The following is a 250,984-nucleotide window of genomic DNA, read 5'->3' as shown; positions in this document are numbered from 1 at the left end:
CATTTAGTAGGAAGATTTTTCAGGTTACCTGGTCCATTATATCAACAGTCAGTAACAGCGATAGCTGACTTTGTTTTTTTTTCAGCATATAATGTGACCCAGGCACTGTTTTAAGCACTTTACATGAACTGCTTCCCAAAGCTCTATCGTACTGTTGCTGTTGCTAACTTAGTTTACCCAAAGCCCTACAGTTTGTAAGAGGTGGAGTTGGTGTTCTGATCCAAGCATTCTGGGTTCCGTAACATACATTCTTAACTTCTCTGTTGTGCTGAGGGTTCCTCCCCTACATCAAACCAGAATCTATCCTCCTCTGACTTCCACTCACTAGTTCTGGTTTTGTCTTCTTGCAAGGGGTCATATGAGTCTTTCTCCTCATCTGCATGACAAGCATGCATATATTTGAAGAAGTTTTCATGTTTCGTGCCATGAATTTCAGACACTTCACCAGGGTGGTTATCATTCTTCCTCTGCATGTACCCTCTGCTTTTCAGAGGTGGGACATAGATTAGTCTTCTACTAACATGACCTGAGCTGGATTGATATTTTGGGTGGCTCTGTCAGATTCACGCTTCCTGTGAGAGTGTATGGCCTCTCCTCCCACCATAGGCAGCCTTCCCTGCCACCCCCAGCCAAACGGCAAGCTTTTCAGTATGAACTATGTACCAGGTCTCTACTATCCTGTATTAGTTTGGTTGATTTGTTTTATTCTAAATGCAGGGCTTTATATTTAGTCCTATTAAATTATACATTTGCTATTTTTGGTACATCAAACCTGTTAAGATCTTTTTGCCATATCAAATCTAAAAACATTGTATTTTCTTTTCTTCACAGTTTACAATTCCAGAATTTAACAAACCAAGCTTACATGTTACATTCTATCTTTGGTAAAACATGCTAAATACCGTAGGTTTGAGAAGCAAGCTGAATGTTATATCTCTAGAGATCTTGAGGACTTCCCTGGTGGCTCGGAGGATAAAGCGTCTGCCTTCAGTGCAGGAGACCTGGGTTCGATCCCTGGATGGGGAAGATCCCCTGGAGAAGGAAATGGCAACCCACTCCAGTATTCTTGCCTGGAAAACCTCATGGATGGAGAAGCCTGGTGGGCTACAGTCCATGGAGTCACGAAGAGTCGGACACGACTGAGCAACTTCACTTTCACTTTCTTTCACTAGAGATGTTACTTCAGTTGATGGAAGTTTGGGGGGAATAGTTTTGACCAGACTTTCTGCTAAATTGCAGGAGGAGCTATCCGGAAGGGACAGAATCTTGCCTGTCAGTGAGGGGAGGAGAGAGTCAAGGTTAAGGGCTGGCCATTGGGCAGTCAGTCACCCTAATAAGGGACTACTTGGCAGAAGTAAAATGATCTGATGTCTGAGGAGAGGAGAGGGAGCATGTTGCACAGCATGCTGCTGCTGAGGCCTCTGTTGGCAGCTGTGTCAGCTGCCCTTTCTGTCCTCTTTAAGGACCAGTTTCTTTGAAGTCGGTGCAGGAAGTGCCAGTGATTCAGCCTTGCAGATTTCTTCTGCCTTACTGCAGCTAAGGACTGGTTTGTCTGGTGAGGAGTAAAGACCGTGCATATATTTCCGGCATATTTATTTGACCACTTGAGCGCCTTCCTGTGACGGGCCAGCGACACTTTGCAGGCTGTCAAGTTTGGGGTATTCTGTGGTAGGTGGATACAGAGGCCTTTGTCTTATGTGTGGGTAACGACTGCATTATGCCCTGTAAGGGGGCATTTGCTGAGTGTCTGACTTCTGGATGGTGTCAGTGAGGGATGAGGTAGTAAGAGCTTTGATTGCCTACTTTTCTGGCTTGCTTATGGCATGACAATGTGAGTTTGAGGGAAGCTTCTGGTTCACTTGGAGTTTGCTGCTGTACCCCTCATGCACTGCTGCCAAGTGGACTCTGTCTGGTTTGCTGACCCCCCAAAGCCCAGTTTCCTTGTGCAGTGAGCAAATGCATAATGTGTGTCAATTTCACCTCTCACAGAGCTGAGTATTTAAAGATATACACACACACACACACACACATATATATATATAAAATATATATAAAATGCAGGAGTTACCTATTCCCCAAGCTCTTCAAACCTACAGATACTTTATAGGAATAATGTAACAAATGTTTCTATATTTTTCACCTAGGCTCACTGATTGTTAACATTTTGCTATTTTGGCCTCTGTCCTTCATTTTAGGAACCTTTTGACTGTTAGATGTGAACTTCATGTTACTTCATCCCTTAAATAGCTTAGCAAGTATTTGCTGAAAAAAATCAGAATATCTTCCTATGCTGCTGCTGCTACTGCTGCTGCTAAGTCGCTTCAGTCGTGTCCGACTCTGTGCGACCCCATAGACGGCAGCCTGCCAGGCTCCCCCATCCCTGGGATTCTCCGGGCAAGAATACTGAAGTAGGGTGCCATTGCCTTCTCTGTCTTCATATGCTAACCACAGTAAAATTACACTCAGAAATTCAGTACGTTCAGTACAATCCTTGTTCAGGTTGCTCTGGTTTTTCCAGTGATACCTTTCATAGATTTTTTTTTGTCGTTCCAGGATCCATTGAAAGATCATGCCTGTGTTAATTGTCATGACTTTGTCATGCCCTTAGTATGCTTTAACTTTGAACAATTAAAAAAAATTCTACTTCTTTATTTGCTGCATTGGATCTTACTTGTGTCGTGCAAGATCTTTTGTTGTGTCTCATGGACTCTCTAGTTCTTGCGCACGGGCTCAGTAGTTGCGGTGCAAGGGCTTAGTTGCTCCACAGCATGTGGGATCTTAGTTCCCTGACGACCAGGGATCTAACCTGCATCCCCTGCATTGCAATGCAGATTCTTAACTACTGGATCACCAGGGAAGTCTCAACTTTGAACAGTTTTTAAATCTCTTAATACTGAATGCCTTTTTGTCGATCATATCATTGACATTCTTTAGAATTCAAGTTAGTTGTTTGCAGAATGTCTCTTAATTTGGATTTGTATTTCCTCTTGATTATTTGTGATTTGTATTTCCTCTTGATTAGATTCAGGATCAACATGTTTTTGGTAGAACTAGGTATAGGTTAGTACAGTAGTTTGATAGTGAAGCTAGACAGGGAAGCAGTGTTCAGTTTTGCATGACAGTGTATAATTTAGCACCTGATTATGTTTTCTGATCTGTAAGCCCCACGGGAATTGAGTATGGAGTTCAGTAGGACCTGAAGGAACCAGGAAAGACTTTAGCTGGAAGATGACAGAATTTTGGGGCAGTTGGAGTATGGTTAGACAAACTGCTCTTTGGACTTCTCATCCTGCTACTGAAGTTATATATATATCATGAACAGTGAAAAGTGAGTTTCCTCTTCAGAGTTTAGAGCTCTGTATCTTCCATGGTATTTGTACTGCTGGGAAGCCTAATAGTTTAGAGCTCCTGCTTTGGTTTCAGATAGGCCTGGAAAGCGTGCTTAGCATTTTTCCACCTGCCTAACCTTAGGGAAGTTTTCTTACACAAAAGCTTGAAAGAGTATCGGTAACTCTTTAAAATGTTACTGTGATGCTCATAGTGCAATATTGCATAAATAACTTGAATGAAAATATTTGAATGCCATTAGGTGGGGGCCACACTTCCTAGTTTTTCCGGCTGCCTCACTGCAACATTCATTTCTATTACCTGCCAAACCTTGGAAGGGGCTTGAATTTACCACTGCTGGATAGCTAAAGTCATGGAAATGAGAAAGCGCTTGGCTCATGAGACAAGTGGGAAGACTGGCTTGATTAGTTCAGAGTGTGCACTGTGGAATAGTGAGAAATAAGGTTGAATAAATGACTTGAGGCCATGTAATGGAGGGCCTGGGAAGGTAAGCCAAAGAATTTGAATATGGTGCTTAAGGAAGAAAACCATGGAAGGTTTTTGAGCCAGGTGGGCAATGCTTGGAAATGTGAATAGTACAGTCTCTTGAGGAAGGACCTTTCCTGCTTTGGAGACTGGAATTCTAGTAGGGCAGAGTCTTCCCTGTGCTGACCATGTTGGGGTGTGGTTTGGGCTGTCTTGCCACAGGAGGCCAGACTTTCTGCCCCAGTGACTCTTCCTGCTCTGTCACTGACTCACCCCATTGACCTAGGCTGGGTGGCTTTCCTTCCGGTGGCTGGCTGATCTACAGAGCGCTGGGGCTGCCCAGGGTGAGGTGAAGCCGAGCTGACCCACAGCTCTTCGGTGAGATGGGGAATGAACAGCATTCCTGTCCCTTTGCCCCTTCCCTGGGTTGAGGCTAGTTATAAGCCAGATTGCCAGGGATCGGTTTGTCCCAGCCTTAGAAAGCTGTTCACCAGGAGGTAAGTTAAGATGGTTCCTGCCCTCTCTGCTTTTTCATAGGTCAGCTTTCCTCAAACAGGATTTCTACTACTTTCTTTTTCCTTTATCTAGGTCCTTCTAAGTAACCTCTTTCACTTACTTGAAGTAAACAGGTTACTGCAGGAGGTGGGCAGAGATGTTTGATAAATATATTCTTCTAGCTGTCGGGGGAGTGTCTCTGGGGTCTCACTGACCCCTGTTGTAAGGTAGTTTACCCAGAATTCTTGTAAACTAGATACCGAATGAAGGCTCAAACTCATAGGGAGCGACTGCAGAGAAGTTCTGGTCTTAAGCTATCATTTCTTAGCAACTGGGTTTCAAAACCATTCTTGGTATGCTTTAGTGTCCTGAGTTAAAGACAACAGTGAGGAACAGGAAGGGGGAGGTGCCTGGATTAGGATATGCTTGTGGCTTATGCTAGGAGTTAGGGTGACTAGGTTTCTAGTCCTGATTACTCCTCACCAGCTGCGTGATCAGGGACCAACTGTCTAACCCCAGTGGACTGGAGTTTTCTCATGTAAAAATGAGCAGTTTATATGATCTGGAGGATTTCTTCCAGGGCCAAAATCTATGATTATATAATGTGTGATTATAAATCAGTATAATAGTTTAAAAGGCAGTTCCCAAAGGAGTATTTGTAAACTTTAGGAGACTATTTTGATTACCATCTTCATTTGATTTAACAAGATCGGAAAGGTTTGTTTAAAAGGGTGTCACTTCCTTTATACTCACTGTGCGTTTGCTTACTTCTAGGTCAAGGTGACTAGATAGTGGAGAAAATTAGCCTTTCTAGTGGAAGTCCTCCCAAATCACAAATGTGTAAAGGGCCAAAAAGTATTGGAACATGTTGCTGTGGAACACTTCAACTGAGGAGCCATTGCGGTCCCGGCTCCAGGAGACCCACAGCCACAAGTTCTGCAGGCTACCGCAGCCACTGCTCACCAGCACGCCGTGGTCCACCGGGGTGCTTCCCAGGTGGCGTGCTGAAGCAGATGATTTGGTAGCTCCGTGCTTTTGCAGGAGAAGTGATGTACCAAGTTACTTGATTTTTTTGTCGTTGTTTACTTATTAGGTTTGGTCAGCAGTTTGAGAGACAGTGGGGGTTGTTGGGAAGGGGGTGGTCAAAGCAGAGGAGCTCTCCAGTGCATTTCAGTTAGGCTCTCTGTAGTACCCTTGAATCTGTGCCAGGCAATGGTGGTCTTGTTGATAACTAGTCAGAAAAATAAGGTGTTAGGCATCCTAGTCAAAAGATTCTGTCACCAAGACACTCTGTGATCATTCGCAATTAATTCTGTTTCTTAAAGTCTTGTTTTCTTCATTTATATATTGAAATTTTCAGATACTAAGAGGTCCAGATCTGAAACCAGGTAGGCCAAAGGAGGTTTGAGGTGGGGAAGGATCTGTTTGTTCTAAGCTGCTTGACTATTGGACAAGGGGTAGGAGTGGAATTCCTTTTTAGTACTTGAATTATAGCAACTATACTCTCTACTCAGAGTCACAGCTGAGTGATCAAACGTGAAGCAGCTATTTAATGAGAAGCAGGCCCTGGGAGCCTTCTCCTGACAAACAATCACAGGACTTGCTGGTCCTGAGAGAAGTAGTCGTTCCCTGGTAGGACCTATTGTTTGAAGGAGGTGGGGGTGAATGTCATCAAAATGGACAGTGTGGATATTGTGATTTAGATGGTTTAGAGACTTTGTTTCCTGCTGTTGTTAATTTCAAGCCTCTCTTTAGAGAGATTCTCTTAATGATTGGAGCAGTGTGGGATTCATTTAGAGAAAAGGCCCCGCATAACCACAATTAGAAATTAAATGCCTAAAAGCAGAGCCAGTTGCTGAAGAGACTGAAGTGGCCTAATCAGTTGCTTTTCAATACTCAGGTCCTAGGGCGACAGCAGCCAGAGAATAGGCTGCTTGGTGAGCTCTCTGGGTGCTAGGCTGGGAGATTTGGGCTCCCAACAGAGGAAGAGGTGACCTGTAGTATCCACACCTCTGAATCTCTCTGTTTCTCTTCTTTCCCTCAGTGCCCTTTAGTTTTAATTAGGATTGTGTAAACACAGGCAGCTTGCCAGTCCCCTTAAAGTGGCAGGCCCATGACAGCTTTTTGCTGGTCACTCTTACCTAGGTATGTGGCTTTAAATTAGAGGGCTTGTCCTCTCTGACAGTTCAGCTTCACTGGCTGCCTCACTGAAAGAATCCATTAGAAGAGGGCCAGTTGGCTGTCATTCAGTCGGGCAGCATTATATAGCACCTGTGGCGTGCAAGCATTGTGCTGGAATGGAGCTGATAGGTGAATAAGATGGTTTCTGCTCTTCAGGAGCTTAGTCAAGTGAAACATATATGCAGCTAGTGTCGACCCAAGGAGGAATGAAATGAAGTGTGTAGAGGAACAAGCAATATGGGAGCATATAGAGGAGACAACAGAGTTGTTCCTGAATTGGGGGGAACAAGGAGAGAGAGCCTCTGAAGGGAGAAGGCATTTGAGCCAGGTGGTAAAGGGCGACTTAGAATTCCTTAAGTTTACAGTTGTATTTGTTTGTTTATTTCTGGCTGTGCTGGGTCCTCCTTGCTCCAAGGGTTTTCTCTAGTTCTGGAGAGTGGGGGCTGCTCTCTAGTTGCTGTGCATGGGCTCGTCATTTCGGTGGCTTCTGGTTGCAGAACGCTGGCTCTAGGGTGCCGCCTCAGTAGTTAAGGTTCCCAGGCTCTAGAGAAATAGTTGTAGCGTGTGGTCTTAGTTGCTCTGTGGCACCTGGGATCTTCCTGGATCAGGGATTGAAGCTGTGTCTCCTGCATTGGCAAGCAGATTCTTTACCCTGAGCCACCAGGGAAATCCTAGAATTCCTTAAGTTTAGAAGGGCATTTTGGAGGAGGTTATAGAATGGCAGCAGCACAGAGCCTGGGGAAATGTTTGGCATATTTGGGAAAGTGCTCCTGAGATAGAAGATATTTTGGAGGAATGAGCTGGAAATGAGGCCAGAAAAGATGTTTGGTTGGATCTTAAAGAACAGTAAGTGTCATACTAAGAGATTTGGATTTTATTCTGCATGAAGTTAGCTCATGAATGTTTTGGATAAGGAATGACACGATCCCAGCCATGTGATTTAGGTTTTGATGTGTTTTTCAGGTGTAAGGTCTTCAATTTCAGGGTTGAGAAGGTGGTTATCTTGGTTCTTAAAGTACAAAGTTTGTCAGGCATCTAATGTTTAGGTACTTTATTCTTTAGTTGTATTTTCTAAGAAAGAAAAGAAAGTGAAGTCACTCAGTCGTGTCCAACTCTTTGTGACCCTATGGACTGTAGCCTACCAGGCTCCTGCGTCCATTGGATTTTCCAGGCGAGAGTACCGGAGTGGGTTGCCATTTCCTCCTAAAGCAAGAAGACAGGAAGTAGTCAGCAGTGTCCCTTTAGACTGAGCTTTCCTTACCCCTCAAAGATGAAGGTTTTCTTAAACATATATATCATGCAGTCTTGTTTCATTGGTTGCTTACTACTGCTTATTCTTTGAGGATAAAAGCCATCATAAGGGGTCCACTTCTGATTATATAGTGGAAACCAACGACATTTTTTTGAACTGGTTGAAAAATAGTATATAATCATTGTAGGAAATATGAAAAGTACAGAAAAAAATACAGAAAAATATATAAAGAAAAAGCTAAAATCATCCATAACTGTACCATCTGGAGAAAACCACCTGTTTTGATTTTAGTATTTTGTACCTACGCATATTTCTCTGGAATAGTCCAGGTCATAGAGTACCTACAGTTTTGTCTTCTGCTTTTTCTCTGTTTCCCATTGGTTTTCATTATATGTGTGTGTGCGTTAGTTGCTCGGTTGTGTCTCACCCTTTCAGACCTCATGGACTGTACCCCGCAAGGCCCCTCTGCCTGTGGAATTCTCTGGGCAAGAATACCGGAGTGGGTAGTCATTCCCTTCTCCAGGGGATCTTCCTGACCCAGGGATCGAACTCAGGTCTCCTGCACTGCAGGTCCAGTGCCATATAGCAGCTCCCCACTAGCTAGCTATTTCACACATGGTCGTGTATATATTTCAGTCCTGATCTCCTAATTTGCCCCACCTTCCCCTTCGCCCTCCACGTCCACATGTTCACTCTCTATGTCTCTGTCTCTATTCCTGCCCTGTAAATTGGTTCATGTGCACTATTTTTTCTAGATTCTACATGTATCCTTAATATACAATAATTGCTTTTCTCTTTCTGACTTATCACTCTGTATGACAAACTCTAGGTCCATCCACATCTCCAAAAAGAACCCAGTTTTTCCCAACCTTTTTATGGCTAAGTAGTATTCCATTGTATATATGTATCACGTCTTCTTTATTCATTAATCATATAGGATTTTTATAGTGCTTTCAGTTTTTTCTATTTTAAACAATACTCTAATACTTTGATACAAATTATAAAAGTAATATATATAATAAGTAAGTCCCTTGCACTTCACCCTTTATCCTAATCTTACTCTACAGAGGTAACAATGACTTATTAATAGTTTTTATTACTTTATAATTTATTAGTAATTTCTGTTGTATCTTTGCATGAACATTATTATGCATAAGTTTTGGTCAGTATCTTTTGTTGTTATGATTTATGTCTGCAAGTGAATTACTGGGTCAAATGATGTGAGATTAAATTTTCCTGATTGTATGTCATGGTACAGTTTAGAAAACTTGAAAAATAAGGTTTTTAAGGGAGAAAGTAAGAGTGATCCATAATTCCACAAATCAGAAATAAACATTATTTGACCTGTTTCCTTATAAATATACACATGCATGTTCATGCTCACAAGTGTGCAGATGTGTGTATATGTATTACATACACATCTGTATATGTAGTTTAAAAGATAAATGGTCATACCCACTAACACTACATATGCTGCTTTTAAAATTCAACATTCCTCATGTCATTAAAATTATTTAAAATACTTTTAATGACTGCATAAGGCTCGTATGCATGTATCTTAATTTACTTGAGTTATTGTTAGATATTTAGTTTTTCTCCAGTTTTTCATAATGTTAAATAATTATATTAGTACCTATATATGTATTTCTATTTTAGATAATTTTCTAAACTTTTATTGCTGTGAATGGAATTATTTGATCAAAGAACACCAAACTTTTTTTTTTAGCAGTCTCACTTTAACATTTTTTGGTAAAATATACATAACAAAATTTACCATTTTGACATGTTAAATTCATAATTAGGTGTACAATTTAGTGGCATTAAGTGTATTTACAGTGTTGTGCAATCATCACTGCTATTCATTTCCAGGACATTTTATCATCCCAGACAGATTCTGTGTATCCATTGAACAATAGTTCCCATTCCTTCCTCCCCAACTCCCTGGTAACCTCTGTTCTACTTTCTATCTCTATGAACTTGCCCATTCTAGGTACCTCATAAATGGGATCATACCATTTTTGTCCCTTTAGTTTATTTAACTTAGTATGTTTGAATATGAACATTTTTTAGGTTCTTGATATGTATTGCCAAATTTCTTTCCAGAGAATCATTTAAAGAATGCCTGATTACTTGCATAAGAAAATGCACTGTTCCTTTTTTAATCATTAGTTTCTCAATAAAAATCCTAGATTGTTATCTTTCCATTATTATATTAAATTATGTAATTTTATACATATTAATGGGCTTCCCTTACAGTATATTATTATATAAAGTCAGCTTCTTTGCCATTGTTATATAATATCAACATTTGGGAGAGGATAGAAGGAGAAAGTGGGTGGAGGTGTCATTGTGTGAAGGTCCTATTTGCTAAAATGACCTTTGGAAATGAAAGGATAAGTTATCCTCAATTCCCCATTTATAAAATAAGGATAATGGCACTTTCCTCATCTGCCCTACAGGAACTGAATGGCTTAAAATTCCCAGTTGAAATTGCTTACTTTTATGGCCAGGATCTTCAGAGGGGTAGGATCTAGAAAGCGAGAATCAGCTTCCCTTTCTCACAAAAATCAGGGTCGTAACTTGTTGTTGTTGTTGTTGTTTCTCTGTTTGGCTCTGTCCAGTCTTAGTTGTGGCATACAGGATCTTGAGTTGCCGCATGTGAACTCCTGGCATGTGGTATCTAGTTCCTCAACCAGGGCTCTCTGCTTTGGGAGCTCAGAGTTTTAGCCACTGGATCACCAGGGAAGTCCCAGGACCCTAGCTGTTAGCCGTTAGCTAGACATACTGGAAATGTTAGCTGCTTCCTAGTGAATCTTCTCTCTCTAAGCAAAAGGGAAGGAGAGAGATCTCTAATGTGGTGGTAGTTGAGGGGAAGGGATAGTTAGCAGCAGAGAGAGTGGGGCTCCCTTTGGTTTCATATTATCCTAGTGTATGAGTGGGAGCTATATTGCTTATCCTCATCACTGAAGGACCTTAGGAACTGGATCTGTTTCTTATCAGATGGAATTAAAGAGACAAGGAGGATGAAGAATAGCACATAGAAAACCCTTTAGAGTAGTGTTCCAACCAAGAAGTAGAAGAACGTCTTTTGACTTCTTTTGAGTGTTTTGGATTCTTTTCTTCAATATAATATTCCAGACTGATACTGCATATAAATTTATTTTAAAATGAGCCATACTCTCTAACATAGCCACACTCCAGTCAATTGGACAACAGTTAATCTCATAATGAAACTTTTCTTTAGGTGTTAAATTGTTTTGTTTAGATCCGGGTATAAATCTTTTTTGTTCTGCAGGCCATGTAGTTCCAACTATTCACCTTTGGCATTGGTGAAGTGAAGTGTAGCCATAGACAATACATAAATGAATGGGCATAGCTATATTCCAGTAAAACTTGATTTACAAATTAGGGGCAGCTGGCCATCAGGCATAGGTTGGTGACCTCTGGGTCATGGAGACTACTTTAGATTGTCAGAAGGCCTAGCTTTGATGAGAAGTTGTTGAAAAATTTAGCTTTGAGGTCTGCTACTTACTAGCTATGTCACCTTAATATCTCTGAGTTCTCATGTTTAAATTCAAAAAGGTAGTTCTTTCTATTAAAAATAAGAATGACTGATTACACATAAGGATATTTAACTTTTCTGGAAATCAGGAAAATGTAAATTAAAACAAGAGTATATTGCTTTTTATCCTTTATGAAAGTGAAAGTGAAGTCGCTCAGTTGTGCCGACTCTTTGCGACCCCATGGACTGTAGCCCACCAGGCTCCCCCGTCCCCGGGATCCTCCAGGCAAGAACACTGGAGTGGGTTGCCATTTCCTTCTCCAATGCATGAAAGTGAAAAGTGAAAGGGAAGTCGCTCAGTCGTGCCCGACTCTTAGCGACCCCATGGACTGCAGCCTTCCAGGCTCCCCCCTCCATGGGATTCTCCAAGCAAGAGTACTGCAGTGGGTTGCCATTTCCTTCTCCCTCCATGGCATTCTCCAGGCAAGAGTACTGGAGTGGGTTGCCATTTCCTTCTCCATTTTATCCTTTATATTGGTAAAATTAAAAAAAAATTTTAAAATAACATCTATTGTTGGAAGGGTGTTGAAAAGGGAATTTTATGTTCTGTTAATGGAACTATAAATTGGTACACTTTTTTGGATGCTAATTTGGGAGTACTTATCAACATCTAACATGCACTGTTGCTGCTGCTGCTGCTAAGTCGCTTCAGTCGTGTCCGACTCTGTGCGACCCCATAGATGGTAGCCCACCAGGCTCCCCCGTCCCTGGGATTCTCCAGGCAAGAACACTGGAGTGGGTTGCCATTTCCTTCTCCAGTGCATGAAAGTGAAAAGTCAAAGTGAAGTCACTCAGTCGTGCCTGACTCTTAGCGACCCCGTGGACTGCAGCCTTCCAGGCTCCTCCGTCCATGGGATTTTCCAGGCAAGAGTACTGGAGTGGGGTGCCACTGCCTTCTCCGTCTAACATGCACAGACTTCATCAATTCCAATTATTGGTATGTATCCTAGAGAAATATTAGCTTGTACGTAAAAAGGTTCACTATTTATCGCTGTAGCATTCTTTCATAATACAAATTATTACAGTATGACTGTAGGTAGGTAGACCAAACACACACACACTTTGTCTAAATACACGCACATTGTGTATCCATACATATGTGCATGTGTATGCATGCTAGGAAAAGTCTGAAAGGTTATACAGCAAACTTCTAACAGTGGTACTTCTGAGGAATGGAGTGCTATTGGCAAACATAGGTTAAAAGTTTGACAAATGGGGTGTTTTGCTTTTTACTCTGTGTACTTCTTTATTATATTATTTCATGGTGATAATGTATTCTCCCTCCTTCCCTCTTGTTTGGATAGCTGGTGGGCTGGGAGTGTGACACAGTAGAATTAATTTGCCAAGCCAGCTCTGCCCATGTCAGTTGAGTTGGAAGCAGCTACTGGGCCGAGAGCAAGGAGCGCATGTGCGAGGGCATGGGAGGCATGTGCGCAGTTGGCTGGGAAAGGCAGCCAGACAGGCCAGTTCTGATTCGCCAACAGTAACTATCACATGTCTTGTCTTGACATTCTCCAAGTTGCTTTATTTTCAGTTATCACACGGGGCCCAGAGAGGAATTCAGTGAGCGTGCAAAGCAAGGATGTTGATAGGAAAAAAAGCAGTCATGTTCGGGACAACAAGGAACGTGTGTGAAAAGAAATATGTACAGGGATATTCATTATAGCACTGTTTGAAATCTGACACTGGAAATGTCCACGTCCATCAATAGGAAAATATGTGAACACATTATGATATATCTTTTATAAGCACTGTTATTATACAGTTTTTTAAAAGTATGAGTTAGAATTAAATTTACTGACGCTTGGAATGTTCATAATCAATTATTAAGTGAGAAAAATAAGTTGTAGAGCAATGTTAATATGTAAACCTAGTTTTTGAAAAATAGAGAACAATTTAAAAAATCCTCTTAAAATATAAAAAATATACTTGTGCTTATGATTTTGGGGGCATGGAAAAATCTGATAACATTTCTTTTTTAAAAATTATGGTGATGTATACACAAGCATAGGAACTGAAAGCCCGCAAGTTGTACATTTAACTTAATTTTTGGCCACACTGCACAGCATGTGGGATCTTAGTTCCCTAACTGGAGGTGGAACCCACCTCCCCCACCCCCCGAAGTGGAAGCATGGAGTCCTAACTATTGGACCGCCATGGAAGTCCCTAATGTTTCTTATCTTATGGGAGGACTTGGAGGCTGAGAGATTATGGGAGGCTAATTTTGTTTTTATCTAACTTTGTATTGCTTCATTAGTTTTACAGAACAAGGAAGATAAACTTCCTGAGTAAAAAATGAAGTTTCCTAAATAGTTTTTCATCTTAATTGATTTCTAAGAGGTGCTTTAAATTTTTTTAGTGAGTTAATGAAGTAAAGAATTATGAAAGTAAAAATAGAGTTATCATGTAAATCCCTTGGGTTTATTATGTGCGTAGTGGAAAGAGAACGCAGGAGTAAGGGAACCAACTTTGTAGGTGTAGTTCTAAACTTTCTAATGTGTGAGCTTTAATTTAATGAGGTCATTTAGCAACTGCTAAACAAGGGCCTCAGTCTTCTCATCTGTAAAATGGAAAGCTTGCACCGGGAGACATTGGTCTCCAGGTCCTCTCTAGGCCTGTCATTCCACAGGTTTACAGTCCTACAGTTATACAATTGCTATGCCTCTTGAGATTTTAGAACGTTGTATTTCATTTGCTTTTAAATGCCTTTTGTTTTTGTTACATTTTAACAGTCTGAAATTAAAATGCATTTTATAATTGGCACTGGCTATTTTTTCACATTTTTATTATCTCTAAAATTGAGATATCTTATCATTGAAGGTACAGGATAGTTCTACTTTTCAGTGCCTTTTTTTTTCATTAACTGTATATTCTTGGCCCCTTTCTGGGCTTCCCTTGCTCCTAATCCCAACAGATTCACTCATATCATCTGGTCGTTCTGGGTAGGGAGAAGCAGGTGGGTGGATATGGTATTTGAGTGTGCAAGGATTTTGTACTTAATTAACTGGTAGGTGTCTTATATGTAGCTGCTGCTTGAGTAGCTACCTGTAGGTAAATATACATGTAGTTCTGAGGTATGCAACTTAATGCTTCTGAGTTTTGAGTAGTCTGTCGTAGTTCTGCCTGGTATTTACTTTTTACAGTACAACACATGTAGAACAGCTTGTAAAGTATATGATTCCTGAAATTTACAGAAAGTGAGCACGCCTGTGTAACTAGTGCTGCATCAAGAACACTAGCAGCGCCCGGTACGCCCACCCTTCCAGTCATTGTCCCATGCAGTTTTCTTTTTAAAAGGAGTGAAAGTATATGGCAGGATAGCTCATGGGTGTCTCGGGTGGAAAGGGCTGGAAAGGGCTCCAGGTCTGGAGCCAGAACGTCAGAGTTGCATCGTGGTCCTATTGCTCTTTCGTTGTGTAACCTTAGGGGAGATACTTTTCTGAACCTCATTTCTTTTTGATAAAATGAAAACAATAACGTCTACCTCACAGAACTGTTGTGAGATCACGTGAAATATTTAGTAGATGGAAAATACCATCAGTGGTGAAAAGCCAAACACAACTGCTACTTGGTTTTGGTGAGGGAGGTATCCAAGCAGGAGATGATGTGAACCTCAAGTAAGAAGAGAAATGAAGACGTTTGTTTGATCCCAAATCTATTCTCTTATCTACCAGTATTATCTCCTTTTTTTGTTGTTGTTGACATTTGGTATAGTCACCAGTTTCTGTTAAATGCTGCAAAATGGAAATAATATAGAGGAGTAGAGGACCTAAATAGAATTCCCAAAGATTTGGAATTTCTTCCATTTTTCTCTCATTTCCTCTCTTAATGCTGGTGCCTCCTAGAGTTGTGTAAGGCAGAGGCTTTGGCCTAAGATTAGCTGGTTTCAATAGCAAATGAATATACCACTCCTTTACAGGCCCAACAGGGCAAGCATGATCCCACCACAGACCCACTTCTGATCATAGTCACAGTGTTCCAAATGTGACCCAAATTGCTATCTCTAACCTATATAAATATTGCATCTTATAAGTTCATTTTAAAAATGTAATTTGAAACCTTTGATTAATTCTATAAATGCCTATCAGGTGCCATGCACTTTACTCGGTTCCAGGAATTCAGTGGTGAGGACATGGTATGTGACTTCATGGAACTTACAGTAGTAGAAAAAAGAGAATGAAATATAGAAAGATGTAACTAGAGAGCTATAAAGGAAAAGAATATGATGCTATGCCTGACCTAATCCAGGTGGTTAGGGAGACTTTACATGGAGAAGTGGCATTTGAGCAAAGATATGAAGGATAAGATGGGGCTTCCCAGGTGGCGCTAGTGGTAAAGTACCCGCCTGCTGACACAGGAGACTTAAGAGACTTGGCTTCGGTCCCTGGGTGGGAAAGATCCCCTGGAGGAGGGCATGGCAACCCACTGCAGTATTCTTGCCTGGGGAATCCGTGGACAGAGCAGCCTGCAGGCTCTAGTCCATAGGGTCCCACAGAGTGGGACATGACTGAAGCAACTTAGCATGCAATCATGCATGAAGGATAAGTTAGAATTAATCATGTGAACAGGAAGAGAAAGCTTTGGGTAGGAGGAAGAGCGTGCACAACACTAGACCACACACAGAAGTAACTTTTTACTAATGAACTTTCAACCTCTGTGCTGGGTACTGTCCTAAGCACTTTCTTCATACATACTATCTTGTAAATTCCCTATATCACCCTCTGAGAAAGTATTCTTACTCCCATTTTACAGATGGGGAAGCTTGCACAGTTATTAAAGTCCTAGACCAGGATTTTTTTTTTTTTTAATATGGCTCCAGCTTTTTTGGGTGTGCTGGGTATTTGTTGTTACATGTGGGGGCTCTCTAGTTGCAGTGATCGAGGGTTACTCTTTGTTGCATGGGCTTCTCATTGTGGTGGCTTCTCTTGTTGCAGAGCACAGGCCCTAGAGCATGAGGGTTTCAGTGGTTGCAGCTCGAAGGTTCTAGAGCTTGGGCTCAGTAGTGGTGGTGCATGGGCTCAGTTACTCCATGGCACGTGGAATCTTCCCTGACCAGGAATTGAACCAGTGTTCCCTGCATTGGTAGGTGGACTTTTTAATCTATTGTACCACCAGGGACGTCCCTAGAGCCAAAGTTGAAATTAGTCTGTCTAACTCCAGACTCCATGCTCTTAACCATCATGCTATATTGCCTGCCTTTTGTTTCTCACCATTCTAGCCTGTACGTTATACAGCCGGGAACATAGGTCTGATCTGTGTTACTCCCCTTTACTTCTTCCCTTCGAAACCTTGATTGTTCCCCATCACCTCCTGGATGACATCTGCATTCCTTAGTGTGATGTCAGTGCCTCACAAGTTAGTGCTGCTCAGCCTCACCATCTGCCACACCTTCCCAAAACTGCACGCCGTGGCTCGGATGTGATAGGCTCTCTGTCTTTGCACATGCTGTTCTCCCTGCTAGAATGCTTTTTTTTTTAACTTCTCTTTTGGTGAAACCTTACTCATCCTACTCATACTTTAAGTACCCAGCTTCAATACTACTTCCTCGGTAAAGCTTTCCCCATCATGCCTTCCTGAGTTAATCCGTCCCTCACAGGGCTTGTAAAACAGCAGTTCCTCCTGTGTTCCTCTTCTGAAGTCTTTCACCAAAGTGAGAATCCTAGAGGTCTTTACAGCTCGCAGCCCACTCCAGTGTTCTTGCCTGGAGAATCCCAGGGACAAGGGAGCCTGGTGGGCTGCCGTCTGTGGGGTCGCACAGAGTCGGACACGACTGAAGCGACTTAGCAGCAGCAGCACCTTTCCCATACTCCTGTTTCCTAAGATCTTGGAGCCTATTCCACAGTGCCTTTTAAATATACCTTTTTTAAAGTTCCTACTGCCCTTGCCTGACAGCAGCAGTTTTACTTCTGCTATATTCTGCCTCTGGACTCAGCATCCTGCCAGATCCATCCTTTCCACAGCACGTAACACATATACCATTCTCCTGCTCAGAATCCTTCAGTGCCTCACACTGCTCCTTCAATGAGTCACTCCTGGTCTCTACTATGCTTTCCAGTGTTCTCTCACCTTCCGTTCAGCACTACCCAAGGCCTTGTTCTTTGAGCTCATGTTTAGGTGAGTTATAGGTATGTCTCTTCACAGGATTCTGAGCCCATCTCATTCATCTGAGCACAGTATTCTAGGTTGTTTGTTTCATGTTTATAGTTGAATGTCTCTGATTAAATTTCATTAACTCTAAGAGTGACATATCTTAGACATTTTGAGGACTTTGTATTGTGAATAGTTTTTTTTCAAAAGGGGTTTGATCCTAAAGGGAGATTTCAGTTTTTAGAAAAACTGCTTGTTGGGGATTCTGTACTTCTCAGTGATGCCAGATATATGGAATGTTATTTTGTTGAATGGTGTTTAGTGTCTTTAAAGATGGAGAAAATGATTCCAGCTCTGCCCACTTCACAAGCTGTAGTAGAAACAGTTTGAACAAGAAATTCAAAAGTGCTTTGAATGAATAAAAAGCTGTGCTGATGGGAAAGGTATATAGGATGTAGCTCGGCTGGACTGGAGAGAGTCGGGGATTTAGAAGATGAGTTCTGGTTCTGCAGCCTTGGTGGTTGACCCTGAGGGCAGGTATTGCCTTCTTTTTTTGAAGCCTAGGGTCCTAGTTATAAAATTGTTAATAAACAACATGCTTGCCTTTTAGGGTTCTAAGTTTAGGGGGGTTAATTGAGAGACATGAGACATAGCCTTCTTTAAATCCTTGAGATCTGTTAAAATGTTAGGGTTTTTTAATTGTTTAAATTTTAAAATTTTTTATCATGACCATGTTAGACACCAGATCCATTTATTTTACTTATTAGTAACATATTGACAGATTTGGTTCTTGAATTATCTGGCACCTCATTCAGAAATCTAATCCCTATTAATATGTTTTTATTCATTTCTGTCAGTGGTTAAAATCATCCTGGTGTGGTAGAAGAAGTGGATTTGAACCAGACAGACAGAGGTTTTTGTGCTGAGTGAGAGGTGGAGATATGAAAGAGAGAGAGGAAGAGGAAGACAGAGAGAAGATGGGAGAGAGGGAGAGAAGAGATAAGAGAGAGATGTCCTCTGAGTTTTATGGGATCCTGGGCAGGATCCTGCTCTCCCAGCTCTTGTTCTGAAATCACAAGTTGTCTCGAATTAGCAGTCCTTGCTCAGGCATAAGCAAATAAGCTTTTACAAATAAGCTGTAAAATTTCTCTTGGGCAGAAGATAGGAAATCTTCAGCAGAGCTGTCAGTGTATTCCAGTGTTGATCTAAGGGGGACTAGAAGATCATTAAGGGCTCTTTCATCCTTGAGAGTCTGTGATTTGTTGGCCAGGTATAGAAAGCTGCTTTTCTTCTGGGTGTTGAGATCAATGGAATCATAAATTGCACTTTCTCTGTGGCTTTTATTTATGAAACCTTGTAAATGCCAAGTATGGCTCCTATTACTTTTCATTGTACCCCATGGTTGGAACTACCAGTTTTTGAGGACCTCCTCCTCTCATCAGGATTAATGAAACACCTTTGAGTGCCTCGCTTTGGGCATGGGACCCAGTAGGGTGACAGACAAAGTGCCTGTTTCTAGTGGACTTGCTATTTGGGGGAGAAGGAAGCCCTAACTGGTGAGGTTTTTGACCAGGTACTGAGGAAATTCATTTTATTGCAAGATTCTTGTTGTTGAGAATGGTGTCCTGGAGAAAGAATCATGGGAAATTTTTGGAGATACCTTTAGATATGATCTGACCCTCACCTTTTCCTGAGGCCCAAGTTAGGGCAACTGCCTTGCTTGAAAGCCACAAGTACAGTCTGTGGCTGATGCAGAATTTCCCTCCAGTCACTTCCAACACCAAACCTAGTGTGTTTTCTATTACTGGCAAGGCTGTCTCCAGGAGTTATAAATCTTCACATTAAAACTGTTCTTTTGTTTCTTTGGCCTTTCTCAGCATCAGTTCTGTGCCTGTGAGCAAACACTGCTAGATATGTTGCCTTTAGGAACAGAACCGTTTGCTCCTCTGTGACAATGAAACAGGGTGAACAGGTTCTTAGGTGTTTTGTAGAAAGACCTCCTTGAGGGAGAAGTGAATAGAGCCTCTTGGATGTCATAATGAATCCTCTCTGGGTTTTGACATGCCCTCTGCTTTTCTCCCCAGGAAGCTCAGGCTTGCCAACACTGCCTCATTACTTAGCCACTACCCTCTGGAGAGGGAGAATGAGGCCTGGTAAATAAGCTCCAGGTCAGGGTTCTGAAATATTGTCCTTCCCTCCAGCCAGTGGTATTTCCTCTATCCTTCTTTCTCCATGGCTTCTCACCCTTTAGATATGTCCAACATCCCTTCTAGGAGAAGACTTCTCTTCTGTGCTTGCTGATTCAGAAGAGTTTTGGCCTTTAATATAAAGCTCTTGCATCTTCGAAAAAAAACTTTAGTGATTACTTAAATTTTATTTATTTGACTGCACCAGGTGTTAGCTGTGGCACACGGGATCTTCGATCTTTGTTGTGGCATGAAAACTCTTAGTTGCAGCATGGGGAATCTAGTTCCCTGACAGGGATTGAACCTGGGTCCCCTGTATTGGGAGTGTGGAGTCTTAGCTACTGGACCACCTTTAGGGGTTATCTTGGAAATTGGAACCGTTGAATGTTTTTGATTAAACAGTTGATTTGGGGGAGGAGGTAGAGGTGCGAGGCTTCTTTGAGCCACTGAGGATGTGCTGCTGCCTTTTTTTTTTTAATTCAATGATTGCTTATTTGAGAGCAGCAGAGAATGGTCTAGAGACCAGACAGACAACTCACTATTCAGGTGACCAGGTCACTTAATTTCTGAGCCTCAGATTTTGTCATCTTTAGAAATAAAACCTACCTTAAGACTTCCCTGAGAATTAGATAAAATGACCATATAAGAGGATGGGATCTGGGCTCAAATTGGGCTCAGATTTTACCTCCAACATTTATTCTTTGTGACCTTCAGCAAGTTATGTAGCCATTCTCAGTTTTCCACTTCGGTAAAATAGGGATAATCATAGTATTTTGGGTTATTGTGTCACTGGGTTATTGTGAGAATTAAACAAAGTAAAGCTAAGAAGTGTTTAGCATAGTGTCTGGCACATACCAAGTGCTCATTAAATGTTAGCTATTAATTACAACAGTAACACAACAACAGTAATGATAGTCTTTAGATATTTATTATGCTAGGACATCAAGTGGCAGAGGAAGGACTTAGAAGGCATTGCATAGGGTAGTGGATCCATAAGCATTTCTCCTGCCAACATTCCTTGTGGGAGGGCCTGTAGGGACTGAGAGAGAGGCTCTCATTAGGCTTTAGCCTATAGCTTCCTGTGGTGAAAGCGTCCCTCCCAGGCTGGTAGGCTGAGGTGTGAGGTTCAGAGGGACCTCAGAAGACGGTGCAAAGACTGGAAGGGTGGAGGGTTTGGGTAAGGGCAGTGACTGTGGAAGGTAAGACCTGGGCCGGGTCCCATAGGGCTGTGAATGCCAGGCAAATGATTCGTATTAAGAACCACTCATTCCTGAACCATCTCAGGGGAATAGCTCCCTTCCTTTCTTCAGTTTAAACTTGTAAAAATGATAATACACTTTAAAAAATCATAATGTTTATATCTTAAACAAGAATAATAAATACCCATATACCATATACCACTCACTTCAGGAGCTATACCAGATGCCTTGAAAACCTTGTGCATTCTGCAGCCATCCCCAATGCCTCCAGCCTCTACAAGCCTATTTCAGATTCTGTGTTAGGTGTCGTTTTCCTCCCCTCCTTCTCTTTCTTTTAAAAATGGTTTTACCACTCTTATCGCTATCTTTTGGGGACCGTGAGCAGGGGCTGTGGAATCCAGCAGGAGCCATGGCCTGCTGACTCCCTGGCTAGGCTGGGAGGAGGGGTGGGGAGGTTCTTCTGGCTGGCTGCCCTGGGAGGGGAGGGGAGGGCAGGGGAAGGGAGGGGAGTGGCGCTCTGTGGTGGGGGATGGTGGGGGAGGGAGAGGCCGGGAAAACTGGCCCAGCTCCTTGGGCTGTCCTGAGGAGCAGGCCCAGAAGCTTGGCAGCTGCGGTGGAGTGGTTCCAGAGGAGAGTTCAGCGCCTCTGAGGCTGCACAGCTGGAAGCTGTTGTCTTGAGTTTAAAGCCAAGGGAGGGCGGGAGGAGGACTTCTTGTATTCTTTTGAGACTCAGTATCAATCCTTTCCTGTGCTAGGGAGCTTCAGAGCTGACACAGTGCCAGATGTGGCAGTGGTGATTTTAGGATGCCTGCCTCCTATTTTCACCTCAGATCTTTTCTGGAGTATTGATCATGCCAGTCATTAAATTATGTTTGCCTCTTTGCTTTTCTATAAAAGCTTTGGTTTTTGCTTTGCCTTTACTTTCCTGGTGCATCTTTGAATACCAAGAGTGATTGCCAGCCACAGACTGCAAGTGATACCATGGGAATAGGATATAGGGTCTGCCCAGGAGAAGAAGTGGGACCATGGAGGTCTCTGCAGCAATGGGCCTCGTTCTGACCCCTTCCAGAACACCCCCACTACTCAGCACAGGCCTTCTCTGGTGGCCAGAAGGTTGAATTTGGCCAGAAGGTTGAAAAGGCCAGAAGCCTTCCGTCCAGATGTAGTTCAGTGGTACTATGGGGTATCATAGATGGTTATGCCCTTGAGGAATTTACATTCTAGATGTGAAAACAAGACTTCCCTGCATATACAGTCAAAGCAATACAAATGACAAATGCAGTATGTAGAGACATTTTTCTGATCACCAGTGTAATACATGGTTATTAAAAATAAACTCAAACATAAAAAGAAACCCAGTGTAGAAAGTCCCCTACAATCTAACCCCATCACAAGATACCAGTAGTTGAGGTGTTGATAAAGTAAAATCCATAGAGGCATACTGATGGAAGGAAAGCAAGCATCCTGGCTGGGGACCTAATCTCTTTCAGGGAGAAGCACCCCACTAGCTTCCCTGACAAATGGTGAGCGAACTTCTGCTTGGACACCCTGGTGACAAGAGGCCAAAAATCCGTAAGTAGGAATTGACCTTTAAGTACACCCTGTGCCTTATTTGCTAGTCAGTGTGCTGGATTCCCTGGTAGCTCAGCTGGTAAAGAATCCGCCTGCAATGCAGGAGACCCCGGTTCGATCCCTGAGTCGAGAAGATCCCCTGGAGAAGGGATAGGCTACCCACTCCAGTATTCTTGGGCTTCCCTGGTGCCTCAGATGGTAAAGAATCCGCAAAGCAGGAGACCTGGGTTCGATCCCTGAGTTGGGAAGATTCCCTGGCAGAGGGCATGGCAACCCACTTGCCTGGAGAATCCCCATGGATGGAGGAGCCTAGTGGGCTAGAGTCCATGGGGTCGCAAAGAGTTGGACACAACTGAGCACGTGTGCTCTCTGGAGTGTCCTCTGGCGGTACCTTTTGCATAGTAGGTGCTTAATAAATGTGTGTGGTGTAAGTGGAAGTAAGATGAGGGGCTTCCCAGTGACCCATGGGTTTCTCTCATGGACTTGGTGAGGGTCACTGGTGGGTGGGTGGAAACTGGTTTTGTTCTATGAGCATCAGACATCTTTTCTTTTCAGTTGCAAAGAGTCGGACACTACTGAGCGACTAAGCACAAGAAGTGTGTTGGGCATTTTATAGATGTTATTGAATCTTCATCACAATCTTACAAAATAAGTATCTATCCTTGTTTTACAAATAGGAGAGCTGAGACTCAGAGGTACTTGCCAGGGGTCACAGAGCAGCAGGTGGTGTCAGTGTCCTGCCATTCACAAGCTGTGTGATCTGGGGCAAATTATTTTATCTCTGTGGCTTAGTTTACTCACTGTAAAGATGAGTGATAATAGTGTCTACTCTTTGAGGGGAGTTTTTCAGATTAATGAGTTTAACACAACGCACACAAGACCAGCAGAACAGCACTTGGCATATAGTATGCACACAGTAAGCATTAGCTGCTATTATTGCACCTTGCTTTCTTCCTTGTTCTATTAATAATGTGATCCCTAGCATTTCTACACTTATTTTAATTCTGTATATGGCTTCTCTGTCCTCCCTCCCACCCCTCACACTTTCTTCTTTACAATTCCTCCCTCAGCTTTCAGTCATTCCCTTCCCTTCATCCTGTCCCCACTGTGTCTGTCATTCCCCTTTTTTCCACTCTCTTACCTTCAACAGCCGCCCCCCCCCCCCCACCATTGCCTGTCTCCTGTCTGTGATGGCAGCCTTCTGATCTGCTTCCCTGCTGCTAGTCTCATTCATTTATATACCAGAATAATTTCTCAAAGGACACTTCTCATCGCACCACATCTCTGTGCTAGAAACAAACAATACAAATAAATATCTAAATCTTTGTTCCATTTCTTGAAGTTCAGAATTTTCCAAATCTTATCCCAGTTCTCCCTTCAAGTCTGTTCCTCCACTGTGTCCACACCTTTCTGCTTTCCTTCTTCCTTCTCTCCATTTCTATGTGGGCAAGTTCTACCTATGTGTTTTAAGATCCAGATTAAAATATCAGTTAGTTTTTAGTCCTTCCCTACTCTCGACTGGTTAGAATTTTTGTCTTTTTTGTGAAAATTAGCACATGCTGTCTTGAAATATAATTTCAAGTCACATTGCTTATCTGTGGAATTATAACCTACCTTAGTACAGATGCTTGGTGTGATTCTTGTTTGTGTGCTCTCTGGGCTTCACTAGTGGCTCGGAGGGTAAAAAACCTGCCTGCAATGCAGGAGACTCAGGTTTGATCCCTGGGTTGGGAAGATCTTGTGGAGAAGAGAATGGCAACCCATTCCAGTATTCTTGCCTGGAAAATCCCATGGACAGAGAAGCCTGGTAGGCTACACAGTCCATGGGGTCGCAAAGAGTCGGACACGACTATGCTGTCTAGAGTGTCCTCTGGCAGTACCTTTGCATAGTAGGTGCTTAATAAATGTTTGTGGTGTAAGTGCAGGTAAGATGAGGGGCTTCCCGATGGCCGGTGGGTTTCTCTCGTGATCGGTGAGGGTCATTGTTTGGGGGGTGGAAACACTGGTTTTGTTTTATGAGCGTCAGACATCTTTTCTTTTCGGCCCTGGAGGGGGAGGCGGGAGCAGACTCTGCCGACGGGTCCCAGTGCCTGTGTCTGCTGAGGGGCTCCTGCCTGCCTCCCGAGGTCCCGAGACTCGGCCCCTCAGCCCCTCCCCACCAGTGCTCGGCGGAACAGGGGATTAGGTTCTGGCAGCACAGCTGGGGTTTTGGCGGCCATTCCGCAGCCGACAATAACGCGCAGTCACCCGGACAGGACAGCGCAGGCCCGCGCTCCAGGGCCGCCGTGGGCCCGGGCACCTGGTTTGGGTGGCCGAGGGGGAGGAGCGGGCGCGGCGCGGCAGCCCGGCCTAGCCACGCAGAAGGTACGGGCTGGAGAGGTTCCCTCGGGAAACGGGGCGGCCATGTCCCAGGGCAGGCGGCGCCTGCGGACGGAGGCCGGCGCTTTGTGTGCGAGCGAGCGGCGTGTGTGCTTAGGGACGCGGCCCGCCCCGGAGCCGGCAGGAAGCCGCCCCTTGTTTCCGAGGGCCTGCGTCCCGTGCGCTTTCTGAAGCCTCTGGGTCTTCCTCCCTGCCCTGCTCTCCTCCAGGCAGGGCTGATCTAACCCGCGGGGCAGCCCGCGGCCTACCCTGCAGCGGCCGGCCTGAGATGGACCGGCTGTCACTGCCGTCTTAAGAGCGCGGAGGGGGAGTGTCCGGGGCTATCAGGTTTGTCAGGCAGGCCTCTGTGAGATGCGTTTCGTGTGTTTATGCCACAGTTTGCTTTGGCGCTCGCCACTGTCGCAGTTCAGTACTTTTGTCTGCCGGCTCCTCCCCCCGCCGCCCCCACGCCGCGCGTCCTGGGCTCTTGTTTGCGGCCGGGCTTCGGCAGCTCTCCCTCTCGGGCGCGCCGGGGCCCCCTCCTCCCGGCCCCCGACTGCCGCCCCTCCCCCCTTGCGGAGAGTGCCCTGCTCCCGCTCGCGGAAGCTCGCTGCGCCTTTAAAGAAAGCAGACTCCTGGCTGTGACGCACTTCTGGCTGTCAGCCAGGAAGATCGCTCCTGCCAGGCTGACTGAGAAGAAAACCAACAACTTTTCTTTTGTGTGTGGGGGGTTACTTTCCACTAGACCCCCCCCCCCTTCCTCCTCTCCTTTCAAGATTTAAATGCTAATGGTGGATTAAAACCTCTAGATCCGTGTGGCTTTGGGAGTCTGGTAAGGCCCCCCTCCTCTTCCCCCCCCCCCTGCACTGAGACTTTTTCTCCCTCACTGTTTCTCTGGGGTTTTGTGTTTGTTCAAACATGGAGGAGGGGGTGCGGTGGACTCTCCCCCCTCACCTCCCTTTCCTGCGCCATCCTTGAAGGGGAGGGAGAGGAGAGGGAGAGCAAATAAACACTCAGAAACAGGCGCTGGGAACAGAGCTTGCCAACATCCGGGAGTTGGCGCCTTTTAGAGCAAAGGGTCGCTTTCTTTCCCCCTCGCGTAGATGTCAGAGTGTTTTTGTTCTGAGGGAGAAAGCGTGTGCGCCTGCACGTTGAGCTGTAGACAGCTCGGGAGAGCGTCTCTATTCCCGAGTGAGGCCTGGGTGTGTACACAGCGGTGGGGAGTGAAAAAGGTTCATTTTGTCCGCTGGTAGGGACCAGGGGGTGTTGATACAGCAGAGGGGGCAGGTGCTGATAAGCTGCTGGAGTGGGTGTGTGTATGTAGTGTCGGGCTGTAGGCCCCAGATCTTGTTCTTGATTGCAGCCCTTGTGCCCACATCTTTCTGATCTGGACCCTACGGAGCATAGGGGAAAGGGCAGATACTAGTAAGCCACTTTGAAGAAACCAGGGAAACCTTGCTTTCCCTTGCAGTCCTTCGGGTGTTCCTCACCAGGACACTGGGCCAGATTCTAGGCTACACAGAGGGGCTGGTCTGTGTGCAGAGGGGGAGGCCTGAGTCCAGAGTGAGCCCCTTCGACGGCTTGGGAGTACAGCCAGCACCACTGGTTTGCTCTGACCTCAGGAGTGCAGAGAAACTCTTTGGACTTGGACAAGACCTCCTACTCAGAACTCCTCAGGGGCTGAAGAGGACTGTTTTCCCCTCATTGACTTCTCTTAGAGCTGCTGGTTCTTGGGCCTTTTACCTCCTCCTAGCCCGGGCTGCACCAGCAGGATATTTCCTATCCTGTTCTTTATGACCCGTGAGCCAGTGGTGACATGAATTGGCCTTTGCTGGGCCACTCTGGAGTAACCCAGCAGATGAGGTCTGGGTGCTTGCCTGAGTGTGCCTCTTCTCCTGTTAGAGGAGAGGAATACCCTCAAAATTAGGGTGTTCACTCTGGATGTGGGGGTATCCTTTTAGAAAGACATATGGAGGTCACAAGCAGGCAGGCTGTCTAGGTAAGTAGTGGTAAATCTTGCCATTGAGCATGGGCACAGGGTTGGGACAGCCAATTCTCTCATGAGTTGTGGGCCTTTGGAACCCACGGTAGAAAAGCAGTGGGTCACGCAGCTGGAACCTTTGAGGTTAGGGTTTGTGTGGGCTTTGGGTCCCAAAAGTCTGGGAATGGGAGTTAGCACCTAAAGGAATGAAGATTCAGCAGAGGCAAGGGCCCCTGTTCTGAGTGATCAGTACAGTTCTGCAGCTTTCTGAGACCACAGGGCACTTTGGTGTTATCATGGTGTTCATGAGGGCACTCAGTGGCTAAGAAGTGGTCTCAGAAGGAGCTGGCACCCAATTTGGGGGGCGGGGTGAGGAGAGTAGTGCGGCCACAACTCAAAACTCTGGCCTTTGGCCTGTACTTGGTCAGTGCTTAAAACTGAAGCTTTTCCAGAACAGACCCCAGAGCTCAGCAACCTGACCCTCCAGTCCTGGTCCTTCCATCTGAGCAGGTGGTTTGCATTAGCTTCAGCCCTGGTAGGAAACAGGACTAGGTTTTAACTCTTGAAGACCCAGAGAGGGTACAGGCCAGGTCCCTGCGTATCTCTTGAGTGTCAAGTTCTTGTCCTTATTTATCTTCTCTGGAGACAGAGGGGTTACCTTAAATGTGGGGGTTGATCCTGACACAAGGGAGTTACATTATGTCAGTTGTGAAAATGTCAAGAGGATACAAGACCTTTGGTTTATAAGGCAGCTGCTTTTGTCTCTTGGTTCCTTCTTGAGCCCAGGGCAAAGAGAGAGTGCCTTCTGTGCTGAGGGTACTTCTTTTCAAAGAAAGGGATAGGTTGGAATTCTGAAGGTGTCCACAGAGGGCCTGCATCTCAAGATTTTTATTTGTTAGTTTGTTGATTGAGGGTTTGGGGGGTGGGATGGGGGTGAGTTGCCTGATTGAATTGGGGGTGAATCTTAGCAGACCTTTCTGTGAAATGGTTCCAGGCTGCAATCGCGGGGATCTGTTTTTCCATCACCATCACCCAGTCTTTTGGGTGGGGCCTGCCTCAGATTTCAGGGGGAGGGTGTGGAGGATGGTGCTCTGGCTGGGAGCCCTAGGGTTCCAAGCCAAGGTCTGCTTAAAGTTGCAGTCCCGTTGCCGAGGTCTAGCTGTGCCACTGGCTTCAGTCATTCATTACCCAAGGTGAGTGAACAACTAAGCTGCGTAAAGGCTCTCAGCCCAGTGTCCTGTCTCTGAGAAAGTGCCCCTCTGTGGGATTTGACCTGATAAGGTCTTTCCGTATGTTGACTATTGAATTCTGCCTGTTTGTGTGCCTGGGGAGCACAGAAGAAGGCATTTGGCCTTGACACCAGTATTAGACAGGCTCCCCTGGGAGGACGTAAGGGTTGTGTGTTTTGCCTCTGAGATGAAGGGAAGAGGTGGGTCAGGTCATTTTTAGCAACACAGCTGTGGAATCTCTCAGAGGCGGCAAGATCCACCTCCGGTACAAATGCAATTTCTGACTGCAGTTTTGGGCCTCATCAAAAGGACAGCGAGTCTGGAGAGGCAGCAGGGGGTTGATGGGGAAGTGATCAGGGCTTCCTTGCCCTTGTTCCTGAATAGCTCTGAGCTTTTATTTTTTTTGCACTTGGACGTTGCTGCCTTTACTCCAAGGGCCAAGCGTGGTCCTTGTGATAACTTTGACCAGCCACCAGAAAAGCCTTTGTGCAGTTCAGTAGTTGAGGCCATCTGCCTTCATCCTGTCGAGGGAGCAAGACAGTCAGTGCTCATAGATGGGCCACACTGGGTGAACATCATCCAAAACCGAGGAATACATAGGCCCCTTAGCTTCTCTGCCCTCCTGAGAACTCCTTCTTAACTACTACACTTGCTTTTGCCAAAACCTGTGTGAATTGGCTCATTTCCAGAACTGTGATGTTTGTATGGCAGGTGGAATCACATTGGGTTTTGCAGGGTCAGGAAGCAATTAATTACAATTAGCATTTAGTTATATTTGGCATTTAATTATGCTCTTATTTAGTGCGTCTTCTACGTTTAATTTTACTTCCTCTGTAAGCCCTTCAAAGCAGGGACCATGTCATTGTCTCCCATTTCCCATGTAGCTTCCAGCACAGGATGAGCATATGTAAAGACTAAGAAAATAACCTTTTTGGTTGGTTTTATTAAGCAGAGTACACTTGCAGAGGAAGGCCTAAGAGATGATGGGTAGTGGATTATCAGGTTTATGTGTCTCTTTCCCCTGTTAGACAGTGAGCTCCTTATGGACAAGCATGCTGTCTCATCCCCAGCACCTTGTATTCAGATAGTACTCAGCATGTGTTGGTCCCACAGAACCCACACCTTGGAGATGCTGATATATGGGAAAGTTACAGGTGATGTGACTCTTGCCACTCTTGTTCCTCCTCCTACTAGAGCAGTGAGACTTGGCACCCATGGCAGTAAGAGGTGGGGGGTGGGGCTGATTACTCTCATGAAAATTTGTAGGAATTATGGGAGCTGCTAAGAGATGTTGGGGAATATTTAGTCACCAGGTGTGTGGTCCCTTGAGCAGGTTGGCAAACAGATGGAAGATTCCCCCTGGAAAGGAAAATTGGGAGTAAAAATGCCAGGACGAGTACCTAATCTTTCATTAACTGTCCCCTGGGGTCTCTGCCAGAATTGGGTTTGGCTTCATCCAGCCTCCCATTGGAGCCATGTCTTTGACATTGCTGTGGGGGATACAAAAGTCCAGAATTTGATGGTTTTCCCCAAAGACTTGGTTATTGTTAATTAGGCAGACTTTGGGTACCGACAGAAAGAGCCAGAAATCAATCTTTTTGCTTAAGGACAGTGATCATTTATTGAATACCTACTGTGTGCCAGGCACTGTGCTATTTGCTTTATCTGTTTCATCTTGAAGCATCACAGTAAATAACCCAGAGAGGTTTCTGCAGATCCCTTTTTGCAGGTGAGGAAACTGAGACTAAAAGAAGTTAATGCTACTTGTCCAAGGTCACAAGAGCTTGGTCACATTGAATCAGCATTCAGACCTAGGTGTGTCTGAAAAACCATGTTTGTTCCACGTTTTAAGGGCACCACGTCCCAAAGAGTAGGGTTGAAGTCCAGCTTTGAGTGTTGTATTTTCTAAGGGACAGAAAGAGTGTGTGTAGAGCTTGTGGACATTAAATTAAATGCAGAGTTCTTTATTGTCAGCTATGATACCATATGTTTTATAGAATAATTTTGATGTATGCTCTGAGCTCTCTAAAAACTCCCATGGTGCCTTGGTAGATTAAGTGCTGAGTAAAGAGTGACTTATCGAAGCTGGTAAATGAAGCCATTTCCCCCTTCTTCCTTCATCGTGGATATCTGATGTAATTAACCATCCTGCCTCTTCTCTTGGGTTCCAGGTGCATCGGGCTGACTGTCTGGTTTCACCAAGATGACGCTCCATGCCACCCGGGCGGCTGCACTCCTCACTTGGGTGAGTGGTCTTCCTCTCCTTTGTGTGCCACAGTTTTCCAGGAAGCTTGGGAGAGGTGAGAGAGGAGTTCTTTAGGAGTCAGGGCTATGTAGAGTCTTCTCCTCTCCAGATAAAGAAAACACAGTTTTCTTTTGCCTTTCCCCGTAGCTTTTTTAAAATTGGGGTATAATTGATTTACGATGTTGTGTTACTTTCAGGCGTACAGCAAAGTGAATCTGTTATACGAATACATATGTCCACTCTTTGTAAGATTTCCCCCCCATATAGTCCATTACAGAGTATTGAGTTGAGCTCTCTGTGTTGTGCAGTAGGTCCTTATTAATTATCTATTTTCTGTATAGTAGTGTGTGTTTGTTAGTCCTAATCTTCGAGTTGATTCCTTACCCCCTTATAACCATAAGTTTATTTTCTACATATATTACTCTATTTTGGTTTTGTAGATAAGTTCGTTTGTGGTCTCTTTTTAGGTTCCACATATAAATGGTATCATGTGGTATCTGTCTTTCACTGCCTGACTGACTTCATTTAGTAAGAGAACCTCTAGGTTCATCCTTGTTGGGGCAGATGGCATTATTTTGTTCTTTTTATGGCTGAGTTCCCCTCGGTTTTTAAAAATTTGTTTATCTATTGGCTGTGCTTGGCCTTCATTGCTTCAAGGGTTTTTTCTCTAGTTGTGATGAGAGGCGGCTACTCTGCAGCTGTGGTGCTGGGCTTCTCGTTGTGGTGGCCTCTCTTGTTGCAGTGTGTGGGCTCAGTGGTTGCGGTTCCTGGGCTCAGTAGCTGTGGGAAGGGCTTAGTTACTCCGAGACATGTGGGATCTTCTGGGACCGAGTATCAAACCCATGTCTCCCGCATTGGCAGGTGGCTTCTTTACCACTGAGCCACCAGGGAAGCCCTCCCCTTGGTATTTAACTTTGATTATTGCTGATGATGTTGCTGCTGACAAGTGATCCATGGCTTTACTTGTATAGCTTAGAAAAGGCTTCTCTGAGGTATATATATTCCCTTTCAGGATGGGAAGGGTGGCTGCACAACAGCATGGGAACCCATGTTTGCCCTCTCCTTGTGCATGTTTCTTCCTTTTTTTTTTTTCCTTTCATGTTTCTGGAAAAGGACTGATGCCGAATTTTGTTGACGTGTAGGGACTTTGGTCTTGAAAGGCCTTTAATCTCAGGGCAAGGTTCTCCTTGCTTTCTTTACTGTGTTTCTGTCAGCTTCCATTGTCCTCCTAGTGCCTTCTTGATTACTTCACCAAAATTCTTCTGGTAGGTCTTTTCATATACTTCTGCCTAAGACAATGGCAAATGAAAAAATAATGCTGAGCATTGGGAACTTAAAGCTACAGAGAAACAGAAGAAGCCACACAGGGTAATGATGACACGCGAGGATCTTAGAGGCAGACAGCCCAGCTTAGAATCATTGCTCTGGCTTATCTGTGTGACCCAGCACAAGTTACTTAGCCTCTCAGCACCTCATTTTAAAAATGGAAATAATAATAATACCTCATGGAGTTATTATGAGAATATGAGATAATGTCTGTTAAAAAACACTTAAATATTAAAATATTGCCTGGGAGAGTTCCCTGGCAGTCCGGTGGTTAAGACTCCATGCTTCCACTGCAGGGGCATGGATTTGATCTGTGGGTGGGGAACTAAGGTCCTGCATGCTGCAGAGTGACCAGTAAATAAACATGCTCCACAGAGTGGCTGATAAATAAATGAATAAAATGAGTAAGTAAATATACTGCCTGGGCATGCTATTTGTAGAGGGTATTTTAGTAGTCACCCTAAGTGCTGATCAAAAAGGACTAATTAAAGAACCAACTTTAAGAAAAAATTACCGAATTGGGAAACGAATGTTTAATTTCCAAGTAGGGTGGATTTACTAAAACTGTCTTTATAATCACTGTCAAATCTGTAGTCAGGAAATAATGTGTTTAGTGTACAAAACGTGCATTCTTAGTCTTCAGCTTCTGAAATAGATGCAAATTTTAGTTGTATAGTTTAAGGTGGGTGTTTTATATTTATATTTTTTAATTTACATTTCAGTGTTTTATGTCTATATTAGAAGCATTAGCTCTTTCTCCTCTTCCCCAGGAAAAGACTGGTTGAGTAGTGGCTGTGTGCCTAGTTCAGTTGACTTAAGTGATCGTTAGGAGTACTTCAGCTACATTGTTTTATCAGTTTATTTATATCAGTTTTAGGCTTGGTTTTAGACACGAAAAAGACTGGTTTTATTTAACAGCAGATACTTGTATACTTTTCTGAAAAATCACAGTGAAAATGCATTAATATATTAAAATATAGTTAGATACAGTTTTTCAATTTAAATACCTTAGGCAGCTAAAGTGGATTTTATAACACTGTAGCAACATGGAATAGTGCTTGTTAGTGAGAAGAGTGGCATCCACACAGACACATGCATGTGACAGTCACAGCGGTGATTTCTTTTTTAATGACCTAGGAAAAAAGATTAGAAAGAAATAAATCAAAATGTTAGAAGTACAGATGTTAAAATACTAGAGTGAGTGAAGTTTTTTGTTTCCAAGTTTTCAGTAATTTATTTTTTAATGTAAAGAATAACCTATATTTTATTTAAATTGAAGTATGGCTTGAAATTATTCTATACCCAGCAGTTATAGTGAATAAATTGTTGTAAGGAATATAAGGAACTTTTAAGATTCAGCAACTGTAAATGACCCTGGAAGCCTTATCCTAGATTCTTCAGTGAGCTTGGCCCGCTCTCACGTTTTATATCCTGACTAGAGAAGAAGGAGCTTGTCTACTTCCTCAGCTTTCAAATGATTTCTCATTTGAGAGCAAAATAATGCACAGGAAGGAAATATATTTTTATATCCATGAAAGAAACTGTTGCTGAGTTATTGCTTAATTGATAGGAGATGAATCCTGGTTCCTCAAGTTAAACCAGCTAACTGGTATGATTTTTTCCAGTCTTGTTAGTGAATGAGCATTCACAGCCCTTGAATGTTTTATGTAGGTTCAGATATTAAAAGAAGATGTTTTTGGATGCTTAAGTCGTTGCAGTCTCTTCATTTTCAGCAGATAGAAAGGGACCGTGGCTTGGAATATTCAGAATCGTCTTTAAAAATTCACACTGGCCTTCTCTAATTAGATTAAGCACACACACACACACACACACACACACACACACCTGTGCCCCTAAAGATAATATAAATTATTATTTTTAAGAGCATGTGTGTGCATGCACACACACATGTGCCCCCAAAGATGGTATAAATTATCTTTAAGAGTCCAATGAAAGGTTCTATTTTATATTCCACACTTAAATTCTTTATTTTCAATCCACTTTAATTTAGATTCATTTAGAAGTTCTTAATATAAAATTATTTAGTGGAAATAAGTACTATCGTTTCTGTAACTGATGACTGATTTTTTTTTTCATCCTCATGATTCTCCAGTGCAGTCAGCTAATTTAACTAAGAAGTAGAAGTATTGCTGGATCTATTTCACTATTTTAATTTTTATTAACTATAATAGTGCCTTGCATTTAGTCCTCTTATTTGGTAATGTGTTCTTTCATCCACGATCTCATTTGAATGAATACACACTGGCCCTCTAAGGTAGGTAAGTTTGACAAGTGAGAAAATAGGCGCAGAAAGAAACAAAATTGGTAACAAATGTACCTGGCAAGTTAGTGTATGGAGGAGCTGGGTTCAAAATCCTTGTCTGGGAGCCTCTTCTAGTGCCTGTTGAAGAGCACATTTGAGGGGGCGGGACAAATTAGGGATGTGGGATTAACTGCTACACTAAATAGATACGCACCAAGGATATACTGCATAGCACAAGGAATTATTTGCGGTGTTTTGTAATAACCTATCATGGAGGATAATCTGCAAAAATACTGAATCACTATGAAACTAACAATTTTGTAAATCAACTACTTCAATTAAAAAAAATAGAGTACAGTTAATAGAATCTACTCATTTGTGCATAACCACTACTCTGAAGTTTTTAAAAATACCTTGTAAAGCAGGATATGTCTCCCTTCTCCCTCAGTCTTGCATATGTGATTGACTTAGCAAACTCTTCCTTCCTAATAAGGTACCGCAAAGGTAAACTTTAGCCCAGACTTCTGCACTTGGTACCAGTGGAATTTATGAGGTTTTCCTGTAGTAGTCAACCATGCATGCTTGTTGAATAACCTGTGTACCTGGTTCATCTGTGTGTGACTGCTGGTGAACTTTCTAGTGGCAAAGACTGAGTTAGATGAATGCCTGCCTGAAGGCCAGGAATGGGAAAGGTGATTGAATCTGAATTGACACGTTTTTCTTTGGGGTTTGTAGCACTTCGTTTCCTTCCTCCCTCCTTTTTTCTTTGTTATCGTGTGTTCCCATCATTTCTCCCTGCCTCAGCCAAAGTTCCATGTCTGGAAAGAATTTAAAAATGCATCAATTACGAGATTTTATATCTGTGTGGGAGTATATAAAATATACCTGATATTTAATATTAACTTTGAGTAGATACAAAATTCAGATTTCAAGAGCTATAAAATCAAGAGATACAAAGGGCTGTAAATATAACATCTGAGCTATAAGCATTCAAGAAACACAAAGGGCTGTATAAAAAAAGCTTTTCTTTAACTATTCCTCACTCCTAGCCTCAGGTTCCTCTCTTGGGGTACAAGTTTCTTTCGTTCTTTCTAGAACCATTTTATGCCCAATTACATTCAAAATACACCCGAGTGCTGGAACATTCTAGGAGAACTTAAGCTCTTATTCAAAGGATAAGAAGTCAAAGGAAGGACTCTGAGAGCAGCTTTCAGGTGGCCTTTAGTGGATGAGTTGGTGTAGCAACATTCCTTTGCTGAAATTAAAAGTCCTAGAATCGCCTGTCCCTGCATTCCTTTAGCTGCAACTATAGGCACTCAGAAGGGGCTTCCCAAGTGGCACTAGCGGTAAAGAACCTGCCTGCCAATGCAGTGAGACATAAGAGATGCGGGTTCGATCCCTGAGTTGGGAAGATCCCCTGGAGAAGGGAATAGTAACCCACTCCAGTATTCTTGCCTGGAGAATTCCATAGACAGAGAAGCCTTGGGGGGTACAGTCCAGGAGTTCGCAGAGCGTCAGATACGACTGACGCAACTTAGGACGCACATAGGCACTCAGAACAAGCAGAATTGCCAGCGCCTGGGGAAAGGAGCAAGCCCCAGGGCTTCTTGCACTAGACGGTTTCACCAAGTGCTTCCCTTTGCCTTGCAGGTGAACAGTCTGCGCCTGGCTGACCCGGTGGAGGCTGTGCTGCAGCTCCAGGACTGCGGTGTCTTCATCAGGATCATTGACGGCATGTGAGTCTGCACTGCCTTCCCTGCGGCCTCTAGTGCAGCTGTAGGCTGGCGTGGGAACTGCATTTGATTCCTTTCCTGGCTGGCCAGAAAGCGCCGCAGGATTGGAACGTCCTCCAGTCCCTGTGTGTCTCTACAAGAGAGGCTTCACTGGTCCAGTCTTGAGGCTGCCTCGCTCTTTTGTAGGAGAGCTGCCAGGCCTCTGTGTTCTCACCTCTGGGAGTCTGCCCTGGCGTTCCCTGTCCTCCTGTCTCAACAGGACTCTTCTGCAGCCCTCCTGCTTATCTCACAAGATCATCCTTACCTCACAAACCCTCTTTGCAACCTGTGGGGCCAGGAAGAAGAAAGGGGAAGCTCATAACCTTGAGAGGAAGAAGCAGCACCTAAAAATCGTTTCACTTGTTAGCACTGCACAGATTTATGCAGTCTCCTCCTCTTGTCTCACCTTTCTGGAACCCAGCAAAGATGGGTCAAGCCATAACCTATATTTATCTTTTTAAAGCTCTTCTGGTTCATCTTGTCTCCTGTACCCTCAACTTTAAGGAATTATTATGAAGGGCAGACTGACTGACCTTTTACTTCTTTGTGCCATGGGCAAAAGTATAGGCAAACCATGATGTAAGGAATTGGGAGGACAGTGGAGAGGACCGACTCCCAGTTTAAAGGAAAGCACAATAGGTGCTGAGTCCCCCAGACCAAGATCTGAAGTGTTGAGGCGTCCTATGTGGCTCAATGATAATCTGCAGTGCAGGAAACACTGGTTCGATCCCTGGGCCAGGAAGATATCCTGGAGGAGGAAATGGCAACCCACTCCAGTATTCTTGCCTGGGAAATGCCATGGAGAGAGGAGCCTGGCGGACTATAGTCCATGGGGTCGCAGAGAGTCAGACACGACTGAGCACGCGCGCACCTGTACGCGTTGTATCCACACACAGCATGTGGGAAGTGGAATTCAGCATCTCTGTGAAGCACCTTGGCTGCGTTTATAGGCAGCAGCTCATTGACAGGGAAACGAGGTAGAACCGAACTTGTCAAAGGCAGGGTCTGGGTCTAATCCATCTTTAGGTCCTCTGCACCTGACTTAGGACTTTGCAGTGATTAGACTTTAATTAATGTTTGTTAGGTGAAAATGAGTGAATGAACATATAGTTGATATTCTAGTGGGGCTGAGTGCCCCCACGACAGATGTGTTTGCTAGAGTGGGTTTTTTTGTTTTTTTAATCTTTTGAGATTTATATTGATAATGAGATGTCTAATATGATTTCTTAAAGGTCCCTGTGGCTCTGACTGGCCCACATGCCTTAGGGAAGAAAGCCACTGTATTTCTTATTTTGGTACAGACACTGCCATTTTCTTTTCTTTTGTCGCACCACATGGATTGTGGGATCTTCGTTCCCTGATCAGGCATAGAATCCGGGCCCTGGTAGTGAAAGTGCTGAGCTCTAACCACTGGACTGCCAGGGAATTCCTGGACAACACCATTTTTTTTCCCGGTTACCCAGACACAGGACATTTCAACATCAGTTTGAATTCTCCCCTCACCTGGGCACTGATTTCTAATGTCACCATCTTCTCAGTTTGTCCTTTCAGGAGATTTCTCATATCCCTTCCTCTGCCTCTGGATACCAGACTCTCATGACTTCATTCTTCTCTAACCTGTCCTTAGTCCTGGGTATCCTTGTAGTATGATCTCAAGACCTTCCTCCATCCTGCTCTCAAAACTGTGTGCTCAGCAGCTCATGGACCTCAGCAACTCTTCATTGCCAAGAGGTTGAAATCTAAAAACTTCAGTTTGGGTATTGAGAGCTGTCATCAGGGGCCCATTTTTCTTCCCTCCAGTCTTGTTTCCTACTCATTTCTGCCTCTACACCCCACTCTCTCTCTTTTTTTTTTTTTTTGGAACTTGTAGACTTTCCTAAATTCTGACCTTTGTTAATTGCATCATCATGGTACTCCTTAACTTGTTCTTCCCCTTGTTGCCTATAAACTGGTAATTAGGTCTAAATTTAATTAGCTTAAGATTTTTTTTTCAAGGATACTTCATAGTGGAGTTGTATACCACCTTTAAGTCAGCATTTTGTAACTCATAATGTAACTAGTAACTATTTTGCAAACCCTAATGAAAGTAGTCGATCTAGGCAACTAACATCAATGGCCAGTAAAACCATTAGGCTGGCAATACCTAACCTACAATTTAATTTTAACATCACCGAAGGAGAGACAGCCAGGTAAGACTTCCCTCATTGTAACAGATAATAGTGTGCAGCATGGAAGGATCAAGCTTTTGCTTTTGAGGAGATAAATTTCCTTGCCTGATGACAAAAGCAGTAGATGTGTCCAGGGGTAAGGATGTATATCCTTGGTTTAGCTACTGTAAGTTTATAACTCAGTGGGAAATTTGCATAAGGCAGGTCAAAATTTCAAGATGCCCATTTTCCAAGTTATTTTCTAAGGTGCTGCCTGAGCTTTAGATTAGAAGAGACAGGTGGGGAGAAGAGTAGCAGTGAGGAGAGAGAGAGTGTGTGTGTGTGGGTTGGAAGTGCTGTTGAAATCCCAGGTTAACCCTGATCTTCACCGCAGATACAGGGTGATGCTGACCAACTTTCTTTGGGAAAATGTTATTGGTGAATGTGTTCTGGCTGATTCGTTTGTGATGCTCCTACTGTTGCTAACAGAAATCAGACACCTGGTTCTCAGGGAAAGACAATGAAGGAGGGCTGGGTTGGCAGCAGATAGAACCTGTGGGAATCGAACAAATGCTTGTTCCTTGGCCACTTGGCTTTCTCTCTCGGAAAATTCATTAAAGTCAACCCCTCTGACAAGTTTCTCCATTTTTCTGTGTGTGAATAGCCTGAACCAAATAGGCTATCCCATCTCTTTGATATCTGTGAGGCTTGCAAATCAAAGTTCAGTGGAGGCATTTTCCCAGAAAACTTAAAGCCCTGATACTTGCTTTACTGATGTTGACCTCTGCTCATCCCAGTTAAAAGCGTGCCTCATTGGTCAGTCAGCCCATATGTATTCAGCACCTGCTGTATTCCTATCTTTCAGCTCACACAGAGTGGTCACTTATAAATGATGTGCATGGGTCCGTGGAGTGTTGTAGGAATGCCTGAGAAGGAGGGGGAGACATGACTAGCAGTGGTTCTACTTGGCTTCCTGCCAGAGATGAGACTTAAATGCTGTCTTCTTAAAGGATGGGCTGTGTTTCCCCAGGACCAGTGTTTTCCAAAGCATGTTCCATGTGACTATACTATCTCAGGGGCTCAGTGGGGAAAAAAATGTGTTTTGTGGTCAGATATGTTTAGGAAATAATGCCTGTTGTGCCTTCTTCTTTAGAAAATGTTCAGTTGGGTTTAACCCAGTATTTCTCAAACATTTAACCGAAGTACCATGTTTATTTTGTTTTATCAAATGGAATACACCTAGGTAAATTACTACTCTGTGATGAGGCAAAGAAAGAGTCACAACATTCCAGATTGTGGGTGGGTAGGGAGGATGGCTCTTTCAGGAGTCTGTGAGGAGATTAGCATCTCTGAAGGAATTTGTAGGTGTCCCTAATCACAGACCAGGTACCCAGAGTGCTGCTTGTGGGGCTTCCCTTGGAAGAAGCCTTTGTACTCACTCCAGAGCTGGACAGAGTAACTCCCAGTCTTGGCTGGGATGCTTCTGTGCTTTGCAGGGGGATTCTTAAGTCTGCCCTGCCCTCTGGAAAGTGGATTGAAACCTGGAGCTGTGGGATCTGAATAACAGGAGGCCTTTTAATCAGTATCTTCAGCTGTAGCCTCGATAGAAAAGTCAACTTTCTAACTTTTAAATGAGGGTAGTCACTTCTGAAAATGAAACTGCATTTAGCGAAAGGGGCTAGGGCCAGGCCTGTATGAGAGCGCCCCCTGCTGCTCCCTGCCATCCTTGCTCTTCACACTTTGCTCACATTTCCACTTAAACCAGCGCCAGGAAGGTCACAGATCAAGAGTGATTGTCCCTTGGCCTGGCCCCTCGGAGGCCACCTCAGCCTTCAGCCTAGTGAGTGTTGACCTTTGCCATGCCACTTCAGAGCCTTGTTCCCACCTGCTCTTTCAGTTCTTGGATCTGATTTCCCGTTTCCATAGTCCTCTCTTAACTCTAGCCGCGTACATAGTCCTCACGCACTTGTCCTCTTGTCACGTGTTCCCAGGCGTCCTGACCTTTTACATTTGAGCCATTCCGGACTACTGACCCCAACTTCCCACCCATCTGTGCTGCCTCCATCACTTCTCAGCCCGCTTCCCACAGAGCTTTTCCATATTCACAAATGGGGTGGCAGAGTGCCGTCTTTTCCAGGAGGGCCTCAGGCCTCAAGTCCCCACTTCTCAGCCACCACACAGTTCCTTCTGGGTAAATGGTGTCTTCTCCCCTGCTTCCAGCGCCTGGCCTGGTTCTCCATCAGATCCAACAGAGACCCATCCTGAAGAGATGGGAAGGTGGCAGGTAATGCAGTAGCCAGGAGGGAAGGCTGGCCAAGTACTCTGCTTCTAACACTTGTTCTTTTTCTAGCCTTGGCACTGATGAGGGGCAGCAAATCCTGCCGCGGCCGGTGCCGGAGAGACTGGAGTTTGTGTGCAGTTTTCTGCAGAGTAAGCACCTTTCTTTCTGGCTGGGAAGGAGCTGCTTCCTGGGGCTCGGGTGGCCAGAAGAACCAGGTCTCAAGTGTCGGGAGGGGCAGAGGCTTGAGGCCACCCACTGTGTGCCACCAAGATGAGTATGGCCAGGGTGTCTTCTCTGGGTCTGGCCTGCACCAGTTGGAGGAGAGTATCCCGAGTCCCAGAGTATGAGTCTCAGATCCAGGGAGAGCAGGGGGTTGATTTTGGGGACTCATCACCTTGGGTTCCCATTCCTTCCACTGCAAGGAGACAGAAAGATCCATGTTACCTTTTTCCCCTTGCTGGGAGAACTGTTTCCCGTGGTAACCCTAAATTAATTGCTTAAGTGATAGGTATAGGGGCACAGGCAGGGTAAGATTGAGGTCTTGCCCTTCTACTCTACTGTTTGTGTGACCTTCCTAGACAGGGGTTCCCTGTCTGTAAAATGAAGATGATTAATTGCTCTTAAGATTGACGTGCAGAGTAAATAAGGACACATGCAAAGCTTCCAGTGGGCTTCCCAGGTGGTGCTAGCTTGAAAGAATCTCCCTGCCAGTGCAGTGAGACATAAGAGATGCAGGTTTGATCCCTGCATTGGGAAGATTCCCCCAGAGGAATGCACAGCAACCACTCCAGTATTCTTGCCTAGAGAATCCCATGTACAGAAGAACCTGGTGGGCTACAGTCCATAGGGTCAAAAAGTCGGGTGCAACTGAAAAGCTGAGCACACAGGCACTCAGAGCTTCTAGCACAGTGCTTGTCAGTCCCCTCCCCCATATAGCTATGGACACAGAGTTCTCATCTTTGATTCAGGAGCTATCTGCCATCCCCACCTCAAGAGGCTTATAAGAAAGGTGATGATGGATTAAAGCAGGGTATTAGTAATTGAGCCCAGCCCCACTGGCAGCATAAGAAGCAGGTATCCCCCAAACCCTGGTCTGACTCAGCTGCAGGCACGCTTCTTCTGCACCCTCAGTTGCAAGGAGACTCTGCAGTGACCTGGAATCTCTGGGCTCCTCCTCTGTGGTACTGAGGGGGAGTTGGTGTGTGGATGGGTGAGTGCTGTGTCAGGCCCCAGATCTGCTGTGAATTCCCAGCCTGTTTTCTCCTTGAACTGTCCCTGTAGTCCTTGGACTAGCCCAGGATAGAACTAACTTCAGGTGGAAATGGGCGTGTCATCTCCTGGTCCCACCAGCTGTTCTGCTCCTCTGACTGAGAGGTGTTCTGACTATATCAGGGATGGTTCCCAGGAAATTCACCTTGTTTTCTATATTATTATCATTACAGAAAACCGAAAACATCCCTCTTCTGCAGAATGCCTGGTGTCAGTGCAGAAGGTGATGGAGGGCTCAGAGCTGGAGCTAGCGAAGGTACCCGTGAAAAACGAAACTGGTGGGGGTGAGAGGGTGGCACCAGAGGGGCCTGCGGAGGGGCCTGCTCTCAACCCAGAAGTGGTGGGTGCTTTATTTCTGAGCCTTGTGGAGGTTGGTGGTAGGTCGAGGCAGCCACCTAGCTGAGGCTTGATTCAGCCAAGGATTTTAGCCCATCCTAATGACAAATAGATTTACTGGACCATTACTGTGGCCTCTGTGGACAGCTGGCAAGGGTCAGGCCTTAGCTGGCTGTCGTCGTATTTTTCTTTTTAGCTCAGTCCAGTTCAGTCCCCCTTCTGTTTCTGGGTGCTGGCGTATGAAGGATGCCGTAGGTGTCATACCCTGGGTTCCATGAGTGCAGGGATTCTGGCTCCTGGCTTTTTGCACAGTGAGCACTGATTCCTCAATCAGGAGGGATGGGGTGGGGAGAGAGGTGGGAGGGGGGTTCAGGACGGGCGACACGTGTACACCCATGGCTGATTCATGTCAGCGTATGGCAAAAACCACCACAGTATTGTAAAGTAGTTAGCCCCCAATTAAATAATTTTTTTAAAAAAGAAAAAAGTGTTTCCTGATACAGTTAAGGGCAGCGGCCTGGGGTTGCTGAATTCTGGGAGAGCTCGGAGTCCCGAGAACAGGGCAGGGGTTGGGGACTGAGCAGAGAGGCAGCCCTGTTCAGTGGCCGCTCCTGTTGCTTCTAGGTGGCCATGCTGCTGCTGTACCACTCCTCCATGAGCTCCAGGAGCCTCAGGGACTGGGAGCAGTTTGAATACAAGATTCAGGTAAGCCCTGTGCCTCCATCCCACCTAGCAGGCTTGCCCATGTTTCACCCCATGCCAGTTGTTTTTCTCTAAACAACATGCATTGTTTTTAAAAATTATGTTGTAGTAGTTACAGCCATTCATTATAGAAAGTCTGGAAAATACCGAGAGGCACAAAGAAGAGAATAACAGTTGCTAGTAATTGCATTCTCAGCAGTAACTGCTGACAAAAAGGCCCTTTTCACGTACATACGTTTAACTGTACCTGAACTGTGTTTGGATAATACATAGAAATTACTTTTCCTTCGTGTATGTGCTTCTGTATATTTAGGTGGGTGTTTTACACACTGTCACTCCGTTTCACCCTCCTTTCCTCTGGTAGGACGGATCAGTGAGGGTGTCTCTGTCTATCGTGACAGTCTAGCTCAGAGCGGTTGCCCCTCTCCTGCCCTCTGCATGGTCCCTAAGAGAAGCAGAGTTGGTGCATCTACTTCATTAGAGAAGGAACTACCTGCCGTGCGGGTCCTGATGTTGTCTTTGCTTTCTGCATGAGCAGCTGTGCTTTTTTCCCCAGAGCAGCAGCAGCTGGGATGCCAGAGAGGGTCATGTCGGTGACTGGCAGGGCAGTGTCCGGAGAGCTGTGGCCTTTCACGTAGTGGTAGAAGCGTTGAGTTCACCCCATTTCGTACTCACTTAGCTCATGGCTTGTCACAGGTTGGGGTTGTAATGCTGTGGGAGGAACAAGTGGCTCCTTCCTTCCTTTAACGTTTTCTCTGCTCTAAGCTGATCATAGACCAGGTAGAAAGAAGTTCTAAAGAAATAAGGAAAATGGCCAGAGAAGTCAGATCAACTCTGTAGCTTTGGAATTCAGACAGCGAAGGCAAGATTTTACAGCTGAGGTGGTGGTTAAGCCCTGCATGAGCCCCGAAGGTGTTTTCACTCAGAGAATAGCAGTAAGGGCCGGCTGGGAGGGGCCAACAGAGTTGTGTGTAAAAGCTTTCTAACTGGGTTGCTTTGCTTACCTATTCTCATCTCATGGTCAGGAGTGAAGTCAGTTTGAACCTCTGTCTGACCCTGGGTGCATCTTTGGGGGAAATGAGGGGCTGGGGACAAATAGAGTGGAACGTCTCTGGTGGAACATTCTGGACTGGACCATGGGGCTCTGAGGGCAGGGATGGGTTCCAGCAGACCCTTAGGGCACCTCCAGGATGGTGCCCTCCATCCCTGCAGGCCTCCCGAACACCTCAGTGATGCTCTTTCTCTGTCTGTGGCCCAGGCTGAGTTAGCCGTCATTCTCAAATTTGTGCTGGACCATGAGGATGGGCTAAACCTGAATAAAGACTTGGAGAGCTTCTTGCAGAAAGGTAAGTAGGGGCCATGTCTGATGATCCTGTCTTTTCTGAGCTGGGGACTGCTAGGATCCTGAGTTGTCAGGAAGTTCTGGGGGTTTACCCCAACACAGGGCACAGTGTAGGTGCTTAGGAAACATGTGGAACATGGAGCCACATGACTTCTGGCCATGTTGCCCTCATCCCAGTTCCCACAGAGCTCCTCCTCGCCCCTCGCAGGACATTTGTAAGTGATCATGTCTGCTGTCAGATCTCCGGGTTTACCCCACCACCCATGCATACATGTTGTTTCATTTTTTATTGTTTAAACAGTCATTACTCTTGACTTACAAGCTGGAAGTACACAGTTTTAGAAAACTGTTGTTCCTTACATATTGCTCGTGTTGTAGGTGGGAAGGCAGATACATAAACCAGAATGTATGATGAGGAAAAAGTGCTAGAACAGGGAGGTATTGAACCTACCGGGCATCTTGCTGGAAGTACAGGAGAGTGAGAGTGCTGCCTGTTGGGAGGAGCCATCTAACAACGACAGGTGTCTGGTGGTGGGTCTCAGCACGTTCACCCAGCCGCTGAATTTGGTGTTCCTTGTGTTCAGGTTCCCCGTGAGCAACTTCAGGTGGAGATGTTGCAGATGTGAGTGTAGAATGCAGGAGAGGGCTCTGGGCCAGGCTATGGGCTTGCACGTTGGTATATGGATGGCCACTGGGGCCTTGGGCACTGTGGGCAGAGCACGCAGGCCCCATCAGAACTCTGGGGCTTGGCAGGCAGGCGGGTGGGAGAGGAAGGAGCAGGTGCGGGAGAGGGAGCCCGGGTGTTAGAGGCAGGAGGGCCTTGTGAAGGTCACCGTGAGAGCCAAGGGAGGAGGAGGTTTTGAGAACGAAGTCATGCTGGCGGTGCACGATTTCAGAATGAGGGTTTCAGTGAGGAGGCTGCTGGCTCTGACTTGAGAGGCCACTGGGACTGAGAGGAGTCCACTCAGGGTCGGCTTGAGGGGAAAAGCGTGAGTGCTTGGTCTGGTCTCTGAATACAGAGTCTGGGCAGGGAAGCCCTGTGCTTTGGCTTAGGGCACTGACTGCTGGATGACCCAGACCCCAGGCTTCAAGCTCCGCCCAGCCTTCCTCAGCAGCTGACATATAAGTGTCTGGATTCATCCCCACTAAGGCAAGTTCTCAAATAGCAAAGAGATGCAAATCTGTCCACCTCTTACTGATCTCTCTGTGGCTTGTCTGCTCCTTCCGCTCCAGCTCCTGTCCCTTCCCCCCGTTCCAGCACCATCTCTGAAGAGCTCTCCCCACCCAGCCACCAGGCCAAGAGGGAGGTTCACTTCTTAGAGCTACAGAAAGTTGCCTCTTCCAGCGGGAACAAGTATGTGCTGGGGCTCTTCTCCCAGGATGGGAGGCCCTCAACACCCAGCGCTCGGATCCCTGCCTCCAAGGGGCCAAACTCTTGACCAGCCCCTGAGTCATCAGAGACCTTGGAGTATCTTACAGACCTGTGACATCCTCCCCTATGTCAGGATCAGTGGGGGACTTGGTTGGGATCTGTCCTGGGCAAAAGGCTTGTCAAAGACTGGTCCCTGTTTATGGGATTTCTTGCTATCTTGAAGACTAGGCTAAAGTCCCTTAGTGCAGTTCTGTAAAGGCAAAGAGAATGCCCTCCTTTTGCAGCTGTGGTGGGTGGGGAGGCATAGAGAAATTAAGACTTGAAGAAAGAAGAGCAGCTTTCTCTAAGTCACGTCATAAAGCACGAGGTAGCACTGCAGGCAGAACCCAGGCATTTGGGCCTCACCCCGCGCGTGCACCCACAGAGCTGCGCCGCCCCCCCCCCGCCGCGCCTGTTGGTTGCTTCTGCCCTCATGTCTTGGGCTCTGACCATGGCATCTGGGCCATCTCCTTCCTCAGCTTCCTCTCAGGTTCTCCAGCCTCCCCCATGGGTGACATCTTGCAGACCCCACAGTTCCAGATGAGGCGGCTAAAGAAGCAGCTTGCAGATGAGAGAAGCAATCGAGACGAGCTGGAGCTGGAGTTGGCTGAGAACCGCAAGCTCCTCACCGAGAAGGGTAGGTACCTGGCTCACTGGCGGACATGTGTGGATGGGTGGCATTTGGGATTTTCATCTAGGAACGTGCTGGGCTTGTCTGAGGTGTGGCCCTTCTGCCTCCTGTGTTGTCTCCCCTGCTGGCCCGGGAGCTGAGCTCATCCCTGGGCCCACTGGCTGACCCCTGGAAGCTGGTGCTATCCGTGCCCCCACCCCTTCTTCCCCTGGACCAGCAGCCCCTCCCCGCTCCCTCCTCGCTCCTCCCCTCGTCTTGGGCTGAGTCCTCTCCTCTCCTCCGGGCAGATGCGCAGATAGCCGTGCTGCAGCAGCGCATTGACCGCCTCGCTCAGCTCAACGAGAAGCAGGCGGCCAGTCCGCTGGAGCCCAGGGAGCTGGAGGAACTGCGTGGCAAGAACGAGAGGTACGGTTCTCCTGCTGTCCTTCGCGCCCGGTGCAGTGGCCATGTGCTCTTTCCTCACTGCCCCCTCCCTCGCAGCCTCACTGTGCGGCTGCACGAAGCTCTGAAGCAGTGCCAGGACCTGAAGACAGAGAAGAGCCAGATGGACCGCAGAATTAGCCAGCTTTCTGAGGAGAATGGGGACCTTTCCTTTAAGGTGAGAGTTGGGGTTTCTGGTCCTCACCTGGAAGGTGCAGCTGAGTTGGTCTGGACAGTTCCCCCAGAGGTTTGAGGAGAATGTCTTCATTCCTTAATTGGCTACTGCCAGGGACCGGCTGGTGGCTATAAATTTTGATTAGTAGTCCTGCGTTAGAGATGTGAGTAGTTGCATTTGGCTTGAGGAGGGCTGGAAGGATAACAGGAGCTGTCCAGACCCTGGAGTTCAGCAGGCAGACAGCAGTGGTTCTGGCAGTTTTGACCCTGGGTGACGGGGGTTCCCTTTTGTCTGTCTCAGCTGCGGGAGTTTGCCAGTCACCTGCAGCAACTCCAGGGGGCGCTCAATGAACTGACAGAAGAACACAGCAGGGCCACTCAGGAGTGGAGGGAGAAGCAGGCGCATCTGGAGAAGGAGCTCGGCACAGCTCTGCAGGACAAGGTAGCCCTCTGCTTCGGGAAGTCAGGGCCACGGTCTTGACCATGTGCCCAAAGCTGAATGCCGTTTACCTCTATGGGACCTTTGGACTTCCCTGGTGGCTCAGATGGTAAAATGTGTGCCTCCAATGCAGGAGACCCGGGTTCAATCCCTGGGTTGGGAAGATCTCCCGGAGAAGGAAATGGCAACCCACTCCAGTATTCTTGCCTGGAAAATCCCATGGACGGAGGAGCCTGGTAGGCTATAGTCCATGGGGTCGCAAAGAGTTGGACACGACTGAGCGACTTCACTTTTCACTATGGGACCTTGGGAGTTATGCTGACTGCTCTTCAAGGCTTAATAGTGTGCTGTAATGGGCTTCGGTTCAGTACACCTGTATATCCTGTCTCTGCTGTTTACAGGTGTGGCTCTTGGACAAGTTACTTGACTTCTTTCTAAGCGTCTTTTCCCTAAAATGGGAAAAAGAATTAGTAGCTGCCTTGTCATCTGTTGTAAGATAATGCAGATAGAGCACTGAACACACATTGTCTGGTATGAAGTGAAGTTACTGAGATTATTTTGCTGTTAAGAACACAGCTCTGCCATGTATTAGTAACCATGTAGCCCCTGGACAAGGCACTTAACTCGTCAGCTTTGGGCTCTTACTCTGTAAAAACAATAGGGATGGTAGTTGCTACCTCGCTATCTGTTGGGTAGATTCAGACAGGCCCTGGCCCATTGTAGTTGCTTAGTGAACAGTGGGGTGAAGAGGGGCAGGGGACCAGGGGGTGCTGTGGCTACTGCTGTTCAGACAGGATATTTTTAAGCTGATGAGTGTTTGGATACTCTGAGAGCCAAGACATGACCAAGGAAGGGTATACAGTGAGGAAATCTTAAGTAAATTCAGCCTTGGAGAAGAAATGAGCAGGTCACCCAACTTAATTCAGCCCTGGGACTGGGGCTGGTAAGTCAGGTCTCCATTGGTTTCTGCTAGTTTTCCCCTAGGTCGGGGCCAGAGGAGATCTTGGTAACAAGGTAATGGGATAATAATGTTTTGTTGATGCTCACGAGGGCTTGTGTGGCAAGCTGGTGCCTGTTTCATTTCTGTTAACCTGGGGCTCTCATTTACTCCCAGAAATGCCTTGAAGAGAAGAACGAAATCCTTCAGGGAAAGCTTTCACAGCTGGAAGAACACTTGGCCCAGCTGCGGGAGAACCCACCCCAGGAGAAGGGTGAGGTGCTGGGCGATGTCTTGCAGGTAGGAACTCGGGGGCAGCGGTAACACCTGTGGGCTGGGGTGGCTGCTGACCCGTGCTCTCCATGTTCAGGTTCCTGGTGGTCCTCAATCCCCAGAGGGGTAGAGGGCACCGAGGAGTTGTGCTGATCCCCGTTTGTCTCTTTTACCAGCTGGAAACCCTCAAGCAAGAGGCAGCCACTCTCACCGCAGACAATACCCAGCTTCAAGCCAGGGTGGCAGCGCTGGAGACTGAGCGGGGCCAGCGGGAAGCCAAGCTGCTCGCCGAGCGGAGCCACTTCGAAGAAGAAAAGCAGCAGCTGGCCGGCCTGATTGCTGAGCTGCAGGGCTCCCTGTCCAACCTCAGCCAGGCCAAAGAGGAGCTGGAGCAGGCTTCTCAGGCTCAGGTGGCCCGGCTGTCCACCCAGGTGGCCACACTGACCTCTGAGCTGGATACCCTCAACACTGCTGTGCAGCAGCGGGATGGGGAACTGGCTGGCCTGAAGCAGCAGGCCCAAACGGAGCAGGCGCAGCTCACACAGACTCTCCGGCAGCAGGAAGAGGCTGCCCAGGGCCTCCGCCAGCAGGTGGAGCAGCTGAGCAGCAACCTGGAGCGCAAGGAGCGGCAGCTGGAAGAGGCTGCCACGGAGAAGGAGGCCACGCAGCAAGACCAGGCCCAGCAACTGGCTGCTGCAGCTGAGGAGCGGGAGGCTGCTCTCCGGGAGAGAGACGCAGCCCTCCAGCAGCTGGGGGCTGTGGAGAAGGAGAAGGCTGCCAAGTTGGAGGTCCTTCAAGAGCAGCTGCGGGCCGCCCATGAAGCCCAGGAGGGTGCCCAGACCTCGCTGACACAGGCCCAGGAGGAGAAGGTGGAGCTGAGCCAGAAGGTGGAGGAACTCCGTGCCCATGTTGAGGCAGCCCGCCAGGGGCAGAGTGAGGCACAGGCCCAGGCAGCAGAGCTGAAGGCCCAGTTGAGGTCTGAGCAGCAGAAAGCAACCAAGTGGGAAAGCGTGGCCCAGGAGAAGGCCCAGCTCCAGGAGCAGGTCCAGGCCCTGGAGGAGTCCCTGAAGGCCACCACAGGCAGCCTGGAAGAGGAGAAGCGCAGGACTGCAGACACCCTGGCAGAGCAGCAGCGGTGCATCTGCAGGTTGGAGGCGGAGACACAGAGCCTGGTGGAGCAGCACGAGCAGGGGCAGAAGGAGCTGGAAGAAGAGAGAGCTGGGCGTAAGGGGCTGGAGGCCCGGTTACAGCAGCTCGGGGAGGCCCACCAGGCCCAGACGGAAGCCCTGCGGCAGGAGCTGGCCGAGGCTGTAGCCTCCCAGCGTGAGGCCGAGAGTGAGTGTGAGCAGCTGGCCAAGGAGGTGGCCACCTGGCGTGAGCGGTATGAGGACAGCCAGCAGGAGGAGGCGCAGTACGGCGCCATGTTCCAGGAACAGCTGATGACCCTGAAAGAGGAATGTGAGAAGGCCCGCCAGGAGCTGCAGGAGGCCAAGGAGAAGGTGGTGGGGATCGAGGCCCACAGCGAGCTCCAGATCAGCCGGCAGCAGGATGAGCTGGCTCAGCTTCATGCCAGCCTGGCCAGGGCCCTGCAGCAGGTCCAAGAGAAGGAGGGCAGAGCCCAGCAGCTCGCCACCGACCTTGCCACCCTGCAGGAGAAGATGGCGGCCACCAGCAAGGAGGTGGCCCGCCTGGAGGCCTTGGTGCGCAAGGCAGGTGAGCAGCCGGAGACGGCCTCCCCGGAGCTGCTCAAGGAGCCGCCCAGGGCAGGAGATAGAGAGTCGGAGTGGCTGGAAGAGCAGCAGGGACGCCCGTTCTGCAGCACGCAGGCCGCGCTGCAGGCTATGGAGCGCGAGGCTGAGCAGATGGGTAGTGAGCTGGAGAGGCTGCGGGCCGCACTGATGGAGAGCCAGGGGCAGCAGCAGGAGGAGCGTGGGCAACAGGAGAGGGAGGTGGCGCGGCTGACCCAGGAGCGGGGCCGGGCCCAAGCTGACCTTGCCCTGGAGAAGGCCGCCAAGGCAGAACTGGAGATGCGGCTGCAGAATGCACTCAATGAGCAGCGTGTGGAGTTTGCTGCCCTGCAGGAGGCACTGGCCCAGGCCCTGAGGGAAAAGGAGGGGATGGACCAGGAACTGGCCAAGCTTCGTGGGCAGGAGGCAGCCCAAGGGGCAGCACTGAAGGAGCTTCAGCAAACCGTGGAGCGACTGAAAGAACAGCTGGCCAAGAAAGAGGAGGGGCGCCCGCAGTCTCTTGGGACAGCCAGCCGAGAAGTCGCTTCTGGATTGCGAACCCAGTCCAAGGCTACTGGAAAGACTGAGCCAGAAGGCTCTGAACTGCAGGCTCTGCAGGCAGAGGTGAGCCGGCTGGAACAGCAGGCCCGTGAGTACCAGGAGAAGGCCTCCAGCCTGGAGCACAGCCTTGAGTCTGAGCGTACCGCCCACGCGGAGCAGGCCAGTACTCTGAAGACTCTGCGGGGCCAGTTAGAGCAGAAGGCCCAGGAGCTGGGGAGCAGTCAGGACGCCTTAGCCTCAACCCAGAGGGAGTTGGCCACGCTCCGCGCCAAGGCCCAGGAGCACGGCAAGGCTGAGGACGAGTGGAAGGCCCAGGTGGCCCGGGGTCAGCAGGAGGCCGAGAGGAAAAACAGCCTCATCAGCAGCTTGGAGGAGGAGGTGTCCATCCTGAACCGCCAGGTGCTGGAGAAGGAGGGCGAGAGCAAGGAGCTGAAGCGGCTTGTGGTTGCCGAGTCAGAGAAGAGTCAGAAGCTGGAAGAGCGGCTGCGCCTGCTCCAGGCGGAGACCGCCAGCAGCAGCGCTAGGGCCGCGGAACGCAGCTCCGCGCTGCGCGAGGAGGTCCAGGCCCTGCGGGAGGAGGCTGAGAAGCAGCGGGTGGCTTCTGAGAGCCTGCGGCAGGAGCTGGCCTCACAGGCGGAGCGAGCAGAGGAGCTGGGCCAAGAGCTGAAGGCCTGGCAGGAAAAGTTCTTCCAGAAGGAGCAGGCCCTCTCGGCCCTGCAGCTGGAGCACGCCAGCACACAGGCCCTGGTGAGCGAGCTGCTGCCTGTCAAGCACCTGTGCCAGCAGCTGCAGGCTGAGCAGGCTGCTGCCGAGAAGCGCCACAGGGAGGAGCTGGAGCAGAGCAAGCAGGCGGCTGGCGGGTTGCGGGCAGAGCTGCTGCGGGCCCAGCGCGAGCTTGGGGAGCTGCTGCCTCTGCGGCAGAAGGTGGCAGAGCAGGAGCGCGTGGCTCAGCAGCTGCGAGCGGAGAAGGCCAGCTACGTGGAGCAGCTGAGCATGCTGAAGAAGGCGCACGGCCTGCTGGCAGAGGAGAACCGTGGGCTGGGCGAGCGGGCCAGCCTCGGCCGGCAGTTTCTGGAAGTGGAGCTGGACCAGGCCCGCGAGAAGTACAGCCAGGAGCTGGCAGCTGTGCGTGCTGACGCCGAGACCCGTCTGACTGAGATGCAGCGGGAAGCGCAGAGCACTGCCCGGGAGCTGGAGGTGATGACCGCCAAGTACGAGGGTGCCAAGGCCAAGGTCCTGGAGGAGAGGCAGCGTTTCCAGGAGGAGAGGCAGAAACTCACTGCCCAGGTGAGGCCCTGGCTCAGCCACACCCCTGGAGAGCAGACCTGAGAGGTGGAGACATTGTCCCTCTACATTCCCCGGCCTCTGATCCCCGTGTGATGCCAGAGTGTCTGGGTGGCAGGAGGAGAGGTGGCTGCTAGTACAGGGTGTCTGTGGCCCCTGCTGGCCTACAGAAACTCTCAGTAGCCTCCCCTTCCCCGAAGGCTCTGTCTCTGGTGAGGCAGGCTGTGAGAGCCATCAGCCAGCCCCTTGAGGCACTCTGTCACGAGGAGGCACGCTTACAGTGGAGGCCCCAAGAGCCACCAGGGCCTTCAGTGAGCCAAGATGGCATTTAAAGAGGCTGCTAGACATTTAGTTCCTTGGGGGCAGATCAGAGCCTCGGTGCGGTCAGCCCGGGAGCAGGGCAGGTGCCTTTTGGGTCCACATCTCATGCTGTCTCCGTTGCTCCCCCATGCGCAGGTGGAGCAGCTAGAGTTATTTCAGAGAGAGCAGACTAAGCAGGTAATACCTGAGGTCCTCGATAAATGCTGGCTGCTTAAGCGGTGACTGGTCTCGGTGCATGACCCTGGCTGCAGCTTGCCTCCGTGGGCTCCTGTTGTGAACTGTTTGTGAAGGGGCAGGGTCACGCCGTGGAACCCAGGCCATCCCGGAGTGCGGTGTGCTGGGCCCTCTCAGGCCCCGCCCCACCCATCCCAGGTTGGCCTCTCCACCCGTCTGTACTCTCATCGTCTGTCGGGGATGAGGGGCAGGGCAGGCTTCGTCTTTCCTGTACCAGGTCCAGAGACAGCCTGCCCTCGGGACTCCAGACCTCCAAGTCCTGCTCCCAGTTTGGGTACTCAGCTGTGGGGACTTACAGTTTGGCCACAGGCCTGGTGTAGCACAGCTCCCTTCTTTCCTGCGGAAGCCAGAAAGGTGATGTGCCAGGCGGCCCCCACAGATTACCAGGGCCTTGAGCTCAGGACGCTTGCCCATCACCCTCTGGGGTTTTTAACCTCCAGCATAAGATACAGATGTCTGGGAGCAGGAAGGCCAAGGTTGAGAGGAGGTGAGGTCTGACTGCCTCGCCCTCACCAGGGTGCTTCCCTAGACATCAAAGCTATCAAACTGGCATTTAGTGGGTGCCCCCTTCCTCTACCCCCTTTCCTACCCCAACATCTGGGGCCTGCTGAGGAGCTGGGCCCTCCTCTCCTCTCATCCCCTCCTCCAGGGAGCCTGAGATGATGGGGAAGGTCAGACGGAAGAGCAAACAGTTAGCAATGGAGCTCCCGCCTTTTGGCTTCACTGATCATGCTTGAGCTCCCAGAAAGCCCGGGGGAGCCAGGAGCGTCTGTGGCTGCCATGCGCCCTCTCGTCCCCTTCCTCCCTGAGCCCTTCATCTCTGTGGTGGTGGGGTGGGCGTGGAATACGTGTGCTACCCTGCTCTCGTCTTCCAGCTGCCTGACCCCGGTGCTAATCACAGCCACCACACCACTAGCGCCAGCCCTAATGGCCTGTGCATGTTGAGGAGAGGTTCGAGCAGTTGGGATTTTGCTCTGGCAGTTTCTTGCGGGGCGAGGGGGTGGGGTAGTCATTGAGTGTGTCTGCTGGCGTTATAGATGGGGTCCCCTGTTCCTGTCCCGCCGTGGGACGGTTGGGGCTGGGAATGGCGGCGGTAAGTCGTGGTGGGGTGTCAGCTCCTGAGTGGGCCCGCTGCGTCTGTCTCTGAAGCAGGGGCTGGAGGCAAGCGTGGGCAGGTGGCTCTGACAGCACTGGCGTTGGGTCACGTCACTCAAGTCCTGCCCACCAGCCAGGGCGGCCCTGAGTTTCTTATGGGGACACTGGGGACTGGCCTGGGGAAACCCCATAATTTGTCTGGACCTTCAGCAGAAGGCCCCCTGAGTCTCTCTCCTCTTGCCTCCCTGCCCCAGGTGGAAGAACTGAGCAAGAAGCTAGCTGACCATGAGCAAGCCAGCAAGGCGCAGCAGCAGAAGCTGAAGGTGGGACAGCAGGGGATAGGCCTGCCCTCATCGGCTCAAGGGAGCAGGGAGGGAAGCGCTGAGCCCTGGCTGGGCCACCCTGGGGCCTGGCAGCCTCAGGAGCCCTGCCTGTGCATCTGCGAGCTCCTGAGAGACCAGAGTGGCTTGCAACCTGCAGACCTTCACTGTCTGCTGCAGTAGCCACTAGGCATGTGTGGTTATTTAAATAAAAAATTCAGTTTCTCAGTCACGCTAGCCACGTTTCCATAGCTCAGTAGCCATGTGTGGTTAGTGGCTACCATACTGGACAGGACAGATCAGAACATCTACAGCACTGCAGAGGCTTCAGTTGGGTTGTGCTGTTTAATCTCAGGGAATGAGTGTTAGTGACATTTAGTACTACAGTGCAGCTGAATGTTCTTAATGCTTTCCGTGGTATCACCTTCTTTGGTTTAATATTTGCTTTTTTGCAACTCCAGGCTTTACAGCTTTTAGTTAAGGGCAAAGGAACTTGTTCCCAGTGGCCCCAGGAGGGTCACAGGAGTGGGTGGAGCTCAGAGCTGTTTGCCCAGCTCACTGCCCTGTGCTTCCACACCATGTCACGGTCACGCTGACAAACAGGCGGAGTACACTCCTCTCTGGGCCCTTCCTGGTGCTGGGGGGGCGGTGAGGAGGTAAGGCTGGTTGGCCCTGGCCAGTGCCTGCTACAGACTTAGCACTTGCTGGCGCAGATTGTGGGTGGACAGAGAAGCCGCAAAGGATAGATCCTGTGCCCAAGGAGTCTGTGGCCTGTCTGGGAGGCGGTGCCCGCAGCATACATGAGCCCACCGGCTTCGGAGTCAGGTGGGCAGAGGCTCCAATCTTACTCTGCTGTTTAGTCCCCATGACCAGTGTGCTTTCAGTCTCTGAACTGTTTCTTCATCTGTGAAGTGGAGCTAAAGTTAGTTCCCAGAGTGGTTTTGAGGAGAAAAGAGTTCTTGTGTCCTCAGCACACAGGCTGTGTCTAGACCCCTGGTGTTCCTGGGGGTCAGTGCCTTTCCTCCTGGGAGACTGTCCTCACGGAGGGAGGGTGAGGTAGCTTGTGCCTGGTGTCAAGGCAAAGGCAGGCTGCCAGAACTCTTCCAGAAAGGGCACTGTCTGGATAGGAAAAGCTCCTATAGCATCTGGACTCGGAGGGGTGTGTGGTGCTTAGGCTGCAGCTAGGAGGGGCCCAAAGGCCTGTTGTGTGTCCTCAGAGGACATGCAGGCATCTGTAAACACCCGTGGAGCCCAGGAGGCTAGGGGTCGGTGGATTTGGGTGAGGCAGAGAGAGACCAGCGGCCATCAGCTCCTTTCCTCTTTCCAGGCCCAGGGCGGTGAGAGCCTGCAGGAGGTCCAGCGCCTCCAGGCCCAGCTGAGCGAGCTGCAGGCCCAGCTGAGCCAGAAGGAGCAGGCGGCTGAGCACTACAAGTTACAGGTGAGGAGCCCGGCCCCAGCCCCGGCCCCTGTGCCCCCCACTTCTCCGACCCCACCACCCACTTGCCCTTCCACCCACCCAGATGGAGAAGGCCAAGACTCATTATGATGCCAAGAAGCAGCAGAACCAAGAGCTGCAGGAGCAGCTGCGGGGCCTGGAGCAGCTGCAGACGGAGAACAAGGAGCTGCGGGCAGAAGCGGATCGGCTGGGCCGGGAGCTGCAGCAGGCTGGGCTGAAGACCAAGGAGGCCGAGCAGGCCTGCCGCCACCTCACGGCCCAGGTGCGCAGCCTGGAGGCACAGGTGAGGCTCTGGCTGCGCCCGCACACTGGCCTCCGGTGCCTTGCTCTCCGCAGCCACCCTGCTGAGGCTTGCCTTCACTCTCTCCCCGCCCCCGTTCCCAGGTTGCCCATGCCGACCAGCAGCTTCGGGACCTGGGCAAGTTCCAGGTGGCGACTGACGCCTTGAAGAGCCGGGAGCCCCAGGCGAAGCCTCAGCTGGATTTGAGTATTGACAGCCTGGATCTGAGCTGCGAGGAGGGGACCCCTCTCTCTGTCACCAGGTCAGGGGGCACCCTTCCTCCCTGTTGTCCGCCCACTGTGCTCAGGCAGCCTCCTGGGCACTGGGGCTATGAGAGAGGAAGATGGGAACCCTTTGCCCTCTGGAAGCCTGTTAGAGGAAGATGACATATTAGAGGTATTGGGCCAGATGCTTGTATGTAGCATAGCGGGAATGAGAAGAAATGAGTGGTCAGAAGAGGCTTCATGGAGGCTGTCACTCCTGCTCTTGAGTCTTGAAAGAAACTGTAGGTGTGTGTCCCATGGACTGAGAAGAGTGATAACAGCAAAGGCTGAGGAGGAGCCTGGCTGGACACTGAAGTGGGGAGGGCTTGGGCCCAGGCTGGACCCCCACTGAAGGAGGCTGGCGTTTAGACCTGATCCTAAAGGCACTGAGGGGCCTCAAAAGGGTTTGCAGTTGAGCACATGGTCAGTTTTGCATCTTAGCCTACCTATCCTGATAGGGAAAACTGAGACTTTAATGAGAACAATAAATGTATTTTTATGTTAAACGCTTTATATGTGCCAGAGATACTGTTAAATGAATTCATATTTCTCAGGTGTATTTATCTCATAACAACTCTGAGATAGAGTCTATGATTATCTGCTTTCACGGAGGAAACTGGGGCAGCTTGGGGTCCCACAGTAGCAGGGCTAGGCTTGACCCCAGGCAGCCTGGCTTGAGTCCTAGCTTGTCACCACCATGGGTCTCTCAGAGGCTGTTGTAGTCGAGGTGAGAGGGGACGAGGTAGACAGGGAAGGAGAGGAGTGGGGTGTGGTTGGGGGCTCTTGGGCTTGCAGGAAAGGGAAGAGATGGAGGCTGGCTGGAGGTTGCTCCCCCCAGCTTCATGTTGGCTGTAATGGGAAATAGAGGAGGAACAGACAGTGGACTTAGTTTGGGACATGTCGTTGTGGACTCCAGAGGGGCAGTGTGGGGCCGTGTCTGGAGAGCAGGGTTGCCTGTGTTGAGGAGCTCAGGGCACCATGGGGTGGGTGGGCTCACCAACGACGGAGCAGGTGGAAGGCAGGGTCCTAGTCAAGGACTCTTCTTGGTACCTCCAAAAAATCAGAGGGTGGGGTGCTTGACCTGGTGGTCTTGTAATAAATGTCACTGGAACAAAGGGGTGGACAAAATGTGGTGTAGCCCCAGGAATGGCGTCTCAGCAGCTTTTTCCCCATAGCAAGTTGCCTCGCACCCAGCCAGACGGCACCAGCATCCCTGGAGAGCCAGCCTCCCCCATCTCCCAGCGTCTGCCCCCCAAAGTGGAGTCCCTGGAGAGCCTCTACTTCACGCCCATCCCCACTCGGGGTCAGGCCCCCCTGGAGAGCAGCCTGGACTCCCTGGGGGACATCTCCCTGGACTCAAGCCGGAAGACCCGCTCTGCTCGTAGGCGCACCACGCAGATCATCAACATCACCATGACCAAGGTCAGCAAGGTCAGGCTGCTGGGATGGGGCTGTAGGACAGCACCGCTCGCTTCCTCTCCAGGGCGTCTCTCCATCAGGTCTCCAAAACCGCCTCCAGAGGGGGCAGGGCTGACTGGCCCATACCCAGATGAGAGCTACAGAGCGGTGACTTGCTTTGGCCTCCCGTAGAAAGGGGCGGGGCTGGCCTCGGCTGCCTGTCCACTGACAGGCTGCCATGCTGTGTACAGTAGCAACCCTGTGCAGGCTCAAGGGGACAACGCAGAGAAGCCTCCCAGCACGCACCCTGGGTGACAGATACATTGTGCTGCTCAGGGGGCTGCCTGCCTGCCTGCCTGCCTGCCTGCCTGCCTGCCTGCCTGGGGCTCTGGTCTTGTTTCCACATCCCAAGGAAGTTGGGGAAGAGAGGAGGGGAGCACTTCAGCTACCAAGAAACTGAAGTTCTAAAAGATGGTCCCTTGGTGTGCTTGGTCAGAGGGACCTGTGGGACAAGCCTGATGCTCTCAGGAGACGCGGGGTCCAGCTCCAGCTCTGTCCCCTGCTGTGACCCTCAGGCCAGTCCTTTGACGCCTGTGTACCTCACTTCTAAGACAGCCTGAGACTCTTGGCCCACCCTCCCTCAGAGCATTGTTAACAGGCTCAACGGAACAACGGACGGGAGTCCCGACAGCCTCAGCACCTTGTGTGGGATTAACAAGGCCCATTTCTTGCAGATGGGCAGCTGAGGACCCCATGCAAAGCAGTGTGGACACAGGCAGCCATGGGATCTGAGGCGCTCTGGGAAAGGAAATGGGAGGCTTTTAAAAAAACGTTGATATGCTTGGTGGGGGGTCTTAGTTGCAGCATGTGGGATCTAGTTCCCTGACCAGGGATCAAACACCCCTGCATTGGGTTCAGTCTCAGCTGGTGGGCCGCCAGGGATGTCCCAGGATGTCAGGGCCCAGCCCCGCTGCAGCAGGTGCATCCTCTCTTCCAGAAGCTGGACGTGGAGGATCCAGACAGTGCCAACGCCTCCTTCTACAGCACACAGTCAGCCCCGGCTTCCCAGGCAGGCCCGAGAGCTGCCTCCTCCACCCAGTCTCTAGCCCGCCTGGGCTCTCCTGACGACGGCAACTCCACTCTGCTCAGCCTGCCTGGCTACCGGCCCACCACTCGGAGCTCTGCTCGCCGTTCCCAGGCCGGGATGTCCAGTGGGGCCCCTCCAGGTGAGGGGACTGTGGGGGCCTGACACCCAAACATGAAACTGGAGACAGATCCTGACACAGCCAAAGGACAAGCCGCGATCCAGCACCTCACCCCTCTCCTCCCTCCCTGTTGTTCACCCAGGGCCTGTGCTAGGCAGTAAGGCTGATGTCATTCTCAGCCAAAGGCTTCATGAGGGGCCGGTGATTCCCTGCACGAGAGTGCTCCAGGCCCCTTCTCAGGTGGGGAGGGGCTGCCAGGGGGGCCGGACTGCCAGGGATCTATCCTCAGATTCCTTTCTGAGGCTCTTGCCTTCAGGGAGCGCTCTGGGTATGGATTCCTGGCCCTCCAATAGTGTCTTTTGGTGTCACAATCTCTGCATGGGACCCCAGGGAGGAGGCAGGGAGCCAGTCCCCAGGGAAGAGGTAGTTGTGAGCCTCGTGCCCGTAGCTGCAGCATGGAGCAGAGCAGGACCCTGGGGTGCTGGAGTTCAAGGGCTAGGAGGACAGGAGTGGTGGCACCAAGGCCGGTGGGGTGCTGCCTCCACCCTCTCGTGCTGGCCTTGCAGCCCTGCTTGTTGCTGTCTCCCTGCCCCCGCACAGGCAGGAACAGCTTCTATGTGGGCACCTGCCAGGACGAGCCTGAACAGCTGGATGACTGGAACCGCATTGCAGAGCTGCAGCAGCGCAACCGAGTATGCCCACCGCACCTGAAGACCTGCTACCCCCTGGAGTCCAGGGTGAGCTCTCGGGTTCCCTGCCAGGGACCCACCCCTGCCGGCTTCCCTCTTTCTTCTGGACCTCCCTCCCCAGTTTCCCAGCCTGCCAAGGAGGGGGACCTGCTTCTGGTCAACTATCAGGCAGGGAGGAACTCAGGAGGAGGTTCTGTGGAGGGCTGGAGTTTGCAGAGGTCTCTTGGGATGGCTCCTGTGGCTCTGGTGCAGGGTGTAGGCAGGAAGACAACAGCGGGGGAGCCATTTGCAATAGGAAGGCTCCAGATGCCTGGCCAGTGAGGAGTTCTAGGGCGGTCCTGCTCCATCTCCAAACAGCTCAGTCAGGTCCACCGACCACTTCTTTTACCCCACACAGCCTTCCCTGAGCCTGCCTGCCATCACAGATGAGGAGATAAAAACTGGCGACCCCCGGGAGACCCTGCGCCGAGCCAGCATGCAGCCAACCCAGATAGCTGAGGGCGCCGGCATCACCACACGGCAGCAGCGCAAGCGGGTTTCCTCAGAGACCCACCAGGGTCCCGGCACACCCGAGGTGGGTGGCTTGGACTTTGGTCTTCTCTAGCGGCCGCCACATCTGCGAGTCTGTTAGCGGGGAGTCTCCTGGTGCAGGAGGGAGGCAGGTGCTGGCTGGACACGGTCCATTTGTCTCTCGTGTTCTGGACCTAACCGTCCTCTTCCCCGTAGTCAAAGAAGGCCACCACATGTTTCCCACGCCCCATGACCCCCCGGGACCGACATGAAGGGCGCAGACACAGCACTACCGAGGCCCAGAAGAAGGCAGTTCCAGCTGTTAAACAGGTTAGCCGGGGGTTGAAGGGAGAACCTGGAGGGGCCCAGCCAGCTGAGCCCTAGAGCAACTGTGTGGCCAGTGGTGCCCCCAGGCTGACAGCCCTTTCCAACAGGCTGACCGCCGCCAGTCGATGGCCTTCAGCATCCTCAACACGCCCAAGAAGCTTGGGAACAGCCTTCTGCGGAAGGCAGCCTCAAAGAAAGCCCCCTCCAAAGCCTCACCCAATCCCCGCAGCGGGACCCGCCGCTCTCCGCGCATCGCCACCACCACAGCCAGTGCCACCGCCACCCCCCGGGCAAAGGGCAAGGTGCGGGCACTGACGGGAGGGTTCGGCTCCTAGAAACCCAGTAAGGAGCATGGGTGACCCCCACCCAGCCACCCCAGGGCTCTGATTAGGCCCCTGGAGGGCAAGGGCTGAGAGCAGGTGCTCCCCTCCCCTCTGGTTAGCTGCTTCTCGAGGAAAGCAGAGGATAAAACACCCAGAGCTGCTCGGGTGAAACCAGCCCCTGCAAGCCTGCGGTAGATGGGTCCAGGGCTGCAGCAAGGAGACCACCCTAGTCTGGGCATGTGGGAGCGGGAGGGGGTGCAGGCTGGCACTGAGCAGCTGTCTCTCTCTCCCAGGCGAAGCACTGAAGAGCCAGTGCCAGTGAGCGGCCCCGCCGTGTTCCCGATGCTGCCCTCGCCTGGCCCTTCTCCCTTCTGTCCCTTTCAGTGCCTTCTCTCAGCTCCCAGGCCAACAGTGGCCCAAATCCTCGAGACAGTGATGCCTGCCCACACCCTGGCCGGGACCCGGACTATCCCCAGGTGAACAGCTGTGTCCTCCAGAGTGGCCCAGAGCCTGGGCAGTCTGGGTCCTCTCCCTGCCTTGCCTCCTGATGTTTTCCTAGAGTAAAGTCACTTCTCCATCGTAACCAGATTTGAGGCTGGCTTTGTGTGGCTGGGTCCTTGGGCCTAGCCAGTCCTCCCGGCCTCTGGATCTAGAAGGGACCATTGGAGGAGCAGGCCCTGGCCCCTGCTGCTCCTGGCCGCTGGGCCTCGCAAGGGCCCTTGCTCTTGAAGTCCAGGACTGGGCACTGACCTAGTGGGAGCACCCCACCCCCAGGTGCATCCATCCACCCAAGGACCCAGTTGCCCAAAGGATGCTCTTTTCCAGGAGAAGGGCCCTGCACCTTGGGGGGGTGGGGGGCAGCCCTCAGTGGCAGCTCCCATTGCCCACCCTCCCCAGATTTGCGCTGGGGTGGGATTTGGAGTGATGGGAAGGTTTTTAAGGGCCAGAGATGGATCTTTTCTAAATGTTATTACTTGTAAATAAAGTCTATTTTTTCTCCCTTGAATGCCAAGATGCCTTGGTCTGTGTTGGGGAAGCAGGGAGACTCCAGACCACCTACCTTCTCTCAAACCCCTCCTCCTAGCCTCTCTGGGGCCACAGGATCTTCCACTGTTTCTGGCCTCTGCTCCTGAGGAGCGTTAGCTAAGTTGCTTCAGTCGTGTCCGACTCTGTGTGACCCCATAGACGGCAGCCCACCAGGCTCCCCCGTCCCTCGGACTCTCCAGGCAAGAACACTGGTTGCCATTTCCTTCTCCAATGCATGAAAGTGAGAAGTGAAAGTGAAGTCACTCAGTCGTGTCTGACTTAGCGACCCCCATGGACTGTAGCCCACCAGGCTCCCCCATCCATGGGATTTTCCAGGCAAGAGTACTGGAGTGGGGTGCCATTGCGGGCCGGCATCTTGTGATGTGAGGGCCTGTGTCCCTGAATCTGGCTTTGTCTTCAGCTTCAGAGTGGCATCCTCTCTCACTCCATACTTGCTCCTCACACTAGCCACGCTCTGTGCTGGAACAACGGCCTAAGGGAAAAGTGACTGGACACACGTCAGATGCTGCCGTTGAAGATGGTTTATGAATGCCCCCCATGGGCCTTGCTTGGCTGACAGAGATACAGAGGTGGGTCAGAAGCAGCCTCTGCCCGCATCCCAGGAGCCCACAGAGGAAACAAATACATTAAATCGATGCAGACTGTGGCCTGGACCTCAGTAAAGAGGTGGTGTTTCAACCAGGTGGCGGTGGAACTCAGGTTCACCATCAGGATGGTGCGGCAGAGGGGCCTGGCTGGAGGGCGGGGCTTCCTGTGGCAGGGGCACACTTGTCTTCTGCCCAGCCTGGGGGAGTGAAGCAAACAAGGATCAGGGCCAAGGTGGGAAGAACTTCCCTCCACGCCATGTCTCTCCTGCCCAAGTCCTGTTCCTTTTAGTTTCCACCTCAGGCTCGGGCAGTCAGTGGGCATCAGCTGGAGGCTGCTGTGGGCAGAGCCCACCCTTTGCTTCCCACACTGAAGCAGGGCTCCTTATGTCCCGGAGGCCTTCCCTTGGGTTCCTCACCCAGAGCTGGGCCAGGACAAGGTGACGCTGGACAGTCTGCCCAGGATCCGTGAAAACACAGGAGAAGTTGGTATCTCGCAGGGTAGGGCTCAGCTCCTCCAGCACCAAGGGCCTCCACAGCTGGGTCCACTTGCCCCTGTACTCCCGCCTGGAGCAGAGGAGGGGGAAAGGCTGAGAGGACCGCAGCAGGCGGCCTGCCTCCAGCCAGCCTCACCACCACGCCCTCACCTGGTGCTGCCCTCCCACAGCCGGCCTGGGAGGTGCTCGATGAAGGAGCCGTTGCCCAGCCAGTAGAGGATGCTGTAGTGGGGGAAGCGGCTGCAGGCAGTACAGGACAAGGTCAGCGTTCCATCTAAGGGGCACATGTGGCTGTTAGTCCTTCAGTAGAGCAGACCCTCCCGCTTCCGCCATGGTCTGCCCGCCCTGCCCCACAATTCAGGAATCTCGAATGGAAAGCCCAAGGGGAAGGCTGCGCAAGAGGAATCGGGATGGGTCCCTCATGTGGGTCCTTGACTCCTGAGTGGTTTCTCCAGAATGCCCCGGGCTTTTCTAGCACCCAGCTTCAGTGACTAGGAGCTCTGGCCAAGGAGGCAGCACAGTAGGCAGTCGCTCAACTGAGAAGGCCAGTGGGCAAGTGGGCCCTGGGAGGAAGGGCTGGGCTTGGAGCCACCTCGGTCAGGACTCTGGGAGTCCTCTGACTATTCTTCTGAGTCCTCTCCATCCCACCTGACAGCATCTTGGGAGCTGTAAGCTGAGCCCTGCACCAGCTCGAGATGCTGGCTGGGAGAGGGAGAATGCCCACTGCTCAACCGAGCTGCTCGGTTGGTGACAGGCTACATGGCGGAAGGCTGGGGGTGCGTGCTCAGAGGCCAACCCACCCTTGGCGCCACTGTTCCCTCAGCCCGCCCTCGGACCACCGCGCCCTCCCATCCTACTGGAAGAGCTCCTTACTCGGTGAGACTTCCACCGCTGGCCAGGTCACTGTCAGTGCTGGGCACTGCTTAGCTGCTGGGAGCGCTGGGGGCCGTGAGGAGCAGGGGGCCTTTGCCATCCCAGGTGAGGCAGCTGTGGTGGCCTGAGGCACAGGTGTGGCTCTAGCCAGGTGGGAGATGATGTGGGCACAGAGGAGCAGGGCCCGAAGAGGGCTGGGGTCTGAGGAGAGGACAGTCACAGAGGTCAGCAGCTGTCTGGCTTCCCAGGATTGCTCGGCATCCTGGCTCTGCTCTTGCTTGGAGAGGCAGCTGCTGTCAGGATCAGGTCTGGCAGACTCTTGGCTCTGCCGGGAATGGGTGGGACCGAAGAACCCCTCCAGCCCTGGCTCTTGGCTCTCTGAATGGGGCACAGGGAGACCTTGGAATGGAGCCAGAGCGCAGCATCCAGAGGCTGAAAGCCACAGCACAGCAGCTGAAGGGACCGCCTGGGGTCAGGCTCCTCGCTGGCCTCAGGCCACACCCCACCCCCTCCCGCACATGCGCGGCCCCAGGGCCCACCTGGGATCCAGTTCTGTCTCATGGCCAGGATGATCTGTGTCAGGAGCTGCAGGGCCTTGCTCTATATATCTGTGACAACTTCCTCTCTGGGGAGGCGGGGGAGGCGACCGTGACAAACGGCTTCTCCTACAGATTCCAGGCACACTAGTACGGCCTTCCTGTGGTCTCCACAGCCCCTTCCTACGTCTGACTTTTCAGGGGGCTGCCAGACACTGTCCACTCTGCCCCGTCCACCTGTCTCAACTGACAACTCCTGGAGGACTGGCATTGAGCACAGGCTGGAGCTCTTCCAGCCCCTAGAAACAAAGCTGGCGGATCCCCACCCTAGCTCTTCCTACCGTCAACATTATACTCACTAGTCCAATCAAACACTTCATTACAGGATGGAAACTAAGGCCCGAAGAGGACCAGGGACTTACCTAGTCACAAAGGGAGGGAAAATTCCACTGCCAAAGCTGTTCTGGGAAGGGCAGGATAGACAGTGAAATCCTTCTGGGAAAGCACTGCCCCCCGCTATTTTACTTTCAGTTTTATTTAAGCAGGGGATCTAGAGTAGGCTCTGGCCACCAGCAGACACATGTACTCCACAGCAGTCTGGACCTGGTCCCGAAGGTCCCTGCACACCGTGCCTTCTGCTGAGCTGGAGCTCACCGCGGCCATGAACCTTCTCACTCACTCCCAGGCCCCCTGCTCTGCAGGTGGTATCAGCCTGGGGTCTTCAACCATCCTCAGCCTCACCCTCCAAGGGGTGCACAGGGCCATGAACTAATGACAGTCTCTCCATCCCAAGACTCTGCTCTTCTATGTGAACAGAAAAGGCCTCCTGCTTCTTCCTTCAGTCACACTGTATTCAAGGGGACAACTGTCCTAGGCACTGGGGACCCGAAGCTGGATCAAGTGGAACATTTCAGACTCACACCAGCCCATCCACATCCTGGCCTTTCTCAGGCTCCCCACTCCCTCCAACCAACCCAACACCCACCCCTCACCCCCATGAATCCTTCTCACTTCTGTCATCCCAGCTCCTTGGCCAGAGCGACAGATCTAAGCTCACCAGAAGTCTAGTTTCCCCTTGCCTGGCTCCCAAGAAACCCTGAAGAGCCCTCTTTTTTGGAAGCTGTCCCTTTCGGAGCTCCCCAGCTCAGTTTGGCTGTGTCTGGCCCCACATGAGCCCCATCATGGGAGCTACATTTCCTGGCCTCCACAGGAACCTCTCAGACACGCCTGGAGCACAGGCTGGAGCACTGGCCCTACGGGGAGGAGAGGGTGCTTTCCAGGGGAAAGTGGGTACACCCAGCACTGGCTGGAGCAACAGCGGAGCTACAGAAGTAGGGTCACACATGCGGCCTCAAGGGGCGGAGAGACCAAGGCTGGTGACCCACACGGAGCAGCGGTGAAGGACCAGACCTGAGTTTCTGGGATCAGGAGGATGGGGTCCTGGAGACAGAGCCAGGGAGGCCAAGAGATGGAATACGGTTTGGAAGATGCGTCAGGAACATGGCTGCAATCTCAAGGGGTGAGTGTGTTGTGTGTGTGTAAAAACCATACATTTCCAATTTAGATGTGGGAGACTAAAAGTCAACTCCTCTTCTCCAGGGCTCTCACTCACATCTTCTCAGACCCCCCACTCACCGCCTGCCCAGGAGCTTCTGGGCTGCAAGACGCAGAGAAGCTCCTCCCTAGGAGCACCAGTGTCTCCAGCAGGGAGGTCAGGAGGCAAGACTGTCGGAGCTTCTGAGACCCAGTTCTCCAGGGAAGGGGGTGGGGATGCGAGGGACAGGAGACAGGACTCTACCTGTGAGTGTAAATAAGGCCAGAGTCGGGCTGCTGGGAGGTCATGGTACTCAGGACTGTTGAAGGATGGAGTGCGCGCCGTGGAGAGACTGGCCTTGGCTTCTCACATGACCTGATGTGGGGGTGGGGGGACGTGGTTTATTCATGAAGTTGTGTCTGACTCTATGACCCTCTGAAATGTAGCCTACCAGGTTCCTCTGACCATGGAATTCTCCAGGCAAGAAAACTGGAATGGGTTGCCATTTCCTTCTCTAGGGGACCTTCCCAACCCAGGGATCGAACCTGCATTTCCCACATTGCAGGTGAATTCTTTACCGCTGAGCCACATGTGGGCGAAGGAGGGATGAAAGTGAAAGGATGACCCCAGGCCCCAATCCACTGAGGATGGGCCCATGGGCATGAGCGGCATGTTGGGTAAGCCACAGTTGGGTAAGAGTGTGACTGGGGAGAGGGGTGGTTGCAGCAGGGCACTGACCTCAGGTTGTGAGGACAGTCACCCTGTGATGACCCAGGGCTCCTTCTGTGACAGGACAGAAGCCCAGCAGGTCATCTCACTCAGGGATGTTGAATGGGACCCACCACTCGCAGGACCCAGCTCTCAAATGGGAAGAGCAAAAAGGCAGCAGAGGCCAGGCAGCCCCAGGGACCACAGGGAAAGAGGTGGGAAGAAGAAAAGCAAGATGGATGTTCAGCTTTCCAACCCAGCTCACAGAGCTTTATTAAGAACAGATGACAAGATCCTGCTTGGTTCCTGCTGCACCTGAAGGGCCACATTCCCTAGGAACCCGGCGTGGAAAGTCCATATTTGCCCTCCTACTTCCTTCAAAACCCCTAGGACCAGACCTGGGGCTTACCTGGAACCCCCTTTCAGACCTCATACCCACCCGGCCCTGACCTCTTCCCAGCCACCTCAGCACTCATGCTGCTGGGCCCAGGCAGAATCCAGGGATGACGGGGCTGACATGAGGATATTCCTTGAGCTGGGAATCCCCTGGCAGCTTCAAGGGAACAATGTGTGACTACAGGAAGAAGTGTCACGTCTATCAGCCCCTCCACCGCAGACACACAGACACACACGCTCACTGGGGCTTGCAGGGAAGGAAGTGATGTGGCCGTGGCGTTCGGCACATGTCACCACTTCTGGGCAGAGCGTCAGCTTGCACAAGCGGCCCTCAATCACTGCTCTGTATAGATGGTCTCTGTTCTTGACTGAGTAAGCCCTGCTTAGGGGAAGGTTCCCCAACAAATTCTCAGGGAATTCTGAGGTCCCAGGGCTTCCCTTATTGGAAAAGCCATGACAAGGTTCCACTTGCCTCAACCAGCCTATGGCCACCCCCACAGGGAAGGCCTGCCTGTGGCCTTAACCAGGAGGAAGGGCACTTCACCCCCCAGAGCGCTTCAGTGGCACTGGCCACAGTTCTCTGACCCTTCCGCACCGAGTGTACCAGGCTCGAGCCCCATGCACGGAAGGAAGAGGGGGGCAGGGCCTGGGGCTCACAGCCAGAGGTAAGATGGCTCCTTTACATCAAAAATGTTGTGGCTCTGCTCCTGCCCTGCTCAAGCAGGGAGGTGAGGCCTGGAAGAACTGGGGCAATTCCTAAGCTCCACAATAAAAAAGGTTTTTAAATATATTCATCAAAATAGTTTTCTTTTAAAAAGCCCCCACTGCTGACAGCCCCACCGGCTGGCTCTCCATCACCTCCCTCCCCAGCCCGGACACAGCCGGAGGAGTCCCGAGTGGCCCAGTGCCCCTCTGAGTCTTTCCCACCCAGGAGGTCTTAGAGGGCAGAGAGGAGAGTGCCCTGAGGTCCATGGTGGGTGGATGTTCTTCTTCCTGACTATTCCAGGCCCAGGATATAGTTGATGCCTTGCACCAGGCCAATGATGACAGGCTGCCATGCTACCAAGTACCGAAGCCAGTCCAGCAGTTGCCCGTACATGACATGAGGCCTCTCCCAGCTGTTAGTGAGTTAAAGAAAAGAGGCTACATGTTCGAGCTGCTGAGGCTGGCCTAGGGGATGAGTGAAAGGGTCTGTCTACATGTTCCTGACGCATCACAGAAATCAGCCTACAAAGAAAGGTGCTTTCTAGAAAGACCACCCCCGCCCCGCCCCCACCACCCGCAACCTCTCTGTGTTGGAACACAGGGCTGAACCCACAGAATGAGAGAAGTGGAACAGAGGGGATCAATGCAGAGGATCGGACAGACAAGGCAGAGGGTGGAGTGGTGAAATGAAGCTCTCCATGGCCGATACACACAGAGGGCTCTGCGTGACCCCCTCTGTAAGCTGGGACTGCCAGTGAGCCTGAGACTGCTGTTAGTTTCTCATGACAATGGCTTCAGGAAGATGAGGAAAGAGATAAGGTAACCCGAAGGTTCTTGTCCAAAATGGGAAGATTTCTAGGTCAACAGAGGGGTTGAGTGTGAGGACAGAGGCATATTGGGGCAGAGCAAGAGGCTGGTCACAGGGGATAACTCCTGGTAGAGAGGCTGCAAAGAGTCCCATCCAAGGGCACTGAACATGTGGGCCCTGCTGAGGCCAAGAGGCCCTGGAGAGGAGTCCCTTCCCTCTACTTTACAATCCACTGCTGGGAAAGACACTGGAGAGGGAGCCTGGGAATCCAGCTCCGAGGAAGCACAGACCTCACAAGACTGTGGGGAGTCCCTCTGAGGGCATCAGGAACCACAGTCTGGCCCAGTACTGAGAACCAAGAGAAGCCCCGACACTCGGCTTGACCACGGAGTTACTGAACTAGACCCCAAGAGAACCAAGCAAGGAACCATAACGGGGGACACCATGGCCCTCCACAGCCCAGCTAGTATCCAGGGGCCAGGAAACCCCCACACAGAGAGAAAGGGCAACTGGGAGAGGCCCCTGGATGCAGGGCAGCTGAGAGCAGCACAGGTCCTGTGTTCAAAGCGGAGGGGACAAGGCTGGTCTCCAGCCCCGCCTGCCAAGGCGAGGCGCCACACGTTAGTCACAGCACCTTGAGAATGCTGGTCAACCTTGAAACCGTTTCACTGGTAAAATGAGGATACTATTACCCAGGTCACAAGGCTCTAGAGAACGGAGTGAGCTCACAGAAGGAAAGCGCTTGTCACAGTGCCGCCAGGTGCACAGTGAGCAGGCGGGCAAAGGAAGTCGCTATCACTACCGATTCACCCTCGAGGGATCCTGAGCGGTGAGGAGAAGCTGAGCTGTTGGTCCTGCCCCACATCCCACCCACCTCCCTAGACAAGCCAGACAGGAGGGAGGAGGGGCACCCCAAGACCCGCCTGATGCAGGCCAGTACTTTCTTACCACTGCCCACTCCCAGCAAGAGCCCACAAAGGATACGGGTTGCTGAACATCCTCTTGAGGTCTACCTTCTCTTTGCAGTAGGGACATGTCTGCTTCTTTCCCACAATGCACCAGCCACGGATGCAGAACTCGTGGAATCTGAGCACCAGTGGTCAAGGGAAATGGTGGGGAGCCAGGATGGCACTCCAGCCCCATGACGGGCTTCACGGCGTCCAGGCCCTAGCTCTGGAGGGAGGTTCAAACCCTGGCTTCACCTCTTACTGGCTATATCATCTTGGGCAAGCTGATAGTACACCTCCGGCCCTTCTTCCTCATACATGAAGTGAGGTTAATGAACTCTGCCTTACAGGGCCGCTCTGGACACAATGGAGAGCACCCGGCACAGAACGGGAGCCGAGTAAGGATGTGGTGAGTGCCAGAGGCGCCACTCAGGGGCACTTGATTCCAGCACTGAGGGAGCCAGTTAAAGGATGTTCCTCCCTGGTGACTGACCCATCTTGCAGCAGCTAGTGTAGCTGAGGCTCCCTTCTGACCTGGCCAGGCTATAACACACTGCTTACACATGAGTGGCTCCCATCTATGAGGAAGACCAAAGGAGGCAACCGTTTCCACTCCCTGGGATTGGCTTCCCTATCAGAGGACATCACCCAGGTGTGTGCCTCTTGTGCCTCTCCTCCCCTCAAAGGTCTAGCTGACATGGCCAGGGTCATGACAGACCCCTCCCTCCCTGACTGAAGCGTGCAGGTGGTGAGAGAGGCGGCCCAGGAGCTCCAGGAAGGATACACGTGATTGCAAGACAGCCTATACGTGTTCTCGATGATGCCTTCTTCACTGACATCCACAAAGATCTGCTGCCCACACACGGCACACACACTGTCCGAGAGGTGCTTGGTGGGCATGCCCGACTCGCTGTAGAACTGGGAGAGAAGAGCAGGAGGAAAAGACAGAAAAGATGTGAGAATCAACCAAAGTGGGATGATACCAGGGAGGCCTGGGGTCTTCTGGAGAGAACGTGACATGGCAGGTGGAGGATCCCGAGCTGGAGAGTATCTCACCGTCAATCACCCTCATCTCTGTGGGGCAGACAGGCTGGAAGGACTAGACCAGAGGTGGGCTGGGCAGTCAGACCAGACAGAACCTGAAGACGGGGCTGGTCAGCATCAGGGCAAGGAGGCGGGCAGGGAGAAGGGTTCGGGGCTGCTGACAGGGAACTGTGTCAGCTAAGCCACTCTGTGGCCACACCATGGTTCCCTCAGATGGGCAACATCTCTTCTCCAAGAGAAACGCCAGTGAAACACCTGGTGCAACGGTGGCTGGGTGACAAGGACATTTTCAGGCACTTGCTGCAGCAGTAAAACAGCTTCAACCCACTTGGGCAGCATTTGGCATGATGTCTCAAACTGCCACACCATTTAACCCATTAACTTCACCTTAAGAAATTTAAAGAAATTTCTTTAAAAAAATATCAAAAAAGCTTCATGCATACAGATACTCATTTAAGTGTTATTTATAACTAAAGAAGTGAAGAGTCGTCTGGCAACCTCTCAAAAAGTTAAACACAGCAATACTATATGACACAGCAATTCAATTCTTAGATAATACCCCTAAAGAATAAAAACCAGGCCTAACCACACACTTGTACACCAATGTCATTAGCAGCATTAATCACAAATAGCCAAAAGGTGGAAACAGCCCAAGTGTCCATCAAGAGAAGAATGGACAGACAAAATGGGGTCTATCCCTCCAATGAAACGCTACTCAGTCCCAAGAATAATAAAGTTCTGATACATGCCAAAACACGCAGGCACTTTGGAAACATGCTAAGTAAAACAAGTCAGACAGAAAAAGATAAACATTGCACTGGTATATGAGTCTTTCTATAAAATATCTAGAATAGCCAAATTCATAGACAGAAAATAGAACAGAGGTAACCAGTGGTGGGGAAGAGGAAATGGGTTATTGCTGCTGTTTGGGATGATCAAAAATTTTGGAAATAGGACACTTAACAATGGCTAAAATGGTGAATTTTATGCTACATATATTTTCCCAAAAAAAGCAAAAAGAAAAAAAGAAGCAAACAAAAACAAGCAAAAAAAATGGAAAGAACCATAAGTGGCCAACAATAGAAGGACGCCTCAATAAACTGTGGCACCTACTCACGGGGCTAGACAGGCAGTGAGCCAACTGAAGCTTGAGATACAACATTAAGTGTCAAAAGCAGGGCACAAAATTGGAGGCACAGTATTGTTGGCACCATATGTAAAGACAAGCAAGCAGATCAATTAAAAGGTCAGAAGGAAATGTATGAGAATATTTACACCAGTGATGTCTTGGTAGTAGGATTATAAATGGGTGTTTTTTATTTTGCCTACTTTTCTGTACTCAAATTTTCCTTAATGAACATATAACAGGCAAACTTCAGCGATATTGTGGGTTCCATTCCAGAACACCACAAGAAAGTGAGTCACACTAATTCTTTGGTTTCCCAGTGCATTTAAAAGTTCTGTTTCTACTTACTACAAGGTGTGCAATAGCATTATGCCTAAAAAACCAACTGTGACAGCAACATCCAAGACCACAGATCACCATAACAAATAATAATGAAAAAATTCAAAATATTGCCAGAAGCACCAAAATGTGACACAGAGACACAAAGCGAGCAAAGGCTGTTGGAAAATGGTGCTGAGAGACTTGCTTGATGCGGGGGTGTCATAAACCCTCAATTTGCAAAAAGCAAAACAAAAACCTATCTGCGAAGTGCAATAAAGCAAAGCATGATAAAAAGAGGTATGCCCACACCTTAAAAGATTATTTATTACCCATGGTTAATCACAGTGAATGAGCAATTCCTTGCTCCAAAAAGAAATTCAAATTTTTGCATACTTTCCTTGTGGTTTATTGTTCAATAGCTACATAGCATTTCCCCTTGATCCCAAGAATAAAAGGCTTGAATTTTGTTGAACCTATTTTTTTTTCTTTTCATTGTCTTAAAAATGATGGTAAAACCCACATAATATAGAATTTACCATCTTAACTACTTTAAAGTATATAGTTTGGTAATGTCAGTAAGTATATTCACATTGATCTGCAGCTCATCTCCAGAACTTTCACATCTTGCAAAACTGTAAAATTAATTCTTTGAAAGGCTTCTGGGTGTACCTATAAAGGGAAATAGATTACACTTAGCCTTTTTTGTATTGTTATTTTCCTAACTTGAGTTTGCTTTGTTTTTTGTTTCTAAGCAACCGTCTTCTGAAAACTTCACAGACTGTTAGCTGGTTAGGAGGGGCAACAGTGGAAGAAGGGCGGGCGTGAAGAAGCTGGGACAAGGAGTAGGGAGGACACAGCTACGTCTGCCATGACCTCCACTCCACATGCGGCTTCTCTGACTCCAAGCAGCCCTTCTGAGAAATGGCCTCTCCTGACTCCAAAAGTCCTCCGGGTAGAGGGCAGAGCTGCCCCAAGAATCCATGAACATAGAGTTTCCAGCCTTTAACCCTCCCTCCCCGTCTTGCAAGAATGTCTGAAGTGATTCAAGGGGAGCTTGTTATTGTCACAGAACACCAGAGCAGCCCCGTCGCTGGGGAAACCAAAGCCCAGAAAGGAAAGAAACTAGCTGTGATGAGAACCCAGACCCCTTGACCAAGACGTTCATTGACATCTGAACACTGCAGAAATGCAGCTACTTAGCTCAGTGAGGGCCAATAATTCAAAAGATTCTGATTGTGTATCGATAGCGCAAAAGGAAAAGTAAGAGTTAGGGTGAAACCAAACCCGTGGAAGCCCACAAGCTGCAATTCTCCAAAGCAGGAATCTGAATGTTTGTGCTGAGGTGACCTCTGAGAGAGACTCCACCAGAGTTCAAGAGGCTGACAGCTCTGAGTATTTCTGAACAGCAAGAAGAGAGACCAAGAAGTCTGAGCCCAGCTCTGACACCAAATGCTTGCACACTTGTGCAGCACAGGAACACCACCACTCACTCTGGCCCATGGCATCGGCAGTGAGAAAGGGGAACCCTCCAACTCAGGACAGGAGAGCTCTGAGGAAGAACTTAACCTCAAACCAGTCCAAGTTCTGCCCCAGGATACTGGGGCAGGGATAGAGCATCAGAGAGAACCTGCGTGAGGTGATGAGAGTAGGAGGGACACCAAGGCAAAGTTCTATTACGCCTCTAGTTTCTCCATTCTCCCTGTGAGCTAATGCAGCGACAGGCCAGCAGGGTCAAATCCCACAATGTTTCAACAAAGTTATCAGATGAGTCTGTCAAGTCAGGAAGGTCCCAGCAACCAACAGTTCGCAGAGCCCACTGAGACTGCGTAAGGAGGCCCTCAGGCTAAGTGAGGTAAAGTACAGAGAGGAAGATTCCAGTTTAACCTCAAGAGCCTGATGCCTCAGGGTGGAAAGGGCTCAAGGGGCCTCACAGTTTGTCAGGATAGACTGCATTTCCGTCCTCTGTCCCTTACTCTCTTGATGATCTTGAGCAAGCCACTCAAACTCTTCTTTCCTTCTGTCAGATACACTTGAGTACCTACTAGGTACCAGTCACTGGACTAGGTCTTGGGCTATGTTGGAAAAACACAGACCTGGCCTCTGTCTTCAGGAAACCTACAGCAAGGGGAGACTGGCATTTAATGGCCATACTACTCAAAGCAATCTACAGATGTAATGAGATCCCTATCAAATTACCCATGACATTTTTCACAGAACTAGAACAAATGATCCTAATATTTATATGGAACCATAAAAGACCCAGAATTGCCATAGCAAAACTGAGGAAAAATAACAAAGCAGGAGACATAACACTCTTAGACTTCAGGCAATACTATAAAGCTATAATAATCAAAACAGTGTGCCATTACCACAAAAACAGACATATATAGATCAACAGAACAGAATAGGGCGCCCAGAAAAAACCCACATACCAATGATCAATTAGTCTTCAACAAGGGAGCCAATAATATAAAATGGAAAAAAGACAGTCTCTTCAGCAAGTGGTGCTGGGAAACCTGGACAGCTGTATGTAAATCAATGAAGTCAGAACACACCCGCACACCATGCACAAAAATAAACTCTGAACAGCTTACAGACTTAAACATAAGATACGACACCATAAAACTCCTAGCAGAGATCATAGGCAAATATTCTCTGACATAAATCATAACAATGTTTTCTTAGGTCACTCTCCCAAGGCAACAGAAATAAAAGCAAACAAAAAAAATGTGACTTAAACTTATAAGCTTTTGCATAGCAAAGGAAACCATTAAAAAAAAAAAATAAGACAACCTATGAAATGGGAAAAAATATTTGCAAATGATGCGACCAACAGGGCTTGATTTCCAAAAAATACAAACAGCTCATACAACTCAAGAACAAAAAACCAAACAGTCCAATGGAAAAATGGGCAGAAGACCTTAATAGATATTTCTCCAAAGAAGATATACAGATGACCAATAGGCACATGAAAAGGTACTCAACACTGCTAATTAATAGGGAAATGCAAATCAAAACTATAATGAGGTTATCACCTCATATCAGTCAGAATGGCCATCAAAAAAATCTACAAACAGCTGGACAGAGTGTGGAGAGAAGGGAACCCTCTTACACCATTGGTGAGAATATAAATTGGTGCAACCACTAAGGAAAACAGTATGGAGGCGCCTCAAAAAATAAAAATAGAGTTGCCATGTGATCCAGCAATCCCACTCCAGGGCATATACCAGATAAAATTACAATTCAAAAAGATACATGCAACCCTATGTCGATTGCAGCACTATTTACAATAGCCAAGACATAAAGAAGATATGGTATATATACACAATGGAATATTACTCAGTAATCAAAAAGAACTAAACAATGCCATTTACAGCAATCTCTAGGACGGATACCATACTAAGTGAAGTAAGGCAGAAAAAGAAAGACAAATACCATATAATAACACTTATATATGGAATCTAAATACGATACAAATCAATGTAGCTACAAAACAAAAACAGACTCACAGACAGACAGAACAGACTTGTGGTTGCCAAGGGGTAGGGAGGATAGAGGAGGGAAGGAATGGGACTTTGGTAGTATCAGAGTCAAGCTATTAGATATTGGATGACTAAACAATAAAGCCCTACTGCATAGCACAGGGGACTACATTCAACATCTTGTGACAAACCACAATGGAAAAAACATGAAAAAGAATACACACACACACACACACATATAACTGAGTCACTGCATTGTACAGAAGAAATTAATGCATACTCCAATAAAGTTTTTTTTAAATGTACATGAAATGAGAACTAATTACTTAGAAGGCTAAAATAAGAATTAGTTATTTAAAAGGCATTCAAAGGGCTATCAAAGAACACTGCAGTGAAGGAGTCTCCTAACTAAGCCTAGGTCATCTGAGGAGGCTTCCTGAGAGGAGTGGCACTTTAGGCTGAGAGGTGAAGCATGAGTAGAAGTTAGAGAGATGGAGAAGCAGGAGTGACAAGAGGCAGCCAGCGGCAGGAAGAGCCTGATGCACTTGAGAAACCGGAAGCCGTCTGGAAGAAAGAGGAAAACAGGAAGTCCTTAAGGCCAAAATGGAGGATTGTGGACTTTAAATGAGAAGTCATCTAAAGGCTTTATTTTGCACTCATATTGTTTAAAAGATCACTCAATCTTCCATGTGAAAAATGGATTGGAGATGAGGCCAAAATGGATTCAGTGAGACCAGCTAAGAGACAGTTACAATATTTTAAATGCAACAGATAATGGGGGTCTATGCTCAGGTGATATGCTATGCTATGCTAAGTTGCTTTAGTCGTGTCCGACTCTGTGTGACCCCATGGACAGCAAGCCCACCAAGGCTCCTCTGTCCACAGGATTCTCTAGGCAAGAATACTGGAGTGGGTTGTCATTTCCTTCTCCCATGCTCAGGTGATAACTTGGGCTAATTTGATGGCAATAAAAACTGGGAGAAGTGGACCGATTGTTGATACCAAAGAGACAGCTAACTAGGAAAGGCCTGGAGTTCAGAATAGAGTTCTGGATTACAGATCTGGAAGTCATGGAAAAAGAAAGGAAATAACTAGTGAAGAATAGAGAAGATGGTTTCACCTTGAGCTCATAATAACATTTAAGGGGAAGGAAAATTAGCAGAGAAGACAGAAAATATCAGAGAGAAAGAAAACCAGGACAAGGTAATGTCACAAAAGCCACCGTGAGGAGGCGGAAGTGGTGGGGGGAACCCTTTTTAAGAAAGAAGTGCTGAGTCAACTGTGCTGTTGACTGCTGAGATCATAATCAATCCCCCAGAATAAGTGGCATAGAGCCCCTGGTGATCTGAGTAAGAGTCACTTCATAAGAAGAGTATGACTTGAGGTCAATTAGAATGGCCCAGGAAGTGGGTGAAAGGTGATCAAAAAGGAAACAGAAACTTTCCACAAATTTAGCTGTCAATGACAGGAAATGGTCCAGTAGCTAGAGAAGGTGTGCCAAAGAAAGGACATTTTTTCAAACAGAATATTTAAATGATTAATAGGCAAGAACCCAGTAGAGGGAGAAGTTGAAGTCCTAGGTGAGAAAGGAAGTCAATGGTACACCAGGTCCCTGGGGAAGCAGGAGGTGCGGAATCTAGAGCTCAGGTAGAGCTGGCCTCTGACGGGGGAAAGGACACTTACTCCACTGTTCCTGGAGGGGAGGAGGAGGAGACAGGTGCAAACAGAAGCGGGTCTATAGGTACGGTGTCAGGACTTGGGGGATTCTTGTTTGGTTTCTAGTTTCTCAGGAAAATAGGAGGCAAGATCATCTGCTGAGAATGAAGGGCAGAGGGAAGGGGTGTTAGAGGTTTAAGAGAGGTTTGAAACAGAGATTATTCAAAGCGGGAGAGGGTGTGCTCCCGATGAACAGTCAGATTTCTCCTTTTGCACAGGAGCTTGTCTGTAGTAGGGGCTCAGGATACAGGAGTTCCAATCCATACCATCGACCATCACAGGGAATGTGTGCCACAACAGCCTCGAGGTCTCTTCTGGTCCCTCCCCTCAACTAGCGAGGAGACTAATGGCCAGGGAGCAGAGCCTCGCTCGAGGCCAGACAGTTGGTGGCAGGGCTCAGCTGGCTCCCTGTCAGTTCAAGATGGCTTCAGAAATACTTGCTGAAAAAGTGAATAAAATACCCATTTCCAGGATTATAGTGGAGGAGATTCCATAGCACAGAGTGGTTGAAGGTGATTTCAGACAAAAGATAGCATCAAGAGAGAACTGGCATGCATGGTTAACGATCTGTCTGTCTTGCTTTATGTGTTGAGTATGATGAAGATACAAAGTCTACAAGGGCCCTGTGCTCCAGGCGATTAGATATAGAATAGGTAGCGCAGCAGGACAGTACAGCAGGCAACAGTAGTTGCTGTCCTCATCACCATCTGAGTGTCTGCCATGGGCCAGGCTACTCTGCAAAGTGCTTGACATTAACCCATCTGTTCCTTACCACAATTCTATAAGGCTGACAATATTATTACAGGTAAGAAAAGAAGATCAGAAAGGTAAAGCAACTTGCTCAAGAGTATACAGATAATTAAAAGTGGAGGAGAATCTGAAACCAGGTCTGTCTGACTCTGACCCCTCAGCTCTTTACAACTACTATTTCAAGTCAGATGAATGGGTAGCCAGCCCTGTCCTCATATTATCCAGGGCTGCTGAGGCTCCAGGAAGTAGGAAGTCTGAGGCACAGCAATTTGCTCAGGAGACAGAAAATGTGAGCTAGGACACCAGGCCCAATGCAGCACAATATGTTGCTACCCTGCCTGCCAATCAATCCCACAGAGGAGGAAGTCCCAGAAAAAAGCCTATTTCTCAATGCTCCACTGCCCCACCCCTCCATGACTTTTGGGTGTGAATAGAAACTAAACTGACTGGCTGTCACAAGCTTATGACCTCACAGAAACCAGCTGGAAAACACAGACTTCATCCAAGATTCCCTTGAATCAACTGACTCAACAAAACAGTTACTAATTCCTCCAAGTGAGGCAAAACAAAGAGCTGTTGCTGCTGCTGCTGCTGCTGCTAAGTCGCTTCAGTCATGTCCGACTCTGTGCGACCCCAGAGACGGCAGCCCACCAGGCTCCCCCGTCCCTGGGATTCTCCAAGCAAGAACACTCCAAGCAAGGAGTGGGTTGCCACTTCCTTCTCCAATGCATGCAAGTGAAAGTGAAAGTAAAGTTGCTCAGTTGTGTCCGACTCGACTCTACACTAACTAAAAAGAGTAGCACAGAGTACTGTAAAAGGAGTTAAGAATGCTTAACACAACTATAAAACATCATAGTTTTATTTCTAGGAATTGTGAAATTAATTAATCACAGATTTTTTTTTTTTTAGGTCAAACCACTCCCAGAGGGTGACCAAGAGATGAATCAGACCTAGTTCCTGACTGGTACAGCTCCAAAATCAACTATGACTCTTTGGGATAGAAGCTGTGATCACCGAATATACAAAAGACTAGGAAGAAATAAATAGAACAGAAAATGTGGTATATATATACAAAGTGAAATATTATGTAGCCTTAAAAAGGAAGGAAATTCTGACATGCCACAACAAAGGCAAACCTTGAGGATATTACACTAACTGAAATAACCCAGTCACAAAAGACAAATATTGCATATGAGTTCACTTATGTGAGGGATCTAAAGTGGTCAAATTCATAGAGACAGAATGAGTGTCGCCAGGGGCTGGGGAGAGTGGGGATTAGGGAATTATTGTTTACTGAGTACAAAGATTCAGTTTTGCAAAATGAAGAGTTCTATAGATGGATGATGGTGACAGCTGAAGAACAATGTAAAGGTATTAACGCCACTCAACTGTACACTGCAAAATGGTTAAGATGGTATGTGTATTTTTAGCAGTTTAAAAAAAAAAAAACTAGGGGTGCTACTGAAAGTGAGCAATGAAGCTAGTAAAGGCTGTACTTGGTCACATTCTGTGCACTGTAGACTACTGATAAATAACTGCTGCTTGAATAAATAAATGAATGAGTTGGCTAATGAATGAGTGGAAAGCTGCTGTCTCTTGACTTCCTCAAATTACCCTCCCCAAAGCACTGATTAGATTCTGGCTTCGAGACCACAGACATTCTCTTTTTTTAACTTCTTTCTTCATGTTTGAAATTTTTTGGCTGTGCTGGATCTTTGTCGCTGCACATGGGCTTTCTCCAGTTGCGGTGAGGGGGGGCTACTCTATACTGGCAGCACTTGGACTTCTCATCTCGTTGCTGGCTTATCTTCTCGCAGAGCACAGGCTCTAGGCGTGCATGGGCTCAGTGGTTGTTGCACAGGGGCTTAGTTGCCCTGTGGAATGTGGAATCTTCCTGGGCCAGAGACCAAATCTGTATCCTCTGCAAAGCCAGATGGATTTTTAACCACTGCACCACCAGGGAAGCCCCTAGAATATTCCTGAAATTCAGGCTGTCATGGTTCAGGGGCCTATGTGTTCCTGAGCAGACCAAGGCCCATCTGACCAAAGTGGGCAGAAATAACAACAGTCTTGAAATTTTCAGGATTGGAAAGAACTCTAAGATAGATCCCTTTAATCTCATGTTGGAGTCTCTTCTCCCACATTCCTATCTGATCTAATCTGCTGGCATCCTGAGCCCTAGCAGAAGACCTGTTACTAAATCTCAGCAATATTTATGCAGAGAATTGGAAAACAACGAATGAATTAACTCCTGGTGACTCACCCGGTACTATCACAGGCCATCCTAGTATTCCTATGACCCCCAGGATGGGACCCTGGGGAAACAGCAAACTGCTTGTCTATAGTTAGGATCAGCAAGGTCACATTCTGTTGGATGGGAGTTTTCAGAGTGACTCCTCTGAAAGAGACAGTTGGATAGAGTGACTCCTCTGAAAGAGACAGTTGGATAGAGTGGCTCCTCTGAAAGAGACAGCTGGTTACAGTGGCTTCTCTGAAAAGGAAAGCCATTCTCAATGTCAATTACTTAGGGGAGAGGTAGCTATCAGGTAAGATACTAGGATTCAGAAGACTAGTCTGTGGTATAAAGGAGGGGCAGCACTATTTTTGTCAAGAACACAGGCTCTGGGTGTTGGCATCTGGAGGACAGTCGCTGTCCAGGTGTGGGTTCCAGGTTGTGGGTGCTAAGATGACACCCAGGACACTGACATAGGCTGAGTTGGATGAGGCAGGGTCTAAAAGCCCTGGAGAGCAGGCTGCCTGGTAAAGATGCTCACACTTTATTTTCCTGCTCTTATCCTCAACTCTTTAATAAAGTCCAATGTGATTGTTTGATTCGTACATTCTGTGCTAAGAGGTACACTGAGGTATGTGGTTTGCCCTGGGGACAGACTGTTATCATGGAGTGGTGGAGATAACTAGTGACAGTCCATGAAAGGAAGGAGAATAGAGGGGGTCAAGAGTCAGTGTTTGAGGCACTCTCCACCCTAACACGAAATTCTCCCACCAGGTTTCCTGGTGAAGCTGGAATTTATCATTATTAGGGAATTATCTTATGAGGGATTATCATTTACAACCACTGGAGTACCCAATAATTCTTCCCAAGAACATGGGAAGAGGCCCAGGTCAAATCCCATCTTGCAGAGGCCAATGTAATAACTCCATCTCCCAGCTGCTGCTGCTGCTAAATCACTTCAGTCATGTCCGACTCTGTGCAACCCCATAGACAGCAGCCCACCAAGCTCCCCCATCCCTGGGATTCTCCAAGCAAGAACACTAGAGTGGGTTGCCATTTCCTTCTCCAATGCATGAAAGTGAAAAGTCAAAGTGAAGTCGCTCAGTCGCGTCCAACTCTTAGTGACCCTATGGACTGTAGCCCACCAGGCTCCTCTGTCCATGGCATTTTCCAGACAAGAGTACTGGAGTGATGCTAACTCAGTGTTCAATTCTGAGCTTAGCTCCACCTGGACAGAAAAGGGATTCTGCAGATTAGCCATTAGGGACCCACCTGGGAGGGAATAAAGGCTATATTTAAATTGGCAGCTGATAATAACCTTGAGATAAAGTTGGCTACTACTTGGGAAAATCAGAGAATTGGTCCTGTAAAAATAGAAAAAGAAGAAGAAATCACTAGAGGGTAAAGGACAGGATTCCAGTAAGAGACACTCTGAAAAGCTGGCTGTGCCACCGAAGGAAACAGTTTTAGTGAACAGCTGCTGCTGAAAGTGAAGTGAGTAATTAGACAATCTAGGGTCTGAAAATCTCTTCAGGGAGTGAACTAGTTGAATGAACAGCTAAAGACACAACTAAATAAGAGAAAATGAGATGCTGCTAAAACATGAGACAGCTGTTCAGAAAAGAATCTAACAGGCTGTCTATAAAGTGACCCAATACACTTTGTTTTCTATTTAATCCATTACAGGAAAAATAGAGTCCCATGATACTGAGACACAAAGTCCCAGACCCCAAACTGTACTTGGTTGACATTACACAAGGTGATAGGGCTTCCCAGGTGATACAGTGGTAAAGAATCTGCCTGACAATGCAGGAGACACAAGAGACGCAGATTCAATCCCTGGGTCGGGAAGAACCCTTTGAGTAGGAATGGCAACTCACTTCAGTATTCTTGCCTGGAAAATTCCACGGACAGAGGATCCTGGCAGAATATGGTCCATGGGATCACGAAGAATTGGATATGACTGAGTGACTAGCACACACACCCAAGGTGATAGCTGAATCTTCTGTTTAACCTGAATTGCCCTAAGCCTACCAGCCCAAGGCACAAATGAGATCACCTAACTGTGACATACAAATTAGCACAGCCAAGAGGTCCCTACCTGCAAAACTGCCACAAGCTCAGCAAGAGGTCCTGAAGTGCCTCACATGAAGCCAGTGCCAAGCCTTTCTTGTTCTTTTCAATTGGTCTCCATTGATATCTCCTGCCTAAAAGCCAGGACTTGTATGTGGAGGAACTAGGAGAACCCACTTCCCTGATGTTCTAGGGCTTCTCTCCAACTTGCCAAACTTTGACCTAGAAAGAACTCTGGAATGCCCTTCAGTCCCCACACACCAGAGTCACAATTATTTCAGCACAGAAACTGGAGAAATGTCTATTAAACTTGGAAATATTTCTTCTTGGGGTGGGGTCTAATGGTATGGTATCTAATGATACCAAGATGGGGAGCACTTCTGTGTTGTTCACACAATTACAAAAGAACACATTATTTTTACAAACAGCAAACATATTTCCATTGCAGAAAAAAAGGAGTAAAGATACTGAGTTGGGTTTCTTAGACTGACTGTTACTTTACCTATATTTTAAGCTTGAAGAATCTTTGCATGGTCTCCACCTGGTCCTCTCGCAGCATTTCCTATCTCAGTGAAGGATCCGAGGAGTTGCCTGAGTCAGAAATGTCAGCTTCGGTACCTACCTTTCTTTTCTTCCTGTTTTTTCCTTCAGTCCCCAGAACCAATCTATATCCAAGATTGGCCTTGGAGGTCAAACTTACCTCCAAGATACCTCTCATCTACTTCTCTCCCTTCTCACCGTCTCTACACTAATCCAAGCTGCCTTCACCTTGCACAAACTACTGCAACTGTCTCTTTAAGTAGTCATAGTGGGTCACGCTGATCTGTGGACCCTTCTCTGATCTAGTCTCTATCCAAGCAGCCAGAATGATCTTTTCCAAGTGCAAATCTGATGATACCATTTTCTATCTTAGACCCTTAGTATTTTTAGTATAAAAATCACACTCTTTCATTTGGCCTATATGGGTTTTTCTAGTCTAGCCTTTATTTCTCTAGAGACTTCTACTATAATTCAGCCCCACAACCACGTTAGCCTTAGTTCCTCAAAATTCTCACCTTTTCTCCCACTACAGGCCTCTTAAACATGCTATTTCCTCTACCTGGTACACACTTCACTTTTCACTTCATCTGGTTAACTCCCACTCATTGTTCAGGTCAGCTCAAAAGTCACACCAGGGAAGCCACCGTTGAGCCCCAAGACTAGGTCAGACGCTGTAACTGTATTTGTTCATAGTATCATGAACCTCCCTTGATATTTATTAGTTATAATTTCTAATAATATAAATTTTGTAATATATTATTATGATAATATAGTGTATCATATAATTTATTGGTGTTTTAAATTACTTTAATACCCATCTCTCTTGACAGTAAACTCCATTTGGGCAATAATCATGTTTATTTTTGTACACCTTTCTAATCTAAGCACATTAGATGTGCTTAGGGACACAGGAGACATTAAATAAGTATCTGTTGAGTGACTCTCAACTTCCTGTAGGGTAAAGTGACTTTTACCTTTTGGCTTAGAGTTAAAAATTCCAGGGTACCTCTGAGATCTAGCTTTCCAAATTTTAAAGAGGGAATTTCCATATATAATCACTCACATCTTGAAGGATTTTGTACGGCTTAACTCTTCCATCAAACAAGTGATGCTATCCTGAACTCTTTGAAGGTGGCAGGAGACAGTAATAAAAGCCCAGGTGAACTCACCCCTATGGTCGATGCCATATAGTCTGCACACATTTCTGCAAAGTCCCGCTCAAGAACACCATAGTAGAGGCCATAGAAGAGGAGAGAAATGCCAAAGTCCATAGCATCTTCAGGTTTGATCCTGTAAGGGAAGCAGCATGGCCTGTAAGACTTGCCCTGAGATGCACTTGCTTTGCATTACTACTCTGGGACACATAAGGCAGCACCTAAAATTGGAAGCCTCAAGAGTAGATCAAGTATTGGCAAACTAAAACCAAGTGCAGCCTGTCTGCATATGGTCTGTGGGCACCTCCTTGACAGGCTAGGACTGGAAGCTGTGAAGACCAAGTCAGAGTATCCCTTCTGCCCATTTCCTCAAGGGGTCTCCGGTGCCTGCCTCCGGTGACTGATGACCATGCCTTGCAGCGGCCTAGGCTCTGTTCTGGTTCACACTTACACATTGGGGGCTCCACCACTGGCAACCACTACACACCAAACAGTGGGATTTTCAGTCTGGAAGTCTGCAACTCACTAATGAATTGCCTCACCTCCAGCAAGTTGCCTAAGTTGAAATGGCTAAGCCCTCCAAAAGGAGGGAAGAGCACAGCAGGTTCTGGGTGTCACCGGAGCAAACTGAAACTGATCCCAATGCTCACCCACCCCCATCAGGCCCCTCCTTTAGAGAATGTTTCACCTGATGGCAAGTGGACACAAAGAACGCCCACCATCTGAGACAGTTCACCCAGGCAAATACATGGGGCAGGGAGGCGTTTTCTCTCTTGTTATGTGAATACCTATAAAGCATCCTAGATCTTGCCTTTTGTCCCATGAAACCTAAAATATTTATTTGGTCTTTTACAAAAAAAAAAAAGCTTTCTAACCACAGCTTTAGAAAAGAAAGATACAGTTAGTAAATATACCTGTTACATACAATTTTAAGTTGCAACTACACATATTCTGTATCATGTCACCAAAGTTAAATTTTGGTTCAAGTCTTCTCACTAAGGACAATATGCCTATAATATTAGGAAGCTTGTTTTAGTGATTTCGTGGACCAATAATTTGCAAACTTGAGTCTGTAAATGTTTATTAAAGAAAACTATCTTTGTTAAAACATTTGTACGAAGAACTGAATGTGTTCACTTAAGACTGTAAATTACATTTATCTCAGAAAGTTGAATTTGCCCACCAATCTTGTAATATGTAACCTACTAATTTGATATCATGGTCTTATACCAATTAACTAATTAGCATCATAAAAATGGTCAAGATTCTCAAGTATATTTTCCTCCTTATGTAGTTTATCAAAGTAGAAATTACAATTCTAGAATAAATGTCTTTAAAGACATAACAAAACATGGAGAATCTTGGTTTTTACTACTTTTAATCACAAAGGTTAGGAAGCTATCTGGAAATACCTGGGTTTTCTTTGATGAGACCTGACGACTCTTCACTGATATATTCCTATAAATATCTGTGGCACCTGTTTATTCTTTCAGCCTGTACTACACCTGGAAGGAAGAATTCCGTGGTTGTCCTCTCACTATATAAAGTAGGACTGACATCTTTCAGTATGAGAAACTCCTGTACAGTGTACTCAATTTGGGGAAGAGGTCAGTGGTCATGAATTTAAATTTTAATCCTAAATCTCCAGCTTCAACACACTGTCCCAGGCTTAGAATTCCTCACGACCCACAGCGCCCATTCCCTCCGCCAGGAAACCACATTTCTACCCTTTTCTGCCCTACTTATTGTACTCTCCAGTCCCAGGGTCATTATCATTGTCATAGTCATTGTCCCAGAGTCCAGGACAGGATTATCTGGCTTTTGCTCTAATGAGCAGGGGGGTGGGAGGGGACCTGAATACTGATTCAGATCTTTTGGAAAGCTTACAACAATAGGAAGTAACAGCCAGAATCCCACTCCTAGTCGTGTATCCTTAGGAAGCAACTCGGCAATGTTATCTGCAGCAGCAGTACACTGAAAAACAGCCTACATGCCCAACAGCGGAGCAAGACTTAAAAGTCCACAGGTTAATTCTGTCTCCTGAGAAATCTCTTAAAGGCAGAAAGTCAGCTGTGTTACAAAGCAACAATGCTTATGTTGAACCTGATCTGCGATTAGAACACAGTATCTGGATCCAGGGAGTTTTAACCTGATGTGTTCCTTGGAGAAGTGCGGCTTCTGGGCCTGGGTGGCTCCCACACTCATCTTTGTGGTCTCATTCCCTCACATCTCAGCCCTGGGACTACTGTAAGGACTCCAGCAGGCACTGCCTTATTATTTCCGGTCTTGTATCTTTCTAGGTGGATCTGCTGCCAGGTGCAACCAACCGTTCCATGAGTTCAACTGTCTAGCCTGGGGTCAGCAAACTTTGTCTGTAAAGGTCCAGATTGTAAGTATTTTAGGTTTATGGCCCTAAAAGTCTCTGCCACAATTATTCAACTCTGCTGTGTTACTGCAAAAACAGTAACAGGCAATGTGTAAACAAATGAGTGTTTCAGCGGAAGTGTTTTATTTTCTAAAAATTGAAGGCAGGTCAATTTGGCCCATAGGACGTCGTTTGCCAACTCCTACTCTCCTTGAACATAAGACCACTAAGGTAGAGTGGATGTTGTAAGAAACAATACACACATGGAAAAGGAAAATGGCTCTGCTGGGGTGATGGAGTTATGGGTAATTGGTTATAATCATTATTATGCTTATTTTTGTTATTATAGTTTTCCATTAAAATATAAATTCTTAGAAAGTACAACCAATGATTTGAGACTCTTAACTCTGGATTATCCAGACATTCCTTTCTCTTTGCCAGCACAAAAATCATAGAGGGGACAGACATCCTCCCATCCTCCACAGCCCCAGTCGCCTATCCTAAGTGCCATGTTCCTCTTGCTAATACTCAGGACTTGTCCCAGGAGCAAAGGTACATCTTACCAGTCCCTTCTCCCCAAACACTAGCAAAAACAAAAGCAAAGGGTACTCACTTGAATAATAAGTTAAGACCAAAGAGGGTAAACATGACAGCCATGTAGCCAACGATGCCAGTGGCATAGCTGATTTTATAGATCAGCAGGAACCACTTATAAACCAACCTGGAGAAAGGAGAAAAAATTAGTGTAATGCTGACCCAGAAACGCTGGCCTAGAGCCTCTGCATCACCAGAATTCCTTTCTCTCACATTAATGGAGACATCAGGCTCTTTGCTTAGGACTTATATTGAGCAACTTCAGTTACTATACATGGCTGATTACTCCCTCAATTGCAAAACACCTCCACATACCCGGGAGGTATTTTGTATTTGTATTTTGGTATTTATATTTTCCTGGTCTCAAACCAAGGGAAGAAAAAGGAGCATTAAAAGGAGGTTTCAACATATGTAAAATAGATAGCCAATGGGAATTTGCTGTATGTCTCAGAAAACCCAAACAGGGGTTCTGTATCAACCTAGAGGGGTGGGATGGGGAGGGAGGTTCAAGAGAGAGGAGATAAATGTATGCCTATGGCTGATTCATGTTGATGTCTGACAGAAAACAAAATTCTGTAAAGCAATTATCCTTCAATTTTTCTTTTTTTTTTTTTTAAAGACGAGGTTTCAACATCAAACAAAGAATGCCTGCCTAACCTCAGACAACTATGTCATCTCAAATTTAGGTTAGCTGGATAAGGAAGTGAAAATCAGTAACTACAGCTATGCTCAGAAGGAAACAGGTATTCTTGTCAGGAAAGAGGATTCAAGGAAAGATGAATAAGAGGTAGAATTAGCTACAGGCTTTTGTAACTGGGCATGGTTAATCTGAATACTGCTTTGTTCTAACCCATAGAACAATAATAAAATGAATGATGTCTAATGAGTGCTTCTGAATTTTTTTTCTGCCTTGGAAGAGAAGGGATAATGAAGGAGGCACTCAAAGAATACATTTGGATGTGTGTGTGTGATAGCAGTGTGGGTTGGGGAGTGGGGGTTGGATGGGGGTATGAGATTCTCCTCAAAGAGGAGCCATGCTCCCTAGGATCCAATGAAAAGAAGTATGGAATCTGGTTGGTTGACTGCAAGTAGGTTCGGAGAGGAAAGACAGCTCCCAGAATGTACCAGAGCCTTTTAAATGCTGTGGACATAGGTTCCTTTTATCATGGGCCACTGTTCTACCGGCAAGGAGAGCTAAAGATCAACTCAGCAAGTTTGTCTAGCTATTGAGAGCCAACGAGGTTACTGTCACTCTGCTGGGCCTCAGGGAAGATGCTCAAGGTCCCTGCTTGGGCCTCCCTGCTGTGGCTAAGGTGTAAGCAAGGGTGTAATGACTTCTCAGGTTAGCAAAGGGACCCAAACACCTTGCAGTGTCCACCTTCAAAGACCACAGAAGCTCCACCATCCAGAGTTTGCAATGATGAGCTGGGAGTGAGATACAGTGGAAAGGATATGGCATTTTAGAAGGAACATGGATTAAGTAACCCCAGATGAGTCTTATTAACTTGAGACAAGTTTATTAAGTCCTGAAACAGGAACCCCTTACTACCTTTCTCACTGGATTGTACATAGCCCATTTCCTAGTGTATAAAATATATGATCAATAAATGCTGCATAAATAAATGTGGATGTTTATGAAAGCGCTTTGAAACTGTAAAGCAATACTGAATGCTAGTTGTTAACCATCACTGAAAACTTCTCATGTTATAAACGTATTTTCAGTCATTTAGCTAAGATATTTAAATTATCTGATGATGCTTAACATGCTTTATTACACTCTTTCTTCATATTACCCTATATGAGGTAGCAATTATTATCACATTTTTTAGGGATAAAGAATTCAAGGCTGAGAAACATGCAGTCATATGGGTCATATAATTAACAAACGGCAGGGCTGGGGATTTCCAATCCACAGCTATCTGGCTCCAGAGCCTGTATATTTTATGATGGCTTTTAATGTAGGAGACTTTCCAGGTGGCTCAGTGATAAAGAACCTTCCTGCCAAGCAGGAGATGCAGGTTTGATCCCTGTGTAGGGAAGATCCCTAGAAGAAGGAAACTGAAACCCACTCCAGTATTTTTGACTGGGAAATCCCATGGACAGAGGAGCCTGGCGGGCTGAAGTCCATGGGCTCACGAAAGAGTCAGACACAACTTAGCAACTAAACAACAGTAACAACAAACTGCTGCTGCTGCTGCTGCTAAGTCGCTTCATTTGTGTCCGACTCCGTGCACCTCCATAGACGGCAGCCTACCAGGCTCCCCCGTCCCTGGGATTCTCCAGGCAAGAACACTGGAGTGAGCTGCCATTTCCTTCTCCAATGCATGAAAGTGAAAAGTGAAAGTGAAGTCGCTCAGTCGTGCTGACTCTTAGCGACCCCATGGACTGCAGTCTACCAGGCTCCTCTGTCCATGGGATTTTTCAGGCAAGAGTACTGGAGTGGGTTGCCATTTCCTTCTCCATAACAACAAACTACCACAGCCAGAGAGGAGCTTCTGGATCACTGACTTCACCTTGTAAATAACCTTTACTTTGCAGAATTAAAACAAACATGTAGAAGAACAGAAGGCCAAGAAAAGGCTGGCAGTAAAGTAGAACATAAGAAGCATGGGAAAACGAGTAAGTTTCAAGTTGGAGGTCTCTGGATCATGTAGTCACAACTCTGAGACTGGCCAGTTCCTCTATTAGGCTCTCCTGGACCTGCATACGTGTCTCACACCACTTACCAACTGCACTGAAACAGCTGCTTTCTTGTCCATCTCCTCCATTAAAACGAGTACTCCTTGAGGGCAGGGACCATGTCTTATTCAGCTCTGTATCCCCAGCACTCAGCACAGGGCCTGACACAGAGCAGGTGCTTGTTGAATGAATGAATCAGAAAATCTCTCTTTTTTTTTCTGTCAAGCATAGATATAAATGACCTCACAAGCTGGTTGGGAGGATCAGATGAGAAATGCATTTTGAAATACAAAGAATTATACAGGAAGGGGCTGCTTTGTGACCAAAGAACGAAGTATTGTTTGTTATAATTCTCCAGTTTAAATTTGCTGAGATTCATTCATTCAACAAAAATTCAGAGTAGGCTACTATGTGCCAGGCCCTTTGGCAGAGCCTGGATATACAGTGACAAACAACATGGATGTGGCTCCTGACCTCACAGTTAGTTAGTGGGGGAGACAGACACTTAAAATGATATTCAGTCATAAACTGTGATAAGTTCTATGAAGGAAAGCTACAGGAAACTAGGAAGAGAATGTGACAGAAAATCTACTTAGAGATCAGAGAAGAGTTCACAGAAGAAAACAACATTTAAAATGAGACCATGAGGACCAGGATTTGCTTACTTTATATTGTTAGCTTTTCGTATATACAGACCTTGATGTAAACCGTAAGGTAAGCTATAGGGAAATATTTGGGTGGTTTTATTCTGTGAATGGGGCAGGAGATCTCCCAATCAGCTTGTTTTGGTGGGGCTGTGTGCCAAGTAATCTTGGCAGACAAAAACTGCAATTATTTTTTCAGTTTAAGCCCACCCACTTCCCATGCATCCCAATCCATTAGTTTCAGGAAACTTGGCTCCTTCCCACTACCCACTAGCTAAATTCTCACCTTGGGGTTGTCTGGACTAGTGGTTTTCGGGTGGCTCGGAAGGTGACAAAGGCTGTGACAGTGGAGAACAAGATCCAGATCACTAGGAACCTCCACCAGTGCAGCTTCACTGTGAAATAGAGGGGAACAACCCACATCTGAAAGAGGGTCACCATCTGAAACACAAACATAAGCACTTCAGCTCTAGCCAGCTTCCTCTGTAGCTCCAACCACAAATCCAGAGCATATCTTTTGTGTTCCATTTTAGCCTGATCCTCTGTGCGCTTCCAGTTTTGGATAAAAGCATCTCCTAGTGACCCAAGTTAGCAACCCTGGGACCATGCTTGACACGAACCTTTGCCCCCACCCAACTGTTCATTGTACCTGCTCTTTGCTTTCCATTTGAGCCCTTGCTGTCTCTTACCTGGCTGACCATGACCTCTTTATTAAGTCTCCCTGAATTCAACGTCTCTGCTCCAATCTATCCTTCCCAGGAGCATACTCAGTCGTGAACATGTCACTCCACTGCTTAGAACCCTCTGAGGTCCCCCTTTCTATAGATAAGATCTGACATCCTTAGGCCCAACATCCTTAGGCAGTCATATCTCCCACAATGGAGCTCCAAACTACTGTTTCAGGACCATCTTCTACCATTCCCCATAACTGCAGTCAAGGTGTCCCGCTCTGAGATTAAAACATCCTTCCCACCTGCCTTTCAGCCTGAGAGCACCTCATGAGAGACACATTCTTATTCTGCTAGGCAGAATAAGTCATGATTTCCCAGTGCTCCAAAAGCATTTTCCTTTCTACCATCATTACAGTGCTTATCTAGAGTATGAGGTTAGGTTTGAATTCATTCTCTACCTTACTGTAAGCTCCTTGAGAGCAGCGACAAGGCCATACTCTGGCCCATGATAGATCCTCAATGAATTGAGATAACTGAGGGGAAAGCAAGACTAGAACCTTAAGAGAGAGGCACATTTCTGTTATAAGAGTATCTGTTTTACTTTCCCTCCTTCCACCTCAGACTTGTTAGCTAAGGTGTTCCAAATGTATAAAATGATTCTAAGTCAGAAGTTGGGACCAACACCAGTCTTCTGCTTCCCCAAGTGTTCTCCTTCCCCAACCACCCAACTGTCACTAGATGGCACTCTTCTCAGGTGAGTAGCAGGTATAAAAAAGATAACTGGCACTTAGAGGCTTTCTTCCTGGTATTAAATGAAATGAAAAGAATATATTTTTAAAAAAGGGGGGTGGCTATAGAGAGGACAATAGCAGCTAGCATCCTAAAGTTCCACAGAAGAGAAAACTTTTGAGAAAATATTTACTCTTGAGGATTTCTAGACTAGTGCTGCCTAGTCCAAATATAACATGAGTCATATGTGTAATTTTAAGTTTTATAATAGCTATGCTTTAAAAAAGTAAAGAGATGCAGATGATCTTAATTTTAATATATTTTATTTAACCCAATGTGTCTAAAATATTACCCTTTCGACACATACTCAATATAAACTACCCATGAAACATTTTACTCTTTTTTTTTGTAATACGGTTTTAAAATCCGATGTTTTATATTTACAATATATCTCAAAAGAGACCAGCCACATTTCAGGAGTTCTACTGCTACATCAGACTGGATAGTGCAGCTTAAACCATCTTTTTAGTGTTTAGCTACTGCTCTTTTATAGAGTGCTCTGTGGCAAGAAAAAGCTTTAGTTTTTAGTGTTATTTTATATATTTTAAGAGAGAGAGAGAGAGACAGAGGAAGAGAGTGGTGACCAGCCACGCTGCCTTCGAGCTTCCAGTGCTGTCTGCCCACTGCTCAGTGAACAATGCAGCCTCAGGACCAGTTCACTGTACAGGAAGATGCAGCTGACGCCCTGAATGAAGCATTCTAAAATATCCTAGCCTTGTAAGGAAGGAAGGATAGGGGAAAAGGATAATTCAGGAGTTTGGGATGGACACGTACACGCTGCTATGCTAAAAATGGATAACCAAGAAGGACCTACTGTGTAGTACATGGAATGCTGCTCAGTGTTATGTGGCAGCCTGAAAGGGAGGGGAGTTTGGGGGAGAACGAACACATAGGTATATGTATGGCTGAGTCCCTTTGTTGTCCACCTGAAACTATCACACATTGTTAATGGGCTATATTTCAATACTAAATAAAAAGTAATTAAAAAATAAAAATTAGATGGAAAAAAAAAATTCTGGCCTTACAAAAAAAAGTGTGGAAGCACCAGGACGTACTAACAAATGGCTCCCCAAATAATGCTCTACATGACATTCTAGGAGATACATGGAGGAGACCAGAAAAGTGCATCACAACAAACAACTGCAGATTATTTAAACTAGGGGATAAGGCAACTAGAGTCGTGACACTGAAAGTGGGTAGATGAAGGTGGGTGTGGAAAGAAGGGCTGCATGGTCGTCAGCCTTCATATCATTTACTCTGACAGGCTCGTGGGGGTGTTTATAAAGCAGTAGGCCCAGAGACTTGAGAAGAAATCAATCACATGGTCCAGTCACATACATTTTCTCTGAGAAAGAACAGGAATTCTTGTCTACTTCCAGCTTTTTCCAAAAATTTGGCTTTTTACATAACAACAACCAGCCCGCCCTCACAGCCTTTCTCACTCCCCATCACCAATAGCATGTTCTGGTGGGGAGGGGGTGGGTGGGAAGCAAGTTAAGATAATTATCCCCACATGAGCTGTAGCTATGCATATTTTGGGTTAGAAACTGGATTTTATTCATGGTGGAACAAAGACATAGTTAGGAGTAAGTCTGGGCTTCCCTGGTAGCTCAGTTGGTAAAGAATCTGCCTGCAATGCAGGAGACCTGCATTCGATTCCTGGGTCAAGAAGATACCCTGGAGAAGGAAATGGCAACCCACTCCAGTATTCTTGCCTGGAGAATTTCATGATTAGAGGAGCCTGGCAGGCCACAGTCCATGGGGTCGCAAAGAGTCGGACACGACTGAGTGACTTTCACTTTAGGTTCTTCGAAACAGATGTCCTGGTAGAAGCCCTGCAAACCTGGATTCTAGTTCTGATCTGCCTCCAAATCATTAGGTCACCCCAAGGAGGGTTTGACTTGATTTTCAAAGCCCTTTAAGTTCTAGCACACTGAGGTTCTGTTAGACCTTATCTGAGCCTTGTATCCCAGACTCCCTGGGAGAGTGAAGGCAGTGTTCACTCTCACTCATCCATCAAGTATTTACTGTACATTTAATGGGAAGAGAAATAAACATGGCTTCTAGTTCCTTTCTTCAAGGAGCTAACAGTCTAGCAGCAGGCTAATAACAAAGATCAAATCCTTATTTAATGACTCAATAAAACTTTAGACCCTTTCGAAAGAAGAAAAAATCATTAAAGATCAAGTGGACATAGTAGAATGATATAATATAGTGAAATGACTAGTGACTTTAGAATTAAAGATATCTAGATATGTATCCCAATATAGCTACTTTCTGTTACCTAGGCAAGTCACTCAGCTCTGAGAGCTTTAGTTTTTTAAAGTATAAATGAAGTTAACAGTATCTACTCCATTAGGCTATACAGATTATGTGTTAATGCATGGAAAACTTTCAGAACAGTACCCAACAAGGCAAGCATTCAATACAAGTAATGTAATAAATATAATGTAAGGATTCAATATGATAGCTCTTTTATTTCAATGGCAGCTTTCCAGGTGGCTCAATGGTAAAGAATCAGCCTGCAATGCAGAAGACATGGGTTAAATTCCTGAGTCCGGAAGACCCCCTGGAGAAGGAAACAGCAACCCACTCCAGTATTCTTCCCTGGAAAATCCCATAGGTAGAGGAGTCTGGAAGTTGCAGAATCCACGAAGTTTCAGAGTCAGCCATGACTGAGTGACTAAAAAAAAATTATTTCAATGGCAACAATGTGTATAAAACCATAAGCACAGCTGCACAGTAAGCACAGTTGCTTAAATAAATGAGAACTCTTACTATGGCTTCACATGATTGAAAATTCCTAAAGTCACATATATAAGGGAGCAAAGATTGCAGTGAGAACTAAAATAATCAACATATTAAAAGTGGTGAGGTATTAAGACACTCTCTGCCAGAGAAGTCTGAAAGCCAGATTCTGTTCAGGGCCTTGAAAGCAGCTGCTGGGGTGAGAGCCCAGGTCACAAAGGGCAGGCAGAGGGGCTGGGTGAACACAACAGTTTACCACGGGGAAAATGGTAAGTTACAATTCTGCCTGGTTAATTTATTTGTGTCTACTGTAGGGCATTCTGCTTAATAAATTAAGTTGAAGGCATTTTTAATGGCTAGCTTGGCAATAAATGGCTCAAACTTACTCAAAATTCTCGACTAATGGCAGGGACTCTGGTGCCATCTGGTGGCAACATTCTGGTTCAACAGTTTGTTTAACCAAATAAGATCAAGTGGTGGCTTAGACGGAAAGCGTCTGTCTACAATGTGGGAGACCTGGGTTCGATCCCTGGGTCGGGAAGTTCCCTGGAGAAGGAAACAGCAACCCACTCCAGTACTCTTGCCTAGAAAATCCCATGGACGGAGAAGCCTGGTGTCCATGGGGTCGCAAAGAGTTGGACTCGACTGAGAGACTTCACTTTTTTTAATACCTGATGCCTTGAGAGGCACAAAACAAAGGGAAGCCGTGGCCCTAACTTCTCCAGAATCTGGGGTAATGAGACATAAATGCAGGAACTGGGCAGTCATGCAAAGCATCAAGCACTGATATGGGAGTTCAGAGGAGAGATGCAGCGGTGCTGGCAGAAGCTGTCAAGGGGAGACTGGCCAGGAATGGCAGTGCTCTGGCTGGCTCTGAAGAGTGAAAGTCCCTCAGTTGTGTCCAACTCTTTACTACCCCATGGGCTATACAGTCCATGGAATTCTCCAGGCCAGAATACTGGAGTGGGTAGCCTTTCCCTTCACCAGGCGATCTTCCCAGCCCAGGGATCGAACCCAGGTCTCCCACATTGCAGGGGGATTGTTTACCAGCTGAGTCACAAGGGAAGCCACAAGCGAAGCTGGTTCTGAAGGAGGTTTCATTATGGTGTTTGTGCATGTGTGTGTGTGTGTATGCAAGCGCACATGTGTGTATGCAAGCCATTCATCCTCTTTCCCTGAATCTGCAAATATGAAGCTGAAGTGAAGACCAGCCTGAAACTGACTGACTGTACCTTACTGATTCTTTCAGCAAACATTTAATGAGGAATAATCCCAGCTTCTCTCATCTGGAAGGCAAGAATAGCAACAACCCACTTACCTTTCCACAAGACTACACAGCTGACATGATTATGTTAGATGCCACAGTAAGAGTTAGCTAGCTCTTATTTAAATGGACTTTGTTTATATTTTTTTCATCTCAGAAACTGTAATTCATGAAAACAAAAAAGAGCTTCCAGATTACATCCTTCTCTGGACACTAGCTCCCTTGCCAGAGGCACGTATGACTTTCAGGATTCCCATCACTTCTTATTTGCCTGTGTTGTGGGCACAGAGATCACCTACTATGCTTGACTGCAGAGGAATACCAAGGATGAAATGAAAACTACAAGTCCAGGAAGCACAACAAAATAAGAGACTCACAGCTTGAATCAGCTTGAAAAAAAAAAAAATGCTGAAAAATGGACAGAGGTCAACCAGAAGAAGGTCTGGGATATGCTCCATAGCTCTGATCAATACTGTCATGAATGATTCAGATGAAAATACGAAGGATCGCTTATCAAACTGTGAGCAGCACAAAACTTGGGAGACAAGAGAGAGGAGCAAGGCAGTGAACATGGAAAATAGAAACAAGATCCAAAATGAATGAAGCTCTTTCCTACAGTTCTTCTAGCTCTACCATTCTGCGATCTGGTAAGCTGAAAGGAAGAACCAAAACCTCAGGCTGAAACTTCACCAACTACCCAAGTATAGGGTATGTTGGAATATATGCCAACAGGGTCATTATCCAAAAGCCAAGGCAACACTATGCTACTTAACTAAGAATAAACCCTGAATGAAGGAGCAAGTAGCTCTACCGTTCTCTGCTCTGTCAAAGAATCCTTCGGCCCTGAGATCTGGTTTAGGTCCACAATGTACAAAGAACACTGATGAAGAGAGTAGCCAGGATTACAAAGGGTCTGGAAACCAAATCACATGACAAACAGCTGAGGACGCTGGGATAACAGGCCTGGACAAAACTAAAGGGAGGTGTGACTATTATCTGAAGATCATTCAGAAGCCCAGCAAGCAAATATAGTCAGGATGGTTTCTGTGACCTGGTAAGACCCCAAGTGGAGAAGGCAATGGCACCCCACTCCAGTACTCTTGCCTGGAAAATCCCACGGATGGAGAAGCCCGGCAGGCTGCAGTTTATGGGGTCACGAAGAGTCGGACACGACTGAGCAACTTCACTTTCACTTTTCACTTTCATGCATTGGAGAAGCAAATGGCAACCCACTCCAGTGTTCTTGCCTGGAGAATCCCAGGGACGGAGGAGCCTGGTGGGCTGCCGTCTATGGGGTTGCACAGAGTCAGACACGACTGAAGCGACTTAGCAGCAGCAAGACCCCAAGTATAGCTAGAATATTCCAAAGGGCAAAAACTTGGTTGGCAATTACCTCCTACCACATCCCTGGAAAATGGTCAACCTTATCATAAGAAGCAGACATTCCAGTGATAAAAGATGTGCTAGACAGTTCTTTCCTATTGCTGACCTGAAAAAACCTGCCTTTGTCTACCTTCTGCCTCTGGGTCAAATTCTTGTCCCTCAGAGAAGTGCAGAGTATATTTACTTCCTATTTCTTATGCCTACTCCCCTAATACCCCAAATTATGTCTTTTTCCCTCAAGTCTTCTCCTCCTCAGGTAAAAGTCACTCAAGCAGTCATTTAACAATACTTGTTGGGCATTTACTGGACACCAGGCTAAGGACTGGGGAATTCAGAGTTGATAAACAAAAGCTTCTCAAGGAGAAGTCTACTGAGGAGAAACAACCACAATGCAGTGTAAGAAGTGCTAAAATGGAGCAGGTCCTGGTGGCCAAGACAGCAGAGCAGAAGTGCCCCACCCGAGGTGGAGGAACTATCATCTCTGTCCTGGGCGGTCCAACAGGTGCAGATGGAGAAAGGCATCACGATGCGGGAACAAGGTATCCTTGAGAGAGTACACAGGTACCTGAGGGAGGTGTGAGAAATGAGCCTAAAGAGGTAGGCAAGGCTCAGAGAAGGCTGATCACACTTCGGAGTTTTTAATTATATTCTGGGGAGAAAAGTTTTTCTCACAGAAAGTGGATTACAACCCTTTACCATCTTAGTCAGCATTCTCTAGCCACATTCTAGTGACCCTCTTATTGTCTCGGTCTGAGAAAAATCTATAGTACTTTAAAGATTTCCAGGTAGGAGATTTTGCCACTCATCCATTCCAGGAGGGAACAGCAATTCAGGAGACAGGAGTCTGAAAAGATACTATATTTGGTAACAGACAGGGATGATGAAAGCTTCTCCTTGGAGATCTTTAAAAATAGGATAGATACTTTTCCAGGCATAGGCTTACTCCTTCCCCTAACATCCCTGAGGGAGCTAAGGAGCAAGTAAGATTAGACTCTGAATAGATGATGAAAACTGAGCTACAGAGAAACCAAACATCAAGTCCTGGGCTAGGCTTCCAACCCAGATCTTGTCTCCCGAGTGCTGCCTCCCAGCACTGGTCATCAAGTTAGGGGGGACCCGGAGGAGGCAAAACAACATAGACCAAAGTGGGAATGGTTGCGAAAATACTGAAATCCAAGAAGAGGACGTGGGCAAAAGTCATTAAAGGAAAATCCGGGGCAGGGAGGGGTTAAAAACAGAAATGACTATGGCAGAACTGTCAACAATCTCCTGAAACTTTTGGAAACCTCAAAAAATGGTTGAGTACTCTATGGAAAGAGCACTTAACCAAGAACCAGATTTTACATCCGGCACTCCAATACGATGGTCATGTGCTCCTGGCAAATCACATCTGGATTTTGCACTTCATTTTCTTAATCTGAAAAATGGAGACAAACCCCTATCCTATCTTATAAAGCTATTTGAGGTTCCAAAGCAATAACACATGAGAAAAGTATTTTGTTTTTAATCAACAAATTCAAAACTATAGAGCAGTGTAAGGTATTATTACAGTTGTTGCTGCTACTGAAAAGAACAGTACCCGAAATTTAAATACAGAAAACAGTAGGATTGCTTGTTCCCAAGAGCAGTTAATTTAGACTCTTCTTTCAACCTAAAATTTCCTTTCTTTGAACTCCTAAATTACAGAAAGAAGCTTGATAATCTTCACAGTGAAACCAGTAGATTGGCATACTCGCTCATCATCAACCTCATGGCTGGCAACATCCGTGCCGCTCTAGGTTCTAAAGTCTAGGACAGTATTTCTCATTATGGATGAATTTTCTCCCCAGGGGACACTTGACAATGTCTGGAGATAGTTTCGGTTGTCACAATCAGAGGGAGGAGACTGTAGGTAGGAATCAGGGCTGGTGCTAAACATCCTACGATGCACCTCATAGCCCCCGAAAAAAATAAAGAATCATCTGGCCAAAATGTTAATATGCTCCCTACTGAGAAACGTGGTCTAGGAGAACAGAGCTAGTGTTTTTCTACTTAGTGGTCATGGGTGCCTGATGGAAGACTGGACCACCAACCAGCACTAGTAAAGAATAGACAATTTCACTCAGTTGAAGAGAAACAGAGCCTTATCAATTAATTCTATCATTTCTTGGCATGCCCTGTGAAGCTCTGACAGCTAACCTCAAACAGCTCATGTTTCTACTACTCAACAACAATCCGAGAGCTTCTCCTTTACACAACATTCTCAAAGGAGTTGTTTTGATTCTTGTTTATTCCCATTCTTTATTCCACAGACATTTTAATGTGTTTAATATGTGTATGTTGGGGTTTTTTTGAAATAACAATAACATTTACTTTTTACATAGATCTGAGTAGCAAAAGAATTTTTTATTTTTTTGGAGTATAGTTGCTCTACAATGTTGTATCAGTTTTAAACATTATTAATCACCACAGCTTGAACTGTAAACTCATAGCTATAGCAAGTACCTAAAATCTGTTTAGACAGGGAGAACTTCAGATGCCCCAGGATAGAAACAAGGACTAACAAGATGGGATATCCAAACAGAACAGCAAGGAATAGAATCCTCAGTCCACAGGATGGTTCAAAAATCTAATCTATAAAGTACAAATCCTAAAAATAAAATCAGAGCAATCTGGGGAAACAGATTGCAACACATATGTCAAAATGCTTATTCCTAATATACAAAAAGCTCTTATAAATCAGTAAGAAACATTCTAAAATAATCCTAAGCACGGAAAGAAATGTGACTGAACATACCACATGGTTCAGCTGTGAATAACATTTACATGTCACAATAATGCAAATAGGGAAAACTTATTTACTAAAAACTGGGAGGAGCAAAAGTGTGTATGTGATGGGTATAGATGTAGTGGTATAAGATAATCACCACTTTCCATGGCAGAAAGTCAATACATGTTCAAAAGTAAAATTTTATATATATATATATATATTATTTATTTATATTTATATATATTATATATATATATATCAAGGATGAATAGAGATAGGCAGAGGATTGTTGGTTTCTAAACATTACAGAACTACCTGATTTTTAAATTAGATATTTTCACCATATTAGATTTGACAAAGATTAAAGTACTGAGGATTCTCTATATTCTCTTTAACACTGGGTAACAGCACTGTTTAACTTCTGTTGGTGGGACTGTAAACTGCTGTAACTTTTGTGAAGGGCAACTTGACAAGATCTATTAATAATTAAATGGCAATTCCACTTGACCAAGAAATTCCATTTTTAATTCTATAAGAATGCTGGCCCAGCTATGCAAATTATTTCTGTAAAAAGTTTACTGAATCACTGCTGTAACTAAGATAAACATCACATTGAACAAGTCTATTGGTGCCATTTTTCCAATAGCATTTACTGAGTTCATGTGAGTCTCTGTGTCACATTTTGGTAATTCTCACAATATTTCATCATTATTATATTTGTTATAGTGATCAGTGATCTTTGATGTCACTACTGTATCTGTTTTGGAGCACTACAAACTATGCTCATATGCGATAACAATCAATCAACAAACACTGTCTATGTTCTGAGTGCTCCACCAACCACCCATTTCTCATCTCTCCCTCGCCTTGAAAAAGTGAAAGTGTTAGTCGCTCAGTTGTGTCTAATTCTTTGCGACCCCATGGACTGTAGCCTGCCAGGGTCCTCTGTCCATAGAATTCTCCAGGCAAGAATACTGGAGTGGGTTGTTATTTCCTTCTCCAGGGGATTTTTCCAACCCAGGAATCAAACCCAGGTCTCCTGCATTGCAGGCAGATTCTTTATTCTTTGAGCCACCAGGGAAGCCCCCGCCTCTCCCTGGGTCTCCCTATTCCCTGAGACACAATATTGAAATTAAGCCAATTAATAACCCTACAATGACCCTTGAGTGTTCAAGTGAAAGGAGGAGTCACACGTCTCTCATTTTAAACCAAAAGCTAGAAATGACTAAGCTCAGTGAAAGCTTAATCTCACTGACATGTTAAAAGCTGAGACAAGTTAGGCCTCTTGGTGCCAGTTAACCCACGTGGTGAATGCAAAGGAAAAGTTCTTGAAGGAAATTAAAAGTGCTACTCCAGTGAACACAGGAATGATAAGAAAGCAAAACAGCCATATTACCGTTGACATAAAGAAAGTTTCAGTGGTTGGATAAAAGATCAAGCCAGCCACACCTTTCCCCTAAGCCAGAGCCTAATCCAGATCAACTCTCTGAAGGCTGAGAGAGGTGAGGAAGTTGCAGAAGAAAAGTTTAAAGTTAGCAGTGGCTGGTTCATAAGGTTTAAGGAAAGAAGCCATCTCCACAACATAAAAGTGCAAGGTGAAGCAGCAAACGCTGATGGAAAAGTGGCAGCAAGTTATCCAGAAGATCTAACTAAGATGATGAATGAAAGTAGCTACACTAAACGACAGATTTTCAAACAGATGCCATCTATGACTTTCACAGAGAGGAGGAGAAAATGCCTGGCTTCAAAGCTTCAAAGGACAGACTGACTGACTCTCTTCTTTAGAGGATAACCCATCTGGTGACTTTACGTTGAAGCCAATGTTCATTTACCATTTCAAAAATCCTAGGGCCCCTAAGAATTATGCTAAATCTCCTCTGCCTGAGATCTATAAATGGAACAACAAAGCTTCAATGACAGCCTGTGAGTTTACAACATGGTTTACTGGATATGTTCATACCATTCATGGGGTAGATCATGGCATCTGGTCCCATCAGTTCATGGCAAATAGACGGGGAAACAATGGAAACAGTGACAGACTTTATTTTGGAGCTCCAAAATCACTGCAGACGGTGACTGCAGCCATGAAATTAAAAGATGCTGGTTCCTTGGAATAAAAGCTATGACCAACCTAGACAGCATATTAAAAAGCAGAGACATTGCTTTGCCAACAAAGGTCTGTCTAGTCAAAGCTGTGGTTTTTCCAGTAGTCATGTATGGATGTGAGAAATGGACTATAAAGAAAGTTGAGTGTTTAAGAATTGGTGCTTTTGAACTGTGGTGTTGGAGAAGACTCTTCAGAGGGTCCCTTGGACTGCAAGGAGATCCAACAAGTCCATTCTAAAGGAGATCAGTCCTGAGTGTTCTTTGGAAGGACTGACGTTGAAGCTGAAACTCCAATACTTTGGCTACCTAATGTGAAGAGCTGACTCATTTGAAAAGACTCTGATGATGGGAAAGAATGAAGGCAGGAGGAAAAGGGGACGACAGAGGATGAGAGGGCTGGATGGCATCACCAACTCAGTCTGGGTATACTCTAGGAGTTAGTGATGGACAGGGAGGCTTGGCGTGCTATGGACCATGGGGTTGCAAAGAGTTGGACACGACTGAGCGACTGAACTGAACCGAACCCGCAGAATGGTAAGAAATACTTGTGAATTATATATCTAACGATGGTGCAGTATCCAAACTATATAAAGAACTTCTATAACTCAATAAGAACAAAAAGACAACCAAGGACAATCCCTGGTGCTCCAGTGGTTAGAACCTGGCTTTCACTACCATGGCCTCAGTTAGTCAGGGAACTAACATCCTGTAAGCCACATGGTGCAGTCAAAAAAAAAAAAAACAAAAGGACAAAAATCCAATTAAAAAATGGGCAAAGAACTTGAAGAGATGTTTCTCCTAGAAACATATACAGCCAGCCAATAAAAACATCAAAAGATGCTCAACACCATTTAGTTCAGTTCAGTCAGTTGTGTCTGACTCTTTGTGACTCCATGAATCGCAGCACGCCAGGCCTCCCTGTCCATCACCAACTCCCAGAGTTCACTCAAACTCACATCCATTGAGCCAGTGATGCCATCCAGCCATCTCATCCTCTGTCGTCCCCTTTTCCTCCTGCCCCCAATCCCTCCCAGCATCAGAGTCTTTTCCAATGAGTCAACTCTTTGCATGAGGTGGCCAAAGTACTGGAGTTTCAGCTTCAGCATCAGTCCTTCCAAAGAACATCCAGGACTGATCTCCTTTAGAATGGACTGGTTGGATCTCCTTGCAGTCCAAGGGACTCTCAAGAGTCTTCTCCAATACCACAGTTCAAAAGCATCAATTCTTCGGTGCTCAGCTTTCTTCACAGTCCAACTCTCACATCCATACATGACTACTGGAAAAACCACAGCCTTGACTAGATGGACCTTTGTTGGCAAAGTAATCTCTCTGCTTTTGAATATGCTATCTAGGTTGGTCATAACTTTCCTTCCAAGGAGTAAGTGTCTTTTAATTTCATGGCTGCAATCACCATCTACAGTGATTTTGGAGCCCCCCCCAAATAAATACCATTAGGGAAATACAAATCAAAAGCACAATGAAATCCCACTTTTATGCAAAATAATGTGGCTATAATACAAAAAAAAAAATTGGAAAATAAGTATCGGTGAGAACGTGGAAAAACTGGAACCCAATAGAATGTGAGTTAGAATGTAAAATGGCACAGCTGCTGTAGAAAACCATTTGGCAGTTCCTCAAAAAGTTACACATAAAGTTATATATGACTCAGCAATTCCACTCTAGGATATATCCAAGAACTGAAAATAGGTGTTCAAATAAAAACTTACAGTGAATGTTCATAGCCACACTGTTCGAAACAGCCCAAAGGTGGAAACAACTCAAGTGTCCACCAACTGATGAATGGATAAACAAAATGCAGTATATCCACACAATGGAATATTATACAACCACAGAAGGAACAAAGTACTGGTAGATACTGCAGTGTGAATGAACTTTGCAAACACTGTTAAGTGAAAGAAGTCAGGCACAAAAGGCCACACACTGTACGATTCCATTTCTATCTAGAATAGGCAAATACAGAGAAAGCAGCTTAGTGGTTGCCAGGGTGTGCTGGGAGGGGGGAAATGGGAAGTGATTGCTTAATGGGCATGGAGCTTCTTTTTGGGGTAACGAAAATGTTCTAGAACTAAACAGTGACAGTGGTTGCACAACAATGTGGATATGCTAAAGGACACTGAATTATACACTTTAAAACAGGTAAAATAGTGAATTCTGTTATGTGAAATTGTCCTTAACAAAAATAAAATTCTATTCCATTTCCACATAAAACAGTACCTGAAGATATTTTTATGCCTTGAGCTTTTTTTCCTCTTAAGAATAGGAGCAAAAAAGTCCCTAACATTAGCTTTGGAGTTTACAAAATACTTTGCCATGTGATCTTATATAATTTCTACAACACATGAGATAGACATTATGACCCCAATTTAAAGACAAGAAGAACTGAGTCTCAGAGAAGTACAAAATCAGATAGCCAGGAAGCAGGAGCGTTGGCTAATCAAGTCAGACAGTCTGACTTAGCGTATTTACTGCTGCAAGGCAAACAGCTCCAACTTCTGATAAGCTTGAAAAAGGACAGGAGATGCCATTGTGTACATACATCTTGGAATTTTTCTTCTTCCAAAGTTAGTATTTTAAAGCAGTAAAAATATTCACTGTATCCAAGTTAATCAAAGTTTTAACAAAACCAATATAGATAATTATTGCATAAGAGCAGCATAAAGCAGGACATACAGATTTCCTCTTCCAATTTTCTAAAGATAAGAGTTTAAGTTTCTCGGTGCAAGACATGCTATAATGCTAGCATGTCCTCTCACCAACACACTTCAGCATAATGTTTACAGGGCATGGCAATAAGTAATGAGATGACTGTGCATTTCCTTATACAACTGGCCTCATTAATTTACAATCACATTCCTATTAAGGATTGACTAGTGAATGGCACATTAGTGGTTTTCTAATACTCTGATGAGTCCTATATATGTTCTTGAGAAAGCGGAGGGGTGAGGGTTACCAGCCCAGGCAGAGCATCCTCTCATTTTCTGCATCAGGTTTTTTTCTTAAGATACTGTTTTAAGTAAGGATGTCATTGCTTTTTTAAAAAATACATATGAAAAGGTACTGCAGTATATATATGCATCTTCAATTCTTCAGAGATTTTCAAAAATCTCTGCAGATAAACTAACATTATATAATCATTTCTAAACACAAGCACAGAAAGGCAAAGTGGGTTCACTTGACATTTGACTTAAGATTTTTCTTAGTTTCTAGGTTCAATTAAACTATCCTGATAATCCCCATTTTATAGAATAGGTATTGTAAGCACACAAGGAGAAACAAGTGACTTATCTCACATGGCAGGGTGAAGCCTAACAGGGTCTAGACATCAAGCTCCACCCAGACGGCTTTGTCTGTTGCATGGTGCCTAGTTCAAAAAGCCTTGGTGTCACGTGGTCATTCCACGCACTATGACCTGAAAATACAGACGTCTCTACTTGAGCTACATGACAATACCTGAGGTGGCTATGTGCCAGTAATGTCTGGAACATGTGCCAGCTCAAAGGCAAAATTAGTCTCTCTTCCTCCTATGCTTTAGATTATCCTTTGGTTCCCCCGATAGAAAATCCTTTCCAGAAGCACAATCAAAACTATGAAACATGAAACAGAAGATCTGGATTCAAATCATGTCTTTATCAATTAGTTTCTCCTGCATGCCTGAACTCTCTGGACCTCAGTTTGTTCACAGCACTTACCTCAAGGGCTATTAGGAGGGTTAAAAGATAGTTTAGCAGTTCCCATCCTGTGGGTTACAGACCCCTGGACATCTCTGGCTACATTATAAGAGGTCTGAAAAAGCACATACTAGAGAAAAAGAATTATTTGGGGTTTAAAACTAAAAGCTCTGGAGTAAAACTGTCTGGGTTCAAATAATGTTTTACCACTAGAGCAGGTTACTTAGCCATTCTGTCTCAGTTCCTTATCTGTAACTGGAGGCAACAGTATTCACTGGATTATTGTGAGGATTAAATGGGGTATATATGTAAAATGCTTAGAACAGTGGCTGGCATAGTAAGAATTCAATAAATGTTAGCTATTACTGACATTTACTGAATTAGTAATTGTTATTACCTGAAAGAGATGGAAATACCAGACCACCTGATCTGCCTCTTGAGAAATCTGTACACAGGTCAGGAAGCAACAGTTAGAACTAGACATGGAACAACAGACTGGTTCCAAATAGGAAAGAAGTACGTCAAGGCTCCTTGACATAAATAATCATCACCCTGCTTATTCAACTTAGATGCAGAGTACATCATGAGAAATGCTGGGCTGGATGAAGCACAAGCTGGAATCAAGATTGCAAGGAGAAATATCAATAACCTTAGTTATGCAGATGATACCACCCTTATGGCAGAAAGCAAAGAAGAACTAAAGAGCCTCTTGATGAAAGTAAGAGGAGAGTGAAGAAGTTGGCTTAAAGCTCAACATTCAAAAAACTAAGATTGTGGTATCTGGCCCCATCTCTTCATGGCAAATGGAGAAACAGTGGAAACAGTGGAACAGGAGGAGAAGGGGATGACAGAGGGTGAGATGGTTGGATGACATCACCGACTCAATGGACATGAGTCTGAGTAAACTCCGGGAGTTGGTGAAGGACAGGGAGACCTGGTATGCTGCAGTCCATGGGGTTGCAAAGAGTCGGACACAACTGAGTGACTGAACTGAACTGATTCCTAATATATGTGTTTACATATTCTTTCAAAGTATAATTATCATCATGTGGATGCTTGCCAAGTTTTTTATGTTAAAGAAGGGTTGTTATAGTTGAAAAGGTTAAATACTTCTACAATAATATTTATAAAAGAATTCAGTGTACTACCTGCCATGTCCTTGTCCAGAGTAGCTGCATTTGTGATTTCAATGTTTTTTAATTTACTGAGGTTTACTTTGTGGCCTAACATATGGTCTATCCTGGAGAATGGGCTATGTGCACTTAAGAAGAACATGTATTCTGCTGTTGTTGGGTACAGTGTGCTGTGTATGTCTATTAGGTCTAATTGGTTTATAATATTGTTCAAGTCCTCTGTTATCTGTTAGTCTTCTATCTGGTTATTCTATCCATTATGGAACTGGGGTACTGAGCTCTACAACTATTACTACAGAACCATCTGTTTCTCCCTTCAATTCTGTTAATTCTTGCTTCACGGATCTGGGAACTCCTTTGTTAGGCTGCATATATGTTTATAATTGTTGTATCTTCTGGCTGCAGTGAACCTTTTATCAATATGTAATCACAGCAAATAGATGGGAAAAAGTGGAAGCAGTAACAGATTTTATTTTCTTGGGCTCCAAGATCACTGTGGATGGTGACCGCAGCCATGAAATTAAAAGATGCTTGTTCCTTGGAAGGAAAGCTATGACAAACCTAGACAGTGTATTAAAAAGCAGAGACATCGCTTTGCCAACAAAGGTCTGTATAGTCAAAGCTATGGTTTTTCCAGTAGTCATGCATGGACATGAGAGTTGGATCATAAAAAAGCTAAGTGCCAAAGAATTGATGTCTTTGAACTGTGGTTCTGGAGAAGACTCTTGAGAGTCTCTTGTACAGCAAGGAGATCAAACCAGTCAATCCTAAAGGAAATTAACCCTCAATATTCATTGGAAGGACTGATGCTGAAACTGAAGCTCCAATACTTTGGCCACCTGATGCAAAGAGCTGACTCACTGGAAAAGACCCTGATGCTAGCAAAGACTGAAGGCAAAAGAAGGGGGCAGCAGAGGATAAAATTGTTTAGATAGCATCACCAACTCAATAGACATGAATCTGAGCAAACTCCAGGAGACAGTGAAGGACAGGGAAGCCTGGTACATGCTGCAGTCCATGGAATCACAGAGTCGGACATGATTTAGTGACTAAACAACAACGTCCTTTTTTATCTCGTGTACCTTTTTTGATTTAAAATTCTATTTTGTCTGATATTCAAGTGTCACCAGCTTTTTCTCGGTTATCATTTGCATGAAATATCTTATTCCATCCTTTTACTTTTATCTCGTTTCTTTGTATCTAGAGTATCTTACAGACAGCATATGGATGGATAATGTGTTATCTTAAATCAATCTGACAATCAGCCTTTTTAAAGGAGAATTTAATTCACTTACATTTAAAGTAATTACTAATAAGCAAGGATTTATTTCTGCCATTTAGCTATAGATTTTGTATGGTTTTTTGTTCCTCATTTCCTCTATTAGTACCTTTATAGGTCTCTCTAACTCTGACCCTGCCTTCTCATCACCTGCTACATTGCCTCCCCACTGTCAGTGCCTTTTTAAAATATTAATCTAAAGATTCACTGGAGGCCTGGTCTTTCTAATCTATTTGAATAGCTCCTGATGAACAGTTCCTTCATGAATTTATCCCACAATGCTAAAAAGAAGGACCTACCTTTTCTGGCCAAGAAAGCAGGTTCAGGTTCTAGCCCAGTTTTCACCATCTGAATCACTTGTCCCTTAAAGGCACATTCACCACACACTATTCACACACAGTTTATTATTATTATTGACTCCTTGCCTACATGAGACCTGGGTTAGGCTGGACTCTGGAATACTTAAGAAGAGTCTCTTGATGACTGGCAACCAAAGAAATGAGCGAAGTGGCTTACATTGTAGGAGCGGGGATGTCTCTGTTTCCACTGCACCAGGAGCAGCTGGGCCACCACCAAAGTAGCAATAAGGATGAGGACCATTTCAGCGTGCATGGCTTCGTGGCCGCGATGCTTGGCATGCATGCGTGCGTGCTCGATCCTGAAAGCCAAACAGATGCAGTGAGCTAGGTCAGAGATGGTATGGTGATAAAGGGGCAGTGCTCTCCAGGGATACCCACCGGTCTATAGCTCAGAACACACTGTTTTAAAAAATAATAAATTTTTTTATTTTTGGCTGCACATGGTCTTTGTTGCTGCATGAGGGCTTTCCTTAGTTGTGGTGAGTGGGGGCTACTCTCCAGCTGCAGTGTGCAGGCTTCAGTAGCTGTGGCACACAGGCTTAGTTATTCCAAGGCATGAGGAATCTTCTCAGACCAGGGATCAAACCTGCGTCTCCTGCATTGGCAGGCAGATTCCTAACCACTGGACCATGAAGGAAGTCCAGAACATACTCTTGAACTGTACAAATTAGGTGCTAGAAAGACACATGCCTTAGAAGACAGGAATTCTGAGATAGAACAGGGGTTCTAGGGACTCCAGTCACCAAAGTTAGGTATGGGGTTAAAGGTTGGTGGCCTGCTCCCTACCCCAAATGGTAGGAACAGTGGATTCCTTTCCATTTTGGTCGTATTTCAACCTGTCACTGGAAGGAGAAAAGTAACCCAGAGAGAAGGTCACAGCCATAAAGGCTCATACTCTTACTCAATGATATTTATGACACCAATAAAGGAATAAGATTGCAAATGTGTGCTAATTTCAGGGTTAAAGTCTTGCTTTATTTGTCCTACCCTCTCCGTCAGGATCAGAGATCCTTAAGACTAAAGCCTGAAAACTGTGAACTGCTTCAGCTTTATACCACTCCAACAGTGACTTCACTATCAGTATCCAGAGGTAAATAGTCTCTTCAAGGGCTCAGGAGAGAAAAGCTAGAAACTCCTATTTAATCCAAGGCTGGCATTCTCTTGTCTTGAGGATTGGCAGAAAGTGACTCCCTTGGCCAATACAGGCAAAACGCTTCCTCTGAGAACAGAAAAGTCAATCCTACCATTCTGGGTCAGAGTCAGCTAAGGGAAAGGAATAAAGGAATTAGAAAACTGAATACAAATATAACCTGTGGTCAGAAGCTTCGGTACAATTCTTGGTGGTGGTGACGGTGGTGGTGGTGACGGTGGGGGTTTAGTCGCTCTGTTGTGTCCAACTCTTTGCGATCCCATGGACTGTAGCCTGCCAGGCTTCTCTGTCCATAGGATTCTCCTGGCAAGGACACTGGAGTGGGTTGCCATTTCCATCTCCAGCAAGTTCTCCATACCCGAGGGTATCAGGGAGAAAGGGAAAGGACAACATAAATAGTATGTATCTTCATGGAATTCCCCAAGGGCAATGAGAGACTAAACAAGAAGAACCAGTGGGATGCATTATAGACAGATAAATCATAAAGAAATACAGTAAAAAGTTCGCTGTAGATTCTAGGTGGTAGGTACAAGGTGTTCAGTGTACAATTCTTTCAACTTTTCTGTATATGAGATTTTTCATCATATAATAAAATGTTAAGTTGGAAGATTTAGTAGGCAGCCAAATGTCAGCCAGCCAGGCAGCCATAGTACCTAAGGGTTCATTTATATAAATTTTTATCCTAGGTGGGAGAATCTGACAAAATATATTAATATGGGGAGGAGTCAGAAACTTAGGTTCAGAAACACCTATGTGGTCTTAGCCAAGAAAATGTACATCTCTTCATCACAATTTCTTCATCTATCAAAAGGAGTCTGTATCTTTTCTGCCTCCCTCATAGGATTGTTTGTTTATTGCCCAAAATAAAAGGGCAATGGATATTTAAAAACCTAAGGACTGTGGGGAGCTATAAAGACAATAAAAGGTAAGTTTCCTGTTCTCAGACAGTATATAACTGATTGAATGTGTACAAGAAATCAAAGAAAGGATTGAGGAAAAAATAGAAGTCATCTAGCTCAAGTTTGCAATCCTGTGTTTGAATACCTCCACTGGCTGAGAATATATGCCTCTTAAAGTAACCTATTTAGAACCAGCAGTGTCTAATACATTCTTAGTAGTGTGCCTACGAAGGAATAAAATTCTAATGCTTTAAGAAGCAGGAAGCTCAGTATCTCACAATATACCATGATTTTTTTTTTTTTTTTTTAGTATTTATTTACCTGCCCCAGATCTTAGTTGTGGCATGCGGGAACTAGTTCCCTGATCAGGGATTGAACCCAGGTCCCCCACATTGGGAGCACGGAGCCTTAGTCAATGGACTACCAGGGAAGTCCCAATATACCACAATTATTTTAATGATGTTTCTGATAATGAGATAAAATCTATCTTACTACAGCATCAATCCTTCAGACCTAACCCCATGCTCTGGAACATATCCACTCTCTCTTCCCCAATGCTGCCCTTCAAATATTTATCATAACAGTATTTAAAAACAAAACAAAACCAGGCTTCCCTGGTGGCTCAGTGGTAAAGAATCCACCTGCCAATGCAGGAGACACAGGTTCAGTCTCTGATCTGGGAAGATCCCGATGCCACGAAGCAACTAAGCCTGTCTACCACAACTACTAAGCCTGCACTCTAGAGTCCTGGAGCTGCAGCTACGAAGTTCATGGCCTAGAGCCATGCTTCGCAACAAGTGAAGCCACTGCAGTGAGAAGCCCACCCACTACAACTAGAGAGTAGCTCCTGCTTGCTGCAACGAAGACCCAGCAAAACCAAATACAAATACACAAAAAAAATTCTGTTCCTACCACCATTTTCCTGGGCCCTTTTAGGTTAACAGTTCTAGATCATTTAAACATGATGCATATAACATAATGTGAAGACCATTAATTTTGAATGCCTTCTAGATGTATTTAGCTAAAGATCTTTTAATATGCAGTATTTACAATACAGTCAGTGTGGACTCAGCAAAACAGAACACAGTAGTACTGTTACTTCCCTTAAGGCAGATAGAATACTTTCAATGAACACCTTCCAAAATGTGGAATATTTTGGCAGCTCAGGTATACAACTGGTGCGTATTACACTTAAAGTCACCTAAAATCTTGTCATATGAGTCACTATCTTTGCCATTCTATATTTTTATCATCAATAGTTTTCCTCTAAATGAAGTGCTTTTTTCTCACTATTAAAACTTCACTGGGTTGATTTCAGCTCATTGGTCAGCTACCTTGTGAAGTTGAAACTCATTTACTGAGGAGAAATAATGACAATAAGATATTTGTTGACTCACTCTGGTTACAAAGCAAGTTAATAGCAGATGTGAGATCAGAAAATATACCTCCCATTTTCTCAAACAGAGCTCTCTGCCCTGGTTCCCAGATAATGATGATGCTAATGATGATAACCATCCTCAAAACAGGTAACACTTACTGGAAGCTTACCACATGCCAGGCAGTGTTCTAAGAATTTCATAATTATTAATCTTCAACTCTATTATGGGTAATGTAGTTTTCCTGATTTTAAAAACTGGAAAAACTAAGATAGTATGAAGTAACTTGCCCAAGATCACATCACTAGGAAATAGCTGAAGTAGTATTCAAACCCAGATGGATGGTTTGGTACAATTATCTATTTACTCCCAAAGATTGAGGGAGCTACCCAGGAGTGACTCAAATACTGGGAAAGATCTCAAATGACTTGTCCTCCTCGTCACACGTCACTGTCTCCCATAGACAAGGAAGCAAAAAGGGTAGGTGTACAACTCTATCAGTAGGATTAATCTACGGTTCCCACCATGAGGGGCCCGTTCTGTCACACTTACTTCCATTGCTCCTCTGGAGAGAGTTCTGACATATCCACCTGTAGAAAGACACCACCATAAACATCCATTACTGTCTTAGAACTGTTCCTGCCCAACATACAGGGATCACACATTTGCTAGAGCTAAAAGTATAAATCAGGATTTGTGGGATATGAAGCTAGATAAAATACTCTGTCATATAATACCATGACTCTAATTGGCCTCATTAGACTAAGCATCAGTCCCTGCTCTGCTATCAGCTAGTGGTATGACCTTCCAACCACAAAGCTCCAGTTCTATTTCTTAGTCTTATCCTTTTATAGCAGGATTTCTTAAACCTGGACACTAGTGATAATCTGGGACTGGTTAATTCTCTGGGTTGTTTGGGAAGGGGGGATTCTGTAGATTGCATAATGTATAGCAGCATCCCTGGCCTCTACCCACTGCGAGTAACATCTTCACAGATACAACAACCAAAAAAGTCTACAGATATTATCAAATGTCCCTTGGGGGATGAAAAATTGCCCCCAGGTGAAAACCACTGCTCTAGAATTAGAGCAGTGGTGGGACTGCATCACTGACTCAACGGATATGAGTTTGAACAAACTCCAGGAGATGGTGAAGGACAGGGAAGCGGCGTGCTGCAGTCCATGGGGTCACAAAGAATCCGACACGACGGAGCAAATGAACAACAGAATAATACTAAATTCTTTAAGTTCAGAGCTTGAGTCTTCTACTCCCTTGTAGCCATATGGAAGAATACCCAAACCTCAGGACATAAGTCACTCAATACATTCTTACACTGAACTGAGCTGAAAATGCTTTTTGATGTAGAGAAGAAAAGACCTGATAAACACTCAAAGGAATCAATCAACAAATATTCCTTTAGTACTTATGAAGTTCAAGACCCAGTTTCCCACTGTTCCTCTAATAACTTCAGAAAAGTACCTTAAGTGGAATGTTTGAAGTAAAATGGGCAGAACACCACTCTACTACTAAGTAAACTGGTACCTATTTACCATGCATCTTTTATGTGTGCGTACTGGGAATGTTCACCATTGCTTAGGGAGGGGTTTCTGGTTTCTACATACCCCATCTAGAAAAGGGAGAAAAAGAAAGAGGGGAGGGACAGACGGGAAGGGAGAAGAGGAGAAGAGAGAGAGGAGGGGAGAAACAATATCCCAAGGCTTTCCCCAGCCACCAAGGTAATGAGATCAACCACCTCTTTGTCCTACTTTACACTGTCTCACGGAATTTATTCAAGTGACCGGACTCAGTCCTTCATCTCCCTGGAAGGACAGAGGTTCTCTCCAAGAGAGGACAAGTACATGCAGGAAATGGAAAGGCCCAGCTGGGTGGTACCTGAGCAGACAATTCAGAACCACAGTCTTACATTATCTTAGATATGCTTTCCAAGTGATTTAACTGCTGCTTAAATCCAGGGCCAGGGCCAGGGTGATATAAGCAAGGCATGGAGGACTCAAAATTTACAGAGGCACACATTTTCAGGTACTGACCCTGCACCTGCATGACCTTAGCAGTGAGTGCCTCCTTCATGTCTGTGCCCTGCACGTTGCACGTGTCACCCTAGTCCAAGTCCTGCTTATGTTTATCTTGCTCCCATCCTAGAGAATCTCACAGAGCTAAGGAGAATACACTGCTTTTGTGTCTTTCAAGAATAGCAGAGCTGAGCATATATTAAACACTCAATGAGTACTTATGGAATTGGACAGAATTCCTTCCAATAGGGTAATACGTAAGTATGCTGACAAACCAGCATCCTACCTGGAGATGCTTAAATGAGGATGTAAACAAACACTTGAAAAATACCTAATGAGCATCTGGGAAATAAGTATTCATTTTCTGGAGGCACCTAGAAAATCATGCTTAAAAAAACTGCATGTCAAAACAACACAACACAACACAACTACATGTTCAAAAAAGCAAGACAAGTCTGTTGAATGGAAAACAAGGAAGATCCAGAGAATTGGGCCAGGCATGGGGACACCTCTCTGTGAGATAGTGCCCAAGCGTGCTACTGTTTGTGCCTTAAAGTTTCTCTCACTGGAAAATAGAGATTGTCTTCTGACTTCATTGTGGGGCTGTGAGAATATACTAGTATTATATCGCAAGTGATTTCACTGCCTTTCCTCCTAGGAGCGTACGTGCTCAGTTGCTAAGTCATGTCCAACTCGTTGCAACCCCATGGACTAGCCCATCACAGTCCTCTGTCCACGGAATTTTCCAGGCAAGAATACACAAGTGGGTTGCCATGCCCTCCTCCAGGGAATCTTCCCAACCTAGGGTTCGAACCTCAATCTCCTGAGTGTATTTTACAAAATACTTGGAGAGGCCAGGGAGCTGAATGTTGGTGAAGCACAGGGAAGTGATGCTTTCAGAGCCTCAGGGAAAGCTCAGAAGGGCAAGCTCTTACACTGAGACTAGACCTGGTCCTTAGAAGGCCATTTAGCATTTCGTGGAGTAGCACGAGTACTGGAGTGGGGTAACGCTAAGGGTCAAGAAATGATGTGGCTTTAATACTTCCATCCTGAACCAAAAGCTTTTAAAAATTACATCCAAACCAGTCATCTAGCTCAAGTGGAAAAACAAGGAGAGCTATAAGCTATTCTGTAAGTAAGCTGTACCCTAGAAACACATCTGTATTTTCTCCCTCACTAATAAGTTTATTCATCTGGGGCCAAGCAGTAAGTTGTTCAGGTCCCCTGTCCAGGCTCAGGTAGCTAATTATGCAGGCTCTCAGGGCAGGATTGATAGGTCTATATCCCACTCCTAAGACTCATACACAGAATGTCTTTTTGACAACCAATCACTTCTCTCCTAGGATTTCACAAAGCTTCTAGTCACGTAAATCTACCAAAGTCCAGATTTGAAAGAAGTTAAACCAAAAATGTCAGGCAGAGGGCAAGATAAAATTTCACAAAAATGGAAAATGATCTGCGGTTGACTGATTTATTTTCTCAGGTGCAAAACACAGATGGATCCACCAGTGTAATCCCACAAGCAGGCCTCTGTCCCCTACAAATACTGATACTCTGGGGTCTCTTGAGTCTACACAGACTGATTAGTTTGTCCGTTCAGCCTTTCTCTTCCACCAAACCACATTTTGCCTTCCTGCAAAATGCTAGCCAAATCCTCCTGGATCCAGAAAGGCCCATTAGACTGACCCCACTCACTGAAGGGAAAAAAAAAAAAATCCTCTACTGCTTTGAGCATGATCCACAGTCCAGAAGCATCAGAACCCTGAGAGCTTAAAAACAGAGGCTTCAGAATCCATCCCAGACCTCCTGCATCAGAAGCTGCATTTCATAAGATACCCAGGTAATTCACATGCACATGAACACACTGCTATCGCATTCCAGCACTCACAGTCAGTCTGTCCTACAGTCACACACCTCCACACACCTGAACTGCTTTTGTTAACTGCTTTTCTGAGATCTAATTCACAGAGCATAAAATTCACCCATTTAAAATGTGCTATTCAATGTTTTTAGTATATGCAGAGTTGTGCTACCATCACTGCTATTTAAATTTAGAACGGTTTTTACCACTCTCAAAATGAAACCATGTACCAGTCAGCCATCACTCTGCAACATCCCTCAGCCCAAGAAACCACTAACTTAATTTTGATCTCTATCTACACATTCGCCTATTCTAGGTGTTTCATATGAATGAGATTTGACAATTTGTGGTCTTTAGAGAATGGCTTCTTTCACTGAGCATATTTTCAGTGTTGCTGCAGGTACTATAGTCATTCCTTTCCACTGCCAAATAATACTATATTATATGGATATACAATATTTTCTTTGCCTATTCATCAGCTGATGGGCATCTGCACTGTTTGCAGCTTTGTGTTATTATAAATAATGCTGTTATGAACATTCACTTACGAGTTTTCGTACAGACGTGACCTCATTTTGCCTGAGCATATATCTAGTAGTGGAATGGTCTGGTTATTCGGTAACTCTATGCCTAACCTCTGGAAAAACTGCCACCTTGTTTTCCACAGCGGTTGGACCATTTCACATGCCCACCAGCAGTGCATGAGAGTCCCAATTCCTCCACATCGTTGACAACACTGGGTATTATCTTTTTGGTAAGAAGCATCGCACTGGGTGTGAAATGGTAGATTAATGTGATTTTGATTTTGCATTCCTCTGATGTATAACGATGTTGAGCACCTTTTTGTATGACTATCAGACATTCACATATCTTCTTTGGAGAAAAATTTATCCAGATCCTTCGTCCACTTCTTAAAAATAGACTTTTCCCAGCAGTTTCAGGTTCACAAACTTTCCTGGTGGCTCAGACAGAAAAGCGTCTGCCCACAGTGCAGGAGACCCAGGTTCAATCGGGTCAGGAAGGTCTCCTGGAGAAGGAAATGGCAACCTACTCCAGTATTCCTGCCTGGAAAATCCCATGGATGGAGGAGTCTGGTAGGCTACGGTCCATGGGGTTGCAGTCGGACACAACTGAGCGACTTCACTTTTAGGTTCACAAGAAAACGTGGAGTGGAAAGCAGAATTCTCCATATGCTCCCTGGTCCTCAATATGCATAGCCTCCCTCATCAACATCTCTCATCAGAGAAGTACCTTTGTGCCAACTAAGGAACCTACATTGACGTATCATCACCCAAAGTCCATAGTCTACCTCAGAGTTCACTACTGATGTACACTCTATGGACTAGGACAAACAACATTCTTATGGACACATATCCATAAACAGTATCATACAGAGTAGTCTTACCGACCTAAAAATTTTCTGTGCTCCTCTTATTCATCCCTCCATCCTCCCTAATCCCTGGCCACCACTGCTCTTTTTACAGTCTCCATAGTATCACCTTTTCCATATAGTTGAAATCATGTAGTACACAGCCTTTTCACATTGGCTTCTTTCACTTAGTAACATGCATTTAATATTCCTCCATGTATCTGCATGGTTTAATAGCTCATTTCTGTTCTAATACTGAATAAAATTCCACTGTCTAGAAATATCACAGCTTATTTATCCATTCATCTACTAAGACACTCTGTGTGTGCTTAGTCACTCAGTCATGCCAGACTCTGCAACCCCCGGAACTACAGCGTGCCATGCTCCTCTGTCCATGGAATTTTCCAGGCAAGAATACTGGAATGGATTGCCATTTCCTACTCCAGGGGATCTTCCCAATGTAGGGACTGAACATGTGTCTCTTTGTCTCCTGCACTGTCAGGCAGATTCTTTACCACTGGGCCACCTGGGAAGGAAAAGACATCTTGGTTGCTTCCAAATTTTAGCAATTATTAAGCTGCTATAAAGATCTGTGTACAGGTTTCTGTATGGACATACATTTTCAGCTGCTTTGGGGATTTATTAAGGAGCACAACTTCTGGATATGGTATGGTAATAGTAAGTTTAGTTTTGCAAGAAACCGCCAAACTGTCTTCCAAAGTTTGATGGAAGATATTATCTTGCATTCCCACCAGAAAGGAATGACAGTTCCTGTTGCTCCACATCCTCCCAGTATTTGGTGGTGTCAGTGTCTCAGATTCTGATTATTCTAATAGGTGTGTAGTGGTATCTCATTGCTGTTTTAATTTGAATTTCACTGACTACATGAGGTGGGACATCTTTCATACACTTATTTTCTATCTATATATCTTCTTTGGTGGGCAGTATGTTAAAGTCTCTAGCCTACTTTTTAAACAGGTTTTCTTATTACTGAGTTGAAAGTGCTCTTTGTGTATTTTGGATAGTGATATATAGTGATACAGTGAAGTCGCTCAGTCGTGTCCAACTCTTTGCAACCCCATGGACTGTATTTTGGATAACAGTCCTTTATTTCTTTATTGTGTATTTATTTATGGCTGTGTCAGGTCTTAGTTGTGGCATGTGGGATCTTGGGCTTCCCAGGTGGCTCAGTGGTAAAGAATCTGCCTGCCAATGCAGGAGACGCAAGAGACATGGGTTCAATCCATAGGTTGGGAAGATCCCTGGAAGAGTAAATGACAACCATTTGAGTATTTCTTGCCTGGAAAATTCACGGACAGAGCAGCCTGGTGGGCCACAGTCCATGAGGTCATAAAGAATCGGACACAACTGAAAACACACACACACATGTGGCATCTTAGTTCCCCAACCAGAGATTTAACCTGCACCCTCTGCACTGGAGGATGGATTCTTAACCACTGAACCACCAGGGAAGTCCCTGACAATCTTTTTTCCTGACAATCTCTTTTAATTGATGCATTTAAACAACTAATGTTCAAAGTGATTATTGATACAGTTGGATTAATATCTACTATCTATTTGTTACTGCTTTCTATGTGTTGCCCTTACCTGTTCCTATTTTTGTCTTCTAATCTTTTTCTGCCTTTTGTAGTTTTAACTGAGAATATTATATGATTACATTTCCTTTCCTTTCTTAACTTATCAGTTGTACTTTTTTTTTTTTTGGCTATGCTGTGCAGTTTGTGGGATCTTAGTTCCCCAACCAGGGATTGAACCTGGGCCATTAGCAGTGAAAGCACAGAGTTGTAACCACTGGACCACCATGGAATTCCCTATACTTTTATTTTTACTTCTTTTAGAGGTTGCTCTAGAATTTGAAGTATACATAAATAGTAAAATCCACTTTCAAATAATACTGTATCACATCACAGATAGTGTGAGTACCTTATAACAACAAAATAATCTTAATTCCTCCTCTCATCCCTTGTATCATTGCTTTCATTCATTTCACTTATCCATAAATACACATACACATACATACACAAACATATGCAGTCAAATATAGTGTCGGTATTACAACTTTCAAAAAAACTACTCACTGTTATATCAATCAACAACTTGTGAATTAAAACAACAACTACAAAATTCCTATAGCTTATATATTTAATGGTGAAAGACTGAATGCTTTTCCCCTAAGATCAGAAATAATGTCAGGATGTCCACCCTCACCATTACTATTCAAAATATACTGAAGTTTCTGGCCAGCAAAGTAAAGTGATAAAAGGTACAGATTAGAAAGAAATAAAACTGTCCCTTATTTGCAGATGACATGATGGCCTACAAAGAAAATCCCAAAGCATCTATGAAAACAAAATTCTATAACAGTGTTCAGCAAGGTGGCAGAATACAAACATACACACAGAAGTTATATTTCTATATTAGCAAAGAACATGTGGAAAATGACATTTAAGATACAATAAAATTTACAATTAAAAAAAGAATTAGTAAAGTAAACGTTTTTTCAGTCTACTTTCACTTACTCCCATTCCAACGCTTTTCCTTTGTTTAGGTAGACCTGAGGCTCTGACCCCTCTTATTTCCCTCTCTCTAAACAACTTTTAATATTTCTTACAAGACAAGCCTCTGCGTGTGCTCAGTCATGTCTGACCCTTTGCCACACTGTGGACTGTAGCCTGCCAGGCTCCTCTGCCCATGGGACTTTCCAGGCAAGAATACTGGAGTGGGTTGCCATTTCCTTCTCTGGCTACCTTCTTGATGCAGGAATCAAGCCCGAGTCTCTTGAATCTCTGCACTGGCAGGTGGATTCTTTACCACTAGTGCCACTGGAAGCGAGACAGCCTACTAGCAACAAACCTGCTCTATTTTTGTCTGGCTTTTTTAATTTAATTTTCTATTTGGGTCTTTGTTGCTGCACACAGGCTTTCTCTAGTTTCAGTGGGCTGGGGCTCCTCTAGTTGCGGTGCACAGGCTTCTTAATGTGCACGCTTCTCTTGTGAAGCATGGGCTCGGAAGTCGTGGTGCACCGGCTTAGCTGCTCCGCAGCACGTGGAATCTTCCCAGACCAGGGATTGAACCTGTGTCCCCTGCATTGGCAGGTGGATTCTTAACCACTGGACCATCAGGGAGACCCTATTTCTCCTCTTTTGAAGGCTGATTGTCAGGATACAGAAATCTAGGCTGATGGGGGTTTGTCTTTGCTCTTCTATAGGTAAAGTGTTTTCTCTGCTGGCTTCTTTCAGAATTTTTTTTGTCTCTGACTTTCTATGATTTGAAAAATGATATGCCTAGATGTAGTGGGGGGAGGGGAGGTACAGTGTTGGCATTTATCCTGCTTGGTGTTTTCTGAACTTCCTGGATCAGTGGTTTGGTGTCTGACATTAACTTGGGGAGATTCCCAGTCATTATTGTTTAAAATATTTGTTTCTCTCCTCCTCCTTCTGGTATTCCCATGATGCATCTGTCTCTGTCTATGCAGGTTGCTATAACAAAGTACCATTGACTAGGTGGCTTATAAACAACAAACATTTACTTCTCACATTTCTGGAGGGTGGAAATCCAGGATCAAGCACAAGCTGGAAGGGATTAGGAAACTCTGTGGGGCCCCTATTGTAAGAGTACAAGATTCCAATTATGAGGGTTCTGCCCTCAGGACCTAATCACTTCCTAAAAGCCCCATCCCCTAACACCAATACCTTTAGGATTAGGATTGCAACATATGAATTTATGGGGAACACGAACATTCAGACCATAACAGCACACCTTTTGTAGTTGTCCCACAGTTCTTGGATATTCTGTTTCTTTCAAGTCTTTTTTTTTTTTAATAGGTTTCTACTGAAATATTCTCAAGCTCGGAGATTCCTTCTTCAGCTTTATCTATTCTATTGATAAGCCCACCAAAGGCATTTTTCATTTCTGTCACGGTGTTTTTGATCTCTAAACATTTCTTTTTGATTCCTTCTTAGAATGTAAATTTATCTGCGTATAATGCTCAGTTGTTCTTGCATGTTGTCTAGTTTATCCATTTGAGCATAACATAGTAATCAAGAGTTATTTTAAAATCCTGGTCTAGTAATTCCAACATCCCTGCCAGAGATGGGTCTAATTCTGATACTTGGCCTGTCTCTTCAAAGTGTGTGTTTTGCCTTTTAGTATATCTTGCAATTTTTTGACAGCTCTATATGATTGATATACGAGGTAAAAGGAATTTCTATAAATAGGGCTTTAGTAGTGTAGATGCTTTTGAACTGTGGTGTTGGAGAAGACTCTTGAGAGTCCCTTGGACTGCAAGGAGATCCAACCAGTCCATTCTGAAATCAGCCCTGGGATTTCTTTGGAAGGAATGATGCTAAAGCTGAAACTCCAGTACTTTGGCCTCCTCATGGGAAGAGTTGACTCATTGGAAAAGACTGATGCTGGGAGGGATTGAGGGCAGGAGGAGAAGGGGATGACAGAGGATGAGATGGCTGGATGGCATCACTGACTCGATGGACGTGAGTCTGAGTGAACTCCGGGAGTTGGTGATGGACAGGGAGGCCTGGCGTGCTGCGATTCATGGGGTCGCAAAGAGTCGGACATGACTGAGCGACTGAACTGAACTGACTGACTGTAGTGGTAGGATGCTGGGGAGGAGCAGCCTCCCACAGTTCCATGACTGGGTTTCAGTCTTTTAGTGAGTCTGTGCCTGTGGAATGTGAACTTCACAAGTGCTTCTCAGTGCCTCATCCACCCCTCTTAGGTGGGGCACAATGGCTTAAGAGGACTGGAGCTGGGGATTTCCCTTATCCAACACGAAAAGCTAGAACTGGTTAGAGATGGGTATTTTCTTTCCCCTAGATCAGTCAGGCTCTGATAAAACCCCCAAAAGGTTAGACTATAGTTAAACAGTTTCCCCTGATGGCAGATCTTAAGAACAGAATGCTCTGTAGTATTTTTAAAAGGTTCTTTCCCCGCCCTGCCACCCACAAAAGCACAAAGGGATTTTTCTCAATACTCAATGTAAGAACCTGCCAGATACCTGGAAGGTTATTGTGGGGGCCCTGAATAACTATAAGTACCTGCAGAGTTTTTAATTTTGAGTTGTCCACACTGAGCCTCCAGCAATTTATTACAATCCAGGTTTCCCTGCTCCAATACTGGTTCCCACAGAGGTTTCTGTTTCTGTAAGATTCAGGCCAGCACTCTGCCTTTGTCCTATGACCTCACTTTTTTAAAGATCTAAGAATTGTTGATTTTTCGGTTTTTTCAGGTTTTTGCTCATTCTTAGGACAGAATAGTGATTTCCAAGCTTCTTACATGCCATATTGAAACCCTTCTGTCCATTTTTTCAAAGTGGGTTATTTATATTTTTATTGTTGAGTTATAAAAGTTTTTTTTTATATATTCTGGATATAAAGTCTCTTATCTGATATATGACCTGCAAGTATTTTCTCCCATTATGTGGCGTGCTTAGTTGCTCAATCATGTCCGACTCTTTGCGACCCCATGGACTGTAGCCCACCAGGCTCCTCTGTCCATGGGATTTTCCAGGCAAGAATACTGGAATGGGTTGCCATGCCCTCCTCCAGGGGATCTTCCCAACCCAGGGATCAAACCCAGGTCTCCCGCATTGCAGGTGGATTCTTTACCATCTGAGCCACCAGGTAAGTCCCCTTCTCCCATTCTGTGGGTTGTCTTTTTACTTTCTTCGGTGATGTCCTTTGCAATACAAAGGTTTTTCATTTTGATGAAGTAAAATTTCCTTTTTCTTTTACTGCTTTTGCTTTTGGTGTCATATTCAAGAAACTACTGTCCAATTTGATAGTGATTTATGACTATCTATCTTTTCTTCTAAGAGTTTTATATTTTTAGTTATTACATTTAGGTCATTGGTCTGTCCCCCCTCACCCACTGGCCTGTTTTGAGTCAATTATTTTATATGGCGCTATGAAGGGAGTCCAACTTCATTCTTTGCCTGTGGCTATCTAGCTGTCTCAGCATGATTTGTTAAAAAGACTATTCATTTCCCCTGTGGACCTGACTGTTCACATTGGCTCTTAACTCTCTAAGATGATGCAACACCCTTGTTTCCCACATTATTTTCTTAAGTGTCCACATAGCTCTATGTATTTTGCTGACAGAACCTCTGAAAAGATAGCTGTAAATACATAATACCATATATACAATACCAGACCTACAAGACCTTTTAGAACTAACACCCAAAAAAGATTCCTTTTCATTACAGGGGACTGGAATGCAAAAGTAGGAAGTCAAGAAACACCTGGAGTAACAGGCAAATTTGGCCTTGGAGTACGGAATAAAGCAGGGCAAAGCCTAATACAGTTTTGCCAAGAGAATGCACCAGTCATAGCAAACACCCATTTCCAACAACACAAGAGAAGACTCTACACATGGACAACACCAGATGGCCAACACCGAAATCAGACTGATTATATCCTTTGCAGCCAAAGATGGAGAAGCTCTATACAGTCAGCAAAAACAAGACCAGGAGCTGACTGTGGCTCAGATCATGAACTCCTTATTGCCAAATTCAGACTTAAATTGAAGAAAGTGGGGAAAACCACTAGACCATTCAGGTATGACCTAAATCAAATCCCTTACGACTATACAGTGGAAGTGAGAAATAGATTTTAGGGACTAGATCTGATAGAGTGCCCGAAGAACTATGGACAGAGGTTCATGATATTGCACAGGAGACAGAGATCAAGACTATCCCCAAGAAAAAGAAATGCAAAAAAGCAAAATGGCTGTCTGGGGAGGCCTTACAAATAGCTGTGAAAAGAAGAGTAGTGAAAAGCAAAGGAGAAAAGGAAAGGTATACCCATTTGAATGCAGAGTTCCAAAGAATAGCAAGAAGAGATAAGAAAGCCTTCTCAGGATTCAATGCAAAGAAATAGAGGAAAACAATAGAATGGGAAAGACTAGAGATCTCTTCAAGAAAATCAGAGATACCAAGGGAACATTTCATGCAAAGATGGGCTCAATAAAGGACAGAAATGGTATGGACCTAACAGAGCAGAAGATATTAAGAAGAGGTGGCAAGAATACACAGAATAACTGTACAAAAGAGATCTTCACGACCCAGATAATCATGATGGTATGATCACTCACCTAGAGCCAGACATCCTGGAATGCGAAGATAAGTGGACCTTAGAAAGCATCACTAGGAACAAAGCTAGTGGAGGTGATGGAATTCCAGGGGAGCTGTTTCAAATCCTGAAAGATGATGATGCGAAAGTGCTGCACTCAATATGCCAGCAAATTTGGAAAACTCAGCAGTGGCCACAGGACTGGAAAAGGTCAGTTTTCATTCCAATTCCAAAGAAAGGCAATACAAAAGAACGCTCAAACTACTGCACAATTGCACTCATCTCACATGCTAGTAAAGTAATGTTCAAAATTCTCCAAGCCAGGTTTCAGCAGTACATGAACCGTTAACTTCCAGATGTTCAAGCTGGTTTTAGAAAAGGCAGAGGAACCAGAGATCAAATTGCCAACATCCGCTGGATCATGGAAAAAGCAAGAGAGTTCCAGAAAAACATCTATTTCTGCTTTATTGACTATGCCAAAGCCTTTGACGGTGTGGATCACAAGAAACTGTGGAAAATTCTGAAAGAGATGGGAATACCAGACCACCTGACCTGCCTCTTAAGAAACCTATATGCAGGTCAGAAAGCAACAGTTAGAACTGGACATGGAACAACAGACAGGTTCCAAATAGGAAAAGGAGTACGTCAAGGCTGTATATGGTCACCCTGCTTATTTAACTTCTATGCAGAGTATATCATGAGAAACGCTGGGCTGGAAGAAGCACAAGCTGGAATCAAGATTGCCGGGAGAAATATCAATAACCTCAGATACACAGATGACACCACCCTTATGGCAGAAAGTGAAGAACTAAAGAGCCTCTTGTTGAAAGTGAAAGAGAGTGAAAAAGCTGGCTTAAAGCTCAACATCCAGAAAACTAAGATCATGGCATCCAGTCCCATCACTTCATGGCAAATAGATGGGGAAACAGTGGAAACAGTATCAGACTTTATTTTGGGGGGCTCCAAAATCACACAGACGGTGATTGCAGCCATAAAATTAAAAGACGCTTACCCCTTGGAAGAAAAGTTATGACCAACCTAGACAGCATATTAAAAAGCAGAGAGCTTTTGGCTCTCTGAGGGGCACCATGGCGGTTGGCAAGAACAAGCGCCTCACGAAAGGAGGCAAAAAGGGAGCCAAGAAGAAAGTGGTTGACCAATTTTCTAAAAAAGATTGGTATGATGTGAAAGCACCAGCTATGTTCAATATAAGGAATATTGGGAAAACACTGTTCACGAGAACTCAAGGAACCAAAATTGCATCTAACGGCCTCAAAGGTCGTGTTTTTGAAGTGAGTCTTGCTGATCCGTAGAATGATGAAGCAGCATTTACAAAATTCAGGCTAATTACTGAGGATGTTCAGGGCAAAAACTGCCCGACTAATTTTCATGGTATGTATCTTACCCGTGACAAAATGTGCTCCATGGTCAAAACACGGCAGACCATGATTGAAGCTCATGTTGATGTCAAGACTACCGATGGTTACTTGCTTCATCTGTTCTGTGTGGGTTTTACTAAAAAGCACCAACAATCAGATTCGGAAGACCTCTTACACCCAGCACCAGCAGGTGCGCCAGATCTCCAAGAAGATGATGGAAATCATGACCCGAGAGGTGCAGACAAATGACTTGAAAGAGGTGGTCAATAAACTGATTCCAGATAGCATTGGAAAAGACACAGAAAAGGCTTGCCAATCTATTTATCTGCTCCATGATGTCTTCGTTAGAAAAGGAAAAACGCTGAGTTCAGTTCAGTTCAATCGCTCAGTCGTGTCTGACTCTCTACGACCCCATGAATCGCAGCACGCCAGGCCTCCCTGTCCATCACCATCTCCCGGAGTTCACTCAGACTCACGTCCATGGAGTCTGGACACCATCCAGCCATCTCATCCTCGGTCGTCCCCTTCTCCTCCTGCCCCCAATCCCTCCCAGCATCAGAGTCTTTTCCAATGAGTCAATTCTTCGCATGAGGTGGCCAAAGTACTGGAGTTTCAGCTTTAGCATCATTCCTTCCAAAGAAATCCCAGGGCTGATCTCCTTCAGAATGGACTGGTTGGATCTTCTTGCAGTCCAAGGGACTCTCAAGAGTCTTCTCCAACACCACAGTTCAAAAGCATCAATTCTTCGGTGCTCAGCCTTCTTCACAGTCCAACTCTCACATCCATACATGACCACAGGAAAAACCATAGCCTTGACTACATGGACCTTAGTCAGCAAAGTAATGTCTCTGCTTTTGAATATACTATCTAGGTTTTCTTCCAAGGAGTAAGCATCTTTTAATTTCATGGCTGCAGTCACCATCTGCAGTGATTTTGGAGCCCCCCAAAATAAAGTCTGACGCTGTTTCTACTGTTTCCCCATCTATTTCCCATGAAGTGATGGGACCGGATGCCATGATCTTCCGTTTTCTGAATGTTGAGCTTTAAGCCAACTTCTTCGCTCTCCTCTTTCACTTACAGCTGTGGAGAGGCGAAAAGCAAAGGGGAAAAGGAAAGATATAAGCATCTGAATGCAGAGTTCCAAAGAATAGCAAGAAGAGATAAGAAAGCCTTCTTCAGCAATCAATGCAAAGAAATAGAGGAAAACAATAGAATGGGAAAGACTAGAGATCTCTTCAAGAAAATCAGAGATACCAAGGGAACATTTCATGCAAAGATGGGCTCGAAAAAGGAAAGAAATGGTATGGACCTAACAGAAGCAGAAGATATTAAGAAGAGGTGGCAAGAATACACAGAATAACTGTACAAAAGAGATCTTCACGACCCAGATAATCATGATGATGTGATCACTAATCTGGAGCCAGACATCTTGGAATGCGAAGTCAAGCGGGCCTTAGAAAGCATCACTAGGAACAAAGCTAGTGGAGGTGATGGAATTCCAGTGGAGCTGTTTCAAATCCTGAAAGATGATGATGCGAAAGTGCTGCACTCAATATGCCAGCAAATTTGGAAAACTCAGCAGTGGCCACAGGACTGGAAAAGGTCAGTTTTCATTCCAATTCCAAAGAAAGGCAATACAAAAGAACGCTCAAACTACTGCACAATTGCACTCATCTCACATGCTAGTAAAGTAATGTTCAAAATTCTCCAAGCCATGCTTCAGCAATTCGTGAACCATGAACTCCCTGATGTTCAAGCTGGTTTTAGAAAAGGCAGAGGAACCAGAGATCAAATTGCCAACATCCGCTGGATCATGGAAAAAGCAAGAGAGTTCCAGAAAAACATCTATTTCTGCTTTATTGACTATGCCAAAGCCTTTGATGGTGTGGATCACAAAAAACTGTGGAAAATTCTGAAAGAGATGGGAATACCAGACCACCTGACCTGCCTCTTGAGAAACCTATATGCAGGTCAGAAAGCAACAGTTAGAACTGGACGTGGAACAACAGATTGGTTCCATATGCAGAGTACATCATGAGAAACACTGGACTGGAAGAAACACAAGCTGGAATCAAGATTGCTGGGAGAAATATCAATAACCTCAGATATGCTATGACACCACCCTTATGGCAGAAAGTGAAGAGGAGCTAAAAAGCCTCTTGATGAAACTGAAAGAGGAGAGTGAAAAAGTTGGCTTAAAGCTCAACATTCAGAAAAATGCTGAAGAAGCCCAAGTTTGAATTGGGAAAATCATGGAGCTACATGGTGAAGGTAGTAGTTCTGGCAAAGCTACTGGGGATGAGACAGATGCTAAAGTTGAACGAGCTGATGGATACAAGCCACCAGTCCAAGAATCGGTTTAAAATGCAGACTCTTAACGGTGACAAATAAAAGATCTTATTTGTAATTTTAAAAAAAAGCAGAGGCATTACTTTGTCAACAAAGGTCCGTCTCAGCAAGGGCTATGGTTATTCCAGTAGTCATGTATGGATGTGAGAGTTGGACTAAAAAGAAAGCTGAGTGCCAAAGAACTGATACTTTTGAACTGTGGTGTTGGAGAAGACTCTTGAGAGTCCCTTGGACTGCAAGGAGATCCAACCAGTCCATCCTAAAGGAGATCAGTCCTGGGTGTTCATTGGAAGGACTGATGTTGAAGCTGAAATTCCAATACTTTGGCCATCTGATGTGAAGAGCTGACTCATTTGAAAGGACCCTGATGCTGGGAAAGACTGAAGGCAAGAGAAGGGGACGACAGAGGATGAGATGATTGGATGGCGTCACTAACTCAATGGACATAAGTTTGGGGAAACTCTGGGAGTTGGTGACGGACAGGGAGGCCTGGCATGCTGTGGTTCATGGGGTCACAAAGTCGGACATGACTGAGCAACTGAACTGAAAGAATATATGGAAAGCATTCTATAGAGAAAGGAAAGAAAGCCTCTGAAGCTATCTGTGAAATCTGATACATTTATTCATTTATTCAACTCTCATTTAAGGCACTTCCGTACTAAATGTGTAGGTTCTGGGCTAGGCATGGAGTTACAAAGATGAACCAGACATTTTTTCCTGCCGTTCAGAAGACGGATAAAAAATAAAACAATTAGGCTGTTTTAAAAGCATTTACTCAGTAGAGGGAGCACAACTCTCCATTTTACAGAACACACAAATGAGGTATAAAGAAGAAAATCACTCACTAAAGATGACATTATGGGGGACAGGGACAGGAGTGATGGGGAAAGAATCGCAGACCTTAAGGAAGAAATCAGAGTCAAAGCTTTGGGCCTCAAATGGCCAAGCCAATGACTAGCCACAAGGTCATGCGAGGGCCACATTATGACTTTCATGGGCCCTAGCTACTTTTGCCTTTGTGGAACCCTTCCTACATTAAAAAATATATATATTGGGACATCCCTGGTGGTCCGGTGGCTAAGAATCTGCCTGCCAATGCAGGGGACATAGGTTCAGTTCCTGCACTGTGGAGGCTACACATGCCGAGGGGCACCTAAGTCCACGCATCAAAACTATTGTGCCTGTGCGCCGCAACTACTGAAGCCCGCTCTCTGTAGCCTACGCTCTGCAGCAAGAAGCCACCACAGTGAGAAGCCCACGCACTGCAACTAGAGCAGTGCCTGCTTGCTGCAACCAGAGAAAGCCCGTGCGCAGAAATGAAGACCCAGCACAGCCAAAAATAAAGAAAAATAAAAAACTTCTAAAGTATTTAAAAATATATTTTATAACTGCATTAATATAAAGATGTACAATCCAAGGTGGATTATATCCATTTTCTCTTCTGATTAAAAGAAATTAAGACATTTTTATGGGCCACTGGGCACTGTGCCTACTGGGTAAGTCAGCCCTGAATCCTGCTGTCTCTCCACAGCTATGCACCAAGAATTCTCTCCCTGGCTGCCAAGTCCCATTGCTCTACTGCTTCCAAGATTCTGTCCTCTACTAGGTTTAACTGATCAAGTGGCTAAATCTTATACTATATCCACTATACTAAATCCACAAAAAAAGGTAACCTCATTCTCTACTCATATGAGCACTGTAAAGTTACTGGACAGTCACTTGCCAATAATGTATATTCTGTGCTTAAGGAAGGTTTAGATATATTCAAGAATGATCAATCCCAAACAAAGAAACAGACATGTCAAGACCTACAAATGGCAAAATCATAGGAAGCATGTGCTTGGCATCTTGGGGACAGCCAAAAAGTATCTGTTCATCTGCTCATTCATTCAAGCACAAGACAGTCATAAAGTCTCTTCCCTTATAAAACCATCTAAGGAAGAAGACATAATAAATATGCAAGTAAATATATATTTTTAGTATGAAATAATTTCTGGTAGCAGTGTTATAAAGAAAAATAAAGCAGAGTGCGAGAAGAAAGAATGAAAAAGTAGGCTATCATGTGGCTACACGTAGACACTCTGGTTTCCCCAAACAGGTTTCCAACAAACGGAGAACATGGGCAGGCTGGATAGTAAAACTAGCCCATGCAGAATGCCTTATTTCCTTGGCTTTTACGTTATTCCCACTTTTCACCCCAAGAAATGGCTCCAGAGCAACAACCACCTTCCTCAGTGATGAGAAAAAGTTGTAAGTCCTCATTTGGCATAGCTATTTACTTGCTATATGTCAACAAACAAGGCATTTCTCTCTACACCTCAGTTTCCCCAAATATACAACGAGGAGGTGGGTTTAAGTGATTTTCAAGGCCCATTAAAGGTAAAATACTGTAGTAATTCATGCCAAATCTAACTCCAAAGCTTTGGAATCAGCTATAATACTCCGACTTTCTAGACTGCCACAGTTTCCTTAGTTACCACAGAAGTGAAAGCAAATGCCTCTACTGTGGTGAGATGTGATATAACAGGATGCTACCAAATTAAGTCAATGAAAATTTACCAAGCAACGACCATATGCAAGCATCAGAAATATCCATCACTTGGAGGACAGCCTCTTGCCCTAGCTTCAGGTACCTGTTAACTGCAAAGGGCCCTAAACTCTGGAACCCCATCCACCAGGGCAACCTGGCACTTCAGAGGTCTCAACTGATCCTCTCAAGTCAGAGACTGAGCAACCGTGCAGCTAGAGACATCACTCTTTCACAAAACATTGGAGATGATGAAGTCCAATCTTTGCCCTTGCGGTAGTCACAGTCCAAGGGGTAGGAGGGAAGACAGACTATTAAACATAATATGATAAAGATAACCACTGACACATAAACAAAATGCTGTGTAAGCCCAGAGAAAGGAGAGATTAGCTAGTTTCTGAACCTGTTACGAATACAGCAAAACCATCACGCTAGCTGCCTCTGTCTCTTGCGGGAAGATACCATAACATGTGAAGTCCAAAGTTTCGTGGCATACCCATATTTGTAACTCCCACTTTCCTTCTTGTTCACATTTTTCTCTAACTCCTTAGCCCAGCAAGAATTCAAGGCCAATTAATTACAGTGCAATTACCTCATTTTCCAGACCTCATAAATCATCTGGGGACCATGAAGACATTGGTCATGCTTAGTCAAACTGTGAAGCCTGCCATGGACAGTACACCGTGGGCAGCGGAGTGAGAGCAGACACTGGCTGGGATAACTGTTGTGGCTGCTGTCTGCCCACCACTCTACCCCTCCCGCTATCACCAGAAAAGCGCATGCTCCAGGCCAGCTGAACTTCTACAGAAGTGGAAGGAATATTTAATGACCTCTCTCACATTCAACAATCATCAAATTTGGGAGCATTTAATGCTCACTTCCCGGGTTCTTCAATTCCTACCTCATAAAATGTCTATTTCTCCAACTGGGTTCCTCTCCACCTGGTCCCCTCTCTTTCTTACCTGCACTCCAGCTTTCCATACACTCTTTACTTTTCTACCCATCCTTAAAGACCAACCCAGACGTCACCTCGTCCAGAAGCCCTTCCAGAATTGAACTACGAAACTCCTAAAGCCCATGTGTCTGGAATATCCACCCACCTATGAAATCTCCCTCCAGATTTTCACTGCCACACCTCGTTGGTCCAGACTTTACCTGGTGCTTTCCTAGACGTGCAGTCACTTCAGAGGTGCTCTCTCTGCCAGAACAATTCAGAACAGAAGCAGCCACTTTATCAGACACCATCTGCCTGCATCAGCCCCCTACTCTGACAAACTATGACAATTTCCTACTGCCTTTGGATTAAAGTCCAAAACTCCTTGGTATGACACACAAGGCACTTCATAATCTGGTACAACCAGCTACTTATCTCAGCACCTCCAACAAACGGCCTTTCACTCCAGCCTCACTCAATCACCCACCACTCTAACATACTCCTCCCTTTGCTCCCTCGGTGCTTTGGCTGCTGCGGTCTTCTCTTCCTAGAATTCTTTCCTGACCTTCACTCTCTAGCTCATTTCTATTCCTTAAGATGCAGCTCAAATATCACCTCTTTTGTGACATATTCTCCAACTTTATTCACTCACACACCCATTCAACAACTGTTGGCTGATCATGCTATGCTCTAGACAGGGAATACAATAATAAATAAATAACAGCTCTCCCTCTCAAGGAGCTTAGAGTCTAGCAGATCTCCTCAGGCAGAGTAGTCCCCTTCCTCCTCTGTTCTCCAGAAATTTACAATTTCCACAAATCTCTAAGGTCACATTTACTACATTTAATATAATACTTGTTTCTGAGTCTGTTTTTATGTCTAGACTCTAATCATCTTGAGGTCAAGGATCTTTTACTTTTAAGGCTTTATTGAGGCATAGCATCCATCTCAGGTGGACAATTCACTGACTCTTCATATATTTAGAGAGTTGTACAGCCATCTTATTTTAAATCATTTCCATCACACTATAAAGAAAGCTCAAAGCTCACTGCCCTCCCCATTCCTTTCCCTAGACCTGCTGCTGCTGCTGCTAAGTTGCCTCAGACGTGTCCGACTCTGTGCGACCCCAGAGACGGCAGCCCACCAGGCTCTAAGCAACCCCTAATCTACTTTATCTCTCTCTAGATTTGTCTGTTCTGGATCTTTCTTATAAATAAAGTCACACAATATGCTGTCTTTACTTACTGGCTTCTTTTATGGTGCATAATAGCTAGCATGTTTTTCAAGGCTTATCCATGTATCATGATACAGCATGTATCAGTAGCTCACGCCTTTTTTGAACAGGTAATCTTCCACTGTATGAATATACATTTTATGTAACCATTTACCAGGTGATAGACATTTGAGCCATCTACTTTTTGGCTATTATAATACTGCTATGAACATTTGTGTAAGTTTTTATGGAGACAAATGTTTTTATTTCTCAAGTATATATCTAGAGTGGAATTACTGGGTCATATGGCAAATCCATGCTTAACCTTCTGAGGTACTGACAAACTGTTTTCAACAGCAACTGTACCATTTTACATTTCCACTAGCAGTGCAGGAGGAGTCCAATTTTTCTACACCCACAACACCTGTTATTACATCTTTTTGATTATAGCATCATATTGGGCATGAAGTGGTATCGTGGTTTTGATTTGCATTTTTCTGATGGCTAATGATGTTCAACATCTTTTCAAGTGCTTATTGCCATTTGTGATTTTCTTTTTTGAAAAAGGTCTAGTCAGATCATTTGTTCATATTTTACTGCATTATTTACCTTTTTCTTATTAACTGGTAAGAGCTCATCACATATCCCAAATATAAATCCCTCATCAGAAATACAGTTTACAAATATTTTCTCCCATTTAGCAATCCAAAGTGGTCTGATAATCATCTGAATCTTACTCATTTTCACATTTCAAAGCACTGCACATGTTCAGTAAATGTTAGGTGGGCATTACTGCTTTTAACTGCTTTGAAGATAAGAATAACGCCTTACTTGTTCAGCATCTCCCTCACATGTCACACCTAGCACTAGACATAAAGGACATGCTCTGGAAATACACAGAGGCTGAGTAACTCTCACTTGAACAAAACAGTGGGAATGATGTTGTAGAAGAATCCAGAGGAACTGGGAAAGCCACCTGAAACCAACAGAACTTATTTACATTGGCTACTACCAGTTACCCCTGAGACCGCTGCTGCTCCCTGAGAGTAAGAAGTAACTTCAGCATAAGCTATTCTTATAGTGGCCCACGCTAAGAAGTAGTCATCAAAACATTCCATTACTTAGAAAACCAGCCACCCTCCCTCCATTCCCTTAGCCAGTGAGAGATGGCAAGCACATGAGAGCACTAACTGAGATGCCGGCTCTGCTTGAAATGCCCTTTCTTCTCCTTGAGGAGGTCAAACTTGGCCTAAAGAGACAGCCTGGTATCTGGATCACATCAGTGATGCACAGCTGGCACAGGTGCTCCATCCTCTGTGGGTTTTAAGTTAGAAAGTGACGCCTCCTCTTAAGCACTAGCATGAAATCCTTCATGATTATCAACAGCCAACAGTAAATACTGAATACTTTCCAAACTTGTAAGCATACAAATAGGACTGAGGGAAGCCTCGGGAAAAAGGAAAAACTGAAGAACATGGTTGGTTCTACCAGAAGGCCTAGATCAGTAGGGCAGGAAATGTCTCTATCATCTCTTCCTTTCTATTATTCAAGCTACAAACATAATCCAGGTCCTTCAACCTCATGCCTTTCTTGCCAGTCACTGCACTCAAGTTCAAAATCTTCTGGTTTCCTAGTACTGCCTGTAAGAGAAAGTAAGAACTCCCCAGTAGGCTACATAGTGCCCTCCCAGAAAGCACTCAGAGTGAGCTCACGTGACCACACAAGGCCATGACCTGCCCCAGACTGCCTTCCAGTTTCACCCTCCTCTGCTCCTGCACACCTCTGGCATTTAACACGTGCTCCCCCGCACTATACATAATACACCAGAAAGAACACTTTGAAATTAGATAAATCTGTAAGTACTACTTGCCTGGATTAAGGTATGTCTTCCTCGCCTCTCTAATCCCTTCTCCATTTCTGTCCCCCGAGTGATCTTTCTAGAACGCAGATCTGATCCACACCACTCACCTGTGCTTAAAGTTCTTCCACGGTTAATCACCCACTACACATAAAAATCCAAACTCCTCAGGGATCTCATACCCACCTCCCTTTCCAGTCCCCCTTTCTCACCACGCCCACCCTCTACTCAAGATGCTGCAGTGACACTAACCTTACTCAGTGCCCCGGCCTGCTGTTCCCTCCCTCTCACTCGCACCTTGCTCATATTGCTCCTTCTGCCCAGAGGGTCTCTCCCTTCTTTTCTTGGCTGATTAACCTCTGGTCATTCTTTCCACACCAGCTGAAATGCCACTTCTCTGGGGAGCCTCTCTTGATCTCTTGCCATTTTCTGTGCTCACAGAGAGCTCTGTGAGTCTCTGTATTACAGCAGTTGTTACATCTACTTATTTCACTAACTCTTCCACTGGACTACGAGCAGCCTGAGAGCAGAGCCTAGGTCTTCATTATCCTTCACAGCTAAGACAGTGCCGTGATAAATGCTCAGTGCATGCTAGATGAATGGATACACGAATAAACAGGATTCTCCCACCATACACCCAAGGCTGGCCTAACAAATACCTTTATTACTTCTTTAAGCCAACAACACTGTGACTCAAGTGTCTCACTGACTTGTCTCAGTAACAACTGTGTGGTAGAGACAGGATAAAAAGGCAGATCTTCAGAGTCTCAGACCAACGTCCAGAACTCTCCTCCCACTCTACATTCATATTTCCAACTGCCTAATTAACACCACCATTTAGATGTTTACAAAGCCATCTCAAACTCAGCATAGACAAACACAAGTTTTCTGTATTTCCTTCTCCTCACCCCAACAAAAATTTCTCCTAGTCTGTCCTGCCAGTACACAGTAACATCAGCCATGGTGTTGCCAACTACTCAAGTGAAAGCAAAACAAACTCAAAAAACCTGCAAGTCAAGCTTGATTATTTTCATCCCTTACGTCCCATATCCAATCCACCAGCAAGTCCTGTAGGCTCTACTTCAAAGCATTCTAATTTCATCTTGCCATCTCTGCCACCCTACTCACACTCCCCCTCGCCCCCAACTCCAAAACTATCACCTCTCACTCAGACTACTGCCAACAGCCTCTTAACTGCCCTCCTCGAACGCTCCCCTACAGTCCATTCTCCTCAAAGCAGCCAAAAAGATCTTTTTGAAAAATGCAAATCAGCTCGCCTCACTATTTTAAAAACCATCCAAAGTCTTCATTGTACTCTCAATAAAATTCAACACATTCAGCAGCATTTACAAGGCCTTACATATCTGACTCTGCCAAACTCCGTGACTTCATACGGTACTATTTTTCTCTTGCTCACTGTAACTCAGCCCCACTGGTCGTCTTCTTTGGTCCCAAGACACGCGTAACCCGTTGCCACCGATTCATAGTTGGTTCTCCCTCGACTTGACACAGTATGCTTCCAAATCTTCAAGCTGCTAAGTCTTCTTCATTCAGGTCTCAGTTTAAATATCACCTCCCCAGAGGCATTCCATAAACCTCCCCATTGAAAGTAGCATCTCTCCTCGAGTCATTCTCCATCCTTTTCTCAGAGTACTTAACACCATTTGAAGTTATCCTGCTAGTTACTTATTCATTATCTGTGTTTCCCCTATTAGAAAGTAAACTTCACAAGAGCAAGGACCCGACCTAGAAAAATTCCTGACATTCTGAAGTTGCAAGTATTTGAATCAGAATGAATAAATAATATACATTATATATTTAACAAACACTTGAGTGAATGTGTGAGTGAATGAATTAAGGAATGGAATGGGAAAGGCAAAAAATAATAAGTGCACTCTATTTAATATTTTCATGGCTGCTCACTTTTCTCCATCCTGCTTTTGGTTTTGCTCAGATCCCCACAATCTCTTGGACTACTGTAATACTCCCAACTAATTTCTTCTCCTTTCCCCAAGCTGATCCTTCCAAAAATAACTTCCAGCCTTCTACCAGATTTGATCATTCTGAGACATAGATCTGAGTGTGTTGTAAGTTCAAGCCTCTTAGCATGTTGTTAACAGAGGAGCCTGGTAGGCTGCAGTCCATGGGGTCGCAAAGAGTCAGACACGACTGAGCAACTTCACTTTCACTTTTCACTTTCATGCATTGGAGAAGGAAATGGCAACCCACTCCAGTGTTCTTGCCTGGAGAATCCCAGGGACGGGGGATCCTGATGGGCTGCCGTCTATGGGGTCACATAGAGTCAGACACGACTGAAGCGACTTAGCAGCAGCAGCATGTTGTTAAAAAGGCCTTGCCAACTTTATCACCCACTGCTATCCCCCTACATTTAATCTATATTCCACTAATACAGGAATTCTTACAGTTCCCAGAATATTCTATGTGGAATAGAATAGAATATTCTATTTTAACGCCTTTAAGCCTTTGCATATCTTTTCATTTTGCTGGACCACTCTTCCCTTTCTCACAGATTATGTACTGAACTCAATCCTCAAGAACCATCTCAAGCATCCTCTGTTAAGTCTTTAATGATTCCCTCAGGCAGCTAGTCACTCTCTCCTTTGTCACCACAGTACGTAATACACACTTGCACTACACTGCAATCATTTGTTTCCATGTCTGTCTTCCTCTATGTGACCAACAGCCCCCTGAAAGCAGGAGTTATGTCTTCATGTTTGTGTCCCCTGCACTGTATCTGGTGTATTGAAGGACTCAATAAATGCTGACTGAAGGAATGAGTGGATATGTCTTAATTCCTCAACTTGGCATTTGAAGTCAACCTCATACTGGCTCCAACCTATGTTTCTCCATTTAGTACTTAGTCCTCTCTTACTTGCTGATCCCCAATCACATTTACTTTCTCATATTTACTTGGGACCTTTATTTCTAATGCTCTCTCTCAGTTCAGTTCAGTTGCTCAGTCGTGTCCGACTCTTTGTGACCCCATGAACCGCAGCACGCCAGGCCTCCCTGTCCATCACCAACTCCCGGAGTTTACTCAAACTCATGTCCATCAAGTCGGTGATGCCATCCAACCATCTCATCCTCTGTCGTCCCCTTCTTCTCCTGCCCTCAATCTTTCCAAGCATCAGGGTCTTTTCAAATGAGCCAGCTCTTTGCATCAGGTGGCCAAAGTATTGGAGTTTCAGCTTCAACATCAGTCCTTTCAATGAACACCCAGGACTGATCTCCTTTAAGATGGACAGGCTGGATCTCTTTGCAGTCCAAGGGACTCTCAAGAGTCTTCTCCAACACCACAGTTCAAAAGCACCAATTCTTCTGTGCTCAGCCTTCTTTATAGTCCAACTCTCACATCAATACATGACACTGGAAAAACCATAGCCTTGACTAGACGGACCTTTGTTGGCAAAGTAATGTCTCTGCTTTTTAATATGCCATCTAGGTTGGTCATAACTTTCCTTCCAAGGAGTAAGTGTCTTTTAATTTCATGGCTGCAATCACCATCTGCAGTGATTTTGGAGCCCAGAAAAATAAAGTCAGCCACTGTTTCCACTGTTTCCCCATCTATTTCCCATGAAGTGATGGGACTGGATGCCATGATCTTAATTTTCTGAATGTTGAGCTTTAAGCCTCTCTTTAATGCTTTAATTAAATTAAATTAAATTAAGTTTTAATGCTCTCTTTAGTGAAACTTATATCATCCATTAAGGTCCAGCTCAGGCATCTCCTTCTCCATGAAGTCTTCCCTAACCATTTTGATAAGAAGAGATTTACTTTCCCAACAGCAGTTTTTCTACTGATGAGGTATTTAGAATGTCTTATTTTATAATTATAGCCTTGCCAATTGAACTATATGTGCTACTTTTCTAACTGAACTATGAAAGCTCTTTGAAGGCATGAAACATGAATTAGTATATTTCTTCTCAACTTAAGTACCTAAACAGTGCACTGCATAAAGCAAGCAGGTATCACTAAAGTTTTATTAGTGGAGAAAGGTACGTTTAATAGTATGCTTAGAGATAATATGCCTCCAGTCCTTCACATATATGTGCTTTTACCTTGGTATAAATTAGTCTCTTGATCATATGACAAAAATTATTCTTGCTTGAAGAATGAGCCCAATGTCATATCCTCTCTGAAGTCTTCCCTAACTCTCCCAAATACACTTTCACACTCTGCCACGTACCTGTGGTACCTGTACATGACTTCACTCATCACACTACATTGGTCATTATCACCTAGGGGGTCCTTCTCCCTACTAGACCATGAACTCTTGAATCACAGAGTCTCTTTAAACATTTGTAGGGTTCTTTTTGTTTGGTTGTTTTTTCTTTTTGGCCACAACGTGCAGCATGCAGGATCTTAGTTCCTTGACCAAGGATCGTACCCATGCCCCCTGCAGTGGAAGAGTGGAGTCTTTACCACTGGACTGCCAAGGAAGTTCCTCTATAATCATTTATGAACTCCCAACACAAAATAAAGTATCTGGCAAAATTAAATGCTCAATAAATATATGGTGAATTTTGAAAACAGTAAATTCATGTTATAGAGTATACCAGCAATAGAGATCATGGCATCCCATCTCTGGGTTCAAATCTCAGTTCTACTTACAAGCTATCCACCCCTGAATAAGTGACTTGGCAATGCCTCAGTTTTTATTCATCTGGAAAGTGATGACAATAATAGTATTAAAAGAGAATTAAAACAGCTAATGCATGTAAAATGCTTGGTGTAATGCCTGCCACGCAGCATGCACTAAAAAAGTTAGCTATTGTTTGTTATCATTAGAAAGAGAGCTACATGACAGGAAGCTTAATGACACCTCAGCAAGAGAGTGGGCTCAATCCTATGGGCAAATGGGGAGTAGAATGCCACTGGAGACGTCCTCAGTAACAGACACACTCAGTTACTGAGAACATCCTACTGGGAAGGGGGAAGGAGGGCAGAGGGAACAGACCATGGCAGGGCTATGCTCTCTGCCTTCAGCTTCCCCTTTCCCCACTGGTTCTCCCTAGTTGCTCAGGGCCAAAAGCCCCATGGCCATAACTCAGCATCCTCTTGGGATAGCTGCACTTTAGAGGGAACTAATGAGTTTATGTTTACCGACAGATTTTCCTCTGAGGAACAGAAAGATAAATGACTTCAAGAAGGGAAAACACAAAGAAATAAAATAGAGAAGAGGAATGACACTGGGTGGATTATCCTGGGTTGACTTCCACAGAGTAAGCTTTTAGGCCAATAGCCCCAGGTGAACTGAACCTAATTAACCCCAAGCGAAGTGAACCTAAATTCGTCAGAGGATTCTCTGGCAGGGCATGTGCCTCCATCATGGGTCAAAGATGCAAAGAAGTAGGATCTAGGAAGAGAGGACTAAAAAGATGAAGCTACAGAAATGAGAATTCCAGCCCAATCTGAAGAATACTGCAGCAGAGGAAATCAAAGAAGGAAGAGGCTGACCAAAGAATGATAAACTCCCTTTCACTGTTATTTAGTCGCGCTAAGTTGTGTCCAACTCTTCTGTGACCCCACAGACTGTAGCCCACCAGGCTCCTCTGTCCATGGGACTTCCTAGGCAAGAATACTGAAGTGGGTAGCCATTTCTTCCTTCAGATGATCTTCTCCAGGCAGGTCTCCTGCATTGGCAGGTTGATTCTTTGTGTTTAAACACAGACAAGGTGACCACTTGCAGGGAGTGTTTGACATGGGTAAATGGATTAGATTTAAGATCCTGCAATAAGCATTTGAATATCTACTCTATGGTAACTATTGTGAAAGATCAGGTGCTGGGAACACAGAGGTGATATGGTCTGTCCCCTCAGTAAGTCCACTGCTCAGTGGAGAAGACAAACAACACAACACAGCCAAGTGCTGACCGATGTCTACACAGGGCACTGGAGGCACAGAGCAGGTCCTCAGATTCCGTGCTATGACTCACTGGTGAGGAGCAGGACGGCATTCATGAAAATTGGAAAAGCGGTTTATAAGCAAATAGTACTGTCAGGAGCTATTGTATTACCGCCAGGCCAGGACAGACAGTGTGTCAGTTAATCTTTGCAATTTAGTCAACACTTCCTTAAACCTGAGTAGAATCCACATCTATAAACATTCTCATTTATTCAACAAATATAATCAATGTCTGCTATTGCCAAGCACTGGCTAAGGCAGAGGAATGCAGAGATGAGAAAGACAGTTCCTGCATTCAAAAAATTAGAACATTCCTCTTCATCTTTTCTTATTCTCTCTCCGACCTTCCCTTAATGACCAGCCTGTGTATGTGCTCATTGTGCCCGATTATTTGTGACCCATGGACCCGCCAGGCTCCTCTGTCCATGGAATTTTCCAGGCAAGAATACTGGAGTGGGTTGCCATGCCCTTCTCCAGGGGATCTTCCAGACCAGGGATCAAATCCGTATCTCTTGCGTCTTCCACATCTCCCTCATGAGCAGGCAGATTCTTTACCACTGTACTGCCTGGGAAGCTCTTTATTGACCAGAGGACACTTTAAATTCCTTCTGGAAGTAGATGAGGTATTAAGTAACAGGTTAATTGCAAAAAGAGTGAGCTGGGTGGCGGGGGCGGGCGGTGGGAAGTTTGTAATGGGAAATCAAATGGAAAAAACTGTGCGTGTAGACAGGGTGTCTGCCAGAGTATGACACTGACTGCACAGAAAGTCAAAGGTTATGGTACTGGAGGTTATATGTAGGCCTTTTTGTCTAAAACTTTCCTATCACCATTTTTCTACTCTTATCCTAAGATTATTAGCACATATTATTAATAATAATTATACCTTCATTCGGTCATTCTCTACCATTTACCGAGTACCCAACAGGAATTATAGGACTCACAAAGCAAAGTAAAACACAGGGATCCAAGACTTTCAAAGCTGCAGGAGACCTCTAGAAGTCATGTGGTCCAAATCTATCATTTCAAAGATGAAGAATCAAAGTGTGGAATCGCTCATGAGCTCTTATCTTCAAACATCTATTGAGTCATACTCTATGCCAGGCACCAAGGATATAAGGATGGATAGGAAAACAGCAACAGACTCTATTTTCTTGGGCTTCAAAATCACTGCAGATGGTGACTGCAGCCATGAAATCAAAGGATGCTTGCTCTTTGGAAGAAAAGCTATGACAAAGCTAGACAGTATACTAAAAAGCAGAGACATCACTTTGCCAACAAAGGTCCATATAGTCAAAACTATGGTTTTTCCAGTAGTCAGGTATGGATGTGAAAGTCAGACCATTAAGAAGGCTGGGCACCAAAGAATTGATGCTTTCGAACTGTGGTGCGGGAGAAGACTCTTGAGTCTCTTATATGGCAAGGAGATCAAACCAGTGAATCCTAAAGGAAATCAACTCTGAATATACATTGCAAGGACTGATGCTGAAGTTCCAAATATTTTAGCCACCTGATGCCAAGAGCTGACTCACTGGAAAAGACTCTAATGCTGGGAAAGATTGAAGGCAGGAGGAGAAGCAGACAACAGAAGAGGAGATGGTTGGATGGCATCACCAACTCAATGGAGATGAGTCTGAGCAAACTCCAGGAGATGGTGAAGAACGGGGGAAGCCTGGAGTGCTGCAGACCATGGAATCGCAGAGTCGGACACAACTGAGCAACAAAAAGCACTTTCAAAGAGAACTCAGTCTCAAAGAATGTGATCCCAGTCAAATCACCTCTGTAAATGAAGTCCTACACTTACACAGCAGAAATATCTAGCATAGGACAGCATGGGAAGTTACAGTACTCATATTGCCCACAGTGGTTAAGAGCACAGATGCTGGAGTCATCTTGGATTTGAACCCTACCTCTGTCATTTACCATCTGACCAAATTAGGCAAGTTACTTAAATCCCTCTGTGCCTCAGTTTCCACATCTGTAGAATGGATATAGCCATAATAATATCTATCTTGAAAATGTTGTGGTATGAAATTAGATAATGCATAGAAAACACCTGGCACAGGAACTGGCACATAGTAAGTACTGTATCATTTTGCCTTCAGCACTCCCGCTGAGCCCTGCCCTTAGAATCCTTCTGAACACAGTCTTCTAAGCATCTAGTATCATTTGGCTATCTCCGAGATAAAACAATATCTGCTATTCCTAGTCTAAAACCTAGGTCTATCGTTTATAACTAGTTTTTTTGTTTGGTTTTTTTTTTTTTGCACACTACATTACGCTACTACTCATTTTAAAATGATTAGTCTTTAAAAAGTCTTTTAAAAAAATCCGAAGATACATGGTCAGATAGCCAAGATTAAACTTCAGTCACATATGCTTCAATCCTTCAACAAACTCTTGACTTTCCCTAAAGAAGAAAATCCCTGGAAACAAGGAGCATTTATCAAATGTCTACAAGGAGAAACCCATGGGAGGGAAAACAAAAAACAAAACAAAGGGTCCAATATTACTACTTTGAAAAAGCAACAGATGGGAATATCTACAGTCTGCCTGAGAAGACGATGGCACCCCACTCCAGTACTCCTGCCTGAAAAATCCCATGGATGGAGCCTAGTGAGCTACAGTCCATGGGGTCGTGAAGAGTCGGACATGACTGAGCAACTTCACTTTCACTTTTCACCTTCCTGCATTGGAGAAGGAAATGGCAGCCCACTCCAGTGTTCTTGCTGGAGAATCCCAGGGACGGGGGAGCCTGGTGGGCTGCCGACTATGAGGTCGCACAGAGTTGGACACGACTGAAGCGACTTAGCAGCAACCTGAGAAAAGAAGATATGATATAGATTGCCACTTCCTCCTTGATGTACATATGGCACCTACTCCACTGACACAGCACCTGTGACACAAATTTGTATTTATCACTCTCCACCTAGGCTAGTCTGTGACCTCCTTGAAGGCAGTTATCACACATTATCCATCATATGATCAAGCATAGCACAGTACCTAGAACAATTAATCAAAAAGTTTGATGAACTGATAAATGAACACAGAGAAAAATCATGAAAGACAAGGAAAGAGGGTATTAGTGTAGATCAGACTAGTTCTACAAGACAAGAGCGCCTTGGGCTTGGACCTTAAATACACATAGGATTTGGAAAGACACAGGGAGAAAGGGAAGGTACTCCAGACAGACAGGACAGTACAAACAAAGACCTGGTAGGAATCAGAAACATGGTACACAGGATGTTAGAGCTTTAGTCACGATTTAGTTCAACAGTTCAACTCTCATAGGGATGCTGTAAATATTCAATTTAAAGAAAAGCACATACGACTAAGGAGAGGAGTGTATTACCACTATTCAAAAATAATAATTGTTGAACACTGTTTGGTGCCTGTTTTATGCCAGGCCCCACACCGAGTGAAGGGACTGTGACCATGAGCAAGATGGACCTGGACTCTGCTCTTGGGCAGCCAACAATCTAGTGGGGAAGACACAGACAGTTAAAATAATGCTTGGTAGAGGTGGGCTAGAGGAGGTACAGGGAGGCTGAAGGAACATAAAATAGGGTCACCCAATCAGTGGACAGTAAGAGAAAGCTCCCTGGCTTTTAAGGTGTGGTTTGAGACACTCAACGGGTTCTGAGTCCCTTCGAGGACTACGAGTCTTCAAAGTGAGATTTTTTTTTTAAATAAAGGGTTTCATGACTAAGGTTTTTAAACCACCAATCTAATCCAATCTTTTCTTTTAACAAGAATAAATCAGGGCCCAGAAGAGGTAAATGACGCACTAAAGGCAACAATAAGTTAGCTGCAGGCTGCTTTGAACTTGAGCTGGAAGCTACTCACTTATCTGCATATCACATCATTTTGGCAGATGAACAACTACTGGGAGAAGACACATCCAGAATCCACAGGAACTATCCAGGCAGGCAGGCTGGCCCCAATAGGATGTAGAAGTGTTTTTTTAGCTTAGGTCCCAAGCCAAGTCTCCATGCCAAGATGGTGCCTCCAATTCCTCTAATGGCTGCCCCGCTACCCCTTCACGAAGGAACTCACAGGCTCCAGGAGTAAGTCAGCTTCCGGGCCTCCAAGCTGGTACCCATGCTTTATCCTCCCCAACACGTTCAAGCACCCTATGGTGTTTAGCAAGTGAAAGAACTTAGCCAGTCATCACAGCCTGTTTAATACCTAGCCTGAGCTGGTTAGACCCATAGCTCATCTCCCTAACTACCACTGGGCTGGTCACTCCCCATGACCAGGGAGGGGCTCAGCAGAATCACGTTATTGGTAAACTAAAGGATCTGTATAGAAAAACCAATATTCTTTTAGTTAACCCCCACTCTGAACCTCTCAGGAATGAAATGCTGCTTCACATATTTGTGATAGGTCCTTTGTACATTAAGAAAGGGGTAGTTTACTTTGGTAAGATAAGCCTGGCTTGAGAATGGAACCTAGGTGCTCAGCATAGCACGGTGGTGTAAAACTTAGTTCTGCACAGCAGAGGCAGACCCCAGCTGGAATCTGCACTTCCCCATCATGAACTGTTGGAATCCTGGGAATGCCACTTAGCCTCTCTTGCCTCAGTCTCCTCATTTACAAAATGCAATAAACACCAACTAATTCACAGGGTTGCTGTTAATAATAAATGAAATAATGCAGGCTTTAAACAGGAGCTGATTTATGATAAGGGCTCAATAAACAGTGGTCTTTTCTACTAGTAGCTCTTTTCCTAAGCCCTCTTTTCTATTCAGGAGAAGCAGTAAGTGAAACCTAAACTACCTTAACTGCTACAGAAAGTAATAATGAAAAAGAAAAAAGGAAAGGAAAAGAATATGAATAAACTGATGGCTGCTATTCCAGACTACTTATGCTAAGGACATCTGATACTGGAAAACAGATCAGATATCCTAAAGAAATCAGAGCATGGAGTCTTTCCAAAGAAGTGGCATCTTAGCTAGATTATCCATTACTTTTTTTATAATCTGAGCTTCACAGTAGTCTCTCTACCAAGTAGAAACTGTTAAAGGAGAGCAACTCTGATACCACATGCTTCTCTGTAAACCTAACTTTTCATTTTTCAACTCCAACCCATCTCCATCATAAAGACTTCAATGACTCTCAGCAGATTTGAGTGCTGGTCTCTAGCACCCCACTGAATCTGTTATACCCTTCCATTATAAAAAGTATCTAGTATTGCAGCAGGCCATTTGCTTGTCTTTTCTCTACATTATAGATTGGTAAAGATCCTGTCTTACTCATCTTTGAATTCCCAGTGCATAATACATGGAAGACTCCCATAATTACAAATTAAAGGATGGATTTCACTTTCTGTTTCACTAGTTAAGGATGCTAAAAAAAACAGCTGAGGAAGCATTAGTAGAAACTCACTCACAAACTAAGGTCACCCAGGCCATACCCCCGCCTCTCCCCCTCTTTATTTGAGCTTGAAGGGAAAACTGTTCCTGCTTCTCAGAGTTACTTTCTTAAACACACAAGGAAAAGGACAGAACCAGTCCACACAGAATTTCCAGACAGCAGATTATCTTATTTCTTAGTAAATGAAACAAGGAACAGAAGTTTCTGGGATGAATGCTAGTGCTTCATATAAAGTTGACTTCTAGGCATGACACTCTGGAAGTATAATTATGACACTAGAAGCACTTAGATTTTTAAAACAGTAAGGAAGATAAGCAAAAATCAAAAATATCTAACTTCAAAACTTTCTTTTCTCCTTTGCCAAAACGTTTGCTCTTTATCTCAATGAACCCTGGTACATGTAACTGAAATCAGCTCCCCCCCCACCCCCCGCTCAAAGGAGGCCATGATTAACAAAGCATGTATAATAACCAAAACACATTATTTACTTTTATAAGGCACTTTCAAATATATCTCACTGAACTACAGCCAACCATAATCACAGAAACTTAAAGCTGAAAGGGGCTTGGAAGTCATTTCCACAACTACTCCACTTCACCAATCAAGTGGTATCCAAACACGCGTAGTCTTTAGTGACTGAAAGATACGGGTCTAAAATGGTTCTTTAAAAATCTCTCCCTGCTCTGACCACTTGTCAGTTTCTCAGTCTCCTCTCCCCATCTTAATGTTCTCAACCAGGTAAACCAAAACCTCCAAGTCATCCCACCACCAAACAACAGGCTTTGCTTCTCAAGTCCACTTCTACTCCCTTTCTCTGGGCCTCATCCCCAATCCCCACCCCACACTCCCACCCAGCCAAGGCCTCTAAGAAACTGATCCCTCAGACATTCCACTGGTTCCATCCCTAACAATCAAACCCCTTTCTCCTATTCCTCCCTGCTGTCCATATGCTGTCATGGGCAAGACCACAGGCACCCCTAGCCATGAATGTACCTTTGGCCTCGGAATCTTTTCCCTTTCCTTTCTCACCTTCTCTCTCTGCGTCTCAGCGCTGTCCCTTCATTCCCTTCAAACTCAATGTCTCCTTCCTCCTAGTGATTTCCTTCAAGGACCACTGGTCACTGAACACATCCTTTGTTAAATGCCTGTTACGCAGGTAAAAGAGACATACACCCTCAACAGCTCACTCTCAAAAAACTCATAAGTCTAATAGGAAAGAGGGAAAAGGAGAAAGAGAATCGCTGATTCGTTAAGACTCGACTCCTCTCAGAAGCCTTTCCTACCCCAAACTGCACTGGTCCCCTCTTCTCAGTGCCACAGTTACACCTCCGATGAAAAGACTTCTTGTGCGTCTCCCACCACCATACCTTGGGTTCTTCTATGGGAAGGTCCCTAGCACCTACCCCTGAGCTTCGCTCAAAGGCGATACTTCAACGTTTAAGTGAGTGAATGGATAAATTTCGCTATACGATAGTTCATTCACCCATTCGTTCTATCATCCGTTGACCAAAACTCTATCGAGCCCACATTATGTACAAAGTTCTAGAACTTAAAGCGCTCTTACATAAAAAATAACTCAAACCTGAAATACTAGTAGATAAACACTCTTCCGTGGTCCGCGTCCCCCGCCCCGACTCCAAACCAAGACAGTCCTTTCCTTTCCCTCAGTGAAAACCCGGCTTTCCCTCACAGAAGTCTACGCCCCTCTAACTCAAACCACCTGGCAGCCCTTTAGTCCTCCCCAAGACCCTCAACTAATCCTAAATCTTATCACCCCCATCCCTCTGGCTTCTCTCTCTGTCCTCCACCTCCACCCTTGAGGTTGCTGCAAGTCTTCTACCCCATGACTGCCTCCGAGTCCCCGAGTCCTGGGTACCTCAGATTTCCCTCTCCGCGCACCCACTCCCCAGTTGGCTCCTTCCCTCTAAGGATCTCGTCTCTCCTAGGACCCCTACTCCTGATACCTCCCCTCCCTTCCCTTCAGTTTCAGGTTGAGTCTTTCTTCTCCTCAATTCTCAACTCTTCTCACCTCATCCAGCTCCCGTTCTCCGGCAGCACCGGCTCCAACCTCCACCTCCACCACTGCCGCCATCTTCACAGCTCTCCCCCTCCCCGCAGGCCCCGCGCGAGCCAGCTGCTTCCGCCGCTCAACTGCTTCTAGCAAATTGGCTGTACAAGCTTTGGCAGAGGGGGCGGGGCACCAAGACAGGCAGAGACCCGAAGGCAACTAAGAGACCGTCTGCCTGCTACCCACTTAAAGGTTAAGGAGGAGCGGATTCCGTGTACTTCTAAGCTTCGGCGGCGGAGGAGGGATCTTGGCAAATGAGAAATTAGCCTTGTATTATTTTCAGTACAAATATGTCACCAATTTTTCCCTGTGTAGAACCAAAGAGAAGAGCCCCAAGGCTGTCTACTTTGCGACGCTCCCTCAATGGGCAACTCTTGCGAAGCGTGGAGACTACTAAGGACTACATTTCCCAGAATGCCTAGAAACTGACCCGGAAGTTTAATGTCCGCTCTCTCCGGGGGATTTGCAAGGCGTGAAATATACAGAAACCACCCGAAAGTACTTTTCTGTCTAAGCACGTGTCTTCTTACCTTGGTGGGAGTCAGTTTCCGGGAACAGCGGCTTCTTGAGGCCCCAGAACCTGTTCCCGGGCTTCGGGAGGCGGAAGAGTGGTGCTTCGGGTCAGAAGGCGGAGGTCAGAGGACAAAATTGGCGGGAGAACGTTTTTGGGTTTTTTTTTTTGGTCCAAGATCTAAGGCAGCGGTGGCACTTCGAGGTCCGTTATCCCGGGTGAGGGTCATTCGGGTTTTCGATGGGGAGGAGAAAGGACAAAAGGGAGGAAGGGTGGCTATAAAGGAAGTGGACAGGACAGCGCATTCCGAGAAGCGGTGGAAGTAGCGGCTTAGGCTCAGGGATCTGAGAGCTGAAGAGTCTTGCGGGACTTCCACGGCCCCCAAACTGCTTCTTAGGCTCTCACGCCTCCGGATCCACTTCGCACATCTTCGAATTTTTTACTGTGCCCACACACTGCGTCCCCAGCTTCTACCCTTACGCCCGCCCTGTACAGCCTATTCACTATGCTGCACCCCAGCTTAGAGTTTTCTTCTCATTTCCAGTACCCTGTTTTTTTTGTACATTGTACATCTGAAGTACACCTCTCAAGTCTGTGGTCCCTGCTTACACTTCACCCCGCCCCCCGGAGGTCCCGGCTGAATCCACAGCATAGATAGAGCTAGGATGTCTTGTGGGCTCACATTATTAGATTGACCGTCAACTTCATTTGGGACCATCTACATTTATTTAAAATGGGAATTATATTTATTATGTGAAACTGGGTACAAAGAATATTATAAACACCGATTGACATCATAATCTATTTGCATACTCATTTTTAAAGAAAGATAATATGAAACAGAAGTGGAATTTATCTGTGTCCTTTACTATCAGATTCATTACCCTTTCATTCTCCCTAGAAGCAAGTCCTATAATTAGCTGTGTATTCTCCCAGTCAGTTGAAAAAAAAAAATAGTGTGTATTCAGTGGGCAGTACAAGTATTGTTTCATTTCCTTCTGTAAAGAACCTAAATGCTATTTTTCTATGTATAGTTATTTTTTTTATAACTTATTCTTTCACTCTATTTTGAGGGGAGGCAGTCTATCCATGTTTACATATATTTACGTCTAATTTATTCCTTTTAACTGTTATATAGTATTCCATATGATATAGAACATTTCATTCATCCATTCCTCAACTAGTGGACTTTAGAGTTTTATGCTTTTTGCTGTTAGAAACATTACATGTATCTTTTTATGCACAGGAGCTAGAGCTGCACTGTTTAAGTAAACCAGGACAGGTGGCTATTCTTGAAATATAGCTAGTCAGAATTAAGATGTGCTGGAAGTGTTTATGAGAGATCCCATTTCCCCATATTATTGCCACTCCTTCATACTGTAGACTTTTCTATTTTTCAGTCTTAGAGAAACAGGTATTTGCACTTTCCTTATTATCGGTGAGGCTGAGCACTTTTTTATATGGGGTATTGATCATTCAGATTTTATCTTAATGTGAATTGTATGTTTATATTGTCTCCCCAGTTTTATATTGGACTGCTTGCCCTTTTCTTGCCGATTTGTAGTATTTAAAATTTAAAAACAGTAGCAGTTTGTGGCCTATTATTGGTTGATGAGTTTGTTGTGTTTGCCAGAAACTTCTGTGCAATTCTGATTGAATTATATTGACCTAAGAAGTATTCTTTTCAGTGGCTATTTATTTACGCCTACTGTGTTCCAGCATCTCTCCGAAGTGTGGGAGATGATGAGCATGACAAAAATCCATATCCTCAAAGAGCTCACTGCTCAATGCAGGTACACACAGGATAAATAAGCTGGTGCCAAAAAAACAAGAACAACAGCGTATGCAAGGGCAGTGAAGTCAGAAAGCACTTAATCCTGTGAGAACAAGCAATTTGATAGATAGTGATCTTCATAAAAAATACTGTATATGTCTTATTCACCACTGTGTAACATAGTCCAATGTCTGGTACCTGCTAGACACCCCCCTCCTCAAAATATTAGCTAATAAAATATCTAAGATGGACAGCTTCAGGGTCCCCAAGCCTGGAGTGTAGTGTTGGGACTGGTTCAGTCAGATGTGTATATTAGTTATGAGAGGTGGTGGAGTTTTTCCATCAAATCACAGGTGTATACTGGGAGTTTCTCCAAAACAGAGACCCTATCTATTTATTTATTTTTCTGTCTCCAGTATCTAGCAGAGAGTAAGAAAAATTGTTGAATGTTCAGTGAGTTCCTATAATGAGAATAATCAGCTTTAGTTAATCTAAAGGCCTGGGAGGTGACTCAGGACTCACCCTGACCTCTTCTGTTTTTGAAGCCTGGGTACCATCTTGAATGTAACCCGTGACCTTTAGAACGGTATTCATTAGACTTTGGTTACTGCTGTCACAGCAGCTACCTCACTCTGAGCATTCCATGATGGCTGACCATTTGGAGCCTAATATTTATGGTCATTCATTCAGCAGACACTGGTTAATCTGAAACTGTGTTTCTCCCTCTTTGAGGACACAGAAATAAACCAAACATGAAACCTGTCTTCCAAGAGCTTACAATTGGTCAAGGGACAAAAGACATATGCAGATCATTGTGATATAGAATTGAGAGGAGGGAGCTATCACTTTGAGGGCTGAGCAGAGTGGAGGTGACATTTGGCCATCAAATATGCATTAGATTTGTCAGCGAAAGAAGTAAAGAGCATTTCAAGCAGAGACAATGGCATGAACAAAGTCTCAGAGGTGGGAAAAAGGTTTCTTGATGGGAAGGACACAAGAGCATTATGACATGAGTATATTGAGGTCATGGACTCATTTCAGGGACCATATGAGTGAAGAAACGTGAGTGAAAGGGCAGGTAAATATTTGAAGAGAGATCCCATCTAAAGACATTCTGACAACTTTAAAACACCTCTCTCTGCCCAAGGAATTGTTGAAGTTAGGTGATGCACTAGGGTTCATTATACTAATATGTGTGTGTGTGTGTTTGCATATATTTAAATTTTTCCATAAAAAGTTTAGCAAAAGACAAAATACAAGTTCCCACATGAACTTTTAAGATTAAATAAATAAGTAATTACGGTAAAACATCCCCTGCTGAAAGGAATAGTAGGAGATAAACCAGGAAATGGACAGATCTATGTTGTAGATGCTTTGAGGGGTCAAACTGAATTAAAGTTAATTTAGGCCTATCATAAAGCAAGGGATTTGCGTATGTCAGCAAGCCCTTGAAGATCTCTAGTAGAGAAATAACTTAATCTAAGAAGATTCGTTTTATGGGAAGGAAAAAAAACAATCTTGTATCCCTTATTTAGTTGAATGTTTGTTGTACCTCTTTACTATGTGCTAGGTAGAATCTAGGGTGGTAAAGATGAATAATTTAAGGCATAGTTCATGCCTTGAGGGTTCAGCTTCATATAAATCCAACATCTACATGCTTATATATATATAATGTATATAGTATAATAATTCTATTTATAATATATATATGTTTTGTACTTGCTGCTCTATTGCATTCCAGTTATTTCACTTTTGTTGGAATTTCATCATCGACCCTAGATCTGCCCCCTGATCACCACCCCACCAACCCCATCATAGTCATCAGAAATAGTGACTGATGTACTGATGTAAATGACTCCTGTTACCAGAGAAACATTCAAGGCTTGTTTATTTTCCGTTTGTTCTCTTCTTCAGAAGTAACATGATGATTCCTTCTCTTCTGGAAGCTGATGGGACCAAAATATAGGCACCAAAGCGGTAACAGAAGAAATCTCAGGAGAAAGCATTTTGCCTTGTGCTTAGGACAGCTGCTGGGCCCACCATGGCTCCAGTGAGGATTAGCCACGTGGTGTCATTTTCCTCTCAGGTATGTTAATTAGCAGGCATGGTTTTTTCTTGGTGTGAAAACAGTGAAAGAAAAAAAGGAGATTTAGCTCCATTTCAGGAAACTCCCAATTCAACAGAAGAGCCTTTGTCCCTTCTTTAGGAGTTCAGAGTCAAAGGCAGGAAATGCAGCACTTGCCTTCAGGTTGCTCTCAGAGCAATGCAGGATATATAAAAGCAGGCCTCAAAGGTAAAGAAGGAAGCAACCTCAGGATTCCACCCTTCTCTGGAGGCAGCTGGCAAAGCTATAGGCCCAGAGCCTATACCAGGGTCCCCAGAAGGGCAATTTAGTCACACTGTTGTTGAGATCAGGCTAAGGCACTCAAGGTCATCCCTTACCTGTAAGGATAACACCACTGCCATCAAAGGGGATCTCAGCATCCCTCCTATGAATCCACTTCCAGGAAATCGCAATTATCCCAGTTAGTGCTAGATGCTGGGCCCTGTCCTCTGCTGTCATCTCTCTATCCACTTCCCGCTCCTCCCCATGCTTCCCTTTATGTTACTCCAGTCTTTCTCAAGGGGTGCCATTGGTGTTTTGCATAGGAGAAGTCTTCGTTTTTATAGCAATATCCTATGCCTTGTAAGATGTTTAGTATTCATGGCCTCCAGACCCTAGTGACAACAATGCTTCCTAGTCACTATGACAGTCAAAAATATCCCCACATTTCAGAAAGCCCCTTAGAGAATCTTTAAGAACTACTATGTCAACTTCAAGATGAAATAAAAGAAAAATTACCGTTATCTTTCTTACCTACATGGTCAGCCTAAATGGTTTTCTTCATGGACTCAGCCTTATGAAATGCTAGAGGACATTAGCTCTCTTCTAATATTGTGATTTTCAAGCTGTACTCCTAGAAACCCCCTTCTGGAAGTTGAAGGGAAGAGCCACAAGTATGTCTCCGGGCTCCTCAACCAGTGCTTTAACCATAGCTTTACCTTTATTTTTGAAAATTTTTTAAATTATTTGATAATGATAAGTAATATTGATAATTAGTATCAAAATATTTTTGAAAATATTTATTATTGAAAAAATAAATAATCTTTAGTGTAAAATTTCAGTTAAAAGGAAGGGTTTTATTGCTAAAACAAAAAAATAAGATTGAAAACCATGAGTCTAGTCTCCCCCTCCTTAACTTAGGAAGAAATTTAGACCCAGGGAGAAAAAGTAGTTTTCTCAAGGCCTTTCCACCAAAAAACACCTGACTTGGGTCAGAACTGAAATTTTTAATCTCAGTTTTAACATTGTTGTCTTTGAACAAATTACTTTATCTCTAACCATCAGTTGTAAACTTAGAGTAAAAATCTTTGTGTTTCTTATCTCATAGGGTTACTTTGAAGATACATGTCTGTGAAAGCACCTTATAAATGAAATGAAACAGTCTTCCCTCCATATGGATGGGTTCCACATCCCCAGATTCAGTCAACCACAGATCAAAAATATGCAGGGGAAAAAATATTCCAGAAAGTTCCAGAAAGCAAAACATGAATTTACCACATATTGGCAACTATTTACATAGTGTTTATATTGTATTTATAACTATTTACATAGCATTTACATTGTATTACGTATTATAAGTAATCTAGAGATGAGTAAAGTACACGGAAAGATATACATACATATCCATTTTATATAAGAGACTTGAGCATCCACCAATTTTTATATACAGGGGAGTTCTGGAACCAATCCCCTGTGGATGCCTAGGAAAGACTGTAGTATTATGTGGTGATTAAGAATTCTGAATTCAGACACCTAGGAGTTCCAACTTTGGTTGGTTATTTGGTCTTGTGGCCTTGGATAAGTTTCTGAACTTAAGCGTCCATTTGTTCATCTTTTAACTAAGAAGCAATAATAGTAATCACCTAAAGTTGTTATGAGGAGAATTAAATGAAGTAGTGGAAACCAAGGAAGAGATAAGCGATGTCTATAAATCCCTTGGTACTTGAGAGATGGACTCCTGTCTAAAGCCTCTTCCATTAGGATTCTGGAAAGGTTTAAGAGTATAGAGATCCCTCATTCATGGACATCCTTTTTTCCCTTGACAAGGTTCCTTATTTTCTCCTCCTCTCTCTGACTTAGGATCCCAGATATCCAGTGGAGAATTTGCTGAACCCAGACAATCAGAGGGGACCGTGGCTCAGCTGTCCTCAGGACAAGAGTGGGCAGCTGAAAGTGGAGCTGCAGCTGGAGAGGGCAGTGCCCATTGGCTACATTGATGTGGGTGAGTGAGTTCTCCAAGGCCTGGGAACCACTGTGGGGAGCACAGGAGAACCATTCCCTCCCAGGGCTGCAGCAGTGTGTTCGAATGCAGTCTCGCTGAACAGCCTTCCTGGAGCAAGCCCTGCCTGGTGTGAGGGGGATATGTGGCCCTTGCCCCTGGGGCAGGCATTTGATATTGCTGAACCCTATGGATGCCATTCCCTTAGTTACACAGCATACCTGGCTTGCTTTGATCTAAGCGGTCTCGGTGAAGCCTTAGGACATTAACAAACCTAAGTGCCAACAGATAGAACTTTGTATATGCCTCTAAATATTAGTGGTATATAGTGGTGGTCCAGTGGTGAAGGCTGTACTTCCACCACAAAGAGCTTTGATCCCTGGTCGGGGAACTAAGATCCTACAAGCCGCACAGCACAGCCAGGAAAAAGGTAAAATTTAATTTAAAATTTAAAAAAATGTGTGTGTATATATATATATGGGAACTTCCCTGACGGTCCAGTGGTTAAGACTCTGCGCCTCGCACTTCCACTGCAGGAGGCGTGGGTTTTTATCCCTGGTAGGGGAACTAAAATCTCATGTGCTGTGCAGTGCCGTCAGAAAATTAAAAACGGAAAATTAAAAATACAATTAAAAATAAATATCATGTCAGGAGGATCCTTGGAGATGAAGTGTGCAGGTTCATGCAGGAAGGCTCCACAGGAGTTTTGGGTTGAGAAGGCTGGTCTTAGAATTCTCTAGAAATAGAGAATTGACAAAGAGCGTCTGTCTCAGCTCTGTCGGGACAGAGAGACGTCAGTCTCCCTAGCAAGGGTTTCAGAGAGAGACAGAGTTTAGCACTGCCCCCCAGAGCCAGAGCACAGGGAAACTGTGAGTCTCTTGGGTCAGGGGAAAGTTTCTGGCTGGGAGGAACATGGTGAGCCTTCATTTAGCGGGCTGAGGTCCTGTCCCACTTCAGTTACTGGCTCACTGTGTTGCTCGACCTCTCTGGGCCTCCCCTGAGCTCTAGAATGGAGGAATGTCCTCTGCCCACCGATCCCCTTGTGGGCAGTCAGGGGAGCCCGTCATCCCACCTTCACTTTGTCGCAACCTTCTGTCCCCAGGTAACTGTGGTTGTGCTTTCCTGCAAATTGACGTGGGTCGTTCCTCCTGGTCCCTGGACAGACCTTTCGTCACCCTGCTCCCTGCAACCATGCTGATGTCCCTGGCTGATTCAAAGCAGGGGAGAAACCGCTCAGGGGTCCGCATGTTTAAAGATGGTAAGGAGAGGGAGTTTCCTGGTGGTCTGGTGCTCCCAATGCAGGAAGCCTAGGTTCGATTCCCTAGTCAGGGAACTAGATCCATGTTGTAACTAAAAGATTCTGTGGGCCAAATAAATAAATATTAAAAAAAAAAAAAAGATGGCGAGGAGGGCAAAAGCAGAAATGAGAGACTGAGAGAGACAGTGGTAATGAAAAAGAGAGATGCTGGACTCTAGAGGGCTGTATCAGCTGGAAGGTGTGTACTGTGGGAGGGAGCTTAAGCAGGGGCTCACTTACATCTGTGGGGGATAGGGTAATGAGTGAACCACTGCGTGGTGTGCTTGTGTGTGTATTCTCTGTGATGACAATACCTGATGGAGGGACTGATACCTCTATCATACCTGATACCTGATAAAGATACTTATGAACTCTGATTTATATTTACACATAACATGTGATTCAGTGAAGCCAGATATAGAACCCACATTTGTGATTAGCGTGTTTGTATAAATGTGTATAGGGCTTCCCCAGTGGCTCAATGGTAAAGAATCCGCCTGCCAAGCAGGAGATGCAGGTTGGATCCCTGGGTTGGGAAGATTCCCCTGGAGGAGGAAATGGCAACCCACTCTAGTATTCTTCTTGCCTTGGAAGCCCCATGGACAGAGGAGCCTGGCAGGCTATAGTCCATGGGGTCACCAAAGAGTCGGATACAACTTAGTGACCAAACGACAACAACAAATACACGTGAGTGAGTGTAGGAAAAATACTCCTGTAAGTGCAGGAAGGCTGTGTGGTGGTTGTGGTCCTGTCGTGTGCAGTGTTTCCCGAGTCCTTGTCACTGCACATCTCTGTGTTCACTGGGTACTGCACAGAAATGCATGGTCTGATTCCTAGCCTCCAGAGACTTGCAGTCTAGGAAGGACTCATTCGTCTGTGTCTGAACTGGAGGCATTTGTAACGTTGTGAAGGAGAAGTGACCTGGGATACAAGGTGGGATACGAGATGAGGTACTCTTAGATCTGGGAATGGAAGATGAGAAGGGTTGGGAGTACTGGTCTGTGAGCCAGTGAGCAAGTATTTAGAGCAGGTAGTGCCTTGCGGGAGACTGAGGTCTCATGGTCCAGGAAGGGTGGATGTAGCTCAGCTGATCCACTGGGCAAGTGGTCACCCCAGACTCCAACCCTCCAGATACCCCCTGTTAAAACGAGATAGCGATAAGGTCTGTGGAAAGGTATGGACCGAGGATATAGTCGCGCTGGGAACAGCGTGGCACCGGGACAGAGGAGCGACGGTGGGAAGGCAAGGCGCTGGGTCTGAGAGGGCCCTGACTGGCCTGCGTGGTGCTGCCCGACCCTGAGCACCCGAGCCTGGGGGAGGAAAGGCCTCCAATCTCCCTTAGGGTGGAATTCACTCTGTAGTCCCAGTCCTTTCTTTCCTCTCCGCAGTACTGACCTTCTCTCCCTTTCACCCAACCATTCATGCATTTCATTTCTCCCTCATTTCCTTCTTGTTTTCTCCTTAAGCTGATTTCCTGGCCCCAGCCTCTGGTGAGTCATGGGATCGACTTCGCCTGAGCTGCTCCCAACCCTTCACACGTCATCAGCCCTTTGGCCTGGCCTTCCTGCGGGTGTGTTCCTCTCTGGACTCCTTAGACAACCCTGCGGAGGGTCCCTCTGTCCCTGTGAGCTCGGGGCTGAGCCAGGTATGTACCATGGGGGACTTAGCAGGTCCCAGCCTTTTCTGTTTCTAGTTAGGAAGCTGGTGCTGATTGAGGGATGGATACATACACACATATACATTCAAGTATGAATATACGATCTTCCCTGATGGTCCAGTGGTTAAGAATCTGCCTTCCAGTGCAGGGCATGCCGGTTTGATCCCTCATGGAGAACTAAGATCCTACATGCTACAGAGCAACTAAGCCTGTGCACTGCAATGAAGACCCAGCACAGCCAAAAAGAAAAGAAATTAATTAATTAAGAAAAACAAACAGGGCATCCCAGTGGCTCACTGGTAAAGAATCCACCTGCCAGTGCAGAAGACACAGGTCTGATCACTGGTCTGGGAAGATTTCCACATGCCCACAGGGCAACTAAGCCCATGCACAACAACTGCTGAGCCTCTAGAGCTTGGAAGGTGCACCTACTGAGCCTGCATGTCGTGACTGCTGAAGCCCACACACCCTAGAGCCCATGCTCCACAGCCAGAGAAGCCACTGCAATGAGAAGCCCGCACACTGCAGCTCAAGAGTAGCCCCTGCTCTCTGCAGCTAGAGAAAAACGCTCATAGCAATGAAGACTCAGCACAGCCAAATAAATAAGAAATAATTATTTAAGAAACCAAATGCTAACATAAAGGGGCTTGTGGCCCTTTCTCACAAATAGGCATGAACACCTTTCCTTCAGTCTCACACACACATGAGCCAAGCAAGTGAGCCTTCGGTACAGTGTGCACAAAGCTGTTGGACCATTCGTTCTGTTGTTATTCAGTCACTGAGTCATGTCTGACTCCTTGTGACCCCAAGGACCACAACACACCAGGCTTCCTTGTCCTTCACTATCTTCTAGAGCTTGCTCACACTCATGTCCCATTCCGTTGGTGATGCCATCCAACCATCTCATCCTCTGTCATTTCCTTTTCCCTCCTGCCCTCAATCTTTCCCAGCATCAGGGTCTTTTCCAGTGAGTCAGCTCTTAGCATCAGGTGGCCAAAGTATTGGAGCTTCAGCATCACTCCTCCAATGAATATTCAGTGTCGATTTCCTTTAGAATTGACTGGTTGGATCTCCTTGCAGTCCAAGGGATTCTCAAGAGTCTTCTCCAACACCGCAATTCAAAAGCATCAATTCTTTGGCACTCAGCCTTCTTAATGGTCCAATTCTCACATCCATACATGACTACTGGGAAAAGTTTTCTAGTTATCTATTTCTTCTAAGGCTGATCTGACTCCTCCTGGTTTCTTACCACTCATGTCTCCATTTATCTTTCCAAGCCAATACCCTCCACCATAATTCACTCACAAATATGAAGATGTAATCACACAAGGCTAGAGCCCAGAGAATTGTAGAGATAAAAAAAATACTTAGAGATCATCAAGCCACAACCCCATCATTTTATATCTCAGATAGGGAAATGTATGTATTTTAATTCATACAGAGCAGAGTAGGGACCGGAAGGAAGCCAGGTCTCCTGCCATTACATCACAGTGCTTCCTGTGCACACAGTACATTTTTTAGAATTTTGATTCCCAGGAGTGAACCTCACAGGTATCACTCCCGTTGAGGTTACTGGAAAAAAACAAACAAGAGACCACTCTTTGGGAAGAGAAGATGGAGTTGGAGCGGACAGAGTGGGAGAGAGGCTTTTGTCACACAGCCTTGGGAGAGGCCCAGAGTGCTGAGGCAAGGTAAAGCCTGAGCTTTACTCTTCCCCTGTGGGAAGGGCTGAAAATGCAGGAGGATCAATGGAAGCAGTTCTCTGTGCTCTGCCAGGTGCCAGCAGTGTCCCTGTGGGTTCCGGAACTCTGTGGCCTGGCTAGTCAATAAAGTGGGAGCTCTGGGAGATTGGGACCTGTTTGTCTTGTTCCACCAGGCATTCCTGGCAGCTAGGACGGTGCCTAGAGCAAAGCAGACTTTCTAGTATAAATATTGATTATATAATAACCTTTCAGAGGGGAGTGGTAGGTAGGGTCACCATAAAATTTATCATCCAATCTGAGATACTTCAAGAGCCAAAAAGAATGCTATTAGTAATTATACTTAAGACGACAGACATAAAGCAGGGTGTCCCGGGTGAACTAGGACATTTGGTGTCCTTAATGATAGGCTAAATAAATGCTTCCTAGAGTCTTTTCCATTCTGGCCAGATATCTAAATTACTCTGCACCTTTAGGGCCATGGTGGGATCAAGCAGGAGGCAGTCAGCAACTCGGACTGATGTCAGACATTGAACAGCAAGAGCAGATGACACACATTGCAGGCCCTCTCTGATACCACAGGGAGAGGAGATCCGGAAATATTTCTAAAAGAGAGGGCTCATACATGGAAACAAATGGATGGCACTCAGTTTTATAATTTAAGATGTCTCAAATGCCACAGACTTTTTTCTAATATGTCATTCTAATGGTATATTATTGTGAAAGCACTATATAAAGGCTTATTACCCTGTGAGGTAAGGTCTTTCATGATCATTGATTTTCCAGTTAGGAAACAGAAGCACAGAGAAATGTAATGGGTGTCTCAGGTCACTGCCAAACAAGTCCTGGACTGGATTGGAACCCAGGCCACTAGACTCCACTTAGCCTGTGCTTCGAAGCTCGGAGAAATGTAATGGGTATCCCAGGTCACTGCCAAACAAGTCCTGGACTGGATTGGAACCCAGGCCACTAGACTCCACTTAGCCTGTGCTTCGAAGCTCAGAGAAATGTAATGGGTGTCCCAGGTCACTGCCAAACAAGTCCTGGACTGGATTGGAACCCAGGCCACTAGACTCCACTTAGCCTGTGCTTCGAAGCTTGGTTTCTGATAACACGCATGCGTGCTCAGTCAGTGCAGTCCTGTCCAACTCTCTGCAACTCTGTAGACTGTAGCCTGCCAGGCTTCTCTGTCCATGGGATTCGTCAGGCAAGAATACTGGAGAGGGTTGCCATGCCCTCCTCCAGGGGATCTTTCCGACCCAGGGATCGAACCCACGTCTCTTTATGTCTCCTGCCTTGGCCAGGTGGGTGCTTTACCACTACCTCCACCTGGAAAGCCTTCAATTCCTGATACTTAGTCTCATTTATATAGTTAAAATTAGAAAACCATCTCTACATACCCTTCTAGTAACCCTTTCTATTAGTATTCATTCTGAAATTTATGAGACAAGATAAAAAAGAAAAGAAAAAAAACCTGGAAAATTAAATATTTAAAAATTAATGTTAAGTCCAAGATGAGATTGTAATGGTATATTAGAAAATTGTGAATGTGAATAAAAATGCTACTTCTCAAACTTGTAGAATGAGGTCAAAGTCATACTTTACAAGAAAGACATATATATGTATAATTCCCTACAAGAAAGAAAGACATTTTACCTTTAAAAGAATTTGTGAGGGAATTCCCCAGCAGTCTAGTGGTTAGAATGTGGAGCTTTCACTGCCAAGGGTCCATTTCAGTCCCTGGTTGGAGAACTAAGATTCCACATGCTATGCAGTGAGGCCAAAAATAATAATAAATAAAATAATCTATGCTAGAAGAAGGAGAGCTTAAAATTAAAGGATTTTTTTTAAGAGAAAAAAGGAAATTTGAAAAAAGATAAAAAGGAAAAAGCCACAGATGAATTGACACAGATAAATTGAATTTTGATAAATTAAGAATCTGTAGCATACCACATGAATAAAATCTATGTAGAAATTATCCAGTACTTGATTATTGCTTATAGACATTTCTGAATTTAGAAGCCAAAAGGTTTATACTATACCTGTTGATAGTTATAGTGTCTGATGCTAGAAAGAGACATGGGATATCTATATATACATCTTTTTATAGATAGCTAGAGGTGGTAGCTAAAACTGGTAGGTTTTTAGTTGCAAGTGAGCAAAGTTGTTCACAAAATAAATCCTACTGGAATTTAAACATTTTAAAGAGAAAAATGACTGAAATATCCCCAAATAGTTCAAAATAGAACTATTTTTAAATTTAAAGAAATACCTATGTATGTATAATTTGTTTCTCTCACATGGGTATATAGAGATGAGTGATTTGAGTTTTGTACCTACGTGAATCAATTTTATATGTGTTCTATTCATATATGTAGAAATTTTTTAAAATATGTGTTTTTTGTTCAGTCACTAAGTTGTGTCTGACTCTTTGCAACCCCATGAACTGTAGCATGCCAGGCCTCACTGTCCTTCATCAGCTCCTGGAGTTTGCTCAAACTCATGTCCACTGAGTTGTATACTTATGTATATGCGTGTGTGCGTGCTAAGTTGCTTCAGTCGTGTCGTGCTCTTTGCAGTCCTATGGACTGTAGCCCCCCAGGCTCCTCTGTCCATGGCAGTTCTCCAGGCAAGAATACTAGAGTGGGTTACCATGTCCTCCTCCAGGGGATCTTTCCAACCCAGGGATTGAACCCAGGTCTCCTGCATTGCAGGCAGATTCTTTACCAGCTGAGCTTCCAGGGAAGCCCATGTATGTATATACATGTATACAAATTTGCATATAATATAAGTCCCATAGACCTGGTTTTCCCAATAGTTTGTGTTCTTTTATCTTGGGGTCTTTCAGGATCATAACAAAATCCTTAATACTGGGGATCTAACTACACAAAATCACCAAATCTCACATCTTAGACCTGGAAAAGTGCGTATAGAGACAAGCCAAAGTGCCATGTACAAGCTATAGCAAATACACTCCCTCACTGAAGCCCTGAGTTTGGTAGTGTCCCTGGCATTATGTGACAGTGCCCCCTGGTGGTGAATATATGTACTTCATATTTCTCCATTTTCTTCTCCTCAGGGCTCTTCTGATGCTCAGGAGTCTGGTCCCAGCCCCTGGCTGGCTAATCCTTCCATCCGGAGGACATTCTTCCCAGATCCCCAAACGTACGTAACTGCCAGAGTGAGGTCTCTTGACCACTTCTCAGTTCTTTCTCCTAGAGGAGACTACCAGATCACTCACAGACACACAGGACCTGTCTGGGTTCTCTCAGCACACTCTAGGCCTCACCCCATACATACCATACCTGGCTTTCTTGGTTAGATGCTGCTGACCTGGGTGAGCAAAATGCAATTTCTGTTCTGAATGAAACCAAGTGCTCCCTGTTTCCCCACAGGACCACCAAGGAAATCTCAGAGCTCAGGAATATCCTAAACCAACTGCAGCCGGGGACTCTGGGGCGTTCAGCCTGCATGGTGCTTTCAGCTGCCCACAGGGCACCTCCAGCCCGTATGGCAAACCCTGAAACCAACCATGCAGAGCCAGGTCCCACTCATCAGCACAGCACAGGTGAGGCCCCATGACCTACCTTCGGCTCCTTACTTCCTTACTTACTTCCAACACCCTCCTTCCTCCCTGAATGCATCGTTGCTACACAAGGATGGCTCACAATCAGGACTTCAAATGGAAGAAAAGATGGTGGTCAGTGTCCTGTTCCCAGAAGAAAAATCAAATAGTGTATATAATTGAAAGAGCTCTGGCCCAGGAACCGAAAGTCCTTATCTCTTTGGGCTTCAAATCTTTTCCCTTCAAAGTGAAGGAATTAAACCAAATAGTATTTAGGTCTCTTGCAGTTTTAATGTTCTGTGAGTGAGCAAGGGAGGACAATTAAGTCGAGGTGGCAGTATATGGGAGCTTCTTAGAGACACGAAGTAGGGGAGTAATGTGGTTTCACCACAGAGAGAGAAAGGATTAAACATTTTGGAGTTCCTATTTTGCACCAGATACTGCTAGACACTTTTACTAGCTAATATTCACCACAAACTCATTTTACTAAAGAATCTGAGGCTACATATTCTAAGTTACACAGCTAATAAGTGGCAGAGCCAGGATTTGGACCCCAGAGTTCTTGTCCTTCTCACTATTCTAAACAGCCAGAGAGCAGAGACAAGTAGCATTCTCATTGTAAACCCTTGATTCCACTCGTTGCCTCATTAGGAAAAATTTTTTTAAAGGAATGGTTTGTCATTTCAAAGAACTGAACGAATTAGTGAAATCAGGAGTATATTATTTCATTGCAGAAATAGGGTACATTTTTTTTTGATAGGTAAGAAGTGGATTTATTTAGAGAGAAACACACTCCACAGACCGAGTGTGGGCCATCGCAGAGAGTGAGTCCAGCAGCAGAAACAGGGTACACTGGTTATCAGCTGTATAATAAATTACCCCAAAGTTTAGTGGCTGGAAACAGTATTTACTGTCTGACGATTTCTCATGGGTAGGAATCCAGGTGTGGCTTAACTAGGTCTCAGGCTCTGGATCCGTCACAGGCTGCCGTCGTTTCAAGGCTCAGCTGGAAAGGATCTGCACCCTCACCCCTCCACATAATTGTGGTAGGATTCAGCTCCTCGAGAGCTGTTGGATTGAGGCTCCCCTCAGTTCTGCCATGAGAGCCTGTCCACAGAGCATTTCACATTGTGGCAGCTTACTCCCTTAGGGTGAGCCACCCAGAGGGCAAGAGACACAGGGCAAGAAAGGAGTCAGTGTCTGGTAACCTCATCACAGAAGTGCCATCCCATCACTTTTGCCATATTCTTTTTTTTTTTTAAAGAAACATCTGCACTAGACGCTTTTTGTTTTTTGGCTTCACAGAGTCTTAGTTGCAGCACGTGGGATCTTTGATCCCCCAACAAACTGGAACAGGCTCTTTAGTTGCAGCACGTGAACTCTCAGCTGCAGCATGTGGGATCTAGTTCGCTAACCAGGGATCAAACCTAGGCTCCCTGCATTGGGAGTGTGGCGTCTCAGCCACTGGACCACCAGGGAATTCCTAACCATATTCTATTCATTAGAAGCAAGTTCCTAAGTCCTTCCCACACTGAAGGGGAGACATGTATATCAGGAAGCAGGAACCAGTGGGAGTCGTTCCAGAAACTGCCTACCACATGAGGAAGGATGTATGTTATCATTTTAAAATCGGGAGAACGGGGAAGGAGCTCATCTTTGGGGGGCACCCTACAGACTGGGTGTTAGAGCTATGAAAACACTTAAAATATAGTAAATGCTGGACTTCCCTGGTGGTCCAGTGGTTAAGAATCCACCTGCCAATGCAGGGGACACCGGTTTGATCCCTGGTCAGGGAAGATTCCACATGCAGCAAGGCAACTAAGCCCATGCATCACAACTACTGAGCCCGCATGCCTGGAGTTGTGCTCTGCAACAAGAGGAGTGACCGCTATGAGAAGCCCTCGCGTCACAATGACAAATAGACCTCACTCACCACAATTAGGAAAGGAGCACATGAGGCAACAAAGACCCAGCACACCCAGAAATAAAAATAAATAAAAATTTTAAAATATTATATATAGTAAATGCTGTATGTAGTGCTCCGTAAGTTCTGAATAACTAGACAGATCGTTGTTGGTAGCTTTTGTTACTGTTCATTTGACAGATGTTACTTGCACATCTGTATGTGCAAGGCTCTGGGCTAGGCGCCAGGGACACCACAATAAATAAAATAGCAGTGCTTCTACCCTGATGGAGAGATACGCATCCATGTCACACAAGGAAATCTAAAACTTAAAATTGTGATAAGTACTTCAAAGGCAAAGCATAATAGGATGACCAGACTTAGATGAGAGAATCCTGCCTCACAGAAATTAGCATTTCATCTAAGACTTGAAGAGCAAGAAGGAATTGACCAGGGAAGGGGGATAGAATATTCTCAAAATAAGGAATTTTGTATGTGAAGGGCCTTTTATTAATGAGATAGATTTAATGAGTGTTTCTAACACAGAGCCCAGATCAGAGGAGCAGAACGCAGAGAAGGACGTGGGCAGGACGAAGAGGAGGAAAGTGGGAGCCCGCAGGTAAGTAGGTCAACCTGAAAGCCCCAAATCACCTCCCCAAACCTCCTGTCCTTCAGCACCTGCCTACCCCCCACTCATGTTTCAGTTATGCTAGACAGCACCCTGGTATCTGGTCTTGCTCTCATGGTCTGGACTTGCAAGGTAGCAAGAGAAAAGATGTCCTTGTCTGCATGGTGTCAGGCATGGAGCTGGGCAAGGAGGTGGCCCTGGAAGCGAACCAGAAATGAAGACAAGTGCGCTATATCTCATGGGCTTCTTTAAAATTTAACTTGTTTTCTGCTTCAAAGGACACCGTCAAGAAAATTAAAAGACAGCCCTCAGAAAAAGGCAGTTAATTTGCATATCATGTATTCAATAAGGGGTTCGTATCTAGAAATAAAGGAAGCCTTCAGTTGAGTTAAGTTCAGTGGTTCAGTTGTGTCTGACTCTTTGTGACCCCATGGACTGCAGCACGCCAGGCTTCCCTGTCCATCACCAGCTCCCAGAGCTTGCTCAACCTCATGTCCATTGAGTCGGTGATGCCATCCAACCATCTCATCCTCTGTCATCCCCCTCTCCTCCTGCCTTCAATGTTTCCCAGCATCAGGGTCTTTTCCAGTGAGTCAATTCTTCACAACAGGTGACCAGAGTATTGGAGTTTCAGCTTCAGCATCAACCCTCCCAGTGAATATTCAGGAGTGATTTCCTTTAGGATTGACTGGTTTGATCTCCTTGCAGTCCAAGGGATTCTTAAAAGTCTTCTCCAACACCACAGTTCAAAAGTTGTAAGGAACACTTACAATTCAGTAACAAAAGATAACCTCATTTTTTAAATGGACAAAAAGTATGTCAGAGTGTGTGGGAATAGAGGAGTAGGGAGTGACTACAAATGGGCTCAGGGTTTCTCTTTGGGGGTGATAAAAATATTCTGGAGTAAGCTGTAATGGTTACATGACCTCATGAATATCCTAAAACTGCTGAATAATATATTCTAAAAGGGTGAATTTTATGACATGTGTATTATGTCTGTAAAAAAGTAATAAACCGGAAGGCAGTGATAGAAGCTCTGTTCTCAGATATTCAAAGATTAAATGACTTCCCTCAAGTCTGATACGTCAAGTGAGCAAACCAGGACCCCAGCCCAGGGCTTCTGGCTCCACAGCAGCACGTCTGCACCCTTTCACCCTGGTTTGAGGCTCCTTCAGCCCTGAGGGCCTCTTGCTAACAGCTGGTCTTTAACCATTCTTTCTCACAGGCCTGTATCCAACTCAAACTCTCGGCCAAACCAGCGGAGGCCAGCAAAGGCAGGCCAGAGAGAACACCTGCGGCCCCAGGCCCGAAGCAGCAGAGCCCAGGAGAGTGGGTGGTGCCCCATTTGTGCAGGTGAGCTGCTCGGGCACAGGGGTGGTTGAGGGAGTACTGGGCGTCCCTTGAGGGAGGAATAGGAGATCTGGGAGAGCTGCCAGGAACCAGGTGAATTTGGGCCTCTGGCCTCTGTCATCTGCAGTTCCGTACAAGTCTGTATTGAGCTCCTCCTCACGTTGTGTTCACCAAGCTGAGGAAGGGACCTCGGCTCTGTCCTCTGGAGAAACGTGAAACAAAGCAAACTACAACGCTATCAGCGAGGACCTAGAAATTCGTTCAAAACTTCTGCCTCCGTGACCAAATTCTGCTTCCCCTTAAGTCTCTGTTCGGGTGGTTCTTATTTGCCAGGTCTTTTCTGACCTCAGATACTCTCTCCCACTGAGCTCCTGCCACGTTCTCTGATTCTCCTGGGCTTAGCACTTCTCACCCTGTGCTTTGTGACAGTTATTTGTGGTCACAAGTTATCTTTACCTCTAGACGCCATAGTCCATGAGGACAAGCCTGGGCTTACATCCCTCAGCACCTCGCACAGTGTCAGGCACATAGGACGTACTCAAAAAATGTTTGTGACTGGATGTCATCAGGTGTCAAATATTCAACCCTAGTAAAATTTTCTTGTGAAAACAGCTGCATTTTGCCAGCAGATGTTCCCTTCAGGCTGCGTGGGGTGACCTCCCGCCAAGGAGTGGGCCCAGGGTTCTTACCGCCTTCTTTCCTCTCCCCCTCAGGCTCCTTCAGCATTGACATGCTTCCCCAGCACGCTGCCACTTGTGGAGGGGCCTCCCCGCCTCCCCCAGCCTCTCCCACCTCATCACCATCTTCATCTCCGCACGTACTGTGGGTTTCCTCCCCGGAGAACTCGCCGCCCATTTCCTGGGTCCAGTGTCCTATCTGCGAGTTGCCGTTCTTAGCAGGAGAAATAGAAGAACATGCCAGCACGTGCGGGGAGGTCCTTCAGGCCTGAGCCATGAAGTCCTGCGGCCTTGGCCCCCCTCTGCCCTCTGTGACAGAAACGGACGAGGGGCTCTCTTGGCAGCTGGGAGGGGCTGACGAGGCCAGGCCGCCCCCTGTCCCCCCGCCCTCTCGTTCCCTTAGGACTCTCTGCCTGAGGGCACCTCCGGGCCCAGCCTGCTCCTCACTCCCGGTTGTCAAGGCTTCTGTCGCCATGGCACCCTGTCTCCCAAGGACAGCTCCATGTGTCTCTTCTTTGGGACTTCTGGGATAGAATTGGTGAGCTCTCAAGGGCTTCAGGACACAATCCAGAACATCTTCCCCTCAGTGAGTGGTGTGTATCCTCGTGCCCATTTTCTTGAGAGGAAAATTGAGGCCCAGTGGAAAAAAAAAAGCACTACCCTACAGATAAGATCCTGTGGTGTCCTGGGAAAAGTGAGAGTGATTTTTGAGTATGAGCATGACCTTCAGCGCCCCATGAACTGTACTCTCAGTATCCTTTGGGACTTTCCTCCCTAGGATAATCAGGTAATAGTGTTGCTATGTGTCTTTAAGCAAATTATTTATCTTGGGTCCAGAGTTAACCCTGAGTAACAAAAAAAAAAATCCCATCCTCCTCTTGAGTTTTATGGGAATCAGACAGACTAAACACTAAGGAGTGGCTGGCTGTGGAACCCTGGGCGGATCCCAGGCCACATCAGCACACGGGCTGTTGGACCAGAAGGTCACTAAGGTCCCTTCCACCTGTGGTTTTCTAAAATATATTCCTACCTTTTGAGCATCTGTGTCCTCTCTCCTTTCCCAGAAGGTTTCGTTGTGTGGCACTAACACCAGTTCCCCTGGTCTCCAGGGTACAGGGCAGAAGGGGAGCAGCTGGGCCTGGTAGAGGGAGGGCAGGGTTTGGAAGGGGTAGGAAAGAGAAAGCTGGGCACAGCTAGGGGAGCAGACAGAGAAGCCGGTGTTCTCTCCTGCTGTCCCCGCCAGCATAGGTGGGTGCAGCCATGGACCCCCTCACGGTAAGAGGCCTCTGCTCCCTGCCTTCCCCTATCCTTGTCCCGTTTCTGGCTGTGATTAAAACAATAGATTGACTCAGAGGAGTGGCGGGGACAACGTAGCTGCCAGGCAGGTGGGGGACACCACCCTGCGGGTGGGAGGAGAGCAGTCAGAGGCCCAAACCCGGGCACAGAAAGAAGAGCAGTGAGGAAGGGCTGGGCCTGGTGGGAAAGAGGGGCAAGGCAGCACCAGGGGGTTGGAGAGAGTGCTGCCCAAAACAGGAGAGGGCAGAGCTGGTGAGTTGGTGGAGGAGAGCCTGGTGGGATCCTGCCGCGAAGCCTGGTCAGTGCTCAGGGGCTTGGGAAAAACCCAGTTCGAAGACCCTCCTGTGTGGACGTGTCTGGACCTGTCCTTCAGAAGCTCTGGGACTTTGCCAGGGAGGAGCAGCTGGAAGAGGATGTCAACAAGATGGGAGCAGGTCCTGGAGAGATCTGTGTGCCCACCTGGGAGTCCCACACCCAGGGCAGCCCTGTCCTGCCTCAATCTGCTCCTTTCCAGGCTGCCCACAGCGGCCCCACTGTGTATGGCTTCCTGTGAGGTGGGAGTTGTGCTGAGGGAGGCGGCCCCCGTCAGAACTGGATGAATAACTTGGATAAAGAGTGAAGAACTCTTTCCTAACCTGAATCCACACAATAAAATAGTGACTAAGAACATGTTTTTAATCTTTATATCTTCAGGAGATTGAGAGTATGCCACTGGCTTTTAAAGCTGAAGGAAGTGGCCATAAACTAAGGAATGCAAGGGATGTGACTCTGGAATGTAGCTGCCAGGCAGTTACGTTGGAAAAGGATTCTACCCTAGAGCCACCCTGCCCCGCTAGCACCTTGACTTTAGCCTCATGATATGATTTAGTTCTGACTGCATGAACTGTAAGAGAATAAATGTGTGTGGTTTTAAGCCACTCAACTTTAAAAAATGCATTTTTCAACCAAGACCAATTTTCTAAATATTATCAGCATTTCATACCAGTCAATGAGATATTGTTGACTAACAGCTAAACAAAAATATACAAGAAGCTATTACGGTATGAAAGGGTATTTCTAAAATGATTAGTTCCTGGAAAATATGGACATGAAGTGTATTCCCTACACAGACATAACTGGGCGGGGGAGGACTTTCATATTGTCATTATACAAGATGATCACATTATATAAACTATACATACTAGAGTATATATCATTTAATGTAGAATTTAGTTTCAGAGTAAAACAGATAAAAGTGGTAGCATCATTATTTTCCTTCTTAAAGGAGGGAAAGTGTTTACCTACCTACCACATTTGGGAGGTTTTGAAGTAGAGATTCCGGAAATCCAAACGCTACCTACTACTACTAATTTTTATTTGAGTTGAGAAGTACTACGGAAGAATAGCTAGGAACGCCAGCTTCTCAACCAAACTGCCTGGGTGACCACCCTGTCTCAGTGGCTTGGCAAGTCTTGGTTTCCTCTTCTGTTAAATTGGGGACAGGGTGAAGTGATAGCTCCTGCCTTATAGGGTTATTTAAGAATTGAATGAGTTACATACTTCTGAGGGTTTAAAAAATTACCTGTACTTAAATACTATATGCTAAGTTGCTTCAGTCATGTCCAGCTCTTTGCGACCCTGTGAACTGTAGCCCACCAGGCTCCCATGTCCATGGGATTCTCCAGGCAAGAATACTGGAGTGGGTTGTGATGTCCTTTTCCAGAGGATCTTCCTGACCCAGGGATGGAACCCACGTCTCTTCTGACTCCTGTGTTGGCAGACAAGTTCTTGACCACTAGCACCACCTGGAAAGCCCAAACATTAAGTGTACCTTAAAACAAAAACTTGTGTTTGGGATGAAAGTGAAAGTGAAGTCGCTCAGTCATGTCCAACTCTTTGTGACCCCATGGACTGTAGTCCCCCAGGCTCCTCTGTCCATGGGATTTTCCAGGCAGGAATATTGGAGTGGGTTGCCATTTCCTTCTCCAGGGGATCTTTCCCACCCAGGGACTGAACTCAGGTCTCCCACATGGCAGGCAGACTCTTTACCATCTGAGCCACCAGGAAGACTATAATGGTGGCTAGGTATAGAGGGTTAAGGGCTTGAAAATGGAAGGGTGAGGGAGGCCCCCAGTAAAGAAGGTTGGGGGCTCGAGGTCTCACCCTGTCTGCTCCTTCATCCAGCCTCAGCCTAACTGGACAGAGATCATGAACAGAAAGCTGAAGTTCCCCGCTCCACTGCTGGGTGCCATCCAGGAAGGACATATAGGCCTGGTGCAGCAGCTGCTGGAGGTGGGGGTTGAGGCCCTGGGCGGCGGGCCAGGTGGGCCCCCCCGGAATGTGGAGGAGGCCGAGGACCGCTCCTGGAGGGAGGCCCTCAATCTGGCCATCCGCCTGGGCCACGAGGCCATCACTGATCTGCTGCTGGCCAACGTCAAGTTCGACTTCCGCCAGATCCATGAGGCCCTGCTGGTGGCTGTGGACACAAACCAACCCGCAGTGGTGCGTCACCTGCTGGCCCGGCTGGAACGCGAGAAGGGCCGCAAGGTGGACACCAGGTCTTCCTCACTGGCTTTCTTTGATTCGTCGATCGACGGCTCCCGCTTCGCCCCCGGGGTCACGCCCCTCACCCTGGCCTGCCAGAAGGACCTATATGAGGTCGCCCAGCTGCTCATGGGCCAGGGTCACACCATCGCACGGCCACACCCCGTCTCCTGCACCTGCCTCGAGTGCAGCAACGCGCGCCGCTACGACCTGCTCAAGTTCTCCCTGTCTCGCATCAACACCTACCGCGGCATCGCCAGCCGCGCCCATCTCTCACTGGCCAGCGAGGACGCCATGCTCGCTGCCTTCCAGCTCAGCCGCGAGCTCCGGCACCTTGCCCGCAAGGAGCCTGAGTTTAAGGTTGGTTTCTGCTCCCTCCTCCTGCCCTCAGTGCCCTGTATCTGTCCTTCCACCGGGGCATGGTCAGGTCTCTGGTGGGTGTTCTGGGAAGAGAGGAAAAACAGAAAGATGTTCTCAGGAAACCTCCATTCTGATGGAGAGTGCCAGAATACTGCCCTGAAGGGGATTCATTCTAATGGCAGACAGCTGTCACTCCAGGAGCTCCTAGTCTCATGGGGGCAACACATACCCCACCCTAGGGGTGTCCTGGGTCTGTCTGATGGAGGAGGGAGAACACAGATAAAAAAACAGCTGGACAGACTTAGATAACATTCAGTAGAAACCTGTCCTTTCTGAATGCCTACTGTGTGGTCCCACCTAGAGCATCCTGTTTTGGGGCCTTGAGCTCATGATCACAGCAAGGTGGAAGAGGGCAGAGTGAGGCGGACAAGACTCCCCAGAGGCTCAGCTTCATTCGGGGCCTCTGTGGATGGTGCTACAGGGCTTCCACGGGCCAGAAAATAGGGGGCTACAGCATGTGCAGGGCAGACTCCTTAGAGGAAGCGGGATTAACCTTGGCTACATGACCAGGTGGTTTAACACAAGTGAGGAGTAGGGACGATATTTGATGTAGGGGTTCAGGACAAGCAAAGACTCTGAGCTAGCAAAAGAAGACATGGGATGAGAGCAGGGGCTCTGTGCAGACAGAACACCTGAAGGGAAGGCCTGGAGGCCAGGACTGATCAGGGGCCTTGAATTCATAGTCTAGTTCCATCCATCACTCATCCACTGACATCCTCTCTGTGCCAGCCCAACTTGATCCCCATGGTGACAACTACCATTAGGCGAGGAAACAGACAGGGATATTAAAACAGAGGCCTAGGGCTGGATGTAACCCGTGCCAGGTGAGCTGGGGGAGGAGCGTGCTGCTTCTCTAGAGTCAAAGGATCAGAGAATGAGGGCCCCCACTTCCAGGTAGCAGGAAGAGCAGCCCTCTCCCAGGGCCTTTCCCTCCATCCACACAGCAGCCCACAGAAGGAGACACAGGAATGACCATCCCCACCTTCCCGGCAAGGGACAGAGACTTGGAAAGGGGACACGCCTAACCAAGGGTGCTGCCACCTGAGGGACTGTGCTGGGCCTCCTGGAATCCTAGCCTGGATTCTCTCTGGTGTTAGGGCCCCAAGTAAGACTGAAGCTAGGTAGGGGAAGGTGGAGGCAAGAGCTGCCCACTCTGCAGCTTCCAAAACTGCCAGCATGTGTTTTCATATAAGGTAGCAAAAGTAATGAACCCAGGAAGGCATGAAGAGTAGGAGCAAAATTGAAACAGGCAGAGGGAAAGGAAAGGACAAGGGGTGAGCAGAGGTGATGGGGGTCTGTGTTGAAATGACTCAGCAATGAGATAGATGTGGTACCAGAGAAGCAATGTTGACACAGCAGGTGCCTCGTTATAACCAGGAGGACAAGTGGGGTGGCAGAGAAGAAAGGAATAGATGGTTTAGGGTGACATCAGCTGTGGGGAAGTGGCAGCTGAGGGCAGGACAGAGTGGCCCAGGCCCAGTGTCAGGAGGGTGGGCTGACCCAACCGGGCTGGGCCCGCAGGATGGCCAGCCCACCTGGACTTTCTCCCTACAGCCCGAGTACATTGCCCTGGAGTCGCTGAGCCAGGACTACGGCTTTGAACTGCTGGGCATGTGCCGGAACCAGAGTGAGGTCACCGCGGTGCTCAATGACCTGGGCGAGGACAGCGAGACTGAGCCCGAGGCCGAGCGTCTGGGCCAGGCCTTTGAGGAAGGCATCCCCAACCTGGCGAGGCTGCGACTGGCCGTCAACTACAACCAGAAGCGGGTCAGCTGGGCCCTGCCCACCTCCCCTGCCCTGCCCTGCCCCCTCTAGATGGCCCCTCTCCAACCCTAAGCAAGTCATTTCTCTGCCCTCAGGACCATCTCATTATTTTTTTTTTTAATATTTAGATTTCTTTGTGCCAAGATTTAGTTGTGGCACGTGGGATCTAATTCCCCATCCAGGGATCGAACCCAGGTCACCTGCATTGGGAGTACAGAGTCTTAGCCACTGGACCACTGGGGCAGTCCCAGGACCCCTCTTAGATCTTGATTCTGAGCACCCTTCTCTCCAGGCCCTTGATCCTAAGGGTCCCCCACCCTCCCTTCTTACCATCAGTCTAAGTCCCTAACCTCTGCCCATCCTTGGAAGTCCCATGACCCAACCAGACCAGACTTCTGAGTTTTACTTGTTGGCCTGCTGAGTAGGTTTGGTCTGGGCTTTTTCTGTGGTTATACTTCAATATCTCACTCTATCCAGCAAGATTAGACTAGATTTCTCAGGGCTGAAATATCAAGTGATTCCATTATTCCCCATTTCATTAGATGCCCACCCCTACGCCAAAGACATGTGCCCTTTCTAGCCTCCCCTAGCCTATTACTCCTCCCTCTCACCCACCCTCAGATATCCTAGCCCACCAGGAGCTTAACTAGAAACCTTCCTTTCCAGTGACTGCCCAAGTCAGCAAATTCTACCTTCCCTGCTCCTCCCTTCCTCCTCCCTTTCCTTGCTGCCTGGGGCCCCACATCCCTAAAAAGACCAAGAACCCTCAGGATTCTGGGACCCATATCCAGTTGCACCCACCACTGCCTGGCTTAGATTCAACAATGTGGGATCTGGAGAGTCCAGAAAATTCTTTGAGCTCAGTTTCTCCTTCATAGACTAGGAAACTAAGTCCCAAAGAGGGGTGGAGTCTGCCCAAGGTCACTTGGCAAGTGGGTTGCCTCTCTTCTTAGCTGGCTGCCCTGGGGAGAAAAGAAACATGGTTCACTTTCTATACAAGGAAGTCAGGGCGCCTGACTGACTCCTCTTCTTCCTCGCTGGCCGTGGCCACTCCCTCCGCTCACACCCTTCTCTGTTTAGTTTGTAGCACACCCCATCTGCCAGCAAGTCCTGTCCTCCATCTGGTGTGGGAACCTGGCTGGCTGGCGTGGGAGCACCACCATCTGGAAGCTCTTCATCGCCTTCCTCATCTTCCTCACCATGCCCTTCCTCTGCCTTGGCTACTGGCTGGCGCCCAAGTCCCGGGTACTAAGAATAGAAATAATGATAATTGTAATTTATTGAGCACTTGTTTTATGCCAAGCCCTGAGCTGGGCCCTTTATGTTCCTTTTAGGTAGTTTGAGGTGGTTCTGGAAGGTAGGCATTGCACCTGGATTTTACAGTGAAGACACAGGGAACAGAAATTCTCTTTTGTCCGCAGGAAACAGCAGAGCTGGGATTGAAACTGAGGTCTCTCTGCCTCCAAAGCCTGAGTCCTATATGCAGTCTCTCCTAATGAGACCCCCACCCCAACCTCGAATTCTTTGGGGGCCCTTTTGGACTCAGATATTTCTATTCCTTACTATGAGCCAGACATCATGCCTGGCACTGTGGATATAAAAAAATCAAGACCCTGTAAACCAGGTGAGGAATAGGGTAAGCAGTGCTCCAGGAGGCAGGAAAAGGGCATCCATTCAACATCCCAGGGAAGGAGAATGCAAAGCATTAGAGAGACTGAAAGGAATTCTGTGCAGCTACAGCATAAGTGCAAATAGCAATTAGCAAATGGTGGGAAGCAAGCAGGGGCCCAGGTTCCACAGAACCTTATGCAATGTTGGGAGCCGCTGGAGGATTGTAATGAGGTGAGAGATCCTATTAGTTTTGTGTTTTAGAAAGCTCTCTCTCCTAGGGATATGAAGGATGGATTGGGGGAGGGGTGGGAGTCCAAGAGACTGTCAGAGTGTGTGAGAGAAAGGAAAAGGATTCAGGGATGCCTTCAAGCTTCCTGGTCTGGGTGGTCGGGACGTTTTCTAGGATGGGGACACAGGAAGAAGAGGAAGACGTTTGAGATCCAAAGATGATAAACTTACTTTTTAACATGGCTGTGATCGAAGAGCCTGGGGGACCCCCCCCCCCCAGGGAAAGTTACTTCTGTGATCCTCAGTTCCTAGCTTAAAAATGGAAATAATGATACCTACCTCCTACAGTTGTGAAGGAAAACATCAATATGAAAGGGGAAAGCCTAATATACAGTACATTCTTGATAAATGTCTGAATGAGTGAGTGAATGAAAGGAGGAGACACGTGGGGGCCGAGCACTCCAGAAGTTCTCCTGGGAGGGGAGAGGTGTGAGCAGGACTCTGAGAAGCCTGCTCTCCTTCCTTCCCTGCAGCTTGGCCGCCTGCTGAAGATCCCGGTGCTGAAGTTCCTGCTGCACTCGGCCTCCTACCTGTGGTTCCTCATCTTCCTGCTGGGAGAGTCCCTGGTCATGGAGACGCAGCTGAGTACCTTCCGAGGCCGCAGCCAGAGCGTCTGGGAGACTTCACTACACATGGTTTGGGTTGCAGGTACATGGGTGAGGCCTTTTATTTGTGGTAGACTCCCTCCTGGGGACCCCCTCACTTTTCTTCACAGTGAGCACCCCTATACAGGGCGGCCCGTATGGATGCTCCCTGAATATGTAACCAGACCTCTCCGGGCTCTAGTTCACCATGGGTTTCCCGTTCACCTCTAATCAGGGGATCGCACCCTGTGATAGATCTCTGAGTATGGACCCTGTTCTTCCCCTACCCTGGCATTAGTCGCTGCCCATTCTGGATATTCATATCCTCTTGCAAATAAGACACTGGTCCATGGTGTCAGGTGGCAGATCACCTTGGTCTAACGGTAGCCAGCAAGTACAGCACCAGGCAATCTATCCCAAAGGTCATGGAGCAGAACGACTCATAGACCAAATTAAGATGCTTGAATCACACAGTTTATTACATAAGTACATATAAATGGTATACTTATGACGGTGCTGTTTTAAGGACCAGATGTGAGGTTTGAGCAGAGGATACAGTAGCCAGAAGCTGCCTGGGCCCAGCACTTGATCTGCAGGAGAAACACAGGGGCACATATGTATAGCTGTGGCTTACTAATCATCCTGGTGAGCAGCTATGACTTTTCTTTGCAATTTTGTTGCAGAGGACTTGTGAGGCCACTAGGTATTACCAGTGGGGAACTAATTTAAGATCAGATGAATCCTAAGGGCCTCATCTGTCTCGTGTATATTCAGTGTGTCACTAATATTGAGTGTCAACCCTGAATATTCTACATGTGTTCACACACATATGCTCTGTGTGTGTGTGTGTGTGTGTGTGTGTGTGTGTGTGCACTCAGTCACTCCGTCATGTCTCACTCATTGTGACCCCATGGACAATAGCCCACCAGGCTCTTCTGTCCATGCAATTTTCCAGGCAAGAATACTGAAGTGAGTTGCCATTTCCTACCCCAAGGGATATTCCTGGCCCAGGGATTGAACCTGCGTCCCTTCCATCTCCTACATTGGCCGGCAGTTTCTTGGCCACTGCATCACTTGGGAAGCCCAACACGTGTGTTCTACTTGCTTTATTTGTCCAACATGTCACCTGGATAACTAACTTACATATGCTCAAGGGGTACGTTTCATCCATTCTGTTGGTGTTCTTTCCTTCTATAGCAAAACTGCATTTTCTCAAACAGTTCAGCAAATGCAGTTGACAAGAATCCCCAGAGCTCTGCCGAGCATTTGGTTAGTCAGCTCAGCAGCTAGGTTGGGCACCTTCCTCATCTGTCTTCTCTTGACTTACCTCTAGCTTAGTTGGCAACTCCCAAACCACCAGCAGACTAAGTGTGCTCCTCCACCCTGTAACAAGTCAGTCAGTGAGGCACAAAAGGAAATTTGGCCAAGAAACTCTGGAGAAGAAAATAAGAGGGATCCAAGAGGAAAAGTGTCCCATCCAACTGTTTACTAATCATTATTGACCTGTATTGGGTGGAGGTGAAACCAGTATCGTTCCTGCCTGCAGGGGAAGAAGTCTTAAGAAACAACATTCCTCATTTCTTCATGTAGTGAACACCTGCTGCTGGTCTATTGTGAGCAAAGCCCTGAGAACACATGGATAAATTAATTAGGATTCTATCCAGGAACTTCTCTTGTGATCTGGTGGTTAAGACTCCACACTCTCAATGCAGGGGGCCCAGGTTCAATCCCTGGTTAGGGAACTAGATCCCACACACCATATTTAAAAAAGATTCTGCATGCCACAGTTACAGATCCCACATGCTCAACAAAGATTGAAGATCTGGCATGCTGCAAGTATGACCCTGCGCAGCCAAATAAAGATATTTTAAATAAATAGTGTTCCATCCACCCATTCAACATACACCACTGACAGCCATCCCACCTTCACAAGGTGCTCAGTTGCCATGGAAATGGACTCAGTTCCCACCACGCCCTGCTTGTCTCCAGGCCCACAACCCCCACCCCTTCCATGCTGCCCCAGCTTCCCCTCCTCCATCCAGTCTCAGCTCAAACATCACTCTCTGTGAGAAGTGAAGCTTTCCCTGGTTCCCAAATCAGGGTGAGGATCAGTTCCTGAACACTCCAAAGACAGCCTCTGTTCCCCTGCTCTCCTTCACCTTAGCACTGACCACTCTGGGCTGTAACAATTTGGCTACTTGCCCACCTCCCTCACTAGAATACGAGCCCGGGGAGGCCTGTATGTCTTCTTCACCACAGGATCCCACTGGCACATGATAGGAGCTTAATCAGTGTTTATCCAGTAGTGATTGCTGGGCCTTGTTCTGGGCACTGCGGACAAGGAGGTGAATCGACCACAGTCCCTGCCTTGAGGGGTTCCAAGTTCAGGGAGGGGAGGGGGACAGACCCAGGAAGAGATATCTTGCAGTGCTCCATGGTGACGGCATCACAGAGATCTTAAGAGAGCTGTGAAATTCACTGCCCTGGTTAGAGAAGGCTTCGGAGAGGAGGTGAGATTTGTCCTGGGTCGCAAAGGTGAGCCCAGCTTCTAAAGGGTGTGGAAGGGCTTTCTAGCTGTGGATACAGCCATGAGTGAAAATGCACATGCTTGTATCCAGGGAGCAGAGAAGGGCACGACGTGGCAGGGTCACCTAGCTAATGGGGTCCAGCTCCCAAGACCCTCCCTCCCCAGGCCTGGCCTTGGGCCCTGGGCTGATCATGAGCAGGTTGATAATTTGGAGCCGCTTCAAATCAATATTCTCTAAATATTTGTCCAGTGTGTATTTGGTGGAGGGCAGGGAGACCCAGATTTAGATTATCCCCTCCCAATAACCAGCCTCTCCAGGTGTTACTTTCTGAGTTTATCAGCTGATCGGATCACTGAAACTGCCCCTACAGCCACCAAGTCTGCATCAGCCAGGAGTCCTTTTTATTTCCGTGTAAGATCTTTGTGACATTGAAGCAGACTAAATGCCTACATTTTATCACTTTCAAGCCTGGGATATTTTACATCCCCCTCTCCCGGTGGAGATGTTCCCCCCCACCACCACGCCCACACACCCAGCTCTGACCTGGATGCAGGGGGTGCCTCACCCAGTACTGGCGCCCTGCCGCCTCCTTCAGGCTTCCTGTGGTTTGAGTGTAAGGAGGTGTGGATCGAGGGCCTGCGCAGTTACCTCCTGGACTGGTGGAACTTCCTGGATATGGTCATCCTCTCCCTGTACCTGGCGGCCTTCACGCTGCGCCTCCTCCTGGCCGGGCTTGCACACAAGCACTGCCAGGATGCCCTTGATGGGGCTGCCTGCCACTACTTCACCTCGGCTGGTGAGTGCCCCTCAGCGCAGCCCTGACTCCCCTGGCCCCCTCTCTTCCTTGGCTCTCAGCCTCAGCCTATTCCCCCCGGCACAGAGCGGAGTGAGTGGCGCACGGAGGACCCCCAGTTCCTGGCTGAGGTGCTCTTTGCTGTCACCAGCATGCTCAGCTTCACCCGCCTGGCCTCCATCCTGCCGGCCCATGAGTCGCTGGGCACCCTGCAGATTTCCATGGGCAGGATGATTGACGACATGATCCGGTGCGTACCGCCTCTGCTCCGAGCATCCTTCCCTCCGATGGACCCCATCTGACCTCCTTCTGAAGTTCCCCAGCTCTAGTTAGCACAGGGGTTCTTAACCTGGGTTCCTTGTACAGGCTCCAAAAACCTTGGAAACCCTGGAACTATAGGAAAATTTGGGAATGTAAATGTCAAGATACATTTCTCTGCAGAGAGGGTCTGTACATGCTGCGTGCATGCTAAGTTGCTTCAGCTGTCCAGCTCTTTGCCACTCTGTGGACAGTAGCCCACCAGGCTCCTCTGTCCATGGGGTTCTCCAGGCAAGAATACTGGAGTGGGTTGCCATGTCCTTCTCCAAGAGATCTTCTCGACCCAGGGATTGAACCTGTGTCTCTTAAGTCTGCATTGGCAAGCAGGCTCTTTACCACAAGAGCCGCCTGGGAAGCCAGAGAGGATCTATAACTTTCATCTAATTCTCAAAGAGACCTATGACTCCAAAGATCAAGAACCACCAAATGCAGAAAAAGCCCTTGGTTGGCATGCCAGTTCTGTTGCTGTCTCCATGGCAACCTGGGGCTCCACTTTCCCATATTTGAGGTGAGACACTGGACTCAGAGGTCCCTTTGGATGGTTCCCCCTGTACAACTGCTCTTGGAACTCATGGAATTATCTGGTCTTCTTGATAATTATCATCTAATCATTTACAGCCTACCTGGCCTTTCTCCCTAATCAGAGCCCATAGTTAATGCCTACTTCCCTGGAAATCCCCTGCCTGAGGTAGGATGGGAGTGGGTGCCCTTGGTGGGAAAAAACCTTGGTTACATATGTGAACATCTTCAGCTCAGCTCAGCTTCCATCCCTCCCTGCAGCAAGCCAACTCAACTCACACACAAGGCTTTAACTCTGCTGGTGAGAAATCCTGTCCAATAGGACTCTGTGACTCTCCCCCATCCCTGTACCATATCTCAGCATCTCAGTCCCTCCCTTGGAGCCTGGACCATCCTCAACTTTGACTGTTTCAACCCAGAACCCTTTATTCTGGAGGGAGAGTTTCTGCTTCAACACCCTTTCAATCCCTTCTCATTTCCCACCCCCTAATTTCTCTCTTCTTAATAATAACAAGACTGAATGCTTGTCAAGTAGAGGCTGAGCCTAGGAGCCATCACCCCCATCCCTTTTCCTAGAGCCTGCCTTCTCCCAGGGTAGAGCCCTGCCCTGAGCCTTCCCCATCCCGCCTCCTGCCAGGTTCATGTTCATCCTCATGATCATCCTGACCGCCTTCCTCTGTGGCCTCAACAACATCTACGTGCCCTACCAGGAGACCGAGCGGCTGGGCAAGTATGCCGGGGCAGAGGCAGGCCAGGCAGGCAGAAGTCTGGGCATTCTGGGCAAAAGGGGCACATGTACCAAAGCAAGGGGGTATGTTTGGAGACTAGCAAGACTTCCTCCCTGGCTGGCACATGGAGGGAATTTTGAGAGAGGAGGCAGGAGAGGGTAGAGGGGCCAGGTCATGGAGCTCCTGAAGGACCTGCCAAGAAACCTGCCTTAACCAACCTTACCCAACCTGCCTTACCCTGCCTTTCCCAGGCCAGACAGCTCCAAGTGGCCTCCCAAGCAATCATTCAATCATGAATTCATGAGTGCAACTACATGATGGTTTTATTAATGATGCTGAAGGACTTGAGGTTGGATCTGTGGATGTTTGTCAAAGCTTTCTCAAAGTAAATGGAGCCTTTATTCAGACCAACCCTTTTTTCCAAGAATCCTTGTTCATGTTCTGGCTTCTGGATGTTGAAAAACTCTGCTGACACGGTTTAAAGCATGAATCTTAGTGCTAGGGACAGGAACTACTCATTCCAGCCTCCTTCAAGGACCCTGGTGGGATCAGTCACTCCACAGTAGCATGAACAGGCTGAGCCCTCCTGCTCTTTGATGGGTGACAGCTAAGTAAAAGTATCTTTGCTAAAAACCTCAGGTAGGTTGCATAATAGGCATCTGGACTGAGGGTAGTTAGGAGCATTTAAAGTTTGACAAACAGAACTCCAGCACATCAGCTCAGCATTGAGAAAGAACACACTGAATGCAGTGTGGAGGATGGAAGAGGTATAGTTAAGTGTCCATCTCACCCCCATCTCCATCCAGAACATAAAGTCCCTGAAGACAGGGACTCTGCTTGTCTTGTTCATAGCTGCATCCTTAGTGCCTGTTCCTGGCACTGCTGTGTGCTCAGTAAATTCTGGCTCAGAAACAGCAAGCAGTCCAAAAGGCTTCGTGGAAGCAGAGCGCCTTTGGCTGGGTCCCCAGGGTGAGGAGGAGTGAGTCTGGGTGGCCCCCTGGCTCATCTCCCACCCCGACATCCTACTTTTTGGCCCACTGTGCCAGTTTCAATGAGACCTTCCAGTTTCTGTTCTGGACGATGTTTGGCATGGAGGAGCACAGTGTGGTGGACATGCCTCAGTTCCTGGTGCCGGAATTCATGGGCCGGGCCCTCTATGGCATCTTTACCATCGTCATGGTGATTGTGCTGCTCAACATGCTCATTGCCATGATCACCAACTCATTCCAGAAGATTGAGGTACGTGAACTGAGGACAGCTCGGGCCAGAGGGAAGAAGAGGGAAAGGGAAGGAGAGGAACAGGATGCAAGGAGTCAAGAGATTGCTCTGTCACCACTACTGCCTTGTTTTGAAACTGGGGACAAGTTTTCCTCTCAAGCCCTCAATTTCCTTGTCTGTAGATGGAGGGTCTTGATGATGTTATTATTTTTATCAGACACAAGTCTAGCGCTCATTCCACATTAGGGCTGGGAGAAAGTGTGTGTTGTGGAAGAGTAGGTGGAAACATGAGAAGTGAGAGGGAAGGAGATGGATGAGTTAGGGTTTGTGGGCTGGAGAACAGGCTGGCAGGAATTGAATGTCAGAAGGAGGCAAGATGATGGGGAGGAAGTGGGAAGTGGGGTACAAATGGGAGATGTGGATGATAGGTGAGGATGGAGACAAGAGTGGGGAGAAGAAAGTGGTGGGCACACAGGAGATAAAAGACCAGAGGACTGGGGGAAATGGGGCAGACTGAGTGGGCAGGAGGGCTAGGCACCAAAGTGGTTCTTCCTGAGCCCCTGCTTCCTGGCCCTCAGGACGCTGCTGACGTGGAGTGGAAGTTTGCTCGCTCAAAACTCTACCTATCCTACTTCCGAGAGGGCCTGACATTGCCTGTGCCCTTCAATATCCTGCCCTCCCCCAAGGCCATCTTCTACCTGCTCAGGTGAGGACCTCAGAGCCCTCACTCCCAAGCCCCCAGCACTCAGCACTCCCACCCCACTCCTGCCCCATCTCCCTGGACCCTTTCCCCTGACTAACCGCTTCCCACCATCTCAATGTCTCAGGAGAGTTTTCCGCTTCATTTGCTGTTGCCACTTCTGCTGCAAAACCAAGAAGCCAGACTATCCCCCAATCCCCACCTTTGTGAGTATCTCATGTGCTTGTTGTGAGTCTTCCTCACCACAGGCTTTAGCTGCACTCTCTGTACCATCCATTTGGCTGAACACCCCTAGCTCATCTGTCTTCCCAGGTATGTTTGCAGAAAGTCTCCCAGTTCCTACTCTCTCCTGTGGCCTTTCCCTCTGCCTGGCTCTGGCCATTCCCTAAATCTCCAATCCTATATCATCCAGTTTAAAATGAAGTCCACGCCACCCTCCTCTCAAGCCACCAATACCCCGTAATCTCCAGGCAAAACTTTTTACCCTGAACCGAGCCAAGAAACTGTTGAATGTTTTCCACAGTAAAACATTTTAGAAGCTAAGGGAAGAATGCCCCACACACTGGGAAATTCGAAGATGACTGAGGCCTGAGAGAGGAGGGCAGGCCTCCAGGGGACTAACTTACCTCTGCTTCTCTGCTCCCTAACTCAGTCTGGCTTGGCATGAGACCCCTCATAATTCAGATAGCATTATTGCAGGGGGTCCCATGTTTTCCCCTTAAAACAGGTTACCTGAGGGTCTCTCTAAGGCAGGGTCTCTCTAAGGTCAGCTCTGTGAAGCCATAGGCCAGCGCTGAGGCTCAGAGGCCCCTGGATCCCCTGATGAGGTAGGCCTTCCCTTATCTGATTGGTCAATAGTTTGTTTAATAAATACTTACCTAAGCAAACCTATGCTGGAAATAAAGATATGCAGAATGGTGGACCCTTGAAGTACTGACAGTCTAGAGCAGCAGAAAGAAACGGCATGTAGGATCTTTCCTGACCAGGGATCGTACCAGCATCCCCTGCATTGCAAGGCAGATTCTTAACCACTGGACCATCAGGGAAACCCACCATCTCCATATTCAGTCTGGAGACATTCAGCCTGAAGAAGCTGAGCAGCTTGGCTCAAGGCTCACAGAGGCAAAGTGACCAAGCTGAGATTTCAGCCTGTTTTCCAAGCCCAGCACTTTGCCATCTTCACCTCTGCTCCCTCTCTCTATTATCTGCCCCAAAGGCCTGACTTGCCTTCCTGGTTCTGTCCTGAGGTCTGAAACTGGACCTAGAACCAATCACTCTAACTTGCACGATGGTTTCCATTTCCTTGGCATGAGCTAGTCCATGCAGATGCATCCCCATATCCTCTAGTCTCCCCTCTGAGGAATCGGAAGGACAAGGTTAACCTGCCCTGACTCAGCTCAAGGATGGGTTGGTGGCACGAGAGAGCTCAACTCTGTCCTGCTCAGCATTTCTCCTTGCCCACTACCCTCTTCCTCCTTTTCCTCTCCTAACCTTCACCCACCTCCCTCCCTGGTTCCCTTGCACTCCCATTCCACAATGTGTGACCTCCATCCAGACTACCTGCCAGACCTACATGAAGGTCTGGATGTGTGGCCTTCGGGGACACACAACTCTGCACAGACTGTGCCTCCATCCTTCATTGCCTGGGGGAGGTTGCAGTGAGGAGAAAAAGGCTAGGGGGTGAGGAATCCCTCTTACTCTCCTGTCTTCCCATCCCAGGCCAATCCTGGGGCAGGGGCAGGGCCTGGGGAGGGAGAGCGTGGATCCTACCGGCTTCGGGTCATCAAGGCCCTGGTGCAACGCTACATAGAGACTGCCCAGCGGGAGTTTGAGGAGACTCGTCGGAAAGGTTAGTTGCTTACTTCCAAGCCTTTCCCATTCCTGTCCCTTGCTCATCTGGAACACCCAGCCTCACACCCCTTGTCCAGCCTGCAGTTCTCTCTGTGGCCCCCTCTGACCCACCCTCGGAAGCCACAGCTTGCAGAGAGAGTGTGTGCCCTTGCACTCAATAACCCCTGGCCCCACCCCCCATTCAGACATTTATCCCACTCCCTTCATTTATCCCTTCATTCCTACCTTCATTTATGTGTTCACTTATTCTCTCAACCATTCCCTTATGCATTCACTCTTTCACTTTATTCATCATTCATTCAATCAGAGTTCATTGCTATGCCCCCTGTTCCCAGCAGGGAGACATGGGAAGCTTTCAGTTTGGTGAGGAAGAGAAACCATCTCCCTAGTCAGGAAGTGCTTTAAAAAAGAGAAACAAATTGCAGTGAGAGCTCAAAGGAGAGGAAGAGCCTATCGTGGGAAGGCAGAAGGCTAGAGTACCAGAAGCTGGAGAGAGAGAGAGGGTTGGGTCTGCACTCGGCCCTGAGGGTGGGTGTGAGCAGGACAGATGTAAATGGGGAAGAGGAGGACTGGGCAGATGTACATATATCTACCCATAGACAATTCTCATCCCTATGGCTCCTGACCCCTCTCTGGTCCATAAGACCTTCATTTTGCTATCTTCTAAACCCTTACCACCTGAGCTCTGCTGATGCATCCACCCTGACGCAGCCTGCTCACCTGGCCCACAACCCAGTGCCAGTCCCTCACTTCCTCCAGTTCTCCTGCTTCCGGATGTTCCAGCATGCCCTCCTCTGTTGAGGGTAGAAATGGACCAGGGCAGACTCACCTTCTGAGAGACACCCCCATCTCTACTCCCACCCCCCAGACCTGGGCAACAGACTGACAGAGCTGACCAAGACGGTGTCTCGACTGCAGAGTGAGGTAGCAGGTGTGCAGCGGGCTGTGGTGGAGGCAGGGCCACGCCGGCTGCCCGGAGGAGCCAGCATCCTCAGTCGCTACATCACCCGAGTGCGCAACAGCTTCCAGAACCTGGGGCCCCCCATCCCTGAGACCCCAGAGCTGACAGTGCCAGTGACAGTGGGGACCCAGGAGTCATCAGAAACAGGGCTTCCAGATGCTGGAGGGGCTCAGGCTCCAGCCTCTGGGGAATCTGGCCCCTCCTCCCCAGCTCACGTATTAGTGCACAGGGAGCAAGAATCAGAGGGGGCTGGGGACCTGCCCCAGGAGACAGACCTGGGAGCCAAGGAGGGGACCTGATGCTGGGGAGGGTCCCTTCTTCTGTTGCTGACTAGAGCAGCCTCGGAGAAGGCGATGGCCCCCCACTCCAGCACTCTTGCCTGGAAAATCCCATGGACGAAGGAGCCTGGTGGGCTGCAGTCCATGGGGTCGCTAAGAGTCAGGCACGACTGAGCGACTTCACTTTTGCTTTTCACTTTCATGCATTGGAGAAGGAAATGGCAACCCATTCCAGTATTCTTGCCTGGAGAATCCCAGAGACAGAGGAGCCTAGTGGGCTGCCGTCTATGGGGTTGCACAGAGTCGGACACGACTGAAGAGACTTAGCAGCAGCAGCAGCAGAGCAGCCTAGATAGCCGAGGGCGGGGGTCACTTCGTGGGAGCCCCTGCTGCTTTTCTTGCCTCAATAAAGCCTCTGCTCTGGAGCTCAGATGTCTCCAGAAAGTGTGAGAATCTCTGTCTTATAATGTTTTGAAATCACCAACGCTGAAATGAACCCTGGTGGGAGCCAGAACACAGAAAAATGGCTTGGGCTTAGGATCCTACTTTGAGCTCCTTCAGACTTTTGATGGAACTGAAACTGGGGGGCAAGGGTCCTGGTTTGAAAGCAACCTCTCTGACCTTCAGCAAGTTGCTTCCTTCCTTGGCTCTGCATTCCTTGTTAGACAAACGGCCAAGGAAGATATCTGTCCCCCTTCCTGCCTTCCAGGCTGTTGTGAGGAAACTCTCTGTCTATTAAAGCATCTGGGGTTGCAGGCTATGGTGTGTGACAAGGGTCTGCACCTGGACCATGTCTAAAAGTGATCAAGAAGTCATTCATGTTAGTCCCTGAGTCCCATAAGACCAAAGCAGGGCAGATAGTCCAGTCTCGTGAAACAAAGCAGTCATGAAGTTTGATGTCATCACACTGCAGCACTGTTTAATGGAGTGGCCATCACAGCACTACCCTTGCTTGTTCCCGGGGTCCCCACCACAAAGCAGGGCTCCCTCCACCCTACCATGGGCTCAAATTCCCCGACATCCTGGTTGGAGACATGGCTGCTAGGTCTGGGTCTGAAACCATCTTGTTGCTTCTCCAGGCTCTTCAAAGCCTCCCTTCTTCATCTGGAGGTCACATGTTCCCAGGACTCCTAAGTGGCAGGCATTGAACATTCAGAGCCCAGCTCCTAAGAGCTGGAACCCCCAAGAGGCCAAGAGCAGGGTCTTCCAGGAGAGCAGAGAAAAGGCCCCTTGGAGAGTGAGTCTTCCTGCCCGCCTGCTGGAGAGAGAAGAAAAGACAGTGAATGGTCAGCAGGGCCAGTGGGGAGTCAAACAGCCAAGGGAGGGACCCGAGGGTGACTCACTTGGCACAGACTCACAGCTCAGCCTCTTCTTCTCTGCAAAAGACACCACAGTGAGGCCTCCAGGTAGACAGACCCTCACACTGCAAACTTCCTTCCCATCAGGCCCTGGCAAGTCCACTCCTTATCACAATTCACCTTTCCCTTTTCCCAAATACATGTCTGACTTCCCTTCCTCCTCCTTCTGCAAGAAATCTTCCCCGTTTGCCTTTCCATCCCTGCCCCATCTTTGCTCAGTGACTTTGTCCTGCCTCAGCTCTGGGGAATAGCACATATGGGTCCCATCAACCCACTAAGCCCATGGCCTCCTGAGATCTGAAGACATGCTCCTGCCACTTTCCTCTGCTTATTGCCCTCCTTAACCAGGTTCTTTTGGTCTATTAGACTGTGTAGCAGAAGGAAAATTTTGAGAACATTTAGAGAATCATCTGAAAATATCACATGTGCAGAAAACACTTATCTCACTATCTCTGAGCTGGCAGAACCTGAGTCACAGAGAAAGAATATCTCCAACTAGCTTCTGGCCTTCAACGTCCTCATTAATCACGTGGGTCTCTTGAAGGCCCTGGGGACTGAAATCAACTGGGGACCTCCTGGCAGTCCTGCTTCCCTCATGCATGGCTCACCACCCAGATAGGCGCAGTTAAAGTGGCTGCACATCTGATCACTGCTGGAGAGAGTCACCAGGCTTTTGTTTCCATCCTTAGAGAAACCCGTCACCACGAAGACTTCATGCGGGGGGATCAGCACCTCATGCTCTTTAGGAAAGACAGACAGGGCCTGGATTGGGGCCCCAAAGCAAGTCCTTAGAGAGAAGAAAGTGGCATTACCAAATCCGCGGGCCACTGTCTCATCCAGGGAACTGGAGGTAAACTGGCCCAAGCGGATAGAGTCCCCCACACTCTTGGGTTCAAAGTGAATGGTGCCCACGCCACGGAACACCACCTGCCCAGGTTCCCTGCTGCAGCCCCCACCACCCTGCAGCAGCTGCAGGGCCCGGGTCAGGTAGAAATGCAGGGCCTTGAAAGGGAAGTGGTTCATGTAGGACTCCCAGGAGCCACCACCAGTCCGCACAGCCTGGTTCAGCTCCTGGTACAAAGTGTTGGACGAGTTGGTGTAGACCATGATGGCGATTCCGTGCTGGCTTCTGAAGCCAGGAGGCAGAATGAGCCCTTGACGTTTTTGCTCCCAAGCCTTCTGGGCTGTCTTCCAGGACTCTCGCAGCACGGGATGGTTGGCCATCTCCTTCTCTAACAGAAGCACTGCTTTCTCCTCCATCTCCTCCAAGCAGCCCACATAGGCATCATCAAATGTGTCTGGAGCCAGGCTCAGGTTCTGGATGGAAATATTCTGCAGTAATGGAGAAAACGAAGAGAGGAGCCACACAGGAAAACATATAAGTCAGGGTACTGGAGAGAGGTCCTGGTGGAAGATCAGTTTAGAAGCACAGAATCTCAGTCTGGGACTTCCCTGGCAGTCTAGTGCTTAAAACTCTGAGCTCTCTATGCAAGAGGCAAAGGTTCAGTCCCTGGTCAGGGAACTAAGATTGGCTGCACTGTGGGACCAAAAAATACTCCCACCCCCTAAATGTCCCCAAATCTCATTTCTATGCCCAAAATAGTGTGAAATTTGGCAAAAGCTCCAAAATTTAAATAACAGGCACTGCTGCTGCTGCTGCTAAGTCGCTTCAGTTGTGTCCGACTCTGTGCGACCCCATAGACAGCAGCCCACCAGGCTCCCTCGTCCCTGGGATTCTCCAGGCAAGAACACTGAAGTGGGTTGCCATTTCCTTCTCCAATGCATGGAAGTGAAAAGTGAAAGTGAAATCGCTCAGTCGTGTCTGACCCTCAGCGACCCCACGGACTGCAGTCTGCTGGATTCAGTCAAATATGGTTAATTCCTGAATTCACCACTTACTGCTTGTGGGATCTTGGTCAAGTCTCAACTTTTCTGGGCTCAGGTTCTCCCCCTATACACTGAGGATACCTCCAACCTCATAGGGTTATTGTCAGGACTGCGTATAGATCCTCACTGTGTACTAACTAAGAGGAGTCATCTATCATTAGAGAGGTTCCTGCACGTGGTGGGACGTGGGGCTGGATGACCTCCAAGCACCTTTCTGGCTCTGAGACTCACTGTGCAGATGACATACGAATATGCACTCAGTCTCCAACGACCTGACCCCACGCCCAGCCTGACTCTTTCCCTCTCCCACACAGGCGTGTAGACACCACACCAGGGCCCTGTCAGCGCTGAGACTCAGTCCTCTCCTGCTCTAGAAGCCTGCATCCTCCACCCTGGGGTGGGAGTGGAGAGGAGGTCAAGCCCTGGTCTGGGAGGGGCTGCAGGAGGGCCGTACACAGGTAACCCTAAGGAGTGCGTGCAGGCTGGGCCCGGGAGATCGGAAGTGAGAGGAGAAAGCTGGAGGCTGTCCCGAGGGAGGAGGGTATGAAGGCAGGAGGGTCACAGGAGAACCAGTGGGTGGAGGTGGGGTTCTGGGAGATGGAGTGGGAACTTGGGGCTCCCAGCAGTGATCCTGAGAGGAAGAGGGTTCAGAGGATGACATCCTAGAGAAGCATCTCTGGGAGGGAGCTTTGAGGAGTCAGGCCCTGGGTGCCCCCAAAGTGTTCCTTACGTGGCAGCAGATAGTTCCCCCCTGTTACCTGCCAGGGGACAGACGGGCGGACACCGCTGCCGAGGGTGTGGAGGTTGAGGCAGCTGAGGGCGATCAGCAGAGCTGCCAACATTATTCCTCAGAGACACTTGGAGAGTGAGATCCAGCTGAGGGTGGGACCAGCGATGGTCCAGGCTTGGCTTCGATGGGCTGGGGGACAGAGATTTGGCCCGGCAGGGCCTGGGCGGGGCCAAGGGCGGGTCTAAGTGAGTGGGCGGGGCTTGGGTTTTAGCATCCGACGCCCTCACCCCAAGCACCTCAGTCTTTGCTCCCCTCCTCCCGGCCGCCCTGCCGGAGTGCTCAGCAACTTTTGCCCCGGGGGTGATATAGGCGGATGGGTAATTTGGCTCCGCTTGGAAAGAGGAGACGGGAGCCAAGGACCCACCTGGAGGTGGCGAAGACCCAGAGCGGGGAAAAAGCACTTAAGTTTCTGGGCAGTCGGGGCTGAAGTCTATGCGGGCGCTACGATGTCCTCTGTCCCCGGAGTCCCGCAGATCAACAAGGTCCGCGGCTATGTATAGTACCGGTGGCGGTAACCCGACACCTCTCTTCCACAACAGACACCAGGGTTGGGGGAGCGGGACTGAGGGCTGTAACTCCCCTTCCCAGTGACTGCGCGGTCTTTCTCGAGGACCTTCTTTGTCTTCTAGCAAGACCAGAGCTAGAGACGGGGAATTTTGAGACGTGGTCTCTTCTTCGGGAGGGCCCTCACCGCTATGGCCGGGCCTCCAGACCAGTAGGTGGAGGGGACCAAAAGGGTTCCGCCCGCTGAGAGGTCACCACTTGTGCACTCGTTGATTTGCATACAATTTGCATATGGCCAACTGTTGGGTGATGTGTACTCCAGCATCTGAGCGCTCTCCACCCCTCTCCTTCCTTTTTACACCCCTTCCCTTCGGTAAGCCTTGCCCAGATGCAGGGCTGTCTCCCTGACATCCTCAGGGGCCAGTCCCGCCCCTCCACAGACCCTCTGTCCCCTGACCTCTCAGACTCAGGTGACCCCATGTTTATAAACACTAACCTTTCCCCTCATTTCCCTGGCTTGCCTATAAATACCCAACTTTGTGTTTTCGATGTCCCCTGGGAGGTAGTGGGCGAAGGGACCAGTGAGGAATCCGTCAGCAGCTCTGGAAAGAGCTTTCTGGCAGCATGAACCTCTGGGGGTGGCAGGGTTCCTCCCCCAGAGTGCCCAGAGGACCTAGGAGTCCAGAAACCAGGATTAAAGAGATGTGCCTGCTACCTACTATGTCTGATAAGTGTAAAAGGTTAGATTTATCCCAGGGCCTACACCTGGTCTGGCTGATTAATTCAGTCCAATCTTTGTTCCCTCATCTACTCAGGTTGCCAGCCAAATAAAGAATTTCCTTCGCCTAGAATACTGCTTCCTCCAGAAATCCTTTCTGAAGACCAAAAATGAAGACAAACTGTGTCCAAGGTTGAGGGAGGGAGGTGAAAAGAGGGGCATCCCAAGGAGTTCCCTGTTGGCCTAGGGGTTATGATTTAGGCATTCACGGTGGTGGCCCTGGTTCAATCCCTGGTTAGGGAACTGAGATCCCACAAATCAGAACATAAACGAAAAAGAAGAGAGAAAGTCCAAAAACTGGACTGCTTGTCAGCAAACACAGCAAATCAAGACAAGTGCTTTCAGCCCCTTCCAATGAGACTGGCTCCCTAACCTCTCCAAGATTAGCAATCAGGAGTCACTCTGCTGTTTTACATTATTGTGAAAAACAGCATCTCACCTACATATCCTGATGCCTCTCCCCCTAGAGGGTCCTGAGCACTGACAGTTGCTGGAACTGAAGATACTATACCGTCTGGGACAACTAGGCATGAAGGGACACTCCCTGTGACAAGATCTGCTGGTATCAGTATTTTGTCCTCTCTCTATCCTCTGGTTTTGGGAATTGCTTCTCCCATTGCGAGACTTAGCTTCAAGAAAGGCTTCAAGAGATGGAGTCAAATCTAGTAATTGAGCAGTGGTCTGTAGTGAAGCAGACAGTTCCAAGATCACATGGCCAATTAATGCTGGAGTTGGGACCTAGACTCTCTACTCTGGGAATCTCTTCTTGCTCCTCAGGTGAGTCTCCATGCTCACTTGAATGGATCAATAAGGAGATACTCCCTGAGGCCAGGGATTTTGAATGCAGGACCAAACCCAGTGGGGAAGCAGTTGTTCCAGCCTGGATCCTTGATTTCTCTCTGGATTCAGGGATTCCCTTTTTCATGAGAAGAGATCTGGCCCAAGTACCCTGGGCAGAGGTTAGTGTTCTGAGCCTAGAGGAGACATCCAGAAATAGATGGGGGGTTCAATTCAGCTACTCAGTCGTGTCTAACTCTTTGTGACCACATGGACTGCAGCACGCCAGCTCTCTGTCCATTACCAACTCCCAGAACTTTCTCAAACTCATGTCCATCAAGTCGGTGATGCAATCTCATCCTCTGTTGTCCCCTTCTCCTCCTACCTTCAATCTTTCCCAGCATCAGGGTCTTTTCCAATGAGTTAGTTGTTTGAATCAGGTAGCCAAAGTATTGGAACTTTAGCTTCAGCATCAGTCCTTCCAATGAATATTCAGGATTGATTACCTTTAGGATTGACTGGTTTGATCTCTTTGCAGTTCAAGGGACTCTCAAGAGTCTTCTCCAATACCACAGTTCAAAAGCATAAATTCTTCGGCACTCAGCTTTCCTTATGGTCCATCTCTCACATCCATACATGACTACTGGAAAAACCATAGCTTTGACTACACGGACCTTTGTCAGTAAAGTAATGTCTCTGCTTTTTAATATGCTGTCTAGGTTGGTCATAGCTTTTCCTCTAAGAAGCAAGAGTTTTTGAATTTCATAGCTGCAGTTACTATCTGCAGTGATTCTGGAGCCCAAGAAAATAAAGTCTGTCACTGTTTCCATTGTTTCCCCACCTATTTGCCATGAAGTGATGGGATAGGATGCCATGATCTTAGTTTTTTGAATGTTGAGTTTTAAGGCAGCTTTTTCACTCTCCTCTTTCACTTTCATCAAGAGGCTCTTTAGTTCCTCTTCACTTTCTGCCATAAGAGTGGTGTCATCTGCGTATCTGAGGTTACTATATAGATGGGGAAGTGTCACATTTTTGAGCAGCTGTGTGGGAGAGGCACAAGGGGTGTGGGATTTGACGGTATAAAAGAGAAACCCGCCCTCCTTCTCTCCTGGTGGTTGTCATTAGAGACGAGCTTTCCTGCCCCAGAGAAAGTCGAGGTAAGGGACACACAAACCTCCTCCTGGGCACTGGGCATGGAAAACAGTTTCTGAAATGGAAAGTTTGGGGTGTTAATGGTAGAGTCATAGCAATCATTAGGAAAAGTTTCAGGAAACCTTTTATCTGCCTTATCAGGACACTATAACAAAATACCACAGACTGGGTAAATTATCAACAACAAGCACTGGTTTTTAACAGTTCTGGTGGCTGAAAGTTTGAGACCTAAGTGCTAGCCTGGTCACGTGAGGGCCTTTTCCTGGTTCATAGCCAGCAACTCCCCACTGGGTCCTCACAGGTTTTGGAAGCTCCTGGGGACCCCTGTGGGGTCTCTTTTATAAGAATAGCAATCCCAGTCATGAGGGTTTATGAACTAATAATCTCCCAGAGGCCCCACCTTCTAATACCATGATACCAGGCATTAGAGTTCCAGCATATGAATGTTGGGGAGACTACTTCACATTATATGGAGAGGTTTGGGATACTTAGGAAGGTTTCAGGCCATTGGGAAATTTGGGGATTTCTGGGGTAGTATTTGGAGCCACATCCCCAGTATGAAATGTTCATCACAGGCCTGGATGAGGGGAAACTGAAAAGAGAAGTGTCCTGAGCAGGATGAAGAAAGGACAAAAGGGCAGTGGCTGGGAGATGAAATCAGGGGTATCCCAGAGAGTTCTCTGGTGGCCTAGTGGTTAGGGTTTTGTGCTTTTAATGCCAAGTTCAGTTCAATTCAGTTCAGTCACACAATTATGTCCAACTCTTTGCGACTCCATGAACCACAGTGCGGCAGACCTCCCTGTCCATCACTAACTCCCAGAGTCCACCCAAACCCATGTCCATTGAGTCGGTGATGCCATCCAACCATATCATCCTCTGTCGTCCCCTTCTCCTCCTGCCCTCAATCTTGCCCAGCATTAGAGTCTTTTCCAATGAGTCAGCTCTTCGCATCAGGTGGCCAAAGTATTGGAGTTTCAGCTTCAATATCAGTCCTACCAATGAACACCCAGGACTGATCTCCTTTAGGATGGACTGATTAGATCTCCTAGCAGGGACTCTCAAGAGTCTTCTCCAACACCACAGTTCAAAAGCATCAATTCTTCGGGGTTCAGCTTTCTTTATGATCCAACTCTCACATCCATACATAACCACTGGAAAAACCATAGCCTTGACTAGATGGACCTTTGTTGACAAAGTAATGTCTCTGCTTTTGAATATGCTCTCTAGGTTGGTCATAACTTTTCTTCCAAGAAGTAAACGTCTTTTAATTGCAATCACCATCTGCAGTGATTTGGGAGCCCAGGAAAATAAAGTCACCCAACGCCCAGGTTTAATCCCTCTGGGGAACTAAATGCCACATACAATAGAGCATGGCCGAGAAAAAAAAAAGAAGAAAAAGAGTTGCATTCTAAAAAATTCAAATTGCTAGTCAGGCAAACACAGCAAACCAAGTTCTTTTGTCCTCTTCCAGTGAGACTGGCCTCCCAAAGCATTCCAAGAGTAGAAATCAGAAGTCACTCTGCTGTTCTCCATTATTGTGAAAAACAGCATCTCACCTACATATGCTGATGCCTCTCTCCCTAGAGGGTCCTGAACACTGACAGTTGCTGGAACAGAAGATACTTACTGTCTGGACAGCTAGGCCTGCAGGGACACAACACAGGACCAGATCCACTGGTCTCATGGTTTGGGGTGTTAATGGTAGAGTCATAGAAATCGTTGGAAAAGTTTCAGGGAGCTTTTCATCTTAATCTGTTCAGGGTGCCATAGCAAAATACCACACATTAGATAACTTATCAGCAACAGACATTTACTTCCAACAGTTCAGGAGGCTTAAGTCTCAGATCTGTGTCACATCTGGTCACATGAGGGCACTTTCCCTGGTTCATAGCCAACACCTTCCCATTTGGGTTCTCACAGGTGGAAGCTGCTAGGGAGCTCTGTGGGATTTCTTTTATAAGAACAGCAATCCCAGTCATGAGGGCTCATGAACTAATGGTCTCCCAAAGGCCTCACCTGCTAATACCATCACATCAGGCATTGGAGTTCCAGCATACGAATTTCAGGGAGACACATTTAGACTATTGCATATTTGATGGAGAACTTTGGGATATTTAGGGAGGTTTGAGGCGATTGGGAAGTTTGGGGATTTCTAGGGAGGGATTTGGAACCACACCCCCAATAGGGAATGTTCATCACTGGCCTAGATGAGGGGAAACCGACAAGAGAGGTGCCCTGAGCAGGATGAAGGAAGGACAGAAGGGCAGCAGCTGGGAGAGGAAAAGGGGTTGCCAGTGCCTCCACTTCCTGACTTCCCAGGCCCTCCCTGCCACTCTGGCCCCCACACCATTGCCCTCAAACTGGTCACTAAGCCATCAATCCACCTGCTCTGCAGGGGTTTCCATTATTAGTGACACCCAGAAAGCCTCTCAGACTTTCAGCAAACATGCCAAGAGATCTCATGTGTGCCTAGCCTTGGGCTGAGCCCTGGGGACACAGAGTGGGTCATATCCAGTCCTTCCGTCAAGGAACTCACAGGCCAGGAGGGGAGGCAGACTCAGAAGGCAGCACAGTATGATTAGCACAGTGACAGAGGAAAGTGCAGGGTGATTCAGGAGGCCAGAGGAGTCAGAGGGCTTCCTGGAGGAGGTGGCCCCTGAGCTAGTCCTGGAAGAGTGGGTAGCAGGAGAAGGGCAGCCCCAGCACATGGAGGAAAGCAGCAGTGCCTCATCTGGGACTTTGTGCTGTGCCACCTATGTGAAGCAGGTGTGGCAGGGCACGAGGCTGAAGAGGTCTGGGAGGGCCAGGCCACAGAGGGCTTCAAATGCCAGCTCCAGGATTGGACTCTGTCCTGAGGGTAGGAGGGAAGTTTTGCTTTGTTCCATTGCCTTCTTTTTTCTTTCTTGATGTGTTCTCATCCTTTCCTGCATAATTTTCATGTCTGTACATTGAGATATTTCTCCCAGTCTGGTTTGGCACAGAGGGTTCTGAAGCAGGTGAGGAACATGGCCTGCTGTGCATTAGAATCATTCTTCTACATGCTCCAGGGGAGCAGGTGAGGACCTGACAAGCTGTGCTTCAGGCTCATCGTTCTCCCTCTCCAGGGGAGGGTGGAGTTGCAGGGGTGACTGTGACGGCAGGGAGACCAGGGAGGAGGCAGGGGCTGACTGGAGCCCTGGTGGTGATGGGGAAAGGGAAGGACCATTGAGATGGACCCATACTGTGCACAATTAGTTGGCAACTAATTTACTGTTTGATAAACGACTGAATGAATGAAAACCCAAGTAACCATCTAAGGTGACTGGATGAATAACAGGATAGTAGATTACATGAGACTTTTCTGATGGCAAGTTCAGAGGAAGCCTCTGAGCTGGATGAAGTCCAAAGAGAAATTCATCACAAGGATCCCAGGGCATTTATCGGTACCCAAAGACCAGAAGTGAAGAGTCTCTAGAAGCCCAAGGAAGTGTCTCACTCTGCCTGTGCCTTGGTGTCAAGCAGCTCTCTTTAACTCTCAGCCCTTCCTGCCTCTTTCCCTGGAACTTCTTCTGTCGCTGACTTCAGTACACCTATGACTCTCAAATATCTCTTGCTGTCCATTCTGCTCCATATCAGACATCCACCCCTGGAGAGTCCACATGTGCCAAACGTCCCCCCACCCCCACCCCCCACAACCTGATCCTTTACTCAAAATTTTTTTTATTGAACACCTACTAAGTGTTGGGATGAGCAAAGTGAGCTTACAAGTCCACTCTGCTTTCCTATGTATTTTCAACTTAGAGTATGGGAACCTTGTTTTCCTTGAGTGTTTCCAAGAGTGCTTGCCTTCATTTCCCCCATCTCATCGCCTAAACTGTACATAAAGCATCTGCCTGCAATGCAGGAAACCCGGGTTTGATCCCTGGGTTGGGAAGATCCCCTGGAGAAGGAAATAGAAATCCACTCCAGTATTCTTGCCTGGAGAATCCCATGGAGAGAGGAGCCTGGTGGGCTACAGTCCACAGGGTCGCAAAGAGTCGGACACGACTGAGCAACTTCACACAAACTGTACAGACATAACATCCAGTCAGTTCTACCTAGTAACAGTGGGTGCACTCTCAGTGCCCATACCTTAGTCTGACCACATGATTCAATGTCCTCAGTCTGACTTCACTGTTCCCTATACTGAAATCTTTTATTGCTGTGTTTCTGCAGGGCAGAGATGCAGACAGAAACAAGGCAATGCAGAGGCAGTGAGAGATACAGTTGGCTTCGAGTTTTCACTACATGACCATTTTGCTGTGGGCCACAAAATCTCAGGGAGATGCAAGCATTTATTCTCATGCTCCTGGGTCTTCAGGTTGACTTTAAATGGGCTAAAGTGAGCTTGGATGGGGAGCTCAGCTTCAGGCTGCCAGTCTGCCTCAGCTGGGCACCTCCTTGTTGTAGACTAAGCCCAGGTCTGCTCTCTGGGGTCCAGGCTGGAAGAACAGTCCTGGGCTGCCGGGGTCCAGTCCCCGCAGGATCCAGGGGAACCTGAAGGAAAAACAGTGTCGGCGATTGATTTAGAGAGAGATAAGGAAAGAATGTTGAAGATAAGAAAATAGAGGAGAGGAAAAGGCTGATATTCCTTGGTTTACATAGAGGACCAATAAAACTCTGAGACAAGAAGTTTGCCCTGTTCACTGAGGTCACAGGTGCCCTCTCGGTCTCCTGAGGGAGTGAAGACTCAGAACGTCTTCCCGTTCAGGTCTTGGAAACCAGGGCAGATAAGTGAACGCAGGGAGCCTCTGTGCTCCAAGGGATCAGCCTGAAAAAGAGAGGGAGAGGGAGAGAGAGAATGATTGACACGGGGAGACCAAGCTGTTTCAGTGAGCTAGGCCCATTGTTTTTATTTTCAAAAGGGTCTTGTATACCTTTACTTGTACATAGAGGGAAATGAAAGATGCAAAGTCATACAGACTCAGCCCAAACGTTACATCTGTTTTGTCTTTATCAAGACCAGGATTTTTTCTGCAAACCTTTCCCATAGACAATGTTGTGTACATTATCTTCTGGCCTTTGAGGCCTGTGAACATTTTATGACCCTCATTTGATAACAGCTGCTCAACCAGGAAACTTGTTTTCCCTTGGAATGTTTTTTCTTTATATTTCTAATCTATGTCAGCCTCAGAAAGTATTAAACAAGTTACATTTCTCAGGGAGCAAAGGTGCAGTAAGTTACAACAAAGAAAGAACCAATTAGCTCAAAAGTCTGATGTGGTTAATTTCAAGGCTACACTTGTTTTTCTTACATTCCAACTATGTTAACTAATGTACTCCCAGGTGCACAGTGGATAAGAGATATGGGAACTTAGCAACAAGCATTGGCCCAATAATGAAATCCTACACCAGCACTACTCTAATAACTTTTAACTCTTTAAAAGGCTATATGTTTTAGGCTTTTTGTGCTTCTCACAGTTGGGAGGCTGTAAATAATCATATGCGTAGCTGCAAGAGTCTGGATATACCTGCCAAGCAAGCTAGAATGTTAACAGAGGGGGTTTGATTTGAAATATTTCTCTCATGTCCAAGAAACTTATTAGCTATAGCCCTAAATTGATTTTCTCTACAGAAAGGTGGTCAGGGATAGCCTCCTGTTAATATCAGAGGAGTTGGTGAAAGTCATGAAATAGTAAAACAGACAGATCCTGGTTTTGGGGTAGATGCTTGAGAAAGTCTAGGGAGCCCATTGAGTCCTGAAGCCTTGCTTAACAGTTCTCTTCCACATGACCTTGTCATGGGTGGGATCTCCGGTGGTGGCTCCCGGCACTGGACTATGTTGTGGTAATCTCTGACCCAAAAAGGAGACCTTCTCTGTTGGTTTGAGTTCCCCCAAGCAGAACTAGAGACAGGACTTGGGTGTAGTGAGTCTGTAAGTTGATCTCAGGAAGTACAAATGAAGGAGTGGCAAAGTGAGACAGAGAAGAGAATAAAAAAATGAAAGCCCCCAGTGAACCCATGGACTGGATTTTCCACAAGAAGAGGATCTATTTTAGAAATTCAGGCTTTTTGGTGGATTGCAAAAGACCGCAAGAGTTCAAGTAGTTTTTTGCTGCTATGTACTCTACCCATTAGCATTCTCTCCTGGAATTAAGGAGCTTTATGTCATGCTTTACACCTCACTGAGATGCCATTTTCAGTTCTGCCTACTCCGTGTCTCTCCTGGGCAGCTCATCACTTAAACTCACTCGTGGTGCAAATGTGTTTCCATCAGGCTCTTTGAGTTCTTGTAGCATGCATCACATGCTACTTCAAATTCCTCAGTCTAACTCCATCTCCACCTTAAGAGCTTAAACAGCAGAGATATGAGTTTTGTTGTTGTTTGTGTTCATAGTTTTATCCTCAGCTCCTTGCACATTACAGGATGCTCAAGAATTTTTAGGGGCTTCCCTGTTGGCTCAGTGGTAAAGAATCCACCTGCCAATGCAGGAGATGCAGGTTTGATCCCTGATCCGAGAAGATCCCCAACCCTGATCCAGTGGGATCCCACCATACTTGAGATCACGTGTGGTGCACAGGGAGCAACTACTGAAGCTCTAGGCCCTAGAGCCCTTCCTCTGCAACAAGAAAAGTCACGGCAGCAAGAAGCCTGAGCACCACAGTGAGAGAATAGCGCCTGCTCACCACAACAAGAGGAAAGACCGTGTAGCACTGAAGACCCAGCACCACCAAACATAAATTGATTGATTAATTAATAAAATTATTATTTTTTTAAAGAATTTTCTGTTAAATGATTGAGTAACCAGGTTTTGAGGGAGGGAAGATAAGGAGTTCATTTTGGGACACGTTGAATTTGCCAGAAGCTGCTGTTAACTCCATTGCCGAGAGATGCTCACATCTCAATTTAAACTGTGAATTGGCAGTGACAGGATCTTCAATTGGGAGACTCACAAAATTATAGCCACAGAACATCCCAGTGTCCTAGAATCACTGAACTTTCAAAGTTTAGACCCCACCAAGAGCCAGAGGTATGCTTTTTCCAGTAGTCACGTATGGATAGGAGAGCTGGACTATAAAGAAAGCTGAGCACCAAAGAATTGATGCTTTTGAACTGTGGTGTTGGAGAAGACTCTTGAGAGTACCTTGGGCTGCAAGAAGAACCAATCAGTCCATCCTAAAGGAAATCAGTCTTGAGTATTCATTGGAAGGACTGATGCTGAAGCTGAACTCCAATACTTGGCCACCTGATGTGAAGAACTGACTCATTGGAAAAGACCCTGATGCTGGGAAAGATTGAGGGCAGGAGGAGAAGGGGATGACAGAGGATGAGATGGTTGGATGGCATCACTGACTCAATGGACATGAATGAGTTTGAGTGAGCTCCAGGAGTTGGGGATGGGCAGGGAAGCCTGGTGTGCTGCAGTCCATGGGGTCGCAAAGAGTCGGACACAACTGAGCAACTGAACTGAACTGAACTGAAGAGCCAGAGGAAATGAGGGAGCAGGGATGCTTAAACTCAGTGAGACTGGGGCCAGGTGCACAACCACCCTGAAATTTGTGTAAAATTGATGTGAAGGCACATAGATCCATTTTTGGAGGAGAAGTTTCAGCTTTCATCAGATTTTCAAAGATAAAAAACCACTAATTGTATTATGGTTTGTATAAAAGAAGAAAAACAGAAATACCTAAGAATCTTCTGGTGTGTGCTTAGAAAATCTCTACTAGGATGACAGGAAATTGGAACACTGCTACCTCTGGGAAGTGGGGTTGAAGAATCAGTGAGAGAAGGGCATTTCACTGCTTGCCTTGTGGATTATAAATTTTGAACAATGTAAACATATTACCTATCTGAAAATTAAGTTAAAACTTTATAATATTACAATTAAAGTTATGGCATGAGTGGCAGTAGAGGGGTTAGGACTCTGGCCTTTCATGGCCAAGGACCTGGGTTTGATCCAGTTCAGGGGCCTAAGATCCCACAATCTGCATGGTGCAGCCAAAACTAATAATAAAGTTATGATTGATCCTGTTAATGAGCAGAGCTTTAAATAAAAAAACTAGGTAGTATTTGTGCCCACCAATGAAATGGAAGGTAAAAGAGATTAATAATGCAAGTGCTGGCAAAGACATGGAGAAACAGGCACTTTTGTGCATTGTGGGTGGGAAGGTGAAAAGGGACCTTGCGGATGGCAACTTGGCAGTGGCTACCAAAAGGAACACTATTCAGGGCTTTCCTGGTGGCTCAGTGGAAAAGAATCTGCCTGCTAAATCAGGAGACACGGGTTTGATCCCTGGTCCAGGAAGATCCCACATGCCATGGAGCAGCTAAGTCTGTGTGCCACAACTGTTGAGCCTGTGCTGTAGACTCAGGAACTGCAAGCACTGCAGCTGCGCACCCTAGAGCTGGTGCCCTACAACAAGAGAAGCCGCCGCCATGGGAAGCCCGAGCACTGGAACAGAGTGGCCCCTTCTCTCAGCAGCTGGAGAAAAGCCCACACAGAGGTGAAGAAGATCCAGCAGAGTCAAAAATAAATAAACAAAATCTAAAAAAATTTGTATGATCAGTATTCAGTTCCTTGAAACATTATCTTTTTATATCTTTCCTATAAAATTATGCAGACAAGTAGAAAAGGATTTATACACATGGATGTTCACTGGGATCAAATATGTAACATCAAAAATTAGGATGAAAACCCTGTGTCCATCAATAAGGAAAGAGTTAAGTAAATTATGGATTAACTCTACTATGAAATTCCATGCTGCCCCTATAATAAACAAAATAGATATGCATGCACGGCATGGAAGGAAGACCATGGTACATTTTTCCCTGGGAAAATGTTGTAGAACATGCATGAGTAAGCATCTTTCCTTTCTTTTCAAAAAAATTGACAGTAAAACACCCAAACCTACAGATTATTACAAATCAATTAATTTCAATGAAAAAGAAATAAATTACAATGTTTTTTTTAAAAAGCCGATTAAAAAAACACCCCCAAAGAAAGATCCTGCCTGCCACAACTAAGACCTGGTGTAGCCAAATGAATGGATGAATTAATTAATAAAGCATGTTTTAACAAAGTAAAAAAGATAAAAAGAAAACAAAAATAGGCTGTATGTAGAAACTGTGTGCATCTATATTTAATATTATATTACTGGTAGTGCATCCAAAAAGGTCTTAAATGGTACCATTAGCACGAGAGCAGCAGGCAGGGGTAAGATTGAGTAGAGGGACATGGAGGAAGAGGAAGCAAAGGGGGACTTGGGCTCCGTGATTCATTCATACACAATAAGCACTCATTTCTTGGAAATAAAATGAAATGAAAGCACCAAATTGGAAACTGTGTGTTCCAATCCTGACCCAAGCCAGGGGCACCTTCTTGGAGCCACTTCAGGCCCTCAGCATGCCCACCACCAGGGTGTAGGGAGCTTCCATGGGGAAGCACTATCCTCTGGACTCACCCCTATCCAGCCCCTCTACCCTCACAACCTGAGGGTTCCTAACTGGAATCATCTTAGGGTCCAGGTCCCTGGTGGCTCAGATGGTAAAGAGTCTGCCTGCACTGCGGGAGACCTGGGTTCAATCCCTGGGTGGGGAAGATCCCCTGGAGAAGGAAATGGGAACCCACTCCAGTATTCTTGCCTGGAAAATCCCATGGATGGAGGAGCCTGGCAGACTACAGTCCATGGGGTCAAAAAAAGGTAGACACAACTGAGTGACTTAACTTTCAGTTGGCAGCAGGCATGCAGGGAGAGTGGAGGACCTTCTGGATCCATTAGAAATTTCCACCACTATGACTCATGACCCCCTGTCTGGTCCATAAGACATTCTTTCTTGGTATCTCTGAACCACATCACCCTGCTGATTCATCCACCCTGACACAGTCTGCTCACTGGGCCCACAACCCAGTGCCAGTCCCTCATTTCCTCCAGTTCTCCTGCCTCAGGATCCCCGGGCATACCCTCCCCTGGGGTTGTGTTGAAGGTGGAAATGGACCAGAGCAGACTCACCTTCGGAGAGACCTCCCCCTCACTACTCCCACCCTCCAGACATGGGCAACAGACTAACAGAGTTGAACAAGATGGTGTCTTGACTGCAAAGTGAGGTGCAGCGGGCCCTGGTGGAGGGAGGGCACAGGGAGCAAGAATCAGAGGGGGCTGGGGACCTGCCCCAGGGGAACCCAGGAGGGGACCCGATGCAGGGGGAGGGTCCCTTCTTCTGTTGCTGACTAGAGCAGCCTAGATAGCTGAGGGCGGGGGTCACTTCGTTGAGCCCCTGCTGCTTTCCTTGCCTCAATAAAGCCTCTGCTCTGCAGCTCAGATGTCTCCAGAGGGTGTGAGAATCTCTGCCTCATAATGTGTTGAGATTGCCAAGGCTGAAAGGAATCCTGGTGGGAGCAGGACACAGAGAAACGGCTTGCTCTGGGGACCTGATATCTTGGGCTTAGGATCCTACTTTGAGCTCCTTCAGACTTTTGATGGAACTGAAACTGGGGGGCAGGGGTCCTGGTTTCAACACAACCTCTCTGACCTTCACAAGCTGCCTACTTCCTTGACTCTGCATTCCTTACTTGACAAACAGCTAAAGAAGCCATCTGTCCCCCTTCCTGCCTTCCAGGCTGTTGTGAGGAAACTCTCTGTCTATTAAAGCATCTGGGGTTGCAGGCTATGGTGTGTGACAGGAGTCTGCACTTGGGCCATGTCTAAAAGTGATCAAGAAGTCATTCATGTTAGTCCCTCAGTCCCTGAGTCCCATAAGAACAGAGTAGAGCAGAGGGTCCAGTCTCACGAAACAAAGCAGTCATGAAGTTTGATGTCATCACACTGCAGCACTGTTTAATGGAGTGGCCATCACAGCACTACCCTTGCTTGTTCCCGGGGTCCCCACCACAAAGCGGGGCTCCCTCCACCCTACCATGGGCTCAAATTCCCCGACATCCTGGTTGGAGACATGGCTGCTAGGTCTGGGTCTGAAACCACCTTCTTGCTTCTCCAGGCTCTTTGAAGCCTCCCTTCTTCATCTGGAGGTCACATGTTGCCAGGACTCCTAAGTAGCAGGCACTGAATGTTCAGAGCCCAGCTCCTAAGAGCTGGAACCCCCAAGAGGCCAAGAGCAGGGTCTTCCAGGAGAGCAGAGAGAAGGCCCTCTTGGAGAGTGAGTCTCCCTGCCCTCCAACTGGAGAGAGAAGAAAAGGCAGTGAATGGTCAGCAGGGCCAGGGGAGTCAAAGCAGCCTAGGGAGGGGCAGATGGGTGACTTATTTAGCAAACGCACACAGCTCTGCCTCTTCGTCTCTGCAACAGACAGCAAAATGAGGCCTCCAGGCAGACAGACCCTCACGCCCCAAACTTCCCTTCCCTCCAGGCCATGGCCAGACCCCTCCCCATCTCAATCTAGCTTTCCTTCTCCCAAATACACTTCTGACATCCCTTCCTCCTCCTTCTTCCAGGGAATCATCCCCATGTGCCATCCATCCCAGCTCCCAACCCAGCCCCAGGGGCTCTGTCCTGCCACCCAGGGGATAGTGCACATGTGGCCCGTCAGCCCCACTACACCCAGAGCCTCCTGAGAGTTGAGGCCTGTTCTTATGGCCCTCCTTAACCAGGTTCTTTTGGTCTATTAGATAGACTTAAAACAGAAGGAAACTTTCACGGATATTTAGAGAATCATCCGGGAATATTCACACATTCAGAAAACACCTATAGTGCCTTCTCTGAGATGGCAGAACCTGAGTCACAGAGAAAAATAACTCCAGCTACCCTCTGACCCTCAATGTCCTCATTAATCACATGGGTCCCTTGAAGGCCCTGGGGACTGAAACAACCAGGGGCCTCTGGCAGTCCTGCTTCCCTTGTGCATGACTCACCACCCAGATAGGCGCAGTTAAAGTGGCCGCAGATGTGATCACTGCTGGAGAGAGTCACCCTGTTCTGGTCTTTATTCTGATCGAATTGAACGACCAAAAAGATTTCTTGAGGGGGAATCAGCACCTGATGCTCCTTAGGAAAGACAGAAAAGTCTTGGATCAGGGCCCCAAAGCAAGTCCTCATAATAAAAAAGGTGATAGTATCAAACTTATGGGCCACGGCGTCATCCAGGGAACTGGAGGCAAACTGGCCTAAGCGGATAGGGTCCCACAGCCTCCTGGGTTCAAGATCAGCGCTCACACCGCGGAACACCACCAGCCCTGGTTTCCTGCTGCAGCCCCCACTGCCCCTCAGCAGCTGCAGGGCCTGGGTCAGGTAGAAATGCAGGGCCTTGAAGGGAAAGTATTTCATGTAGGACTCCCTGGAGCGACCGCCTGTCCGCACAGCCTCATTCAGCTCCCGGTACAAAGTGTTGGATGAGTTTGCGTAGAGCACAATGGCAATTCCATGCTCTTTTGAAGCCCGGAGGCAAGCTGAGCTCTGAGCTCCCAGTACTTCCCAGCATTCTCCCAGGCAACCCGCAGCCTGGTATGGCGGGCCATCTCCTCCTTTAGCAGATGGACTGCCACCGCCTCCATCTTCTCTGAGCAGCCCACATAGGCATCGTCAAAGGTGTCTGGAGCCAGGTCCATGTACTGAGAGGTACCCTGGGCCTATGAAGAAAGGAAGAAAGGACCAACAGAGGAAAGCATGTAAATTCAGGATACTGGACAGAGGTCCTGTGGGCAGATCAGTTCAGAAACACAGAATCTCATTTCTATGCTCAAATATCTAGAGTGTGAACTTTGGCAAGAGCTTAAAAAATTAAGTGACAGGTACTAGAGTCAGACAGATATGGGATGAAACCTGAATTCACCACCTGCTTCCTGTGAGATCTTGGGCAAGTCTCAACTTTTCTGGGCTCAGGTTCTCCCCCTATGCACTAAGGATACTTCCAACCTCATAGGGTTATTGTCAGGACTGTGTATAGATCCTCACTGTGTACTAACTAAGAGGAGTCATCTATCATTAGAGAGGTTCCTGCACGTGGTGGGACGTGGGGCTGGATGACCTCCAAGCACCTTTCTGGCTCTGAGACTCACTGTGCAGATGACATACAAATATGCACTCAATCTCCAATGACCTGACCCCATGCCCAGCCTCAGACTCCTTCCCTCTCCCACACAGGCGTGTAGACACCACACCAGGGCCCTGTCAGCTCGGAGACTCAGTCCTCTCCTGCTCTAGAAGCCTGTATCCTCCACCCTGGGGTGGGAGTGGGGAGGAGGTCAAGCCCTGGTCTGGGAGGGGCTGCAGGAGGGCCGTACACAGGTAACCCTAAGGACAGTGTGCAGGCTGGGCCCCGGGTGGGAGATGGGAAGTGAGAGGAGGAAGTTGGAGGCTGTCCCGAGGGAGGAGGGTATGAAGGCAGGAGGGTCACAGGAGGAGCTGTGGGTGGAGGTGGGGTTCTGGGAGATGGAGTGGGAACTTGGGGCTCCCTGCAGTGATCCTGAGAGGAAGAGGGTTCGGAGGATGGCATCCTAGAGAAGCATCCCTGGGAGGGAGCTTTGAGGAGTCAGGCCCTGGGTCCACCCCAGCTGTTTCCTTTGTGCAACAGATGTTTCTCCCCTGTTACCTGACCGGGGAAGTAAAGGCCGACACTGGTGAGGATGTAGAGGCTGAGGCGGCCAAGGACGATCAACAGAGCTGCCAGCATTGTTCTTGGGGGATTCTTGGAGAGTGAGATCCAGCTGAGGGTGGGACCAGAGATGGTGGTGTCTCAGCTTTGCTGAAAAGGGAACAGAGACTTGGAGCCTTTCTTCTCTGTTATGAGGGCTTCCTTGTCCAGGACTTGGCCAGACAGGGCATAGGCAGGGCTAAGGCGGGGCTAAGTGTGTGGGTGCAGCTTGAATTATAGTATCTCCCACCTCTGCCCCAGCACAACCCCAGTTTCTGCTCCCCGCCTCTTGATTCCTTGGAGATATCTGGGGTGCTTGGAGCCATCTGTCCAGTAATGATAAAGTGGATGGGTAATTTGGCTCCACTTGGAGTAGGGAGGGATCAGGGGTCGAGGACACACCTAGAGATGACCTGTTAGAAGGAAGAGCCAATTCTGACTCCACGATGGAACTGTTTCTTTGACTTGCTTTCCATTGCTTTAGTTATTGTAATCATACATAAGGTTCTGCCTCAGAGAACACTGCCTCTCTGTCTGACTATTAAAGTACCTCTGTTCAGCTCCCCGAAAGATAAACTGACCCTCCCACCAGTGAATGGCTTCAAAAAAAGAAGAGATTAACACATCCCTTCCACAGGCTGGGCATTCTCATGTTTTGCAAGATTAACAGCCATTTTAATACCAGATCACCTGACCTGCCTCTTGAGAAACCTGTATGCAGGTCAGAAAGCAACAGTTAGAATGGGACATGGAACAACAGACTGGTTCCAAATAGGAGAAGGAGTACGTCAAGGCTGTATATTGTCACTCTGCTTATTTAACTTATATACAGAGTACATCAGGAAAAACACTGGGCTGGAGGAAGCACAAGCTGGAATCAAGATCGCTGGGAGAAATATTAATAACCTCAGATATGCAGATGACACCACCCTTAAGGCAGAAAGTGGAGAGGAACTAAAAAGCCTCTTGATGAAAGTGAAAGAGGAGAGTGAAAAAGTTGGGTTGAAGCTCAACATTCAGAAAACTAAGATCATGGCATCCAGTCCCATCACTTCATGGCAAAGAGTGGGGAAAATGGGAACATTGGCTGGCTTTATGTTTTTGGGCTTCAAAATCACTGCAGATGGTTACTGCAGCCATGAAATTAAAAGACTTGCTCCTTGGAAGGAAAGTTATGGCCAACCTAGATAGCATATTAAAAAGCAGAGACTTTTGCCAACAAAGGTCCGTCTAGTCAAGGCTATGGTTTCTCCAGTAGTCATGTGTGGATGTGAGGGCTGGACTGTGAAGAAAGCTGAGCCCCGAAGAATTGATGCTTTTGAACTGTGGTGTTGGAGAAGACTCTTGAGAGTCCCTTGGAGTGCAAGGCGATCCAACCAGTCCATCCTAAAGGAGATCAGTCTGGGTGTTCATTAGAAGGACTGATGTTGAAGCTAAAACTGCAATACTTTGGCCACCTGATGGGAAGAGCTGACTCATCTGAAAAGACCATGATGCTGGGAAAGATTGAGGGCAGGAGGAGAAGGGGATGACAGAGGATGAGATGACTGGATGGCATCACCAACTCGATGGACATGGGCTTGGGTGAACTCCAGGAGCTGGTGATGGACAGGGAGGCCTGGCGTGCTGCGGTTCATGGGGTCGCAAAGACTCGGACACCCCTGAGCGACTGAACTGAACTTACTTTACTTCCTCACTGCCTCTCTGTCTCTATTCTATCTTTTTACTTGATTCTTCGCTTACTACCTCTGCTCTATAAAAGAACCTGGCATACAGACTTCAATAAGATACTTAGTTTGAGACTCTAATCTAAAATCTTTTTGGTCCACCAGTTTTCCAAACAAAGTTGTATTCCTTTCCTCATCACTTTGTTCTTGGATTTGTCGACCTGTTGGGCCTCGAGCAGAGCAAGCTTGGACTTGGTAACAGGCCGAGAGCAGCAAGGAGCACTGAAGTTTCCGGGCTGTAGGAACTGAGTCTGTGCAGGCGCTGTGCTGTCCCCTGTCCCCAGAGTCCGATGGATCAGCAAAGTCTGTGGCTAACTATAGCCAGGGCAATGGTGGTAGGACACCTTCCTTCCCCACAATGACACCAGGGGATCGGGGCTGAGCGCTGTAACTCCCCTTCCCAAGGACTGCCTTGTCTTTCTCCAGGACTTTCTTTGTCTCCTAGCAAAACCAGGGCTAGAGGAGGGTAACTGTGAGATGTGGTCTCTTCCCCGGGCGGGCCCTCACCACACCAGTAGACCTAGGGGACCAAGAGGGTTCCGCCCGCTGAGAAGGTCACCACTTGTGCACTCGCTGATGTGCACACTATTTGCATATGGCCAACTGTTGGGTGATGTGTACTCCAGCAGCTGAGCAGCCCCCATTCCCCTCCATTCTCTTTAAACCCCTTCTCTTCAGTGCTGTGCTATGCTTAGTCTCTCAGTCGTGTCCGACCCTTTCCAACCCTTGGACTGTAGCCTGCCAGGCTCCTCTGTCCATGGGGATTCTCCAGGCAAGAATACTGGAGTGGGTTGCCATGCCCTCCTCCAGGGGATTTTTCCAACCCAGGGGTCGAAACCAGGTCTTCTGCATTGAGAGCGGTTACTTTACTGTCTGAGCCACCAGGGAAACCCAAGAATACTGGAGTCAGTAGCCTATCCTTTCTCCAGGGGGTCTTTCCTACCCAGGAAGCAAACTGATATCTCCTGCATTGCAGATGGATTCTCTACCAGCTGAGTTACCACAACGGGACCCTTCAGTAAAGCCTCCTTCAGGAAGCCTTACCCCAATACAGAGCTCTCTCACATCCTCAGGGCCAGTCATGCATCTCCGCAGCCTCTCTGTCCCCTGACATCTCAGACTCCGGTGAAAAAGAAAGGAAGATAGCGCTAAATCGTGTCCAACTGTTGCAGCCCTGGGAACTGTAGTCAGCCAGGCTCCTCTGTCCATGGAATTCTCCAGGCAAGAATACTGGAGTGGGTTCCCATTTCCTTCTCCAGGGGATCTCTCCAACCCAGGAATCAAACCCAGGTCTCCGACATTGCAGGCAGATTCTTTACTGACTGAGCTCAGGTGACCTCATGTTTATAAATACTAGCCTTTCCCCTCACCTCACTGGGCGTGCCTATAAATACTCTGGCTCTGAGTTTTGGATGCCCCCTGGGAGGTAATGGAAGAAAGGGCCAGTGAGGAATCAGTCAGCAGCTTCTGGCAATGTGAGCCTCTGGAGGTGGCAGGTTTCTTCTCCCAAAGTTGCCAAGTACTTGTGGGTCAAGAAACCAGCATTTAAGAGATGTTCCTGCTATCTGCTGTGTCTGAGATGGGCGTAGAAGGTTACATTCACCCCAGGGCCTTGTCCTGGTCTCATTCATTAATTCAGCCCCATCTTCATCCCCCTATCCTCTTGGGTTTGCCAGACAAAGAATTTCCTTCACCTAGAATCCTGATTCCTCTACCAAAAATAAAGACAAACCATGTCCAGGCTTGGCAGAAGGTGGAGAGGGAGGTGAAAAGAGGTACACCCCAGAGAGTTCCCTGGTGGCCTGGTGGTTAGGATTTCAGACATTCACTGCAGTGGCCCAGGTTCAATCCCTGGTCCAGGAGCTGAGATCCCTCAAACCATAGAGTATAAACGAGAAAGAAGACAGGAAGTCCAAAAAACCAGACTGCTTGTCTGGCAAACACAGAAAATCAAGACAAGTTCCTTTGTCCCCTTCCAATGAGACTGGCACCCCCTAAGCTCTCCAGGGTTAGAAATCAGAAGTCACTCTGCTGTTCTCCATTATTGTGAATAAACAGCAACTCACCTACATATCTCGATGCATCTCCCCCTAGAGGGTCCTGAGCACTGACAGCTGCTGGAACAGAAACTGTTCTATACTGTCTGGACAGCTAGGCCTGCAGGCACAGAACACGGGACCAGAGCTGCTGGTGTCAGGATTTTGTCCTTTCTCCATCCTCTGGCTTTGGGGAATTGCTTCTCTCATCCCGAGACCTGGAACCCCAAGAAAGACCCCAAGAGATGGAGTCAAATCTAGTCATTGAACAACAGTCTGGAGCGAAGTAGGTAGTCCTCCGAGATCACACGGCCCATCAAAGCTGGAGTTGGGACCCAGACTCTCTATTCTGGGTATCTCTCCATGCTCACCTGAAATAATCAATAAAGAGATACTCCCTGAGGCCAGGGATACTGAATGCAAGACCAAACCCAGTGGGGAGGCACTTGTTCCAGCTTGAATCCTTGATTTCTCTCTGGCTTCAGGGATTCCCTTTTTCATGGGAAGAGCTCTGGCCCAGAGCACTCTTGGCTGAGGCTAGTATTCCTGAGCCTAGAGGAGATATCCAGAAATAGATGGGAGAGTGTCATATTTCTGAGCAGCTGTGTGGGAAAGGTACAAAGGGTGTGGGATTTGATGGTCTAAAAGAGAAAGCTACCCTCCCCCTCCCCTGGTGGCTGTGGCTGCAGACCAATACCAGCTTCCCCACTGCAGAGAAAGTCTAGGTAAGGGGCACACCACCCTCCTCTTGAGCACTGGGCACAGAAAACTGTTTCTGAAATGGGTAATTTGGGGTATTAATGGCAGAGTCATAGCAATCATTAGGAAAAGTATCAGGAAACTTTTTATCTTTGTCTGTTCAGGCGGCTACAACAGAAATACCACAGTGTGTGTAACTTATCAACAACAAACATTTATTTTTAACAGTTTTGGAGGCTGAAAGTTTGAGATCTGGGTCCCATATGGTCATATGAGGGCCCTTGTTTCTGATTCATAACCAGCACCTCCCCACTGGTTCCTCATGGGGTGGAAGGTGCTAGGGAGCTCTGTGGGATTTCTTTCATAAGAACAAAAATCCCAGTCATGAGGGCTCATGAACTAATGAACCAGTGATCTCCCAAAGTCCCCATCTTCTAATACCATCACATCAGGCAGACATTAGAGTTTCAGCATATGAGTTTCGGGGAGACACATTCAGACTATTGCATATTTGATGGAGAACTTTGGGATACTTAGGGAGGTTTGAGGCCATTGGGAAATTTGGGACTTTCTAGGGATTAATTCGGAGAAGGCAATAGCACCCCACTCCAGTACTCTTGCCTGGAAAATCCCATGGATGGAGGAGCCTGGTAGGCTGCAGTCCATGGGGTCGCTAGGAGTCGGGCATGACTGAGCGACTTCACTTTCACTTTTCACTTCCACGCATTGGAGAAGGAAATGGCAACCCACTCCAGTGTTCTTGCCTGGAGAATCCCAGGGATGGGGGAGCCTGGAGGGCTGCCGTCTATGGGGTCCCACAGAGTCGGACATGACTGAAGCGACTTAGCAGCAGGAGCAGCAGCAGGGATTAATTTGGAGCTACACCCCCAATAAGGAATGTTCATCACTGGCCTAGATGAGGGGAAACCGACAAGAAAGGTGCCCTGAGCAGGATGAAGGAAGGACAGAAGGGAAGCAGCTGGGAGAGGAAAAGGGGTTGCCAGTGCCTCCGCTTCCTGACCTCCCAGGCCCTCCCTGCCACTCTGGCCCCCACACCGTTGCCCCCAAACTGGTCACTAAGGCATCAATCCACCTGCTCTGCAGGGGTCTCCATTATTAGTGACACCCAGAAAGCCTCTCAGACTTTCAGCAAACATGCCAGGAGGCCTCATGTGTGCCTGGCCTTGGGCTGAGCCCTGGGGACACAGAGTGGGTCATACCTGGTCCTGCCCTCAAGGAACTCACAGGCCAGGAGGGGAGGCAGACTCGGAAGGCAGCACAGTATGATTAGCACAGTGACAGAGGAAAGCGCAGGGTGATTCAGGAGGCCAGAGGAGTCAGAGGGCTTCCTGGAGGAGGTGGCCCCTGAGCTAATCCTTGAAGAGTGGGTAGCAGGAGAAGGGCGGCCCCAGCCCGTGGAGGAAAGCAGCAGTGCCTCATCTGGGACTTTGTGCTGTGCCACCTATGTGAAGCAGGTGTGGCAGGGCATGAGGCTGAAGAGGATGGGGAGGGCCAGGTCACAGAGGGCTTCAAATGCCAGCACAAGGGGGTTGGACTCTGTCCTGAGGGTAGGAGGGAAGTTTTGCTTTGTTCTATTGCCTTCTTTTTTTCTTTCTCATGGTGTTCTCATCCCTTCCCTCATAGTTTTCGTGTCTGTATTTTGAGATATTTCTCAAAGCAGGTTTGGCACAGAGCTGAAGCAGGTGAGGAACATGACCAGCTCTGCTCCAGACTCATTGTTCTCCCTGCTCCAGGGGAGCGTGGAGTTGCAGGGGCGAAAGTGGAGGCAGGGAGACCGGGGAGGAGCCAGGGGCTGACTGGAGCCTTGGTGGGGGAGTTGGCAATGGGGAAATGTAAGGACCATTGAGATGTACCCATACTGTGCACACATTAGTTGGCAACTAATTTACTGTTTGATAAATGACTGAATGAATGAAATCCCAAGTAACCATCTAGGGTGCCTGGATGAATAACAGGTAGTAGATTACATGAGACTCTTCTGGTGCCGAGTTCAGAGGAACCACCCCAAGCTGGATGAAGTCTAAAGAGATATTTATCACAAGGTTCCCAGGGTATTTCTTGGTACCCAAAGGCTAGAAGTGAAGTCTCTAAAAACCCAAGGAAGTGCTTTACTTCACCTGTGCCTTGGTGTCTTTGCCCTTCAGCCCTCCCTGTCTCTTTCCCTGGGACCTCTTCTCTCCCTGAATTCATATACTTGTGACTCTCGAATGTCTCTTGTTGTTTGTTCTGCTCCCTCTCAGACATCTGCCCCTGGAGGGTCCACATGTGCCCAACGTCCCCCCGGCCCCACATACCTGATCTTTACTCAATTTTTTTTTTAATTGAACACCTACTAAGTGTTGGGATGAGCTTACAATTCCACTCTGCTTTCCTCTGTATTTTCAACTTAGAGCATGGGAACCTTGTTTCCCTTGAGTGTTTCCAAGAGAGCTTGCCTTCATTTCCCCCATCGCATTGCCTAAACTGTACAGACATAACATCCAGTCAGTTCTACCTAGTAACAGTGGGTGCACTCTCAGTGCCCATACCTTAGTCTGACCACATGATTCAGTGTCCTCAGTCTGACTTCACTGTTCCCTGTCCTGAAATCTCTTATTGCTGTGCCTCTGCAGGGCAGAGATATGGACAGAAACAAGGCAATGGAGAGGCAGTGAGAGATACAGTTGGCTTCGGGTTTTTACTACATGACCATTTTGCTGTGGGCCACAAAATCTCAGGGGGATGCAAGCTTTTATTCTCATGCTCCTGGGTCTTCACGAAGAAGGCAATGGCAATCCACTCCAGTACTCTTGCCTGGAGGATCCCATGGACGGAGGAACCTGGTGGGCTGCAGTCCATGGGGTCTCTGGGAGTCAGACACGACTGAGTGACTTCACTTTCACTTTCCACTTTCATGCATTGGAGAAGGAAATGGCAATCCACTCCAGTGTTCTTACCTGGAGAATCCCAGGGACAGGGGAGCCAGGTGGGCTGCCATCTGTGGGGTCGCATAGAGTCAGACACGACTGAAGCGACTTAGCAGCAAGAGCAGCAGCCTGGGTCTTCAGGTTGACTGTAGATGGGCTAAAGTGAGCTTGGATGGGCAGCTCTGCCTCAGCTGCCAGTCTTCCTCAGCAGGCTGCCTCTTTGTTGTAGGCTGGACCCAGATGTGCTCCTCTGGGGTCCAGACTGGAGGAACAGTTCTAGGCCATGTTGTGATGGTCTCTAACCCCAAAAGGAGACCTTCTCTTTTGATTTGGGTTCACCCTAAAGCAGACCCAGAGGCAAGCACTTGGGTGAACTAAACTTATTTGTAAGGTGATCTCAGGAATTACAAGTGAAGGAGTGGAAAAGTGAGATAGAGAAGAGAGACAAGTACCCCTGCTAAAAGGGTGTGACCACTGTGGTCAACTATGTCTCTCTGGAAACCCTCTGTGGACTAGGGAATCTGATGTTCCACCCTCATTTGGGAGAGTTGTACCTGGGGACATTAAATCTCCTGCACTTTGGGGCTGCCCTGAGCAAGTTCCCAGGATGACAGAGAAAAGCTTGGACACAGGAATATATGGAGCACTAGGGGTGGGGAGCTGCCAGATGCTTGAGGATTATTCATTGCTCCTGTGTTTCAACCTGAAGATGAGCTGAGGCAACACTGTGAATCGACTGTCACTGGCAGTCTCTTTTACACCACACCCCTCTATGAAATCACAGGAAAGATTCTGACTTTCTTGCTTGAGTTATGTGTCCCTCTGTGAGTCAATCACAGTGGCCAGGGCATTGAGCACCTGTTTGGGGTCATGTATTCCCCTCAAGAGTTGCCGATTGAAGAAAATCCCACGGAATCCATGGACTGCGTTCTCCACAGAGAGAGGATCTATCGCAGATGCTCAGGCGTCTTTGGTAGATTTCAAGAGACCACAAGAGTTCACGTAGTTTTTAGCCTACCACATACTCTGCCCACGAACACTCTGTCCCGGAATTAGGGAGCAGAACCTCATGCTTTGCATGCCACTGCGATGCCATTTTTCAATTCTACCTACTTCATATCTCCTCTGGACAGCTCTTCACTTAAACCGACTCCTGGTGCAAATGTGTTTCCATCAGGCTCTTTGGCTTCTTGTAACATGCCTCACATGTTACGTGAAATTCCTCACTCCAGCTCCATCTCCACCTTAAAAGAGTTTAAAAAGCAGGGATATGGGTTTTGTAGTTATTTCTGTTCATAATTTTATCCTCTGCACCTGACACAAGATGCTCAAGAGTTTTCTGTTGAATGAAGAGTAACTAGGTTTTAAGGGAGGGAAGATAAAGAGTTCAGTTTGGGACATGTTGAATTTGTCAGAAGCTGCTGTTAACTCCATTGCCCAGAGACGCTCGCACCTCAGTTTAAACTGTGAATTGGCAGTGACAGGATCTTCGATTGGAAGACTCATAAAATTATAGCCACAGAACATCCCAGTGTCCTAGGATCATGGAACTTTCAAAATTAAACCGCCACCAAGAGCCAGAGGAGATTAAGGGGCAGGGATGCTGAAACTGAGTGAGACTGGGGCCGGGTGCACAACCACCCTGAAATTTGTGTAAAACTGATGCGAAGGCACATAGATTCATTTTTGGAGGAGAAGTTTCAGCTTTCATCAGATTTCAAAGATAAAAAACCACTGATTGCATTATGGTTTTTATAAACGAAGAAAAACAGAAATACCTGAGAATCTGCTGGTGTGTGTCTAGAATACCTCTGCAAGGATGACATGAAATGGGAACACTGCTACCTCTGGGGAGAGGAGGTGGGGTTGAGGAATCAGAGAGAGAAGGGCATTTCACTGCACGCCTTGTGGACTATACATTTTGAACAATGTAAACATATTACCTTTCTGAAAATTAAGTTAAAACTTTATAATATTAAAATTAAAGTTATGACATGAGTGGTAGTTGAGAGGTTAGGACTCTGGCCTTTCATGGCCAAGGACCTGGGTTTGATCCAGTTCGGGGAACTAAGATCCCATGATGCGTGGTGCCGCCAAAAAAATAATAATAAAGCTATGATTGATCCTGTTAGGGAGCAGAGATGTAAATTAACAACTAGGTAGTGTTTGTGCCCACCGTTTAAATGGAAATTAAAAGAGATTAATATTGCAAGTGTTGGCAAAGACATGGAGAAATGGGCACTTCTATCCATTCTTGGTGGGAGGGTGAAGAGGGATGTTTTGGATGGCAACTTGGCAGTGGCTACCTAAAGGAACACTATTCGGGGCTTCCCTGCTGGCTCAGTGGTAAAGAATCTGCCTGCTGAATCAGGAGACACAGGTTCAACCCCTGATCCAGGAAGATCCCACGGAGCAGCCAAGCCTGATTGCCAGAACTATTGATCCTGTGTTCTAGAACTCAGGAACTGCAAGCACTGCAGCTGAGCGCCCTGGAGCTGGTGCCCTGCAACAGGAGACGCCGCCACAGTGGGAAGCCTGAGCACTGGAACAGAGTGGGAAGCCCGAGCACCGGGACAGAGCAGCTCCTTCTCTCAGCAGCTAGAGAAAAGCCCACACAGCGATGAAGACCGAGCAGAGTCAAAAGTAAAGCATAGTCCAAGATATACATATATATGAACTGTATTCAGTTCCTTGAAATACCATAGTTTTTATATCTTTCCTGTAAAATTATGCAGACAAGTAGAAAAGGATTTATACACATGGATAAATCACTGTGATCAAATGTGTAACATCAAAAACTAGGAAAAAAATTCTGTCTCCATCAATAAGGAAAGGGTTAAATAAATTATGGATTAACTCTACTATGAAATTCCATGTTACCATTATCATGAACAAGGTAGATATGAATGTAGGACATGGAAGACTATAGTCAACACTTTCCTGGGAAAATTCTGTACAACATGTATGTGTAAGCATGTTTCCTTTCCTTTCGAAGAGTGGCAGTAAAATACCCAAACCCACACAATATTGTAAAGCAATTATTCTTCAATTAAAAAGAAATAAATTACAATGCTTAAAAAAAAAGTCGATTAAAAAAAACACCCCCCAGACTCTTCAATAAATGGTGCTGGGGAAACTGAACAACTACATGTAAAAGAATGAACTTAGAACACTTCCTAACACCATACACAAATACAAACTCAAAATGGATTAAAGACCTAAATGTAAGACCAGAAAGTATAAAACTCTTAGAGGAAAACATAGGCAGAACACTCGAAGACATAAATCAAAGCAAGATCCTCAATGACCCACCTCCCAGAGTAACAGAAATAAAAACAAAAGTAAACAAATGGGACCTGATTAAACTTAAAAGCTTTTGCACCCCAAAGGAAACTAAGCAAGGTGAAAAGACAACTCTCAGAGTGGGAGAAAATAATAGCAAATGAAACAACTGACAGAGGATTAATTTCCAAAATATACAAGCAGCTCGTACAACTGAATACCAGAAAAACAAACAACCCAATCAAAAAGTGGGAAAAGACCTAAACAGACATTTCTCCAAAGAAGATAAACAGATGGCTAACAAACACATGAAAAGATGCTCAACATCGCTCTTTATTAGGGAAATGCAAATCAAAAGCACAATGAGATATCACTGCACATTGGTCAGAATGGCAAACATCAAAAAGTCTACAAACAATAAATGCTGGCAAGGGTGTGGAGAAAAGGGGATGCTCTTGCACTGTTATTGGGAATGTAAATTGATACAGCCACTTTGGAGGACGGTGTGGAAATTCCTTAAAAAACTAGGAAAAAACCACCATATAACCCAGCAATCCCACTCCTAGCCATATACCCCGAGGAAACCAAAACTGAAAAAGACACATGTACCCCAATGTTCATTGCAGCACTCTTAATAATAGTTAGAACATGGAATCAACCTAGATGTCCACTGACAGATGAATGGATAAAGAAGTTGTGGTTCATATACACAATGGAATATTTCTCAGCCATAAAAAGGAACACATTTGAGTCAGTTCTGAAGAGGTGGATGAACCTAGAACCTATTATACAGAGCAAAGTAAGTCAGAAAAAGAAAGACAAATATTGTATTCTAAGGCATATATACGGAATCTAGAAAAATGGTGCTGAAGAATTTATTTACAGGGCAGCAGTGGGGAAACAGACATAGAGAATAGACTTATAGACCTGGGGAAAGGGAAGGAGAGGGTGAGATGTATAGAAAGAGTAACATGGAAACTTACATTACAGTATGTAAAATAGCCGACGGGAATTTGCTATATGACTCAGGAAACTGAAACAGGGGCTCGGTATCAACCTAGAGGGGTGGGATGGGGAAGGAGATGGGAGGAAGGTTCCAAAGAGGGGGGGATATATGCACACCTATGACTGATTCATGCTGAGGGTAGACAGAAAACAACAAAATTCTGTAAAGCAATTATCCTTCAATAAAGAATAAATTAATTAAAAAAAAAACATTCCACAAAAAAGATCCTGCCTGTCACAACTAAGACCTGGTGTAGCCAAATAAATGAATGAATTAATACAATTTATTAATAAATTTTAATAAAGTTAATAAAATTAATAAGTTAATAAAGTTAATAAAATAAAAATGAGTTAATTAAAATTTCTTTAAGAAAGTAAAAGAAGGTAAAACAAAAAACAAAAATAGGCTGTACAGACAACTGTGTACATATATATTTAATATTATATTACTGGTAGTGCCTTCAAAAAGATCTTAAATGGTACCATTAGCACGAGAGCAGCAGGCAGGGGTAAAAGTGAGAAGAGGGACATGGAGGAAGAGGAAGCAAAGGGGGACTTGGGCTCTGTGATTCATTCATACACAATAAACACTCATTTCTTGGAAATAAAATGAAATGAAAGCACCAAATTGAAACTGTCTGTTCCACTCTTGACCCAAGCCAGGGGCACCTTCTTGGAGCCACTTCAGGCCCTCAGCATGCCCACCACCAGGGTGTAGGGAGCTTCCATGGGGAAGCACTATCCTCTGGACTCACCCCCTTCCAGCCCCTCTAAACTCACAGCCTGGAGATCCCTAAGTGAAATCATCTTAGGGTCCTGGTCCCTAGTGGCTCAGATGGTAAAGAGTCTGCCTGCATTGTGGGAGATCCGGGTTCAATCCCTGGGTGGAGAAAATCCCCTGGAGAAGGAAATAGAAGCCCACTCCAGTATTCTTGCTTGGAAAATCCCATGGATGCAGGAGCCTGGCAGGCTACAGTCCGTGGCATCGAAAAGAGTTGGACATGACTGAGCGACTTCACTTTCAATGGTTGCAGGCATGAAGGAGGACCCTCTGGATCCACTAGAAATTTCCACCTCTATGACTCATGACCCCCTGTCTGGTCCATAAGACATTCCTTCTTGGTGTCTCTGAACCACACCACCCTGCTGATTCATCCACCCTGACACAGCCTGCTCACCTGGCCCACAACCCAGTGCCAGTCCCTCACTTCCTCCAGTTCTTCTGCCTCAGGATCCCTGGGCATACCCTCCCCTGGGGTTGTGTTGAAGGTGGAAATGGACCAGAGTAGACTCACCTTCAGAGAGACCCCCTCCATCTCTACTCCCACCCCCCAGACCTGGGCAACAGATTGACAGAGCTGACCAAGCCGGTGTCTTGACTGCAAAGGGAGGTAGCAGGTGTGCAGCAGGTTCTGGGGGAGGCAGGGCCACGCTGGCCACCAAACGAGCCAGCATCCTCAGTCACTCCATCACTCAAGTGCACAACAGCTTCCAGAACCTGGGGCCCCCCATCCATGAGACCCTGGAGTTGTGCCAGGGTTGGTGGGGACCCAGGGGTCCTCAGAAACTGGGTTTCTGGACACTAGAGGGAAGGGGCTCAGGCTCCAGCTTCTGGGGAATCTGGACCCTCCTCCCCAGCTCACATGTTAGTGTACCAGGAACAAGAATCAGAGGGGGCTGGGGACCTGTCCCAGGAGGCAGAACTCAATGCCCAGCAGGGTCTTCCAGGGGACCTGATGCAGGAGGAGGGTCCTTTGTTCTGTTGCTGACTAGAGCAGTCTAGACAGCTGAGGGCAGGGGTCACTTCATAGGCACCACTGCTGCTCTTCTTGCCTCAATAAATTCTCTGCTCTGGAGTGCAAATGTCTCCAGTTGAGTTCAGTTTAGTTGCTCAGTCGTGTCCGACTCTTTGTGACCCCATGAATGGCAGCACGCCAGGCCTCCCTGTCCATCATCAACTCCCAGAGTCTACCCAAACCCATGTCCATCGAGTTGGTGATGCCATCCAGCCATCTCATCCTTGGTCGTCCCCTTCTCCTCCTGCCCCCAATCCCTCCCGGCATTAGGGTCTTTTCCAATGAGGCAACTCTTTGCATGAGGTGGCCAAAGTATTGGAGTTTCAGCTTTAGGATGGACTGGTTGGATCTTCTTGCAGTCCAAGGGACTCTTAAGAGTCTTCTCCAACACCACAGTTCAAAAGTATCAATTCTTCGGCACTCAGCTTTCTTCACTGTCCAACTCTCACATCCATACATGACTACTGGAAAAACCGTGGCCTTGACTAGATGGACTTTTGTTGGCAAAGTAATGTCTCTGCTTTTAAATATGCTATCTAGGCTGGTCATAACTTTCCTTCCAAGGAGTACGTGTCTTTTAATTTCATGGCTGCAATCACCATCTGTGGTGATTTTGGAGCCCTCCCCAAAAAAGTCTGACACTGTTTCCACTGTTTCCCCATCTATGTCCCATGAAGTGATGGGACCGGATGCCATGATCTTCATTTTCTGAATGTTGAGCTTGAAGTCAACTTTTTCACTCTTCTCCTTCACTTTCATCCAGAGTGTGTGTTAATCTCTGTCTCATGATGTTTTGAGATTGCCAATGCCGAAATGAACCCTGGTGGGAGAGTACACACAGAAATGGCTTGCTCTGGGGACCCAATATGCTGGCCTTAAGATCCTACTTTGAGCTCCTTCAGACTTTTGATGGAACTGAGATGAGGGCTAGGGGGTGGGTGCAGGGGTCCTGGTTTGAAAACAACCTCTCTGACTTCCTTCCTTGGCTCTGCATTTCTTGTCAGACAAACAGCTGAAAAAAACGTCTGTCCCCCTTCCTGCCTTCTGGGCTGTTGTGAGGAACCTCTCTGTCTATTAAAGCATCTGGGGTTGCAGGCTATGGTGTGTGACAAGGGTCTGCACCTGGACCATGTCTAAAAGTGATCAAGAAGTCATTCATTTTAGTCCCTGAGTCCCATAAGACCAAAGCGGGCAGAGAGTCTAGTCTCATGAAACAAAGCAGTCATGAAGTTTGATGTCATCACACTGCAGCACTGTTTAATGGAGTGGCCATCACAGCACTACCCTTGCTTGTTCCCGGGGTCCCCACCACAAAGCGGGGCTCCCTCAGCCCTACCATGGGCTCAAATTCCCCGACATCCTGGTTGGAGACATGGCTGCTAGGTCTGGGTCTGAAACCACCTTCTTGCTTCTCCAGGCTCTTTGAAGCCTCCCTTCTTCATCTGGAGGTCACATGTTGCCAGGACTCCTAAGTAGCAGGCACTGAATGTTCAGAGCCCAGCTCCTAAGAGCTGGAACCCCCAAGAGGCCAAGAGCAGGGTCTTCCAGGAGAGCAGAGAGAAGGCCCTCTTGGAGAGTGAGTCTCTCTGCCCTCCAACTGGAGAGAGAAGAAAAGGCAGTGAATGGTCAGCAGGGCCATGGGGGAGTCAAACAGCCAAGGGAGGGACCCGAGGGTGACTCACTTGGCACAGACTCACAGCTCAGCCTCTTCTTCTCTGCAAAAGACACCACAGTGAGGCCTCCAGGTAGACAGACCGTCACACCCCAAACTTCCCTTCCCACCAGGCCCTGGTACAACTATTCCCAATTCAATCCATCTTCCCCTTCTCCCAAATATACTTCTGACTTCCATTCCTCCTCCTTCTTCAAGTAAATCTTCCCTTTTTGCCTTTCCATCCCTGCCCCACCCTGGCTCAGTCACTCTGTCCTGCCTCAGCTCTGGGGAATAGCACATGTGGGTCCCATCAACCCACTAAGCCCATGGCCTCCTGAGATCTGAAGCTGTACTCCTGCCACTTTCCTCTGCTTATTGCCCTCCTTAACCAGGTTCTTTTGGTCTATTAGACTGTGTAGCAGAAGGAAAATTTTGAGAACATTTGGAAAATTATCTAAGAATATTCACACATGCAGAAAACATTTATCTGACTGCCACTGAGCTGGCAGAACCTGAGTCACAGAGAAAACTATCTCCAACTAGCTTCTGGCCTTCAACGTCCTCATGAATGACATGGGTCTCTTGAAGGCCCTGGGGACTGAAATCAACTGGGGACCTCCTGGCAGTCCTGCTTCCCTCATGCATGGCTCACCACCCAGATAGGCGCAGTTAAAGTGGCTGCACATCTGATCACTGCTGGAGAGAGTCACCAGGCTTTTGTTTCCATCCTTAGAGAAACCCGTCACCACGAAGACTTCATATGGGGGGATCAGCACCTCACGCTCCTCAGGAAAGACAGACAGGGCCTGGATGGGGGCTCCAGAGCAAGTCCTTAGAGAGAAGAAAGTGGCATTACCAAATCCACGGGCCACTGTCTCATCCAGTGAGCTGGAGGCAAACTGGCCCAAGCGGATAGAGTCCCCCACACTCTTGGGTTCAAAGTGAATCCTGCGCACGCCACGAAACACCATCTGCCCAGGTTCCCTGCTGCAGCCCCCACCACCCCGCAGCAGCTGCAGGGCCCGGGTCAGGTAGAAATGCAGGGCCTTGAAAGGGAAGTGGTTCATGTAGGACTCCCAGGAGCCACCACCAGTCCGCACAGCCTGGTTCAGCTCCCGGTACAAAGTGTTGGATGAGTTGGTGTAGACTATGATGGCGATTCCGTGCTGGCTTCTGAAGCCAGGAGGCAGAATGAGCCCTTGACGTTTTTGCTCCCAGGCTTTCTGGGCTGTCTTCCAGGACTCCCGCAACCGAGTATGGTTGGCCATCTCCTTCTCTAACAGAAGCACTGCTTTCTCCTCCATCTCCTCTGAGCAGCCCACATAGGCATCATCGAATGTATCTGGAGCCAGGCTCAAGTACTGGATGGTAATACCCTGGGCATACAGAAGTAAGGAAGAAAGGGGCCACACAGAAAATTGTATAAGTTCAGGGTACTGGACTAAGGTCCTGGACACAGATTTTTCAGAAACCCAGAATCTCATTTCTATGCTCAAATATCTGGAGTCTGATATTTGGCAAGAGCTCTGGGGTTTCAGTAACAGTCAATGAAGTCAGAGAGACATTGGTTCAAATCCTGAATTCACCACCTACTGCCTGTAAGATCTTGGGCAAGTCTCTTAACTTTTCTGGGCTTCAAGTCCTCCACTTATAAACTCAATATACTTTCAACCTCACAGGGTTATTGTCAGGACTGCATATAGATCCTAACTAACTAAAAGGGGTCATTCATCATTAGAGAGGTTCCTGCACTTGGTGGAATGTGGCGCTGGGTGACTTCCAAGCACTATTCTGGCTTTAAGACTGTGTGCAAGTGACATACGAATATGCACTCAATCTCTAACGACCTGACCCCACGCCCAGCCTCAGACTCCTTCCCTCTCCCACACAGGCGTGTAGACACCACACCAGGGCCCTGTCAGCTCGGAGACTCAGTCCTCTCCTGCTCTAGAAGCCTCCATCCTCCAACCTGGGGTGGGAGTGGGGAGGAGGTCAAGCCCTGGTCTGGGAGGGGCTGCAGGAGGGCCGTACACAGGTAACCCTAAGGACAGTGTGCAGGCTGGGCCCCGGGTGGAAGATGGGAAGTGAGAGGAGGAAGCTGGAGGCTGCCCGAGGGAGGAGGGTATGAAGGCGGGAGGGTCACAGGAGGAGCTGTGGGTGGAGGTGGGGTTCTGGGAGATGGAGTGGGAACTTGGGGCTCCCTGGTGGTGTGGAGGTTCCTGAGAGGAAGCAGGTTCAGAGGATGACATGCTAGAGAAGCGTCCCTGGGAGGGAGCTTTGAGGAGTCAGGCCCCGGGTCACACCCCACCAAGTATTCCCTTTGCTGCAGCAGAAGGCTCTCCCCACTTACCTGCCCAGGGTCATAACGGCGGACACCACTGCCGAGGGTGCAGAGGCTGAGGCAGCTGAGGCTTATCAGCAGAGTTGCCTGTATCATTCTTGCTGGATTCTTGGAGGGTGAGATCCAGATGAAGGTGGGAACAGCAATGGTCTTTCTTGGCTTCAGTGGGCTGGGGGACAGAGACTTGGAGCCTTTTTTCTCTGGTGGGAGGGATCCCTGGTCCAGGACTTGGCCCGGCAGTGCACGGACTGGTCCAAGGGCACGTCTAAATGAGTGGACTCAGCTTGGATTATATCATCCTCCACTTCCACCCCAGCACAACCATAGCCTGTATGCCCCGCCTCCTGATTCCTGGGGTTCTCAGAGCCATCTGCCCAGGAATGATAAAGTAGAAGGGCAATAATGGCTCTGCTGGAGTGGGGAGGGGACAGGGTCAGGGACCAACCTGGAGGCAGCAGAGGCCTATTAGAAGGAAGAGCCAATTCTGATTCCACGATGGAACTGTTTCTTTGACTTGCTTTTTGTTGCTTCAGGTTTTATATTCACACATAGAGTCCTGCCTCAGAGAACCCTACCCCTCTGCCTGACTGGTAAACTAAAATACCTCTGTTCAGCTCACAGGAAGAGAAGCTGAGCCTTCCATCAGTGAATGGCTGCAAAAAAAGGAGAGATTAGCACACTTTTTCTACCGGCTGGGCGTTTCCTGCAAGATGTGTTGTAAGACTAACAGCCCTTTTCACTTAACTTCCTCACTGCCTCCCCCTCTCTATTCTGCCATTTTACCTTTTTCTTCACCTCCCCCACCCCGCTCTTTTATAAAAGAACCTGGCATACAGACCCCGATAAGGTAGTTAGATTGAGACATTAGTCTGCCATCTTCTCAATCAACTGACTTTCCAAATAAAGTCATATTCCTTGCCTCAACACCTCATTTCTCAGATTTATTGACCTGTCAGGCGGCAAGCAGAGTGAACTTGGACTTGATAACAGGTCGAGAGAGGGAAGGAGAACTGAAGCTTCTGGGTGGCAGGGGCTGAAGTCTGCACAGGCGCTGTGCTGTACTGTGAACGGGAGTCCGGGAGTCCTGAAGGTCAACAAAGTCCGAGGCTAACTATAGCATCAACACGGTAACCCGATACCCATACCTCTCTTCCCCAACAACAGACAGCTGAGTGGGGGGAACGGAGCTGAGAGCTGTAACTTCCCTCTCCAGGGACTGCGAGGTCTATCTCCAGGATACTTTTCTTCCTGCAAACCAGAGCTAGAGGAGGAGAATTGTGAGATGTGGTCTCTTCCTTGGGTGGGCCCTTTTGGCCATGGTTGGAACTCCAAGGCACTAGGCCAAGGGAACCAAGAGGGTTCTGCCTGCTGAGAGGTCACCACTCATGCACTTGTTGTGCACTTCTTGAGTCACTAAGTCGTGTCTGACTCTTTGTGACCCCATGGACTGCAGCATGCCAGGCCTCCCAGTCCCTCACTATCTCCCAGGGTTTGCCTAAGTTCATGTTCATTGAATCGGTGATACCATCCAACCATCTCATCCTCTGTTGCCCTCTTTTCCTTCTGCCTTCAATCTTCCCCAGGATCAGGGTCTTTTCCAGTGAGTTAGCTGTTCACATCAAGTGGCCAAAGTATTGGAGCTTCAGCATCAGTCTTTCCAATGAGTATTCAGGGTTGATTTCCTTTTGGATTGACTAGTTTGATCTCCTTGCTGTCCAAGGGACTCTGAAGAGTCTTCCCCAACACCACAGTTCAAAAGCATCAATTCTTTGGCCATCTGCCTTCTTTATGGTCCAACTCTCCCATACGTAACTACTGGAAAGACCATAGCTTTAACTATACAGACTTTCATCAGCAAAGTGATGTCTTTGCTTCTTAATACACTGTCTAGGTTTCTCATGGGCTTCCCTGGTGGCTCAGAAAGAATCTGCCCCCAATGCGGAAGAACTTGGGTTGGGTAGATCCCCCAGAGAAAGGAATGGCAACCTACCTCAGTATTCTTATCTGGAAAATTCCATGCACAGAGGAGCCTGGTGAGCTACAGTCTGTGGAGTCACAAACAGTTGGACATGACCAAGAGACTCACACACACACACACACACACACACACACACACACTAGGTTTGTCATAGCTTTCCATCCAAGAATCAATTGTCTTCTAATTTCATACCTGCAGTCATCATCTGCAGTGATTTTAGACCCAAGAAAAGAAAATCTGTTGCTGCTTCCACCTTTTCCCCTTCTATTTGCCATGAAGTGATGGGACTGGATGCCATGATATTAGTTTTTTTTAATATTGAATTTTAAAGGTAACCTTTTCACTCTCCTCTTTCACCCTCATCAAGAGGCTCTTTAGTTCCTCTTCATTTTCTGCCATTAACATGATATCATCTGCATATCTCAGGTTGTTGATATTTCTCCTGGTAATCTTGATTCCAGCTTGTAAATCATCCAACCCAGCACTTCATATGATGTACTCTGCGTAGACGTTAAATAAACAGGGTGACAATATACAGCCTTGTTGTACTCCTTTCTCAGTTTTGAACCAGTCTGTTGTTTCATATAGTTTATTCCACTTATTTATTCGTATACAGTTTGCATATGGCCAACAGTTGGGTGACATGTTGTCCAACATCTGAATGGCCCCTACCTGCCTCCTTTCTGTTTATACCCCTTCCCTCCAGTAAGCTTTACTCAGATGCAGAGCTCTCTCTCACATCCTCAGGGGCCAGCCTTGCCCCTCCCCAGACCTTCTGTGCCCTGACCTCTCAGACTCAGGCAACCCCATGTTTATAAACATTAGCCTTTCCCTTCACCTCCTTGGGCTTGCCTATAAATACACTAGCTCTGAGTTTTGGATACCTCCCAGGAGGTAATGAGAGAAGGGGCCAGCTGAGGAATTGGCCAGCAGCTCTGGGAGGAGCTTTCTGGTAGTGTGAGCCTCTGCAGGTGGCAGGATTCCTCCTTCAGAGTGGCCAAGGACTTGTGGGTGCAGAAACTAGCATTTAATAGATGTACTTGCTACTTGCTATGTCTGAGGTGTGCGTAGAAGGTTAGATTCACCCTAGGGCCTTGTCCTGGTCTGGCTCATTAATTCAGACCCATCTTCTTTCCCCTATCCCCTCAGGTTTGCCAGACAAAGAATTTCCGTCACCTAGAATCCTGCTTCCTGTAGACCAAAAAGGAAGACAAGGTGTGTCCAGGGTTGAGAAAGGGAAATGAAAAGAGGGGCATCCCAAGGAGTTCCCTGGTGGCCTAGGGGTTATGATTTAGACATGCATTGCGGTGGGCCAGGTTTAATCCCTGGTCAGGGAGCTGAGATCCCACAAACCAAAGAGCATAAACAAAAAGGAAGAGAGGCAGTCCAAAAAACCAGACTGCTTGTCAAAAACCACAGAAGATCAAGACAAGTTCTTTTGTTCCCTTCCAGTGAGACTGGCCCCCCCTTAGCTCTCCAAGATCAGAAATCAGGAGTCACTCTCCTGCTCTCCATTACTGTGAAACCTGCACCTCACCTACATATCCCGATGCCTCTCCCCCAGAGGGCCCTGAGTGCTGAGAGCTGCTGGAACAGAAGATACTATACCATACTGTCTGGACAAATAGGCCTGCCGGGACACAACACGGGGCCAGACCTGTTGGTATCAGGGTTTTCTCCTCTCTCCATCCTCTGGCTTTGGGGAATTGCTTCACTTATCCTGAGGCCTAGCACCCCAAGAAAGACCCCAAGAGATGGAGTCAAATCTAGTCATTGAACAGTGGTCTGGAATGAAGTGGAAAGTCCTCCGGATCACATGGCCGGTCAACGCTGGAGTTGGGACCCAGACTCCCTACTCTGGGTATCTCTCCTTGCTCCTTAGGTGAGTCTCCATGCTCATCTGAAAGTATCAATAAGGAGATACTCCCTGAGGCCAGGGATGCTGAATGCAGGACCAAACCCTGTGGGAAGGCACTTGTTCCAGCTTGAATCCTTGATTTCGCTCTGGATTAAGGGATTCCCTTTTTCATGGGAAGAGCTCTGGCCCAGAGCACCCTGAGCAGAAGCTAGTATTCCTGAGCCTAGAGGAGATATCCAGAAATAGATGGGAGAGTGTCACATTTCTGAGCAGCTGTGTAGGAGAGGCACAGGGGGTGTGGAATTTGACAGTATAAAAAAGAAACCTGCCCTCTTCCTCCCCCGGTGACTGTCACTGGAGACCAACACCAGCTTCCTCACCACAGAGAAAGTCTAGGTAAGGGGCACACTACCCTCCTCCTGGGTACTTGGCAAAAAAAGCTGTTTCTGAAACAGGAAATTTGGGCTGTTAGTGGTAGAGTCATAGCAACCATTAGGAAAAGTTTCAGGAAACCTTTTATCTTTGTCTGTTCAGGCTGCTATAACAAAAATACAACAAAGTGGGTAACTTATCAACAACAAACATTTATTTTTAACAGTTCTGGAGGCTGGAGGCTGAAAGTTTGAGATCTGGGTGCCACCCTGGTAAGATGAAGGCCTTTTCCTGGTTCATAGCCAGCACCTCCCCACTGGGTCCTCACAGGTTGGAAGCTGCTAGGGAGCTCTGTGGGGTCTTTTATTACAAGAACAAAATTCCAGTCATTAGGGCTCATGAACTAATGGACCAATGATTTCCCCATGACTCACCTTCTAATACCATCACATCAGGCATTAGGGTTCCAGTATTTGAATTTTGGGGTGACACATTCAGACTTTTGCACATTGGATGGAGAACTTTGGGATACTTAGGAAGGTTTGAGGCCATTGGTTAATTTGGGGATTTTGAAGAAGGGATTTGGAGCTACATCCCCAGTATGGAATGTTCATCACAGGCCTGGATGAGGGGAAACCGACAAGTGCCCTGAGCAGGAGGACAGGAAGAACAGAAGGGCAGCAGCTGGGAGAGGAAAAGGGGTTGCCAGTGCCTTCACTTCCTGGCCTTCCAGGCCCTTCCCAACACTCTGATCCCCACACCAAACATGAAATTTGATGTCATCACAGTGCAGCATCGCCCGACATCCTGGTTGGAGACATGGCTGCTAGGTCTGGGTCTGAAACCACCTTCTTGCTTTTCCAGGCTCTTCAAAGCCTCCCTTCTTCATATGGAGGCCACATGGTCCCAGGACTCCTAAGTGGCAGGTCTTGAACTTTCAGATCCTTGTTTCTAAGAGCCAGAATCCCCAAGAGGCCAAGAGCAGGGTCTGCCAGGAGAGCAGAGAGAAGTCCCTCTTGGAGAGTGAGTCTGCTTGTCCTCCTGCTAGAGAGAGAAGAAAAGGCAGTGAATGGTCAGCAGGGCCAGGGGAGTCAAAGCAAGGAAGAGAGGGGCAGGAGGGTGACTCACTTGGCACAGACTCACATCTCGGCCTCTTCCTCCCTGCAACAGACAGCACTGTGAGGCCTCCATGTAGACAAACCCTCACACCCCAAACTTCCCTTCCCACCAAGCCCTGGCAAAGCCACCCCCCATCTCAATCCCGCTTTCCCTTCTCCCAAATATACTTCTGACTTCCATTCCTCCTCCTTCTTCCAAGAAATCTTCCCCATTTGCCTTTCCATCCCTGCCCCACCCTGGCCCCAATCACTTGGCCCCTTTCTCAGCACTGGGGAATAGCATCCGTGTGTCCTGTCAGCCCCACTACACCCAGAGCCTCCTGAGATCTGAAGCCGCACTCCTGCCACTTTCCTCTGCTTAGCATCCTCCTTAACCAGGCATTTTGGTCTGTTAGACTGTATAGCAGAAGAAAATTTTGAGGACACTTAGAGAATCATCTGAGAATATTCACACATGCAGTAAACACCTATAGGGCCTTGTCTGAGTGGCTGAACCTGAATCACAAAGAAAATAACTTCAACTAACTTCTGGCCTTCAACTTCCCCATTAATCAATCACGTGGGTCTCTTGAAAGGCCCTGGACATTTAAATCAACCAGGGATCTCCTGCCAGTCTTGCTTCCCTCATGCATGGCTCACCACCCAGATAGGCGCAGTTAAAGTGGCTGCAGATGTGATCGGTGCTGGAGAGAGTCACCAGGCTGTGGGTTTCATTCTTGAAGAAATCAGTAACCACGAAGACTTCATGTGGGGGGATCAGCACCTCACGCTCCTCAGGAAAGACAGATAGGTCCTGGATCAGGGCCCCAAAGCAAGTCCTTAGGGAGAAGAAGGTGGTATTACCAAAACTGCGGGCCACTGCCTCACTCAGGGAGCTGGAGGCAAACTGGCCAAAGCGGATAGAGTCCCACAGCCTCTTGGGTTCAAAGCGAATTGTGCGCACGCCTCGGAACACCATCTGCCCGGGTTCCCTGCTGCAGCCCCCACCACCCTGCAGCAGCTGCAGGGCCCGGGTCAGGTAGAAATGCAGGGCCTTGAAGTGGAACTGGTTCATGTAGGACTCCCAGGAGCCACCGCCTGTCCGCACAGCCTCGTTCAGCTTCTGGTGCAAAGTGTTGGATGAGTTGGTATAGAGCACAATGGCGATTCCATGCTCGGTTTTGAAGCCTGGAGGCAGGCTGAGCCCTGGACTTTTTTGCTCCCAGTACTTCTCAGCTGTCTCCCAGGCAACCCGCAGCCAGGTATGGTGGGCCATCTCCCTCTGTAGCAGAGGGACTGCCACGTCCTCCATCTCTTCCGAGCAGCCCACATAGGAATCATCAAAAGTGTCTGGAGCCAGATCCAGGTCCTTGGAGGTAATACCCTGGGCATATAGAGAAAAGAAAGAGAGGAGCCACACAGGAAAGCATGTAAATTCAGGGTACTGAACAGAGGTCCTGTGGGCAGATCAGTTCAGAAACACAGAATATCATTTTTATGCTCAAACATCTAGAGTGTGAAATTTGTCAAGAGCTCAAAAACTTAAGTAATAGGCACTGAAGTCAGACAGATACGGGTTCAGTCCTGAATTCTCCAGCTACTGACTGTGAGATCTTGGGCAAGTTTCTTAACTTTTCTGGGCTTCAGGTTCTCCTCCTATACACTGAGGATACTTCCTGACTCCACAGGGTTATTGTCAGGACTGCGTATAGATCCTCACTGTGTACTAACTAAGAGGAGTCATCTATCATTAGAGAGGTTCCTGCACGTGGTGGGACGTGGGGCTGGATGACCTCCAAGCACATTTCTGGCTCTGAGACTCACTGTGCAGATGACATACAAATATGCACTCAATCTCCAATGACCTGACCCCATGCCCAGCCTCAGACTCCTTCCCTCTCCCACACGGGCGTGTAGACACCACACCAGGGCCCTGTCAGCGCTGAGACTCAGTCCTCTCCTGCTCTAGAAGCCTGTATCCTCCAACCTGGGGTGGGAGTGGGGAGGAGGTCAAGCCCTGGTCTGGGAGGGGCTGCAGGAGGGTCGTACACAGGTAACCCTAAGGAGAGTGTGCAGGCTGGGCCCCGGGTGGAAGATGGGAAGTGAGAGGAGGAAGCTAGAGGCTGCCCGAGGGAGGAGGGTATGAAGGCAGGAGGGTCACAGGAGGACCAGTGGGTGGAGGTGGGGTTCTGGGAGATGGAGTGGGAACTTGGGGCTCCCTGAAGTGATCCTGAGAGGAAGAGGGTTCAGAGGATGGCATCCTAGCAGCATCCCTGGGAGGGAGCTTTGAGGAGTCAGGCCCTGGGTTTCCCCCCGCCACAAGTGTTCCCTTTGCTGCAGCAGAAGGCTCTCCCCACTTACCTGCCCATGGCTGCCCAGGCTGTGGAGGCTGAGGCAGCTGAGGGTGATCAGTAGAGCAGCCAGCATTATCCTCAGACACTTGGAGAGTGAGATCCAGCTGAGGGCGGGACCAGAGATGGTGGATTCTCAGTTTTGCTGGGATGGTGACAGAAACTTGGAGCCTTTCTTCTCTGGTGTGAGGGGTCCCTGGCCCAGGACTTGGCCAGGCAGGGCATGGGCAGGTCTAAGGGTGTGTCTAAGTGAGTGGGTGCGGTTTAGATTATAACATCCCCCACCTCCACCCCAGCACAACCTTAGTCTCTGTGCCCGCCACCCGGTTGGTTCCCGGAGTGCTTAGAGCCATCTGCACAGGAATGATAAAGGCAGGGGTAGGGCTTGAGGAGGGGAGGTGATTTGGCTCTACTTAGAGTCAGGAGGGGCCTGGAGTCAGAGACCCAACTGGAGGCGGCCCAGGCCTGTTAGAAAGAGGAGTCAGCTCTAACTCTAGGATGGAACTGTTTCTTTGACTTGCTTTTTGTTGCTTCAGTTTCTATAATTATACATGAAATCCTGCCTCAGAGAACCCTGCTCCTCACCCTGACTATTAAACTAAAGTACCTCTGTCAGCTCACAGAAAAATAATCTAACCCCCATGCCAGTGAATGGCTGCAAAAAAAGAAGAGATTAACATATCCTTTCCATAGGCTGGGCATTTCCTCTGAGATGTTTTGTAAAACTCAGGACCCTTTTTACCTTACTTCTGTCCAGGCTCTCCCTCTCTGTTTTACCTTTTTACTTCATTCCTCACCTCTCTTTCTCTGCCCTAAAAAAAAAGCCCTGGCAATACAGACCCCTATAAGATAGTCAGTTGAGACATTAGTCTGCCATTTTCTTGGTCAGCTGCCTTTCCACATTAAGTCGTATCCCTTGTCTCAGCACTTCCTTTCTCAGTTTATTTATTGAGCTGTTGGGTGGCTAGCAGAGCGACCTTGGATTTGGTAGCAGGCCAAGAGCAGGAAGGACCGCTGAAAGTTCTGGGCGGCAGCCCCGGGCGTCTGCTCAGGAGTGCAGTGTCTCCTGTCCCATGTGTCCCGCAGATCTGCCAAGTCCACGGCTAACTATAGCCCCCCTACCCAGGCAGTGACCCGACACCTCCCTTCCCTAACAACAGACATCCTGTGGGAGCAGGGCCGAGAGCTATAACTCCCCTTCCCTTGGACTGCGAGGCCTTTCTCCAGGACCTTCCTTGTCTCCTAGCAAGACCAAGGCTGCAGCAAGAGAACTGTGAAAAATGTCTTTCCCTTGGGCAATCTGTGACTGCCGCGGCCCAGCCTCCACACCAGAAGTCTGAGGGGACCAAGAGAGTTATACCTGCTGAGAGTTCACCTCTTGTGTGCTCCTTGATTTGCATACAATTTGCATATGGCCAACTCCTTGGGTCACTTGTACTCCAGCATTTGAGGGGCCCCCACCCTTCTCCTTTCTCTTTAAGCCCCTTCCCTTCAGTAAGCCTTACCCAGATGCAGAGCTCTCTCTCACATCCTCAGGGGCTGGCCTCGCCCCTCCCCAGACCCTCAGTCCCTTAACTCTCAGACTCAGGTGACCTATGTTTATGAACACTAGCCTTTCCCCTCACCTCCCTGGGCTTGCCTATAAATACCCTAGCTCTGTGTTTTGGATACCCCCTGGGAGGTAAAGGCAGAAGGGACCAGTGAAGAATCAGTCAGCAGCTCTGGGAAGAGCTTTCTGGCAGTATGAGCTTCTGGGGGTCAGGGTTCCTCTTTCACAGTGGCCAAGGACCTGAGGGTCCAGAATCCAGGATTTAAGAGATGTGCGTGCCACCTGCTGTGTCTGAGAAGGGTGCAGAAAGTTAAACTCACCCCGGGGACTTGTCCTGCTCTGGCTCATTAATTTAGTCCTATCTTTGTTCCCCCAACCCCTTAGGTTGCTAGACAAATAAAAAATTTCACCTAGAATCCCATTTCCTCCAGAAATTCTTCCTGTAGATCAAAAAGGAAGATAAACTGTGTCCAGGCTTAGGGGAGGGTAGGGAGGGAGGTGAAAAGAGGCATATCCCAGGAAGTTCCCTGGTGCCATAGTGGTCAGGGTTTCAGGCTTTCACTGCTGTGGCCCAGGTTCAGTCCTTGGTCAGGGAACTGGAATCCCACAAACCATGAAGCATGACCAAATGAAGAAGAAGAGAGGTAGTCCCCAAACCGGACTGCTTCTCAGGCAGACACAACACATCCAGACAAGTTCTTTCATCCCCTTCTAATTTAGACTGGCTTCCCCAAAGCACTCCAAGATCAGAAAATCAGGAGTCACTCTGCTGTTCTCCGTTATTGTGCAACAGCAACTCATCTACTTATCCTGCCTGCCTCTCCCCCTAGAGGGTCCTGAGCACTGACAGTTGCAGGAACAGAAGATACTATACTATACTGTCTGGACAAATAGGCCTGCAGGGACACAACACGGGACCAGATCTGCTGGTATCAGCGTTTTCTCCTCTCTCCATTCTCCGGCTTTGGGGAATTGCTTCACTTATCCTGAGACCTGGCACCCCAAGAAAGACTCCAAGAGATGGATTCAAATCTAGTAATTGAACAGTGGTCTAGAGTGAAGTGGGAAGTCCTCCAAGATCACATGACCAAGAACACTGCAGCTGGGACTCAGACTCTCTACCCAGAAATCTCTCCTTATTCCTCAAGTGAGTCTCCATCACCTAAGAGGATCAATACAGAGATACTCCCTGAGGCCCAGGATGCTGAATGCAGGAGCAAACCTAATTAGGAGACAGTTGTTCCAGCCTGGAACTTTGATTTCTCTCTGGGTTCAGGGATTCGCTTTTTTCATGGGAAGAGCTCTGGCCCAGAGCACCCTGAGCAGAGGCTAGTATTCCTGAGCCTAGAAGAGATACCCAGAAATAGATGGGAGAGTGTCACATTTCTGAGCAGCTGTGTGGGAAAGGTACAAGGGGTGGTATAAAAGAGAAACCTGCCCTCCCCCTCCCCTGGAGGCTGTCACTGGAGACCAACACCAGCTTCCAAGCCCCGGAGAAAGTCTAGGTAAGGGGCATACAACCCTCCTCCTGGGCACTGGGCACAGAAAGCTGTTTCCGAAATGCAAACTTTGGGGTGTTATTGGTAGAGTTATAGCAATCATTAAGAAAAGGTTCAAGAAACCTTTTATCTTTGTCTGTTCAGACTGCTATAACAAAAATACCACAGACTGGGTATCTTATCAACAACAAATATATACATAAAAGAGTCTGGGAGGCTGAAAGTCTGAGATCAGGGTGCTAGCCTGGTCAGATGACGGCTCTATTCCTGGTCATAGCCAGCACTTCCCCACTGGGCCCTCTCAAGTTGGAAAAGCTAGGGAGCTCTGTGGGGTGTCTTTTATAGGAACAGCAATCCCAAGTCATGAGGGCTCATGAATTATGAACTAATGACCTCCCAAAGGCCCCACCTTCTAATACCATCACATCAGGCAGTAGGGTTCCAACCTATGAATTTTGGGCAGACACCAACATGCAGACCATTGCATATTTGAAAAAGAGGTCTGAGATACTAAGGGAGGCTGAGGCCATTGGGAAACTTGGGGATTTCTAGGGAGGGATTTGGAGTCCCAGTCCCTGTAGGGCTTCCCAGATGGTGCTGGTGGTGAAACTCCCTCTGCCAATGCAGGAGACCCAGGGTCGTGGGTTAAATCCCTGCATTGAGAACATCCCCTGGAGTAGGAAATGGCAACCTGCTCCAGTATTCTTGCCTGGGAAACTTCATGGACAGAGAAGCCTGACAGGCTATAGTCTATGAGGTTGCAAAGAGTTGGACAGGACTGAGCAACTGAGCACAGGTTTAGGTCACAGCTTTAATGCTTTTGGCCCAAAAACCATTTCAAAACTTCTAGGGAGTTCACACAAAACAAGGCTAAAGTAAACTAGAAAACACCCCCAGTAGGGGATGTTCATCATGCGCCTGGATGAGGGGAAACCGACAAGAGAGGTGCCCTGAGCAGGATGAAGGAAGGACAGAAGGGCAGCATCTGGGAGAGGAAAAGGGGTTGCCAGTGCCTCCACTTCCTGACTTCCCAGGCCCTCCCTGCCACTCTGGCCCCCACACCATTGCCCCAGAACTGGTCACTAGGCCATCAATCCACCTGCTCTGCAGGGGTCTCCGTTATTAGCGACACCCAGAAAGCCTCTCAGACTTTCAGCAAACATGCCAGGAGGCCTCATGTGTGCCTGGCCTTGGGCTGAGCCCTGGGGACACAGAGTGGGTCATACCTGGTCCTGCCCTCAAGGAACTCACAGGCCAGGAGGGGAGGCAGACTCAGAAGGCAGCACAGTATGATCAGTGACAGAGGAAAGCGCAGTGATTCAGGAGGCCAGAGGAGTCGGAGGGCTTCCTGGAGGAGGTGGCCCCTGAGCTAGTCCTGGAAGAGTGGGTAGCAGGAGAAGGGCAGCCCCAGCACGTGGAGGGAAGCAGCAGCACCTCATCTGGGACTTCGTTCTGTGCCATCCATGTGAAGCAAGGGTGGAAGAGCACGAGGCTGAAGAGGTTGGGGAGGGCCAGGTCACAGAGGGCTCCAGATGCCAGCACTCTGTCCTGAGCCTAGGAGGGAAGTTTTGTTTTGTTATATTGCCTTTTTTTTCTTTCTCATAGTGTTCTCATCCCTTCCCTCATAATTTTAATGTCTGTATTTTGAGACGTTTCTCCCAGTCAGGTTTGGCACAGAGGGTTCTGAAGCAGGTGAGGAACATCATCAGCTGTGCTCCAGACTCATTGTGCTCCCTGCTCCAGGGGAGCGTGGAATTGCAGGGGCGACAGTGGAGGCAGGGACACCAGGGAGGAGCCAGGGGCTGACTGGAGCCTTGGTGGGAGGGGTGGTGATGGGGAAAGGGAAGGACCATGCAAGGTGAACTCATTCTGTGCACAGCACTCCTGGGTGACCAATTCAGTGTTCGATGAGTGAATGGAAAGCCAGTTTACCATCTTGGGTGACTGGATGAGTATCAAGGATGGCAGATTACATGACTCTTTCCTGATGGAAAATTCAGAGGAACTACCTTGGGCTGGATGAAGCCCAAAGGGAAATTCATCACAAGGATCCCAGGGTACTTCTCGGTACCCAAAGGCCAGACGTGAAGAGTCTCTGGAAACCCAAAGAAGGGCCTCACTCTGCCTGTGCTGTGGCTTGAAGCCACTCTCTCTGCTCCTCAGCGCTCCCTTCTTCTTTCCCTGGGGCCTCATCTCTCCTGACTTCAGTACACCTGTGATCCTCAAACGTCTCTTGATGTCCATTCTGCTCCCTCTCAGACATTGGCCCCTGCAGATGAACTGAACTGTCCTATGTTTACACAGGACAAACTGAACTATGTGATCACTTATTCAGTACATTTTTAATTGATCATCTATGTGTTGAGATGAGCAAGATGAGAATTCAAAGTGTAGTCTGCTTTCCTCTGTATTTCCAGCTTAGAGCATGGGAACCTGAGTGTGAGCCATGATTTCCCCCATCTCATCTCCTAAATCTCATCAGATACCATGCCCAGTAAATTGTACATAGTGAGGTAGGGTCCACTCTCCCTACCAATACCTTAGGCCACATGATTCAGTGTCCTCAGTCTGACTTCACAATTCTCTTTCCCTATTCTAAGCCTCTGAAATCTTTGATTTCGGTGTTTCTGAAGGACAGAGACAGGGCAATGGAGAGGCAGTGAGAGAGGCAGTTGGCTTCATGTTTTCGCTGCATGAACATTTTGCTGTGGGCCGCAAAATCTCAGTGGCATGTAAACATTTATTCTCATGCTCCTGGGCCTGCAGGTAGATGGGCTAAAGTGAGCTTGGATGGGCAGCTCTGCCTCAGGCTGCCAGCCTGCCTCAGCTGGCTGCCTCCTTGTTGTAGGCTGGGCCCACATCTGCCCTTCTGGGGCCCAGGCTGGAGGAACAGTTCTGGGCTATGTTCTGATGGTCTCTGACCCCAAAAGAAGCCCTTCTCTCTGGTTTGGGTTCCCTGCAAAGCAGACCTAGAGGCAAGGACTTGGGTGTAGTGATCTTATTTGTAAGGTGGTCTCAGGAACTACAAATAAAGGAGTGGCAAAGTGAGACAGAGAAGAGAGACAAGCACCCTTGCAAAAAGTGTGTGACCACTGTGGTCAGCTAGGTCTCTCTGGGGACCCTCTGTGGACTAGGGAATCTGATGTTCCACCCTCACTGGGTGAGAGTTGTTCCTGGGAACATTAAATCTCCTGCACTTTGGGGCTGCCCTGAGCAAGCTCCCAGGGTGATGCAGAAAGCCTTGGACACAGGAATATATGGAGCGCTAGAGGTGGGGAGCTGCCAGACGCTTGAGAATTGTTCATTGCTCACGTGTTTCAGGGAGAAGGTGATGACACCCACTCCAGTACTCTTGCCTGGCAAAGCCCATGGATGGAGGAGCCTGGTAGGCTGCAGTCCATGGGGTCGCTAGGAGTCGGACACAACAGAGACTTCACTTTCACTTTCCACTTTCATGCATTGGAGAAGGAAATGGCAACCCACTCCAGTGTTCTTGCCTGGAGAATCCCAGGGACGGGGGAGCCTGGTGGGCTGCCGTCTATGGGGTCGCACAGAGTGGGACACGACTGAAATGACTTAGCAGCATGTGTTTCAACCTGAAGATGAGCTGAGGCAATACTATGAATCAGCAGTGGCAGGCATACTCTTTTATATTAAATCCATCTATTATTAAGAATATCAAATCCCAGGAAGGACTCTGAGTGTCTCACTTAGGTTGTGTGTCCAAACGTGAACCAATCACAACGACCAGGGCATTAGAGTGCCAGTTTGGGGGTCTAATGCTCCCCTCATGAGGCTACAGAGTTAGGAAAGCCCCCAGTGAACCCATGGACTGGAATTTCCATAAGAAGAGGATCTATTATAGAAGTTCAGGTTCCTTTGGTGGATTCCAAAAGACCACAGAGTTCAAGCAGCTTTTTGCTGCTGTATACTCTGCCCATTCACATTCTATCCTGGAACGAGGGAGCCGTATCTCAGGCTCTAGTCCCCACTGTGATGCCATTTTCAATTCTATCTTCTCCGTGTCTCCTCTAGACAGCCCAGCATTTAAACCCACTCCTGCTGCAAATGTGTCTTCATCAGGCTCTTTGGCTTCTTATAACATACATCACACGCTACTTGAAATTCCTCACTCCAGCTGCATCTCCACCTCAAAAGAGTTTCCAGTAGCAGGGATATGGGTTTTGTTTTTGTTTTGTGATCACAGTTTTATTCTCAGCTCCTGGCGCATTACAGGATGCTCAAGAATTTTCTGTTGAGAGGCTTCCTTGGTGGCTCAGTGGTACAGGATCCACCTGCCAATGCAGAAGACATGGGTTTGATCCCTGATCTGGGAAGATCCTGGATCCCTGATCGTATGGTGCACAAGGCAACTAAGCCCGTGCAGCACAAGTACTGACCCTGCGCTCTGGAGGCTGGGTACAGCCACTACTGAAGCCCTGGTGCCCGAGAGCCTGCGCTCCACAAGGAAGACACTGCAGTGAGAAGCCTGCATCCTGTAAGTTGGGAGCATCCCCCGCTCGCCGCAAGGAGAGAAGAGCCTGTGCAGCAACGGAGACCCAGCACAGCCAAACAGAAACTAATCAATTAAGTTACTACTGTTTTGAAAAGAATTTTGTTGAATGAATGAGTAAGCAGGCTTTGACGGAGGGAAGATAAGGAGTTCAGTTTGGAACATGTTCAATTTGATGAAAACGTGCTGTTAACTCCCTTGCCCAGAGAGGCTCACACCTCAATTTAAACTGTGAATTGGCAGTGATACGATCTTAGATTGGGAAACATAAAATTATAGCCATAGAACATTCCCATGTCCTAGGGTCACTGATCTACCAAAACTTAGGCCCCACCAAGAGGGGATCAGGGAGCAGGGATGGTTCACCTAAGCAAGACTAGGGAGGGTGTGCATCCACCCTGAGAGTTGTGTAAGGTCTGTGTGAAGGCACACAGATCTATCTTCTGAGAACTTTCCGTTTTCATCAGCTCTCCAAAGATAAAAAACTACTAACTATATTATGGTTTGGATAAAAGAGGGAAAACAGAAATACCTAAGCATCTGCTGATATGCGCCTGAAGTATCTCTGCCAGGATGATGGGAAATGGGAACACTAGTGCCTCTGGGGAGAGGGGATGGGGTTGAGGAATCAGAGAGAAGGACATTTCACTGCATGCCTTGTGGACTATACACTATGAAAAATGAAAATGTACTACCTTTTTGAAACTTAAAGCTTAATAATATTAAAAAATAAAGCTATGGGGGTTCCCTGGCAGTCCAGTGTTAGGACACTGCAGTTTCACTGCTGAGGGCCCGGGGTTCCATCCCAAGTTGGGGAATTTACCTCTCGGCTCACTAGCACAATGAATCATAACATTTTTTATTTATTTATTTTTCCATACCTCACGGCTTGTGATTCATCCTGTTAGTGAGCCAAGAGGTAAATTAGATAGATACCATTTGCACCCACCAATTAAATGGAAATTAAGAGATTCATAATGGGCAGTGTTGGCAAAGACTTGGAGAAAAGGGCACTTTTGTCCACTGTTGGTGGGAAGTGAAGAGGGACATTTTGGATGGCAACTTGGCAGTGGCTATCTAAAGGAACACTATTCAGATCCTTTAAATATCACCTTGCTATCTTTCCTTTCAAAACATGCAGACAAGTAGATAAGGATTTATATACACAACTGATCACTGCAATATCACGTGTAATATCAAAGACTGAGGAAAAAACACGAAGTGACCGTCAATAAGGAAATGGTTAAATAAATTATGGAGTAACTCTACTATGAAATCCCATGCTGCCATTAAAACAAACAAGGTAGATATGACATATGACATGGAAGGAAATTTATGGAACATTGTTTCCTTTGAAAATGTGGTAGAACCTGCATGTGTAATCATGTTTCCTTTTTCTTTTTGAAAAAGTGACAGTAAGAAAACCAAAACTAGGCTGCACTCAGAAAACTATGTGTGTATAATACTTAAATATTATATTATTTGTATGTACATCAAAAAAAGGTCGTGAAGGGTCCCATTACCAGGAAAACAGAAGGCCTGGGTAATAGTGCAAAGGGGACGTGGAGGGAGAAGAAGAAATGGGGGCCTTGGGCGTTGTGATTCATTCGTATACAATGAGCATGCGTTACTTGGTAATAAACAGAAATAAAGAAGCACCACCAACTTGGAAACTGTTCCAATCTTGACCCAAAGCTGGAACACCTTCCTGGAGCCCTGCTCTGAGCCTGTCCCTGAGGTTCTGCTGTGGCCTCACCAGCTGACCACTCCTGGATCTGCCCTGTTCCAGCCTCAGGTCCCCATGAGGGGAAGCCCGGACCTCTCACTGTGGGAGTCAAGCTCCTTCAGGACTGACCCCAAGCTTTCCAACATTCCTACCCTGCACCTGCCACATTAGAAAAGTGTCTTTCACTCTTTACATCGTGAGAGTTCCTACCTCCAGTACCTTTCCTGTTCCCATTCCTGCCGCCCCTACCATCTTTCCCTCTCCAGACTCCAGTCTTTTCTCTCCCACCTCCATTGACTTAAGCCTTATTCTCCTCTTTATCCCGTAAGACCCTAGTCACATGTTCCTCCTCCAGGAAGTCTCCTATGTTCCTTCCAGCAAGAAGGGGCCTCTCTCTTCTGAGCCTCCATTTCTATGCTGTGACCTTGTGCCAAGCAGTGTAAGTGACCCAGACCAGGTATCAATCCATGTTTTTCTGTTTGTTTGTTTATGCATTTAGGCCACGCTGGTCTTACTCGTGGCACACAGGGTCCTCCACCTTCACTGTGGCCCGTGGGATCTTTCTAGTTGCAGCACGTGAACTCTCAGTTGCAGCAGGTAGGATCTAGTTCCCTGACCAGGGATCAAGCCAGGGCCCCCTACATTGGGGGAGTGGAGTCTTAGCCACTAGACCACCAGGAAGTTCCAATTCCTCCTTATTGAACTGTGCAGATTCTCTTTTTCCAGGTGAGGAAACTGAGGCCTAGAGAGTGACTTGAGCAGGGTCATCTCCAACATGCAGAGCCCTGCCATGATGTCTCTGCTGCTTGTGTCCATGGGCCTCATGGAAGCACTTCAGGTACGGTCATCCTCTGCTGTCCCCAACCCCCAGCTGCTGGCTTCTGAACCCTGCTGGATGCTTCCTTTGGGGATGGCTCAGTCTGAGGGGACAGCCCTGGAGCCCAGTCTCAGGGCATCTATTGCTGGTAGTTCCCAATCCCCTTTCCCTCCAGGCTTCCCTTGTGGCTCAGCTGGTAAACAATCTGCCTACAATGTGGGAGACCTGGGTTCAAAAGATCACCTGGAGAAGGCAAAGGCTACCCCCTCGAGTATTCTGGCCTGGAGAAGTCCTTGGACAGTACACTCCATGGGGTTGCAAAGAGCTGGACACGACTAGTGACTTTCACTTCACTTCCCCTCCAAGTGTGTTTGGGGCCCTTCATCTCTCTCAGCTCAGTGGAGGAGGGGAGCTGGATAGCAGGGCTCCTGTTCTCCAGGGGCCTAACCTCTCAATCCTTGCTGCTCCCCCTCTCGCAGGCCCAGAGCCACCCCGTCATACGACGAGACCTCCTCTCTCGAGAAATGCCCCTAGACATGGCCCTGGCCTCCTTTGATGACCAGTATGCTGGCTGTGCCGCAGCCATGGTGGCTGCTCTCCCAGAACTCAACCGCACAGAGTTCCAGGCCAACAAAGTGTATGCTGATGGCTGGGCGCAGGCAAGCAGCCAGTGGCGGGAGCGCCAGGCCTGGGGGCCCGAGTGGGGGGTCAGCCCTACCCGTGTGGGCGCCCCCCTGGGCTTCCGAGAAGAGCACGGGGTGGCCCTCCTGGCTTACACGGCCAACAGCCCCTTGCACAAAGAATTCAACGCAGCTGTGCGTGAGGCAGGTCGCTCCCGGGCCCACTACCTCCAGCACTTCTCCTTCAAGACACTCCACTTCCTGCTGACCGAAGCCCTGCAGCTGCTGAGCAGCGGCCAGCGTCCACCCCAGTGCCACCAGGTGTTCCGAGGAGTGCAGGGCCTGCGCTTCCGGCCGGCGGGGCCTGGTGCTACCGTCAGGCTGGGGGGCTTTGCCTCTGCGTCCCTGCAGAATGCTGCGGCCCAGCACTTTGGGGAAGACACCTTCTTTGGCATCTGGACCTGCCTTGGGGCCCCAATCAAGGGCTACTCCTTCTTCCCTGGGGAGGAGGAAGTGCTGATCCCTCCCTTTGAGACCTTCCAGGTGATCAACGCCAGCAGGCCAGCCCAGGGCCCCTCCCGCATCTTCCTCCGGGCCGTGGGCAAGCGCAGCACATACAACTGCGAGTACATCAAAGGTGAGCAGGGCACGTGCCAGCCAGCAGCTGTGCACAAGGTGGGCTTCCCCGTCCCATTTTCAGGGGCCACACACACAGTCTAAGCCAGAGCTGGCCACTTGCCTGCTGGGAGACGGAAGAGGGTTTTCTGACCAGCACAGGTGTTTTTGGCCACGTGAGGGCCAAACAGACTTGATCAGGCTTCTCTCCCAGATGAAAGCTGTTGCCAGAAATGAGTGTGGGTCCCCACCATGTTTTCTGAGAGGACTGTGTCTTTTTGACTGAGCAGAAACCCTGGGCTGTGCATGTACTGGGTCAAGTTGACAGTGAGGTGGTGAGACAGCATTTGGGTGCCCTCCCCCTAAGTTCCAGTTTGGGTTCTGGCAGTTTGGGTTCTCGGGTGTTTTCCTCTCCACCATCCCAGGACCAGGCAGAGGAGTAATCATGAGGATGGGCCCAGGTCCTTAGTCAGAAGGGGCTGTGGGCTGCTGGTCCTGGTTGAGGAATGCCAGGCAGGCTGTTGGCTGGATCCACCAACCACTCCTCAAGTGGGAGTAGGTCCATTGTGGCTTCAGATCCCACCCTGGACAGCATCATGAGCACACATGTCGATGGAAGGTGACAAAGACTGACAAAGAACATAAACTAGCTCCTCCTTGGCTGGGACAAGACAGGGGAGAAGGAGCGGTGGGTGGGGCCTGGAGGCAAAGTTACAGGCCAACGGAGGAGGAGAGCCCAGATCACCCTGGCTTTGAGGGCTGGGGCCTTCCTGGCCCTGCTGCTCGTGAGTCTAGTCAAACCCAGGCAAGGGTGGTCCCACTGTAAGGAAGCAGAATGAGGGGAAAAGGCACCAGTTTCTCCGAGAGCTAGTTAGGGAGGTTCTCTGGGGTCCCTTTGTGTCCTGAGGTCTATGGAGCCTTTGATTCTTTGCTGTTTCCTTCCTGCAGACAAGCAGTGCAAGTCTCAGCGCTGCCGTCTAGATAACTCAGGTAAGGGCTGCAGGCATCGGCAGGACTCTGTTCAGAGATGAGCTGACTGCTCTGGGTCTGGGACCCTCTCCTGGGTGAACATCCCCCTTATATGAAAAACAACCCTCTTTTAATAAAAAAAAAAAATTAGACTTTCTTAAGCAGACACCTGTGGGGGTTGCTAACCTTTCCCACAGAGTGTGTATGTGGGTGGTAGGGGGCAAGCTGACACACCTGCTCCCCTCCACCCGGGCCTGGGGCTGGCCCCTCCTTCACAGGAGGTCACTGATCAGACCCCAGAGAGCTCCAGGCTGCACTGAGCAGACAGTGGGAAGGGCCACAAAGGCCTCCCCAGGCCTTCTCCTCCTTCTGCTGGGGAGCCCTCTGTCTATAACTGTGCTCAGAACTCCCTCAGACTGCCTCCCAAGGTCAAGGTCAGGTCATGGGTGCTGGAGACCTGGGCTTTAACCCAGGCTCTGCCCCAACTCTGTGACCAATTTTTCCTCTTTGAACCTCAGTTTCCCTATCTGTATCATAAGCATATTGGACTACATGGTCCCCAGATTCTCTGTGGCCATGATTCGACTCTTCTCTTCTCTAACACTTGCTGGGCCAGGGCTTGCCTGAGGCATCACCTCTCCAGGTGGGAACAGGGTTATTCCCAGGGAAGAAATCATAGCTGCTCCTCACCCTGGGGTCCTGCCTTCTCCCTCAAGGCTTTCAGAACAGTGGGCAGGAAGGAGCCTCAGCCTCCACTTTGCTCCCACCCTTCTCATGACACAATACCACTCGGGGTTCTGGGCACATGAGTCCTCACTGCGACCCAATGGTGCAGATACTGTCATCACCCCTGTTCCATGGATGAGAGAGGCACAGAGAGGTGAGGCAAGCGGCTCCACACACAGACCTAGCGAGGGATGGGGCCCAGACAGCCTGGCCCTGGAGCCCAACTCTGAACCACCACACCAGGCTGGCCCCCGCCTCACGTTATTCTTACTGTGCAATAATCAACTGGAAGGAGGTGGGACAGGAAACACTGCCCTCGTTACATAACCAAGTGAGGCCCAGAGACAGAAGTGACTTGCTCCAGATGACAGAGTCATCTGTGGCAGAGTCAAGACCAGCCAAGTCTCCAGCTTCCAACCCGACTTGAGTTCTGATAATATCATTTCAGGCACTGAGAAAGTTTAGGATTCCCCCTCCCCATCCCCAACTCCTCTCCACCAGTGCCTCTTCCACCAGAGTCTGGGCAGAGGAGCAAAGATCAGCATCACCAGATTTCACTCAGATCTCTACCCCACTTCATCCCACCCTGCAGTGCCTCAGTTGTGTCAACAGGCGGCTGGGGCATAAACTTAATGACCTCTGGGAAGGGAACTGGGACTCTCCTTATCTCTTCATCTCTGTCTACCTTTCTCCCCAAATTCTTCCTCACTTTGTCCCTGAATCTCTCTGCCTCTGTTTTCCCTGCAGCCGTGGGTCAGAGCCCTCTTTCTGCAGTCTGGTCCCTTCTACTGCTGCTCTGGTTCCTTGTTGGGGAAGTCTTTCCAGAGCGTCCGGGACTCCTCTAATCCATGAGCCACTGAACAGCTCTGCCTGTAGCCTCTGCCCAACATGAGGATGTCAGCCACACGCGTGCTCTGAGGGTGGCCAAGATCTGGGGTAACTCCTTCTGCAGGAAACTCTGGGACCTTCTCTGGTGGTTGCCGGGCCTGATAGCAGGAAGAAGAAAATGTGGGGACTGAGCCTCTCTCAGGGGTCTAGGAGTCAGATGCTGAAGAGAGGTGGGGGGACTGCAGGACAGGTAATCACTCAGCTGGAGATAGATTATAGAAGTTGGGGAGAAAAGTACTTGGCCGTGGTATTCACTGATGTTACTCAAATGCCTCCCATGTGCACCTGGACAGCTCTTCGCTCTTCCAGGAAGCCTTCTCTGACCTCTCCTCCTTGCTAGGTTAGGGGCACTGCCTCTGGTCTCCCATCTCCAACTATGAGCTTCTGAGGGCAGGGACTGTGTCCAAGGTACACAGGTGGTACCAGAAAACACGTGGAAGTCAGAAAGGATCAAACACCTTGTGAATGGCTGGTCTTTGTCCTGCCCCCACCTTCGGCACTGTCAAGCTCTCTGGATGCCACTGTGTGACGCTCACACAGTGAGAACGTGGATGGCCTGGACCTAAATCCAGAGAGGAGAGAGCAGGGAAACAGCAGAGAGACCTTTAGGGATCTCAATCAAGTGCCAATCATTTTCTTATCAGCAAAGATGTAATTTCCACTCTGATTCATGGGTCCTCAGGTCCCTAAGAGGCTGAATTACCAACTTGCACCACCAAGAGCCTAAGGGTAAGACAGGTCACGGAGGAGATGCGAGGCACACATTACTTTATTATGAGTTGGAGCTTTGGGTCCAAGTCCTTATGTGGCCTCCTGCTGTGGAGAGTGGACCAGGAACCCTGAATCCTCAGTCACCTTCTCTGAGCCCCTAGACAGGGTCAGGCTAGACCAAGTCTCTGTAACAGCAGCCACAGAGGAAGGAAAAGAAGACAGGAAATGGGGCAGTGGTGTCATGCCTGCACGCTCCCCACTCAAAGTGCCTAAACTCAGCACCGAAGTCCAGTTCTGTCCCTCCCAAACTGCACTTTGATCTTGACCCTTCTCAGAGTTCCTCCTCTGCAGGAATCAGGGGAGCAGCAAGCTCTGATTTCCCTTAGAGGTTAAGAGTATGGAGATGATGAATATTCCTGGCCTGTGAAGTGAGTAGTCCTGAAGAGAGGATGTCCCAGGCTCCTAGGCCCAGTGGAGAGACGCTGGGTGGCCTGAGGGTCGACCACCACCTGGCCTGGCTGATCCATCCCCATCTGGAGCTGCTGTGGCTGCAGCAGACCCCCGGGACTCACAGGGCCCGCACCAGCACCAGAAGGCTCATGATCAGAGCCATGGAGAAGAAGATGCCCAGGAAGAAACGGTCCATGACCCGGGCCAGGCGCTTCCAGTCCTCATGGCGGCGCTGGGCAGCCCGGTGGCTGTGGAAGGCGTTGGCGATGGTGGCCACATGACGCAGCAGGGCTTCCTGATGGCACAGACACCGGGGCTCATGGCAGGGACCTGCTGGGGGGCCAGTGCCTCTGTCAGGAGGCTGGGGACTGGGGGATGACTCAGGTGGTCTAGACTGCCCACAGGGCTCCCCTCGTTCCCGCACACACAGGCCCCGTGCCAGGCATCCGAGCAGGAGGGCCCGAGCCCAGGCTGGCACAGGGCGGGCACTGGGGCCACAGTAATGCAGGTTCATGATCAGGATGGTGAGCGCCGTGGAGAAGGTGACCATGGTCATGGTGGCCATGTAGTACTTTCCTGCAAAAGAGAGAAACGGAGCTGAGGCCCCAGGTAAGAGCTCAGGCGCCAGAGCTCCCCAGCTGCTGAACACAAGGAGGAATGAGCTCATCCCCCACCAGGCTCTCAGGACCCTGAACGCAAAACGGAAGAAAGTGGGAAGGAGGGAAGGGCCAACATCTCCCCTCCCACATCCCCACATCTGGTTCTCAGAAGCTTCCTGCTCCCTGGTTGCCGCCCTCACTGCTAAAGCCTGGACTCACCCACAGTCCCCTGAAAGTCACACTCTTAAATAGAACCACCATGACCTGGGCAAGTTACAATAGAACCTTCCTGGTGGATTCCCAGGTAGCACTAGTGGTAAAGAACCCCCTGCCAATGCTGGAGACATAAGAGACTCCAGTTCGATCCCAGGTTGGGAAGATTTCCAGGAGGATGCCATGGCAACCCACTCCAGTATTCTTGCCTGGAGAGTCTCATGGAGAGAGGAGTCTGGCAGGCTACAGTCACACAGAGTCGGACACGACTGAAGTGACTTAGCACGCATGCACACAGGTCTGTGGTGCTGCTCCCCGGAGTTAATAAATGTCAAGCGTTCAAGAGAATGACTGGCATGCAGTGAGTACTTAAGACATTTTGCCTATTATTCTAATACTGGGGAATGTGGATCATCCTCCAACAAGTCCTTGAGTAAAGACCAACTCCTGGACTTCCCTGGTGGCACAAATGGATAAGAATCCACCAGCAAATGAAGAGGACAGGGGTTCCATCCCTGGTCCAGGAAGATTCCACATTCTGCCGAGCAACTAAGCCCGTGTGCCACAACTACTGAAATCTGCGTGCTCCAGGCCCGCAACAAAGAGGGGCCTCCACTCTCCACAACTAGAGAAAGCCCTCATGCACCAGTGAAGACCCAGCACAGACATAAATAAATAAAATTAAAAAACCAAAAAAGACCAACTCCTTCCTCCTCCCCTACAAGTGAGGGGAGGGCTATTTTCACTGGAAGGGGCCTATCTCTTCCCCCTCCATCTCAGAACGACGCAGGACCACCAAGATGCTCAGCGGGGCCCCTCGGTTGACCCAGACCAGTCTGGCTACGGCCCCCACACCTGCGGAGGGCCTCATGCGCCAGCCCCCGGGGTGGGGGGCAAGCTCCCCGCCAGCCCCTCCCTGGCCACCCTGGGGCCCTCGGAGCCCACCGATGAGCGGCACGCTCTCTGCCGGTGGCATGCTCTCGGCCAGGATCAGCTGGAAGACGGTGAGCGCCAGCAGCACGGTGACGCCCAGCGACACCTTCTCGCCCGAGTCCGCGGGCAGGTGGAAGGCGAGCGGCGCCAGCAGCGAGATGAGCACGCAGGGCAGCAGCAGGTTGCACACGTAGGCGGCGGCGCGGCGGCGCAGCAGCAGTGTGAAGGTCACGTCCGGGTAGGGCTCGGAGCAGCAGCCATAGGTGAGCACGCGCCGCCGGGCTGGCATGCCCAGCACGCGCCACTCCACGTTCTCCACGAAGTCGGCCAGGCTGGCGGCGGCGCCGTGCGGCCGAACGTCCAGCTGGTGCCCGCCGTGTGTCCACGAGCCGAAGGTCAGGCCGCAGCGCTGCGCGTCGAACGGGAAGGCCGACACGTCCACGCGGCAGGAGCTGCGCGTGATGGCCGGCGCGTCCCAGCGCACAGCGCCGTCGTGCCGCAGGACCACGTTGGTGCTGGCCGAGGCCGGGGCCTGCGCGTCCGCCCTGCGGGCAGGGGTTGGGGTTGGGGGCTCCCTGAGGCGCCGCGGGGTTGGATGTCGGGGCTGACCCTTGGAGGGGGTGCAACTCCAACCCTCTGGGGGACTCACAGAGGGCCCTCTGTGTGTTTGGAGGCCTAATGGGGCCAGGGCCTGCAGGGCCCAGAACGAGACAGGTCTAGCCCTAAAGGGGACGTGGGGTGCACGGTAACTTTTCTTGGGTGCCATCTGCAAAGTGCCTGGAGGGGCCCTGGGGAAAATGTACGGACTCAGGCCCGGAAGGGTGAAATGTGAGATACAGAGGTATGTTTGCCCCAGAACCCTGGCTGTGAGGGATATAGAACTAGTCCTGAACCACACAGAGGGTTCCTGGGAGACATTCAGCCTGGGTTGGCTTGGGGTTGCTATCAAGGGACTGTGAGGTCCCTCCAGTAGGTCGTTGCCATGAGCTGTGGTGTCAGGAAGCCCTACTGCACCACACAGCCACCACTGCCGACACCTTCCTGGCAGTTTCGAAGGCTCCCAGGGCAAAGCTTACTGGGCACCCTAGAGTCAGGTTTGGTATGGGGGATGGGGAAATAAGTGCATCCTCAGAGCCAAGGGCATCTCTTGGGTGGAGGGGAGGGACCCAGGCAGGCAGTACTTGTTATAGAGTACGATGTCCGGCCTCCACACGAGACTGCTGGGGATGCGGATGGCATCCAGACCACCATAGGCGTCAGGGTCCCATCGTAGGTAGGCGTCTGTCCACTCCTGTCGGATCCACAGGTACAGGGTCAGCACCTGATTCCGCTCATCCTGATTGGGGGCAGAGGGCAGGCGTAGATGTGGACACATGTCTGTGCACACCCTCCTTTGTGTGTGCACACTCAACTGCAGCGCTCTGGTCAGCACCCCCAGACCTGACTTGCCCACACAATCCAGTCCCCACAGTCTTGCTGTGTGACCTTGGCAGGCCCTTCTCCTTTGGGCCTGAGTTTCATCAGCAGTTACATGCTAGTCAGGAACTCGAGTGTGCAAGTATTGGGCACATTGTGGATACCCAATGGTTAATAGCCAGCACTTGGTAGCTGTTATATTAATGTTTCCAGGAAAGAATTGTTTGGAGAGCAATCCTAGTCTCCCACCCCCCATTCCTTTTTTTTTTTTCTAACCTCACCATGCAGCATGCAGGATCTTAGTTTTCTGACCAGAGACAGAATCCACGCTCTGCTGCAGTGGAAGCTTGGAGTTTTAACCACTGAACCGCTGGGGAAGTTCCTCGTCCCCCGTTCCTTCCTCCTCCCACCCTTCCAGCACACCCTGTGGTTGTAGAGCAACGCACCATATCGATGATCTGGGACAGTGTCACCTCCAGGGTTACATTCAGGGCCTGGTCTGTGTCTGCCACAGGTCTCAGGGCACTGGTGTAGTTGGCAAAGAGGTCTCGGAACAGCTTGTGTGCCAGCCTGCCCTTGGCTCCCAAGCACTCTGGAGGACCAGTAAGAAGGGGTGTCCACAGAGGCCGAGGAGCAGGGGCCTCGGCTCACACCCTCTACTCTCCACAAGACTGAGGCCCTGTCAGTGCCTTCTCTGTCTCACAGCTGTCTAACTGTCCCTGCTCTCCGTCTCTAGTTCTTCCCTGCCTGCCTCCGGGGACAGATGCAATGAGGTTGTAGTGTGAATAGTTACTGTCTTCCGAAGCAAGGCTGATGAGTTTCTTCTTCACCTGCCCCTTCCTAAGGACCCGGATTCTGCTTGCCCGGCCACAGATGCTGGAGGGGCCCCATTAGACCACAAGAGTCCCAGGCGCCACATAGCATGGGGGAATGTTAGTTCCCGACCAGGGATCAAACCCATGGCCCCTGCATTGGAAGCGCTGTCTTAACCACTGGACCACTAGGGAAGCTCCTGAGATATCAAGCTTTTAAAGAGACAAATTCAGCTAGATCAGTAGCTGCTTGAAAGAAAGTGAAAGTGTTAGTTGCTCAGTCGTGTCCAACTCTTTGCGACCCTGTGAACTTTTTAGCCTGCCAGGCTCCTCTGTCTATGGGATTCTCCAGGCAAGAATACTGGAGTGGGTTGCCATTCCCTTCTCCAGGGGATCTGTCTTCCCGACCCAGGGCTGGAACCTGGGTCTCCTGCATTGCAGGCAGATTGTTTACTGTCTGAGCCATGGCTCCCCAGGCCTGCTAGATAAAGCCCCAACTCATCCTTCACAATCTGGTCTGCCTGGCTTTTCCCTCCCTATCCCTGGGAGCGCCCCCCTCAACTGCTCCCACCCCAGCTAGGCAAGCCCCATCTTGCCCTCTTCAGCTCCCACTCTTCCAAACTCGCCAAATGGAGCATTTTCCCAGCACAGGAATGAAGAGAGAGCGCGTGGAGAGAGAGATTTGGGGAGGATGGGAAGAACAGCAATGCCCAGAGAAGCCAGGACCGGTCTACTGAGCTTCATACCTGGAAGGAGTGGGAGCAGGAGCAGAAGGCCCAGGCTGGAGACAGAGAGGCCGAGGCTGAGGTGGTGGCTCCTGGGGCCCATGGCCTTGCCACAGCCAGAGGAGGGGCAGATCTCTGGGAGTGAGCCTCCTGGCTTGACCTGTGGCAGTGCCAGGCCCTGCTGGCAAGCGTGGCGTGGACAATCCCTGGAAGTCAGAAGGAAGACTGGGATCTCTGTTAGCCTCCAGGGAGCCCTGCGGCCCTTCCAGCTACCTCACCCTCCTATTGTACCGGCCCTGGAATTTAAGTACTTAGGCCTTGGCGTCTGCTGTTTCTCCTTCTCTGCTGGCCTCTGCCTCTCCTGGCCTCTGCCCTATTCTCTGCCCCCTAAACCGTCTGTGTCTTGCTCTCCGTCCCTCTGTAACTCTTTCTTGGTCTCTGCCGCCCTGACCCTGGTCTTCCTCTTTCCACTTTCTCTTCTTTTCTCCTACCTCTGTTTCAGCCCCCTGGACTTCCTTAAGGCCTTCCCCTCACCTGACGCTGGGTGAGCCTGGTGCATTCTCAGCAGTACCGGGCCGGGACTCTGTCCCTCCGAGGCACAGGACAGCAGGCCCGACCCCCTTTTCCTTTCATTAGCTTAATTACAGAGTTGGGACACCGGTGTCCATGGGAACAGAGCAACTGAAACTGACACCTCAGGTAACTGGGAC

The 250,984-nt window shown here is 47.3% G+C and overlaps 8 protein-coding genes and 2 pseudogenes across 15 annotated transcripts; 4 read left to right on the top strand and 6 right to left on the bottom strand.

Moving 5' to 3' along the window:
* Positions 1–25,397: 25,397 nt before the first annotated feature.
* Positions 25,398–60,882, top strand: NUMA1 (nuclear mitotic apparatus protein 1). 2 transcript variants are annotated; one of them, XM_052653208.1, is made up of 26 exons: positions 25,399–25,537; positions 30,087–30,160; positions 35,400–35,485; positions 40,019–40,098; positions 41,392–41,474; positions 42,179–42,259; positions 43,515–43,602; positions 44,832–44,952; positions 45,489–45,646; positions 45,928–46,045; positions 46,121–46,238; positions 46,536–46,676; positions 47,788–47,910; positions 48,060–51,458; positions 51,912–51,953; positions 53,360–53,428; positions 54,753–54,863; positions 54,946–55,164; positions 55,266–55,423; positions 56,600–56,855; positions 57,820–58,048; positions 58,628–58,764; positions 59,114–59,290; positions 59,443–59,556; positions 59,661–59,855; positions 60,170–60,882. In XM_052653208.1, exons 2-26 carry the CDS (start codon positions 30,119–30,121, stop codon positions 60,179–60,181), a joined length of 6,357 nt encoding a protein of 2,118 aa, XP_052509168.1. In that variant the 5' UTR covers positions 25,399–25,537; positions 30,087–30,118; the 3' UTR covers positions 60,182–60,882. The 2 variants fall into 2 exon arrangements, with proteins under 2 accessions (XP_052509169.1, XP_052509168.1); XM_052653209.1 differs by lacking the exon at positions 51,912–51,953 and having other exon boundaries at positions 25,398–25,537.
* A 557-nt stretch (positions 60,883–61,439) lies between these two features.
* Positions 61,440–146,866, bottom strand: LOC128060091 (RING finger protein 121-like). 3 transcript variants are annotated; one of them, XM_052652333.1, is made up of 12 exons: positions 146,781–146,866; positions 111,380–111,417; positions 107,560–107,701; positions 89,519–89,673; positions 85,929–86,036; positions 82,966–83,086; positions 69,296–69,429; positions 68,549–68,650; positions 62,878–63,167; positions 62,155–62,278; positions 61,927–62,074; positions 61,440–61,707 (listed from the first exon to the last, which is right to left on the bottom strand). In XM_052652333.1, exons 1-12 carry the CDS (start codon positions 146,841–146,843, stop codon positions 61,579–61,581), a joined length of 1,554 nt encoding a protein of 517 aa, XP_052508293.1. In that variant the 5' UTR covers positions 146,844–146,866; the 3' UTR covers positions 61,440–61,578. The 3 variants fall into 3 exon arrangements, 2 of the variants coding, with proteins under 2 accessions (XP_052508293.1, XP_052508294.1); XM_052652334.1 differs by having other exon boundaries at positions 89,519–89,655; positions 146,781–146,852; XR_008200650.1 differs by having other exon boundaries at positions 61,570–61,707; positions 62,155–62,244; positions 146,781–146,852.
* LOC128060092 (40S ribosomal protein S3a-like) lies at positions 124,282–126,935 on the top strand (annotated as a pseudogene).
* Positions 146,867–147,453: 587 nt separating the features above from the next.
* Positions 147,454–184,604, top strand: XNDC1N (XRCC1 N-terminal domain containing 1, N-terminal like). Its single transcript, XM_052652814.1, has 23 exons — positions 147,454–147,534; positions 151,019–151,190; positions 153,288–153,429; positions 154,529–154,684; positions 156,190–156,368; positions 161,160–161,245; positions 161,476–161,648; positions 164,095–164,167; positions 165,402–165,529; positions 166,240–166,348; positions 167,268–167,313; positions 169,663–170,382; positions 171,997–172,209; positions 173,287–173,451; positions 174,579–174,753; positions 177,813–178,013; positions 178,098–178,260; positions 179,485–179,577; positions 180,622–180,814; positions 181,372–181,499; positions 181,621–181,699; positions 183,213–183,342; positions 184,213–184,604. The coding sequence occupies exons 2-23, from the start codon at positions 151,146–151,148 to the stop codon at positions 184,602–184,604; spliced, it is 3,789 nt and encodes a 1,262-aa protein (XP_052508774.1). The 5' UTR covers positions 147,454–147,534; positions 151,019–151,145.
* An 882-nt stretch (positions 184,605–185,486) lies between these two features.
* LOC128060417 (ecto-ADP-ribosyltransferase 5-like) lies at positions 185,487–189,153 on the bottom strand. Its single transcript, XM_052652823.1, is given in 6 exon segments — positions 185,487–185,812; positions 185,815–185,841; positions 185,927–185,959; positions 186,550–187,273; positions 188,587–188,777; positions 188,983–189,153. Coding segments are annotated over 5 exon segments (945 nt in total). The 5' UTR covers positions 188,671–188,777; positions 188,983–189,153; the 3' UTR covers positions 185,487–185,735.
* Positions 189,154–202,713: 13,560 nt separating this feature from the next.
* LOC128060419 (ecto-ADP-ribosyltransferase 5-like) lies at positions 202,714–205,409 on the bottom strand (annotated as a pseudogene).
* A 14,663-nt stretch (positions 205,410–220,072) lies between these two features.
* LOC128060416 (ecto-ADP-ribosyltransferase 5) lies at positions 220,073–223,906 on the bottom strand. 3 transcript variants are annotated; one of them, XM_052652820.1, is made up of 6 exons: positions 223,787–223,906; positions 223,283–223,490; positions 222,847–223,102; positions 221,149–221,872; positions 220,525–220,557; positions 220,073–220,439 (listed from the first exon to the last, which is right to left on the bottom strand). In XM_052652820.1, exons 3-6 carry the CDS (start codon positions 222,931–222,933, stop codon positions 220,333–220,335), a joined length of 951 nt encoding a protein of 316 aa, XP_052508780.1. In that variant the 5' UTR covers positions 222,934–223,102; positions 223,283–223,490; positions 223,787–223,906; the 3' UTR covers positions 220,073–220,332. The 3 variants fall into 3 exon arrangements, with proteins under 3 accessions (XP_052508780.1, XP_052508781.1, XP_052508782.1); XM_052652821.1 differs by having other exon boundaries at positions 222,847–223,006; XM_052652822.1 differs by having other exon boundaries at positions 223,442–223,490.
* A 3,374-nt stretch (positions 223,907–227,280) lies between these two features.
* ART1 (ADP-ribosyltransferase 1) lies at positions 227,281–244,652 on the top strand. 3 transcript variants are annotated; one of them, XM_052652816.1, is made up of 6 exons: positions 233,500–233,547; positions 240,280–240,377; positions 240,507–240,618; positions 241,077–241,854; positions 242,781–242,822; positions 244,275–244,652. In XM_052652816.1, exons 3-6 carry the CDS (start codon positions 240,556–240,558, stop codon positions 244,370–244,372), a joined length of 981 nt encoding a protein of 326 aa, XP_052508776.1. In that variant the 5' UTR covers positions 233,500–233,547; positions 240,280–240,377; positions 240,507–240,555; the 3' UTR covers positions 244,373–244,652. The 3 variants fall into 3 exon arrangements, with proteins under 3 accessions (XP_052508779.1, XP_052508778.1, XP_052508776.1); XM_052652819.1 differs by lacking the exons at positions 233,500–233,547; positions 240,280–240,377 and adding an exon at positions 227,281–227,317; XM_052652818.1 differs by lacking the exon at positions 240,280–240,377 and having other exon boundaries at positions 233,496–233,547.
* On the bottom strand, positions 227,983–230,569 carry LOC128060418 (ecto-ADP-ribosyltransferase 5-like). The gene is made up of 4 exons (XM_052652824.1): positions 230,504–230,569; positions 228,803–229,526; positions 228,174–228,206; positions 227,983–228,089 (listed from the first exon to the last, which is right to left on the bottom strand). Exons 1-4 carry the CDS (start codon positions 230,567–230,569, stop codon positions 227,983–227,985), a joined length of 930 nt encoding a protein of 309 aa, XP_052508784.1.
* Positions 244,653–245,694: 1,042 nt separating the features above from the next.
* On the bottom strand, positions 245,695–250,377 carry CHRNA10 (cholinergic receptor nicotinic alpha 10 subunit). The gene is made up of 5 exons (XM_052652815.1): positions 250,296–250,377; positions 249,184–249,329; positions 248,503–248,657; positions 247,334–247,866; positions 245,695–246,152 (listed from the first exon to the last, which is right to left on the bottom strand). The coding sequence occupies exons 1-5, from the start codon at positions 250,375–250,377 to the stop codon at positions 245,695–245,697; spliced, it is 1,374 nt and encodes a 457-aa protein (XP_052508775.1).
* Positions 250,378–250,984: the final 607 nt, after the last annotated feature.

The sequence above is a fragment of the Budorcas taxicolor genome, chromosome 15 (assembly GCF_023091745.1).
Source record: "Budorcas taxicolor isolate Tak-1 chromosome 15, Takin1.1, whole genome shotgun sequence".
Classification (NCBI taxonomy): Eukaryota; Metazoa; Chordata; class Mammalia; order Artiodactyla; family Bovidae; genus Budorcas; species Budorcas taxicolor.
Note: the sequence above shows the minus strand (reverse complement) of the source record. Positions and strands in the feature narration are given on the sequence as shown.

Bases quoted from the DNA above. Each gene is read 5' to 3' on its own strand.
- NUMA1 (XM_052653208.1), top strand. From the start codon at position 30,119: ATGACGCTCCATGCCACCCGGGCGGCTGCACTCCTCACTTGG. The intron at 40,099-41,391 runs GTAAGCACCTTT...TTATCATTACAG, and splicing joins TGTGTGCAGTTTTCTGCAGA to AAAACCGAAAACATCCCTCT. The intron at 41,475-42,178 runs GTACCCGTGAAA...TGTTGCTTCTAG, and splicing joins CAGAGCTGGAGCTAGCGAAG to GTGGCCATGCTGCTGCTGTA.
- LOC128060091 (XM_052652333.1), bottom strand. From the start codon at position 146,843: ATGGCGGCAGTGGTGGAGGTGGAGGTTGGAGCCGGTGCTGCCGGAGAA. The intron at 69,430-82,965 runs GTGAGTTCACCT...CTTCTCTCCCAG, and splicing joins ATATGGCATCGACCATAGGG to TTCTACAGCGAGTCGGGCAT. The intron at 61,708-61,926 runs GTGAGGAACCCA...TCACTCCCCCAG, and splicing joins TTGTCCTGGCCCAGCTCTGG to GCTGGGCAGAAGACAAGTGT.
- XNDC1N (XM_052652814.1), top strand. From the start codon at position 151,146: ATGGCTCCAGTGAGGATTAGCCACGTGGTGTCATTTTCCTCTCAG. The intron at 161,246-161,475 runs GTACGTAACTGC...GTTTCCCCACAG, and splicing joins TTCTTCCCAGATCCCCAAAC to GACCACCAAGGAAATCTCAG. The intron at 166,349-167,267 runs GTGGGTTTCCTC...CTCCTTTCCCAG, and splicing joins TCTTCATCTCCGCACGTACT to AAGGTTTCGTTGTGTGGCAC.
- LOC128060416 (XM_052652820.1), bottom strand. From the start codon at position 222,933: ATGATACAGGCAACTCTGCTGATAAGCCTCAGCTGCCTCAGCCTCTGC. The intron at 221,873-222,846 runs GTAAGTGGGGAG...CTGTATGCCCAG, and splicing joins GCCGTTATGACCCTGGGCAG to GGTATTACCATCCAGTACTT. The intron at 220,440-220,524 runs GTGAGTCACCCT...TTCTCTCTCCAG, and splicing joins GAGCTGTGAGTCTGTGCCAA to TTGGAGGGCAGAGAGACTCA.
- LOC128060418 (XM_052652824.1), bottom strand. From the start codon at position 230,569: ATGCTGGCTGCTCTACTGATCACCCTCAGCTGCCTCAGCCTCCACAGC. The intron at 229,527-230,503 runs GTAAGTGGGGAG...CTATATGCCCAG, and splicing joins GCCTGGGCAGCCATGGGCAG to GGTATTACCTCCAAGGACCT. The intron at 228,090-228,173 runs GTGAGTCACCCT...TTCTCTCTCTAG, and splicing joins GAGATGTGAGTCTGTGCCAA to CAGGAGGACAAGCAGACTCA.
- ART1 (XM_052652819.1), top strand. From the start codon at position 240,556: ATGCAGAGCCCTGCCATGATGTCTCTGCTGCTTGTGTCCATGGGCCTC. The intron at 240,619-241,076 runs GTACGGTCATCC...CCCCTCTCGCAG, and splicing joins GCCTCATGGAAGCACTTCAG to GCCCAGAGCCACCCCGTCAT. The intron at 242,823-244,274 runs GTAAGGGCTGCA...TTTTCCCTGCAG, and splicing joins CTGCCGTCTAGATAACTCAG to CCGTGGGTCAGAGCCCTCTT.
- CHRNA10 (XM_052652815.1), bottom strand. From the start codon at position 250,377: ATGGGCCCCAGGAGCCACCACCTCAGCCTCGGCCTCTCTGTCTCCAGC. The intron at 248,658-249,183 runs GTGCGTTGCTCT...GCCCCCAATCAG, and splicing joins TGTCCCAGATCATCGATATG to GATGAGCGGAATCAGGTGCT. The intron at 247,867-248,502 runs GTACTGCCTGCC...CCCTGCCCGCAG, and splicing joins GACATCGTACTCTATAACAA to GGCGGACGCGCAGGCCCCGG.